We start from the raw sequence: 288,358 nt of genomic DNA, 5'->3' as shown, positions 1-288,358 counted from the left end.
AATTAAGAAGAAAAGATTCCTATTTATGAAAAGTTAAAACCTTACTATAAGGCAACAAATGAGAGTATGTGTGGTTAAATGCCAAATAAGTGATTTAGACAATATGTATAGGAATTCAGAGGAAGGAATTCCAAATATCCTAAAATCATAAAGTCTTCTACACTGAAATTTGATTAATAAAAATAATTTACCTATTTTCACACCTTTAAATGCAGTAACAGGTGGTACATTTAACATAAAAGTAAAATCAACTTTGTATACCTTGTTTTCCCTTTCTGAGTCTTTTCTAAGTATCTCACAATTAAATGATAACTTTTCCCACATACTAAGCACAGTCAGGGTCTTGAACTAACCAGTCTTTCAAAATGTTCAGGTTAAAAGAAAACACATTTTCAATGTCTCATTCAATCTATCCAAAGTAGGAAGTAGTATGTGCATGTTAATTTGATGAATCCCCTGGATTTATTTTGTATTTCTTCTCTAACGATTGAGAATTTGGGGGGTATGTGGTTTCTTGACTTAACAGACTGCCAGTAAGAGTTGTCTTGATTCATTAGCTGAAAAAAAAGTTATTTATGTATTTCCCTTAAGGACTTCAATGGCAGCTTCTCCCAGCAGGTTTCTCCATGAGGCAATTAAATGCCTTCCCAGGAAAGATGACAGCTTTAGGGGAGGAATCTGTTTTCCTGAATATATAGCTCCAGCTGAGCTTCTAAGGCTAAGGTAATTTATCCTGATAGAACTCAAACCCTCTCTAAGTCAAATGAGACCAAGGTCCCTTATTATAGAACAATATGATTATACTATTGTGCCAGGAGTCTATAAAAGGACTCATGTTTTAGGATTATCTTATTCCAGCCTATGCAGGTGTCTAGCTGGAGGAATGCCAACCACATCAACTATCACAGAACCTGAATTCTGGTGTGTTTTAGACCTTCTGATGACCCAAGAGTCAATGCTTCTTAATTGCCAGTCTACAGAATGGCACTCTCCTTTTGAAAATTTTTACTTATCTGAAAAAAGTTCATTATATCTTAAAACCTGAAGAGAAAAACAAACTGTTTCTTCCTTAATCTTGTATTCTGCTTTTTCCTACATTCTATATGAACTCATTCATCAGTTGCTGTTCCCTGAGCTTCAAAGGTCACCTTGACAAAATTGTGGAGGCTTTAGATAGCTTACTGACTCTTTTTTTATTAATTATATTAATCTCTTACATTTATATAGTGATTTTATTTTCATAGCATTTTCCAGAAGTAGGTAATATTAGTACACCCTTTTCCTCTTTCCTATTGTGAAGAATAATGAAACAATACATGATAAAACATTTACCTTGTAACTATAAACCTGTTACTTTTCTATATCCTCAAATTTCTAGATAGTACAGAAGTTGTTTCAAATCTCAGAGTTTTAGAAAATGGATAGTTCAATACTCTTGACCAAAGAAAAGAAAATACAGAGTACAATCACAGGGCATATATTTCCAGTTCATCAAGTTGATACATAACTCATGCATTCATTAGATTAATGTTTAAGAACTCTTTAATAACACTGGAATCAGGACCTCTCTCTGGTCCACAGGAAAATGGACTTGAGAGTAGATAGATGTTCCTCCAGTTGGCATTTCTCTCTTATTTGTTCTGATGCAAGCAGGAAGCTCCAATTATTTCTTACTTCAACCATCTCATCTTTTTGGAGGAAGGTGAGCGGGTCAATAATTCATCCCAACCAGGGCAATCCTACTGTACCTATTTTTCTGTAGCATGAATTTCACTTCAGCCATAACACCTCTCTGGTACCATGCGATTTTTACTTCCTGTCTTAATCCTCAGTCAACACTTTAAATTGGCTACTTCTTTCTACTTCAATCCCATATTTATGGAAAGAAAATGGTGATGAATTGAGGTTATATATTAATAAAATTTTGTTCATTCTCTTTTTGCTTTACTATGAGCAGAGTGATCTCTAATGTGAAGGAACTAGGTTGAACATTAGGGTGGTGCTGGGTTTTTGCATGATAATATGCCTACTACCTAAAGTTTACTTAATTCATTTCATAATCTTCTCTTATGTAGTGCTAGACTAAAATACATCTATACTTTAGTCTCTGACATGAACTCATTATTTAAATTTTTTCCCTTATTGAAGTTTCATCAAAATCTATCTCCCTAGTCTCATTAATTCTATTTCTCATTTATTTATTATTTTTTGTTTTTTTTACAAATGAATGTAGCTAGTATAATGTGTCATTCAGTTAAATTTTAGTAGAGAAATGTTTGTTAAGAACCTTTAGTAATAATAACTAATATTTATCTAACACTTGACAACTTACAAAAACCTTCCTATATTTATATATGTGTGCTCGTACAGATTTATACAAATGCATGTGCATATAATACACGTATAGTATATATATGGTTAAGTATTTATATATCCATATATTTATATTATGTATATATTAATATATTATATACATATTCACATGAAATATTTTCCAAATTAGTATAAAGATAACCACACATTGTGAAGAAAACTGTAAGGTGTCAGGATGGTGGTGATATCAGTAGAAATAAAGAAATTGGGAAGAGGGGAAAGTTTTAAGGGAAGATGAGTTGTTTGGATATTTTCAGTTTGAGGTACCAGGAAGATAACTTGGTGGAGATATCTAACAGATATTTGAAAATGTAGACCTAAACTCAAAGAAAAGATTGGTTTAGATTTATAGATGTACAAGTCATTTATATAGGTGATAATTAAAACTATGGGAGTCGATTAGATTAAAAAAAAAGGGAGAGTATGAAGAGAGAAGAGTAAAAATGTTAGAGCCTTTGCAAACTCTTAGGGGAGTAGGAGGGAAAGACCTTTATCATAACTTTTGGATACTACTGATTGATTAGTAGAAGGAAGTAGAGACACAAAGGAAGAATTATCTTCCATTGCTTAAGATGACTTTAGTTCATGATGAAATATCTAGATTTGTTCCTATTTAGATTTATCCCACAGCAGGCATTACTAGAAGTTCTGGCACTTTCCTGTTTTAATGGGCTAGTTTCTTTGGGTCAAGGTACTCCAAATAGACCTCAGGTTCACTCCAGGTGCCATTTAGGGCTTGACACTAGTTGGGGTGAGGCAAAATGTTTCACCTAATTCCTCAGCATAGTGGTTTTTTTTTTTTTTAAGGTTTTTGCAAGGCAAATGGGGTTAAATGGCTTGCCAAAGGCCACACAGCTAGGTAATTATTAAATGTCTGTGGCTGGATTTGAACTCAGGTATTCCTGAATCCAGGGTGGGTGCTCTATCCACTGCTCCACCTAGCCGCCCCAGCATAGTGTTTTGAAATTAATTAGGAATACCTTTTTCAAGGCTAACTAAATACAGTAACTTTCCTCGAAGATCACTTATGAATCATACCTCATCCAGGGAAATCCTCTCTCTCTAGAACAAGCAGCACAGATTGTACAAGTCTGTGAACAAAATAATTCACATATTAACTAAAGAGGCTTGCCATGGACTGATTCTGGATTCTTCCTTTCTATATTATCGTAAGAAAGAGACTAATAATAAAAACTGACATTTCTAAAGTATTTTCAAATTTGTGATAAAACTTTACTATCACATATAAACTTCATCTTAACTTTATACTGAAAATACTACTGCTACTTTTATACCCAATTTAGAGATGAAGACATTGAAACTGAAATGTCAGCTGATTTGCTGAGTTATAAAACTAGTTCACATTTTATGTAATATTTGAGGCCAAGATTTCATGACTCCAAGACCAGGATTCCAACCACTATGTAACAATATCTTTAGTTTTTTTTTTAATCTTTATAATATCTTCATTGTGCTTTGGGACAGTGTTTCTAAATTCAGACATTTTCAGAAAACATTGAATAAAAGAAGCATATTTAGAAAAGATATTCCAATATCTTCCCTCCACTCTCCCAAGGTGATGTAGTGGAAATTAGCAGAGTGTCCCAGTCTCCACTCTGTCACTATCAGGGAGACATGGATGAATGATTTAACCTTCCTAGGTTCTTCTCCCCCCCCCCACTCCAAAAACTAGTTGTTACACATTAATTAGTAAATACTTGGATAGAACTTTGAAGGAGTCAGTGACTTCTAAAACTGAAACAGACTTTATATGGGAGACCTTGTGGAATGCCATGATGCCAGACCAAGTGACAGACCTCTGCTTTTTTTCTCTTTGTGGAGAAAATTGCCAAGAGTATAGATTATTCTATAGGCCATTATAAGAATTACTTGTTATATCAGGGGTAATTAATTCCCATTGTCTGGACATAGATGGTATAGAATTAAAGAATTACTTTGTCTTATTGTGTTCAGTAAGATATATGGCTAAAATTTTCTTACCCTCAATTATGTTTTAAGTGAAGACTAGAAGATGGAAACATTCTCATTTAAAAATGAAAAAAGCATTTCAAAGAAAAATTTTAAACTGGGGAAGACAGAATTTTATTTTTAATTAAATTAGCATGTATTCAAATGATGTTTATTAAAAAGAAGCAAGGAATGTGAAGAAAAAGGGATATCATTTAGTTCTAAGAACTAGTTTTAAACAATTGGCTACATGGTAAATTGCAATAATGATATTAATAATTACTCATTTTTACATATCAACTCATTTGGATGAGAGGAAGTCTAGTATATAGTATCTGGAAAGTCTGGGTTCATTTGTTGCCTCTGATCTCATATTGGCTATGTGACCCTAGGCAAGTTACTTAATTTTTCTGTGGTAAAAAAGTCCATACAACTCCAAGTTTCAGAGAAGGTGCTGTACTGATAGAGGGAGTTACTTCATCTGGGAGTTCATTATGCCAATGAGATCACAGGTCCAATATCTACCCCTTTAAAATTTACAAAGTAGTTTCTTAACAACAACATTCTTCAGTAAGTAGTATAAGTTTTATAATTATAATTTCAATTTAGTAGATTGAAATTTGAGGCACAAGCAAGTTATAATAGTAAGGAGAGGAAATAGGCATGAATCTAGCTCCTTCTGTTTGTCAAGTATTACAATAAGCATTTTTATAAATATTATCTCATTTGATCCCCAAAACAATACTAGGAGGCATTTGCTATCATTTTTTGCAAGGCATTTAAGTGAATTGCCCAAAGTCACACAGCTAGGTAATTATTAAGTGTCTGAGGCTGGATTTGAACTCAGGTCCTCCTGATTCTAGGGCTGGTACTCTATCCACTGCACCACTTAGCTGCCCCTATTATCTTCATTTTACAGTTGAGGAAATTGAATGTAGGTAACTTGTCCAGGGTCACTCAACTAGTAAGTATCTGAAAACAAGATTTATACTCAGGTTTTCCTGACTCCAGACTAGTACTATCCACTGTGCTACCAGCTGCCTTTCTCAATAGTTGCCCAGTGTGGTTGCCCAGTTGCCCATTCAAAAAGATACTTGGAATGTATGTTCACTTTATGATTTTTGCTCTTTCCACTATACTCAATTGCCAATTTATTGTAAAGTTTATATAGTTATGATGGACACTCTTACTTCTTTCCCACATTTCTAAAATCATATGTGTATATGTAGTTGTTATATTATCCAATTAATTTGAAATTGGAAAAAATGTTTCATATGGATGGATTTTTTTGGTCTACCTATCCCTTTCTATATTTATCTTTCTTATATAATTTTTTAAAATGAACTGTTTTGGTTATCTGCTCATTTGATTTGCTTAAATTGAGTGGGGGGGACTGAAGAGACTGGTAGTCCCATTTTTCAGTATAATTGTAAATGCAGAGAATTAGGAATAAGGATTTATCACATCTACTCTGTTTCCACTTTTTCCTTCATTAATCACAAGTTACACTACCATTCACTAGAACATGAAAAGCAGAGATGCCAGGAATTGTGGTTTCCTGTCCCCCCCTGCATTTTTCCATTTTAATGTTTCTATGCTGAAATCTTTCTTCTGAATGTTTTCTGCTTGACAACCCTTAAAGAGTTTCTCTAGTTGAATGCATGGCTGATTTTAATTAAGGTTACTGCTGGCTCCTGGCTTGGAGATCTCTTTTGAACAAGCAAAGTTAAAAAAGAAAAGAAAAAAGGAAAAAAATCCCCAACCAAATGCATTGCATGTTTCTGCAGGGAGACCTAGAAACAAAGCAGATGCATTTGGAAGGGAATTCAATCTATCTCCAAAGGTGTTACTAAAGGGCAGGGGGCTTTGGGAAAGTTGAAACACAGCTATTATCATTGTTAAGTCCTCTTTTCAATAACCTATCTCAAAAAATACCCCCACACAGTCTTAGTTCAGAGAAAGAGTTCATTTTACAGAGAAGTTAAGTTCCAACCTCTTCTGAATCGGCCTTTGCCATTTAGCCTAACAATACCATGAACACTTGAGATTCTGTGGGCGATAGAGAATTGGGGTATGTTTCCACCACCCAATAGTAAAAGCAGGTAATAGGAGTATTTGTAAAGTGAGTCTTCTCTGATCCTGATAACAAAATGCTTTCTTTCCATGACTGAAAGGATTGTTTTTCTAATGTATTTTCAAGTGAACGATAAAGTGACATTCTTGAATGATACTGAATACCTTAACTACCATCCAGAAATCCACCACATCAATGGCCTATATGGCAGGAAATACACTACAATAAGAGACTATAATAAGAGACAATAAATAGAACTTTTGAGAAAAGCAGGAATTAAAGATAGAGAAAACGATTCTGTCATTGTAGTCTGGCAGTCAAATGAAAAACCAGGCAACTCTGTGGTCTTTCTCATGACACCTGCTATTTTTGTGAAATAAGGGAAATAAGGCACCTAACAAATGAAAACAATTATTTGAGGTTTAAATTTTACCATCCTTTAAGGGCATGTAAGTACATGTGGACTCTTGGGAACTCTTAGAGCAAGTCAGTCCATGTGGACTAGAGTTTGTTGAGAAATGTTTGACTTTCAAAGACTGACCTGATAGAACTGATAGGCAGCCTATAGTGACACATGAGAAGGAGTCTCAGGGACTCTTAGAGTGACAGAGGCTAGATAGAGTTCCAGTTATGGCTTAGGAACTGCCAGAACTGTAACACCATCGGAGAAACACTGGGGTTGCAATTTCCCTTCTGGCTATAGAATTTGACCCAGTTTTCAAAAAATGAGAAAAAGATATATACAATTACAGAATAAACTAAATATGAGGATGGAATTTTTAAAATGCATGCTTGGATGTGTAATTAAAGAAAAATAGAAGACTACATAATTGACAATTTCCTTCTCTAAGGTATTAACTGAAATACATTAGATAAATGAGAATCTACAATGTCTGGATTGTCCAAAACTGTGATGTCTCACTGAAGTTCAGCAGGTGATATTGGATCATTTTATGTCATTGAGTATGGAAACGTGGTCTTTGTGAAATATGATCACCATCACAATTCTTCTGACTGTCTATACACTTCCAGACCTCCCTGGTGATTTGGGTCATTTCTTCAAAACAAATAAAATTGCAGGGATGGGCCTTGGCAGACATCCAGTTCCTCATACTTCTCTCCTGCTTACCACGTATGAGAAGCTTAGTGCTCTTGGCATATTTCCATATATTTCCCAAGGTACCAAAAATTTTGTTGAGTCTTCAAACAAGTGTACCTTTTCTTCCCCAACACAAAGGGAATTATCTTCTTTACATGTAACTGTTTTGGGGTCAGGCACAGATTTTGTTAGACATATATCTTTTCCCCACCAATTACATATTGTTTATCCACAAGAAATGGAAGAAAATGCTAAAGGATCATAGATTTCTAGTTAAAAGGAACCTCAAAGGCCATTTAGTTCAAACTCTTCATTTTACAGATGAGAAAACTTGACAAGAATAAATGTAGTGCCTTATCCAAGATCACAAAAGGTTCAATTGTTAGAACCAGGACCTCTGATTCAATGTTCTTTCCATGGTATTATGGAACCTCTTTAGAGAGAAGACAGAATGAAAATAAGCTTCATTATATGTTGGACAATCAGGAGACAAAATTTTGCTCCAAAGGTATGCACCCAAAATGAAAGGCAGCTAGGTGGTGCAGTGGATGGAGCACTGGCCTTGAAGACAGGAGAAGGGGAGTTTGAATCCAGCCACAGACACTTGACACTAGCTTTGTGACCCTGGGCAAGTCTCACTTTCAGGTCCATCTACTGTCATTCTGATTCATATCTACATGACTCCAGAGGAAAAAGTGGGACTGGTGATATAGTACAGCACTCCCCCCCCCCCACTCAAATCTAATTCATATATTTGTCATGATATCACCTCCTTGGTCATGGTCTTCTTTGAGAATTAAGGACAAATATCATCATCATCATCATCATCATCATAACCCAAAAATTCTACACACATATATGTATATATACATATACAAACACTTTAGAACCAATCTGGAAACAAAGGTAAAAATGAAATGAACAAAGCTTAGATTTTTAGGCACTGCTTGCATGAGTATTGAAATAAGTTGGAAGATCTCAGTTTTAGCACATTTTGTCCCTTTCTTGTAATCTTGAATAAGTAATTTGAACACCTTGAGCCTCAGTTTTCTTACCTATTTAAACAAAGACATTAAACAAAATTAGTTCTAAGTTCTCTACCAGTTCTGACATCCAAGAATAGAAAATGTTGTCTGACTACTGTGAAGAACAAGATTCTTATTGTTTGATTTACTCTTACTCTTGTTAGTTTAAAGCAGATGATGATGGAAGGAATAAAATATCTGAAAATTAGGAACTTGAAATTGGGACAGTCAAAAGAAGTTAGAAGTCCAATCATTCTGAACTCCTGACATGAAAATATCAGTGTCAAAAATGGAAAACCAAAGTATTTATCAGTGAACATGTTTCTTTACATAATTCCTAACAGCCAAAGGAAATGCCACTGTGGAATTAAAAGGTTATTTCTCAAGGAGTGAGCAATTCCTGTGATATAATTTCTAGAGTCACTATTTTTTCCAATGTTTCAACAGAGAAAGGTTTAATATTTTCTTACAATGTAATCTTTTATTTAAAAATATTCAGTGTTATAGTAAGTAGTAGTAGTAGAAATAGTAATAGTAGCAGTAGTAACACACATATGTAGTGCTTTAAGTTTTGAAAGATATTTCCCTTGTAATTAATAAAATTATTTTTCTACTTTTCTTTTTCCCTAAAGAAAAAAATAAAAACAAAACCTTGCAACAAATTAAAAAATCAAATAAAACAAATTCCTGTGTTGACCATATCAAAAAAAGTTTGTTTCAGCCTACATCACTTTTCATCCATGAAATAGGTAATGTGCTTCATAATTGATACTTTGAATTGTGCATTATTCAGTTCTTATGTATTTCGAAGTTGTTTGTCTTTGTATTATTGCTATTATATCAATTGTTCTGATACTGTTCATGTAACTCTGGATCAGTTCACATAGCCTTTTCAGATTTCTTTGACTGTTATGATTCCTAGTTTACAAATGGGGAAATATGATTTCTTCACAATCATATTCATTGTCAAACAAATTATGTTAGTTGATGTCTGAGGTTGGCTATAAAGTTAAGTGATCTCATTCTACATTGAGCACTTAGGGAGTCAGAAAAATGAGTAATATTTTGATACATATTACATTAGAAATTATATTTTCTTCAGAACATGATGTAGGGCTCAAGACCGAGCTCATGAGGCCATGAGAGAATTGTTGAGGAAACTAAAAAGTGTAGATCATTTAACAGAAGTGAGCTGGGGTAAGGTATAAGGCAGAAGTAGAGCTCAGTGGAACACATTGATATTTCCCCCTTCTTTTTCTAGGAAAAAAAAGCCCAACATTATTTTATTGAGTATTGAGTCAAAAGTTGGTATAAGCAATGTTTTTCTTGTTGAGAAATATTTTAATGTTCTTTTGTGACCTTTAAATTAAATACTTTTAATTTAATTCTCTACTTAAAAAAAGAATATTTTTGACTGCAAAAAAGCGGTATGAACAATTGTTTTACCTTTCTCAGATTACTTTCAGGAAAGTTAAAAATAATTTTTTACCATGAAAGCATGACATAATGAAATGATCCTCCAAACAGAGTTTACCTTCTGATTTTGACTTATTCCACATCACTATTAAGGTAGTGATATGTCTTGATGTAAACCTGGTTATAAGCCATGATGGAGAAATGTTTCTTGTACTGAAACACCATGTTTATTTCACATATTGACTAATTGTAAGATTTGTCTGTATACCACTAGAGGATTGTGAAGGAAAATTATACCAGCTTCCTTCTTTTGGAGAGAGTGTTCCAAACCTCAGATGAGACTATTTTCCCATGGGAGTTAATTATCAGACCTATCTACTCTATATCAGCCTTTAGAACACTGGTGCCACACAGTTTATACTGCCAAATACCAACTAATGTTAACTTATGGTTTTAATTTTAATCAGACACAGTTCAACACAATTCCAGATTAAAGTTATTTCTCTGAGTTACAAAAGAAAATACCCTTCTCTGTTCTCTTTCCAACAGCAGTTTGAAAGAAAGGAGGCATTTAAAAAAAATTTAATGCCCTTGATTGTCGTCTTAGAGAAAAAGGAAAACAAAACAAACATCTCTTGGGAGAAATTTTTGTTGAGTAACCTATAATAATGGAGTTGAAGTGAAGCACTATGTCAGGGAAATACTTAAGGCTTGGACTGGAAGATAAGAAGGTTCCAAGTGCCAGTTTGTTTGTGAGACATGGGTCTTTCCTATTATTGTGGGTATCCCAACACTGATTCTTTAACCTTTTCACACTAGGTGACCCATGGCTCATCTTTCATCATACTCAACTTTTCGCTGTGAATCTAAATATTAAGCAGTGCAGATTGACCATAGAATCATGGTTTTAAAGTTGAAGCCACTGAGTTCAATATCCTAATATCCTAATTTTATTAGGCTTTAGGAAACTGAGGCTGAGAAAGGTTAGATTACTTATCTAAGGTAAAATTAGTTTTAATCTAATATCTTCTTATATTGAAACTTCAAAGTTATCCTGGAAAACCAATGATAATGTAGTCTTGACCTCATTTTCTTAGAGTTGTTACTAGTAGATTCTTTAGAATGAACAGTAAAAAGTACTCTATGACTTTTTCCTTTTGCAAAAAAGTCAGAGAAGGAGCTGTTCATAGCTTACTTCAGTCAACAGTCTCTTTCCTAAGAGTATTCTGATCTCCTATTTTTGCCTTTTGGGGGATATAAGTACTCTAAACTTTCAAAAAAAAAGAAGAAACATCACAGATGGCAGGAGATAGTAATGGAAATCAACAGTGAGTCCCTACACTATCTTGTGAAAATGTTTTTGAAGGTGTTATTCTCATGGTTTAGAGATTGATTTTGTAACTATATTTAGTTTTTATTTTATAAGTTGAATTTGGTTCTAAGTGAGGAAAAAGAAAGTAACAGTCATATTTTTTGCTTAAGATGCTTAAGTGACAAAGTTTTAAAATTTAAAATTATATTTAGTGTTAAATATTTATAGATCCATAACAATAAATCAATTAATCAACAAATATTTATTTGTACTTTGTAGAAGGGTATGTCCTGGGGATGTAGAATGAAATCATTTTTGATCTTAAGGACCTTTCATACTAATGGGGGGAAAAACCATGTACATAAATAGGGATATAAAATACAGATATTAAAGAGCAATATCCAAACAGATATTCCTTTATATGGGAATTTTTATAAAGAAATATTTGCCTCATATAGGTAGGGAATGATAGGGGTCTAGATAGTTAAATAATCTTTATTTTCCATATATATTTACATTCATCAAAATGAAATCTCTTATAATTCAGTCAATTATATTTTTCTATCTTTGTTTTCTGATTTTTGTAAAAGTTTGATTTACTGATATCTTTTATCTTCATATTTTCCTTAGATTCTATAATAACTCTCTTTGACATGTGATATCTCATTTAGTCCTCACAACAACGATATGAACTAGGTGCTACTATTAACACCCATTTTACAGATGATGAAACTAAGGTTGAGAGACTTTGGGAAATTTGCCTAGAATTCTATAAGTATCTAATGCAATATTTGAACTCAGCTGTTCCTCACTGTAAATCTAACATTATTCCAGCTAGTTGCCTCATATTACAATTTCTTTAAGAAATTGTGACTAATTTCCAAATTTCTTTGGTAAACACAATTTTGAAGTGTTAATGAAGTGTAATGAAAATTGTGACAATTTAAGTCAAGGGATTACTAATCATTTTTGGCGATATTGGTGATTTTAATTGTCTGAGGAATAGCATGGAATCAAAATAATGATTACAAAGGAAACTATTTTGAAATATATATATATATATGTATATATATATATATATATATACATATATATATATATATATATACTTTTTAAGTTCCTACAGTTTAATTCTTTCTCGGTAATTTCTGGGTAAGTTCAGGGTAATGATTTCTGAGTAATTTCTATAACAATAAAACAAAGACATGTTGAATTCCTACCCTTCCCTTGTCTATTGCCAACATTTGGCATAACAAGTTTCTAAGTAACATATTTGAGATCCTGTTAAATTTAGCTAGACACCTTCAGGCAATGTAGTTGCCTGAAGTTGAGGAACTAATTAAATATGACTGTTACTTTCTAAACCAAGTAAATCATAAGATCAAAATAGTTGTGCTAGCTTAAAAGCATGTAGATCCTAGACTCTAGACCCAGAATGGACCAAGATCACCCAGTTCCAAACCTTTACATTACAGATGAGGAATGCTGTAAATCTCAGAGCCATGGTTTCAACCAAAATCTCTATCTTCAAATCTAGTGTTAGTTCTACCTAACCATGGATTCTCCACTATATTCTGCTGTCCTGGATTAACAGGAAAATAGTATTTGCAGAATGCTGTTGAGAGCAAACAAATACTTTAAGAATCTTCTTCTACCACTACTAGAACATAAAAAAGGGGAAAAGACCTACAAGTGCAAAAATAATTATAGCAGTCCTTTTGTTGTGGAAAATAATTGGAAATTGAGGGTATATACATCATTTGGGGAATTTAATATATGAATGTGATGGAGTACTACTGTTCCATAAGAAATCATGAGTGGTTGGATGTCAGAAAAGTCCATGAACTTAAGTTGAGTGAAGTGAGCAGAACCAGGAGAACATTATAACACTGAACAGCAATACTGTGAGATGATCAATTATGATGGATGCAACTCCTTTCAGCAGTTAGAGGAAAAAAACAACTATGAAGTCTGAATGGAGAGCAAAACATACTATGTTTGTTTTTAAACATTTCTTTTGTTTTTTTTCTTTCTCATTATTGCCCCTCCACCAATTTCTCTTTCACAATGAGACTAATATGGATATATGTTAAACACCATTATACATGTATAAGATATATAAGATTGTTCACTGTCATGGGGATAGGATAGAGAAAGGAGTGTTAGAAAAAGGTGGAATTCAAAAGCTTGCAAAAGGATGAATATAGAAAACTACATTTGCATGTAATTGGAAAAATAAATCAAATTTTTTTTAAAAAAAGAGCTCCCACACTGTCCTTGTAATTTCTTCTTATAACTCTCAGGTCTACCCTTTTGAGCTGAGCAGAAATCTAAACTATTTTCCATAATATGACCTTCGAGGAATTTGAAAATAGTTATCATGGAACTTTTCCCTCCCTTCCTCCAATCTTCTCTTTGATTGATTGAATGTAATCTTAGCTGGTGTGACACTTTCCAGAATGTTAAACAGTTTTTGATGTCTGAATCTGTGCCAACACATTGCAAGGAACATAAGCCACTATTTATTACCAGTGTTGAAGTTGTGCTTAGTCACAGAATGTCAGATGGCCTTCAGGCACTAGATGCTTACTAATGAAGAAGGCCTTTATAGAATGAAACTGAGGTTTCATACATCATTTGTGAGAACTCTTATAGTATAATGATTGGAATTTCTTGACCTTTTCCACTGTTAGGGTCATTGTTTAAAGTAAAAATACTTTGGGGACTGTTTAAGTCAGAAAAAGGGTATTATTGCTTATTTGTGAATTTTCTTATAGATTCAATAATACCCTTGTTTTCTCCCTGGGGTCCATGTCATGAAAATTAGGAGTTACTATGACATAATATTAAGTATATAAATACTTTTGTAGTAGTGGAGTTTCTGTTTAGAATGTGTGACTTGTTTATTAACCTTGCCCCCTCATCAAATTCCCTTTATATTCCCCATACTCTTTTCTTTCTGTGGTTGATCTTTCCTTTTAACTTAATAAGGAAATCAAGATCATGAGTTCTCTCATCTCCCTTAACCTGTACTTCATAATATCTATATGTCCCCTGCTAACTTTGCTCCAATCTCTAAGGATGAGGTGGTTCTTTTTCTAGTCAATGTTAATTGTTCTATCTATACACTTGATCCCATTTCTTCTGTTTTTTTTTTTCTAGGAACCTATTCTAGTGATCATTCCTTCTTTCTTTTCCTCTTCTATTTCCTTTCTCTACTGACTTTTTTCTTGCTACTTACAAGTATGCCCAAATCATTTTTACTTGACTATACTAACTCCTTGTTTTATTGACTTGCATAGATCAAAACCTTTGATGTCATCTATGCTTACAGTGGAGCACAATGGGTCACCATGCTTTAGTGATTTATTTTATTAGGGACATTTGAAAATTTTACCTTTGCAGCCCCTTGGAAAATTTTGCTTTGGAAGTCTGACAGTTCATTATTGGGATACATTGCATTGATTTTGCAGTTTCTTTAAGAATTTGCTAGGGTCAGAAAGGCAGTAGATACTCTTTGTCCTGGTTCAATGGAGTGTCAACTCTATTTGGAACCGAGACAGGTTTATTTAAGATGCTTTCAGAATACTATAAACAACAACATCTGACTGAATATCTTTAGGCTTTCTATCTAACTTGATTAGAAGAGCATAGATTCATATGCTGACAATGAATATTATAAGAGCTTTGAACTCCAACTTCTGAAATGCACTCAGAAAAATTAACTCTGGGGCCAAACCAATATAAGAAGAGTAGAAGGAGATAATGAAGTAGAAACTCAAAAAGAGAATAATTGTATTATCACTGAATGAGTATGATTTGGAATGTGCCTAAGGAACAACTAATAAGATTCAGTTTATTAATTCCTGTCCATTCCCAGATTAATTAAGAAAAACAAATCTTTTGTCTAAGAAGGATAGCCTTAGAGATCACCTTGAAAATCATTTAGTTAATGGCATCATCAGAGAATTTGCCTTGATCATAATGAGAGTTCCATAGAAGAATGGGAAGACACTTAAGCTTGTAGATTCTCATATTTTGATGAAAAGAATCAAAGTAAGAATGTTTTCTGTAGACAAAAAAAGAAATTGAAAGCTTTAGAATAGGCAACAAGGAAACAGAACTATTACTCTTTGCAGAAGATCTAATGGTATACTTAGAGAAACCCAGAGGATTAGATAAAAAATACCACAACAAACTAGATGATGCAATTAACTCCTTCAGGAAAGTTGCAGGATGTAAAATAAATGCACAGAGATCATCAGCATTTCTTTTTTTTTTAAAAATATAAATATTTTATTTGTTTTCCAATTATGTGCAATTCTACCTATCATTTTTTTGTAATGTTTTGAATTTTATAATTTTCCCCTACCTTCCCTTCCCTCCCATCCCCCCACAGAAGGAAGTCTGTTAATCTTTACATTGTTTCCATGCTATGCATTGATCAAAATTGAATGTGTTGGGAGAAAAATAATATATTTTAATTAAAGATTTTATTTATTTTGAGTTTTACAATTTTTCCCCCATCTTACTTCCCTCCCCCCACCCCCTACAGAAAGCAATTTGTCAGTCTTTGCATTGTTTCCATGTTGTACATTGATCCAAATTGAGTGTGATGAGAGAGAAATCATATCCTTAAGGAAGATACATAAAGTATAAGAGATAACAAGATCATACAATAAGATATCATTTTTTTTCTAAATTAAAGGGAATAGTCCTTGAATTTTGTTCAAACTCCATGGTTCTTTATCTAGATACAGATGGTATTCTCCATTGCAGCCAGCCCCAAATTGTCCCTGATTGCTACACTGATGGAATGAGCAAGTTTCCATCAAGGTTGATCATCACCCCCATATTGCTGTTAGGGTGTACAGTGTTTTTCTGGTTCTGCTCATCTCACTCAGCATCAGTTCATGCAAATCCCTCCAGGCTTCCCTGAATTCCCATCCCATCTGGTTTCTATTAGAACAATAGAGTTCCATGACATACATATACCACAGTTTGTTAAGCCATTCCCTAATTGAAGAACATTTACTTGATTTCTTTGCCACCACAAACAGGGCTGCTATGAATATTTTTGTACAAGTGATGTTTTTACCCCTTTTCATCATCTCTTCAGGGTATAGACCCAGCAGTGGTATTACTGAATCAAAGGGTATGCACATTTTTGTTGCCCTTTGGGCATAGATCCAAATTTCTCCCCAGAAAGGTTGGATGAGTTCACAGCTCCACCAACACTGTAATAGTGTCCCAGGAAAAATCATATTCTTGAGGAAAAAATAAAATATGATATGGCAAAATCACATAGTACATAAGACAACATTTTTTTTTTAAATTGAAGGTGTAAGTCTTTTTGGTCTTTGTTTAAACTCCACAGTTTTTCTTTGTATATACTATTCTCCATTGAAGGTACCCTAAAATTGTCCCTGATTATTGCACTGATCGAATGAGCATGTCTGTTAAAGTTGATCACCCCCATGTTACTGTTACAGTGTATAATGTTCTTTTGGTTCTGCTCATCTCGCTCAGCATCAGTTCCTTCAAGTCTTTCCAGGCTTCTCTGAATTCCCATCCCTCCTGGTTTCTAATAGAACAATAGTGTTCCATGACATACATATCCCACAGTTTATTCAGCTATTCTCCAATTGATTGACATTCACTTGATTTCCAGTTCTTTGCTACTACAAACAGAGCCACTGTGAATATTTTTGTACAAGTGGTCATCAGCATTTCTATATACACCAACAAAATCCAAGAGGAAGAGCTAGAAAGAAATAACATTTAAAAAAACTGCAGACAATATGAAATGCTTGGGAGTCAATCTGCCTAGGCAAAACCAGGAACTAAATGAGTTCCAAAACTCTTTTCATATAGTAAAGACAGATCTAAACAATTGGAGAAGTATTAATTGCTCAGGGGGAGAACTGAGCCAATATAATAAAAAATGAATAATTTTACTTAATTTACTTATGTAGTAAAATACCAATAAACTGCCAAATAATTATTTTCTAGAGCTAAAAATAAAAATAAAATTCACCTGGAAGATCAAAAGGTCAAGAATATCTAGGGAATCATTAAAAAAAAATGTGAGGGAAGGTAGCCTAGCAGCATCAGATTTCAAATTTTATTAGAAAGTGGTAATCATCAAAACAATCTAATGATATGTAGATCAGTACAATAGAATAGGTACACAATATAGAATAATACAAGACATAGTAGTTCATTGTTTGATAAATCTAAAGATTCAGGCTTTCAGGGAAAGAACTCACTATTTGACAAAAATTGCTGAGTAAAAAGAAAAGTGGAACACTATTGTTCTATTAGAAACCAGGAGGGATGGAATTTCAGAGAAACCTGGAAAGATTTGCATGAACGGATGCTGAGCGAGATGGGCAGAACCAGAAGAACAGTGTACACTGTAACAGTAGCATAGGGGTGTTGATCAGCCTTAGTAGACTTGCTCATTCTATCAGTGCAATAATGGGCAATTTTAGGATGGAGAATACCATCTGTATCCAGAGAAAGAAATGTGGATTTAACCAAAGACCAAAGACTATTACCTTCATTTTTTTAAAAAGCTGTCTTATGGGGGCGGTTAGGTGGTGCAGTGGATAAAGCACTGGCCTTGGAGTCAGGAGTACCTGGGTTCAAATCCAGTCTCAGACACTTAATAATTACCTAGCTGTGTGGCCTTGGGCAAGCCACTTAACCCAATTTGCCTTGCAAAAACCTAAAAAAAAAGCTGTCTTATGTACTACATAATTCTGCTATCTCTGATATTTTATTCTTTCCTCAAGGATATGATTTTTCTCTCAATGTATAGCATGGAAACAATGTAAAGATTATCAGACTGTCTTCTGTGGGGGCATGTGGGAGGGAAGGTTGGGGAAATTGTAAAATTCAAAACATTACAAAAAATGATAGAAACTTGTAATGTATATAATCGGAAAACAAATAAAATAGTCATATAAAATTAAAAAAAATAAAAAAGCCCTTCTGAAATGAAAAAAAAAAAGAAAAGCAGTTTGGTCAAAACATGGGCATTGGGAAACATCTCATATAGTACATCAGTATAAAGCCAGAAAGGGCACAATTTAAACTTAATGGGTGATATCATAAGTAAACTAGGGGAGTATGGAAAAATTTACTAGTCAGATATATGGATAAGGGAAGAGAAAGGATCATGGAAAATAAAATACTGATAATTTTTTTTAATTTATTTTTTTATTCTCATTTTGTACAAATGATTTTTTTACATTAATAAAACATTTTTTTTACAAGTAAACAAAATACCCCTCCTCCCCCATGAATATAGATAGACTTGTTTGGGCGAAAAAAGTAAAGGGGAGAGAAAAAAATTAAAATAAAATATAACAATAGTAATAATTGTAGGAATGGCCAGGTGGCGCAATAGACTAAGCAACAGCACTGGAGCCACGAGCACCTGAGTCCACATCCAGCCTCGTAAAACCAACAATCACCCAGCCGCGTGACATGCAAGCCACCCGATCCCCACTGCTCTGCAAAAACCAAAAAAAAAAAGAAAGAAAGAAAAGACCCAAAATAAAATAAAATAGTAATAATAGTAGGGGTGGCTGGGTGGCAGACAGAGCATTGGCCCTTAAGCCAGGAGCACCTGGGTCCAAATCCGGCCCCAGACACCCAAAGATCCCCCTGCTATGTGGCCCCAGGAAGGCCATCCAGCCATACTTGCCCTGCACCCTCCCCCAAATAATCATAACAAAAAATGTGCTTGAGTCTTTGTTCCAACACCAACAACTCTGTCATGGGTGGATCTCATTCTTTATGATAAGTCCATCACAAAAGTTATTTCCATATTTTTCCACCCTTGCCATTGCTGATCGCAACTCCCTCCTTTCTTATTTCTCCACTACCATGTACTCTATTTTCTCTCTACTTTCACTATGACTCTGCTGTAGGGTCACTGAGTGGCACAGCAGACAGATCCCTGGTCCTGGGGCCAAGAAGCCCTGAGCCCCCATACCACCCCTTAGGCCCAGAATCCACCTGGCCCTGTGGTCCTGGGCAGGCCTTCCATTCCCAGCCCCTTGCAAGAAGTAAGAAAGAAAATGTGTTATATCTGGCCACTCTCCCGCCATGGTCCATCCTCTCCTCCTTTATTCACATCCCCACCCCCTTCCCCCTGCTCCCCCCCTCCTTCTTACTCCAGTTGTCTATACCCCATTGAGTATATTTGCTGTTTCCTCTCCTAGCCATCTCTGATGAGAGCAAAGTTTCCCTCATTCCCCCTTGCCTCCCCCCCTTCCATATCATTGCAATAGCTCATTGTAATAAAAAAAATCTTATGTGAAATATCTTGGACTATTCCCCCTCTCCTTTTTCTTTCTCTCATTCCATTTCCCTTTTTTTCTATTGACTCCATTTTTACACCATATTTTATCTTCGAATTCAGCTTTCTCCTGTGCTTCAACTATAAAAGCTCTCTCTACCTGCTCTATTAACTGAGAAGGTTCATATGAGTATTATCAGTGTCATTTTTCTATGCAGGAATACATGCAGTTCATCCTCATTAAGTCCCTCATATTTCCCCCCCTCTCCTCCAATCTCCATGCTTCACCTGATTCCTGTATCTGAACATCAAACCTTCTGTTCAGCTCTGGCCATTCCAAAAGGAACCTTTGAAATTCCCCTGGTTCATTGAAAGTCCATCTTTTTCCCTGGAAGAGGACATTCAGCCTTGCTGGGTAGTTCATTCTTGGCTGCATTCTAAGCTCTCTTGCCTTCCGGTATATTGTATTCCAAGCCCTACAAGCTTCCAATGTAGCTGCTGCTAAGTCCTGTGTGATCCTGACTGCAGCTTCATGATATTTGAACTGTGTCCTTCTGGCTGCTTGTAATATTTTCTCTTTGACTTGGGAGTTCTGGAACTTGGCTATAATATTCCTAGGGGTTGGTTTTTTTGGGATCTCTTTCTCAGTGAGGGGGGGATCAGTAGATTCTCTCCATTTCTATTTTGCCCTCTGCTTCTAGAATATCAGGGCAATTTTCCTGTAGTAATTCTTTGAAAATGATGTCAAGGCTCTTTTCCTGATCATGACTTTCAGGTATTCCAATAATTTTCAAATTATCTTTCCTAAGTCGGTTTTCCATATCAGTTGTTTATTCAATGAGACATTTCACATTTTCTTCTAATTTTTCATTTTTTAGGTTTTGAAGTATTGATTCCTGATTTCTGGTAAATTCATCAATCTCTCTGAATTCTATTCTTTGTCTGAGGGATTTGTTCTCCTCAGAGAGTTTTCTTATCTCTTTTTCCATCTGGCCAATTTTTCTTTTTAAAGCATTCTTCTCCTCAATAACTTTTTGAACTTTTCTATCCATTTGACCTAAGCTGGTTTTTAGCATGTTATTTTCTTCAGCATTTTTTTGGATTTCCTTGACTAAGCTGCTGACTTCATTTTCATGTTTTTTCTGCATCTCTCTCCTTTCTTTTCCCAGTTTTTCTTCCAACTCCCTCATTTGATTTTCAAAGTCTTTTTTGAGCTCTATCATAGCCTGAGCCCAATTTCTGTTTTTCTTGGAGTCTTTAGATGCAGGAGCTTGTGCTTCCTCGTCTTCAGACTGAGTATTTTGGTCCTTCTTGGGCTCATTTGCAAAATATTTCTCAATAGTTTTCTTTTTGTTTCTCTGCTCATTTTCTCAGCCTGGGCCTGGTTTGGGTTGTTTCTTGAGCTTTTGGGACACTCCCACAAGGGTCTCAGTGTGTGCAGCTCTGTCCTCCCTCCTGGTCTGTGAATGACCATAAGCGCCCCCCTCTGCCAAGGGGCTGATGTGGGGGGGGGGCTGCTGTTCTATGGGGGTGCCTAGCCTGTGGTCAGGATCTGAATGTGGTCATTGCTCCAGAGTCCTGTTCCAGGGGCAGAGGACAAAGCTCTGCAGTCTCTCTCTCTCTGCACTCCCCTCCCTCAGCTCAATGGGCTCATGCCCTGGGGGCTCCTGCTTACTGGCTCCGCCTGCTTCTGTTTCCTGGATCAGGGCTAGGGAAAGAAGATGCTGTTTGCTGTGTGCCCTGAAGGCTGGGCTCCATGTGCTGGCTCTGGCAGAGGTCCCCCGCTGTTCCCCAACTTTGTGCCTGGTGCTCCTTGGGGTGCAGCTCAGGAGACTCCCCTGCTGCTGTGAGCTGAGACCCCCAGCGCCCTGGGGCTGCATCCGGGAGGCTGAGGTTCTTTGGCTTTGGCGGGCCACCCCTCTGGGGGCCTGCCTCTCCAATCCCAGAGAGCAGAGCCTTTCTGCTCTTTTCCTGGTTACCTTGAGTAGGAGAACTGCCTCACTGGGTCCCTCTGTGGGTTCTGTCTCTGGAACGTTTAGTTAGAGTCCTTAGCTGATGAATTTTATCAGAGAGCTACTAAGACTTGATCCCTTCTTGTCGCCATCTTGCCTCTGCCCCCGCATGGCCTGATAATTTTTATTACAAATATTTTTAAAATTAGTAATGCAGTCAAAATTAGAAGGAAAACAGGAAAATGGGAGGTAAAGTTAACAGCAATTTTCTCTGGCAAAGGCCTCAATTCTCAAATATATATGGTACTGAATTAAATTGATAAAAATAAGTGTCTTTTCCTAATTTATAAATGGTTAAAGGATACAAACAGGCTATTTTCAGTTAACAATAGTAACTTAAAATACTCTAAATCACTATTGATCAGGGAAATACATGTTAAAATAACTCTGAAATAACACTTTACACCTATCAGATTGACTATAATGATAGAAAAAGAAAATGATAAATGCTAGAGTGGATGTGGAAAAAAAAACTATGCAATTTTACAGGAATGAGGTGGAGATGGAACCTCAGATTTGTTTTAATTTGAATTTATTATTATTGATTTCGAGCATTTTTATATGGTTCTGATGGCTTAGGTTTCTTCCTTTGAAAGGCATCTATATCTTTTTACCATTAGCTACTGGGGAATCTGACTTGTTCATACATAATTGAATTGGTTCATTATATATCTTGAATATTAGACATCTATCAGAGAAACTTGATGTAAAGATTTTTTTCCCCTCTCAGTTAATGGTTTCCCTTCTAATTTTTATTGCATTACTTTTGCTTTTCAACTTAGTCTTTTTATTTTTTGAGAATGATTTTTCTTGTGTTGTTCAGGCTAGAAGTGTTAGGCTATTACATGACAGCATGATGCTATTTTAAATATACTAAGCCACCAAAGTGCCAGAAAAACCAATATTCTGATAAATTTAACAGTTCCAGGAGTGGGGGGGAGACTTTATGAATGGATTTAGTAAAATTGGAGGATAAGAATGTTGCTGCCACTATCATAGAAATTAACATAAACTTTGGAATGCCATTCAACCAGAGCAGACAAAACTGAGATGTATCAGATTGTCAGTATCTAATCCAAGAAATTTATAAAGGGCTGTCGCAATATGCTCTTAGTGGAAGATCTGAGAACCAATGTTATTGTGTTACTTAAATGTAAGATCTGAACAAAATTGTGATGGAAGTCTATTGGATGAAGGAGGGAAATATTCATAAAATCATAAAACCAAGGCAAGGAAGCAAGTAGAATGAATTCGGAAAAACATGGTGAAAGACAACTGTATTTCCTTGTTATTTCTTAATGATTCAGAGCTTTTTTAATATGGATTTTTATAGCCTATATTTCTTCCTTGAGATCCGCTTCCTCATATCCTTTGAACATTTTAGTTATCAGGCTTTTGTTTTTATATATTTAAATTAGTTCATGATATATTTTGGATATTAGACACTCTTTGGTGTAACTAGCTACAAAGAATTCCCTTGCCTGTCACAGTTAATGGTTTCCTTTCTAATTTAAACTGTATTGATTTTGCTTTTTTCAATTTAGTCTTTTTTTTTGTGATTAGTTTTTCTTATCTTGTTCTAAAAGTATAGGAGTCACTCATAGTCACAACACCATTTCCAATTGATCAATAATCTTTGACTTGTTTTACTCCTGATCTAGGCTAATTTTTAGAAACACCTAGTTAGCATATCTTTAAGCAGCTTTATGGCCTATCAAATCCTGGTGACTCACTATATTGGTGATGGAATTAGTGTGGAAATTCAATCAGCTTTATCCTTACTGTATAAAACTCCTGGGCTTAAGTGATGCTTAGCTTCCCCTTTAGTGTATGCCACCACACCACACTAGTTTTTTTAATTATAAGACAAATTATAAGAAACCTAAATTAACTATCTATCTCTTCTTCATTATTTATTGTGAAAGGTATTTCCTTTATTTTTTTTATAATTTGCATATGGCATGACATTTAAGATCTTGGTCCTATATTCATTTGGATCTTATTATGTTATATGTGTGAAATCTTAATCTAAGCTCAATATATGCTAGATTTTTTTCAATTTTCCCCACTAATTTTACTTGAATAATGTGTCCTTTCCTTAAAACAGATTTTCTGTTTGAACCAACTTTCCACTTTCCTCCCCTTCCTCCCACTCTGTTTCCCCCAGTACCAAAAATTTTGGTAATTATCTCTTTAGTATTGTTGAGATGTGGTACTGTCAGGTCCTTTACAGGGAATGGAATTCATGATTAAGATTGAATCCTCAAAAGTTATTTCAATCTTGGTTTCATCTTGCTTCTCTCTGCAACCACTATTGGAAACATCATGCTTGATAAATATTACCATAATTTCTTTCTGTCTTTACCTCAGGTAATTTAAAGGAACTTATAAGAACATTATGTAGGCTATCAGCTTGATGCTCATCATATGCAAGCCACTAGTCAATTGAATACAACTAACATTTTCTATATCTCTCCCTCAGTATCTTTTTCTAGAAAAATACACAGTTTATATGATATTATTCTTAAAAATCATTGAACTCAAATACAAATAACTAGAATTTAAAAACATCTCTAGACCACAAGAGATAAGCATTGCAATCTTGCTTAGTTTGCGGCAGAAATGTGATTACTAACTTAAATGATCAGAGAAAGCTTTTTATGGAAGGGATAGCATTTGGACCAGTTTTTTTTTAATTGACATTTTATTTTATTTTTCCAATTACATGTTATGAAAGTTTTTCAACTTTCATCCACATACATATACATATTTTAAAGTTACATGGTTTCTTTCCACTATCTTCCCATTCCCATCTCCTCAGTGGAGGACAGTATGGTGAAAATTGTAAACACACACACATTTGCTTCAGAGAGCCAAGCGGCCCTAGGAGACCTGCTATGGACAACACTATCCACTTCCAGAGGAAGAAAAAACAAAACAAAAAAACAAAAAAACCCTACAGAATCTTAAATGAACACTATATTAACTTTAAAAAAAATTTCTTATGTTATTCTGACTTATCTCATGGTTTTCTTCCCTTAATCCTAACTCCTCATACAGAAAATGACTACTCTGCAAGCAGTAGGCCATAAAAGTTCAGTAGAATCTATGGAGGAGAAAGAGTAACCATGCTCTGGGGACCTAATCTATGAGTGATGGTTGAGAGATTAGTTACAAACAGTATATAGCAGAAGGACAGAAAACAGCAGTACAAGTTTGAAATACAGCGAGAAAATTAGATAACCAATGTAAAATCTTTTGTGTACTTTAAAGTTCCACATAAATGTCAGTATTATTTTTGTGCATGGTCTTTTTAAAAATTTATTTTCAGCCATATGCACATGCATATTCCAAGTTACAAAATTTCTTTCCACCCTCCCTTCTCACCCCTTTCCCCTAAGTTGGGAACCATCAGGTTAGCATTTTACATACATATTTTGAGAAACATGTTTACAAATTAATAATTTTGGGCTTGAGGAATTAGGATTAAGGGAAAGAGACAAATAAGAGATAATTTTTATAAAGTGTTCATCAGATTCAGAAGGATTGGTTTTTTTTATGTGTGTCTGTATGTGTGTTTTGTTTTGTTTTGTTTTTCTTCCTCTGTATGGGGATAATATAGTCCATAGCCAGTCAAATACAATTGTCCTAGTTCTCTGAACTGCAATGAAGAGCTGCATCCATCAAGGTTGTTCATCCCATAATGTTGTTGCTGATGTGTACAGTGTTCTCTTGGTTCTACTCCCTTTGCTCAGCATCAGATCCTGTAAGTCATTCCATGCTTCTCTGGAGTCTGACCATTAATAGAACATAGTATTCCATAGTATTCATGTATCTAACTTGTTTAGCCATTCCCCAATTGATGGGCATGCCCTCAATTTCCAGTTCTTTGCCAATACAAAAAGAGTTGCTATGAATATTTTGGCACATGTAGGACTTTTCCCATTTTTAATAATTTCTTTTGGATATAGCTCTAGAATGGGAATTGCTGGATCAAAGGATATGAAAAGTTTTATTGTTCTTTGGGCATAGCTCCATATTGCTCTCCAGAAAGGTTGGATCCATTCACAACTCCACCAGCAAAAGCATCAATGTCCCAATCCTCCCACAACTTCTCCAACATTGATCATCTTCCCTGTTTGTCATCTTGGCTAATCTAATAGGTATGAGATGATACCTCATTGTTGTTTTAATTTGCATTTCTCTGATTTGGAGCATTTTTCATATGATTATATATATATATATATATTATATATATATATTATATATATATATAAATATATATATATATATATATATATCTTTAATTTCTTCATTGGAAAATTGTCTGTTCATATCCCTTGACCATTATCATTATCAATTGGGGAATGACTTGTGACCTTACAGATTTGATGCAATTCTCTATATATTTAGAAATGAGACCTTTATCAGAATTCCTACTTGTGAAGATTGTTTCCCAGATTTCTGCTTTCCTTCTAATTTTGACACCATTGATTTTATTAGTGCAAACCCTTTTTAATTTAATATAGCAAAATCATTCATTTTGAAGTTTATAATGTGCTCTAATTCTTGTCTGATCATAATTTTATCCCCTTTCCATAGATGTGATAGATAATTTCTTGGTCTATTAATTTATCTGTGGAATTGCTCTTTATGTCTAAATCCTGTACCCATTTTAACCTTATTTTGGTATAGGGTGTGAGATGTGGATCTATGCCTAGTTTTTGCCATACTATTTTCTAGTTTTCCCAACAATTTTTGTCATATAGTGAGTTCTTATCCCAGAAACTGATATTTTTGGGTTTGTCAAATAGTAGTTTCTGTAGACATTTACTGCAGTTTCTTTTGAACCTTATCCTAATCCATTTCTTAATTTCTTAACCAGTACCAGGGAGTTTTGATGACTGCCACTTTATAGTATAATTGTAGATCTGGTCGAGCTAGGCCACCTTCCTTTACCTTTCTTTTTTCATCAGCTCCCTTGCTATTCTTGCCTTTTTGTAGCTCCAGTTGAATTTTGTCACTATTTTTTTCTAGCTCAGTAAAGTAGTTATTTAGTAGTTTGATAGGCATGGCACTAAGTAATTATTTTGTGTAGAATTGTCATTTTTATTATATTAGCTTGATTTAGCCATGAGAATTTGACATTTTTCCATTTAGATGTGACTTTATTTGGATGAGGAGTACTTTATAAGTGCTCATACAGTTTCTGGGTTTGCCTTGGGAGGTAGCTTCCCAAGTAGTCAAGGTTGACTATAGTGATTTTAAATGGAATTTCTATTTCTACCTCTTGCTCTTGGACTTTGTTGTTCATATGTAGAAATGCTGATGATTTATGTGGTTTTATTTTATATCCTGCTATTTTTCTGATTTTGTTAATTGTTTCAAGGAGTTTTTTTAGATTACCTCTGGTTCTCTAGATATACCATCATATCATCAGCAAATAGTGAAAGTTTTGTTTCTTCATTGCCAATTCTGATTCCTTAAATTTCTTTTTCTTCTCTTACTGTTAAAGCTAGCATTTCCAGTACTATCTTGAATAGTAATGGTGATAATGAGCATCCTTATTTCACCCCTGATTTTATTGGAAGTGATCTGAGTTTATTCACATTACATATAATATGTGTTGATGGTTTTATATAGAGACTATTATTTTAAGGAAAACTCCATTTATTTCTAAAGTTTCTAGTGGTTTTTAATTGGAATGCACATTGCATTTATTCAAAGGCTTTTTCAGTATCTATTGAGATAATCATATGATTTCTGTTGGTTTTGCTATTGATATGTTTAATTATGTTGAGTGTTTTTCTAATGCTGAACTATTCTTGCCTGTCTGGGATAAATCTAACCAGATCATGGTGTATTATCCTGGTAATAACTTATTGTAGTCTCATTGGTAAAATTTTATTGTAGATTTTTTCATCAATATTCATTAGGAAGATTGGTCTATATTTTTCTTTGTCTGTTTTGGTTCCTTCTGGTTTAGGTGTCAGCACCATATCGGTGTCATAAAAGGAGTTCGGTAGAACTCATTCCTCTCCTATTTTTTAAAATAGTTTATATAGAATAGGAATTATTTGTTCCTTAAATGGTTGGTAGAATTCACTTATAAATCCATCTGGACCTGGAGTTGCTTAGGGAGTTTATTGATGGTTTCTTCAATTTCTTTTACTGAAATGAGGTTATTTAAGTAATTCATTCACCCTTCTGTATTTTTGCAAATATTCATCCATTTCACTCAAGTTATTAAATTTATTGCCATACAGTTTGTCAAAGTAGCTCCAAACTATCTCTTTAATTTCCTCCTCATTGGTGGTTAGTTCAGCCTTATCATTTTTGTTACTGGTAATTTGGTTATCTTTTTTCTTTTTTTTTTTTAAAATCATATTAACCAAAAGTTTGTCTATTTTATTGCCTTTTTCATAAAACCAACTCTTTAGTTTTGTTTATGAGACTGATAGTATTCTTGCTTTTCATTTTTAATCTCTCCCTTGATTTTCAGATTTCTAATTTAATTTAATAGAGGATTTAATAGGGGATGTTTAATTTGTTCTTTTTCTAGCTTTTTTAGTTGCATACCCAATTGATTGATCTCCTCTGTCTCTATTTTATTCATATAAGCAGTTAGAGATATAAAGTTTCCCCTCAAAACTGCCTAGATTTCATCCCATGAACTTTACTATCTTTTTACTATCATTTTCATGGAGATAACTATTGATTATTTCTGTTATTTGCTATTTGATCCACCCTTTAAGATAAAGCTATTTCTTGGTTTATCTTTCCATGACCCTTTATTACATGTAATTTTTATTGCAATATGGTCTCAGAAATGTGTATTTATTATCTCTGCCTATCTTCATTTGATTATAAGGTTTTTGTGCCCTGGCATAAGGTTGGTTTTGGTATGGTGCCATGTACTGCAGAGAAAAAGCAGCATTCTTTTCTATCTCTATTAAGTTTTCTCCAGAGGTCTATCATATTTAAGTTTTCTAAGATTTCATTCACCTTCTTAACTTCTTTCTTGTTTATTTTATTGTTAGATTTATCTAATTCTGAGAGAGGGAAATTGAGATCTTCCCATTATTGCTATCTATTTCTCCTTGTAATTTGCTCATCTTTTCCTCTAGGAATTTGTATGCTATACAACTAGGTACATACATGTTTAGTAATGATATAGCTTCATTACCCATGGTACATTTTAAGAAGATGTAGTTTCCTTCCTTATTCCTATTAATGACATTGATTTTTGCTTTTACTTTATCTGAGATTAGGATGGCTAACCCAGATTTTTTAACTTCAGCTGAGGCACAATATATTTTGCTCCAGTCTTTTACCTTTACCATGTGTGTATCTCTTTGCTTCAAATGTGTATCTTGTAAACTAACCTATTGTAGGTTTTGGTTTTTAATCCATTCTGCTATCTCCTTCCCTTTAATGGGACAGTTCATCCCATTCACATTTACAATTAATATGACTAATTCTGTATTTCCCTCCATGCTCTTTCTCTATTTATATTTTTCTTTTTCCTTTTCTCTTATTCCTCCTCCTCAAAATTGTACTACCTTTCCCCTTTGACTTTTCTTTTAAAAATTCAACTTTAACTTCATTTTCATTATACCTTTCCTTTTATTTATTGCTCTCTTCTTCCTTTATCTTTTCCTTTCCCATTCCCTCCTTCTCTGTAGATTAAATTAGATTTTTAAACCCAAGTGGGAATGTATTTTATTCCGTCACTGGCCTAAATCTATTGAATAGAATTTATTCAGCATTCACATTCTCCCTTCTTTCCCTGTAAAATTATAAATCTTTGTGCCTTTTCCCTTGGTATTATTTATCACTCTAATATTATTAATCATGTATCATCAATCACAGTTTTATTATTTGATTGCTTGATAAACTCATATTGTTATCTATCATCACAGATTATTTACTTGATTGCTTGATAAGCAGCATTAACTCAAATTGCATCAAATTATAATTAAAATCATTTTTTAACTGTACCCCCTTTTCAAGTATCTTTCAAGTACACACAATCCTCTTCAGGAGCCAAAGTATCATCCAAAGTCATATCATTTCTTGATCAATTTGTGCTCCTCCCACCTAGGCCTATTTTCTTTCACACTTTATTGTCCCTTCCTAGCCAGAGTACTTAACCCCTTGTTAAGTGAAGCAAGATCTATTCTCTCTGTCACTTTGCCCCCTCCCCACTCCCCCCAAAGTAACCCATTGTTAAGTGAAGCATCTGTTAAGTTAAACCCTTATCTAATTAACTGTTAGAATCTTAAAGATCTCTAAGTACTGGGAGGCTCTGGGGATCTCACCCTGAGAACTTTACAAATGATCATGTTACAGAGCCACAGACTCAAGTCCTTGCAGTTTATGATGCCCTCATTAGACAAGGTGCTAAGCACCATGTGATTAAAGTGAATCAAAGGATGAGACGCTTAAGTTAAAAGTTAACACTCCAACTTTCTTCAGGGCTTTTTGTCTCAAACATAGTGATGTCATCTTGGAACTTTTCAATTGAGAGATAAGACCCAATTATACATACCCACATCCTTAAGGTTCATTCTCTTCAATTATATTTGGCCCTATTTATCCTAAGAGAAGTAAAGTTCTAGAGAAATAGAAATGTTATATCTTCCCTTTTAGGGTTGTTTACAGTTTGATGGTCTTGACCACCATTTGTTTTGTTTTTGTTTTGTTTTTTTCCCCTCCCCTTTTCTCATTTACCTCTTTTTATGGAACTCTTGAGTTGTATATTTGGTGATTGAATTCTCTGTTCAGTTCTGGTCTTTGTTTCTGGAAATTTTGGAAGTCCTCTATTTCATTGAACATCCATCTTTTTCCCTGATAGTATATACTGAATTTTGCAGGGTAGTACATTCTGGGTTGTAATCCCAAGTCCTTTGTTTTCTGAATATGTTATTATAGGGCTTCAGATCCTTCAATGTTGAGGCTGATGGGTCCTGTGTGAGTCTGTTTGTGTTTCATTTATATTCAAATTGTTTTCTTTTTTGTGCTTGCAATATTCTCTCCTTTATTTGAAAGTTCTCAAATTTGGCTATTAAAGCCTTTGGAGTTTTTTCCTGGGGGTTTCTTTCTTGAGGGGTTCTTTGGATTCTTTCAATGCTTATATTGTGATCTTGTTCTAGTAGATTTGGAAAGTTTTCCCTTTTAATTTTCTGCATGATGTTTTCCAGGTTCCTTTCTTGATCCAAGCATTTTTGAAAGTTGGATGATTCATAGATTGTTTTTTCTGGATCTATTTTTCAGGTCATTTATTTTCCCCAAAAGGTACTTTACATTTTTCTTCAATTTTTTTCAGCCTTTTTATTTTTATTTTTTTATGGAATCTTGTAGTCTTGTAGATTCATTGGCTTCTATTTGTTCAATTCTAATTTTTAGCATTTTATTTTCTTTAATTAGCTTCTGTGCTTCCATTTCCAGTTAGTTATTTTTACTTTTAACAGGGTTGATTTCTTTGGTCAATTTTTCATAATTATCCTGCAGGACTTCCATTTCTTTTTTCCATCTTCCTTTGATTTTTAAATTCTTTTTTAAACTCTTCACTGAGCTTTTATATTTGAGTACAATTTATAGACTTTTTGATACTTCCTCTGTGGGTGATTTTTCATTGTTTTCTTCTTCAGACATGGCATTGTTGTCATCTTTGTCTATAAAGTAGTTTTCTACAGTGAATTCTTATTTAGTTTTTTTGTTCATCTATTGTTTTAACTCTGCTCCTGGGTTATAGGGAGTATAGATTCAAGCTTTTTTCCTCAGGGACTGGGATATGATGCCTGGCTTGTTGTTGATCAAGATATTACCTATGCAGTCCAGGCCTTGCCTTTGCAGAGGTTTTTTTCCCCCTTCCTTTATGTTCAGGTTTTGACTTAACAGTGATTTGTTCCCAACCTAATCCTGTCTTTTGCCCTAGTGTTCTCAGAGTTCAGACTTTGGGGCTGGAGTTCTCCTTGCTGGCTTGCCATCTAGCTGTCAGGACCTCTACTGTTGTTAAGCTGTAGGGACCTGAATTGCATTGTGGCTAAAAGCCCACTGCTGGCTTTCCAACTCTTGGCTTCCTAGATCTCCCCTTTTCTCACAAAGAGACAGACCTTCATTGAAGATCTCTACAATGTCTACAATTGAAAAGTTTTTTGAATCTGATCTTTTTCTTGGTAGGATCTGTGGTTTGAATGTCAGAGTAGAGATTTCATTTATTTTGACTGGGAAAAGCTCTGGGAGCATGTTAGCTTCACACTGCCATCCTGTCTCTGCCCTGGAAGTCTTGTGTAAGGTCTTGAATAATAGATGAATGAGTTTGAATCTTACTTAAGACTATAAGAAAATTGGAAGGTTTTGAGCAAAAGAGTGAGATGATAAGATCAATAAAACAAGTTTGAACTGATAGCAGGGTGAAGGATATATTTGAAGGGGCAGAGAGTAGCAGGGATACATTAAAAATTTCTAATGAAATGAAAATTCAATATGGTCAGATGAGTGATGTAGCAGTCAAAAAAGCTAATGAGTTATAAATTTCATTTTTAGAAACATAGTAAGCAGAATATAGAAGACAATAATTCATCTGTATTCTGTCAAGGTCAGACCACATTTGGAGTATTGTCATGGTCCAACCTCATTTTAGGAAATGACATTGCCACCTTGACCAGGACAAATACTCTGGAGGACTTTACCCTTTCACTTCTGACACTTCAGTGTTACCCTAACCCCAGCCCCTATTCTAATAAGATTTAGGACCAGTAAGCTAAAAGGTGTCAAACGAAACTATTGAAGTAAATAAATTTTAGAGGGTTAAACTTTATGTAGAGAAGAATTCTGAGGACAGAGCCTTGTAAAAAGTCTAAATGAGGAGCTAGTGCTGAAGGAGAATAAAGAAAATATGATATCTCTAAAGATAAGGGAGGAGACAATAACTGGAAGGAGGGACTATGTCAGCAGCACCAGTGTATAGAGGAATCAAATATTATGAGAAGTTAAAAAAAATCAGGAAATCTTTAGTAAGCTCTGAGAAGTTATGGCAGTAGTAGGGAAAGCATTTAAACTTAAAAGGTTTGAAAAAGGTGTGGATGGTGAGGAAGTGGAGGCTTCAGATATAGACAACTTTATTCAGAAGTTTAGAAATGTGGGTGAAAAGAGTTGGAGTATAGGCAAGAAATGCTTAAGGGAAGAAACTCTTAGTATTGGAAATCTGTAATATCATTAGTAGATCTATTAGGAGGGGTCAATAAAGAGTGAGAAGTTGATGGTATATGGGAGAGGGGATTGTTATTAGAATAAATTTCAGGAAGACACAGAAAAATATGAGTTCATGGACATACTTTACCAATACCTGTCAAGTGCCAGATATGCAAAAGACTAGCTCCACTTTCAAGAAGCTCACACTCTGGATAATCTATATATAGTATAAACTAGAAATATTCAAGAGAGGGAAGCACTGGAATTAAGGGGAGGTTGGGAAAGATCTAAGAGAATTAACCTTTCTAATACCTCTTTCTCCATAATAGGTAAGAGAGGGAAAAAAAACAATTGATGCTGTTGAAAAATTTTAAGTAGTGAATAAAAGGATCTAAGGGAATGTATATTTGATGGTTCTAGTCTTTTGGACTGATGGATTATCTGCTGTCAGTATGTATAAGGATATGACAAAAATATGAATGGATACTTAGAATGAAATGTTTAAACCAATTATTAAAGGGAATAAAGTATAAATGAAGTAGAATAGAGGGAATAAGTATAAACTAGAATAGAATAGAAAATTAGAAATTAACTGTAAAGGCCTACCTGAGGTTATGAATCATAAATTTTTTAGATATTTCAATCTATCTTATAGATTTCATAAATTTCATGAATGGGAACTTAATAAGAAATGAGCAGTAGCAGGTTAGGATAGCAGAGATCAGGAGAATGAAATGGTGGCTGTGAATCATTAGATTGAAAGAATGATTCAGATTACTTTTGATGTCCTGAAATAAATTATTACCAAATAGATAAAAAGATTCTTCAGGTTTCTCATGTCTAAATATGCCATTCTATGATCAATGAAGAGGAGTCACTTCTAATAATTACTAATTATTAATAAATTAATATCCAAATACTTGGTTTGATATTTTCCTTTCATCTAGATTTATTTGGTAATAATACAAACAATACGGTATTGGGTATATCATTAATTCCATCAATTTCTACCACAAATCCATCTATGCTGTGGCAGAATCTTGAATGAGATGAGGGTAAAGGATCCTAATTGGAAAATTATCAGATAGCTTCATTGATTTCCCTAAGGCTAAGTTAGCAAGTATATAGCTGCTAGAAATACAGTTCAAAAAAACAGAATTAAGCTTGAGAGCTTGAGAGCTCTATATTCCATAGGACACCTGGAAAGGAAGGTTCCTTTTAGCCAAGTCTCTTGAGAAAAAAATATATCTGGAATCTCTCCTATCCTCAGAGATATTTTCTTTTTCTTTGTTTTTTTTTAAATTTTTCAATAACCCAATGACTGAAATGAATAGTTTTTCTTTAAAAAAAGATACACTAACTACAAAATACCTAGGGCCTTTAAGCTTTAAAAAGTGATATTAGAGTCCTGATAGCTGCCTATGAATAAGAGCGAACCCTCCTCCCAAACCTAAAGACCACTTGAATCCAGAAGCTAGAAATGGAGAGATGCTCCTAAATCTTATGCCCAGTAGAGTCATGCCTACAAGCAATCAGCAAATATAGAATTTTCAGATGAACACTTAGCAGCTACCACATGAGACTGGAATTCTATTCTTGGTTTCTAGACTACATATCTGATAGAAACTAAGCATCACTTAAGACCAGCAGAGAAGAGATCTAGGGGAATAGATCAATGATATCACCGGAAGCCACCCATAGGTCTTATAGTATCAGAGATGTGAACTGCCCAACCATTTATGTATCCTGACTTTATAAGTTTACTACATGTGTGTCCTTCTGTGTCTGTTTCTTAGATGTGCCAATTTTCCTTCTGATGGCATATATATTTACACCAGGTTTATTGAGGGTAATGTTTTATTGTTACTTTTCTTTTTTTTGCAAGGAAATGGGGTTAAGTGACTTGTCCAAGGTCACACAGCTAGGTAATTATTAAGTGTCTGAGGTCACATTTGAACTCAGTTCCTTCTGACTCTAGGACCGGTGCTCTATCCACTAAGTCACCTAGCCACCCCTTATTGTTACTTTTCTTATGATAATATTCCTATTAAATAACTTTGTCTTTAAGGAGTTATGTCCTTTGGCTAATAGTAAAGGCAAACACACTGATAGAAATTGGATTACAGTTTTAAGCAGCTACAAATCTACATAGGACCTTGCATCTTGGTTACTTTGTTTAAGGGAGCTTCTTGGTGAATCTGAAATGACAACTGGAGCCACAGGTGAGAGTTGGATGATAAATGGACACAATAGGTGGTTAACAACCCTGAATAAAGCTTGGCAGGTCCTTGCACCAGAGATAATGGTCCTTTATGAATCTACCTGATAAAGTCTAAATTAGGATTCTTTGCCCTCAACTCATTCGAGTTTGTGCCACAGAGTAGATGGATTTGTGTTAGAAGTTGTTAAAGGAAGGGGCGGCTAGGTGCCATAGTGGATAAAGCACCAGCCCTGGAGTCAGGAGTACCTGGGTTCAAATCTGGTCTCAGACACTTAATAATCACCTAGCTGTGTGGCCTTGGGCAAACCACTTAACTCCATTTGCCTTGCAAAAACCTAAAAAAAAAGTTGTTAAAGGAATCTCCCAGTTAAATACAATGCAGATAACTGAATTGTATTCTGATATGAAAAAATGTTGATAAGCTAAAGGTTTATGATGCTCATAGACTCATATCTAAATCTAAAGGGACCTTGAGGGTCTTCTAGGCCAACTCTCTCATTTTATAGATGAAGATCTGAAGCTCAGAGAGGTTAATTGATTTGCTCTAAGTTCACACAGATAGCAAATGTTGGAGGTTGAATTTGAGCCCTGTTCTCTCACTCCAGAGCAAGTGCTCATTCTATTTTTTTCAAATTGGACTCCTTTCCTATTAAATGATACCAAATGCAAAAACATTTAAGAACTGAAGAGGTCAATAAAAAAAGATGAATCTAGCCTAAGAAACATTTCAAAAATCCTCCAGCATTTCTTGAGAGAAATCTAAATATTCAGAGAAGGGTACTTACTCTTTCAGGTCATCTTTAGATGTCATAATGTTGCCAAGTGAAGGTTTTGCCTTTTATGATATATAAAAGAAACTACTGGTGTATCTAAGAGTCCTTGCGGTATTAGTCCTGCCATCATCCCACCTCCAAAGCATTTCCCCAATATCAGAAAGGATCTTAAACATGGAGAGAAGAAAAATCCACTGAGTTAATACATTTGGAAATTAGATCTCTGCAGACAGGAAATTCCTAGGCTCTTATTGCAAGGGTTTTTGGGTACATGGTCCCAATAAGATAGTTTTTTTCTTCCCCACTCTGGGAAATTATTGGGAGGGTTTAGTTTAAAAGTTTTGGAGCTTTTTAAACTGAGCATTAGTTGTAAGGCCACCTAGTTATGGCAAAAATAGTGACAATAGTATGTGATAAAAGTGATAGTTTTTATTTTTATTGATCAAAGAGATGAAATGAAGTGGGAGGCGAGAGATGGAGAACTGAGCACAGAAGCACATCAGTCTGTGGGATCCTTTGTCTTCACTTTCAGTGATCAGAATGAATGAATGATAGCATAGTTGCCAGCCTTCCATTTGTGAGACTAGGTTTCAGGCTCTGCCTTACAGCCTCTCCTCTCTTCCTGATCCAAAGATATCCTGTAAAATTAATTTTCTAATTTTTATTCAAATGACTTGAATTTATTTAGATATATAAATCCAAATAATTTAACTGTTGATAAATGTGTTGCCTTATTTTCAAACAATTGTACTGAAGCTGGGAGGAATAGAGGTTAGACCTTGGTAAACAGAGATATGGAAAGAACAAGAGTTGAGCTCTGATCCCTCAAAGTTGCTAGACATCTTCCTGGTTGGGTGATAAATCTATATGTGAAGGACTTTTATGATTTTGAGTTATTGAATTTTCCTAAATTTCTCAAAATCAGGACTAAATTGGACCTGGCATTTTCCCTTCAGGCTAAAATGCATCTGAATGACATTTTGCTATCTGGAACACATGGCCTGTGGCTTCACTTGCTTCTTGCTTCCTTCCTTCACTCCTGCTCTCCTTTCTCAGCTGCTCTCCCTCTCCCTGCTCCATTCCATTCACAGAGAAAGCTCATTACAGATATGTATTTAAGGGCTGTGTCCAGGCATTAAAAGCTGTCAGGAGGAAAAAAGAAGTTGGCCTGATCTGGCCAGTAATATTCATATTCCAAATTTGGGGACCAGAGGAGGGAATAAATAAATTTTTCTCTTTCGATTTTATTTGATGTCTCAAACCTATACCCAGACAAGCACAAAAGGCTAAACTGATATGATTTTCATATCAATAAAGCAAAGATATTTTTCAAAATACTTCCTAAATCTGAAATATTCTTTGGTTATTTTTCCCCTGCAAGCTACTTTATTTTCAACCTGTTACCTGACAAAATTTTGCTTTTAAAAAGATATCACCCTGAGAATGTGTAGTGCATCTTCTCTAATATATTACCAACATTTCTTCTAAAATATCTGTCTGAATTCCATGTTTATAAAGTGGTTTAGTTACTGTACATCTAAAGAAGTTTCATTGTTCATTTGCTTCAGATGCCATCTAGCTGCAATGTAAGAAAGTAGCATCATTTGGTTCCATTTAAAAAAAATGAAATTCCAAGTTTTCTATTCACTCATAAATTCCTTCATAATCTTCTCTCAAATGTGAATTCAGGCTCTTTTTTTCTGAAAACAATGATGTTCTTGATTAAGAAGCAAGTCATAAGACTTCAAGAAAACAAATAAAAACCTTAATTGACTGCTGCCTAAGCAACATATCATTTGCTTCATGGGAAGCTGTGTCTGCTGATGGTGATAAAAGCATCACACCATTTCCCTCATCTAGGACCTACCACAGAAAGTAACTAGCATTTTGGCAAGCATGCTATAAATAAGAAAGGAGAAACTTAAATAAAAACAATTTGTTTCATGAGTTTTAGATCAAAAACTATGGTTGGTAGGAGAGCAGGACCTCCCAAGTTAATACAACAGATTGATTTTGTATTATTAACTTTGGTCATTACCATGTGCAGTACCTACATGTTGTACCATAGTATTGCTTTAATACCCTGCTCATCAGGAAGCTGTGGAAAATATGATTTGCATGTAATGTCACAGTCAATTTTATTGTTAATGATGATGATGATGTTTATGATGATGATAAATTTCTTTGACTAAATCATGGAACTCTATCTCATAAAATATAGAAGCATCTTGACTCAATTATTCTAACAATTAATTCAAACCATAAAAAATCATAATTTTTCATGATGACAGGAAAATGGTAACCATAATAATCTGTAGAGATAGAAGGTTCCTTCATTGAGACAATATTATACTTCATCAGTTAAGTCAAAATCTGGTTATTTGGGGATCATATATAATGTTGATTGTTATGTTCTTTGAATTTAATATTACAGAGACAAGCTGATAAATGTAATGTCACTGATTACTACTAAAAATTATTGGTAGAAAAATACAGTCATACCCAAGTATTCTGGAACCAGAGAAAAATTCAAGGATTTTGGGTAGGGGGAATAAAGGGAGGCAATGTTTAAGGTTACCAACTTCTTTATATATTTGACCTAGATGGGCAACAGGACATGGGAGTTAAAGAAATTGAAGGTCTGTAGGGTTAGGATATTTGAAAAGAGAAGGCTTAGAGGAAATAGAAGAAGACTGATTTAACTTCTAAACTGATTTTAGAGCAGAATGAAGGGGAGGTTCACAGATGAAAGAGTCAAGGATCTTTACAAGAATGTGTGAACTTTAAATGAAGAGGTTGGTTGATAGAATGAGAGAAGAAAGAGTGATGATAAGGAGAAAGGATTGTGCCTCCTTATCTTTCTGGATCTTGTGTAGGGTATAGAAAAGATGGAACATCAGCTTCAGAGAGGATGTCAAGAAATGTGAAGTCTTTTTTACTTTTTTTTAGGTTTTTTTTTTTTTTTTTTTTTTTTTTTGCAAGGCAATGGCATTAAGTGGCTTGCTCAAAGCCACACAGCTAGGTAATTATTAAGTGTCTGTGGCTAGATTTGAATTCAGGTACTCCTGACTCCAGGGCCAGTGCTCTATCCACTGTGCCATCTAGCTGCCCTGTCTTTTTTATTTAAATTTTTTAAACTTTAGTTAATTAATTTTACAAATTTCCCCCTAATCTCACTCCCCCCCCCCCCCAAAATGCAGTTTGTTAGTCTTTACATTTTTCCATGCTATACATTGATCTAAGTTGAATGTGTTGAGAGAGAAATCATAGCCTTAAGGAAAAAAATAAAATATAAGAGATAGCAAAATTACATAATAAGATAACATTTTTTAAAATTAAAGGTGATAGTCTTTGGTCTTTGTTCAAACTCCCCAATTCTTTCTCTGAATACAAATGTATTCTCCATTGCAGATACCCCCAAATTGTCCCTGATTGTTGCACTGATGGAATGAGCAGCCCCATGTTGTTGTTATGGTGTACAATATTCTTCTGGTTCTGCTCCTCTCACTCAGCATTAGTTCATGCAAATCCTTCCAGGCTTCTCTGAATTCCTGTCCCTTCTGGTTTCTAATAGAACAATAGTGTTATATAACATACATATACCACAAATTGTTAAACCATTCTCCAATTGATGGGCATTCACTCAATTTCTAATTCTTTGCCACCACAAACAGAGATGCTATGAATATTTTTGTGCAAGTGATGTTTTTACTCTTTTTTCATGATCTCCTCAAGGTATAGATCCAGTAGTGGTATTGCTGGATCAAGGGGTTTGCATATTTTTATTTCCCTTTATGCATAATTCCAAATTGCTTTCCAGAAAAGTTGGATGAGTTCACAGCTCCATCAACAATGGATTAATGTCCCAGAATTTCCACATCCCTTCCAACATTGATTATTGTCCTTTTTGGTCACATTGGCCAGTCTGAGAGGTGTGAGGTGGTACCTCAGAGATGCTTTAATTTGCATTTCTCTAATAAGTAGTGATTTAGAGAAATTTTTCATATGACTATGGATAGCTTTGATTTCCTTATCTGTAAATTGCCTCCACATTTGTCAGTCAGGGAATGGCTTGATTTTTTTTATAAATTTGATTCAGTTCTCTTTATATTTTAGAAATGTCAGAAATACTAGTTATAAAAGTTATTTCCCAATTTACTACATTTTTTTTGATCTTGGTTACAGTGGTGTTTTGTATGTGCAAAAGCTTCTTAATTTAATGTGAAATGTGAAATCTTAAGGAGAAATTTAGGTTTTACTGAGGACCTGGAAGATGGAAGGAATATGAGAGGAAGAGATTTAGGATGAAATTTAGAAGAGAGTTCTTAAGAGCATAGTGAGTGGAGGAATCAGAAGTCAGGGGCTAAGAAAAAGGCAGCATTACAATGACTTAGCCTTTGATTGATCCCACTAACCACATTGATCCCATTAATCACATAATGAACTAAAATGACTTCTGATAAGAGTTCATCAAAGTATTGCTTTTTTGGTGTGGGGGTGTGGGGTGGGGGTGGGGTGGGGGTGTGGGGGTGCAATCTACTCTCATGGTAAGGCCAGTCCTTGGGCAAGCCACTTAACCCCATTACCTTGCAAAAACTAAAAAGAAACAAACAAAAATAAAACAAGGTGAGATCAGGGCTGATAGCCCAGGAACTGGTGGAAGGATTATACCAACAACTCACTCCCCCATTTTGTGCAAATCTCTGACTAGCTGGGACTAATTTTAACTGTGCAGAAAAATATTGCTATTGGTAATTTGTAGGTTTGGGTAATCTCATAATAGCAAGACTAATCTAGTTGGGGGAGGTCATCCCTTTTAATTTCAATTGTATTAGTGAAATAGTAGAAAATTAAATGTTTATTATAATTTTAATATACAGCAATTTGATCAGATGTAATGCTAATTAATCTAATGAGATTAATGCATTAACTTGGCATGATAGTGGGGCATGGATCTTTGTCAAAAAGTGCTCTGGCCAAGGAGGTAGATGTGGCTCATTCCTTCCCTAAGAGGACAAAAGGAACTCTGGTCCCAAATGCCTGGGATTGCCTCTAAGAGAATTGATAATTGAGACAAATGGACTTGGGAGTGGGGATGAAGAAACAGAGCCAGTTGCCTTTTTCTTGTATTTTCATAATTTATAAAGTGAATTGTAAAATACCTCCACTTTTTCTTTTCTTCCAGGTTTGGTATTTGTTTTTTCTTGACGTTTCAGATCAGGATGCATCAAGGGGAATGAGGGCAAGTGTGGGATGAGAAAGAAAGAATTTTTCCTTTTGTTGAGGATCAGAAAATAGTTGCTAGAAGAAGCAATTAGCAAATGCCAGATGCTTGTCCAGGAAGATTGGAGAAGAAAATTCTTGAACCTCTAGTTTCTGACTATCTTAATTCTTTGTTTCCTTTTCTGAGAGCAAGTCAGAAATCAGAAATTCTTGAGAATGAAATCTCTGTCAGTTCAAAACGTCTTGAAAGATTGACACTTTCTGAGTTCAAGTGTTTAGGAATGGGGGCTTCTAAGTAAAAAGTTCTTAACTTTTTTTTCATGTCGAGTCTCCTTGACAATCCAGAGAACCCTAGGAATTTCCTTTCAGAATACTGACTTTGAAGACATTAAACATAAGAATGTCAAGGAAACTATTTTGAAAAAACAGTTGTCAAAATATTAACAAAACAAGTTCTAAGACTTGAAGTTGAGAACCTCTAGGTTTCTTCAAAGCTTTGCTTAGAACAAAAAAAGAATCCTTACTGAAGAATGAGCTATAATTTTTAATGGAATAAAGCCACAATATGAAGGGTATGGGAATGGGGGTGAAGGTTTGGTCAATAGATCTAGATCTTCATGATTTTTTTTTGCTACAAGTTATTTAGATGGTATAAGTCTGAGTAGAACAGGAAATATTTGTTTAGAGGTTCCTTCCAAGTGTTTTTGACTTCTAGAGTAAGCACTGTCAGAGCTTTATTGACTCCTTTGTAATCTTTAGATCATGTACTAGTTTGGTAGTGGGCAAAATGGAGACTGTGCTTGCCATACCTATACACTTATAGTGTACCTTGAGTAATTGTCTAGGAGTTACAGACTCCATTACCCAGTGGGGAAACTTAGATATAAGCTATACATAATCATTTAAAAAATGCTTCCCCAAATTTTTGATCAAAAGGTGGGGACAAAAACAAAATAGAGAAACTGACCTTTTGGGGTCAAACTCTATCCAAACTGGTCCATGTGAACCCAGAATCCTTGGTGGACTCTGAGCAACAGGTTACATAGTGATAGGTATGTGCCTATTTAAGACTTTATATAAGGATTAATTTATAATTCAGATTTTCTACTATATTATCAACATTTAGTTAAACCTAGTTTAATTTTCATTAGGGGAATTAGTTTCCACCAAATTAATTCCACACTGGAATGGGGAAGGTATGAACATTTAGGTTGGAAATTTTAATTTAAGTTTTGGCAGGGCCAAGTGTCATTTCTTATTACACCACTTCCAATTATGAAAAACCTACATTCCTAAGGATGATGATGACTATACAATTCTTTTGTGAACTCTACTATTAAAGTTCGAATTCCCAAGACCTATGTTCACACTTATGCTTATGAGAAATAAAATCTCACCATCCAAATTACCATTTGAATTCTCTGTATTTCTAGACCACCAATTAATATCTTCTTGCCAAGCACTGTCAAAAATTTAGGACTATCCTGGCCCAATAATCTCAGTTCCATATGGGGATACATTCTTACCTTTTGATTTTCATATCAATAAACAAATATGTTGAAAACTTTTATTTATGACAATTAGATTTTTAGATGTTAGTTGGAAAATTGCTCCCTATCATCACATTATTTTATGTTTCGCAACATTGATTTTAAAATTCAAAATGTTTTATTAATTATTTAATAAAGTTTGTTGTGATTCCATCAGTCTGTGTTATGTGTGGTTCATGTATTCCTCTCTTCTGTAAATTCTACTATGGGGTGGGGGCAGATATTTGGATGGCAAATTTGAATTTTGGAGGATATTCAGTCATTTATCTTCTCAACCATCATATTACTTCATTCAGTGAATATCTGAGTATCTGCAACATGCTTTACCTTATTATCTTAATAACTATTGGGAATACAAAATCATATTAGATATGAATTCTGAACTTCAGGGGCTTGGAGTATGGCTTTAGGACTAGAGCTACATGAATAAAATGTTAAATAATACAATACTTCATCATATTACGTTGAAAGGCCATTATCTATTTTTTTTTTGACTGTTTTGAAGTGGGGAAATAGCTGAACAAAACAAAACAGAGTAGTGGAAAGAATGATAGATTTTAGATCAGACAACCTGAGTTTGAATCCCAGTTCAGTTACTAAATACCTGTGTGACTTTGGGCAAATCACTTACTTTCTGGGCCTGAGTTTGACAATATCTAAATTGAATCAGATAGCTTAGTTTCTATGCCAATTTTGGGCAGAAGTGCCCTCAAAATAGTACAGACTCACATTTTCATGACAGACAGAGAAAAAAGGAGAAGCTTTTGTCAAATTTTGACAGTTCTTGTCAGGAAGATATCAATTGGTGGTATAGAAATATAGAAGATTGAAATGGTGATTTGGTTGTTGAGGTTTTACTTCTCCTAAGTATAAATGTGAACATAGGTCTTGAGAATTCAAAATTTAATAGAAGAGTTAAAAAAGGATTCTATAAAAGGCATCATCCTTAGGAATGTGAGTTTTTCATCTCTGGTAGTGGTGTAACAGAAAATGGCACCTTGACCTGACAAAACTGAAATTAAAATTTTCTACCCAAACTGGAGTGGTGAAATAATGTTTCCTATAAGAGATATAATTGAAATTGGGTCTTGAGGGAGAGATATAATTTAAAAAGATGAGGAAGTTATTGTAAGTTAAGGAAATTTAGAAATTAAAAAATTATTATAGATATTTATTTTAATTTTTTAAATTTAAAATTATTCAAAGTTCACAGGGCTTAGATTCATATTCTTTTCAATAGAAAAGGAAATTTGATTTTATTGTTGCTCGGTCATTTTTCAGGTATGCTTGACTCTTCATGATCCCACATGAGATTTTCTTCCAAAGATACTTGAATAATTTGACATTTCCTTTCCCAACTAATTTAGAGAAGAGAAAACTGAGCAAATAGGGTTTAGGGACCTGCCTAGGGTCACACAGCTAATGAATGTCTGAGATCAGGTTTGATCTCAGGAAGATGAATCTTCTGACTTAGGGCTGGCATTCTATCCACTGTAACCTGACTTTTCTTTTTCTTTTTTTTTTTTTTATTCACTTTTCCCTTCTTACAAGCACCGAATTCAGTCTTGGAAGATTTTACGAGATGGTTAAAATTTGATTTGTTTGTTGAAAACAAGGAACACCAAAGTTGAGAACAGGCTATCATTGTTTTGTGGAAGGTCTTACAGTAAAAGGGAGAAATGTGGGTTGAGGAATGATAAGAATGGGGTTAATAAATGCCGTTAAAAATGAGATGTGATGGGGGCCATCTGGTGGAGAGTCTTGGACTCTACAATCTGAAGTGAGGTTTTATAATTATTATATATCTATGTTTAGCATGTTTATTCATGTATAAGTTGTATTAGATTTATTTCTGACCTGGGGCAAGGAAAGGAGGGGGGTGAAAATTGTAAAACTCAAAACCTTGCAAAAAAAATGATTGTTAAAAACAACATTGCATGAAGTTGGAAAAATAAATGAATGTCCCAAAAAAAAGAAGATAGGTTTTATTTTTTAAATGAAACAGAAATTAACATCTAGAAGAAGAATTTCTTCTAAAGCATTCACAAAAGGTGATCAATCCATCTTTGTCAGAAAAAGTCAGAAAACTCACTACCTAACAAAAAAGTAATCTAATAAAATTTTCACCTCTAGTCAATATTTGCTGATGATTGACTGGGCTGGACCAAGCTGGTTCTGTTTAACTAGAAAAGGGCACCCATATTTGATTGGTGTTATGTATAAACACTAAGTTTTAATATATTTATCAACCTCAAAGTGATCTTTCTAACTAATTTTTCAGAAATTCTTCCATAAAATGGACCAGAGTCTATTTTCCTAAAATTCCTACACTTTGATTCTAATTATATTGTCTAAAAGTATAAAGATAATACATTTTAAGTATCTCTCATGTCCATTCTGAGGTTTTCTCATCTCCAATTTAATTATCACTTACTACTGTCCTTCCTATGACATGATTTCCAGACCTTTCACCTTTTTTTAGTCCCTTTTGGTTTATTTTCTCTGGCTCACTTAAGTGGAAATTTGTTCTCATTATTGCAAAACACAATATGTCTCTTCTCTCTCTTGATCTAAAAATTGAGGCTACTACAAATTCAAGATTTTATTTTTTTATGTCTATGTCATACTTTGTTCACAATAAGCTTATAATCAGTTAAAACCATATTTTTCACATGGATTGCTTTTAAGACAGACAGGTCTCTTTACTGTTCTAGGAGTTTTGAGAAAGCCCATCTAAAAGTAATGAAGTTCCTAAGATGGGTTTTGAATAGCCTAGGCAACAGTACAATGCAGTATGAGGTATATAGAGAGATGACCTTTGACTCTCTGACATATTGAGTTTGTAATCTTGAGCAAGTCACTTACCTGTCAGTATTTTACATATCTTTTGTAAAGTTATATTACAGAGCAGTTGCTGAAATGAATTAATAGGACATAGTTTCATTACCAGTTGTTCCCTTTGCTATAACAAATCTAAGATTCCCTCCAACTCACCAACTGTTTAATATATACTTGCTAAATATAAGGTTGTTCTGTGTACTATAAAGGATTCAAATTTTGATAAGCTATTGCCCTTATCCTCATGAAATTTATAATCTAACAGAGAGGAATAAGATAAGTACACAGATACTTGCCTGAATTTATAGCTATTCATATAAAAGGATGCAAAATCCCTTAAGGAAGGGAAATATTCAAATATATAAATATATGTGTGTCAGACACTTAGCACAAACTGAGTACTTTGTAGGTATTTCACTAATATAGTTTTAATTTGAACAATGCCTTGAATGATACATGCCAAAATTGAAAGAATTTACTAATTCTGTTCTGTCCTCATTTTATAGTAGGTCCTATCAAAGTAACTACTATAATAAGATAAAAGTTATAGATTTATTTTCATCTTAAATATTCCTCTCTTCTTTTCCCCTTGAGATATCCTAAAATGACTAGATCAATAGAATGACAATAGCACATTCAAGAAATTTCCATTACAAGAAAGTGGTAAGAAACTTCATTATTGAAATTATGTCAAAAGGATGATTTCTGAAATATGAGTGACAAGACAATTAGGCACTATGCATCTAACCAATCACTCTGACCTTATATTGAGTTAGAAGGGTATATAATTACAGAAAAGGCAAGTGCAAATAGCTAGTCTCCCATTAGGAACATGGAAAGCTAGGACTATGATGCTTACCAAATGTGATATTGTTAATTCAGAACATTCTATTATTATGGACTCATTTGACATTCTTTATGTCATGGCTTCTGATTACAATGAATGTTGTGATATTCTCTAGTCTCAGATTTTTTTCCACTGTATTAGGTTTTGTTCCTGCTTAGAATTAAGCATTACTTAAAGCATACTTAGAAGGTAATATTAAAAAACCTGTTCTATTCAGTGTATGAATTTCTCACATTCCATAGTTCAGTAATGCAGTAGCATCAGTAAGGCTATCAATGTCAGTGCCGAAAGGAAAGGAGAACTTTGGGGTCTGGTCCATAGGCTCAGAGTAGGAAACTTAAAGTAGGCAATAAAAGCTGTCATCTTTCCTGAATGATGTGAAGTGGCAAAGGGTATGTTGAAGAGGGAATATTAAGGGAAATATCTAATGTCTAATTCCCTTCCCATAGTTGTCTGACACTTCAATCCCTTCTGAGATGTAAATCCACTGAGATAATAGGAGTAACAGCAACCTTTCCCCCAAACTCCTTTCTTTCCTTTCTCCTAGGAAATACCACATACTCTGTTCCCTTCACTAAGGTATTATGCCTGACACCAGTCATACTCAGGTGCTAGCCACTTTCCTAACTCCTCCTGACACAGTATGTGAGGATTATTTATATACCCTGCCCTCCCTCTTTGCCAGGCTACTGTTCTTAGTCCAGTTGCTACCATAGAGCAGTTTCTATCTTCTTTTCTTCATACTTCTCCTCTTCTCTATGCTACTTAAGGAGGCTGCTGCTGCTGCTGCTCTTTCTAACTGCATACTTCTCCCCTCTCCCTTCCCTCGGAATCTAGTCAATGTTGCTATCCAATCTCAGTACTTTGATCTTAAACATTTGCAGTGACCTGTGTATTAAAGTTCATGCCTTGTTCTTCTGGGCCAAGTTCATGACTTACTTGTAAATTTATTCCACATTTAGATGAACATTCAGTGGTCTCTACAAGCCCTCAGCAATGTCAACCTCTTGGGCACCTGATATCATTTTCAATTCTATAAGAATGGAGAAACTTCTTATATGATGAAATGAAATACTAGACTTCTTTTACTTCACTTAATTTACAAAACATTTTCTGAGTGCCTATTATATACCAACACCAATTATACAAAGAAAAAAAATGATAAGAATCCCTGAACTCAAAGAGTTTACACTCTACTTTGGTAAATAACAATATGTACAGATATTTAAGCAAACAACATGCACAAATAAGTAAGTACAATATATATACAAAGTAAATCCATTGTAGTTTTCCAGAGTAGGGATAAAACTAAGAAATGGGGTAATCAGAGAAGGTCCTATATAAGAAGTGGTAACTGAGCTAAGATTTGAATGATTGTAGAAATTCCAAAATGTGGATGTAATGAGGGAGAGTATTCTAGGTACTAGAGAGACAGCATGTACAGAGATGTGGAGGGTAGTAAGGAATTGTCAGGAATTGGAAGCATCAAGTAGAACCGTGTGTCTGGAGCATACATAGAAGAGGAACAATGTGAAATTAATCTGTTAATCTGGAATCTTGAAATGAGATTGTGAAGTGCTTTCAGACTCAAGCAGGAGAATTTGCATTTATTTGAAAGGCACTATTGAAAGAAAGATAAAAGTTTCTTTAACAGAGGAGAAACTATTCTTCAATAATTTTAAGTTCATATCTGGATGGGACAATGGATTGAAGAGTGGAGGGTCAGGAAGCAGAATTTACAAAGCTTGACAAATGAAGGGGATGAAGGAGGAATAAAAGTAGAGGATGCATGAGATTATTATCTCAAGTGTCTAGAACAATGGTTAATAGGTTGAATTTATGGAGAAAGAAAATGTTTTCTGACATGTTTTGTGATGGACAAGTTTGTGATGCTAATTATACACCTAGATGAAAATATCTAGTTGGTATTTGCCGATAAAAGACCTCAGTTTAGGAGAGAAATGAAGGTTAGATATTTTATTTTATTTTTTCAGTTTTTGCAAGGCAATGGGGTTAAGTGGCTAGCCCAAGGCCACATGACTAGGCAATTATTAAGTGTCTGAGGTCGGATTTGAACTCAGGTACTCCTGACTCCAAGGCCAGTGCTCTATCCACTGTGCAACCTAGCTGCCCCTGAAGGCTAGATATTGTCTGAAGAGTTTTAAAAAAAATTCTTTTTTATTTACCTCCACCATAAGCATTTTATTTTTAAAGAAAATCACATAATCAGATGGAAATTTTCCATAGTGTGCAGTTTTCTAAGACTTTTTCTTCTAACCCAGAAGATTAACTGGTCAGAAGTAAAAGAATTTCAAACTCTATTTTAATGAAACTATTTGGTAGTCTAACTCTATTTGTTGATTAATTTCCAAGCTTGTCTTTGAAATTATATTCATATCTTCAACTTTTTAAAAAATTTTATAGTTAGATTAGTTAGTTTCAGAGAGTGTAAATTGGGATCAGTCATAATATAGCTTTGTTGCCGATAACTCAATTAACTTTTTTTTTCCCAAGAATTTGGGTGCATTGCATTTGGCAGTATATGTCCAGTATTTATATTAATTTACTGACTATGGTACTTTTTAGCAAAATGTTGTTTCCCTGATTATTTCTTGTTTAGGTCTAAGATTTCTCTAAGATCAAGGTTGCTATGTGTGCCTTCTTTTTTTTACTTCAGTTGAAGCATAATAGATTTTGTTCCAACCTTTATTCAATTGTGTCTCATAAACAATATATTGTTGCATTCTGGTTTCTAATCCATTCTTGCTATTCTCCTCTATTTTATGGGTGAGTTCATCTCATTCCCAATCACAGTTATGATTGTTGTGTATTTCCCCTTCATCATATTCTTTTTTATTCATTCTTTTTTTTAAACCCTGTTCCTTTCTCAAAAGTTTGTTTTATTTCTGATTCTTGCTTACCTCATATTTCACCACTCTCTCAATTCCTCTTCTCATTTCCCTGTTGGGCAAGACAAATTTATTGTCATTTATATCTTTATCTCTTTCTATCTCTCTTTCTCCTTTCCTTCCACCTTCTCTCTTTTTCACTCTTTGAACTAGTTCAGGTAAAAGTAAGGTTCAAGCATTGCCTTTTCCCCCAACCCATTTTTTTCCTTGCAATATAAAAACTCTTCCTTGCATACCTCTTTTATATGATTTTATATAATTTTTTTATAATTTCCCCATTCTTTCTTGCCCTTCTCCTCCAAATGCATCCCTCTTTTTTACCCTTCCATTTTTCTTTTCTTTCAAAAATAAATTTATGTTTGGAGGTTTGGGGAGGGACTTCCAGGGCAGAGCCAAGATAGTATACTCCTAGAGCTTTTCTACACAAAATTAAATGAAACCTCTGCACAAACATTAAAACTTCAGATTCACCCCCCAATAAGACAAGGTTAAAAGAAGTTTTCAATGGTAAACATCATGGAGGATCTTCAGTGAAGGTCTGTCTCTTTGAGGGGAAAGGGAGAAGTAAAGCCCAGGTGGGCGAACAGGAAAGCCAGTGGGAGGTTTTTAGCCACAGTGCATTTCAGGTTTCTGACAGCTTGACAATGGCATAAGTCCCAACAGTTATATAGCAAGCCAATAGGGAAGATGCCAAGCCCAAACAAAATCTGAACTCCAGGAACATCAGAGCAAAAGATATGACTAGGTTGGGAACAAGCAACTGCATAGGCAGAACTGGGTCATAAATAAAGAAACAAACCTCTGCAAAGGCAATGGCTGGATTGCATAGGCAAACATCTTGGCTAACAGCTAGCCAGGTATCAGACCTCAGCCCTAGCATAAAAAGCTGCTATTGTTACTTCCTATATCTCAGTATTAGAGCTCAGACATTTCAAGATGAGCAAAAAAACTAAAAGAGCACTCACTATAGACATCTACTATGCAGATAAGGATGATAACAATCCCACCTCATAAGGAGAAAATAGTGGAGGTAAAAGAGGAAGAACCAAGATGGCAGTGTGAAGGCAGGAATTCCTGGAAACTTATTCCCTCAAAATCTTCAAAACCCATCAAATTGGGGCAGCTAGGTGGCACAGTGGATAGAGCACCAGCCCTGGAGTTAGGAGTACCTGAGTTCAGATCCGACCTCAGACACTTAATAATTACCTAGTTATGTGGCCTTGGGCAAGCCATTTAACCCCATTTGCCTTGCAAAAAAAACACCTAAAAAGCCATCAAATTATAAGTCTAGCCAAAATTTAGAGGGGCAGAACCCACAGAAAGACTGAGTGATACTATTTCCTAGTCCAAGATAACTTAGAAGTTCCACAGGAAAAGTTTGTTCCACTGGGACCAGGGCTTGGAAAAAGTCACAGTGCACCACAGCTGGGCTGGGCACCTGGGTCAGTGGCAGAGGGGGCAGTTTCCAGACCTTCTGGCCCAGGGGTCATCAGGGACAACCAGAAGAGGTGGTGAGAGAACTCTACTACATCAGAGTGAGTGCAGAATGAAGTACTGGACTCAGAGCAGGACTGCAGCAAGAACTTGCAGTAGGGGTTGGCAGAGCCACCCAGCACATTCAGAACTCTCAGCCCCTTATTGCACTTCTAAGGCTTTGTGGTTTTTTTGGGGGGACAACCCACAGTGGGTCAAGGGAGACTGCAGAAGTCTTTCTTCTCTCCCTGGGGCAGAACTCAAGTTGTTTGCCCATACTCAGATCCAGGTTGCAGTCTGGGTCCCCACAACACAACCATAGCTGAACAGGGACCATCCTCACATCTCCAAGACAGAGGGGAGAGCCTGAACACAGGCAGGAGAGCAGTCATAGTCTCTCATAAGACCTTGGAGGAATTAAGGTCCCTGTGGGTTGTCCCTCAAACCCTCCAAAGCATCAGTCATAGACTGAGGAAATGAGCAAACAATAGAAAAATAAAAATCTGATGAAAGAAAATTACTTTGGTCCCATGGAGGATCAAAATACGTACTCAGATGACAACAAAATCAAAGTTTCTGTATCCAAAAACCTCCAAGAGAAATAGAAAATGGGCTTAGGCTATAGATAAGCTCAAAAAAAGATTTTGAAATGCAATTAAGGGAGGAAAAATTGGGAGGAGAATGAGAGCAATGCAGATAAATCATGAAAACCAAGCCAGCAACTTGCTGAAGAAAATAACATTAAAAACCAGTTTAGGCCAAATAGAAAAAGCAATACAAAAGGCAAATGAGAAGAATGCCTTAAAAAGCAGAATTGGCCAGCTAGAAAAAGAGATAAAAAAGCTCTCTGAAGAAATTAACTCCTTCAGATGCATAATGGAACTAAAGGAAGCTGATGATGTTATGAGAACTCAGGAAGAAATAAAACTATACCAAAAAACCCCCAAATTAGAAGTAAATGTGAAATATCTCATTGGAAAAACAACTAACCTTGAAAACAGATCCAGGAGAAATAATTTAAAAATTATTGGGATACTTGAAATTCATCAACATGAAGAGTCTCGACTTCATTTTCAAGAAATAATACAACAAAATTGCCCTGAGATCCTAGAAGCAGAGGATAAAATAGAAATTGAGGGAATTCACAGATTACCTCCTGAGATACCAAAAGAAAAACTTCCAGGAATATTATAGCCAAACTCCAAAACTCCCAAATCAAAGAGAAAATTGTAAAAGCTGCCAGAAAAAAGCAATTCAATTACCATGGCTCTATAGTTAGGGTTACACAGAATCTGGCAGCATCTAAATTAAGGGCTTGTAGGACTTGGAATGTGATATTCTGGAAGGCAAAAGGTCTTGGTTTACAACTGAGAATCAGCTACCAAACAAAACTGAACATCCTCTTTCAGAGGAAAAAATGAACTTTCAGTGAAACAGGGGTCTTTCAAATTTTCCTATTGAAACAACCAGGGCTGAACAGAAAGTTTGCTCTCCAAGTACAGGACTCGAGGGAACCATAGAAGGGTGGATGAGAAGGGCTAATTATGAGGAACTTATTGATGCTGAACTGCTTATATTCCTACATGGGAAGAAAATACTGATAACTCATATGAACTTTATCATTTTTAACAGAAGTTAGAAGTAGTGAATAAAGACAAGGCATAGGAAGGAGTTGAATATAATGGCATAATATAGTAAAAAGATGGTGATAAAGGAAAGTACTGGGAAAAAGAGAAAGGAGAGGAAGAAGAGGCTAAGATATTTTACACAGGAGTCAAGAAAAAACTCTTACAATGGAGTGGAACAGGAGAAGGCAGGGGGAATGAGTGAGCCTTCATTATCTTTTTTAAGAAATATTTTATTTATTTTGAGTTTTACAATTTTCCCCCCATTCTTGCTTCCCTCCCCCCACCCCACAGAAGGTAGTCTGTTAGTCTTTACATTGTTTCCATGGCATACATTGATCTAAGTTGAATGTGATGAGAAAGAAATCATATCCTTAAGGAAGGGAAATAAAGTATAAGACATAGAAAAATTACATAAGAAAATAATGGGTTTTTCCCCCCAAAATGAAGATAATAGTATTTTGTTTTTGTTCAAACTCTACTATTCCTTCTCTGGATACAGACGGTATGCTCTATCGCAGATAACCCCAAATTGTCCCTGATTGTTGCACTGATGCAATGAGCAAGTCCATCAAGGTTGATCATCACCCTCATGTTGCTGTTAAGGTGTACAATGTTTTTCTGGTTCTGCTCATCTCACTCAGCATCAGTTCATGCAAATCCCTCCAGGCTTCCATGAATTCCCATCCCTTCTGGTGTGTAATAGAACAATAGTGTTCTATAACATACATGTGCCACAGTTTGTTAAGTCATTCCCAATTGAAGGACATTTAATTAATTTCCAATTCTTTGCCACCAGAAAGGGCTGCTATGAATATTTTTGTACAAGTGATGTTTTTACCCTTTTTCATAATCTCTTCAGGGTATAGACCCAGTAGTGGTATTGCTGGATCACAGAACATTTTTGCTGCTCATTTTCTTCAGTTTTTCTCAGCTTTTTTACTTTTAGGAAAAACAAATGACCTGGAAAATAGATCCAGATGATATAATCTATGAATTACAGGACTATCAGAAAGCCTAGATCATAAAAAGAACCTGGAAAATATCTTGCAGGAAATTATCAGGGAAACTTTCCAAATCTGCTAGATCAAGAAGACAAAATAGTCATAAAAAGAATACACAGAACTCCTCCAGAAATAGACACCAAGATAAAAACTCTAAGAGCTATTTTAGCCAAATCCCAGAATTCTCAAATTTGCAAGCAGTGAAAAAGAAGAAATTTACATACAAAAATTTATAATCAGACTTATGTAGAATTTATCAGCTTAACACTGAAGTACTGAAGGACCTGGAATATCATATCTCAGAGGACAAAGGACCTTGAATTACAACTAAGAATTTACTACCTTGTAAAATTCAGCATACTCTGTCAAGGATAAAGATGAATGTTCAATGAAATAGGGGACTTCCAAAATTCCCTGATAAAAAGACCAGAACTGAGCAGAGAATTCAATCTCCAAATAAAAGAATCGAGAGATGCATTTATTTTATTGTCTTTCACTTTCAAAGAAGACAAAACATCAGAGAGATGATGCCAAGACAAACAAATGAATTAGATTTGAGCAAAGGGGTGCTGTGCTAAGTCACCAGTCTCACTTTCTCCTCCAGAGTCACCTTGGCTCAGTTAGATATGAATTAGGACAACTGGAGAGGACCCTGAATGAGAGGCAGTCAAGATTAAGTGACTTGTCCAAAGTCACACAGCTAGTAAGAGTCAGGTGTCTAAGGCTGGATTCAAACTCCTATCCTTCTGACTCCAATTGCAGAATAGATTTATGCACTGCACCACCCAGCTGCTCTTCAAGAGGAGCATAAACAGATAAATGAAAAGGGGAAGGGAAAAAAAACTCAAAACATATGTTAATCAAAGTCATCAAATTGTATACAACCCTATAAGGGAAGATAACTTTTGTAACTTTTAAGAATATAATTGAATATAATTGAAGAGACTGAATTTAGAGGTTATGGGTATGGTTGGTTCTTGTCTTTCCATTTGAAGAGGATGAAGATGATATCACTATATTTGATATTTGAGACAAAAACACAGATGTAAAGCAGGGGTATTTTAACTTATGTCTCTCAGTTTCCTTTGACCTACTTTAATTCTGTTTTGCTCACAAAGCTTAGTATTTTCTTTGATGAGGACATCCTATACTGGGGAGTACAGAACCAGTGTCTCCATATTTATAATCAATTGTAAAGTTTTTAAGAAAGACTTTCAGAGTTCCCCTGTGCTTAGAGCATTTAAAGACACTATAGTTAATTAAATTAAAAGGAGCAAATATAAGAGCAGAGGATGAAAACCTACTTAGAAGGGTTGAACTTAATCCATACTTCAGTTAACAAGGGTTTAAGTACCCTGGTTGGGGAGCTAAAGGGAAGAGTGGGAAGAGAGTATGCTTGGGGGAGGTACAAATGATTTATGAAATGATTTGGTTTTGGATGATACTTTCGCTCATGAAGATTATATATATCCTAGGAGGGTACTTCAAAAGTGGTAAGGTGTAAAATGATTATAATTTGATGTAATTCATGACTCTTGACAAGTGTATTTCTAATGAGACAGAAGAGGGAAGGATACTTAGTGACTATGAGGCAATGCTGCTTATCAAATAATCAGTCAATCTGAGCTTCTCAGACATTCAAGCAACCAATTAATCAAACTTTGATTGATGATACTTTGATTTATGGTACTTGATTGAAAGTACTTCTATTGATGCATAATGCCAGGTGAAGAGGCACAAAGATCTATTATAGTAGAGGGAAAGAATGGAAGGTGTGAACACTGAATAAATTCTACTCTATAGATTTGATCCAGAAAGGGAATAAGATACATACCACTTGGGTTTAAAAAAATCTATCCTACTTTACAGGGAAGTGGGAGGGGGAGGGAAAGAAAAGGGAAGAAGGGACTGATTAAAGGGAACTTGAAAGTATAAATAAAAGTAAACTGAAAGTTAAACTTTAAAAGAAAAGTTAAAAGGAAAAGAGAGGAAAACTTTGGTGAAGAGGAATAAAAGGATAGGAAAGAGAAAAAATATAAATGGGGAAAGATAGCATGGATGGAAATACAGAATTAGTAATCTTAACAGTAAATATGAATGGTGGATAGCAGAATAGATTAAAAACTAGAATCCTACAATATGTTGTTGACAAGAAACATATTTGAAGCAGAGAGATACACACAGGGTAAAGGTAAAAGGATAGAGCAAAATATATTATGTTTGAGCTGAAATAAAAAAAATGCTGATCTCAGATAAAGCAAAAACAAACATCGATCTCATCAAAATGGATAAGGAAGGAAACTACATCTTCTTAAAGGACACCACAGATAATGAAACTGTGTCATTATTAAATATATATGAACCTATTGTTATGGCATCTAAATTCCTAGAAACAAAAACTGAGAGAATTACAGGGAAGGATAGACAACAAAACTTTAATAATGGGGGACTTCAACTTCCCTCTCTCAGAACTAGATAAATCTAACCACAAAATAAACAAAAAGGAAGTTATAATGGTCAAAACTTAGAAAACTTAGATATGATATAAGAAGAAAAGAAAACTTCTGGAGAAAATTTAAGGGGGATAGAAAATAATATACCTTTTTCTCTGCAGTACATGGCATCTATACCCAAAACTGACCATGCACTAGGGCATAAAAACCTTATAATCAAATGCAGAAAAGCAGAAATAATAATAAATATATATATATATATATATATATATACTTTTCAGATAATGATGCAATAAAAGCTACATGTAATAAAGGATAATAGAAAGATAAACCAAACATTAATTGGAAACTAAATAGCTTAATTTTAAATAATGAGTGGATCAAGCAGCAAATCATAGGAATAGTCAATAATTATATCCAAGAAAGTGATAAATGAGACATTATACCAAAATTTATGGGATGCAGTCAAGGTCATTTCATAAAATGATTTGGCTTTGGATGATACTTTGGCTCATGAGGATTATATATCCTAGAAGGGTACCTGAAAAGTGGTAAGGAATAAAATGATTGTAATTTCATGCTTATTTGAATCAAATAGAAAAAGAGGAGATCAATGAATTGGATATGCAAAAAAGGTAGAAAAAAAGACAAAAAAAGTTAGAAACATAACAAATTAAAGATCCCTAATTAAATGCCAAATTAGAAATTCTGTAAATCAAGGGAGAGATTAATAACATTTAAAGCAAGAAAAATATGGATCTAAAAAAATAAAAGTAAGAGTTGGTTTTATGAAAAAAAACAATGAAATAGAAAAACTTCTGGGTAATCTGATTTAAAAAATGAAATATGAACAAAAAATTACCAGAACCAAAAATGAAAATATTGAACTAACCACCAATGTGGAAGAAGTTAAAGAGATAAGTCTGAGCTATTTTGTGGAACTCAATGCCAATAAATTTGGTAACCTGAGTGAAATGGATGAATATTTACAAAAAATACTAACTGTCCAGATTATCAGAAGAGGAAATTACTTACTTAACACCATTTCAGAAAAAAAAATTGAAGAAACTATCAATAACTTCCCTAAGGAAAAGTTTCCAGATCCAGATGAATTTAAAAGTGAATTCTACCAAATATTTAAGGAAAAATTAATTCCTATCCTGCATAAAGTATTTTAAAAAATAAAAGTTCTACCAAATATGTTTTATAACAAATTTCTTTTATTTCTTTTATGGTGCTAATACCTAAACTAGGAAGAACCAAAACAGACAAAGAAAATTATAAGCCAACCTCCCTAATGAACATTGATGCAAAAATCTTGAATAAAATTTTAGCAATGATACTACAGCAAGTTATTACTGGGATAATACACAATGATTAGGTGAGATTTATACCAGGTAGACAAGGATGGTTCAATATTAGGGGAACATCCAGCACAATTGAACATATCAATAACAAAACCAACAGAAATCATATAATTATCTCAATAAATGCTGAAAAGCTTTTGATAAAGTACACATCAATTCCTATTAAAAACACTAGAAAGTATAGAAATAAATTGTTTTTCTTAATATAATAAGCAGTGTTTATCTAAAGCATCACAAAATATTATATGTAATAGCAATGAATTAGCAGCATTTCCAATAAGATCAGGATTCAAGAATGTCCATTATTACCATTATTATTCTCCAATATAGTATTAGAAATGTTAGCTTTACCAATAAGAGAAGAAAAAGAAATTGAAGGAATCAAAATTGGCAATGAGAAAGCCAAGTTCTCACTCTTTGCAGATGATATGCTAGTATACTTAGAGAAAATCAACTAAAAAACTACAATTAACAAATTCAACAAATTAGCAGGATATAAAATAAATCCACATAAATCATTAGTATTTCTATATATGAACAACAAAGCCTAAGAGCAAGAGATAGAAATAGAAATTTCCTTTAAAGTAACTGCAGAACATTAAATACTTGGGAATTTACCTCCCAAGGCAAACCCAGAAATTGTAAACACTTCTCATACAAAATCAGATCTAAATATTTGGAAAAATGTCAGTTGCCCATAGTTAGGTTGAGCCAATATAATAAAAATGACAATTCTACTAAAATCAAATTACTTATTCAATCAAACTACCTAATAATTATTTTACCAAGCCAAAACAAATAGTAACAAAATTCATCTAGAATAGCAGAAGTTCAAAAATAGCAAGGGAATGGATTAGAAAAAATGTATAGGAAGGTGGTTTAGCTCTACCAGATCTGAAACTACACTCTAAAGCAGCCATTATAAAACTGCTTGCCTACTGGTTAAGAAATAGAATAATGGATTAATGGATTATGATAGGTTCAAAAGAAATGGAAGTAAATGAATACAGTAATTTACAGTTTGACAAACCCAAAGACATTAGATTTGGGGATAAGAAATCATTATTTGACAAAAATTTGGCAAAATTGGAAAATAGTATGTCAAAACTGGGAAATAGTATGGCAAAAAACTGGCAAATAGTATCGCTAGGTATGGCCCCACATCTCACATCCTATACGAAAATAAATTATAGTTTAATATCATAGATAAATTAATAGAGAAACACTCTGCCTATCAGATCTAAGGGAAAGGAAGTAATTGCAAAATCCATGATCTTGAGTATATTAAATAACAAAGTTTTTGCATTAATAAAACCAATGCTGCCAACATTAGAAGGAAAAACAGAAAGCTGGCAAACAATTTTTGCAACAAGGGCTTCTGATAAAGGTCTCATTTCTAAAATATAATTAAGAGAAATGCATCAAAATTCTAGGTTACAAGGTTGATGAATGGTCAAAGGATATGAACAGACTGTTTTCAATTGAAGAAATTAAAGCTATTTAATGATTATATGAAAAAATCCTCCAAATCATTACTGGTTAGAGAAATGCAAATTAAAAGAACCATGTGGTTCTACCTCACACCTATCAGATTGACTAAGATGACAAAAATAGGAAACAATCAATGTTGGAGAGGATGTGGAAAGATTGGCACATTGATGCATTGTTTGTAGAGTTGTGAACTGATCCAACCATTCTCGAGCGCAATGGAACTGTGCCCAAAGAGCAATAAAACTGATCATACCCAATACTAGGCCTATATCCAGGAAAAAATCATAAAAACTGGGAAAAGTCCCACTTGTTCCAAAATATTCATAGCTGTTCTTTTTGTAGTGCAAAGAATTGGAAATCGAGGGGATGTCCATTAATTGGGGAATGCTAAACAAGTTATGCTATATGAATGTTATGGAATACTATTGTTCTATAAGAAATCATAAATGGTCAGACTCTAGAGAAGCATGGAATGAATTGCAAGAACTGATGCTTAGAAAAGGGAGTAGAACCAAGAGAACATTGTACACATCAGCAACAACAATCTGAGTTGATCAACCTGGATGGATACAGCTCCTCTCAGCATTTCAGAGAGCCAGGAAAACCTTAGGTGGATAGCTTTGGGCAATACCACTCCCATCCAGAGGAAGAAAAACAAAACAAACAAAAAAGTCCTTCAGATTCTGAATGAACACTGCACTCACTTTTTAAAAAAAAATCTCTTTTGTATTTCTTTCCTATTTCAAGGTTTTCGTTCTTTTCCTCATACTGTATAATTTCTCATCCTGAAAATGAGTTATCTGTCAACAAGTTAATCACAAATGCATATGTACAATATTCACTTGAGAAGAAAATTATGTAACTTAAAATATGTATATGCATGTGGATGAATGTTGAAAACCTTGCATAACATGTAATTGGAAAAATAAAATATCAATTGAAGACAATAAAAATTTCTCATATTTTTGTTCCTTAAAAAATTTATATTTTTGGGACAGGGAGCCAAGATGGCAAGAAGAAGGGATCCAGTCTTAGGAGCTCTCTGATAAAATTCATCAGCTAAGGACTCTAACTAAACTTTGGAGAGACAGAACCCACAAAGGGACCCAGTGAGGCAGTTCTCCTACTCAAGGTAACCAGGAAAAGAGCAGAAAGGCTCTGCTCCCCGAGATTGGAAAGGCAGCCCGCCAGAGGGGTGGCCCGCCAGAGGCAAAGAACCTCAGCCTCCCGGAGGCAGCCCCAGGGTGCTGGGGGTCTCAGCTCACAGCAACGGGGGAGTCTCCTGAGCTGCACCCCGAGGAGCACCAGGCACAAAGTGGGGGAACGGGGGGGGGGGGGGGGGGAGACCTCTGCCAGAGGAGCACATGGAGCTCAGCCCTCAGGGCACACAGCAAGCAGCATCATCTTTCCCCAGCCTAGATCCAGGAAACAGAAGCAGGCGGAGCCAGTAAGCAGGAGCCCCAGGGCATGAGGCCATTGAGCTGAGGGAGGGGAGTGAAGAGAGACTGCCCAGCTCTGTCATCTGCCACTGGAACAGGAGTCTGGGGCTCTGACCACATTCAGATCCTGACCACAGTCTAGCAGTCTAGGCCCCCCCATAGAACAGCAGCCCCCCCCCCCCATCAGCCCCTTGGCAGAGGGGGGCGCTTATGGTCATTCACAGACCAGGAGGGAGGAAAGAGCCACACACACTGAGACTCTTGTGGGAGTGTCCCAAAAGCTCAAGAAACACCCCAAACCAGGCCCAGGCTGGGAAAAATGAGCAAGCAGAGAAACAAAAAGAAGACTATTGAGAAATATTTTGCAAATGAGCCCAAGAAGGACCAAAATACTCAGTCTAAAGATGAGGAAGCACAAGCTCCTGCATCTAAAGACTCCAAGAAAAACAGAAATTGGGCTCAGGCTATGATGGAGTTCAAAAAAGACTTTGAAAATCAAATGAGGGAGTTGGAAGAAAAATTGGGAAAAGAAAGGAGAGAGATGCAGGAAAAACATGAAAATGAAGTCAGCAGCTCAGTCAAGGAAATCCAAAAAAATGCTGAAGAAAATAGCATGCTAAAAAAACAGATTAGGTCAAATGGATAAAAACGGTTCAAAAAGTTATTGAGGAGAAGAATGCTTTAAAAAGCAAAATTGGCCAGATGGAAAAAGAGATAAGAAAACTCTCTGAGGAGAACAAATCCTTCAGACAAAGAACAGAATTCAGGGAGATTGATGAATTTAACAGAAATCAGGAATCAATACTTCAAAACCTAAAAAATGAAAAATTAGAAGAAAATGTGAAATATCTCATTGAAAAAACAACTGATATGGAAAACAGACTTAGAAAAGATAATTTTAAAATTATTGGAATACCTGAAAGTCATGATCAGGAAAAGAGCCTTGACATCATTTTCAAAGAATTACTACAGGAAAATTGCTCTGATATTCTAGAAGCAGAGGGCAAAATAGAAATGGAGAGAATCCACCGATCCCCCTGAGAAAGAGATCCCAAAAAACCAACCCCTAGGAATATTATAGCCAAGTTCCAGAACTCCCAAGTCAAAGAGAAAATATTACAAGCAGCCAGAAGGACACAGTTCAAATATCGTGGAGCTGCAGTCAGGATTACACAAGACTTAGCAGCAGCTACGTTGGAAGCTCCTAGGGCTTGGAATACAATATACCGGAAGGCAAGAGAGCTTAGAATGCAGCCAAGAATGAACTACCCAGCAAGGCTGAATGTCCTCTTCCAGGGGAAAAGATGGACTTTCAATGAACCAGGGGAATTTCAAAGGTTCCTTTTGGAATGGCCAGAGCTGAACAGAAGGTTTGATGTTCAGATACAGGACTCAGGTGAAGCATGGAGATTGGAGGAGGGGGGGAAATATGAGGGACTTAATGAGGATGAACTGCATGTATTCCTGCATAGAAAAATGACACTGATAATACTCATATGAACCTTCTCAGTTAATAGAGCAGGTAGAGAGAGCTTTTATAGTTGAAGCACAGGAGAAAGCTGAATTCGAAGATAAAATATGGTGTAAAAATGGAGTCAATAGAAAAAAAGGGAAATGGAATGAGAGAAAGAAAAAGGAGAGGGGGAATAGTCCAAGATATTTCACATAAGATTTTTTTTTATTATAATGAGCTATTGCAATGATATGGAAGGGGGAAGGCAAGGGGGAATGAGGGAAACTTTGCTTTCATCAGAGATGGCTAGGAGAGGAAACAGCAAATATACTCAATGGGGTATAGACATCTGGAGTAAGAAGGAGGGGGGAGCAGGGGGAAGGGGTGGGGATGTGAATAAAGGAGGAGAGGATGGACCATGGGGGGAGAGTGGCCAGATATAACACATTTTCTTTCTTACTTCTTGCAAGGGGCTGGGAATGGAAGGCCTGCCCAGGACCACAGGGCCAGATGGATTCTGGGCCTAAGGGGTGGTATGGGGGCTCAGGGCTTCTTGGCCCCAGGACCTGTCTGCTGTGCCACTCAGCGACCCTACAGCAGAGTTGTAGTGAAAGGAGAGAGAAAATAGAGTACATGGTAGTGGAGAAATAAGAAAGGAGGGAGTTGGGATCAGCAATGGCAATGGTGGAAAAATATGGAAATAACTTTTGTGATGGACTTATCATAAAGAATGAGATCCACCCATGACAGAGTTGTTGGTGTTGGAACAAAGACTCAAGCACATTTTTTGTTATGATTATTTGGGGGAGGGTGCAGGACAAGTAGGGCTGGATGGCCTGCCTGGGGCCACATAGCAGTGTGATCTTTGGGTGTCTGGAGCCGGATTTGCACCCAGGTGCTCCTGGCTCAAGGGCCAATGCTCTGTCTGCCACCCAGCCACCCCTACTATTATTACTATTTTATTTTATTTTGGGTCTTTTTTTTTTTTTTTTTTTTTTTTTGGTTTTTGCAGGGCAGTGGGGAACGGGTGGCTTGCATGTCACACGGCTGGAGGCTGGGTGATTGTTGGGTTTACAAGGCTGGATGTGGACTTGGGTGCTCTTGGCTCCAGGGCTGTTGCTTTGTCCATTGCGCCACCTGGCCATACCTACAATTATTACTATTATTATATTTTATTTTAATTTTTTTCTCTCCCCTTTACTTTTTTCACCCAAACAAGTCTATCTATATTCATGGGGGAGGAGGGGTATTTTGTTTACTTGTAAACAAGAATATTTTATTAATGTAAAAAAACATTTGTACAAAATGAGAATAAAAAAATAAATTAAAAAAATTTATATTTTCACTAATTACATTTAAAGTTGTTTAATGTTGATTTTTTTAAATTTTAAATTCCAGATACTTTCCCTCTCTTCTATCCTCCAACTACCTACTGAGAAGGTAAGCAATAAGCTATTTTTAAAATTACATTGATTTTTTTCTATATTACATTATTTTTCCAAGTGTGAGTTCCAAGTTCCTTCTCCTTCCCCTCCCTCCCCCGAGAAACCATGCAATTTTATATATGTCATACCTGTGTAATGGGTTTGAAAAGCACATTTTCATGTAAGTCATGCTATAAAAAATACAGATAAAAAGCCTTCAAGAAATTAAAGAATCTGCATTGAGACTTCATCAGTTCTTTTTCTGTAGACAGATACCTCTTTCCATCATAAATCCTTCAAAATTTTCTTGGATCCTTGTATTGCTGAGAAAAACTATAAATAATCTTAAAATTACTGCTTCTTTGTACAATTCCTCTGGTTCTATTCATTTCTCTTTGCATTAGTTCAGCTTAAGTCTTTCCATTTTTTAAATTGTTTTTCCATTTACATGCAAAGATAGTTTTCAACATTCATCCTTTTGAAAGCTTTTGAATTCCACATTTTTTTCTACTACTCTCCCTTCCCTTTCCCCTCCCCATAGGAAGTGAATAATAGGGTGAATTTGTATAATTGTGTTTAACATATTTCCATATTAAGTATCCTAAGAGAAGGATTAGAAGTAAGGGGAAAGAGCTTATGAGACAGAAAGAAATAAGAGCAAAACCTTTTTATTTCCCTCCATTCAATTTCCCTCCATTTGTACTTTTCTTTTTCCTTTCCTCTTATCCCTCATCATTATTTTGCTTCTGATTGCTTATTGCCTCATACTGTCCTGTCCCTTTTCCCCTTCCTGCTTTCCTATAGGGTAGGATACATTTCTAATCTTAATTGAGAATGTAAATCATTTCCTTTTTGAGCCAAATCTATTGAAAGCAAGACTTACTCAGTAATTACATTCTCCCTTCCTTCCCTCTTTTATAATAGGTCTTTCATGTGGTGTTACTTGTCCTCTGATGCCTCCATCTTCTTCTCCCAGTATAATTCATTTTTTTCATGTCTTAATTGTTTTATACCTGTCTTGTATTCCCACCTTCAAAGTATACTCTTTGAAACTATCCTGATAGAAGTACCATTTGTATCCACACTCTCTTTTCAAGTATATTCCCTTCAACTTTCCCAATAGAAACATTACCCTCATTTGTTAAATTCTACCATTTCCTGACCAATTTATACCTACACCTTCTATTTTGAGCATGCTCCCTCCAACCAACCCAAAAGAAATAAAACTCTCATAGGTTAAAGTAAATCATAACATTATAATTTATTTATAGCCACACCCTCTGTCTAATTATGCTCCTTTCAACTGTTCTAAGAGAAATGCAATTCTCAAGAGAATTACAGTAATTGTTTTTCCATTGTCTTATTGACTACAGTTTTTTCTTAGTCATTAATTAGCATTTTTCTTTTCATTTTTATACTTGGAGATCATATTTTATATTTAGTTCTTATCTTTTAATCAGGTAAATTTGAAAATTCTCTATTTCAATGAAAGTTTATCTTTTTATTTTTTCCAAAAATATTTATTTACTTTTTATTAATTTTTATTAAAGATATTATTTGAGTTTTACAATTTCCCCCCCAATCTTACTTCCCTCCCCCCTGCACCACCATGGAAAGCAATCTGTCAGTCTTTACTTTGTTTCCATGTTGTACCTTGATCCAAATTGGGTGTGATGAGAGAGAAATCATATCCTTAGAGAAGAGACAAGAATTCTAAGAGGTAACAAGATCAGACAATAAAATATCTGTTTTTTCTAAATTAAAAGGAATAGTCCTTGAACTTTGTTCAAACTCCACATTTCCTTAACTGGATTCAGATGGCACTCTCCTTTGTAGGCAGCCCAAAATTGTTCCCCATAGTTGCGCTGATGGAATGAGCAAGTCCATCAAGGTTGATCATCACTCCCATGTTGCCATTAGGGTATACAGTGTTTGTCTGGTTCTGCTCATCTCACTCAGCATCAGTTCATGCAAATCCCTCCAGGCTTCCCTGAAATCCCATCCCTTCTGGTTTCTAATAGAACAATAGTATTCCATTAAATACATATACTACAGTTTGCTAAGCCATTCCCCAATTGAAGGACATTTACTTGATTTCCAATCCTTTGCCACCACAAACAGGGCTGCTATAAATATTTTTGTACAAGTGATGTTTTTACCCTTTTTCATCATCTCTTCAGGTTATAGACACAGTAGTGGTATTGCTGGGTCAAAGGGTATGCACAGTTTTGTTGCTCTTTGGGTGTAGTTCCAAATAGCTCTCCAGAAGGGTGGGATGAGTTCACAGCTCCACCAACAGTGTAATAGTGTCCCAGATTTACCACAACCCTTCCAACAATGATCATTATCCTTTCTGGTCATATTGGCCAATCTGAGAGGTGTGAAGTTGTACCTCAGAGAAGCTTTAATTTGCATTTCTCTAATAATTAATGATTTAGAGCATTTTTTCATAAGGCTATGAATTGCTTTGATCTCCTCATCTGTAAATTGCCTTTGCATATCCTTTGACCATTTGTCATTTGGGGAATGGCTTTTTGTTTTAAAAATATGACTCAGTTCTCTGTATATTTTAGAAATGAGTCCTTTGTCGGAATCATTAGATGTAAGGATTGTTTCCCAATTTACTACATTTCTTTCCATCTTGGTTACATTGGTTTTATCTGTGCAAAAGCTTTTTAATTTAATGCAAATGAAATCATCTAATTGGTTTTTGGTGATGTTCTCCAACTTTTCCTTAGTCATAAACTGCTCCCTTTTCCATAAATCTGGCAGGTAAACTAGTCCTTGATCTTCTAATTTGCTTATAGTATTGTTTTTTTATGTCTAAGTCCTGTAAGCATTTGGATCTTATCTTGCTAAAGGGTGTTAGGTGTTGGTCTAATTTGTGTTTCTTCCATACTATCATCCAATTATCCCAGCAGTTTTTATCAAAGATGGAGTTTTTATCCCAATGGCTGGACTCTTTGGGTTTATCGAACAGCAGATTGCTATAATCATCTATGGCTTTTACACCTAGTCTATTCCACTGGTCTACCACTCAGTTTCTTAGCCAATACCAAACAGTTTTGATGACTGATGATTTATAATATAATTTTAGATCAGGTAGGGCTAAGCTACCTTCTTTTGCACTTTTTTTTCATTAAGCTCCTGGCAATTCTTGACTTTTTATTTCTCCATATGAATTTACTTACAATTTTTTCTAAATCATTCAAGTAATTTTTTGGAATTTTAATTGGTAGGGCACTAAACAGATAGTTTAGTTTTGGTAGAATTGTCATTTTTATTATATTAGCTCTACCTATCCATGAGCAGTTGATATTTGGCCGGTTATTTAAATCTAATTTAATTTGTGTGAGAAGTGTTTTTTTAATTGTTTTCGAAAAGATTCTCAGTCTGTCTTGGCAGATAGACTCCCAAATATTTTATATTGTCTGAGGTTACTTTGAATGGGATTTCTCTTTCTAGCTCTTCCTGGTGTTTCTTGCTAGTCATATATAGAAAAGTTGAGGATTCATGAGGTTTTATTTTATAACCTGTAACTTTGCTAAAATGGCTAATTGTTTCCAGTAGATTTTTAGATGATTTCTTGGGATTCTCTGGGTAGACCATCATGTCATCTTCAAAGAGTGAGAGTTTTGTCTCTTCCTTCCTAATTCTAATTCCTTTAATTTCTTTTTACTTCTTTAATTGCTGATGCTAACATTTCTAATACAATATTGAATAGTAGTGGTGATAATGGGCACCCTTGTTTCACCCCTGATCTTATTAGGAATGCCTGAATCCTCTGCCCATTGAATATAATGCTTGTTGATGGTTTCAGATAGATACTGCTAATTATACTAAGCAATGGTCCATTTATTCCTACACTCTCTACTGTTTTTATAGAAATGGATGCTGTATTTTGTCAAAAGCTTTTTCAGCATCTATTGAAAGGATCATATGATTTCTGATAGATTTGTTGTTAATATAATTGAGTATACTAACAGTTTTCCTAATATTGAACCAACCCTGCATTCCTGGAATAAATCCTACTTGATCATAATGTATTTTCCTGGTGATAACTTGTTGTAATCATTTTGCTAAGATTTTATTTAAGATTTTTTTTGCGTCTATATTCATCAGGGAAATAGGTCTATAATTTTCTTTCTCTGTTTTTACTCTTCCTGGTTTAAGTAACAGCACCATATTGGTTTCATAGAAAGAGTTAGGCAGAGTTGAATCTTTCCCTGTTTTTCCAAAGAGTTTATATAGATTTGGAACCAATTTTTCCTGAAATGTTTGGTCGAATTCACTTGTGAATCCATCAGGCCCTGGAGATTTTTTTTTAGGGAGTTCAATGATGGCTTGTTGAATTTCTTTTTCTGAGATAGGGTTGTTTAGGTATTTAATCTCTTCTTCATTTAACCTGGGCAACTTATATTTTTGTAAATATTCATCCATTTCACTTAGGTTAACAAATTTATTAGCATAGAGTTGTGCAAAATGATTTCGAATTATTACTTTAATTTCCTCCTCATTGGTGGTGAGTTCACCTTTTTCATTTATGATACTAGCAATTCGGTTTTCTTCTTTCTTTCTTTTTTTAAATCAAATTGACCAGATGTTTGTCAAATTTATTGCTTTTTTTATAATACCAACTTTTGGTTTTATTTATTAATTCTATAGTTTTTTGCTTTCAATTTTATTAATTTCTCCTTTAATTTTTAGATTTTCTAATTTAGTATTTAATTGGGGATTTTTGATTTGTTCTTTCTCTAATTTTTTTAGTTGCATGTTTAGTTCATTGATTTCCTCTTTCTCCAATTTATTCATGTAAGCATTTAGAGCTATAATATATCCCCTGAGAGTCGCTTTAAATGAATACTATAGGTTTTGGTATGTTGTTTCATTATTTTCATTATCTAGGATAAAATGGTTAATTCTTTCTTTTGTTTTTTGGTCCACTCATTTTTAAAATGAGGTTATTCAGTTTCCAAATTGTTCTGGGTCTATATCTCCTTGACCCAGTATTGCATATGACTTTTATTGCATTGTGATCTGAGAAAGATGTATTCACTATTTCTGCCTTTCCACAGTTGTTCATTAGGTTTTTATGCCCTAGTACATAGTCAGTTTTTGTATAAGTTTGATGTACTGCAGAGAAAACAGTATATTCCTTTCTATCCCTGTTCAGTTTCCTCCATAAGTCTACCATATTTAATTTTTCTAACAATCTATTTACCTCCTTAACTTCTTTCTTGTTTATTTTATTATTTGATTTATCTAGATCTGATAGTGGGAGGTTGAGGTCTCCTACTAGTAGAGTTTTGCTGTCTATGTCTTCCTGTAATTCAGCTTCTTTAAGAATTTGGGTGCTGTCCCACTGGGTGCATATATATTCAATATTGAAATGACTTTATTGTCTATGGTAACTTTTAGGAGGATAAAGTTTCCTTCCTTATCTCTTTTAAAGCTATCTATTTTTGCTCTTGCTTTGTCTGAGATAAGGATTGCTACCCCTGCTTTTTTCAGTTCACCTGAAGCAAAATATATTTTACTCTAACCTTTTACCTTTACTCTATATGTATTTTTGATTTTTGATTTCTTCATTCTCTAGTTTTTTTAGTTGCATGTTTAGTTCATTGATTTCCTCTTTCTTCAATTTATTCATATAAGCATTTAGAGCTATAATATATACCCTAGTAGTTGCTTTGAATGAATCCCATAGGTTTTGGTATGTTGTTTCATTATTATCATTATCTAGGATAAAATGGTTAATTCTTATAATTTGTTTTTTGGTCCACTCATTTTTTAAAATGAGGTTATTCAGTTTCCAATTTGCTCTGATTCTATATCTCCTTGGCCCAGTATTGTATATGACTTTTATTGCATTGTGATCTGAGAAAGATGTATTCATTATTTCTGCCTTTCTGCAGTTGATCAGTAGGTTTTTATGTCCTAGTACATGGCCAATTTTTTATAAGTTCCATGTACTGCAGAGAAAAAGGTATATTCCTTTCTATCCCATTCAGGTTCCTCCATAAGTCTATGATATCTAATTTTTCTAACAATCTATTTACCTCTCTAATTTCTTTCTTGTTTGTTTTATGATTCGATTTATCTAGGTCTGATACTGGGAGGTTGAGGTCTCCCACTAGTAGAGTTTTGCTGTCTATGTCTTCCTGTAGTTCTTTCAGCTTCTTCTCTAAGGATTTGGGTGCTGTCCCACTGGGTGCATATATATTCCATATTGAAATGACTTTATTGTCTATGGTACCTTTTAGGAGGATAAAGTTTCCTTCCTTATCTCTTTTAGTGCTATCTATTCTTGCTGCTGCTTTTTCTGAGATAAGGATTGCTACTCCTGCTTTTTTTACTTTAGCTGAAGCAAAATATATTTTGATCCAACCTTTTACCTTTCCTCTACATGTATCTCTCTGCTTCAAATGAGTTTCTTGTAAGCAGCATATTGTAGGATTCTGGTTTTTAATCCACTCTGCTATTTGCTTACATTTTAAGGATGAGTTCATCCCATTCACATTCAAGGTTATGATTACTAATTCTTTATTGCCCTCCATACTATCTTCCCTCTGTTTGTATTTTCCCCCTACACCCCTTTATCCTCATTCCCCAGTTTTTTCTTTCTGAATACCACCCCCTTCAGTGTGTTTTCCCTCCTATATCACCCCTCCCCTTTCTTTCCCTTTTTCCCTTTTCCCTTCCCTTCCTTTTGTTACTTCCCCCTTTCCCCCCACTCCCCTTCCCTTTCTCCATCCCCCCCCTTCCCTTTTCCCCTTTTAATACTTGAAAGGTTAGATGTTTTATAAGTTAACTGAGTATGTGTAGGTTGACCTTAAGCTAAATCTGATGAGAAGAAGATTCAGGTGTTTCTCATCTGCTCCCTTCTTCCCCTCTATTACTATAGATTTTTTGTACCTCTTAGTTTAATGAGATTTACCCCATTCAATCCCCTCCTTCCTCCAGTCTCTTTTTTGTCTCCCTTTTTAAGGAGGTAGTGTTTTTTAGATCATTCTAAATCACAGAAAATTCTGAGTGTCTGTCCCTTCTAGTTCAGTATATTCTATGGAATAGAGTCAAAATTCCTGAGAGTTATTAGAGTCTTTCTCCCAAGTGGGGTTAAAGTTAGTTACATCTCTTTAGATAGCAGTCTCATGGATAGGTCATGAATGTCCATCCTTTCTGGCCAGGTGTATTCTCTCTTTTAGAGTTACAATTCTCAAGATTTATGAGAATCTTTTTTCCCCCATGCTGGGATATAGCCAGTTTCAACTTACTGGATTGTATTTTTTTCCTTTTACCACCGTCCTCCCCCCACCTTTTTTTAACCTTTTCATGTGTCTCTTGAACCTCCTGTTTGATGTCCGAATTTTCTGTTTAGCTCTGGTCTTTTAAAATTTTGGAATTCTTCCATTTCATTAAATGTCCATCTTTTTCCCCTGGAAGACAAGGCTCAGCTTTGCGGGAAAGTAGATTCTTGGCTGTATTCCAAGCTCCCTTGCTCTTCGAAATATCTCGTTACAGGTCCTTGGATCCATTAATGTTGATGCAGCCAGGTCCTGCGTGATCCTTACTGTGGCTCCTTGATTTTTCAATTGTTTCTTTCTGGCTGCTTGCAGGATTTTCTCTTTTATCTGATAGTTCTGGAGTTTGGCCACAACATTCCTTGGTGTTTTCATTTTAGGATCTTTTTCTGGTAGGGATCGATGTACTATTTCAATAACTACTTTGCTCTCTAATTCCATGATATCTGGCCAGTTTTCCATCACTAGATCCTGTAATATTAAGTCCAGGCTTTTTTTCTCTTCAATGTTTTTAGGAAGTCCTATAATTTTCAGGTTGCCCCTCCTGGATCTATTCTCGAGGTCAGTGGTTTTATCGATGAGGTATTTTACATTTTCTTCTATTTTTTGTATTTTTTGATTTTGTTCAACTGACTCTTGCTGTCTCATGGAGTCATTAATTTCTGTAGACTCCATTCTTTTTTTTGGGGGAGGAGTTTTCTTCATTAACCCTTTGCAACTCCTTTTCCAATTGGTCAATTCTACTTTTGAAAGAGCTTTCCATTTGACCAATTGAGGTTTTGAGAGAATTATTTTCTTTTTGCATTAGCCCATTTGAGGATCTGAGACCATTATTCTAATTTTGTATTTGTCCAATTGATGATGTGAGAGATTTATTCTCATTTTTCAATTGTCCAATTGATGATTTGAAAGATTTATTCTCCTTTTGTATTTATCCAATTGTACTTTCTAAGGTTTTGTTTTCTTGTTGCAAGGTATTAATTGTCTCTTCCAAATTTTTAAGCTTCTTCCTTATTTCTTCAAGGAAGTCTTTCTGTGCTGAAGACCAGATTGTATTCCCCTCAGAGGTTCTAAGTCTTTCTGAGTTAGGGTCTTTCCCTTCCAAGAATTTTTCTATGGACCCACCTTTCCGCTGACCCTTCTTCATTTTGTTAAGACCTTGAGTTGGGGAGGGGCTGGTTCACAGGGGCTTGCTATCTCCAAAGGCTTTACTCACTGAGTGCAATTTCTCTGGCTGGTCAGTAGCAGGTGTTGGTTGCTTTCTCTGGAGTGTCTGTGACCTTGCTTGAGGCCTTCTCTCTTTGCTTGAAGGGAGGAATAGGAGCTATTGAATTCTTTTGCCTTCAATCTGTGGTGGGCTTTACCCTGGCCTGAGGTCATTCCTCAGCTGGACTGGTTCTTCTGCTCTCACATCTGGGCCTGAGGCAGAAGAAGTTTGCATTTGTTTGTTTGGGAAGAGTTCTGAGCCATGGGACTCTGAGTTCCTCAGACCAGAGGAGCCCAGGGATGGTGTCCACAGCTCTCTTGCACTGGAACTCTCCCCCCAGCCCTGTCTGCAAGTTCTCAGGGGACAGCACCAACACTGGTGCCTCTACTCCCTAGTTGACTCAAGCCCCTGCGGTCTAGCCCCACCGCTGATACAGCAGGTCCAGCTCTCGGGCCCTCAGACTCCTAGCTCCAATTCAGCTGTTAATCTGGTTGATCCGAGGATGATCCTCCTTCTGAGCCCAGACTCACCTGCCTGACTTCGGCCAGTGCTGCTGCTGGAGACAAATCCTGAGGTAGATGTTCTTTCTCCTGGCTTTTCTTTCTGGGTTTTGTGGGTCGGATTTCTTTTAAGAGGTTTGTTTCATGTGATAGATGGGGAAGAGATCAGTAGACTTTAGAACTGTGCCTGTCTTCTCTCCACCATCTTGGCAGGAAGACTGAAAGTTTATCTTTTTCCCTGAAAGAATATGCTGCCTTTTGCAGGGTAGTTGATTTTGGTTGGAATCTAAACTCCTTTGTCCTCTGGAATATCATATTCCAGACCCTCCAATCCTTTAAGATGAAGGTGATAAATCCTGTATAATCCCAATTGTGGCTCTCTGGTATTTAAATTGATTCTTTTTTTCAGCTTCCAGTACTTTCTCCTTTAACTGAGAATTCTGAAATTTTGCTATGATATTCCTTAGAGTTTTCATTTTGGGATCTCTTTCTGGAGGTGATTGATGGGCTCTTTCAAGGACTATTTTATCTTCTTGTTCTTTGATATTAAGACAGTTTTCCATGACATTTTCCTGATAGATATTATCCAGGCTCTTTTTTTTGGTCATGGTTTTCAACGATTTTTAAGTTATCTGTCCTGTGTCTATATTCCAGGGCAGTCATTTTTCCTAAGAGGAAATTTATATGTTTTTCTATTTTTTTCAGCCTCCTGTTGGTTTTGTTTGATGGAATCTTGGAGTCTATTAGGGTCATTAGTTTCCATTTGATCAATTCTTAGTTTTAGGGTTTGTTTTCTTCAGTTAGCTTCTAAGTTTCCTTTGCAAATGGATTAATTCTACTTTTAGAAGAGTTGATTTCTTTTTTCTCTTTGTCAATTGTACTTTTAAAGTTATTGTTTTCTTCAGTCAATTTTTCATATTTCTCCTACATGGTTCTCATTTCTTTTCTCCATTTTTCTTCTTTCTCTCTTCTTTGATTTTTTTTAAAATCCTTTTTAAGTTCTTCCAAGGGGTCATTTTAGCTTTGAGGTCAATTCAAAAATTCTACTGTGGCTTCACATTTAGCCATCTTATCACTGCTTTCCTCTTCTGAGATAGTGTTTTCATCATCTCTATCAACATAGTAATTTTTATGGTTATCACTTTTTTGTTTTTGTTTTTGTTCATTTGATAATTAAGTCCTGCTCTTTGGGCAAAGGGAGTACAGTGCCAAACCTTTTTTTTTTTTTTTTTTTTTTTTTGCTGGGGCTGGAGTTCTGGTCCCTAATTTATTGTTTGCCTATGACATTTCAAAGTGTTAATCATTTGTTGTCTGTGTTAGGGTAGCTTAACCTAGTCCTGCCTGTTGTACCATAATTCTTGGGTCTCAAACTTTGTCTTTTGAGCTGGGTTTGGGTCACTCACTGTTGGCCTGCTGTACAGAATCTAGACCTGAGCATGCTGTGACTAAGAGCCTTTCACTGCTTTTCAGCTCTCTACACTGGACTACACTCTCTTTTTACCCATGTGAGACATATCTTTTCTGAAATTCCTCTATGATATCCTGAGTTGAGAATTTGTTTCACTTTTTTTTGTGAGTTTGATCATTTTAAGCATTATACTAATGACTGTGAAATCCTATAAAACATATTTATATATGTCATATTGTAAATGAATACACATATGTACACACACAAAACAAGAATAATAAAGAAAAAATTTTAAAATATATTTCAATTTCTACTCAGAATCCATAAATTATTTCTCAGGAAGCAGAAAAGTATTTTTCCCTCATAAGTATTTTTGGAATTATCTTAGATTATCCTCTTGATCAACTTCACAGTTGATCCTTATTACAATATTGTTTTATTGTTTGCAAAGTTCTTCTGGTTCTGTTCATTTGATTTTGTATCAGTTCACATAATACTTCCCCAGTTATTTCTGAAACAATTTGGCTCTTCATTTCTTTTAGCTCAAAAATATTCCATTAAAATCATATAACACAACTTTTTTTAGCCATTTCCCACTTGATGGAGATGCCCTCAAATTCCAAATTTTTGCCATCAATATTTTTTTGCTTTCAATATTTAAAAAAAATAATTCCTTTCTCCCTTTTCTTTGATTTCTTTGGGATATAGATCTAGTAGTAGAATTGCTAGAGAGAAGAGTATGCACAATTTTATAGCTCTTTGGTACAATTCCAAATTGTTTTCCAGAATGGTAGGACCAGTTCACAACTCCTTCAGCAGAGCATTAGCGTACCTTTTTCCATATCCCCTTCACCATTTAACCTTTTCCTTTTCTCTGAGTTAGCCAATCTGATAGGCATGAAGTTGTATCTTGGAGTTGTTTAATTTGCATTTGTCTAATCAGTAGTAATTTAGAGTATGTTTTCATGTGATTATTGATAAGTTTGATTCCTGTTCATATTCTCTAACCATTTCTCAATTCAAAAATGACCAATACTTTTATAAATTTGATTCAGTTCCCTTCATACTTGAGAAATTAGGTCTTTAACAGAAGTTTGTTATAAAATTCCTCCCACCTAATTTCCCGCTTTTCTTCTAACTTTGGCTCCATTAATTTTGTCTGTGCAAAATCTTTTTAATTTTATGTAATCAAAATTATTCATTTCATCTCTCATGAACTTTTTTATCTCTTTTTTTAACAGAAAACAATTTTCTTATCTAGAGATTTGACAGTTAAAATTCTCTGTTGTCCATTAATTTACACATATATCATCCTTTATGTCTAAATAATTTATCCATTTAATTTTAGTTTCACTTTTCTTTTGAGATCACACCAACATAATAGAGTAATATTCATGCCATCTCTTTAAGTAGATTCCTTTTTAATTGCCCTAAAATGATAGATATGTATCATCTTCCTACATAGGAATATAAAAAGTCAAACTTTATTAAGTCCCTTAAGATTTTTCATTCATATTTACCTTTTCATGCTTTACCTGAGTCTTTTTTTTGGGGGGGGGTTACAAGTGTTTCCTTTTTACCTTTCTAATTATTTACTTTTTTTAAAATCATTTTGTTCATTTTAAATCTTGAGTTACAAATTCTCTTCATCCTTTACATTTTCCCCACATTAACTACGAAGGCATTCAATAAGAAATCATTTTTTTCATATTAGTCATTTTTAAAAAGCAAGAAAAATAAAGTGAAGAAATTATACTTCATCTTGCCCTTCTGGTTTTATCTAATCCAATCTCTATTGACCCCCTCTTCTGTTTTAAACAAGTTTAACAGAATTTTAATAATTATTTATTAATAATAAAATATGAGAGCTGATAATGATGAACTTTTCTCTCCAAAAGTCTTGGTTTTTTTTCTTATTCATTTTCAAATCTTTGTCTGTTTTACTTTTTTTCTGAATTTTGTTTTGATTTTGCCAAATTTTCTAAAGTATCTCACTGACATTTTATTGGCAAAGCACTAAAACTATAGATACAGCTAAGATATTATCATTTTTATTAGGATGCAGAGAGACAGTGAGGGAAATTAATTATTTTCAAGCTACAATTATTTAACTCTTTCTTTTCTTCTAGAAATAGATATTTTTTTGGTGGTTGAATTAATTTAAGTGGTTCTTGATAGGCATTTTTTCTCTTAAAATCAAATTAGCTATTTTAAAATATTCTGGTGGTTGTTAAAATAATAGCTTTTTATTTTGGTAATCAGTTAAATAATTCTTATTTTTAGTTTCTCATTTGATTTAAAAAATCTTATTTTATGCTTTCTTTGAAATCATTAACAGTGATTTTTTTACTTTTAACAATTGATTTTTGGTGAGTCAATTTTTTCTCTTTCATTAATATATTTTCAAAAAAACTTTCAACTTTAGTCTATTTTAACTGTATCCTTCATATTGTTGCCTTATAGTTCTCACGGCTTTAAATATAATCACTTATTGTATCTATGATTTGCTCCTTGACTTTTTCATTAATTAATTAATTTCATTAATGAATTAATCTCCATTTATATCAGTTTTTTCTTTTATATTTTCTTTATTGATTATCATTGTCATATAGTCTGTAAATATGATAAATGAATAAATAAATTGCTGGAAAAAAGTATTTATTAAGTACCAACTACATACAAATCTGTCAGTAAATAATCTGAATACTAGTGGAAGAACAAAAACCATTTGCCCTCAAAGAGCTTACATTTTATGGGGAGACAGTACACTAGAAGAGATAGCCAAAGAGGTACATTTGGTTCAGAAAGTTACAGGGATACTGAGATGGGCAATAGGGTAATAGACTGACTTACCCAATCCAAGAACAATGGTGAAGTTGATTTAAACATGATTCCTAGTCTCAGAGTTTGATAATAGGGAGGGAAAAGAAGAAAAGGGTACCCATGTGGGAAGTCCATTAGTGCTGTTGTGGAGATGTAAGGAATTAGCTGAAGCTTTGCTGGGCTTTCCTGAAATTGTCATATGAGAGTCAGTCTGAGGTTCCTTGAAGTCCTGAATGTAGAAAGAGCCTATTGCAAAAGTTTTGGAAGAATTGGTTATAAAAACTTTATTTTAGGGGTCAATACTTAGTGAAAAACATAGCATCAAATTAAAAAAATGTTGCAATATTCCACCATGACTTTTGATGTTGGCAGCAAGGAAACTATAGAAAAGATGGCTTTCAATATAGTCAAAATAGTGAAAAACAAATAAAAATTAAGCCAAAAAGAAATAAATAAATAGATAAACTGATTGGTTCCATTGATTAGTAAATAAAAAGAAGACAGATAGATTGATTGTTAATATTTCTGTTTGTCCTTCATTCACAAACAAGACGAATAACATCAGGAAGGTGATATCCTGACTTGCAATTGAATTGGATTTAAGTGAGGCAGAGTTGTCCAAATTCATCAGTCACACTCTATCTTCCAAGACTATCTGAATCCAGTGATAAAAACTTAGGTCAGGATGATTGGTGATGACTCGGGAAGATTTTGTTCTTTTTAAACTAAGGTCTTTCCCAGATCTTACTTTGAGGTGACACTCTTTCAGTGATTTAAGACTAGGTAAGGAATGAGGCCTAATCTGCCTACTCAAAAAAAAAAAAAAAGAAATAAAGCTGGAAGGGGAAGATCCTCAGGGGTTTCTGGCCATAACAGAAACATTTGCTTTTTACACTCACTCTGAGTCTTCAACCCCATCCCCCCAAAGATCTCGAGGACATATTATTGCTGAATTAGTGAGAGCCAGAATGATTTGATTTTTAAGACATGGTCTAGTAGCTCCACTTGAATCCCAAGGGACTTTATCAAAGTCTGGTTTTCCAGAGTTCTATTTTAAGAAACTATAACATGAGATAAAAGGATTAATTGCTTCCATTTTTTCTTAAATTATAGAATTAATAAGCAGCAAATTGAAGAAAAAAAATCTTGCCCCCAAATCCAAAAATATTTTATGAGGCTTCAGTGATCAAAATTTATATTTCTTTGGGCAGAGTACTCACATGTAAGTATGACTCTTCATGTTGATAGAGGAAGAGAATGAAAGGAAGGAAGGAAGGAAAGAAGGAAGGAAGAAGGAAGGATGGAAAGAGCAAAAATAGATAGAAAAACAATTTTAAGGAGCAAAAGATTTTGTAATCTTGCCATATATCTTGAGGGAAAAGCCATAATCATGTAGTTGAAAGAGATGTGATTTTAGTCTTTTGTGACTCATTAAGGGCAATCAACAATAGTGCAAAGGCTTCTAAAGATGGATTATGATAATCCTTCTGACAGTTTGATTAACAGCTTATGAATTGCTTATACTACCCAGTAATCTATTAGAATTTGTTGAGGGAAGCCTTTGCAAGGATGTTGATGGATACTGTAAAACATTAAAAGGTTTAAGAGTCAGAGACTATAGAAAAGTTATTGCTCTGTTCCACAGTGGTATTAGCTAAGAACACAGCAATAGACTCATAAAGGTATAAAGAAATAAAAGTAATTGTGTTATTTCCAGAAAAAAAGAAAAAAAAAGAACAAGCACTCAGTTCTTACTTTCAAAACAGTTAGATTTGGGGTAGACCTCAAATTAGATTTCCCCTGACACAACAAATTCCTATAGAGTAAAAAAGAAACTACACAAGAAAAAAATACAAAAGACAATGAAATAATAAAATCTTTTTATAAGACTTCATTTCTCAACTACATACTGAGTAAAATTCACAAAATTACTAATTAATAAATATGTCAAAGGATATACATTGGGCGTAGTGGATATAATACCAGTCTGACTTCAAATATGGCTTAAGACTCCTACTGAATGTACAACTCTGGGAAAGTCATTTAAAACTGTTTGCCTCAGTTTCCTCATCTGTAAAATGAGTTGGAGAAGGAAATGGTAAATCACTCCAGTATCCAAGAAAACCCCGAAAAATAGGTCACAGAAAGTCAGATGCAATTGAAAAATGACTAAATGGGGCGGCTAGGTGGCACAGTGGATAAAGCACCTGCCCTGGAGTCAGGAGTACCTGGGTTCAAATCTGGTCTCAAACACTTAATAATTACCTAGCTATGTGGCCTTGGGCAAGACACTTAACCCCATTTGCCTTGCAAAAACCTTAAAAATTGACTAAACAACACAAGAGAATAGTAAACCAGCTAATTGTGAAATAGTACCTCATATTTATCAAAATGGCAAAATGGTAGATGCCTATATCAGAAGGGTTTTGGGAAGAAAAATGCAACCTGTTCACATGATTCACGTGATTAATTTTCAGAGACCAAAAGGGAACCTATATCAGCAACATTTAATGATGAGTTAAGGGAATTTAACATATTTTCTAAGTTTCTCTCCAGATAGGGTAATCTTTCTCTGCCAAAGGACATTTGGATATTTCTAGCATCATTCACCAGCTATATTTGATCAAGCATTTAATTAATTTATCCCTAAAAAATTTCTAGAATTTCCAGTCTCTCCTATGATTGCTGTGGTAGTATCAGATCAAATGATTTTGGAGACCTCCATTCTAATGCCAGTGCTGGCCAGACATTCCCTGTCACTACTCTAGAATTTCCCTATTGTCTTTGTGGTCTGTAAGATTCTGCAGATCCTTTAACCTCTTCTTTTGATTAGTTAGTCCTTCCTGGACCCTCCATTTTTAAGGAAGGGTTAAGATTTAGACCTGCCATGTTCACTCCTTCCTTCTCTGAGCATTCCTCTGGTTCTTTAACCCCCTGCCATGACCCAATGAGAGTATCTTTTTAAATTTTTTTTTATTTATTTAAGGCAATGGGGTTAAGTGACTTGCCCAAGGTCACAGAGCTAGGCAATTATTAATTGTCTGAGGTCAAGTTTGAACTCAGGTCCTCCTGACTTCAAGGCTGGTGCTTTATCCACTTGCACCACTTAGCTGCACCACTTATCCAAGTATCTTCACCCTTTCATCCTCTATTTTCAGTTTTTTTCATGTGTTGTTTTCCTCCTTGGGAATATAATCTCCTTGGAGGCTTATTTTTGCTCTTATTTGTATTCTCACCACTTAGTATCATGTCTGAAACAGAGCAATTGATTAATAAATGTTATTACTAACTGAAAAGAATAAAATTGCCCCTTTGTCAGGATGTAGAGGACTTGATGGGTTTATGAGGAGGCATTTACTTATTCCTTTCCACTTCATTTTTTTTGGCAAGGCAATGAGGTTAAGTGACTTGCCCAAGGTCAGGTAGGTAATTGCCCAAGCTAGGTGATTATTAAGTATCTGAGGCTGGATTTGATCTCAAGTCCTCCTTATTCCAATGCTGATGCTCTATCCATTCTGCCACCTTCCACTTCATTTTCAATCTTGGAAAAAGGGAAAAGAAGGGGAAAGACAATGGATTCATAAATTTCCATCCTTGGGGCCTGGGAAATAGCTTGCTTTTGGCTTAGGAAATGGGAGTGCTTGTAGCTGATGTATGTAATCTTTTGATTTTACCTTGCTTTTACTAAACTAATTAAATTGTTTGTTTAACTATGATATCAAGCTATGCTGATTGGGAACAACATGTAGGCTGTAAGAGGAAATGGGAATTTCTCAGTGTGTTTGGGACACATTATTAAGATATAGTAGAGGAAAGGAGCATTATTAAGGTTGGCTTTCCTTATTCCCCTCCCTGCTCCCTCAGTTGCATTGAGGCATAGAACAACCTGTTACATGGCTGTTTGCCTTTGTACTTTATTCCTTTGCCTTATTACACCAACCTTGGGACCTTTTTAAACTGAAGGTGGGAGAATGATTTGGGGAAGTAGAGAGGATCAGCGAGATAAAAGTAAGAGTCACAGATGCCATTGTGTCCCAGCAGAAGCATTGTGGTGCATATTGAACCAGTGAATGGAACAACCAGCATCAGGGGTAGGAAATTACATAGCTTTTAGGGAGTTGCTCTGCTTACAAAGCCATAACCTACTTAGTATGGAGGAGAAAAAAAAAGAAAAAAAAACCCTCACATTCTTTAACAAATTCTACTTTTCAGGAAGGTTTTTTGAATTATTAATAGAATATATCATAGCAAATTATCCTCTAGCTAAGAATTTTCTAATTTTTGGCCAGAGACTAGATTCTCTACCCTATCTTAATTTCAGTTAATTTTGGCACATTACCTTAATCTCCTCTGTAATCCATAGCATTTAATATACAATGTACAACTTTTAAGGTAGACCATAATTTTTATTTGAAAAGATAACAAAAATCAGGATAATGGAACAACTTAAAGCATAGCAAAGAAATAAATGGAAAAAGAAAACCTTTCCAGAACTTCTTCCATAATTAAAGATATACAGGTATACAGTAGGCTGTGTGGATTCTTTGTCTCATAAAACAGAGATGGGGCATGAAGCCAACCTACCACTGTCACTCCATTATTTTTGGACACATCTTATAATGCTTCTGCAATCACCCTTTGAGTATTTGCATCTCCTGTATTGGTTCCTTTTTATCTTCCTAAACCTTTCTCTCAGTTTCAGTTCAAAAGCTTCCTGTGAACAGTGTGACGTCATCCCATTCACATTCCAGTTGCATCTCCCCTGAGCTAAGAAAATGAGAAAAGTCATGACAAAGGGTTATTAATGACAATCCACACAGGAGAATTCTACCTTGCTAGCAGTATAGAGGTATATTTGCCTCTTTCTCCTTGTCCCTATTAGAACACCAGCAGACACTTAAATCTATGTAAAATAAATGAATGAATGAATTCATAATACCTTTGTTGTTGCTGTTCAGTCATTCAGTTGTGTCCAACTCTGTTACCCCATGGTCACATAGCACACCAGACCTTTCTATCCTCCACTATCTCTTAATAGTGTTCATTGTTTCCCTTCCTAACAGAGCTCGTGTACATTCATTCCACCATCTATCCATTGCATTCTTTGCCATTCATTTTTCCTTTTGCTTTCAGTCTTTTCCAACATTAGGGCCTCTTCCAATAAGTTTTGCCTTCTTATTTTGTGGCCAAAGTATTTAACCTTCATCTCCAGTATTTGACCTTCCAATGATTAGCCTGAATTAATTCTTTAAGTATTGACTGATTTAATTTCCTTGATGTCCACACTACTTTCAAAAATCTTTTCCAGCACCGTAACTCAAAGGCATCAATTCTGTGACATTCGGTTTTCCTAATAGTCCACCCTTCACAGCTCTACATTGCTAATTGAAAAACCATGGCTTTGACAATATAGACTTTTTGGTGGTAAGGGTTGCTTTTTTGTATGATGCACAGATTTGCCATAGATTTCCTTCCAAGGAACATGTATCTTTTAATTTCATGGTTAAAGTCACTATCTTCAATGATCTTTGAGGCCAAGAACATAAAATCTGACACTATTTTTTCTATTTTCCTGTAAGTGATGGGGTGAATTGTCAAGATCTTAGGGTTTTTTTTTTATATTAAGTCCTAAGCCAGTTTTTAGATACTTCTCTTTTACCCTCATTAAGAGACTTCTTAATTCTTTGTTTTCTGTCATCAGAGTGGTATTATCTGCATATCTGAGATTCTTGATAGTTCTCCAGGCAAACTTAAACCTAGTTTTTGATTCATACAGCCTGGCATTTCACTTGATGTACTCTGCATATAAATTAAATGATAGCAGTATATGGTCTTATTGTACTTCTCAAATCCTAGACTAAAAAGTTGTTGCATGTTCAGTTCTAACTGTTACTGTTTGGTCCACATAGAAGTTCCTCAGGAGACAAGTAAGACCATTTGGTACTCCCATCACTTCTAGGACTTGTCATGCTTTGTGGTGATCCTCATGATTGATGTAATACAGTCAATGAAGCAGAAGTAGATGTTTTTCTGGAACTTCTTTGCTTTCTCCTAATCCAGCAAAGCTTGGCAATTTAGACTCCAGTTCTTCTGCTTCTTCAAAAACCAGCTTGGTCTTCTGGTAAAATATCAGTTTACACATTGCTGAAATCTAGCTTATAGAATCTTAAACAGCACCTTACTGACATGTGAAATGAGTGCAATTGCTTGTAGTACATTTCTTGGCATTGCCTTTCTTTAGGATTGGTATATAAACTGGTTATGCCCTAAGTAATAATAATAATAACTAGGATTTGTATAGGACTTTAAGTTTTTTAAAATGCTATATAAAAAGTATTGCAATAATAGCCATAGGTGTTTTATTATTCTAATTTTTCAGTTGAAGAAACTGGGACAGATAAAGGTTAAGTGATTTATCCAAGGTCACAACAGGCAATAAGTAGCTGAGGTAAAATTTGAACATGTCATTCTGACCCTAGGTAGAAAGTTCTATATGCTATATCATCTAGTTGTCAATACTAGTTGAATATTATTATATCTTACCATTTTCTTGTACTTTCCTCCTTGTACTACTAAGGAGTAGTATAAAATATACCATATTTTCAGTCAGAAATACCTAGTAAGTGCTACCATATACTAGTTTTGTCAGATTCAGTAACACCTTGCTCTTCTTGGGGAATCAAGTTTCTTTGTCTATAAAATGGAGGATAATAACTACACTCAAAGATTTTTATGTACAATAAAAGCATTATAAAATATATCATTATCATTGTCATATATGAGCTTTCTTGTGTTTGTGAGAAGTTGGTGTTTGAATGCCATTCCTGCTATTTTTGGGAAGATAGTTTCTTTTAAAGAAACTGTAGGATGACCAGCACATTGGTACATGATAATAGTTGCAGTTATATAAAAAAAACTTGTTTTTTTTTTAAATTTAAAGAAATGAAATTAAGTGATTTGCCCAAAGTCACATAGTATATAAAAAATTTTAAGATACATAGTTGGTATTTTTATATTTAAAGATAATTCTCTTTTTATATATGTGAAATAAAGAAATGATATTCAATATGCATATTTTTGCATCATGAATTAGCTTGCAAAAAAGGATAGTTTTATGTATATCCATGAATATCTATAGGCTATATGCTATTTTATGCTTAAATTTCAGTTAACTTAAAATTTTGGAGTTGTCTGGGGAGAGATTAAATAACTTGCTTAGGGTCACACAGCATGTGTCAAACATAAGACTTAAACCCAATTCTTCCTCACTCCAAAGCTAGTTTTCTCTCCACAATGTCATAATGTTTGTATAAATTTGTTTTTTTAAACACTGGAAGAGTTGGCTTAAATGAATTAACCATCTGTATCATTATTTATGCAAATTCATCACACCCTATAATTGCTTGAAAATCAATTGTAAGAATTTTTAGAAACTTACTAGTTAGTATGATATGAAACAATTGGGAGGGTGCTACAAGATTTCACAATATTGGGGGGGGAAAGTGAGTTATTATCATAATTAGATTTTCTTTTCAGAGTACCTTCCTTTGAGGAGTGCCAAAAATTTTATAATCATGTCTAATGAAGAATATATGTTAGCCCTATGATGCAGAAGGTATGAATAAAGGGGTTGAATAGAGTTTTCTAGTTATATCCTTAATGATAAAGCATCATCCAATTTATTAAAGCCCAAATGAAGTGTTATGTATACAAGGCTCCTTGGTCTGCCTGTTAAACTTCCCTAGGCAACTTGCTAGGTAATCAAGGATCACATCTGAGAGCATTATCTGATGCACCAAGGAGCCTACAAGACCTTAGGAACATCAATTGGCAGCCCAGAAACACCAATAATGAAGTACTTGCACACTGTCTATGTGACCAGCCAGGAAACTTTGCTCATTATCACACAACTAACTCCTCTGGGCTGGTCACAGGTGCAGAACAGAGAACTCAGCAGGATACACTAGTAATGGTTCTACAGTGGTCTGAAGAAAGGTAATTGCAAACAGTAAGGACAAGAAGTCCTTTAAGGATTCATTGAAGCACAGCCTCAGTTGTGGCACTGCTGAGAGTGACTGGGGAGCTGCAATCAGCACTGAGCCTCACCAGGCACACAACCATGTTCCCCTGTGGAGCTATTCTTTCTGGTGAAAAGGCTCATCATTGAATCTAATTGGCAAAGATTAAAAAAAAAAACAGCAACAACAACTGTTACAACAGTAAGTGTTTTAGACAGAATTCTAATTGAATGCCTAAATTTACAGGCTCTGAATGTAAAAGAGACTTTTTTTCACCATGTCAATTGCCAAAGCGTAGTCATGCAATAGTCTTTTTTTACTGTTAAATTTAGGTGTACATATTTTCAAATGCTTATTCAACTGAGCCTGATCACTTTTCTCTTAATGAGATGGAAGGCATTGGAATCATCAGTTTCTATCAAGTTAAGATGGGGCTTCCAGAGTGCTTTTCTGAGAAGCAAGAAAATCTTTAAGAGGGTGTAATGAGGCTGCATTAGTATTTTAATACTATACAAGAAGGCAGGTTCCCAAGGCAGAACTGATAGCCTCAGTCAAATTGCAATTATTAATCTCCATTATTTATTCATTCACTCTGCTAATTCTCTTTCACTCCATATAGGTAAATAATTGCCAGGGCTTGTCTACAACATTCCCTATATCTACCTCCTCTATATTCATATAGTGGACACAACACTTTAGGCTGTCATCACTTCTTATGTGAACATCTAGACCCTTTGATTAATTTATTTTTCTCAAATATAGCCCCTTTCCCATAAATCCTTCACACAACTATGAAAAGGATTTTCCTAGATCATTTTGAATTTTAATGCTTTGATGATCCTTGATCTTATTTGTGTAGGTGCTCCATGTACCTACAGACAAAACCTCTTTAACTTACTCATACACAACCTCATACATGCCTTTCTGAAAATCCATGCCCCATCCCCCAAGTAGGATTCACTTAACAAGCCTTATTAAAACCAGTATCTGATTAATGGATTGAGCACCTTAGAAGATAATTTTAACTTTTAACATTTAATTATTCATAATTATATATCAAACATTTTAAAGATTCCTCTTTTGGTTTATATAAGGAAGCATATTTCAAATTTAACAATTATAATCTAAATAATACATATGACCATGTCACTATTATGTTCAATAAACTTTAGTGGCTTCCTATTACCTCTAGGATTAAAAATATTCTGTCATCAAAAGCCCTTCGCAACCTAATTCTTACAATAGTTCTGGTTTTATTATATATATTATAACCCTTCATTCAATTTTTAATCTATAAACCAATAATTTTTGTTGTTTCTGACACATTACATACTCTTTTCATGCCAGAAATTTTTGTGTGTTGGCTGGCTAGCTAGCTTATACTTTACTCATAACCTATTACTTGACAAAGTTCAGCTGTAGTCAAGTTCTCAGTTGAACATTGAAGAGGCTGAAGACAAAGATGTCAAGTTCTCCTTTTATTTAATCCAAAGAAAGTGCTTAAATACCCTTTCTTAGTCCCTGGTACACTCCCGTGGCATTCTCTAATTACTAGTCGAACAATGCTCCTTGTGGACAGCAGGTGACAAAAGTTTACTTACTCAGGCTAGTACTGTCACACAATGCTGCTATCGCTGGCTTAGTGTTCTCACACAATGTTCCAGGAAGTGCCAAAACATAAAGAAGAGATGAGAAGATCCAGGTAAGTAGAACATTGGTGTATGTGGACAAGAGGACCTTTAAGTCATTCCCAGTCACACCTTCCTGTGATAGTCAACAGTCTATTACAAAAAATATATGTACACTACTCCTCATCTCTTTTAGAATCACTAGTTTTCTTCAAAACTCATATATATATATGTGTATATATATATATATATATATATATATATATATAATGCACACATGCACGTGCACACACACACACACACACACACACACACACACACACACACACACACTGTAAGGGTCATCTAGGTGTGTCCCAGGAGATAGCATGCTGGAACTGTAGTCTGAAGGTTCATCTTCCTGAGTTCAAATTTGGTCTCAGACACTTATTAGATGTGTGACTCAAGTCACTTAACTCTTTTTCCTCACTGCCTCATCTGCAAAAATAAAGTAGAAAATATCTTTGTCAAGAAACCTTCTCACATGGGCTCATGGAGTGTTGGACACAGATGAAATACATGATGTATGCTCTATAAATGTAGAGACTGTTTCATTTTTCTCTTTATATTACCTATACTTTATACATGGCAAATATTAATAAGTATTTATTGTGATTAAGGCAAAAGATATTTATCAAGTTTCTATGTGCAAGGCACTGGGCTGCATCCTTCTATAGAAGATCAAGATGATTAAACATGATTCCTCCTGTCCTCACAGGGTCTAAGTCTAGTAAGAAGATGATATATATATATACACACACACACACACACACACACACACACATACACACATACAAATAACTGTAATGCATGATAGGATGTGAATATACCATAAAGAGAAATACAAAGTTCTATGATAATTTAGGAAGAGATTACTCCAAATTGAAGAAATAAGATAGAAATTTATGGCATTTGATTTGGTCTTAAATGAATGGGTAAGAGTTGGACAAGCAGAGCAGGGGGTACAGAGATACCAGAGAATAATAGCCTTCCACATAGAGGTTCAGCTGGAGTAAATTTGTAGAGGCACAGAACAGCAGGGTATGTTCTGAGAACAGTAAATAGTCCAATTTATCAGAAAGGATAGGGTATGCTGAAGGGGCCCTATGGGGTGTAAAACTGGAAAGGTAAATTGGGGACAAATAGTAGAGGGCCTTGAATGCTAGTAAAGGGATTTTAGTGAGAGCTATTTTGAACAAAGAAAATGATGTGATAAGAATTTTTAGGAATTTTTTTCTAGAAGTAGTGTGTAAAATAGCTCAGAGAAAGAAAAGATTGAAACTAAGGGAACAAGTTAGGAGGCTATTTCAATAGACCAGATGAAAGCTAATATTATGTATCAAATACTATAGAGGTTAGGAGAGGATACAAAAAATTATGAGAAAGCTTTTGAATTCTAAGATCTTGTAATATAGTTGTAAAGGCATCTCCAACAAATTGTTATGAATACATATTATGTCCAATTCACAATATAAAACAGTTAATATACAAGAAAATGCAAAATCAACTTAGATTATCAAGCATAAAGATATAGATTATGTAGGATGTGTATATCTATATATCTTTATAAATGTTTTTAGGAAGTATAATTGATATGAAGAACTACCATGATCATAGAGGTAGTACATAATATAGTCAGAATTTAAATCCATATTCTTTAATACAAAATAAAATTTTATTCACTACAATGCCCCTGGAGATAGGGAAGCATTGATCTCTTTTGTTTTTCTCCCTTTTCTCCCTCATAATTTTCTTTTAAGCTTTTTCACTGCTCCTTTATCCCAGTCATGCTGCCTAAACATAGGTGTCCACCAAAACTCAGTCCTAAGATCTCTTCTCTTTTTTTTGTATTATGTCCCTTTATCATATCATCAGAATCCATGGATTCATTAGCAACTTCGTATAAATGATTCTCAGATCTATATGTCCAGTCCTAGTCTTTCTTTGGAGGTCTAATACCTTATCTCTTTTGACTTTCTGCCATTTTTAATTGAATGTTCCATGGGAATTAATTGATAATGTGTAAAACATAACACATTATTTTTCCCCTTACATTTTCTTCTCTTCTTATTTTCCCTAATATTTTCTTTTTTTTTTCTTTAGGTTCTTTTTTGAAAGGCAAATGGGGTTAAGTGACTTGCCCAAGGCCACACAGCTAGGTAATTATTAAGTGTCTGAGACTGGATTTGAACCCAGGTACTCCTGACTCCAAGGCCAGTGCTTTATCCACTATGCCACCTAGCTGCCTCATCTTCCCTAACATTTTCAAGGATACCAGTATCCCAGTCACCAAGACCTGGAATCTTGGTGTCATTCCTGACTCTTCTTTTCTATTCCTTCCATATACAATTTGTTCCAAAGCCTTTTGATTTTTAAATTCATGAAACCTCTTGTTTATATGTCCTTTTCTCCACTCAAACTGTCATACAGGCTATCATTAGTGTTCTCTGGGACTAATGTAACACCCTTCTACTAGGTCTCCCTATCTCATCTCTCCCCATTCCAACTCAAAATGGTTTGTCTAAAGTATTTATCTGATATAATAATCCTTAATTTGTTATCTAAGGCTGTCTTCAATTTGCATCCTTCTTACCTTTCCAGTCTTTTCATACAAGGGAACAAGTTAGTTCTAGAATTACAGGCCTTCTTTTGATTCCTCAAATTCTGACTATCCTCTAATTCTGGAAAGCTCTTTCTCTTCAAGTTCTCCTCTTAGATACTTGATTCCTTTCAAGATTTAGCTCAAACTTCACCTCATAAGTAGGAATCTACATGTCCTTAGTCACTTGAGCTTTCCTCTGTTAACTATTCACCTACTCTTTAAATATCCATTTTAGTATTATGGATCCAACTAGTATGTAAACTTTTTTTATATTTATTTTTATTTTTGTACAAATGATTTTTTATACTTTACTAAAATATCTTTAAGAGTAAACATAATACCCCCCTTCTAAAACTATAGACTCTCATGAGCAATAAAGTAAAGAGAAAAAATTAAAATTAAAATTAAAAAAATAATAGGGGCAGCTTGGTGGTTCAGTGGACAGAGCACTGACCCTGGAGCCAGGAGCACCCGGCCTCAAATCCAGACTCATACACCCAACAGTCACCCAGCTGTGTGACCCTGGGCAAGCCACCCCAACCCAAATTCCCTGCAAAAACCAAGCCAAAATAAAATAAAATGAAATAATAATAATAACGGCAGCTAGGTTGTGCAGTGGACAGAACAGCGGCCCGAGCCAGGAACACCTGGGCTCAAATCTGGCTTCAGACACCCAACAATCACCCAGCTGTGTGGCCCTGGGCAGGCCACCCAAACCCATTTGTCTGCAAATACCCCCTAATAATAATAATAATAATAATAATAATAATAATAATAATAATAAATGTACTTCAGTCTGTGTTCCAACACCACCAGCTCTGTCACGGGTGGATCACATTCTTTAGGATAAGTCAATCACAAAAGCTACTTCCATATTTTTCCACTGTTGCCATTGCTGTTCGCAACTCCCTCCATTCATTCTTCCCCACTACAATATACTATATTTTTCTCTCTCCTTTCACTCTATCCCTATTCTTTTTTTTAAATTGTCTCCATTTCCCTAAGGCCATCTAATTCTTTTCTTTGTAGTTTATTTCTTTAATTTATTTTTTATTCTCATTTTGTACAAATGCTTTTTTTTACATTAATAAAATATACTTGTTTACAAGTAAGCAAAATACCCCTCCCCCCATGAATATAGATAGACTTGCTTGGGCGAAAAAGTAAAGGGGAGAGAAAAAAATCAAAATTAAAAAAAATAATAGTAACAATTGTAGGTATGGCCAGGAGGTGCAATGGACGAAGCACCAGCCCTGGAGCCACGAGCACTCAAGTCCATATGCAGCCTCGTAAACCCAACAATCACCCAGCCATGTGACATGCAAGCCACCCAATCCCCACTGCCCTGCACAAACCAAAAAAGAAGAAAAAAACCCCAAAAAAACAACCCAAAATAAAATAAAATAGTAATAATAGTAGGGGTGGCTGGGTGGCAGACAGAGCATTGGCCCTTGAGCCAGGAGCACGTGGGGTCAAATCTGACCCCAGACACCCAAAGATCACCCTGCTATGTGGCCCCAGGCAGGCCACCCAGCCCCACTTGCCCTGCACCCTCCCCCAAATGATAATAACAAAAAATGTGCTTCAGTCTTTCTTCCAACACCATCAACTCTGTCGTGAGTGGATCACATTCTTTATAATAAGTCCTTCACAAAAGTTACTTCCATATTTTTCCAATGTTGCCATTGCTGATCGCAACTCCCTCCTTTCTTATTTCTCCACTACCATGTACTATATTTTCTCTCTCCTTTCACTCTGACTCTGCTGTAGGGTCACTGAGTGGTACAGAAGACAGATCCCTGGTCCTGGGGCCAAGAAGCCCTGAGCCCCCATACCACCCCTTAGGCCCAGAATCCACCTGGCCCTGTGGTCCTGGGCAGGCCTTCCATTCCCAGCCCCTTGCAAGAAGTAAGAAAGAAAATGTGTTACATCTGGCCACTCTCCCCCCATGGTCCATGTTCTCCTCCTTTATTCACATCCCCACCCCTTCCCCCTGCTCCCCCTCCTTCTTACTCCAGTTGTCTATACCCCATTGAGTATATTTGCTGTTTCCTCTCCTAGCCATCTCTGATGAGAGCAAAGGTTCCCTCATTCCCCCTTGCATCCCCCCTTCCATATCATTGCAATAGCTCATTGTAATAAAAAAAAATCTTATTATGTGAAATATCTTGGACTATTCCCCCTCTCCTTTTTCTTTCGCCCATTCCATTTCCCTTTTTTTTCTATTGACTCCATTTTTACACCATATTTTATCTTCGAATTCAGCTTTCTCCTGTGCTTCAACTATAAAAGCTCCCTCTACCTGCTCTATTAACTGAGATGGTTCATATGAATATTATCAGTATCATTTTTCTATACATGCAGTTCATCCTCATTAAGTCCCTCATATTTCCCCCCTCTGCTCCAATCTCCATGCTTCACCTGAGTCATGTATCTGAAGACCAAACTTTCTGTTCAGCTCTGGCCATTCCAAAAGGAACCTTTGAAATTCCCCTGGTTCATTGAAAGTCCATCTTTTGACCTGGAAGAGGACATTCAGCCTTGCTGGGTAGTTCATTCTTGGCTGCATTCTAAGCTCTTTTGCCTTCCAGTATATTGTATTCCAAGACTTACGAGCTTCTAATGTAGTTGCTGCTAAGTCCTGTGTGATCCTGACTGTAGCTCCACGATATTTGAACTGTGTCCTTCTGGCTGCTTGTAATATTTTCTCTTTGACTTGGGAGTTCTGGAACTTGGCTATAATATTCCTGGGGGTTGGTTTTTTGGGATCTCTTTCTTGGGAGTATCGGTGGATTCTCTCCATTTCTATTTTGCCCTCTCCTTCTAGAATATCAGGGCAATTTTCCTGTAGTAATTCTTTGAAAATGATGTCAGGGCTCTTTTCCTGATCATGACTTTCAGGTATTCCAATAATTTTCAAATTATCTTTCCTAAGTCTGTTTTCCATATCAGTTGTTTTTTCAATGAGATATTTCACATTTTCCTCTAATTTTTCATTTTTTTGGTTTTGAAGTATTGATTCCTGATTTCTGGTAAATTCATCAATCTCCCTGAATTCTATTCTTTCTCTGAAGGATTTGTTCTCCTCAGAGAGTTTTCTTATCTCTTTTTCCATCTGGCCAATTTTGCTTTTTAAAGCATTCTTCTCCTCAATAACTTTTTGAACCGTTTTATCCATTTGACCTAATCTGTTTTTTTAGCATGCTATTTTCTTCAGCATTTTTTTGGATTTCCTTGACTGAGCTGCTGACTTCATTTTCATGTTTTTCCTGCATCTCTCTCCTTTCTTTTCCCAATTTTTCTTCCAACTCCCTCATTTGATTTTCAAAGTCTTTTTTGAACTCCATCATAGCCTGAGCCCAATTTCTGTTTTTCTTGGAGTCTTTAGATGCAGGAGCTTGTGCTTCCTCATCTTCAGACTAAGTATTTTGATCCTTCTTGGGCTCATTTGCAAAAATATTTCTCAATGGTCTTCCTCTTGTTTCACTGCTTGTTCATTTTCCCAGCCTAAGCCTGTTTTTGGGGGGTGCTTCCTGAGCTTTTGGGACACTCCCGCAAGGGTCTCAGTGTGTGAGGTTTTGTCCTCTCTCCTGGTCTGTGAATGAACGTAAGTGTCCCCCTTTGCCACAGGACCGAGGTGGGAGGGCCCTGTTGTTCTATGGTGGGGCCTAGACTGGGATCAGGATCTGAATGTGGTCAGAACCCCAGAGTCCTGTTCCAGAGGCAGAAGACAGAGCTTGGCAGTCTCTCCCTCTTCACTCCCCTCCCACAGCTCAATGGGCTCATGCCCTGGGCGCTCCTGCTTACCTGCTCAGCCTGCTTCTGTTTCCGGGTCTAGGCTGCCGAAAGACCAAGCTGTTTGCTGTGTGCCTTGAGGGCTGGGCTCCATGTGCTCGCTCTGGCAGAGGTTCCCCGCTGTTCCCCCACTTTGTGACTGGTGCACCCCAGGGTGCAGCTCAGGAGACTCCCCTGCTTCTGTGAGCCGAGGCTTCCAGCGCCCTGGGGCTGCCTCGGGGAGGCTGAAGTTCTTTGGCTCTGGTGGGCCACCCCTCCGACCCCGGGGAGCAGAGCCTTTCTGCTCTTTTCCAGGTTAACTTGAGTAGGAGAACTGCCTCACTGGGTCCCTTTGTGGGTTCTGTCTCTCAAAAGTTTAGCTAGAGTCCTTAGCTTATGAGTTTTTATCAGAGAGCTCTTAAGAATGGATCCCTTCATGTCGCCATCTTGGCTCCGCCCCCTCTATCCCTATTCTTAAATGTGCTATGGAGTAACTGAATGGCCCAGCAGACTGATCACTGGCCCTGGGGCCAAGAGACTGAGCCCCACATACCACCCCTAAGGTCCAGCAACCACCAGGCCCTATGGTCCCAGACAGGGCATTCAAGCCTAGTGCCTTGCAAGAAATAAAAAAGAAAATGTGTTATATCTGACCACTATCTCCCATGGTGCACTCTCTCCTCCATCACTCACATCCCCCCCTTTCTCCCTGTCCTCTTCTCTCCTTACTCTAGATGTCTATACCCCATTGAGTATATATGCTGTTTCCTCTCTGAAGGTTCCCTCATTCTCCCCTTGCCTTCCCCCCCTCCTTATCATTGTAAAAAAAAGTCTTATTATATGAAATATCTTAGGCTCTTCCACCTCTACTTTCTCTTACTCCCATTACATTTTCCTTTTTAGTCACTGACTCCATTTTTACAATATATTATATCTTCAAATTCAGCTCTCTCCTGTACTTCATCTATAAAAGCTCCTTCTACCTGCTCTATTAAATGAGAAGTTTCTTATGAGTATTATGAATATCCTTTTTTTCTAAGCAGGAATACATGTAGTTCATCATCATTAAGTCCCTCATATTTTACCCTTCTCCTCCACTCTCTATGCTTCACCTGAGTCCTGTATTTGAAGATCAAACTTTCTGTTCAGCTCTGGCCATTTTAACAGGAACATTTGAAATTCCCCTGGTTCATTGAAAGTCCATCTTTTTCCCTGGAAGAGGATGTTCAGTTTTGCTGGGTAGTTGATTCTTGGTTGCATTCTGAGCTCTTTTGCCTTCCAGAATATTATATGCCAAGTCCTATGAGCCTTTAATGTAGTTGCTGCTAAGTTCTATGCGATCCTGACTGCACCTCCTCGATATTTGAATTGTGTCCTTCTGGCTGCTTCTAATACTTTCTCTTTGAAGTTGGAGTTTTGGAACTTGGCTATAATATTCCTGGGGGTTGTATTTTTTGGATCTCTTTCCAGGGGATTCTCTCAATTTCTATTTTGCCCTCTACTTCTAGGATATCTGGGCAATTTTTCTGTCGGAATTCTTTAAAAATGAGGTCAAGGCTCTTTTCCTGATCGTGACTTTCAGGTGTCCTAATAATTTTTAAATTATCTTTCCTGAATTTGTTTTCCAGATCAATTATTTTTTCAATGAGATGTTTCACTTTTTCTTCTAATTTTTCATTCTTTTGTTTTGAAGTATTGTGTCTTGATTTCTTGTAAAATCAGCAGCCTCCCTCAGTTCCATTCTACATCTGAAGGATTTGTTTTCCTCAGGGAGCTTCTTATTTCTTTTTCCATCTGGCCAATTCTGCTTTTTTAAAGCATTCTTCTCCTCAATAACTTTTTTTGAACTGTTTTATCCATTTGACCTATGCTGGTTTCTAATATGTTATTTTCTTCAGCATCTTTTTGGATCTCCTTGACTAAGCTGCTGACTTCTTTTTCATGTTTTTCCTGCATCTCTCTCATTTCTTTTCCCAATTTTTCTTCTATCTCCCTCACTTGATTTTCAAAATCTTTTTTGAACTTTGTCATAGCCTGAACCCAATTTCCATTTTTCTTGTAGTCTTTAGATGCAGTAAGTTATACTTCCTCATCTTCAGATTGAGTATTTTGTTCCTTCTTGGGATTATAGACAATGTATTTCTCAATGATGTTCCTCTTTTTTCTCTCTGTTTACTCATTTCCCCAGCCTGTGTCTGGTTTGGGGTGCTTCCTGAGCTTTTGAGTATTAATGGGACCCACCCCTCACAAGGATCTCAGTGTGTGGAACTGTCTTTCCTCCTGGTCTGTGAATGAGCACAAGCACACCCCTCTGCAACAGGGCCGAGGTGGGGTTCCTTGCTGTTCTGTGGGGGGCCTAGACTATGATCAGGATCTGAATGTGATCAGAGCCCCAGAGTCCTGTTCCCGGTACAGAGGACAGAACTCGGATGTCTCTCTCTACTCCTCTATCTAGGCTGAGCACTCAAGGTTCTGTTGCCTGGGTGCTCCTGCTTACCTTCTTTTCATTCCTGGATCTGGACTGCCATGACCATGCTTCTTGCTCTGGCAGAGGCCCCCCACTGATCTTCCAAGTTGCACCCAGTGCTCCTGGGGTTGTAGCTCAGGAAACTTTCCCCAATGCTGTAAGCCACTCACAGGCACCCTGGGGCTGCCTCTGGGAGGCTGAAGTTTCTTCACTCTGGCAGGCTGCCCCCTAACCCCATGGAGCTGAGCCTTTCTACTGTTTTCAAGGTTACCTTGGGTTGGAGAACTGACTCACTGAATCCTTCTATGGGTTCTGTCTCTTGAAAATTTAGTTAGAGTTGTTATTTTCTGAGTTTTGAAATATTATAGAGGAAGAGCACCTAAGAGAGGCCCTTCTCCTATTGCCATCTTGACTCCGTCCCTGTATGTAAATTTCTTGAAGATAATAAACTAATTTGGTGATTTTGCATTTCTACATAAGCCCAGCACTTTGTATGGCTCCTTGTACTTATTAATCATATGATAAATTATTGTTATATGACTGATTGAAAGGGAGTCTTCATTCATGACTAGATATTTATATATTTGAGATGTTAATGAGATTTATATTATGTTTAAGAGTTAGACAAGATGATCTTTGAAATTATGATTAGTCTATGATACTGTGATTACCTTTTATTTTTTATTTTTTTAATTTTAATTTATTTTTATTTAAGATATTATTTGAGTTTTACATTTTTTCCCCCAATCTTGCTTTCCTCCCCCCTCCCCCCCACAGAAAGCACTCTGGCAGTCTTTACTTTGTTTCCATGTTGTACCTTGATCCAAATTGGGTGTGATGAGAGAGAAATAATATCCTTAAAGAGAAGAGAAGTCTAAGAGGTAACAAGATCAGGCAATAAGCTATCTGGTTTTTTTTTCTAAGTTAAAGGGAATAGTCCTTGCACTTTGTTCAAACTCCACAGTTCCGTATCTGGATACAGATGGTACTCTCCTTTGCAGACAGCCCAAAATTGTTCCTGATTGTTGCCCTGATGGAATGAGCAAGTCCTTCAAGGTTGAACATCACTCCCATGTTGCTGTTAGGGTGTACGGTGTTTTTCTGGTTCTGCTCATCTCACTCAGCATCAGTTCATGCAAATCCCTCCAGGTTTCCCTGAAATCCTGTCCCTCCTGGTTTCTAATAGAACAGTAGTGCTCCATGACATACATATACTATAGTTTGCTAAGCCATTCCCCAATTGAAGGACATTTACTTGATTTCCAATTCTTTGCCACCACAAACAGGGCTGCTATAAATATTTTTGTACAAGTAATGTTTTTACCCTTTTTCCTCATCTCTTCAGGGTATAGACCCAGTAGTGGTATTGCTGGGTCAAAGGGTATGCACATTTTTGTTGCCCTTTGGGCATAGTTCCAAATAGCTCTGCAGAAGGGTTGGATGAGTTCACAGCTCCACCAAAAGTGTAATAGTGTCCCAGATTTGCCACATCCCTTCCAACAAGGATCATTATTCTTCCTGGTCATACTGGCCAATCTGAGAGGTGTGAGGTGGTACCTCAGAGAAGCTTTAATTTGCATTTCTCTAATAATTAATGATTTAGAGCATTTTTTTCATATGGCTATGGATTGCTTTGCTCTCCTCATCTGTAAATTGCCTTTGCATATCCTTTGACCATTTGTCAATTGGGGAATGGCTTTTTGTTTTAAAGATATGACTAAGTTCTCTTTATATTTTAGAAATGAGTCCTTTGTCAGAATCATTAGTTGTAAAGATTGTTCCCCAATTTACTACATTTCTTTTGATCTTGGTTACATTGATTTTATCAGTGCAAAAACTTTTTAATTTAATGTAATCGAAATCATCTAATTGATTTTTGGTGATGTTCTCCAACTCTACCTTAAGCATAAACTGTTTCCCTTTCCATAGATATGACAGGTAGACTAGTCCTTGATCTTCTAATTTGGTTATAGTATTGTTTTTTTTTATGTCTATGTCCTGTAACCATTTGGATCTTCTCTTGGTAAAGGGTGTGAGGTGTTGGTCTAATCTAAGTTTCTTCCATACTAACTTCCAATTTTCCCAGCAATTTTTATCAAAGAGGGAGTTTTTATCCCAATGGCTGGACTCTGGGTTTATCAAACAGCAGATTACTATAATCATCTCCTGCTTTTACACCTAGTCTATTCCACTGGTCCACCACTCTATTTCATAGCCAGTACCAAACAGTTTTGATGACTGATGCTTTATAAGATAATTTTAGATCGGGTAGGGCTAAGCCACCTTCTTTTGCACTTTTTTTCATGAAGCTCCTGGCAATTCTTGACTTTTTATTTCTCCTTATGAATTTACTTATAATTTTTTCTAACTCATTAAAGTAATTTTTTGGAATTTTGTTTGGTAGGGCACTAAACAGATAGTTAGTTTTGGTAGAATTGTCATTTTTATTATATTAGCTCTACCTATCCATGAGCAGTTGATATTAGCCCAGTTATTTAAATCTAATTTAATTTGTGTGAGAAGTGTTTTTTAATTGTTTTCAAAAAGATTCTGAGTCTGTCTTGGCAAATAGACTCCCAAATATTTCATATTGTCTTTGAATGGGATTTCTCTTTCTAGCTCTTCCTGCTGTTTCTTGCTAGACATATATAGAAATTTGAGGATTTATGAGGGTTTATTTTATAACCTGCAACTTTGGTAAAATTGCTAATTGTTTCCAGTAGTTTTTTGGATGATTTCTTGGGATTCTCTAGGTAGACCATCATGTCATCTGCAAAGAGTGAGAGTTTTGTGTCTTCCTTCCCAATTCTTATTCCTTCAATTTCTTTTTCTTCTCTAATTGCTGATGCTAACATTTCTAATACAATATTGAATAGTATTGGTGACATTGGGTACCCTTGCTTCACCCCTGATCTTATTGGGAATGCCTCTAGACTCTCCTCATTGAATATAATGCTTGTTGATGGTTTCAGATAGATACTGCTAACTATTTTAAGGAACAGTCAATTTATTCCTACACTCTCTAGTGTTTTTAATAGGAATGGATGCTGTATTTTGTCAAAAGCCTTTTAAGCATCTATTGATATGATCATATGATTTCTGATAGGTTTGTTGTTGATATAATTGAGTATATTAACAGTTTTCCTAATATTGAACCAACCCTTCATTCCTGGAATAAATCCTACTTGATCATAATGTAGTATCCTAGTGATGACTTGTTGTAATCATTTTGTTAAGATTTTATTTAGGATTTTTGCATCTATATTCATCAGGGAGATATGTGTATAATTTTCTTTTTCTGTTTTAACTCTTCCTGGCTTAGGTAACAGTACCATATTGGTTTCATAGAAAGAGTTAGGCAGAGTTCCATCTTTCCCTATTTTTCCAAAGAGTTTATATAGGATTGGAACCAATTGTTCCTTAAATGTTTGGTAGAATTCACTTGTGAATCCATCAGGCCCTGGAGATTTTTTTAGGGAGTTCAATAATGGCTTGTTGAATTTCTTTTTTGAGATAGGGTTGTTTAGGTATTTAATCTCTTCTTCATTTAACCTGAGCAAGTTATATTTTTGTAAATATTCACCCATTTCACGTAGATTATTAAATTTATTGGCATAGAGTTGGGCAAAATAAATTTGAATTATTACTTTAATTTCCTCCTCACTGGTGGTGAGTTCATGTTTTTCATTTATGACACTAGCAATTTGGTTTTCTTCTTTCATTTTCTTAATCAAATTGGCCAGAGGAGTATCAATTTTATTGGTTTTTTCATAATACCTATTTTTGGTTTTATTTATTAATTGAATAATTTTTTTGCTTTTAATTTTATTAATTTCTCCTTTAATTTTTAGAATTTCTAATTTGGTACTTAATTGGGGATTTTTGATTTCTTCATTCTCTAGTTTTTTTAGTTACATGTTTAGTTCATTGATTTCCTCTTTCTTCAATTTATTCATATAAGCATTTAGAGCTATAATATATTCCCTGGTAGTTGCTTTGAATGAATCCCATAGGTTTTGGTATGTTGTTTCATTATTATCATTATCTAGGATAAAATGGTTAATTCTTTCTATAATTTGTTTTTTGGTCCACTCATTTTTTAAAATGAGGTTATTCAGTTTCCAATTTGCTCTGATTCTATATCTCCTTGGCCCAGTATTGTATATGACTTTTATTGCATTGTGATCTGAGAAAGATGTATTCATTATTTCTGCCTTTCTGCAGTTGATCAGTAGGTTTTTATGTCCTAGTACATGGCCAATTTTTTATAAGTTCCATGTACTGCAGAGAAAAAGGTATATTCCTTTCTATCCCATTCAGTTTCCTCCATAAGTCTATGATATCTAATTTTTCTAACAATCTATTTACCTTTCTAATTTCTTTTTTGTTTGTTTTATGATTCGATTTATCTAGGTATGATACTGGGAAGTTGAGGTCTCCCACTAGTAGAGTTTTGCTGTCTATGTCTTCCTATAGTTCTTTCACCTTCTCCTCTAAGGATTTGGGTGCTGTCCCACTGGGTGCATATATATTCCATATTGAAATGACTTTATTGTCTATGGTACCTTTTAGGAGGATAAAGTTTCCTTCCTTATCTCTTTTAGTGCTATCTATTCTTGCTGCTGCTTTTTCTGAGATAAGGATTGCTACCCCTGCTTTTTTTACTTTAGCTGAAGCAAAATATATTTTGATCCAACCTTTTACCTTTCCTCTACATGTATCTCTCTGCTTCAAATGAGTTTCTTGTAAGCAGCATATTGTAGGATTCTGGTTTTTAATCCACTCTGCTATTTACTTACATTTTAAGGATGAGTTCATCCCATTCATATTCAAGGTTATGATTACTAATTCTTTATTGCCCTCCATACTATATTCCCTCTGTTTGTATTTTCCCCCTTTCCCCCTTTTATACATATTCCCCAGTCTTTTGTTTCTCAAAACGACCCCACCCTTCCCTTTCTTTCCCCTTTCCCTTTTTTTCTTTTAGCTTCCCTTCCTTTTGTTATTTCCCCTTATTTCCCCCACTCCCCTTCCATTTCTCCACCCCCTCTCCCCTTTTCCCCCTTTTAATACTTGAAAGGTTAGATGTTTTATAAGTTAACTGTTGTAGGTTGTCTTTAAGCCAAGTCTGATGAGAAGAAGATTCAGGTGTTTCTCCTCTGCTCCCTTCTTCCCCACTATTACCATAGGCTTTTTGTACCTCTTAGTGTAATGAGATTTTACCCCATTCAATCCCCTCCCTCCTCCCGTCTCTTTCCTGTCCCCCTTTTTAGGGTGGTAGTTTTTTTTTAGATCGTTCTATTGAAGTCATAGAAAATTCTGAGTGTCTGTCCCTTCTAGTTCTATATATTCTATCAAATAGGGTCAAAATTCCTGAGAGTTATTAGAGTCTTTCTCCCAAGTGGGGTTAAAGCCAGTTACATCCCATTAGATAGTAGTCTCATGGATAGGTCATGAATGTCCATTATTTCTGGCTAGGTGTATTCTCTCTGTTAGAGTTACATTTCTCAAGGTTTATGAGAATCTTTTTTTTTTGCCCCCATTCTGGGTTATAGCCAGTTTCAATTTACTGGATTGCTTTTTTTTTCTTTTACCATTCCCCCCCCCTTTTTTTTACCTTTTCATGTGTCTCTTGAATCTCCTGTTTGATGTCCAAATTTTCTGTTTAGCTCTGGTCTTTTCATCAGAAATTTTTGGACTTCTTCCATTTTGTTAAGTGTCCATCTTTTTCCCCTGGAAGAGAAGGTTAAGCTTTGCAGGAAAGTAGATTCTTGGCTGCCTTCCAAGCTCCCATGCTCTTCGAAGTATCTCGTTACAGGTCCTTGGATCCATTAATGTTGATGAAGTCAGGTCCTCCGTGATCCTTACTGTGGCTCCTTGATATTTAAATTGTTTCTTTCTGGCTGCTTGCAGGATTTTCTCTTTTATCTGATAGTTCTGCAGTTTGGCCATAACATTCCTTGGTGTTTTCATTTTAGGATCTTTTTCTGGTGGGAATCAATGTACTCTTTCAATAACTACTTTGCCTTCTGATTCCATGATATCAGGGCAGTTTTCCATCACTAGATCCTGTAATATTAAGTCCAGGCTTTTTTTCTCTTCAGTGTTTTCAGGAAGTCCTATAATTTTCAGGTTGCCCCTCATTGATCTATTCTCAAGTTAAGTGGTTTTGTTGATGAGGTATTTTACATTTGCTTCTATTTTTTCTATTTTTTGATTTTGTTTAACTGACTCTTGCTGTCTCATGGAGTCATTAGTTTCTGTAGACTCCATCATTTTTTGGGGGGGGGAGGAGTTTTTTTCATTAACCTTTTGCAACTCTTTTTCCAGTTGGTCAATTCTACTTTTGAAAGAGGTTTCTATTTGACCAATTGAGGTTTTGAGAGAATTAATTTCTTTTTGCATTTGCTAATTTGAGGATCTGAGAGAATTATTCTCCTTTTGTGTTTGTCCAATTGTACTTTCTAAGGTTTTGTTTTCTTGTTGCAAGGTATTAATTGTTACTCCCAAATTTTTAATCTCCTTCCTTTTTTTCAAGGAAGTCTTTCTGTGCTGGAGACCAGATTGTATTCTCCTCAGAGGTTCCAGGTCTCTATGAGTTGGGGGTCTTTCCCTTCTAGAAATTTTTGTATGGATCCACCTTTCTGCTGACCCTTCTTCATTATGCTAAGACCTTGAGTTGGGGGGGGGGGGTGCTGGTTCATCTGGTCTTAGGATCGCTAAAGGCTTTACTGAGTGCAGTTTCTCTGTCTTGCCAGTAGGAGGTGCTGGTTGCCCTCTCTGGGGTGTCTGTGACCTTGGTTGCGAGGCCTTCTCCTTTTGCTTGAGGGAGGGAATTGGAACTATTGAATTCTTTTGCCTTCAATCAATGGTGGGCTTCACCCTGGCCTGAGGTCATTCCTCAGCTGGGCTGGTTCTTCTGCTCACACACCTGGGCCTGAAGCAAAAGTAGTTTGCTTTTGTTTGGGAGGAGGCCTCTGTGCAATGGAGGCATGGACTCAGAGTTTCTCAGACCCTAGGAGCCTAGGGATGGTGTCTGCCGTTCTCCTGCACCAGAACTCTTCCCCCAGCCTGGTCCCCGAGCTCCAGGGGGACAGCACCAACACCAGTACCTCTCCTTCCCCGAGGACCCAAGCCCCTTTCATGCAGCCCCATCGCTGATCCAGCAGGTCCGGCTCTACGGCTCTCAGACTCCGGGTTCCAATTCAGCTGTTAATCTGGCTGATCCGGGGCTGATCCTCCTTCTGAGCCCAGACTCACCCGTCTGAATTCAGCCAAAGCAGCTGCGGGAGACAAATCCTGAGGTAGATGTTCTTTCTACTGGCTTTTCTTTCTGGGTTTTGTGGGTCAGATTTCTTTTAAGAGGTTTGTTTCATGTGATAGATGGGGAAGAGATCAGGAGACTTTAGAACTGTGCCTGTCTTCTCTCTGCCATCTTGCCTGGAAATTGATACTGTGACTATCTATAGTGTTGCTTTAGCATGTCAGTCTAAGAGCATTTCTACTCTTATTCACAAAGACTGATTACTTGCTTTCATGGAACTACAAATGACCATTGCTTCCTCCTACCATAGAAGCCATTATAAAAGTCCTGTGTAATTACTTGACCTTCTGGATTTGTTTCTCCACAGGTGTCCTTAGTAGTTAAGTTTATATCCACTTACTTTTCTAAAAAAATTCACCACTGTCTGACAATTGCATATTTCTTTTTATTTATTTATTTATCTAGCTCCTTTATTATTTTCCTACTAATTAGCATTTTAATTTTTAATTATATGGAAAGATAGTTTTCTACATTCATTTTATAAGATTTTGAGTTTTAAATTTCTCTCTCTCTCTCTCTCTCTCTCTCTCTCTCTCTCTCTTATCTTCCCTCCACAGGACAGCAAGCAACCTGATATAACCTGTACATGTTTAGCCATGTTAAACATACTTTCACATTAGGTAAAAGAAGAATCACAACAGAAGGCAAAAACCATGAGAAAGAATAAAAATAGAAAAAAACAAAGGTGAAAATAGTTTGCTTCTATTCACATTCCATCAGTTCTTTCTCTAGATGTGGATAGCATTTTCTATCTTGAGTCTTTCAGAATTATATTGGATTGTAATATGGCTAAGAAATCTAAGTGAATCATTATTGATCATTGCACAAGCACATTTCTTTTAACCCACTGATAGAAAGAGTTACTGAGCATATGAATGAGACTGGTAGAAATGGTGACATACTTGAGTGTTATTTATTCCATCATAGTGTTATGACGATAATTAAGGGGCTATCATTGAGGGTTGGCTATATGGTTGAAATATGCTTCAATTTCCTTTTATTTATATTTTTGAGTAGACTCATATCTCTACATTATAAAATAACAAGCATCAAAATTTATATATAGCTCTCTAAAGTTTTCAAGGTAGTTTGCCTGTAATATTCATTTGACTATCACAACCACTTTGGGCAGTGGGGCTATTATTCCATTTCTAAAATGAAGAAAATGAGGCTGAGAGAGGTTAAATAATTTTCTTAGTGTTACACAGTTAGTAAGTTCTGATATAGAGTTCAGACTCAGGTCTTCTTGACTTCACTTCTCTTTGCTGAAACACTGACTGCCATATAAATGTGTGTGTGTGTGTGTGTGTGTGTGTGTGTGTGTGTGTATACATACATTATATATATATTAATATGCCATATATTAATATTTGCATTTAGGTATATAAATATTTATTCCCTACCTCCCTTCTTTAATTAAAATATTAAGTTAATACCTCAAATAGGGTGAAGCTGATTTCATCTTTTCAAAATATCAATGAAGTATGAACACTGTCAGATCCTACCAAGTTGGAAGGCTTTTGTATTCAGACTAGATTATTAAGAACATCTAATAAAACATGGAGGAGAATCCAATCTTCAAAGAGGGAAGAAGCATCCACATTGAGGAAATAAAAATCCTTTATGAGTAAGTTTATAATAATGAAGCATACTTGTATAATGTTTGAGGATTTGCAAAGCATTTTCCATTCATTTTCTCATTTGATCTTAACATTAACTGTGTGAGCAGGAACTGTTATTATCCCTGCACTCCTCTCTCCAACATCCCCCCCCCCCAGCAATCTGAGACTTAGAGGGTTTAAATGTCTTTGCTAGAGTTCTATAGGCACTAAGTGTCTTACAGTGGGAAGAATGCACATTGAAGCAAATATTTTCCATGAGCACTGTGTGGCCAGGGAAGCATTAAGGTAGCAGCTGAAGATTATCAGCAGGTAGAGTAAAGAAGAGGTAGGTAATTAGATTTAATGAGATAAAGTCTTCTTGGTAATTGGATTTCTGCTTGAGACTCTCTCACAGAGAACAGCTGAGAATAGTTTCTGTTGGCATTAAACCTTGGCATGTATCTGCTAATTGTCAATCAAAGGCAACTGAGTGAGGTAGCATTCTATTGTGAAAAAAAGGGAGGGGAGTTTGGGATAAATAAATTAAGCCTCTATCAAGAGCCCTAGAGAACTGAGTCCCTATTGTATCTAATAGCAGGAAATTGCTATAATAGTTCAACTTGAGAGTTGGCCAAGAGAGCTACCAACAGGAATAAGAGGATTGAGGATTATGCTTTCAGTAAATGTGGAGGAAAAAAGAATTTTTCTTTGCTTCCTCTGAAGGCTCCTCATTAGTATTTCTGCCAGTGCCAAGTAAGAGTTATGTATGCACAAATTGAAGATTGGTCTTCACTTGAGGGGGAGAAGGAGAAAGGGTGGGGAGGAACGCTTCACTGCTTTTAAGTTTATCAGAGAAAATGAAGCATTCTTGGAAAAAATTCGAAAATGTTTGGAAGAGAAAACAAAAGGAGAAAATGGACATGGAGAGGTAGAGGGCAATGGTAACCTTGTTGGGGGTCTAGAAGGTGGGATAATTGATCACAGAGGAAATAATGGAACTGTTCCTTTCACCTCCCATCTTCAATGTGTTGTCAAGATTTGTAAATTTTAGTTCTAATATGTTTCTCACATCAATGCCCTACTAACAAAATCATCACTCTAATTCAAGTTTTTATGACTTGCCTAAGCTATTGCAAGAGCATCCTAGTGGGATTCCCAACTTCCATTCTTTACCTTCTATAATCCATCCTCTACACAACTACCAAAATAATATGTTTTAGGGCTTAAGTTTGACAATTTCATTCCTCTGCTCAAGATTCTTCACAGAATCCTTATTTCCTCAAAGATAATGTATGAATTATTTAGCTTGGCCTTTGAAATCCTTTACAATATGGGTCCAGCCTATCAGCCCAGGATTATTTCATATTTTTCCTGCCTTTTCACACATTCCAACTAAACTGGCATGTTTTCTAATGCTGAAACATATTATTCTTTCTCCTTCCTCTGCAATGACTGCCCTGCCTGGAATATATTTCTGCACCTCTACTTCTCATTCCAAATGGGGGTGACAGGAGTCAATTTGTACTGGTTCCAAAGAGCTGTTTATTAAATTTTCAATATTTACACCTTGGAAATTGAGAAATGCCACAAATCAGGACTTTTATATTATCTCATTAATTGCCTATGCTTAAGAAACTAATGGATAAAACATTAGTAATAAAGATAAATTTTAAAAGTATATCATGCATTGTAAGAAAGGTAGTCATTGAACCATTTACCAGCACACCCCTGTTAGAATTCCTATTTTTTCCAGTACTAGAATCTGTTACTTAATAATGCCCTCCTCATTCACAAATATTTATGAATGTATTTATATTTTTAAATTTTGTATCTTTCCAATTGAATGTAATCACTCTGAAGTCACTTACTATTTTTTGTTTTGTTTTTGTATTCTTGGTACTTAAAGAAAGTGTCTTACATGGTGTAGGTGTGTGTTATTTGCTGGATTATATTATAACTGTGATAGGTATCAGACACTTTCCATGGTGGAAAAAATTTAACTCATTGAAGAAGATAGAACTTCTTTTGCTGCAAGAAACCACACTGTGGATTCACAGGAATTAGCAAGAGAAAAGTTAATAATGGTGAGAGGAAGAATAGATGAAGAGAGTCAATGCCTCTGTGCTAAAGGATATTTTTTGGTTACCTGACAAAAGATAGAGGAAAGCTTTCTTTCTATGATTTGTATATAGGATGTCATGGAGTGCCTATCACAACTTCCAAGTCGGAAGGCCACTTTCTGATTTCTGTGGGAAGACATGTTACCATTAGAAATGAATTTCTGAGAATTATTAAATTATAAGCAAGAAAATAATGTTTGGGGAAAATAGATGATGCTATCATTATGGATGCCAATTAAACATTGGAGTTATAGAAAGAAGTGTAGGTTTTGGAAATGAACATTTGACTTCCAAGATAGAGAATGGGACTTTTTTTCTGGATCCCAGCTTAAAGATCTTTACCAGAAATATAGTACAATTGATAAAACACTGTTAAAATAAGTATTCACATATGGTATAGTTATACATGTTTCAGAAGACATTGTAAAAAATTAATGGAAAACTCTCAAAAATGACAATGTAACAACACAAATATAAATGCTTCTAATTAGGAAACAATTTGATGAAGCTAATCTAGATATGGGATTTCATCCTCAGACACATTAAACTCACAATCTTGCAAGCATGTCTAAACCTGAGACTTTTTTGGAAGGGGGAATTTTTCATGTAAAAGTTTCCCTCACCAAAACAAATAAAAAAAATCCATAATGAAATATTAGAAAGTTATTTTGAGGCATAAAGAGGTTAAGTCATTTGACTGTGGTCATCCTGTTAACATTTGTTAAGAGGCAAGTCTTATAAGATCTTATAAGAATAATTTCAAGTGTAATGAATCTCAGAAGAAACTAAAGATAGTCTTAAATGTTATCAGCATTGAAATGGACTTCTTTTTCTTCTTTTGTTGTTGTTATTTTGTTTTTTGGTCATGCAATCAAGGTAAGTGACTTGTCTAGGGTCATATAACTAGTAAGTGTCAAATGTCTGAAGTCAGATTTAAACATAAATTCTCCTGACTCTTGAGTCAGCTGCCCCAAAAGAGGGTTTCTTCTTATTCTTTTCTTCTTCATTTCATAGATTCAAGGAAAAAGAATGATCAAAAATAGGATGGTACCATTTTATTTTGTCAGGAAAGAGGGATAATTTTCATACTGGAAAGATAGAGCACAAATTATCAACAGTAAATTGATACCAAAGTTTAATGAAGTTATAGTTAGTGACCAAGTAACTAACTGCTAACAGTGAATTCAATTTACCAGTCCTAGACAAACAAAACAATTGACATATATAATTTCTATCACATTTGAGATGATAGGAGAAGAGATATCAGATTAGAGATGAAATGCTTTTATAAACCATCACATTTTAAATCTTTAAAGATGAAGCATATGAATATAACAACTAATGACTTTGATTTTTTTTTCATCTATGACTGATGACCAGAATCGATTTTTGGCCCTATATTGTGTCCTGGTACGAGGTGAAAGAATAAGTTTATGACCATACTTTACTGATTTATTTTATTTAATATTTGTTTATATAATGAAGAGAATTCCCTTGGAGTCAGGAAACTTTGGATTCAAGTACTGCCTCTTAACAAATGTTAACAGGATGACCACAGTCAAATGACTTAACCTCTTTATGCCTCAAAATAACATTCTAAGATTTCATTATGGATTTTCTTTTTGTTTTGGTGAGGGAAATTTCCACATGAAAAATTCCCCCTTCCAATGAAGTCTTGGGTTTGATTTACCTTTCATCTTTCTCCTACTAACCTCTATTCATCAACAATTATATGATTAGGTGAGTATCCATATTCAGTATGAGGAAGGTGGCTTCAAGATATTCAACTGAAGGGGTGGCTAGGTGGTGCAATGGATAAAGCACTGACCCTGGAGTCAGGAGTACCTGAGTTCAAATCTGGCCTCAGACACTTAATAATTACCTAGCTGTGCAGCCTTGGGCAAGCCACTTAACCACATTTGCCTTGTAACCCCTCCCCTCCCCAAAACCAAAACCTTAAGAGATATTCAACTGAAGAAGGCTAGGTTTAAGTAAGAAAAAAGTCTCAGTTTTTTTTAGTTTTTTTATTTATTTTAGTTTATTTATTTATTTAATTATTTAAATTAAATTAAATTAAATTAATTTAATTTATTTTAATTTAATTTATTTAATTATTTATTTTGCAAGTTGCCCTTGGTAATAAGGAAGGCATGAAGGCATGAATCCACATTTGGGCTATTTGTTTGAATAACAAATTATGTAATCGTTTTGAATAATTTTGAATAACAAATTATGTAATCCTTACTAGTATTCAGAGATGACCTTCTAATTTGAATAATTAATTTCCTTGAGACCAAACTATCACAAGTTTTGGCAAGTTTCTTAGATCTGTGCATCTCCCAATAAATGGGATAGCTGGAGTGTGAAATACTTGAAGAATCTTTTTGTGATCCCACAGTTCAGAGTAAATGCCTGGCAATTTTATCTTGTCAGTCCCATAGTAGTCACCTCCTTTTCAGGGCAACTAAAATGTGAAACAATATTAGAGAAGGGAATGCATGCTTTGCTTTTAAAATTCCTTATGGAAGAATGAGCAGTCCTTTACCTCATGAAGCAATATCTTAGATTTGGGACTGATTTTGCAAGTCATTTTATTTCCTCTCAACCACAGCTGAATGAAAAAAAAAATCTTAAAATGGCAATGACAGAAGATTAGGATTTCCAAGGGATCAAATCCACTTTCTAGTGCAATCTAAGAAAAGAGCTAGGCTGTGAAATGAGAATTCAGAAGGTCACCTGCAGAAGTCATTCTTCAAGAACAACTAACTGTAGTCTCATTATCAGGATATTAAACAGAGAGAGAGAAATCTCAGGTTCATGCCTGAGTAAACAGGGCCAGAGGAGGTCCAGAGCCTTTTTCAGGGTTCCCTCTGGGTTTTCTGATATGACCATTTCTTAGACTCTCCTGACTTCTGGACATTGTGTGTATGCATGTGTGTGTGAATGCATATATGTGCACTTTTGTGGACTGAAATGGAGAAGTATACATCTAGCTTTCTTTAATTTTTGTTATCATTGCTTTAAAACATTTTTTAGTTTCTTTTTTGGCAAGGCAATGGGGTTAAATGACTTGTCCAAGGTCACACAGCTAGGTAATTATTAAGTGTCTGAGGTAAGATTAGAACTCAGGACTTCCTGACTCCCAGGCTGGTACTCTATTCACTGCATCATCTAGCTTCCATGCTTTAAGGCTTTTAAAAGATATTGGTTTACAATAAAAAAGATGGACTCCTTTTTATACCATCCTTTTTTTTAAAGTTTCCACCAATCATTTTATACCATCCTTTTCACCAAAAGCTCACCATATGTGTATATATATATATATATATATATATATATATATATATATATATATATATATGTGTGTATATATAATATATATTTATTTATTTAAAGTAACTGTTTAGTTTTTTTAAGGCAGAAGATTAAAAGCAATTTAATATCTGATTGTCATTTTAACTTTCAATTTTGGGTCATCATTCATTCATAAAGTATTTGTTGATTACTAACTATAAATAAAACATTTAATCGATGTTTTATGAGAATATCTACTTTCATCACTACAGACAGTCCTAAATAGTGGCAAAATAGGAAATTATTAATTCCCTTATAGAATTGGGATATATGGTGTGTTAATTGTGGTTATTATTTAATGAACTTAGAAACCATAAATACACCAAAATGTGACAAGAACAATAATCGACATTTATTTAGATCTTCAAAATTGCCTTGGATGAGTTAGTGATTCTCTCTTAATCTCAGTTTTCTCATCTTTGACATGAAGAATTTGGGCAAGTTAACCATTAAAGTATCCTTTCAATCTAGATTCAATAAGCATATCACTTATCTTATAGTATTTACATTTAATCCACTTAAATTTTTCATACTGGGAATTATAATCAACCAACTTGGGACTTTTGCATTTTAACTTCTGGGTCCTACCTTGGTTTTGAAGGTACCTTGAGGGAAGGTACTTCTGCAGTCAGAATATAAGAATGGTTTTTAAATCCCCAAATCACTGACAATGACATATTCCTACAGCAAAATCATACCATCCAGCATAGATTTCTTTTTTTTTTAAATTTAAGGCAATGGGGTTAAGTGACTTGCCCAAGGTCATGCAGCTAGGCAATTATGAAGTGTCTGAGGTCATATTTGAACTTAAGTCCTCCTGACTCCAGGGCCAGTGTTCTTTCCACTATGCCATCTAGGTGCCCTTAAACATGGATTTCTAATCAGGTTCAGTTCAAAATCTGATCGCTTTATTATTGGATTAGGTGAATCCCCCACTTTATATTCAGGGCTTGACCTCTTTACCAAATGCCAGTTCCACAATGAAAATGCATAGAAAAATAGAAAAGAAATTCATTTATTCAAATTAGAGCAAAACAGAAATCAGGGAAGCGAAAAAAGGAGAATATATTTCAGATAACACAGAGTGAAGGAGTTTGCTAATTGGCAGTAAGTTAACTTTGCTCAACAAAGAAAAAGAATCCTAGATCTTTCCCAAGCAAGAATATGCCAAATCTCTGGTGAAGTAAGTCAGGGATAAGATGATGCTAGAGGGAGCAGACAGATATAATTTTATCCTCATATTCCATCCATCTGAGGAGAGCAGAGTGAACTTCTGTACAAATTTCCTGCTTCCCCTCTTGTCAGGAACGAAACTATGTCTTAAAGATGAATGGGAGGAGTAGAGGCTAGAGATGCCTATTCTGCCTATCATCTAGCCACACAATGACATACCCATGCTACAGGTGAGAGGAAAGCCGTTACCACAAGTGGCCCTTACGATAGGGTAGGTAGGGGGTCCTTGCTACATGTAACATTGTCCTTCTAAAGTGGAAGTTCCATGAGGGGAAGGTAATGTCTAAATTAGAATTTTGGATATCCCCATTGTCTAACATGATACCTTTCATAGAATAAATTGTTCTCATGTTTTTGAGGAAATGAGGTAGGAGACACTAAACATAGAATGTAGGGATAAATGCTTGGGATTCCAATAGCTGTCTTCTGAATAACAGAATTTATGCATTCAGGTGATTGGGAACATTGCACTGCTCTAATTTTTCCATGAAATAAAGCAAAGTCAATTGGGCTTCACTCCCCACCTTTGCACTGCATTCTTCATCAGAACACTCTTGTAATACATCCTTTGGGAATGAGTTCTCTTGCAGGGCAGCTGCTGCCAGCTGCAGTGGTCATGGCCTTGATGTTCATGCCTGATTAATGAGCTTTCCCATTAAGTTAGAGTTCAGCTGTCTGAAACAGCTATAGTTGCTTTATGATAGTCTCTAAGGTCATTAATAAGGTGAGGCCTTTGGATCCCAATGCAAGAGAGAAGTTAATTTATTTTCTACTGCATTTTGTTTCTCAAAAGTTAAGTACCATATACCATTCCATTTTAAAGGGCATTTCAACAAATGATGTATGAAATGAAAAAAATTGGTGTGGCTTTACCTTAAAGGGCACAAATAACCAGACAATAACTTTGAAATTATATGGAAAACCATCTGGCAATTTTTCTTTTTTGAGTTTCTCCTAAGAAGTTGAAAACTTCCATTTGGTTGCTAGGGCACGTTTCAGCATATTTCTTCATTTTTTCATGACCATTTTCACATTTTTCTGAATGTCTCCAACCTTTGCATCTTTTATGACTCTATCAACTTTTCCAGTTCACTGTTCTATAATTGACATCATTTTATACACGTTCAACCCAGCCTTAGTAGAAAGAGGAAAATTCTTTTATTCTTTCTCTTAATATGCTCATTGGGGGGGGGGTTAGGAGGGGCTACTCCTGAATTGCACTCAATGACTATGTCTTTATAGATAACAGTCAAATGAGCCTCTAAGGCAACTTGAGTACTGTGTGCCAATGTTCAAACATTTGTGAGAATGATGTGCCAAGGAATGGAGGGATTTCTTGCTGTCTCACACAAGAAAACATGTAGTACTGATTCTTTCCAACTGAGTGAGGTAGAGCATTAGCTAAATGCCAACTCTAATCCTGGAGTATTTATTGAGATGCCATCTTCTGAGAAAGGAATATCTCTGGAAATCATTAAAGCTCATGGTGATTATCAGCAATTTCCATGTCACTGGAAATAAGTTCATGACATATTTGTTACTTAAACCTGGACCTCAATGAATATTTATTGAATGATGAATTACCATATTATTGCTTGCTTATTTAATGATCAAATTAATTAGTTGAAGCCTAAGGGTTAATAAGGCAAGAACTTTGGGTTTCAATTTAAATCAATTAAACTTTCATTGATTGCCAATAATGTACAAACTAGGACCAATCTGGAGGAGTGAATAGACTTCTGAGTTTGGAGTCAGAAAAACATGAATTTAAATCCTCCCTTTTTCTCTTACTAGGTGTATGACTCTGGGGAAATCGATTAACCGTTAGGAGCCTCAGGCAGTTAGGTGTACAGAGGATTAAGTATTAGGCCCGGAGTTAGGGAAAAAGACCTGAATTCAAATCTGACCTTAGAAACTAGTTGCATGACCTTGGGCAAGTCCCTTCACCTTTATTTTTGCCTCAGTTTCTTTAAATATAAAATGGGATAATACCAATATTTCTTTTGTAGAATTTTTGTAAGGATCAAATGAGATAATATTTATAAGGTACTTAGCACATGTCTGATCCACCATAGGTATCAAATAAATGTTTATTACCGATTTCTTTCCCCCCTCAATCAATTTCTTACGTTAGTTTTTTTTATTTATTTAAGGCAATGGGCTTAAGAGTGACTTGCCCAGGGTCCCACAACTAGGTAATTATTAAGTGTCTGAGGTCAGATTTGAACTCAGGTCCTCCTGAATCCAGGGCCGGTACTCTATCCACTGTGCCACCTAGCTGCCACCTCAATCAACTTGATATTTATTTATTATGATTAACTAGCTTATAGTTTGCATTAGGAGAAGAAATTCCCACACTGTGAAATCACAGATGCTTCACCTATATAAAGATATTTTATAGGATGGTAATATATATCATCATGAAAACATAGTCCTTGTCCTCAAGAAACTTACCATCTGATAGGTGGTTATAAACCATATATGCAAACATACATGATAATAAAATGCTAAAAGGGCAAAGACAGATCTAGACTGCTTTTTGATAGGTCTTAGATGATTTCTCTTTCAAGAAGTCTTTCTTGACAATCTTTACTAAAATTTAGTGACTTTCACCTAGTTCCCTGCTCAATCCAACAAAAAGCATTTATTAGATGCCAACTTTTGTAGTATACTAAAAGTTAGTAATACAAAGAAAGGCATTAGACAGTCTCTAATTTTAAGGACTCCACATTAATAAAGGAGAAAACATGAAAGCAACTCTGTACAAACAAGATATATACAGGTTAAAATGGGGATAATAATAATAATAATGATAATAATAATGATAATGATAGAAATGTAAGTAAGATTAAGGGAGATCAGAAAAGCCTTCTCAGAAGATAGGATTTTTAGTTGGACCTTAAAATAAGCCAGGGAAGACATAATAAATATTTGTTGGATTGGTTTAGGAGGTAAAGTACCTTGTTTCATAATTTTAAGCTGAAAAATAGAAGGATGACAGAATTTAAAATTTCGTCTGGATTCTTTTTTCTAGGAAAAAAAGAGGATGGACTCTGAGGAATATTAAGAATTTTTTTTGCCTTTGTATGAAATTAGAATAGTAGTAAGAAGGTGAGAGACAGTGTACCATGCTATAACATAATATTAATTTACATATAGCTTTGTTACATTTTATATGGTAGTAGGCAATAAGCAATTTCCTGGCTTTTATGGTAGTTTCTCATTTTATTTGATATAATACAACTCATTAGGTTTTCTTATTAAGACATAATTCCTGACATCACTTATATAGGAATAAAGGAAGCAAGGGGAAGAAAAAGTTGATTTCTTGTAATGTTACCCCTGAAAGAAACTCTATTCCACTTATAGCCCATTTGGCAACAGACAGTACTCAGCAGCCCTACCTGTCTTTCCCACCTCCACAGATAGCTAATGGCAGGAGGTCCCTGTTACCTACTGCATCTCAGCAAGCCTGAATTTGTAATAGTGCAGTAGGTGGTCTGTGGGATGCCAATTGTTTTTGTAGTGAAGTAAAGCTTTAGAGCAGTAACAATTCTCTTTTTCATATATCACAGCATGAGGAGGTGGAGTAATATTTGCTGGGTGGAATGGATGAAGAGATTGCTTACTCCTAGCCAAATTTACTTCCAGCTTCCCTTTTTGTTTTTCATGCTGATTTTCCTTCTAGAACCTGAAAGAGGGCTGATAAAGCAGAATCATAAACTCTTTGTGTCTCTGTCTGTCTGACACTGTCTTTATCTCTTGTCTATTTTTCTATTTCCTTTCTCTTCTTCACCTTCTTTTCCTTATTCATATTTTCCTTTTTTTCCTATAAGGACAGTGTGACCAGAATGATTGCTTCCAATAGTGACCCCAGGACTTAACCCTCTCCTGGCAGCATTACCTCTGTATTCATGAACTGAGATTATTGTTTTGGAATTGGTTAAAGATTTTGATTAAAGAATATGAATTCCGGCTGCTCATTGACTGGGCATTTTGAAGCAAGGTGTGCCTCTATTACAGTAGATAAGTTAGATAGTCTTTTAATTCTCAAGTATATAAATGAACAATATAAAATCATGTAAAATTATCTAAAGAAATACAATTTTATTTTAAAGCAAATTGTATTTTCATTTTAACTAAATTTGATTCCAATAACTTTTTTTTTAGTTTTTACAAGGCAATGGGGTTAAGTGGCTTGCCCAAGACCACACAGCTAGGTAATTATTAAGTGTCTGAGGCCGGATTTGAACTCAGGTACTCCTGACTCCAGTGCTGGTGCTCTATCCACTGCGCCACCTAGCTGCCCCTCCAATAACTTTCAGTAGGTGTTGTAGTGGCTAGAATGCCAGATCTGGAATCAGGAAATCTTGTCCTTGTGAGTTCAAATCTGGCCTCACAATCTCCTGCTAGCTGTGTGACCATAGGGAAGTCATTTAACTCTGTTTTCCTTAGTCTTCCCATCTGTAAAATAAATTGGATAAGGAAATGGCAAACCACTCCAGTATCTTTGCCAAGAAGACCCTAAATAAGCTCAAGAAAAGTCAGACACAACTGAAAACGACTGAACAGCACAATAAGTTACTGGTATTCAGTGTGAGGAAACAAAAAATCCTTGATCTCAATAAGCTTATATTCACTTATAATAATAGAGCAGAAAAAATAAATAACAAGTATATGCAAATTAAATGCAAAGTAATTTTGGTGGTTGAGAGAGTATTAACCTTGAGATGTCAAGAAAGGCTTCATGATATCTGAATATATATCTGAATTAAAACTTAAAGATAGCTAGTTGGCACAAGTAGATTGAATGCCAGCCTGAAGTTTGTAAGGCCTCATTCACTTCAAAACAGGCCTTGGACACTCACCAGCCCTGTGATTTTGGACAAATCACTCAACCTTTGCCTCCTTCAGTTTTCTCAACTGTAAAATGGAGATAATAATAACACCTACCTCCCAGAATTATTGCAAAGAATAAAATGATATTATATTGCAAAGCCCTTACCACAATGCCTAGTACACAATAGGCATTTGATAGATGCTTGTTTTGTTCTCTCCCTCTTCCCACCCTCACATTTATGAGGCAGAGAGAAAAAGGATGAGTATTCCTAGCATGGGAGGGAAGCTTATGCAAAGGTACCAATGGGAATCTGGATATTGACATTTTAGAATAGCAAGGAGGTTAGTGTGATAGGAATATATAGTACATGATGGAGAGGAATGTAAAATACATCTGGAAACATAGGCCAGAGCCAAACTGTTAAAATTCCAAAAGCCAACAACAAAAAATTACAACAGTCTTCATCAGTGACTTTGAGTCTCCTATTTGGGCAATTGTTCCTTATGGAACTATCTTCTCTGATGTTGTTTCACCTAAAATCATGTTTTCCTTGAACTAAACAATAGTGTCAGTAGAGCATGCATGAATATAAAAATGTGCACACTTTAGGAAGGGTGACTGTGAAATCAGGAGAGCAAATTCTTTTTGAACCTTAAACAGGTATGTTTACATTGTTGTCAAGCTTCATCTACATAACAGTTCAAAAAACTTTTAAAATGAAAGGTTTATTATTGATTGTCTTTGCTTTGAATGTTCAATAATTATTGCAATAACCAGTGTACTAACAAATGCTCTACATACTTTCTTCCCCTGTCCCACCCATACCCCCACCTCAATCTCTTGCACCTACTGGCTAATCTCTCTAGATCGATTCTCAAAGCTTAGCTTCTAGTTTCAGGCTAGAATTCTTTCTAAAATGTAAATCCCTCTGGAGACCCAAGATCTTATGCTAGTAGCAAACATTCACACCACAGTGTTCATATTTGGTTAGGTGAAGAGAATACTTTAGTTTTCTAATATTTGAATGACTGCCATGTGAAAGAGGGAATAGATTTATTTTGCTCTCAGAGGACAGAATTAAGATCAATGAAGGAGAGCAACAAGGAATTGTTGACTCTCTGTTTAGAAAGAATTTCATAAACAAATGAAATTGTTCAGAAATGGAATGGGGTTCAAAAATAGAAAAGTAGAGACTAAATGGTGATGTAATTGTAAATTCACATTTCATATAGGGGTTGGAATAGAAGGGAATAAAGATTTCTTTTAACTCCTGAACTCTAGTGAAAATTTTAGTCATAGGTATAGCATGGATATAGAGAATGTTCTGAACTTCACATCAGAAAATTTGGATTTGAATTTTGCCAAAACTTCTTAGTAGATGTGGGACTATGGGAAAGTAGCTTAATTCCTATGAATATCAACTGTTACTCTTTTAAAAGGATGTAAAATTGGTAATAATATATATGGTTTACAAACCGCTCTGAGTAGGGAATATAGCAGGGTTTGGCCTGCTGTGGTTCATTGGGATAACAGAGTCAGACACAACAATGAACAATAATAACAAATTATGTTTTTTTTAATTTGATATTCACAACAATTCCATGAGGTTGATATTATTCTTACCATCCTACTAAGGAAGAAATGAAATTAAGGGATGTTAAAAAACTTTTTTCAGAGTCATATAAAAATTCAGACCTTCCTGATCCAGGTCTCGTATCCTATTTACTATATGCCTCTCACCTTTTATCTACCTTCAATCCTTGAATGAGATAATGTATGTATTGTGTTTTACAAATCTTGAATCTCTTTATAATTGTTATATATAGTTGCTATTTTCCTCTCATCTGCAGACTAATAAACAAAAAGAAGCAAAACTTTATAATAATGGTGCTTTCCTTCATTATCACCTTGTTTTCATGTTTTTTTAATATAATTTACTGAAAACAATTCAGATGATTTATTGATCTGTTAATCATTCTTTAAAATTTATTATTCTTTGGACTAATGTAAAGTAGGATAAATAAATAACTTTCTGTAATTGAATAAATTACTCATAAAACTACTCATCAGTTCATTTTTTCTAGGTTCAACTCCAATAGCAGGCAAGATGAGAGTGAGTGATAAGAGGCACTTTATTCTAATTCTACAAGATTTTTGATAGTTTTTCTCCTATTAGATGCCTATATTTTGAAAATTTTCTGTGCCACATAGTATAGAGTTTATAAAGTGACATCTATTAAAAATGTTGTTCTTAATTTATGAATCAGTGTTATATCTAGATAATTGGGGGCAGCAGTTCACTCTATAGGATTTCTCTGGTTCTAACATATTTTATTTTTTGAATTCTCCAGGTTATTTTGAGGTCTGCATCTATAATAACTGCAACATGTTTTCTGTAATCAGTGAAAGAATGTGTATTTTAACTATAAAAACTTTCTCTTGTGAGTTCCTTGTTAGGTGTTAGATTTTTGTAGTGCCCTTGACATAGATAATAAACATTCAAACCTACTCCTTATGACTATTAATTCGGTGATTTATCTACTACAGTAGGACAAATATCTGTCATTTAATAGGCATTCTATTTCCTCCAGTGACAATTTACAGTCAGTCCCCTCTATAACTTTACTGACAAATCAGTCAAAAAACATTTATTAAGTGCCTATTATGTGCTTCATACTCAGTGAAGTGCAGGGGCTACAAATACAAATATGTATACAATTGCATCTATGTACATCAGATACATATCTATATACATAGATAAATATGTATACATATTGTATTTACAAAATCAATGTCTTATCCTTCAGGAGTTCACAATATAATATTTGAAAATTGCAGTGACCACCTTGAAATACTAGGCTTCCCCAAAATTAGCTGCTCTACTACTTGGATTAGAGACGTACTAATCATCACTGGTACCATATTTTGGAGCTTTTTGGGACCAGAACTTTCATTTCCTATTGATATCACTTTCAAGAAATGCAAGGTCACCTCCATGACATAAAGAACCTTCAGAATAAGACTATAAATTCTCTTTCCACTATACCATCAAAAACAGATCAGATTTTAAAAAGGGAAGTCAAGAAAGAATAAAAAGATTTTTTTTCTTCCTCAGTTTCTTTTCATTTCTTTTGTCTTCTTTCAGGAATTTCTACTTAAATGTGGCATGCTCTTCTCTATCCTTTCATAGTAATAGGTCTTCAACTGACTAACATAACTCTTCCAAAAGTCAATGGAAGCAATACAGAAATGAATTACTCTTAGAGACTTTGAGAGGAAATGGATTTTAAGAAGGATAAAACAGTCCTTGAGGTGCTTATAAATGAGAAGTTTGAGAACCACTACACTAGGTTTGACTTTGGTAGTTCAGCTAATCAAATAGAAATAGTCAAATAGAAATTTTAAAGATAATTTCTTAATATGTCCTTTCTCACTAAAATCATATCAGTCAAATTAAAATACCGGGAAATCCTTAGTTGCAGTAATCACATACTGCTTGTGGTCAGACATATCTCAATGTGCATTCTGTAGGGCAATGTAAAGAGCACTTGTCTAAGAGCCAGAAAAAGTGGGTCAACATCCTAGATCTTATGCTCATTATTTGCTCAACCTTACCCAAGTCATTTAATTTCTATGAGTCTCAGAGTCCTAATCTCTTAAATGAGAATGATACTTAGAAAATTTCACAAGGTAGCTGTGAAGATGAGTTCATAATGTTAAAGAATGTATTTCCTTTATACCAAAATATCTTCATTCATCCATCCATTAACCTCATCATCCAATTAATCAATAGAATGGTCCTTGTAATCAGGATGTCCTGGGTTCAAATCCTACCTCTGGTCCAACTTCGTTGTATGATTCAGGGTGAGTAACTTAGGCTTTCATTGCTCCAATTACTCTCCATGACTATAAAGTGTTGAATGCTTGTCAGTTTGGTATTGTTAAAATGAATGTCTTTCCTGGGAGTTCTATATACCAGTGAATTCACACATACACACTTATATACTAAAGAAACAAACAAATATAGTTGGAAAAATAAACCCTCACCAATAACATGGAAATAGAAAATCCTAAAGAACGGTTAGTTTTACATGAGAAATAATGTCACTGTCAAATTCATATAGCATGTTTCAATCAGATAAATTAAAATATCAAGTTTTCAGAAGCTCTAACTACCTTTTGAAAATTCATGATTGGGGATAAATTATTCTCAATTTTTCATGTAGTCAATATAGCACAGTTGTCTCTGTCTCTCTTTGTCTATTTGTCTCTGTCTCTTTCTGTCACACACACACACACACACACACACAAACGTCTAAATCTGATAAATGACAATTGACTTGATTTACTTTTACTTTTAAATTTGGTCCATTAAGTCAAGGGAGTAGAACCAAGAGAACATTGTATACATTATCAACAACATTGTGAGATGAACAACCTTGAAGGAACAGCTCCTCTCAGCAGTCCACTGATGTAGGACAACTGTATTAGACTGGCTATGGACTATGTTATCTCATACAAAACAGACAGGGAAAAGACTCCAACTCTTCAGAATCTGATGAACACTTTATAAAAATTATCTCATATTTTCCTCTTAATCCTAATTCCTCACATTGAAAATGACTAATCTGTAAACATGTTTATCAAAATGTGTATGTACAATGCTAACCTGACTGTTTGCTACTGGGAGGGGGGTGTATGGGAAGGAAGGGTGGAAGGAAATTTTGTAACTTAAAAATATACATGTGCATATGGGCTGAAAATAAAGAAAGAAAGAAAATAAATTTGGTCCACTAGAGGGCGCCAAACACTAGAATTTTACAGCTCCTATAACTAAACAAAACCAATTGCTTTGAACTTTTTTCTCCCGTGTCAGTTTATTGCTGCAGGTGGAAAATAGTGGAAGACATTGAATTGAAATGTAGAGTTTAACCTGGCCTAAAGGAAATCCGTCTGCCTAACGCTGTCTTTTGCATCTTCCATTTCAAGCAGCCCATGTTCAGAATTTTGAGGGGGGGGGGCATGCTGCTTGTATTTATTGCATGACATAATGGAAACCTGCGACATGTAAAATTATTAATTTGTCTGCCTGGATCCCTTTTAGGAAGCACTATACTCAGTGGCATATGAATCTCAGTGGGACACAGCTGTGCATGTGGTCTAAAAGGAGAAAATGTCAAATGTACACAGGTGTATGCTGATGTGAAGCTGGCTTTGAGATAGGTAAGAATATACTCGGCATAGGAGATACTATGAGAAAACTTTTTTTTGAGCCAAAAACATACTGGTTTGGGAAAAATAGCATTTCTGAAAATAAACAAACTCAACTGTCTATCACCTTCCCTTCTAAAAATATTTATATAGTCTCCCAAATATTATTATTGCTGTATTTAAATATCATATAATTTATATTTCAAATATGTTACTATACATCCCAAAAAACTTAGAGAATTGTTTTTAAAAACTACTAATACTAATTGCAAAAATTGGGTGTTTGGTTGAGAGGTAGCAGTGTAAAATGACTGCCAAAAATTTCATGTAATTTTGGATTTATAAACAAAGTTGATCATCTAGGATTAAGGCAGTTACTAGCCTTACTTCATTCTATACTAGCTGATATTATTATTTGCACTACATGTTGAATTTCTAAAGTTATTTGGATAAACTCAAACGTATTCAAAAGCAGAATGATGAAGATGGTGAGGATTTGAATCATATTAAGGAGGAATTTATGAAGGAACTGAGGAACTTTAGGTGGAAAAGATGTTCACAAGTTGAATATGTAGCATAATATTGTGAGTCAATACTGGAGGCTGTACTAGCCATTTAGCTAGGGACAAAAGAGAAGATTTATATTTCAGGTGTTAGTTGGAGGAAATAAATGATTAGAAAGTCCCCTTGACAACCAAGGTTTTTTTTCATTGTAATTACCTGGAAAATTAATTATATGGAAATTAATGAGAAAAATGAAAAATTCAAATGAGAGTTTAAGATATTTTAATTAGTAGTCTATAAATTCTAAAAACAGGTATTTTTTCTGTTTGTGGGAGCAATCCAGAGGAGAAAATTACCCCCCCATAACATATTAATTGACATTTGAAGTGCAGGTTGAAGAAATAAATAACAAGGGAAGGGAAGGGGGCATAAGCATTTATTAAAAACTTCCTATATGCCCAGGCTGTTGCTAAGCACTTTAAACTATTATCACATTTGATGGATAGATTTCATGATGGATTTTTATTTTACTTATTTTATGTTGAGAATATGAATTTAAAATACAAGTCATATTCTTATGACCATCATGTATTAGAGACAGGACCATTCAAATTGCTTCTGCCTACTTTTCTATTAATCATTTTAATATAATTTGAAAGGCAAAACTAGAATTTTCAAATCCTAGTAACCCGATTTCACTGTAGATAAACTACATGGAGCCAGACTAACCAAATTCTTCTAATTCAGTGTCTTAGAATATATATATTAGTGGGATCTCAAATTAATCAACTACTCCCTGATCACCTACTCTCTTCCTAAAATTAAAGATAGGGGGCAAATTTATTCTAGAGGACGAAAGAACCCTGACTTCTTTTTGGGAGGTATAACTTGGAAACAAACATTGGATTGGACGTATCATCTTCTCTGAACCCTCCCCACCCCAAAAGAGAGTAAAATAGTACTAAGAATAGCAAAAAATATAAATGAACAACGCAACAGTCTTTGGGTTATCCAAATCTCAAAAGTATCAGATTCTTTCTTTTCATAGATAAATAATTATTAGATGTTGATAAAAATAGCCTTTAAGATACTTGAGGGCACCCATGTGGTGCACTGAATAGAATGCTGGATCTGGATTTAGAAAAATCTGAGTTCAAATCTGTTCTTAGATATTTAAGACATATGTGATCTTGGACAAGTCACTTACCCTCTATCTTTCTCAGTTTCCTCAATTAGGAATTGAGGATGATAAAATCATCTCTTTCAAAAGTTGTTAAAAAGATAAAATGAGACAATGTTTATAAAGTGCTATGAGAATTTTAAAGCATTTTGTAAATACAATTATTATTATATTTTAATTTTTGTCTTTATATTCCCATCACAGAGAATGATACATAGAAGGAGCTTAATAAGTATTTGTTAAATTAATGACTTTTCCCTTCTTTGAATTCCTATAGAACATTTTAAAAATCAAAATCCAGCATTAATGCAACACCACCTTATCTGAATTTTTTCTATATATGTACATGTTTTTTCTTTACCACTTGATTTTAAATTTCTGGAAGTCAGGGAGTTCTCTTGTATCTTCACTTTTCTACTGTGCTCCCATATATCAACACCTAATAATACAGAGCTTTGCCAAAGGTAGAACCCCAAAAATATTTGCTGAAAAAAATGTTTCATGGTTAAAAGGATTAATATAATAGTGGCAAGATCCATATATGGTACTATATGTAAACCTCCCCCCAAAATAAATCATATTATCTTCTGTTTCAGGATGTAGAATCTAGGCAGTAATGCAAAGATATATAAACATTTTGTGATAGGTAAAGGAATAGGAGTTTGTTAAGTTTAAGTTTTCTGAAAAGGCAATTTGATACTGATGAAATTATGCTTGTCTTGATCTCATAGTACCTAGGTTTTAAGCCCACCTCACTAATTTACTAAATATATGCTGATAACAAAGTCCAAACCTCTCAAAGCTTTAGTTATGTCTTTGGTTAAATGGGAATCGTGATGCTTATGTCATTCATTTCACAGGGTTGTTGTAAGGAAAAGGCACAGTCCTAAGTGCATAGTGCAAAGTGCAAAGTCCTAAGACAATATATAAAACAGAATTTTATTATTAATTCGATCCATTGTTAATTAGAATTATGATAACATGTGGTAGGGCTCCTAAATGTAATCTCCAGTCCATTAAGTCAATGAGTATTTAATAAAAGCCAGCTATGTTATTGGCGTTGTATTAAACAGTGCAGATACAAAGAAAGGGAAAACAAATCCTCATGCCAAAGAACTCTCAATCTAATGGAGAAGACAACATGCAAACAATTTGTAAAAGAAGATATATATATATATATATATATATATATATATATATATATATATATATATATATATGGGTTAAACTGGAGAAAATTACATAACATAAAAAATACAATGCTAGTTGGATGAAGAATAGTGTCAGAAAAATACTCCTCATGGAAGGGGATTTTAGCTGAAATTTCAGGGAATCCATAGAAGCATTAGATGAGAAAGGAGGAAAGTCCAGATATGAAGACAACTAGAAGTAATGCATGAAGTAGGGGGCAGGGATGGAGTGTTATATGCAAAGAGCAGCAAGAAGGTTAATATTTTAGATTTTAGAGTAAGTGAAAGAAAGCAAAATAATAAGAAGACTGTTTTGGAGACAATCAATGAAATTGTGATGATGTGCTCAAAGTATAGCTGTGGCTGTTCAATCTAATATGCATTTAGAATATTCTACCACAGGTTGGACAAAGGCAGTCTGTTAGAACATTTAGGACAGAGATGTCTCTGAATTTGGACAACTCACATTTCCTTTGTGCTATTGCAGTTCTGCTTTACTCATACAATACAGTGCCTCAGGGGTGGCTAGGTGGTGTAGTGGATAAAGCACCAGCCCTGGAGTCAGGAGTACCTGGTTTCAAATCCGATCTCAGACACTTAATAATTACCTAGCTGTGTGGCCTTGGGCAAGCCACTTAACCCCATTTGCCTTGCAAAAACATAAAAAAAAGAAAACAGTGCCTCAAGTTGGGTGGTCCTGTGCCAGAATTGACATTAAAGTTATTCAGAGAGATCTTGAGAATGTTCTTGTATACTTCTTCTGAACATTTTGTGAGTTCTTGCCTTATGTGAGTTCTTGATTAAATAGTCTTTCAGGTAACTCTGAATTTGGCATTTGGGCTCCTTACACATTCTGCAAAAAAAGAAGGTGTAGAAGACTTGGGCTTTATATTGGAGGAACTGTAAATAAGTCCTCTATTTACTATGTTACAGATCCAGCAAGGTGGTAAAGCAGGGAGAGTTACGTTGTGGAGTAGGGAAACAAAACCTATAAAAGAACTAAAGTGTTGAGGGTGAGGTAACAGGAGAATATGGATTCCTGAGGAAAAAAGAAAAAATATGTATTTTTTTTTAATTCAAGATGCTTATTTCTAGATCAAACAATATAACTATTTCAAATGTAACTGTAGAATGTTAACAATTGTAATCATTCCTAACTTCATGTAAATTCAATGGTACAGGAAAGAAGAAATCGCTATGGCTTTTTTACATTCAAGTGATACTAATTTTTAATTGAACTAAACTTATTTTATCTTTGTCATGCTATATAATAAGAAAGAGCTGTCGCTCATTGAGAATTAAACAGTTTTAAGCATTTTTGCTAGCATCAGAATCTTGTATGTTTTATAAACTTCATAAAACCGTCACTTTCACTGACAAGCCCTACTCAGCATTATTGTTAAATACTTTATTTACTAGAAATATGGTTCAATTATAATAGATACATTTGGATCATTTGCAAGTGAATATGAAGCCCTGACTGAACCCAAACATCTGGAAATAGTTAGGCTTTGTGCTATTGCAATTCTGCTCAAATATATATGGCATTTATTTTATTCTCATAAAATACAGGAAACTACAGATCCAAAGTTGTACAGGATGGAAAAAATGTTTTAACAGCTTTCATTTTTATTTCCTCTTGTTAAAATACTTTCTTATGTATAGAAGGCAGCTGACTAGTATAGTGGATAGAGTTCTTGGTTTGGAGTCAAGAAAACCTTAATTCAAATCTGACTTCAGCCATTTTCTAGCTTTGTAACACTGAGCAAATCCCTTATTTGCTAATGGATCTCAGTTTCCTCATCTGCAAAATGGAATCTATGTTCCTGAATTGCTTTCAAAATAAAGTGAGGTGATATTATGAAACACTTTGCAAATCTTAAAATGATATCTACACTTATGTTAGTTATTATTATATAGTTTATAATGCAACTCTCATTCTTCATGATTTTCATGACCTAGATTATGTCATACACCAAACAAGAGACAAATTTTGCTTCTATTATTACCGTTTTTCACAAATTTCCTTCAGCATGTGTATTTTTTTTAAAAGTATTTTCACATCCTTGTTAGATGAACCCAATACCTACTTCTTTTTTTTAGAGATGAGGAAACAGGGTTTCAGGCATTAAATACTTTAACAGTGAAAACAAGTTTAGACTATATTTAATCAGGTTTCCAGTCTCTACCTTGGAATCAATATAATTCAAATGGAAAAATTTTCCATAATGGAATATGGAATTCTCCCCAAGCTAGTCAACATTTAAACTATAGTATTATAAATGATACAATGACTTTAAATGGTTCAATTAAATAGACAAATACAGTTCCTGAAGCAACTAAATAATATGGTCATTTATCTTCTTGAAAACAAACCAATTGGTACATTGATGTCATGGAATGGCAAAGAATTTTAAAACGTAGGACAATAAATAAATGTTATTATTTATGCTCTCAAAAGTTCCTATTTAGTTTAATATGATAAAACTGTGATTAGAAATTATTCAAGAAGCATTAATCATTCTATATTAGATCTAGCATTTTCCCATAGTTCCATTTATTGTGACAATGTGTCAATACTTTCTTTTAAGCAAGATGACAGATCCATCCATGTATCTTTCTCTTTCTTTTGTTCTCTCTCTCTGTTTCTTTCTGTTCCTATCTCTCATCAATTTATCAGCCAGAATGATAGAGAAAATGGAGGACAAGTATGAGAATCAGGAATACCTGAATTCAAGCTGTGTCTCTGACACCCTTGCAGTGTGAATAAAGGAAAGCATTTTAACTTCATTATCTATCAACCTATAAATGTTTTTAAGTATCTGCTATGCTGAATGTTGAGAAATTGCTCCAAACAATTCTTTAAAAATGTAAGTTACAGATGAGTTGATAGGAAAGTGGTGATAATGGGTGTGTGTGTGTGTGTGTGTGTGTGTGTGTGTGTGAAAGGGAGGGGATGGCTTTTCACTCTAGTAGTTTCACATCCCAATAAAATCACAAGACAAAACTATATATATATCCAAATATGATACCTATACTATGATAGTGATATAGATAAATCATCTTTATAGCTTTATCTATCTAAATCTTCATTTCAGAACATAATCTGTTCTTTCAGGTTATATCTTTAGATTTAGATTATTATGGATTGATCTGTTCCAAATTTTTATAAGTCTAACTTCAAAGAATCCCTTTGAAGTTGACCTTTTCTATTAGTGTTTGTATATGTTAACTTGTGTTTTTGAAACCATCATTTACATTAAATTCAACAAAAATTTACCAAACACATTTTGTTGTGTGAAAGGAAAAGCCCTGGGTTAGAATGTAAGTTCCTGGCTAGTAGAGATTGATTTATTGTATTTGTATCTGCAGGGCCTAGAATCAGATTGATCCATTTGTAGGTTGATTAATCTGTTTTTGTGCTGTATCTACATGTGTCTCATAAGCTTCAGACAGCATATGAAAAGGAAATTGGTCCGCAAATTTTACTTTCAGGTAGACAAACTAAACTTCTAGGCCACTAGTTTCTTAATGAATACTAATCTAACTTAGAAACAACTTCAAATAAAAAAAAGCCCCCTGTCTGTACAGGAAGTATGATAAAATGAAAAGAGGAAGTCTGAAGAAGTTGAGAAGTCTATAGACCTGCATCCCAGTCCTAGTTCTTTCATTTGCTAAGTGACCCAGCAGCAAGTTATTTCTATACTCTAGGCCTCATCTAGGAATTGAAAGAAGTGATCTGAGCAATCAAATTTTAAACTTCTTTGATTTTATGATTTCTACATGGTGTCTGTGACTTAGTTCTTCACATTTCTACCTGTTTTCTATGAAATATGGAATTAATTTCAGGTCTGTCTTAGATATTAATTCGAGACCAAATATTTTATTACAAATGTAATATATATATATATATATATATATATATATATATATATATATATATATATATATATTGGTCTCAGTAAAGAATCAATCATAGTTTACTATAAGACTTTTTAAAGCACACACAAATACACACACACATACAATACATATGTACGTGTGTATACGTTTATATATGCACACATATAATTTATATATATTTCATTTATTTGTAAGCCTAGTCTTGGTATCATTTTCAACTATCTCTCAACCATATATCCAGACAGTTACAAAATCTTGTAATTTCTACCTCTATAACAATTCTCTCACACAACCACCACTGTAGTTCAGATTTTTTTTCCACTTTCAGGAGAATTCTGGAAATAGCTTCCTAATTGACCTCTATGCCACAAGCCTCTTCCCTTTCTAATCTAACCTCTATAGTTGCCAGTCATTTTTTAAAGAACAAATTTGATCATATCATGCTATAAAATAAGATTCACTGGATCCCTGTGACTTTGGGGCTACATGTGATTTTATCTCATTTTTATTTAATTTCTATTTTATGTAAATATTATATTCAAGTATTATATGTGTATATTTTTAGGAGCACTATAAATAAATATACACATAGAAGTACTGTTATCTCAGGGTTTTTATTTTTTGTGATACAGATGTATGAATAAACCGCCCCCTCAAAAATATTCGAATCCCAATAGTCCATGATTAGTAGTTGTCCTTTCTTTTCAAACAGGACCAATGATATTATGAGGCTATATCTTGACTTATATGCTCAATTAAATTTAAGTGAGTCAGAATTGCGCAAAGTTAGCAGTCTCATTCCCTCTTTCATAGTCCTCAAAGTCTAGAAGGACTGGTGATGGTTCAGAATGCAGTGAATGACCTTGGCATTTTTGATGTCTGACCAAGCTCATACTGCTCCATTTCATGGGGTTAGGAACAAATTGACCTCATCTGCCCATTCTAACAGGGAAAGTCTTCACATGCTTGTGTCAGACATTCCCTTTACTCACCAACTTGCTTGAGGACCTTCAATTCCCCTAAATCTGGTGATACAATTTACCTGTGAGTGACTGCTTCACATACTATAGCTTCTTGGAACCACTGGGAGAAAAAAGTGGATACCATAGGTGGATGAGCATCCTTAAAAGGCCACAGTAAGTCCTTTACAGCAGAAGTACTAGTCTTTCTGGAACATTCCATACACTCCTACTCTATGATATTTTTTCCTGATTAACCTTTTACTGAACTAACCTGTACTTCTCTGTTTAATCTTATCTCTTCTTTTTTCTCAATGATCCCTAGACAAGGTGGATCTATTGAAGCATTGACTTTTCCTGGAGACAAGGAAACATTGAGTGATTTCCTATTTTTAGGCTATATTTATTTTTAAGTCTTTAGTAGTATGAATTTCAGTATTTTTATTTCTTTGGGAGATTTTTTTCTCATTTTCTTTTTATCCTACAGTACTATTAATTTTATTAGAGATTCTGTTTTTTGTTTTTGTTTTGCTATTGTTTACTCATTCATCCCTCCACCTTTTTATTATTATTATTTGTCTTTTAGGATTTTCATTCTCAGTCCTTTTTATTGTTATTGTTTTGAGCAAATTGCTTCCTTTTTCCTGAGATCCTTTGCTTAAATATGATCACTTAACCATTTTAGAATATAGAATAATGGATATAAAGTTGAAAGAGCACTCAGCTTTCATCTAGTACAGCCTCTTCATTCATTTTACTGAAAACTTGGAGTGGTTAATATCTTTCCCAAGGTCACAAAGGTAATAAAAGAAGCTATTTTTTCAAACTTTTTATTAATTTAAATTTTTCTTCTATTTAATCTGACTTAATGATAGAGGAGATTCAAGGCAGAATTCACATCAAGGAAAAATTTCCTGTCAATGATGAACCCCTTTAGATGTTTCTCTTTATGGATGATATTTAACTGACTGCACCAAACTCTAGTGTATTGGGAACTCTATTGAAGAGATCAATTATTACTCAGAGGAGTTTGGCTGGCCCACCCTCACAGGAAAACTTAATGAAGATTGTTTTTTGAATTGTAGAGGAGAAAGTCAAATATTGCAGATAAAATGGATAAGAGTAGTACACTTTGGGTAGAATAGATAATTCTCATGCAAAGAATTTCTGTATCAAAGAGGTTAATTATCCATTTGAGTATTTGAGAGACTGGAGTTTTGCTATATACAAAAGAGTTATAAACTTTTAGCCACCTCTTTCTTATTGCTTTTATGATACAATAAATGTATGTCCTCAGAGCAGCTCTGTCCTAGATGAAACCCTCACAGTCAGCGGTCTGCTTCTTCTGAAGTAGCTTTTCTCTGTCATCTGAAGTATCAAGGGAAGTTAATTTTTCTTCTAAAGATTCTCCTACAATTACAGGTTTTTCCTTTTTTTTCAATGTCTACTGCCTCATCTTTGCTTACATAGTAAAAACAGCTTCCATGTTATTGATATATACAGCTATATCACTAGAGCATAGCATAATGGAAAGCTTTGTCAGAAGTTTTAGGATCATAACTTCTAGAGGAAGAAAGTTTATTAGAGCTTATCTAATGTAATTCATTTATTTTATAGATAAGAACTGAGAACTGGGTGGTCTAGTTACTCAATTCAAGGCCAGTGTTAAGTCTGAGACCACATAGATAGTCATTTGCAAACTTTGGATATGAATTAAGGTCACCTAACTTTAGTAATTCAGTGAGAAAGACTTATTAAATGTCCTAGATGTACTAATAATTAGCTTGTCCTGGAATACAAAGGCAAAAGAGTTGTTGCACTGTCACTTATAGTCACTTCCTACTCCTACTTCAATTTTGTTACCTATATAATTGGGGGGGGGGGGAGGCAGGTGGGAGTTAAACCTTGGAGTCAAATCCTTTGAGTTCAATCTTATGTGAAAGAATTATGGATTGATATTTATGTGCAGATTAAAGAAGCACATGTGGTTTCCTCTTACTCAAAGAGAACATTAATTATTTTCAATTTCACCTTTCCTTTTATTCTAGTCTGAAATTCAGAAATCTTATCAAGTCACTCAGTGCAAGTGGAAGCATAATCCTTTTCTAACTGGATCCTACATTTATCCCTTTAGCTTCTGGTTGAAAGTGACCTGAGTAATGATTCAGAAACATTCCCTTGACTTTATGTGCAGCAGAGAATTTTACTAGTTTTCTCTCTGCCCATGCTTGTAATATTTTCTGGATTCTTTCATAACTTCTCTTACTTTGGGTGAAGCCATTAGAAGAAACCAACTGACTTCAAGGAGAGAAACAGGACAAGAGTAGAAGAGAAAAAACATTTGTCAGTATAGGTATCCGCTAATTAAAATAGTAATCAGCTATTGTACTATGGGGAAAGGGAGATTTATCTTTTAGGCAGGAAAAAAAGGCTTAAATGATAGGTAACATTTATATACTACTTTAAAGTTTGTAAACCTTTTTTGTTTTTGGTTGTAAAACATTTCACATGTACCACCTAGTGGGTTGTTTTTACAGATGAAGAAATTGAGATTTGGAGAGGCTAAATGACTTTTTCATTTAGAAAGCAAAGCTGCAGAGGAAGAATGCAGTATTTTAAAATTATCTGCCACTGCTGCTTATGTGACCTCAGGCATAGAATTTAAGCACCTCTAATCTCAGTTTCCTCCTCTGTAAAATGATTTGTTGAACTATCTGACTTCTAGGGCAGCTTTTGGCTCTAAAGAGCTAAATGATATTTTAACTTCCCTAGTAAGTATTCCCTTTGAAAGCTGATTATGGTCTAGTGTTTCTTTCTAGGAATGTACAAATAAAAATTAGTTTTTGATAAATCATACCTTGTCTAATAGGAGATCATGGAATCATAGAATGTAAGATCTGGAAGATCCTTAGAGATCATTTCATTCAACCCCCCCCTCCCATTTTTTTGATGATAAATTGGAGTCTCAAAGAGATAAAGTGATTTACCAAGACAGCACAGTTAATAGAGTGATCGATTTTGAGACAGGAAAACCTGAATTCAAATTAGGTCTCAGACACTTACTAGCTGTATGACCCAAGTCACTTAACTCTATTTGCCTCAGTTTCCTTATCTGTACAATGAACAGGAGAAGGAATGATAAACCACTCCAGTATCTTAGTCAAGAAAACCCCCCAAAATAGGACAGAAAGAATCAGTAACTACTGAAACAATCACATAAAGCTATTAAAGGATTTAGTTAGAGCTTGAGTCTAAGTCTCACTTTAATATTGTTTCTACTCCACAATGCCAAACTATTAACATCCAGAAGAGGGAGGTCTTTTTGACTTAAAATTTCACTGCCTAGACAATACTTGACACATATTATTTCTTCTCGACACACATTATTTATTAATAGTACATTTTTAATCAGTAGATCAGTCAATTTATTGGAATCATTCAAATGAAAGTCAATAATGTCAGACAAAGAAGTGTCTAAGGTGATCCCTCACCAGAATTTACTCTTGAAAAGATTTCCAAGTAATGTGGTACAGGTGTGATATCAGACAAGTTGATGAAGTTATTATCAAGGAAGTTTTTTAAAAATTTTATTTATTTATGGCGGTTGGCTTAAGTGACTCCCCCACAGTCACACAACTAGGCAATTATTAAGTGTTTGAGGTCAAATTTGAACTCGGGTCATCCTGACTCCAGGGTCAGTGCTCTATCCACTGTGCCACCCAGTTGCCCCACAAGGAGCTTTTGATATGAAGGTAAAGTAGAGATCCTTCACATTCTGAGCTACATTAGTAGAGAGAGAGAGACATAGGGCTTAAATAATGTAGGCTGTAAAACAGTTTATGAGAGAGGATTTTCATTGAAACAAATTTTGAAAAACCTATGCAATTAAGCTTTTGAGGAGGAAATGGATGTACAAAGTAGGTGATAAATGTGCAAAGGACAGAACTGGATCAGCTAACTTTGTTAGAGAAAAAGATATTTTGATCTTCTCGTTTGTTTACACAGCTATTTAAATTGAATTTTGTTTATCAGTTGGCCTGGCCATTCTGTTTGTAGGGATAATGCTCTAGCCATGTTCACAACTGTTAATCATAGATAATAAACATTAACACTGTCTAGTTTTTGTAAGAGTTAGCATAAGATATTTTCAGTAGAAGATTAAAAGAAGACTGTGGATCCACCAAAAAGACAAATTTATCTATACCAAGAATCCTGGAAACCCAAGAAGTAACTGTAGTGACTTAGTTTAGCTAGGGCTATGCTATGCTTGATTTTTTGCCAAAGGCAATCACTATGTATATATTAATAGATTTATTAAATTCACTCTGAAGAAATTAATAACTTTGCAGCAGGGTGAGTTTTTCTTGGAACTTATATGTCTCTCTATATAGAAGCCTTATAGGTCTCCTATGGACTTAGGAAAATATTATTTTGTTTTGTTTGCTTTGTTTTTTAGTTTTTGTAAGGCAGTGGAGCTAAGTGACTTGCCCAAGGTCACACAGCTAGGTACTTAATAACTGTCTGAGGTTGGATTTGAACTCAGGTCCTCCTGACTCCAGGGCCGATGCTCTATCCACACTGTACCACCTAGCTGCCTCTAGAGGAGAGTTTGGATATATTTACAAATTTCTAACTGCCTAGTGGATGATATGTCTGTAAATTTGGAATTTTTAACTAATTTAGACTTTTTTTCTGGGAAGAGATGTCCTGTTTTTGGCTAATAAAATGTAGTCTTAATGAAAGCCTAATCTTCTTCATTGCTTTTTTTCCCCATTTTATAAAACTCAGTCAAAGACCAGTGTGAGTGTTGGTCCCTGGGAGATACTTAAAAATTGCCATAACCCTCAAGAGAATAATTATCATTCTCATTCCCTATCAATTATGAGTAGGTACAAGTCAGGGCAGTTGTAGAGTAATGAATGCTCTTAGTTCTAAATTCAAGGCTTGGAAAAGCAGTGACATAGGCATAAATATTCCCAGTCATGATACTCAAGGAATGACAAATCACATGTTCAGAAGTTCCTTTAGGAACTTCAGTTTTCCACCAGAATGAAATTCCTAGAATCTGCAATTTTGTAAGGTGTGAGTTCTTCTGCAAGGCAAATATCAAAATTAGTTCATGTGCAACAGTGTTTGAAAATTCTTGGACTCTGCTTTAAAGAGGGCCAGAGTTCTTAGCTATGCTGGCTTATTGATATGAATAGCAATTTTGCCTATTGGCCAACAAAGTTGGAAGAACAACATGGAACTCTAAGAAATTTGAAGTATTCAAGGTGATGGCTGTGGTGATTTGAGCATATACTGTCTCCTGTTTTTGCCCCAAAGGCAGAGTGTAAGGTAAAACCTTGTTGCCTTAGGAAAGCTGAGTTGCTTACTTTGTGAGTGGCAGTTGGTGGGGAAGAATGCCCTCTTCTCCACAGGTTTTTTTTCTCATAAGCAAAAAAGATATAAGAGATATTTTCTGGGCATTTGAGTTCTGGATCCTTGACTACTTTTATCAGGATCCAAGGGTAAATGATGCTTGGGATGGTTGAGTGGTTAGAAAATGTCACATCTTGCCTATTCCCCTGGGTAATTTGCTGAAACTTCCATAATTGTTTTTACATTATCTTAGCTCTGAATATGAAAATTAAAGTGAGGAAACTTTTTATATTGTTAAAAATCCCTTACTAACTTGACCAGTGAAATAACTGATAAATCTAATGAAAAAACCAGATATTTGATATTTGTTTGATTCCAAATCACATTTTACAATGATGACATTTGACTTTGATTTACTTTTTCTGCCTTAAATTCAAATTTTCTTTCAAAGAATTAAAGTTTTCTGGCACTGTCAATATTTGAATACCTCTTAGAAGTCCATTAGAATGATCTCAGAAGACAATTAGAAGTCTGATAACTATACAGAAAGTAGGTGATATTATCTAGTGCATCTTTCTTTTAGTTTTTTATGACTAGAATGATGATGGTGTTTTCCTTTACTCTATTTTATTTTATTTATTTTTTAAATATGTTTTTATTAAAGATATTATTTGAGTTTTACAATTTTCCCCCAATCTTGCTTCCCTCCCCCCACCCCCACGCCACAGATAGCACTCTGCCAGTCTTTACTCTGTTTCCATGTTGTACCTTGATCCAAATTGGGTGTGATGAGAGAGAAATCATATCCTGAAAGAGAACAGAATTCTCAGAGGTAACAAGATCAGACAATAAGATATCTCTTTTTTTTTCTAAATTAAAGGGAATAGTCCTTGTACTTTGTTCAAACTCTACAGCTCCTTATCTGGATACAGATGGTACTCTCCTTTGCAGATAGCCCAAAATTGTTCCCAGTTGTTGCACTGATGGAATGAGCAAGGCCTTCAAGTTTGAACATCACTCCCATGTTGCTGTTACGGTGTACAGTGTTTTTCTGGTTCTGCTCAGCTCACTCAGCATCAGTTCATGCAAATCCCTCCAGGCTTCCCTGAATTCCCATCCCTCCTGGTTTCTAATAGAACACTATTGTTCCATGACATACATATACCACAGTTTGCTAAGCCATTCCCCAATTGAAGGACATTTACTGGATTTCCAATTCTTTGCCACCACAAACAGGGCTGCTATAAATATTTTTGTACAAGTAATGCTTTTACCCTTTTTCCTCATCTCTTCAGGGTATAGACCCAGTAGTGGTATTGCTGGGTCAAAGGGTATGTACATTTTTGTTGCCCTTTGGGCATAGTTCCAAATAGCTCTCCAGAAGGGTTGGATGAGTTCACAGCTCCACCAACAGTGTAATAGTGTCCCAGATTTCCCACATCCCTTCCAACAATGATCATTATCCTTCCTGGTTATACTGGCCAATCTGAGAGGTGTGAGGTGGTACCTCAGAGAAGCTTTAATTTGCATTTCTCTAATAAGTAATGATTTAGAGCATTTTTTCATATGGCTATGGATTGCTTTGATCTCCTCATCTGTAAATTGCCTTTGCATATCCTTTGACCATTTGTCAATTGGGGAATGGCTTTTTGTTTTAAAAATATGACTCAGTTCTCTGTATATTTTAGAAGTGAATCCTTTGTCAGAATCATTAGTTGTAAAGATTGTTTCCCAATTTACTACATTTCTTTTGATCTTGATTACATTGGTTTTATCTGTGCAAAAGCTTTTTAATTTAATGTATTCAAAATCATTTACTCTATTTTAAACCCTTATGAAGGTAAAACAAGATTCTTGACCTTGAAGGTGTCAGAGAATGGCAGGGGGAGCAGGTCTAGCTAAGCATCAAAACAGAGATCTAACCAGTATTTTATGCTAAACATTTTTTTTTTGACATAAAGCTGAGGATCTACTGCTTTATTGATTCTGATAATAGGAATCCTAAGTGTTTGAGGCATTACTTTGAAGTGAAAGGACACTCCAGGGACAGCTAATACCAATTGGGCAAGAAAGAAGGAGTGTTCATTGTTGTTACTAGTTTGGTCTCCTCTTCTCCTCACAACTCAGCTCTGTACTGTGAATGGAGAACATTTCTCTTTTTATGGACTCTATCTACTTCTCAATTTTACTTGTGCTAAAAAAGTTATAGAGAAAAGGAATGTGGGATAGGACAGGGGTGGGGAGAATAAAGTAGTCTGAGCAACTGCCATTTAGAATTATTATGTCTTTAAGTATTATTTTTTGGCTAGCAATTTGAAAATTTATTAAAAATTAGCTAGTTCCCAGCAGTTCAGAGAGCTAAGACAACCGTATTAGACTGATTATGGACAATGTTATCCTCATCCAGAGGAAGATAACCAAAACAAAAGAAATACAACCCTTCAGAATCTGATGAACATTTTATAAAAATCTCCTTTTATGTATCTCTTTTCCTCAGTACTAATTCCTCATACCAAAATGACTAATCTGTAAACATGTTTATCAAAAATATGTATGTACAGGTGGCTAAGTGGTGTAGTGGATAGAGCACCCATCCTGGAGTCAGGAGGACCTGAGTTCAAATACAGATTCAGACACTTACCAAGCTGTATGATCTTGGGCAAATCACTTAACCCCATTGCCTTGTAAAACAACCCCCCCAAGATATATATATATATATATATATATATATATATATATATATGTATATATATATGTATCATGCTAACCTGACTGTTCACTGCTGAGGGGAGGAGTATGGGATGAGGGGGTGGAAGGAAATTTTGTGACTTAAAAATATACATGTGCATATGGATGAAAAAAATAAAGATGCTACTCATAAATAGTTATCATATCAGTTTTTTAACTTGCTTGATCGAGGGGAAGGAGTTAAGAGGAAAAGAGAAGATGGGAAGAGAGATGGAGAAAGACAGGAAGACAGGGATAGAGACAGATGATTTATAAACAGAAGGACAAAAAGAGAAAGAGACAGACAAATAAAGGTTGGGAGCACGTCTGGTAGGAGATGTTGGAAGATTCCCTTGTGAAACGAAACCCATCACGGTAGAGCCCCAGAAGCTAATGAGTCAACAGAGGTAGGAAGTTATAGTATATTTTTCCTTGAAAGGCAATGTGCCAGATTTGAAAAGGAAAACCATGCCACAGAATGAAAGTGAGTTATTAGAGTAACTTCAGGCACATAAAGAGGAGAGTAAAACACCTTTCATGAGCAGAGGCAGATAGGTTCATAGACTCAGGGACAATAGACAGGTTAGCCTGCTTTACTTTCTGGTAGCCCTGGTCATTAACATTAATGTGTTCCATACTTTGAGAGCAATTATAAAAGGGATTCTGAAATATTTTGTGCATTGGTTGCATCATTGAGATCAATACTCTTAAAAGTTACCTCTTTGACAAAGACCAAACCTACAAATGCATGCATCCTCGTATTATATATGAAAAATCACATTAATTTGGTGACAGATAGGGAAGAGAGAGAACGGCTGAACCTGGTCCTTTATAATCTATTCTTTTTTGTCTTCCCAATTTGTAACACACATAGTACAGAAAAGCTACAACAGTTTATTATATCCTGTCTACCTGCATCAGAAACTTAAAAGTTAAAACTTGCAATAACATCATAATTAATTGTATCAGAAGATTAAAAGGTAAAGTCTACTGGTTTCTTCTTCTTCATGTAATTGTATTAAACATACAAAGTCAATCTCTCACCAACCAACTTGTCCTTCCATTAACAATTCAGTCTTTTCAGAAGATTAAAGTGTAAATTCTGTCCTTTGAGAATCATGCTTTCTTCTTACTCTACTCAATTTCTATCCCTAAGAGCATTCAACATCCTTATTTTGCTTCAACCATTCTGGATCAAGGATTTCTTTCCCTCTCCCTTACTACTCCTCCCTCTTTCATCCATAAATGAATAACAGTATGGCTCTCAAAAAACCCCAACCCCCCAAAACCCCAAACAAAAACTACCTCCTCTTATTCCTGGCTGTTAAGATGGCTATCTCAGAGAGAATCTTTCTTTTTCTTTTTTTTGAAAAGCAATGGGGTTAAGTGAGTTGCCTAAGGTCACACAGTTAGGTCATTATTAAGTGCCTAAGGTCAGATTGGAACTGACTCCAGGACTGGTGCTCTATTCACTGTGCCACCTAGCCGTCCCCTGAGAGAATCTTTTTTTTAAGTTTTTGCAAGGCAAATGGAGTTAAGTGGCTTGCCCAAGGCCACACAGCAAGGTAATTATTAAGTGTCTGAGACTGGATTTGAACCCAGGTACTCATGACTCCAGGGCCGGTGTTTTATCCACTGCACCACCTAGTCGCCCCTGAGAGAATCTTTTTAAAATAATTTTGAGAAAATCAATTAAAATTCCATAGAAAATAAGTACTCTATATATTTGAACTCATTGTGTGAAGATGTATTTATATTCTTATGCAATCAGGAGCTGTTGTTTCAGTTGTTTGTCCTTCATTCTCAAAGAAGACCATGGCATCAGGGAGGTGATGCCTTGCAATGCAAGTGATTTGGATGGAGCCATCAGGGACCAATGGTCAGCTATGAATCAGAATAACTATAGATATAGCCTTGCATGCAGTGGGAGAGTTTGACTTTTTAAAGCTAGGTTTTTCCAGGTCACAGTTTGACTAAGGCAATTCCCATTCAAGTCATTAAGGTTAGGTAAGAGTGAGATGAAACAAGGAAGTGAAGAATGATGATCTCCAAAAAAGAAGAAAGAAAAAAATTTGGAAGGGTAAAGAAGAAAGGAAGAAAAGAAAAAAAGAAAGAAATAATAGAAAGAAAGGAAAGAAGGAAAGAAAAAGGAAGATAGAAACAACGAAATAAGTTGTCTAACCCAACTTGCCATCAGTAGGGCTCCTCCTACTATTCACAGAGGTTGTCATTTGTCCTTCCTTCTCAAAGAAGACTTGACATCAGGAAAGTGACATCATGACATGAAAGTGAGTTCAATTTAAGTGAGGGGGGTGTTGTGAAAAATCACCAGTCTCACTTTCTCCTCCAGAGCCATCTGGATCCTGTGACCAGATAAGATCAGACTACCAGAGATGGCCCTGCATGCATTGGTAAAGCTTGACTTTTTGAAGTCAGGTCTTCTGAGGTCACAGTTTGATTTGAAGCAATGTTTATTTAGTCATTTTTTTTCTTTCCTTTGTTTTTTTTTTCTTTTTTGGAAGAGGTAATTCTTTGTTTCTTTGCCTCCCACCTCTGTTATAACAACTTGCTGGAGTAACCAGCTATAGAAGGAGCCAGGCTGTCTTCAGGATTCCAAAGAAAGCAGATGATCAACTAAAAAGAAAATTAACCCAGGGAAAAATTGATTAAACTTTAAAAAAAACATTGTACTTAACTATCTGTTTGTTTAATGGAAGTTTTCATTTTGTCAAAAGATTATTTCATACTTCAACAAGTTTGATATCTCCATTTGCCCATACCCAATCCTCAAAAACATTGAGAATTGTATCCAGAATTATAAAATATTAAAATTTTAGTTTGGAAAGAGGTTTTAGAGGTCATCTATTTTTGTCTTCAACATTGCATTGCCTAACAATAAGATTAAAAAAGGTTAATTTAGTCTCATCTTCCTTGAATTTCAAATTCAATATTTGATTAATTTTTCTGTAATGACTGAATGCTTTGGCCTTCTGCAAATATAGCCTAGATTATTTGGAGTGGGGAGAGGAATGTCACTTGGTTATACTGAAAATAAATTCATCATTTAAGTTCTTCAGTTGCTATCTCTAGTTACCTCTCTATCAACATAAGAAATATGGAAAAGGCCAAATGGGAAGCTTAACTAAAAGGACTTTTTATTATTTCTCTTCTTCAAACCTTTCCTTGCTTATAATACAGTGGAAGACTTTACTTTTTAGAATTACCTTCCTTTGAGAGAGTTTGGTCCCAAAGCCTACCTTTAGTTGGTAATCATCCATGTTAATCTTAAATATTTGCTGGGCTTTATGATGTGGACAAAAGACAAAGGAAAGTCAAAGTAGCAGTTATGTTTAAAATACTTTTTTTTCTGGTCCTCTGAGCATTATAGCTTGATAGTGGATTTTTTCTTAGGTTGTAATATTACATAGCAATAATTAGGACATTTACAACTATGGCTATAAGGGGAAAATTTATTTATACATTAGAGATACATTTCTGGAAAGCAAGGGGGAATTAAAAACCAAAATTTAGCCAATTAATAAAGTGGTTTTGGAATCCCAGCCTCCAATATTGCATTATTTATTTTGGGGGGCATAGACATGAATCCACAACTATAAATCTTTTGTAAAAGCAATTTTACCCTAAAATATAACTAATACTCAAAGAGTTAACATATTTTTCTTCCTAAGCATCACAGATTTAACTCTTGGAAGAGGTACAAGGAAATCTCCCTGAGGGTTGTTGATAAGCTTATCCTGATTTGGGACTGAAATGTACATTCTGATGGGAATATATAAGATTTTCATTATTTGTGTGACTTCAGCTTTTTCTTTTCCCAAAGGTTCTAAAGAAGTGAAAGAGGGTGCAACAAGGAGGAAAAAATGATTTCAAATGATCGATGACTTGATGCTTGGCAGTTATTATAGTTTGGGCTTACTGAATGCTGAGTTAGCAATAGCATCTATCAACAGGAATTTTTTCATAGAGAAGCAATGACCAAAGTCACAATTTTATTATATTCTTCTTAAAAATCTCATCTAAGAAACCACCAGTGAGACACACAGTCAAAGGAGGAGAAAGAATTTATTTTTGGAAATGTAGAAACTTCAGTTTCCCGAGATAGCAACTGGAGAACTTAAATGATGAATTTATTTTCAATATAACCAAGTGACATTCCTCTCCCCACCCCAAATAATCTAAAACAATAATTCTTTTATTATGCAAGAATATAAGTTTGAAATATTTTTCCTGACTGCTAAGGTTGTTTGTACAAGTAATTGCTGAAATACAATAATGAATGTTTTCAATAGTATATGAAGAGAGGCAGCATCATAGAGGGGAAGCATCATTATATTTGAAGTCAGAAGACCTTCATTCAAATATTACCTCTGTCACTTAATATACCTATGACCTTTCATAAGCATAATAATTGCTCTGGGCCTCAGTTATTTCTTCCACAAAATGAAGAAATGATTTTAATGGCTTCTTAAGAAAACCTATTCTTCCAGTTCTCACTCTGTGATCCTGTGTACTTTTAAATTCAATGAGACAGAAAACTTGAAAGCTTACTTTCTCTTTGAACTCAGGAGATCACAGTACTATTGTATTTTACAATGCTTATATAAATACTGGTAAATTTGGATAACATACAATTGTCTAATGAACATTTATAGGGGAAAGAAAAAATTGTGCTTATGAAATGTGATAGATATTATTTTCTTGTGAAGAAATTGATGATTGGGTGTGAAAATTTGTTAATGATATTATTGGGAATGTATATGACAAGACAAGAATGTGAATTGTTAGCAAGAATGAGGGATAACAGATGGAAAATTAAAGTTCTATACTGGGATCTCAGATGCCACATTTTTGTGCATGGCATCTTGATCATCTAGATATCAGTGTTCCTTCAAATTCACTTTATATTTTTTTGTGTAATAATGTTTTAGAAATTTCTCCTAAATAACCTAGATGGGGTAAAATGTTAGACATTATACTACTAATTGTTTACTAAACCCTTAACTCTAAACTTGCCACTTTATATTGCTTTATTACTTTTTAAAAAATTTATTTATTTAAGGAAATGGGGTTAAGTGTATTTTATTAATTTTTATCTCAAGTAGAGAAACATAATATAGCAATTTAAACAATTAAAAAGCAATACTACCTGGAAGCAATGAAAAGAGGTATGAAGGGTATGAACTGGGGGCATTACTCAAACAATCAATAAGCATTTATTATGCAATTAGTATATATCAGGCACTATGATAAGCAATAAGATACAAAAAAAGAAAAAGCCTCTCAAGAATCTTACATTCTAATGGGGAGAAAACATGTGTCTAAATTGAATACATACAGAGAATGAAGAGAAAATGAAAAGTAGCCTTAGAAGGAAAGTCATTATATGCTTGATTGGGAGTAAGGTGAAGAAACAATAGGAAGAAAGTTCTTGCATGGGTATCTTGTGTGTATGTGTGTGTTTGTGTGTGTGTGTGTGTGTGTGTGTGTGTGTGTGTGTGAGAGAGAGAGAGAGAGAGAGAGAGAGAGAGAGAGAGAGACAGAGACAGAGAGAGAGAGAGAGACATAGACAGAGGCAGAGAGAGAGAGACAGAGAGAGAGAGACTGCAAATATGCTGCTATGGCTACACTGTAGAATGTATATGTATGCAGGAGAATAAAATAAAGACTAGAAAGATAGGCAGAGAGAAGAATGTAAAAAGCTTTAAATGTCAAAGAAAAGATATTTGATTCTAGGAATAAAAGTGAGTCATTGGAATTTATTGAGTAGGGGCTCACATAGTCATGTGAAAGTCTTCATAGATTGACACTATTAACAATTGACCCTTAGGTCCATGAAAGAATCCAAAATGAAACAGTATAATATGCCAATTAAATGCATCTATTTTCTGAGAAAATGCTTGTAGAAGAAAGAAGTTTCTACAAGGGAGCAGAGAGATAGAGACTATCCTTCAGTTGTTCAAAGGGGAGGAACAATATAGTTTCTAGAGGCTTTTGGGGAGGTAGTTAAGGGAGAAAGCATCTATAGATATAATAAGCCAGGGAATAAGGTAATTGGAAAGTTCAAGTTCACCTTGAGCTGTTAAAGACTGGTCTGGCCTCTAACCATTTCCAAGTTCACCTAGAGGTGACTTTGCAAAGTATCACTGGAATGTTAAGCCAGAATAAGCAACTCTGAGCCTCAGAACTTTTTCTAATTGACTAGTTGTGTAACTCTTGAATTGTTTCTCTATAAAGAAAGGGAGTTCTAGCACATAGTATAGTCATTACAGAATTCATGTCCACAATAAAAATGTCAAGTTTAGGAAAATGGCAGCCCTATAAGTAGAATAAATTGGTTGAAATGTCTAGTAGCTGCGCAGGATTGCAATGAAGAGCAAGCATCTGAGATAAATAAGCACTAAACTCATTGAGAAAGGAGAGAAAATGCTCTCTGTGTTTGTAAAGTCATATCACAATCAGGATTGAGTGTGGAATTTTTATTCTATTAACTTCAAAAGAAAAATTACTGAATATGTCAGAAAGAAAGTCAGAACATGAAAATGGAAAGTAAAAGAACATTCCAACTTCCCTGCTATGAAGAGGGCCAGGCATTGTGAATAAAAATGCAACCATCATGGAAAGGTTGACTGGGAATGAAGTCTTGTAGGATCCAAGTCTGGACCTCATTTTTCTCAGCTATTTCTCTAAAATAGTTCTAGACTTCCAGTTCTAGATTTCTGATATGTCCTCCCAGAGAATGTAAATTCCTCAAGGGTAGGGATTGTTTGAGACTGAAATATCAAGACAAATACAAAATCAAAGGATATTTGTTCATTATAAAGTATAGGTTTCAGATGATTTAATGAAAAGAGTGGACAGGTCTTGAAAGGAAGATACCCTGATATATTAGAGTTAAGGTAGATAAGATCAAGGAAATAGAACACTGGGATTGCTAAGGGGGTTGTTACTTGGCACTCCAGGCTCAGAAACACTGGAAAAAAGAGAATAAAAAAACCTGTGTGTATGTTAACCCTTTGGGAATCAAATAGAGGTTCATAAAAGTTCTCTGAGTGTCATGAAATTTGGTCCATGTCAAGAAGGAAAAGGTGATGTATTTCTAAAGAAGAAGCTGCTGTTGTATTCCAGGGTCTTGAAATCCACCATGTTGATCAAGAGGGTCTGTATCCCCTGCCATCTGGGAGCTTATTGGGGGGTGGATGGTGTTAGTACCACTGAAGATGCATTTCCAAGAATCCTTCTCCAGATCTTGAATAAGAAGCTCTCTTCACTACCACATAATACACACACATACACACACAGGTATAAATGTATACAGAGAGAAATCACCTTCACTCATTCTCCATACAAGTGTCATTGTTCATTGGAAGAAGAATAATAACTTATACATGAAAATTCCTGTCATCCTCATTCTCTTGTTCTGATTTCTTGCTAGCAAAAATCTTTAGGGGACTAAGTACTTGTAAATCAGTTTTTCCTGCAAGAATTGGAAAACATCAGATTGATATGTATGATATGTGAATTGCTTGAAATGACTGAGGAAGCAAAGGTTTGAGCTCCCAAACATATGAATTTATTAAGTGATACATGCCAATTTCCTAACAAATTGGGACCAGGTCTCCTTATCTTGGCAGTGGACTCAAATTCAGAGAGAGCCATATTTTTATTTGCATTAAAATAAAAATACATGATGAGGTAATCTGATTTCGAATTGGGGGAAGATCAGGGATTTTTTGAGTAGGGAAAAATATACAGGTTTAATTCCTCAAAATCAGAAAAGGGGTGTTGTAATTCCCTTCCAAGTACCTGTACTCAATTAAAGCAATAAGGAATAGTAACTGATTGACCAATATGGCTCCAGTTGTCAAATAAGTAGATCATTTGTGATTTATAAATGTGAAAATTCCTTACCTCAGTCTTCAGGTCTGACTGTTTCTAGTCATTGTAACCTAGATCCTTAGTTAGGTCTCACTAAGTGATAGATAGAGGTGATTCAGCTTCCCAGCTACTGAAGACTAGGTTCAAATAATGCAAAAAAAATTTACTAACAATTTCCATAAATGAATAGTTTTCTTCAAGACAGAGATTGAACTAGCCTTTTAGAAAAAGGGAAAAGAGAGAAATGCTCTAGATCCAGAATTAAGTCACAAGATGGAGTCACACAATGATTAGATGTTTCAACATATTTCTTTTAACACCTTGTCACTTGAGTAAAAATGATGTTCAATTTGGATAGGAATTTAATTAAATTTACAAATCAGACACGTTCCACATTCAATAACATCTATAGTCATACAATTTTTTTTCCTAGAGAGGGAGGAGATAGATAGTCCTAGAGTCAGGGAGACCTGAATTAAATTCCAGTCTCAATTACTGTGTGACCCTGGGCAAGTCACTTTATCTGCTTTTGTTAGTTTTTTTATTTAATAGAACTGATAATAGCTCTTACTTTCCAGGATTATTGAGAAGATCAAATGAGATATTTATAAAGTGATTAACATAGTGCCTGGCTCATAAATGCTTGTGTCCTTCATTTCTGGTCCCAAAGATAGATTGAGGACAAAACAATATTGTTGATTTGGAAGCATTTAGGCTTCCCCTATACATCAATCAACCAGTCAGACACTGCATCTTTGGCTTGTGATGGTTGTAATAACTCTCCTCTCTTGTGCCACCATTTTTCTCCAGTTTTTTCCTATATATTTTTTACCTCTGACAAAAATCCAAGAATACTTATTGTTTTCATTCAGTGGGATATTGAAATATTCTTCTGTTCATAAATTTTTTAAAAAAGCTCACAAGTATAAAAAAGATATTTTCTTTATTTAGCTTTTGAAGTCAACAATAATATTACATCATTTTAAGATGCCCCAGAGGAATAGAGTTTAATTTTTATTCCTTTCCAGTTATTTAATTGCTCTGCTTCACCATTTCCCCATTTAAAAAAATTAAAATTCTCAGTAGGAATTTTCAGAGTTCTTCAACCATTGTAACCCTGACAACCAATGGCGGACATTTGCTTTGTAGTAATGGAACTCAATTTCACAATGTAAAAAGTATTAGAGAATGGTCCAGTGCTTCTCTATATTTGTAGTTTTTTGTGACATGTGTGAGGGGCAAAAGTGCTGACTTTTCATAAACATAGTGCTGAATTAGTCTAAGCCATAGGCCTCAGTTTCTATTTCTCAAGAATCAGGTGAGCATGAGAACCTGGATGTCTGGCTAAAAAAATTATGTCACCCTAACCATATAAGATGTAAACAAAGACAGACCCTTCTGGGAAAGCTTAGGTGCAGGTACACACCCCTTCTTTTTGGACCATCAAGTTTGACCAATTGTTGTAAGGGTCAGCAGAAAAGAGGAGGGGGAATGAGTTGTGGTTTTTGTGTTTTTTTTTTAACCCTGCTTCATCTTCTGCAGTTCGGCTTTTCTTGCTCTCTCTCTCTCTCTCTCTCTCTCTCTCTCTCATACAGAGTTAGGAACTGTCCTGCTTCTTGCAAGAATTGAAATAAATTTTAACTCTTTGCTACCATTTTGAGAGGACTCTGAGTAGTCATTTTGGGTTAAGGTCTCAATATGCCACACAGTTCTGGGGGCTGTCATCCAGGATCGGTGGTCTTGGGGAGAGATGACCTCTAACTCAGCTCAAGGGCAGGTGCCTGTTGAGAGTTTTACTCCAACTGTCCTTGATGATGGACATGGAGTCTCCCTCTTTTTTTTTAATTTAATTTTTTATTCTCATTTTGTACAAACGTTTTTTTTTTGCATTAATAAAATATACTTGTTTACAAGTAAACAAATTGCCCCTTCCCCCATGAATATAGATAGACTTGCTTGGGTGAAAAATATAAAGGGGTGAGAAAAAAATTAAAATAAAAAAAATAGTAATAATTGTAGGTATGGCCAGGTGGTGCAATGGACAAAGCACCAGCCCTGGAGCCACGAGCACCCGAGTCCATATGCAGCCTCCTAAACCCAACAATCACCCAGCCATGTGACATGCAAGCCACCGATCCCCACTGCCCTGCAAAAACCAAAAAGAAGAAAAAAACCCCAAAAAACGAGTCAAAATAAAATAAAATAGTAATAATAGTAGGGGTGGCTGGGTGGCAGACAGAGCATTGGCCCTTGAGCCAGGAGCACCTGGGTTGGAATCTGACCCCAGACACCCAAAGATCACCCTGCTATGTGGCCCCAGGCAGGCCACCCAGCCCCACTTGCCCTGCACCCTCCCCAAAATAATAATAACAAAAGATGTGCTTCAGTCTTTGTTCCAACACCATCAACTCTGTCCTGGGTGGATCACATTCTTTATGATAAGTCCATCACAAAAGTTACTTCCATATTTTTCCAATGTTGCCATTGCTGATCGCAACTCCCTCCTTTCTTATTTCTCCACTACCATGTACTATATTTTCTCTCTCCTTTCACTCTGACTCTGCTGTAGGGTCACTGAGTGGCACAGCAGACAGATTCCCTGGTCCTGGGGCCAAGAAGCCCTGAGCCCCCATACCACTTCTTAGGCCCAGAATCCACCTGGCCCTATGGTCCTGGGCAGGCCATCAAATCCCAGCCCCTTGCAAGAAGTAAAAAAAAATGTGTTATATCTGACCACTGTCCCCCCATGGTCCATCCTCTCCTCCTTTATTCACATCCCCCCCTTCCCCCTGCTCCCCCTCCTTCTTACTCCAGTTGTCTATACCCCATTGAGTATATTTGCTGTTTCCTCTCCTAGCCATCTCTGATGAGAGCAAAGGTTCCCTCATTCCCCCTTGCCCCCCCCTTCCATATCATTGCAATAGCTCATTGTAATAAAAAAAATCTTATTATGTGAAATATCTTGGACTATTCCCCCTCTCCTTTTTCTTTCTCCCATTCCATTTCCCCTTTTTTCTATTGACTCCATTTTTACACTGTATTTTATCTTCGAATTCAGCTTTCTCCTGTGCTTCAACTATAAAAGCTCCCTCTACCTGCTCTATTAACTGAGATGGTTCATATGAATATTATCAGCATCATTATTCTATACATGCAGTTCATCCTCATTAAGTCCCTCATATTTCCCCCCTCTCCTCCAATCTCCATGCTTCACCGGATTCGTGTATCTGAAAATCAAACCTTCTGTTCAGCTCTGACCATTCCAAAAGGAACCTTTGAAATTCCCCTGGTTCATTGAAAGTCCATCTTTTTCCCTGGAAGAGGACATTCAGCCTTGCTGGGTAGTTCATTCTTGGCTGCATTCTAAGCTCTTTTGCCTTCCGGTATATTGTATTCCAAGACCTACGAGCTTCCAATGTAGTTGCTGCTAAGTCCTGTGTGATCCTGACTGCAGCTCCATGATATTTGAACTGTGTCCTTCTGGCTGCTTGTAATATTTTCTCTTTGACTTGGGAGTTCTGTAACTTGGCTATAATATTCCTGGGGGTTGGTTTTTTGGGATCTCTTTCTCTGGGGGATCGGTGGATTCTCTCAATTTCTATTTTGCCCTCTGCTTCTAGAATATCAGGGCAATTTTCCTGTAGTAATTCTTTGAAAATGATGTATTTTCATGTTTTTCCTTAGTTTATGAGTTTTTATCAGAGAGCTCCTAAGACTCGATCCCTTCATGTCGCCATCTTGGCCAAGTCTCCCTCTCCCTGAGACAAATGACCCAAAGCAGAGTAACTCAGTGGGAGCAAAGACCAGGAATGGATCCGAAAAATTTCCGCTAGGGAAACCCAGTTGGTGGAGTTGCAGTCAAGCAATTTATATGCATATAACCCAGAGGTAAGCAATCTGATGAGCCAAAGGGGAAGCTGACTCATCAGAACACCAGCACTCTAGGGTGACTGCTGGTGGGCGAGCGACCTCCACTGTGAGCCTAGTAGGTAGACTAGGATGATTTCTTGAGTCACGGACTTGGAGGTGCATGACCAACTTCATGCCAAAATTATGGGGGAAAAGAACAATCTGAAGTAAAAGTTGCAACAAAAGATCAGGAAATACCCAAAGATAGCCAGCTGCAAGATTGGCATCAATTACCAAAATATTGAGGCAAAGATAAGAAAAAGATGATTAAATATTATTGTTTTATATGGGGGATGAAAATTTGGGTGGTGGAGTAATTTGCCCCAAATATGGCTCCACCGAGGATTGGGTGTGCCAGAGGTTGAATACCTGGGGAGAGCTCATGCATATTATGAACATGTTATTCTAGAACTGGACCCTTACCACCCCCAAAGATTAGGAGTGGGAGGGGAGCCCTCTGGGGAAGAAAAGTTTCCTATATGGGATCCCCACTGAGACAACAAGAATCCAGTGCATCAAGCTTATATGCAGGATTTAAGGGAATTAATAATAATTCAAAATGAGAATGCTGTCCCAAAGACCCCAAATTTAAAGAAAGTCTTTGAGATTAACCAAACTAAAGATGAGTCACCATCAACATTTTTAGAGAGACTAAAGGCAGGGATCCACAAATATTCAGGGATAGATCCCTATAGTCCAGAAGGGGAAAATATGCTGAAAATTTATTTTGTAACCAATGCCTGACTGGACATAGCTAGGAAGTTACAGAAGACAGACTTATGGAATGAAGAGCCCCTTGGAACCCTCTTGAAGGAAGCTACTAAAGTTTTTATTAGAAGGGATGATGAACAACAGAAATGGACTCTCGCATATCAAAATATGAAACAATTCTCTTAGAAAGGGATGATTTGATACTAACTCAGGATCATAATCAGAATCCAGCTGAGTTTCTGTCTGCTTTCCCTGAGGATTCCCAGCAATTAGAGCACAGTTGTTTGGAAGTTATGAATTTTCAGACTAAAGTTAGAGAGGACTTACCCATTCCAGGTGGGGAAGATTGGTTTGTAGATGGATCCTCGAGGGTGGTGGAAGGAAAAAGGATGAATGGATATGCTGTAATAGATGGGAATAAAAATACAGTTGTTCAAGTGGGAGACCTTCCAAAAGGATGGTCTGCTCAGACTTGTGAACTGTATGCACTCAACCAGGCATTAAAAGGATTGGAAAACAAAGGAGGGACTATCTATACTGATTCCAAATATGTTTGGGGAGTGGTGCATATTATTTGGGAAAATATAGGAGGAATGAGGAATGATAAATAGTAAAGGGAAAGATTTGGCCTACGATGCCCTAATAAGAGAAGTTTTAAATAATTTGCTTAAATCCCCTGTTGTTGCAGTAGTACATGTCAAAGGATATCAATCAGGGAACTCATTTGAAGCTGGGGTAACCACCTTGCTGATGAGATGGCTCAGACAGCTGGGGAAGGCAAGCTTGGAGGACTGAAAAGTATGTTGTTACTAATACCAAAGATTCCTTCATGCATCTCTCCACCATCCTTTACCGATAAGAAAAGGCAGCAAATGTTGGATTTGGGGGCTAAGGAGTCCAATGAAGGGCATTGGCATTTGCCTGCTGGACGGGAAGTGCTGAACAAAGCAAGTATGAGGCAAGTCTTCTAGATTTTACATCAAGGTAGTCATTGGGGAGTCCAGAATCTGTGTGATGCGGTCTTAGCCAAGTATGTATCTCCTGGCCTCCCTGCAATAGCCAGGCAATTGGTAGATGTGTGTCTCATTTGTTGAAGGACAAATAAGGCTGCCCAGCACCGAATGCTGGCAGGGGGATGGCTTCTGGGAATTCGACCCTTTCATAACATACAGATGGATTTTACTGAGCTGCCTCCTGTTGGCTGCCTCAAATACTGGATGGTCATAGTAGACAATTTGATCTCCTGGGTAAAAGCCTTCCCTCTTTCAAGGGCAACTGCCCCCCATGATCAGGAAAATTCTGCTAGAACAAGTAATACCCCAGTATGGTATGGTGGACAGGATTGATTCAGATCAAGGGCCTCACTTTACCTCCAAGGTTCTCCGGGCTCAAGCCTAGGAAATTTCCTGGGAACTACATACTCCCTGGTATCCTCCCTCCCCTGGCAAGGTGGAAAGAATGAATCAGGAAATTAAGAGACAGTTAACAAAGTTGTCTCTTGAGACACAATTACCTTGGACCAAATACCTGCCCTTTGCATTGTTAAGGATCAGGACAAAGCTTAGACAGGACATTATGTTATCTCATTATGAGATGTTGTTTGGCCATCCATTTCTTGACCCAATTGAACAATGGGATCCTAGTTTAGATTAAGAATAAGTTTAATAAGTTTGTCAGGGAATATACATATATTTATGCATATATATATATATATATATATATATATATATATGAAGTATACATATATATATGTATAAAGGTACTGGCCCAACATTTGAAAGACATTCAACTAAAAGGACTTATTGCACAGACTCCTCCTTTAGGGTTTGCAGTCCACAAATTTGAACCAGGCGATTGGGTGTTGATCTGGATGTGGAAGGAGGAAAAGTTGATTCCAAATTGGGAATGACTGTTTCAGGTTCTCCTGACCTCAGACATGGTTGGGCAGATCCAGGAGTGAGGTTGGACCCACCATACCAGAGTAAAAAGATTTGTGAATCCACCAAAAGAATGGACTATGGACTCTGAATCCACGAATGAATTGAAAACTGCATTTTAAGTGAGTGTAGGACTAATGGACTCTCCAACATCTTGCCCAGGAGGTGGAGGATTCTTGGTATTCTCCCCTTTGTTATAATTTTGTTATCACTCCTTTGCTTCCCAGCTGGTAGTGTATACAAATATCAGGGATTTACACGTGGGACCCTTTCCTGGGTGTAATTACAATGTCACTCCCTGGGGTTGGCCCTCTTTGCTTTCTAGGCTCTGGTCAAGACTATAATCCTGCAGAAATGTGCCTTAGATATCATGTTCTGAGAGTATCCTTCTTAAATTTTAGCCTATTATTATATCAGGCCTCAGTTTTAGACACTTTCCTTGAAGAGGAAAACACTTTTCAGAACTTAATTCAAACCATTGCTATACTTTCAATGTAACTAACTGGTAGATTTGTGTGCGGGGGGTCTCAAGGATTGAGCATGTGGGTATGGGTGCTGGTTCCACTTGAACCTGTTTGGTTATTGAGTAAAAAGTCCTTAGTACACAGTGGAACTGGATTTTGGAATGAGAAGGAAGAGCACCAATGTCCATTGGCAGAATCGGTGACAGGGAGATAATGCCTTAGCCAAACTGGGAAGGAACTTGACTTAGGACAAAATAGTTGTAGGTGTACTTTCTCTGCTAAGGTTGACAGTATACAATTAGTGCCAAATTGAGGGAAGTATCAGGGCCATTGGGATAAGACCCATGTACAGTGTAATGATGGCACCTGGGTTAGCTGTCATACTGGCAAAATGGATGAGAATCATTGCCAATATATACTCAGTGGAATGTGAAAGCGTAAAGGTGACCTACCCATAGCAGAATGTAAAAGGTATAATCAGAACAATGGGCCCCTGATTACTCAGCTCCAAATTTGGAGATGGGTAAACAGCAATGGATGGGAAGGGTTCTTTATTACTTTTTGGAGTGTCCGAAATAGAGGTGGAGAACCTTGCATTGAGAGATATAGCTGGGAGGAAGGGCCACAACTGTGGAAATGCCAGTACAAAAATGATGGGCAGATGAGGTATGATGGAGGCCCTCTAGGGCATCAGGATACACAATATTACCATGTAACAGAATATAATCAGACCAGGATTTTCCAGAAAAAGAATCTGGCTCTAAAAGGGCATTATTGGTTATGTGGGCAAACAGCCTATACACACTTCCCATTAAATTGGACAGGGATCTGATATATAGGATTAATCAGACCTAAGTTCTTTTTCCTCCCAGATCAAATAGGAAGTTCTTTAGGTGTTCAATTATATGATGACATAGGAGACCAGAAATGGAGTATAGATACTTCACTAACAATAACTGGAGATGTTAATGTTTGGGGGAATGCCTGGCCCCCACAAAGGATAATTAAGGAGTGTGGTCCTGCTACGTGGGCACAAGATGGGAGTTGAGGATACAGGACACCAATCTATATGTTAAATAGAATCATTAGACTTCGGGCTGTAGTGGAAATTATAACTAATCAAATAGCAAAGGCACTGGACTTATTGGCAGATGAGATCACCCAAACTAGGGAAGCTGTAATACAATGCATATTGGTGTTAGATTATCTGTTGTCTGAGGAAGGGGGTGTTTGTGGAAAATTGAATTTGTCTAGTTGTTGTATAAAAATTGATGACAATGGGAAAGTTGGTGAAGATCACCACAGAAATTAGAAAAATAGCCCATGTCCCTGTCCAGACTTGGAACTCTCCCTTTAATATTTCATGGTGGGCTTGGCTTGGAGGGAGCTGGTGACATCAATTAGTTTGGTATGGACTTCTAGTATTAGGAGTCTTGATAATCCTCCCTGCCTGTATACCATGAGTGATACGGTTGGTTACTAGTACAGTTCATAAAATCCTCCCTCAAATTCTTTTGGTTGAATACTTTTGGGTGTTAAAGAGAGAAGGTTGTACTCCTGTAAGCCGAGATAGTGGATATGAAGAAATTGAACAGCATTGTGAGGAGTTATTACAAAAATTCAAGTAGAACAAGGGACAGATTGGGTGAAAAGTCAGCAGAGAATATAATAAATAAGAGGACGGATTGTGAGGGGCAAAAGTGCTGACTTTTCAGAAACATAGTGCTAAATTAGTCTAAGCCATAGGCCTCAGTTTCTATTTCTAAAAAATCAGTTGAGGGTGAGAACCTAGATCCCCCGGCTAGAAAAAATTATGTCACCTTAAGCATATAAGATATAAACAAAGACAGACCCTCCTGGGACCCCGCTTCTTGCAAGAATCGAAATAAATTTTAACTCTTTGCTACCACTTTGAGAGGACTCAGAATAGTCATTTTGTGTTAGGGTCTCAATACCCTGCATCACATGTAAACAAGATGAAGGGCCAAGATGATATAATGGATAGGCTGGTCTCAGAACCACGAAGAATTGGGTTTAAGCTTGGCCTATGACATGTGGTATGACCCCTGGCAAGTCAATAAACCTCTCAGTACTCTAGGTGACCTTCTTAGACTCAGTTCATCAGAAGGTGTCCAGTTTGCAAAGGCAATGAACATTTTCTCATTTAGTAATTCTCTATATCAATGAAATCACAGCTCTAGTTCATAAATCTATGAAAGGAAGTTAGGAATTGTGGGTATTCATTTTTAATTTTTTTTTCTACTTGTAATGGAATCAGCCAGTTCTCCTTGGAGAATATTACTTCATAGCAATAACCTTTGATTATTGAACTAACCAGATGACAGAATTTAATAAGACTGTAGTTGATATTTACTATAAAAAAGAGGGCTCTTATTGATAATTTGTGGAAAAAAATGAATAATAGGAAAGGCAATTGTTAAGTGGCTTGCCGAAGGCCACACAGCTAGGTAATTATTAAGTGTCTGAGACTGTATTTGAACCCAGGTACTCCTGACTCCAGGGCTGGTGCTTTATCCGATGAGCCACCTAGCCACCCCTAGTCATATTTCTTTCATTCCTTCTCTAGTCATTTCTAAAGACTTTTAACTCTTTTTTCTTCATTCCATACATTTGAAACTTTAAAACATGAACAAATCAACTCTGTCATTGTTCCTGGAAGGTGTGAATCAGTCTTCTCCTCTATGGCTCCATCCACTATCATGTGTATCTTTCAAGTGCTCCTCACAACTCCTTTATGTGAATGTCTACTAGGGAATATTAAGCTAGAATGAACATAAACTTTTTGAGGGCGGGGAATGCTTTTTTTTTGTATTTGTGTTTGTATCCCCATTTCAGCATAGTGTTTGACACATATATTAATAAATAATCCTTTTATGTATTAATTCAAAGGCACTTTTCTTCCACACTGAATGATACAAAGTATAGGCTAGGTTGTTTGCCAGAGATTGAGATAAAATGTAGAGGAAAGAAAGATAGGGTAAAGCAGTGAAAATGCACAGGGAAACTAAGGAGGATCACAGAAGATATTGGGGGGAACCATAGGATACTTACACTAGAGTTGGAAAGGACTTCAAATAATTGTCTAACTGCTTCCTCTTTCCCCCCTACCCAGGCCCTCCCTCCACCACTCAAATGTCCAATTGAGACACTTGAGACCTAGCGTTCATAGAAGCATAGTAGAGATAGGATCTGAATCCAGGTATTCTAACTCTTATCCTAAGTTTCTCTCCAATACAGGAAACTGCCTTATCAAATGGCCCCAAACTTTGTCTTCAAGCTCAATAAAACACTATTGACCTATATCAGGAGGGAATGAAGATAAACCAAATTGTGGGGAATGTGTGTCCTCAGATTTAATACTATACACATCACATCTTAAAATGAGGGAATTGGACTAAAAGTCTTCTATCTCTGTTTTTTGGAGGAAATGAAACAGCTATCTGAGTTATTATTTTTTAATACATTATGTATTAAATTTTATATAACTCCTGTCCCAAAGATCATAGGTATGAGAATTCTTTCCTCATTGGTAGAGATGAGGGCCATCGAGTTGGTGAGAGGAAAGAGCCTCAGTTTTCAGGGAATTCCTCTTTGGGGAGCACTTCAAACTATTGTCACCCTCCAAGAATTGTATCTAGTTGGTTTCTAGTTTCAAAATAGAAGATGGAAAAGGGCAACTCTACTTCAGGCTGCTGAAGGATGAGACTCCGGGAAGATATGAGAGGAACAGGTAGTCTTCACCATGCTTCCATAGCCAGCTTACTACTCTAGGACTTAGTAAAGTTTTTTCTTGGGTGAAATCTGGAACATTCCCTCTTGATTGAACTGAGTTGTCCAGTGTTTATTGTCCTATATGCACTCTCTGTTTCTGCTTTGCTACAATTTAGATAAATGGGTTTCTTTGCTATATGTGTTCATTGTGAAATTGGCATTAGGTAAGGAAGTAAGAAAGCCTTGGATACAGATTTTCAAGACCTTCTTCCCCCAACATGACAAAATACCCCAAAGTTAGATGGAACCATTCCATATCCCATGGATGAAAATATTTTTTTAATCAGTGGTTTATTTTTTATTTATTTTTCAAATTTTAATTTTTAATTTTATTTATCCAATTACATGCAAAGGTAGTTTTCAATATTCAACCATTTGCAAGTTTATGAGTTCCACATTTTTCTATCACCTTCCCTTCCCTTCCCTGGACCCATGGTGGCAAACAATTTGGTAAAACTTGTGTAAGTATAATCATGTTTAATAAATTCCTTATTATTCATGTTGTCAAAGAGGAATTAGAAAGAAGGGGGAAAACCATAAGAAAGGAAGAAAAAACATAAAAGGAGTTTTAAAAAGTAAACATATACCCCTGCTCTGGATTCAGACTCCCTAGTTTTCTCTGAATGTGGATGGCATTTTCCACAATAGGCATCTCAGGATTGTCCTGTGGTTAAACAATATTGAAGAGAGCAGGCATATAAATGTCTACCTCTGTAGCCCTCTCTCTTTGAGGAGAACTATGTGGTGAACTCTGGCCCCAATCTTCTACTTACCTTCATGGCAGAAATGAAAGTCTCCTTTGGAGAAAGATGACAATTCTGCCTCTCTTTGAGATACACACAGGAACAGGCCCTTAGCATATGTGGACTCCTTTTTATATGTGTGGCTTCTTTATTACTACATATATAAGTTTAAATATAACTGCAATACATAGTAAAAGTCTACCATAACTTGGTTAACCTATAGGCAAAATACAAATGCAAATCTTGTTCCTTGACACCAGTGTACCAAATCACAAGAAGTCTCCAAGTTATTGTGATTACTACCGCATCCTGACTAAAGGAATTGGCAGAATAGTATCCATTCAATAAACTTTTATTCTTCTTTATAGTAAATATTTCATCATTCTCAATGTCATCCTAGAGTAGGGGATTAAGAAAGACTTACATACATAAACATGAATTTCAGTGTGCACTGTTTCAATTTGTTTATATATTCATGATACTTAGAAAACTTGAAATGAAGTGATCTCAGTGTGTTGTCACCAGGAAGAATGTATTTTGATTTTCCAAAGTTGTTTCTTCATCTTCTGGTAGTCAATCTCACATAAACCCCTGAAATGGCCTAGTGGCTGATGGGAGATCAACATTGAAGCTTCAGATTACAGAAATGTTTTATGATTTTATTTCTCAATGCCACTATTGTTTCATAACAAACTGATAAAAATCTAGCCATAAGAGGAAAATAAAGTTCCTGGAATGATCCCTTCTATTTCCAAGTAAAAAAAAATTAAATTCAAGCAGCAGAAAACAAAATATCTATCCCCTTTCCTGGAACACTCTCCCTTCCCTACCACTAACAGTTAGTTTTTGTGGTTTACTTCAAGTCAAAAATCACTTTAGGTGGGAGGCCTTTCTCATTCCACTATTTATTAATATCTTTCATCTATGATATTAACCTCCCATTATATATATATATATATATATATATATATATATATATATATATATATATCTTATACACACCTAGGTGTTAATATAGTATATCCTCAAAAATATGTGAATCCATATTGGTTGTTGTTGCTTTGTTTTTGTTTTTGTTTTCCTTTTTTTTGCATCCTTAGCACAGATTCTATCAAATGTGAAATAATTATAATATATTTTTCAATTGGTTGATTGATTGCTAACATGTATTTAATGCTTTAAGGTTTACACAACACTTTATTGTACAGCAATTATTCTACTTCATTTAATCCTCAAAACAATACTGCAAAATATATATTATTCTCCTCATTTTACTTATAAGACCACTAATACTGAGAAATGTTAAGAAGCTTGTCCAAGGTCATGCTGTTAGTATCTAAGGCAGGATTTTTAAATTTATTTTTATTAAAGATATTATTTGAGTTTTACAATTTTCCCTCAATCTTGCTTCCCTCCCCCACCCCCACACCCGCGGAAAGCACTCTGTCAGTCTTTTCTTTGTTTCCATGTTGTACCTTGATCCAAATTGGGTGTGATGAGAGAGAAATCATATCCTTAAAGAGAAGAGAAGTCTAAGAGGTAACAAGTTCAGACAATAAGATATCTGTTTTTTCCTAAATTAAAGGGAATAGTCCTTGCACTTTGTTCAAACTCCACAGCTCCTTATCTGGATACAGATGGTACACTCCTTTGCAGACAGCCCAAAATTGTTCCCAATTGTTGTACTGATGGAATGAGCAAGTCCTTCAAGGTTGAACATCAATCCCATGTTGCTGTTAGGGTGTACAGTGTTTTTCTGGTTCTGTTCATCTCACTCAGCATCAGTTCATGCAAATCCCTCCAGGTTTCCTTGAAATCCCATCCCTCCTGGTTTCTAATAGAACAATAGTGTTCCATGACACACACACACACACACACACACACACACACACACACACACACATATATATATATATATATATATATATATATATATATATATATATATATATACACCACAGTTTGCTAAGCCATTCCCCAATTGAAGGACATTTACTGGATTTCCAATTCTTTGCCACCACAAACAGGGCTGCTATAAATATTTTTGTACAAGTAATGTTTTTACCCTTTTTCCTCATCTCTTCAGGGTATAGACCCAGTAGTGGTATTGCTGGGTCATAAGGAAGGATTTTTAAATCAGGATTTTCTGAATCCAAATCTGGCACTCTTTCTAATATGTCCTTTAGCTACCTCAAGAAGTTAAGAAGGATAGTTTGGAGAAATTAAGAGACCAAAGAAGTTGGTTCTAATAAATGCGGTTTTACCTTATGTTACCCTATATTTGTTAATACTAATGTCTTACTTCAACTGAATACTCTCAACTTTTCCTTATAAAGGAATTTAATATATTAAAATATAATAAATAATATAAATATAATTTCTTGTTTGTAGATGTTTTACATGTTCTCTCTCTCAAGATCTTGCAAGCTCCTTAAATGTAGGGATTTTTTTTCCATCCTTGCTTTGTATCCTCCAGCTTTTAGCATAGTACTTGGCAAATAATATTTATTTAATGAATATAGTTGGCTTGAGTTGACTTACCTAAAAGAAACTAGACCTTCAAAACAATTCCCTGCCATCTCTCAACACTGATTTTTATATGGGCCATCATTTGTCACACACTACTGGTCAATGAGTTTTCACTTCATTTCCAGAACATTTACTTACCTGTAAACCTTGTTTCCTTTTTGGCTTTCTTTTATATTATATTTCTATAATAGATTACAATCTCCTTGAGAATAGGGATCATCTTGCTTACTTTATTTGTATTTCTAGTAGCTAGCACTTGCTTGGCATGCTAGTTACTGAACAAATACTATTCCTATGTATGTGATGTAGACAGGGATAATACTTTAAAAAGGTACTACCTTGGGCAATGAGATATTTCCCTTTTGGGCTATTTTCATTAAAAGATATCAATAGGGAAAAATATTTAGTTCTCCATAAGCAAGGAAAGGAAACTCAGATTCAATTCACCTCTGTGATTTCAGTTTTCTCATCTACAATACAAAACTAAGTTTGGATTTTTTAGAATTTCCTTTCATGACTAAAATTTTATAATAAACTCAAGGTTATAAAGTCACTCAGTCAGTAGTGGTCAGCTTAAATTAGTTCTCTTTCTAATTTTCTTGTATAGCCCTGAATTTTCCCTTCATCCCTCTCGCCTTGTCAAGGGTTCCCTCTTTCTACCTGTCTCTATCTCACTTCTAGTGAAGATTCCATAAGTAGATGGACCAACACTTCAGGATTTGAAAAAAAAATTGTTAAGAGAAGAGCTAGTTAGTCTCTAATTAAGGTATTTACAATGGATTGAAGATAATAAAAGATGATAAAATACACATTAGCAACTTCTCACAATGAAAAAATGAACCTAAGCCAAAGATTAATCACTGCCTTGTTTCTTTAGTAAATAATTAGTAAATACATGAAAACTACTGAATGGCAAAAAGAAATAACTGGAGTTTGAAGTGATTAAATTGATTAAAGACATTAAATTTGAGCATATTATTGAAAAAAATTAAAAAATAAAATTCTAGCATGTAGCATAGATTCTGGATGATATAACTTTTTTTGCAAGACTTTGGGTTTAAGTGACTTGACCAAGGTCAGATTTGAACTGAGATCTCCTGAATCCAGGGCCAGTGCTCTATCCACTGTGCCCACTGGACAACATAATTTTAAACAAGTTAGTCTATGAATAAATTCGTTCATTATTTACCTCAGGCAAGTAATTTAATGTCTCCAGGGGGTCAGTTTCTTCATTTGGAAAACGAAGGTCTTAGCCCAGATGATCTGTGAGATCTCTTCTAGTTCCAAATAGAAGATCTTGTAATCAAATTATATTGCATTATTTCTGATCAAGTCACAGAGGATTTCTTAGAAATTGTATCCTGGGGGGGGGCAGCTAGATGATGCAGTGGATAGAGCACTGGCCCTGGAGTCAGGACCTGAGTTCAAATCAGGGCAGGAAAAGAAGAGAAGAATCCTTGGCAAAAAGTACTCTTTATTGAAGAAGCATTGACTATCCACAACATTGCTGTCAAGCTCAGTGATTTGGGCTTCTCTGGTCCTAAAGGGTTTATTGTCCCAAACAATTGGTTTATATAGAAAAACATCCTAATTACAAGTTGGAAAGAAATTCCAAAAATACAGGCAAAGCCTGAGTAGAAAATGCATAAAAGGTTTTACATTAAGGAATCTTTTGGGAAAGGATTTTGCAAGAGTGATGCATTTCCACATGCACCATTTATGAGTGACTCCAATCCTTCCAACATTTCCATTCTTCTTACATTTTACTTCCCTCCATACACTCAGTTATATAACCATGCATCTTACCTTTTCTTCTTCCCAGAGATTATCACATCTCTAATCCCAATGTCATTGTCACCCATGTCCCAAATGCTCTGCCCTCACCTAATTTTCTTCTAGATTCAGCTCTAATACTGATTTCTATAGGAGGCATCTCTTGTTCCTTGCTACTGTTAGTTCATTCTTCCCTGAGATAACCTTCCATCTATTCAGTATATATATATATATATATATATATATATATATGTATATATATATACATATATATATATATATATATATATATATATATATATATATTATGTGCCTAGTTATGCATAGTATGTCACTCCCATCAGAACCTGAGTTCTTTGAGGACAAGGACTGGTTTTGCTTTATTTTTTTTGAGTGATTAGCCCAGTGACTGACATACATAAACACTCAATAATACTGACAAACCATAAAGGATGGCATGGCAGGGATTTTGCCCCAGCGCACTGACATTCAAAAGAGTTTATTTCCTCTCTATAGAGATCATCAACCCATGTCTCAAATACCTCCACCAGCTCACAACTTTACACAAACTGAGCACAGCACTATTGTTTTGTTTTGGTTTTTTTGGTCCTTCATTCTCGAAGACCACAACATCAGTGATGCCATGACAAGCACATGAAATGAATTTGAGTGTGGGGGGGGGTGATGTGCTAAGTCACCAGTCTGACTTTATCCTCCAGAGCCATCTGTATCCAGAGGCCAGATATGAATCAGAATGACTAGAGATGGCCCTGAATATGGGGCAAACAGAGCTAAGTGACTTGTCCAAGGTCACAGAGCAAGTTAGTGTCAAGTGTCTCAGACTGAATTCGAACTCCTGCCTTCCTGATTACAAGGCCAATGCTCTATCGACTATGCCACAGTTCAGCACTAGGAAAGGGAGAATCAATGCCATTTTAAGTACCAATGAGAAAGAGATTTCTGGACAAGGTTTTTCCTCTCCCACCATGATCATTTTTTTGTTTCTCTGAATATTATTATAACCAGCATTGCTAGCATTTATTCAATTATTTTACACAACAATTAGAAAAGCTCTTATTTGGGGTTCTGACCACAAGACCCTGTTCAAGAATGTAAGACCGAGTCTGGTTGTTTATACTTTGCTGGCTCCTCTATATATTATAGATAGGCTACAATTTCCTTTTTTTTATGGTTTTTGCAAGGCAGTGGGGTTAAGTGACTTGCCGAAAGTCATACAGCTAGGTAATTATTAAATGTCTGAGGTCAGATTTGAACTCAGGTCCTCCTGACTTAAGGGCCAGTGTTCTATCCACTGTGCCTCCTAGCTACCCTAAAATAGATTTTTTAAGGACAAGATTCAAATATTTGGCACAAGGAAGTGGTGCAAGGACTAGATGGAGATGGAGAGAGGCAATCAGAATCTTTCAAACAAAAGAAAATGTAGATAATTAGAACTCGTTTAAAATAGAATAAAATATACACATCTGTGATATCAATAGAGGGAATTCAACCAGTGCAAGTGAGCTCTGCAACTTACAGTAGTACAATAATATCCATAGGGCACTGAAAGGTTAAGGAACTTGCCCAGTGGCACACAATCAGCATGCCAGAGTTAATGCAGTTAGATATTAATCCAGATTTTTTTCCAGATTGTTTCTCTTTGGACAATGTAGGTGAATGGAATTTGTTTTGCTTAATCATACATATTTGCTACAAGGATTTCGCTTTTCTTCCCAATTAGGTAGGGAGTAGGAAAGGGGGAAAACATATTTCTAAAAAGATTAATTAGAAAGGAAGCATATTTTTTATCAGTTATTTAAAAATAAAATGATATGATATAACACCAATACTAAAGCTTATCTAGCACTGAGACCTTGCATTTTTAAGATAAAAAATGTAAGTTTAAAGAATATTTTAAAAAATGATCAAAATCTGTTTAAATTAATAATTTTCTGATTGAGATAGAATGTTATTAATGCCTTCTGAATGAAGTGGCATAGAAAATAATATATTCAACATTTTATATTAATAGTTCCCTATCTCTGCAAAGATACATTTTTCTTCATTTATTTCCAGCTTGTTTTGAAGCTCTATGACAATATTTTTAAGCAAATGGGGTAAAGAGATCGTCACAAAAGAGGAAATTGATTTCAAAAAATCACATTTTGATGAACTTCATGAAATTGAAAATATTTTTCCTGAATAGAATCAATGTAACTAAGATAAAAAGATATAACATCAATTAGGAAAATAATTGTTCAATCAGATATGTTTTTGGTTGAGGATCTGAAATCCAAGCTAAAATGGCAGTTAAATTATTATAGAAGGCAAAGGCTCATTTCTCAATGGAAGATTAACAAAAAATTAATAACTACATAAAAATCATTAATTGTAAGAGAAATTATATAACTTTGAACTTTGACTCCACACTAAGAAGATTGGTACATTTCAATCTTAATCAACTAGCTGGCATAAAATTAAAAAAAAACTATCACCTCCAAAGTATAATGTGACATTAGGAATGAACCTTAGCAAATTATGGATCGTACAAAATGCTTTAAGAACTTAAAATGCTCTAAACAAGGTCAAGGTAAATTTTTACTAGTAGGAGAATTTTATATGAATTTGGCCAGGGTAATCTCATATAACATGAGATTCAGCTGAAGGAACTGGACATTTTTTCACCTGAAGAAGGGAAGTCTTAAAAGCTCCAAGTATCAGGTACTGTTAAATATTAGAGATACAAAGACAGTCAAAATGCATTCTGTCCTTTAAAAGAATTTACAGTCTATAAAAAGGAAATGTTGGAGGAGTTGTGGAAAATCTGTTAACACAGTTCATTGAATCAAGAATTCTGGAAAGTAATTTGGAATGGAGCTAAAAATGACAAAATTTTCCATTTTTTTTAATGCAGAGATGCCACTGATAGAGATATGCCTACCAAGACAATAAGAAAGGTCATATATACCTTAAAGTATTTCTAGTAGCATTTTTTAAATGGTTGAATAGAAATTCAAATAAAGTAGAAACCCATTCAATACAGGACAGACAAAAATGTGATTCATTAGTATAATTACATATTATTGTACTTGGGAGTTTGATACTATTATTATTGACATTTTATGAATGGTGAAACTGTGGCAGGCTGAGTTTAAGGGTCATTATCAGGGTCACATAGCTAGTGAATGACTAGGACCAGATTTGAATTTAGATCTTCCTGACTTCAGGTACAACTCTATCTACTGTAACTACTTGCTGAATTCAATTAATAATTTAACTGTACATAAACTGATGATTACTGTGATGAAATCTGTTAGTAGATCTGGTCATTTCCATCTGTTACAAAATCTTAAAGACCTCTAGTTAATGGGAACCTATTACTTTCTCATTTCTCTGTTGTTATTTACCTCTCATCAATTTTCATTCATTGTATCCTTCTGAATATCAAGCAGACTAAATCTAATATGTTCTGCATATGGAAGTTCTTCAACTATTTCAAAGACAACTATTTTGAGTCTTTTAAGTGTTCCCTTCTTCAGGAGAAAAATGCCCAGTTCCTTCAGTTGAATCTCATGTATCACAATTTCCCCTGGGCCTATATTCATATAAAAGTCTCTTACTAGTAAAGGTTTACACTGATCTTCTTAAGTTCTTAAAGCATTTTGCACCATTTATGAATTGCAAAAGTTCATTTCTAATGTCTAATCTAATGGTGCTGATGTTTTTTTAAGAAACCTTTATCAGCTGAGTGTGAATGCTGCACAAAGATCTAATAAAATGGAAAAAAAACCAAGTATGGGCTATTGTCAGAGAAGCAGCCTATTTATACTTGGTGATAATCAATACTAAGATGACTTCAAGGTTAATTTTTCATCCATAGTAACTCATTGAAATTGTGTACCAACTTATCACAGAAAGGATGCAAATCTCCCTGGTGGAGCTTATATCCATATTAAAGAAAGAATAAGCCTTGGTTTATTTAAATATTATCTTCTGCTGCAGCTAGAAAGCTGTTAGATAAGCACCCAGGACAAATTTAATGTTTATATTGAATTTTTTGAAACATATTATCATATTGAATCTTAAATATTGCTTCTGTAGATATCAGGAAACTTTATTGACAATAAAATGTAAGCAATTGATCATTAGAACAGATGGAAAGCTGAAGAACTGACCCAAACACATTTTCTTTTTTTTTAAAGAAATTTATTTAAAAGTTCTATATTGCAAATTCTCCCCTTCTCCCCTTCCTGAGGCAATAGGTAATCAGATATAAGTTATACATGTGCAATTATGTAGAACATTTCCATATTAGTCATTTTGTATAAGAAAATTCAAATTAAAGAAAAAATGAAAGAAAATGAAAAATAGCATGCTTCATTCAATTACTATCATTTTTTTCCTGGAGGAAGATGGTATGTTTTATGAATACTTTGGAATTGCATTGGATCACTACATTGCTGAGAATAGCTGTCATTCACAGTTCTTCATCGAACAATACTATTGGTATTGTGTACAACATTTTTCTGCTTTTCACTTCACTATGCTTCAGTTCATGATTTCTTCTGGATATCCCCAGTAGTCCCTGCTATTGTAGGCATAACACTATGGAATATTAATTATTCCTAAGAAAGATATATATATATATATATATATATATATCGACTTATATATCGACTGCTCTTAAGTTTAAAAATTAGGAAATGAATCTTAGAAAGATTTGATGACTTGTCCAAGACAATACTTGTTATTTGTGGAAAAACTGACTCTAGAATCCAGATATATTATTTCCTGTTCTATTGCCCTTTAAATTATGCCACACTGTCACTGGTATATTAAAATGAAAATATGGTAGTAATGTTACTGCCACACATGTATGTAGACATAAAGGGCAACACCATAGATAAATTACATGTATATAGAGATAAAGGGTGATACCATACATAAATTAAGAGACCAAGAAATAATCTATCAGATCTATGGAAAGGGGATAAATTTATGACCAAATAAGCATTAGAATATATTATAAACTGCAAAAATGAATGATTTTGACTATTAAATTAAAAAGTTTTTGCACTAATAAAAATCAATGCTGCCAAAATTAGGAGGAAAGAGAAAGCTGGGAAACAATCTTCACAACTAGGAGTTCTGATAAAGGTCTCATTTCTAAAATATATAGAGAATTACATCATATTTATAAGTTTACAAGTCATTCCCCAATTGATAAATGGTCAAAGGATACAAATAGACAATTTTCAAATGAGAAAATTTAAACTATATATAATCGTGTGAAAAAATGCTCCAAATCATCATTTTTTAAATTTCATTTATTTATTTATTTGTTTTTGCAAGGCAATGGGGTTAAGTGGCTTGTCCAAGGCTACACAGCTAGGCAATTATTAAATGTCTGAGGCCGGATTTGAACTCAGGTACTCCTGACTCCAGGACTGGTGATCTATCTACTGCGCCCCTAGTTGCCCCACTCCAAATCATTATTGATTAGAGAAATGCAAATTAAAACAACAATGAAATGACATGACCAAGATGAGAAAAAGGGAAAAGATCAATGGTGGAGAGATGATGAAAGGACTGGGACATTGATGCATTACTTGTGTTGTGAATGGATCCAACTATCTAGAGAGAAATATGGAACTATGCCCTAAGAGCAATAAAAATGTTCATTCCCTTTGACCCAGGAATTCTAGTTCTAGGCCAATATCCAGAAGAAATTATAAAAAATGGGAAAAGATCCACATGTTCCAAAATATTCATAGAAACTCTTTTTGTATTGGCAAAGAATTGGAAATTGAGGACCTGCCTGTCCATTGGGGAATGGCTAAACAATTTATGGTACATGAATACTATGGGATATTATTGTTCTATAAGAAACATAAATGGTCATCTCTAGAAAAACATGGAATGACTTACAGGATCTGATTCTGAGCAAAGAGTTTAAAACCAAGAGAACAATGTACACATCAACAACAGCATTGTGTGATGAACAAACTTGATGGAAGCAGCTGCTCTCAGCAGTTCAGTGAGCTAGGAAAACCATAATTAGACTGGCTATGGACAATGTTGTCTCCATCTAAAGGAAGAAAAACAAAACAAAACAAAAACCAACTCTTTCAAATCTGGTGAACACTTTATAAAAATTATCTCATATATCTCTTTCTCTTAATACTAATTCTGCATACTAAAAATGACTAATCTCTAAACATGTTTATAATAATAATAAAAAAAGTATTTACAATACTAAATTGACTGTTTGCCACTGAGGGGAGAGAGGTGGGAAGGGAAGGTGGAAGGAAATTTTGTAACTTAAAAAATATATATGTGCATATGGATGAATAAACAAACAAGCAAACAGATAAATAAGTGAAAACACATGTGCACTATTTGGAAATTTCTAAAACACCTAACTATAAAACTCTCTCAAAGTTAAAACAAACAAACATTTTAAATAATCTCTTTGGTTATATTTTCACAAAATGATAATGTGTAGTACAAAGGCATTTTTATATAAACATGAAGAAATCTTCATTTTCAACCTTGAAGTTATAGAATTTTAATGTAAATCCAGTTAGGGTGTCAAAAATACAATCAATAAGTTAAAAGAAAACCTCTTCCCCACAACAAAAATAAATAAAGCCTTAGAGCAATAGAGGGAGCTGTTGCCCTATGGAAAAATGAAATCAGACTGCCTTGTAATAATCTCTTCCTTTCTTTAAAGGCAAAATAAATAAATAAACAAAAATAAAAACCATGACAGTTAGCAAAGAAGAAATACGATTATACTCAATGACTTGATTAACATGTCCTGTAATGTTGAACTTGGGGATGGCACAGCAGGGCTGCTGTGCTATAGACAGAGTCTGCTTTAAAATGTCAGAATAGCAAGCACTCCATAGCCAAAGTACCCAAATTCTCAGCCTAATTAATTTCACATGACTCTGCAGGGCACCCGTCTGGTTCATTCATTAGTTGTAAGGGTAAGTTAGAAGCATCCTTGTATGCAGAGAAGAAAGAGTACAAAAGAAGGATAAAGAGAGAGTGGTTGAGGTGTGTGTGTGTGTGTGTGTGTGTGTGTGTGTGTGTGTGTGTGTGTGTGTGTGTGTGTGTGAGAAAGAGAGAGAGAGAGAGAGAGAGAGAGAGAGAGAGAGAGAGAGAGAGGCAGAGAGATCACAGATAGACAGGCAGATGGACAGAGACAGATAGAGATAGAGAGAATGCTTTGAGAATTCCTCATGTACAATTGATGATCAAAAGCAGTTTAGTAGCCCCCCCCCCAAGAAGACATGGTTTATCTTCTTCAATTCAATATTTTCATCTCTCTTTCTTCTTTACATTCTGGCATTCCCTGGGTGGTAGAACTGATTTTAAGTGCACCTGTTTGACAGAGATGGACAAGTCCACTTCTATGTGAACTTAGTGTGGAATTCTTTGTATCATGCTATTATCATTTATTTCTTTTGGTCAAGGATACAGAATGGAAACAAATAGATTTCTTATTTTTATTTATTCCTTTTATTTTTATGGATGACTTAGACACTTTGAACTGGTGGGAAATATTTTCCTGAAACCCTTAATAAATTATGGAATTTACCAGAAGACTTACAAACTTTAATAACAGTAAAATGAAAGGTTCAGTTGACAGGTCTAAAAATAAGACATAAGATTCATAAGGTCATTAAAATTACAATAGAGGCTTAGCATATAATAATAAATATTTAAGCAATCTAAAAAATGTAAATTAAAGCACTTTCTCATAGTATTCTTTTTCCCAGCTGGTTTATAACGTTTCTCTGATTTCCATCCTAGGAATCCTCAGGGAGTAGTAGATTATTTCTCCATGATTTCCCTTTGACATCCTAGCTGTGTAGATTTAAAAATCAAAAAGCTTTTCTTTTCTTTTGTTTTTTTCAAGGCATTTTAATTCTTTAGTAAAACTTCTTGACACATCAAAATCTGGAGGACTGCTGAACACATCAGTGGATTCTGTCACTTCAAACACTGTTGCATTCAATTTTGTTGAATGCTAGAGGCCTGGGTGGTGTTAAATTGTGTCATACAGTATTAAAGAAACATAGTGAGACATCCAAAGCTCTAACATATGAGTCAGTTCTTTCCTTCTGAAAAAACAAGGGTGATGTAAAACACTATCCATTTGAAGAAACCTATAGTAAAGAGCAGAATAGTTCCAGATAATCAAGGAGAATGGATCATTGTGGATATAATCGACTTTTGTATTTAGCATCAAAGTTTGTGAACTTCTCAGAAAGAGGATTATAAAATAATGCATTAATAACTATGAAATTTAATTCAAATAAGGAAAAATAAGAACATTTCCTGAAGAAAATCCTCACATCAAATCACATCTTCACATGTATTTTGTCTAATAAAAGCAACACCATATTTACCAAGAAACATAATTATATATGTGTGTATATATACATACATATATATATATATGTATATATACACACACATTGACATCCTGTATTCAAAGTGTAAAATGGGAGTTTCTGGTCAATATAAAGATTTTCTGGTTAAAGCAGAACTAATACTTTTATTTGTCCTTTGGTTTCCCCTTTAGACCAGTGGCAATAGGACAATTATATAAGATCTCATGTTTATTTTGGACTGAATATTCCAAATCTTTGTATTTAACTAAGATTTACAGACATACTCAATTCATCATTTCAAGGCAAGAAACTATGACTTACATGCTTCACTGTCATCAACACTGATTAATTGATAAGTATTATTTGATATAGTTGATTTGAATTTTGAAGAAAAATTACACTGAAAAAACCCTTTCAGATAGAAAACTTTGAACTTGTATATTTGATTTCTAGCAGTACAAGTGTGAACAATGCCTCTGACTACTTATTTACCCATGCCCAGAAAGTGCCTCTTATATGCTCTGTTCTCGGCTCAATTTTGAAGTCAAAGTGGAATATGAAATCTAGTTTTTTTAAGCATAAACTATCTAAGCTTAATTTTACTCAGTGACTTGCTATGCTATTTAGAGGCACTCAAATATTTTTTGATGGTCACAGAATAAGTAGATCAGGAAGAAAATGAGCAAGACAATCAAGTAGTATTTATTAAATATGGCTTTGCTAGATACATCATTCACATATATAACTATGTAAGAATATATTATATATATATATATATATATATATATACAAAATAAATACAAACATAAGATAATTTAGGGATCATTTAGCTGTTTTTCAGTTGTGTCTGACTCTTCAAGGCTTTGGGGGTTTTCTTGACAAGATGCTAGAGAGATTTGCCATTTATGCCTCTAGATCATTTTACAGATGAGGAAACTGAAATAAACAGGCTAAATGACTTACCCAAGGCCACAGAGTAAGTGACTGGGCTCTATTTGAACTCAGATCTTTCTGATCCCAGACTCCCTGTACTCTCCACTGTGGCACCTAACTGCTCGACTCTAATTTTGGGGGGAAGGGAGGAAGATAATAATTCAGGGTGGAAAAAAAACTTCATATAACTTAGGGGTGGGGAACTGCTGGCCTGAGGACAATATTTATCTGGTGTTGCCAAGACAACCACAGGTGGACTTGAAATGCAATAAATCTAGTAGCTTTTTGGAGGTAAATGAATAAAATGTTTGAGCATGTATAAGGCAGGAATGATATTATAATTATCCAAATGGCCCTTGGAAGAAATTTTAGATTATGGAGCCTGAGCTGAATTTTTAAGGAAGCAAGGAATTCTAAGAGGAGTACCTGAGGAAGAAGTTTGTTTCAGGGACAGGGTCAGAAAAAATACCTCAATCTATAAATTATAGGATAACAAATAAGATAAATCTAGGTGACCTTCCCCCATGGTAGGGCAAGTTCTCCCCTTCTTCTAACAGAAAGTTGTGACCACTTTGTTTAGTCTTGGAGGAGTAAGTATAGCTTTTTTAATATTAAGGGCAAGCATGTATCAATATGGTGAGATTTACCCAGCAATCACATTTTCAGTTGAGAATGAAAGTATTGAATAATAGAATCAGAGACTCTTAGAGGTAGAAGAAAAATTAGATGAGCTGATTTTTTTAAATGATGAAAGTGAAGCCATCTAAATGGTTAAGAGGTTTGTATAAGATTCCAGAATTAATGACTTTCATGAGAACTGAATGTAGTATTGTCTCTGATACTAATAGGAATTATAATAAGTAAATACCTTAATGTTTCCGAATTACAATTTCTTCATTTATAAAATTAAGTGAATAGACTGGGTGATTTTCACAGTTTATTCTTAGAACCCTAAATCTGTCTGTTCCCAGAAGCTGTCCAAATCCTTTTTCATGTTAGGAACTATCAGGGCATTACACAGTTTCTACCAGAAGTTTGACCTATAACTGCTTCTGGAAGTCTCAAAATCAATACCCCAGCCTTCAACTACCCTCAATACTTGCTACCTAGCATGATTCATAATCTTTTACTTTAACAAATCCCAAATTTGGTTAGCTTTTTTGATCAATGTACTGGCCAACTTTGAAGAAATTATAACTTGACTGCTTTCCCTGAACCAAAACAATCCAAGATTATAATTATTATCTTTTACTTCTGTATTTACCAACCATGTCCTAGTTTGGCAATATATTTCTTCATCTAAAATTTCTAACTAATTTAGTATTAGATTGGATTGATGACTGTGGGATATAGGATCACTTTTCTAAACTGTAGGACATATTTTATTCCAGGAAAGAAGGCTTAGTTTAATCTATTTAGTATTATTTGTCAAGTAAATGTTTTTCAACTTTTCCATTTGAATTTTCACATGTAATGGTTTTGCCATTATACTAATCCTTGCTTAGTTCTCCTTCACCATTTTTTCCTAACATTCTCTGACTCTGTAACATTCAAACATAAATCTGTTACCACTGAGATAAAAAGAATATATCTAGGCTAGTCACAATAGCTTTCACATAGCAAGAACTAAATAAAATAGAAGAATGAGTAAACCAAACTACTTTGAAATTTTTTTAAAGATATCTAGTTGTGATTCATATGTTCAATATGTTTCAATATGTTCCTGGCAATCATATCATAAAGCAAATTGTCTGAAAATAAAATGTTGGCCATTTGTGTTTATCTATTTAGGCATGTTCAATATCAATAATAAAAACTGAAAAAATTGGGTAAAGGAAGTGGAAAACAGATGTATAGGTATTTACTATATAGGATTGATAACCTAATTGATTACCTAATTTACTATCTGAAATAGTAAAAATTGTATTCCTTAGAAATAGAAAAAGCTTGCTATATCATGTGCCTTTTCTGTATTGTTATATTATTTGTGAATACATGAAGTACCTATAATTTTGTCTTCATGGGCACCTCTGATATAGGAACTCCCTCCATCAAATGTAGATCTATATTCATCAGTGATTAACAGAGAAGTCCTAAGCTGCTTCCTGAAGTAAATATAGAAATTAAAGGATTATCCCAGATTTATATAGCTAGTCAGGGTGGGTAGCTAGGTGGTGCAGTGGATAGAGCACTGGCCTTGGAGTCAGGAGGATGGAAGTTCAAATCCAGCCTCAGATACTTGCCACTTACTGGCTGTGTGACCTTAGGCAAGTCATTTAATCCTGATTGCCTCACATCCAGGGCTATCTCCTGTTATCCTGATTCATATCTGGTCCCTGGACCCAAATGACTCTGGAGGAGAAAGTGAGACTGGTGACTTAGCATAGCATACCCTTCAAATCCAATCCATGTACTTGTCATGGCATCATCTCCCTGAGGTCATGGTCTTCTTTGAGAATGAAAAATAAGCATCATCATCATCATTAACAAGTCAATGAAAAGGGTAAGATTTCATTCCAAGTCTTTTGACTTCAAACTCAATGCTATCCACTATACCATCTTTCTTTGTTATACTATACAAAAAACTATACATATAGCTTCTTCAATAATGAGAATAGAATTTAGATCAAAGCAAGTTGTCTTGGCTTTCAGGATTTAGTTGTTAATATACCCAAAACAAATTATTATAAATTTACTCGATGTATATATGGCACAGTCTAAGGGCAGAATTCTAGCACAGAGTAGCAATAGACCTGTGATATGTTTAACTCTAAAAAATATATAAGAATATAACTTTTTTAGAAAAAGTTTATTAAGTGTTTACCTGATTTAAGAATCTCTGTTTTTGACTTGGAGCAAGATACAAAAAGGAAAATATTACAATTTGGGAGCTTATGTTATACCCGGAGGTGAGGTATTATACCATGTACCTATTCAAAACAAAATTTAATAAGGGAAAAAATTCTAATTGGAAGAATCAGGAAAATTTTCACAGGTGTTATGATACCTGAACTGAACTTTGAATAAGGAAAAGAATTCTGAGAGAGAAAGAAGGAGCTAATACATACTAGGAATGAGGAATAATCTGCTTAAAGATTCAAGGTTTAGAAATGTGTTGAGTTTATAGAATAGACAGGAATCCAATTTGCCAAAAATATAGAGTCTACAACAAGGATTAGGTAGGTAAGCAAGAAAGAATCTAGACAAGTTGAACAGATTAAACAAGAAAAAGAGTTTACTTAACCCACTATGGGCAATTGTTTTACTAGCAATTCATTTATCTCTTTTCATCTTAACTATTTTAGATTTCTCATCCAAAAAGAAAATAAACACTGCTTTCCAGATAGGTTAGTCAGTTTCTTTAACTGTGGAATGAAAAGTTTGATGTGTTTGGGAGTCTAGAGACATGAGTTTGAGTTCTGCCTTCAATACTCTCTGCCTCTATTTCCTTGCCTTTCAAATGAAGAAGTTGGACTAGATGATCTCTAAAACTATTTTAGCTTTCAGAGGCTATAGTTCCAAAGATGGTCTCTAAGGTAATTTTTAGCTCTAAAGTGATTTATTAAGAAATTTCTATATCCTAAATCATTTTGACTGAAGTTTTCATGTGGAATAAAATTTATGATATTGCTTCCCTGAAAATCTTTACTTAATGTTTGTTGATCATAGAACCTCATATTTAGAGTTAAATTTCCACTATTTGCTATAATACTTCCTTTACTTAATAGGTCATAGAAAATTTAATTAAAAATAAATGACTTCATATGCAGAGAGAATATTACTTTGATCAGCTTACCTTTCTAGTTCTAAAACATTTATCTCTTGAGAGTAATGATAATTCTTCAGTGGTTTATTTCCTTCTGTTCATTATTCACAATATTAAAAAGGCTATCAGAAATTCTGAACTGAACAGAACCAAACTTTCTAAATTTATTAGAGGATAGGTATCCTAAATTTATAGGATTAGGATAATTTTTTCATAACTGAGTATAAAAATGCATCTCAGCTTATTCATTCTTGAGGGTATTCTTTGCTTTTCCTTTAACAAAATGTATCAGTTCTCATCCTTCACATTCTTCTTAGCATTATTCTTTTTCCATTACACTACGAGTTTGAAAAAGAATGAATGATGTATGCATGAAGTATTTAGTATGTTGCAAGCACATGCTAAATACTGAAAATACAAAATCAAAAATGATATATTCTTTAACCTTGATGAGTTTACATTCTAATAAGAGATTATGTATGTGTACACACATATGTAGCTATTTATACAGATATGTATATATGATTTATAAGAATATATGAATATAAAAATCACATATAAACATTTGAAGAAATCTATTAGCACCATTATGTGAATATATGCAACATATAAATATACATATACCTGTATACCTATATTTATATTATATAATTTATGCCTATATAGTTATAATTCTACATAGTGATGGTTAAGGAAGGATTTATGGTTGGAGAAATTGTGAAGTTTGTGAATGGAAAAACATGATAGTCAACTGAGTCCATTTCAGAGACAACCATTAGTTCTTAGAACAAGTGGTAGAAAAGTGTAAGTGTGAGGGGATGGTTGAGTACATAGTAGAGTTCAAAACTGTCAAGATGAAGCTGAAGTTGCAACATAAGTGAACTCACTTCTGAGCTGATAGACTTTTTTAGACCTCTAGTTATTTCAGTCTAGTATTATTTCTATGCATATTATTGATGTGTTATCAATATTCAAGTTTTCACTACTAATAGATCTTTAACCTATGACTTGTTTTCAAAAACTAAAATTTATTTTTTCAATATATAAAAATTCTTGGGGCCAAGAGTTTTTTTAGGTTCAGCACTTTTTTATTCAGCTTAAGATAGCACTTCTAAATTTAGTTCTAAAAATATTTTTAGAATGACACTAGTAAGTCATTCAATATTAAAAAGTTTTACTTAGCCACAGAAGAGGATATTCCACAGGGATAGATATTAGCAACCCAATAGGCTCAGTCATCTGAGTCAAGCTCCCAAGCTCCCAGTCAAATATCTCAGTCTCCAGCTTTTATAGCTCATCCTTTTTTCTTTGAAGAGGGCCAGTGATTCCACAGGTTAATGACTTGACTTGCCTACTTGAATTTAAGTGAAGCAAAGTTACATAAATCCACCAGCTTCACTCTGTCTTTCATAGTTACTAAAGTCTAGAGGCAAGACAAAGTCAGTATGACTAGTGATAACCTGGGATGTAGTAGATGATCTTGATGTTTTCCATCTCTGACCAAGTTCTAAGTGCTCCACAGAGCCTGCTTCAATTGCCTTCAAGGTCATTGGAACAAATTGTTCTCCTCCATCCATTCTTCTCAGGGAAGTCTTCACATGCTTGGGGTGGATATCCCCTTAACTAATTCCTGGGTTTCATGGAGAATTAGGACCTTTTGTGAGAGGACTTGCTGAATCCCTTTCAGCATTCACCTTTAGTGTTCACCTGTCCCCCATTTCTCACTTGTGATGCCAAGAATTTGTGGTATTAGCAGTGCTGCACCCTGATAAAACATCTCAGAAGATAGGCTAAATCTGGTTGAGTGAAACAGATAGTTTCTTTTGTACCTATACAGCAGTGAAATGATGTCAACAGTCAGAGATATTAGTCCCCTGAATCAAACAAGTCTTGAGGAAATTTTCAATGCCTTATAAAGAAAAACTACCCTAATCTGCACAGGAGAGGGTTTTAGATATTATTCCAACCGAACAGGAGATGCAGGGTATAAGTAATTTTCCTCATGGAAAGTTCCTTTAACTACAGCAATAGCCTCCTAATTGTTCTGCCTGCCTTAAGTTTCTCCAGCATTTAATTGATCCTCCAATCAGATTCCAATGTGATCTCTTTAAAGTGTATATCTTACAGTGTTAACTGCCTTCCCAATCTCCATTAAGCTCCAGTGACTCATCTTGTCTTCAGCATTAAATATAAGCTCTTTTGTTTGATACTTAAAGGGTTTATAACCAGGCTATCCATACCTTTCTGGTCTCATATTTTATTGTCCTATACATACTCTGCAATTCCACCATACTCTTCCTTATACACAGCGTCTACAGCTCCTATTAGAATGCCTTTGCATTGTCTGTGTTCTATTCCAGAACAGAGTCTCCTTACCTCTTTTTTTAGTTTGTTTGATTTCTTTGAGAGTTAACTGAAGTTCTATTTCCTACAGAAGTCCTTTCTAGGTCATCCCTGGGGCTGAAATCTTCTCCTGTCAGATTACTTTTCATCTAGTCTGCATATATCTTGCATGTACCTTGTTAATTCTGTTATCTTCTTCATTACAACATAATTTTCTTGAGGGCAAGGACTATTTTTGTCTTTATTTGAATCACAGTGCCTGGAGTGTGTTTCTGATTCCTAGAATACCTAGCTTCCTTCCAAACACAGTTCAGATGACAATTCCTAATTGTGGTCTTTGCTGTACCCCTCAATTAGTGGTACTGCCTTTTGAAGTTGATTTGTACTACTTTGCAAGTCTGTTGTACTGGATAGAACCAGAAGATGTGAGTTCCAGCTCTACCTTTGCCAAATTTGATGATAAAGAAGTCATTTAAATACTCATTTAAACACTCACAATTCTCCAAGTTTGTAAATTTCAGAGAAGGTGCTGATTTGTTTTACTAGAGGAAATTTCCTTGTCTATTGCTTTAGGATAAAACCATAGATGTAGTTTATAATCCTATTTCTTTAAACTATCTTGTGATTTACTATTAATGTATGCAAACATTGTGTCCCCTCAGTGGAATCTAAGTTTCAAAAAGACAGAGGATATTTCATTTTTGTTTTGTGTCTCTAGCACTCAGCATAGTGATTGCATATGGCAGTCGCTTGAAAGCTTTTTATTTGACTGAAGTCCTTGATGGTCTCTATGAAATCAGTTGAAATCTAACAAACATTGTGGTCCTTTTTCATAAATTTATTGGAAATTGTTTACCTAAAAGCATGAAACAGGTTTTTCCAAAATATAAATGCACTATAAAAACATAAGGACCATATACTTTTTTTTAACCTAAAAACGTATTTAATTTTGAAGTTGTGCTTTGGATTCTCCCCAATCCAGCCTCTGTTGAATGACAGTCTTATGTTCATGCAAAGCATTTCCAAGCATACATACATTATTCCAGTTATCAACACAATTGTTTTAAAGAATATACCATTTTACACAAATGTACAAGTCATTCATCACAAAATCGCATTTACCTGGAAGATCTAATATCTTTTCTGAATTGGAAGTACATCTATATCATTCCTTCCAAAGTGGTCTATTCATCCCTTCACTGGCATCTCATCTTTGCAGGAGCCCTGGCTCCTTGGGGGATGTGGTCTGGGGGCAGCATACTTTTGGGTGTAAATTGGGTAGACTAATCCCTGTCTCTCCCCTCCAGAGTTCACAACTCACACTGCAGGGGCAGGGTGGGGTTCTCTCTTGTGTGTTCTACTGATTTGGGCCAAGGTACTCAGCAGAGGGCTATCTCTGCAGGGTCCCTTGGGCTGCTGGCTCCTAGTTTCGTAAAAAAATCAGTGTGCCACCTCTATTACAGTTGATTGCACTGTGCCCTGCAAAGGTGGGTTCTTTATCCATTGGCTCTAAGTCCTGTTGGCAGGACGAAATAGCTCCATGGGGTCAGGAGCACCAGAGATGGGGAAAACAACTTTCACCCCCAATTCTCTGGGTGTGTGGAGGGTTAACTAAGACTTTGAACTGTGGATTCTTATTTACACTGCTCAGCTCATGTTGCCTATCAGTAGATGGATGTTGGCTGGAACAGGGATGGAGGGACTGTAGAAGATCCAAAAGAAAGAAGGCAAGAAGTAACAGTACAGATCCAAAGACTTTGAGAAAACTTTCCCACCCTTTCCTGGGACTGGGGGGGGGGTGGGAGGAAAACAGAAGGTGTGGGTTCCAACTCAGATCATTTGGGTGAAGAGGATCTCCAAGTTGTCACCTAAGGAGTGTACAGTGAAGGATGAGGTTCTTCCTTGCCCCAAGGGAAAAGAATCCCCAGGGCTAATAGATCCATTGGAGGCTCAAGCTTAGAATAAACTTCTTCCCTTTGGGGAGATACTAAATAGAGCAGTGGACTGCTCAACAAGACCAGTGTTCCATATGGGTTACATATTTTTCAGAATAAGTTTTTTTTCTCTATTACAGCTTTAGAATAATGGCTATTCTCATGAATATAATTGAATATGTGAAGTAAGTATTAATATCTTTTTTCCAAATCAAACCTATAAGAGCCATATGAATAAACATGAAAAATCTTTCTATCAGATGATTAGTAGAAATCAGTTTATAATAAGTTTTTGAAGTGTAGGTTAGGTTGAATGTTATTTTTATAAAATATAACTGATATTTGGAATGAATACAAAACCATTACAAAAATAACACATTTTTTTAAGGTTTTTTTTGCAAGGCAAATGGGGTTAAGTGGCTTGCCAAAGGCCACACAGCTAGGTAATTATTAAATGTTTGAGACCAGATTTGAACCCAGATACTCCTGACTCCAGGGCCAGTGCCCTATCCACTGTGCCACCTAGCCGCCCCCAAAATAACACATTTCAACTAGTAATATTTACAACTGTTATTGTGGGAAAAAATAAGCTGTCATATAGAATTCTGTAGGCTTGTGGAATTTGATCTTATGATTTAATCAGTTTAAACACATCACCATATGAAAACTATGTCCTCTCATTCAGATTAGCAACTTTCAGGCAATTGCAATTTTAGAGACTTTGCTGGGTATTGTTTAATTTTTTTCAGGCTACTGTTGACCCATTTGAGGTATCCTCAAATAGTGGAATCATTTGTCATCTTCTTCTCCAACTCATTTAATAGATGAAGAAACTGAGGCAAACAGGGTTAAGTAACTTAGCCAGATTCATACATCTAGAAAAGTGTCTGAAGTTGAATCTGAACTCAATTCTTTCTGACTCTAGGTTTGAAATGCTATCTACCACCCTGCTGCTATTTGGATACTAATAAGTTAAATGACTTACTCATGGTTAGCCAGTTAGTTGTGTCAAAAATAAGACTTGAGCCCAGGCCTTTTGATTCCCCGCTCCCTGATGACCAAGTGCTTGAGTTAATATAATGTGACTTCTAGAAATTGCCCATTAGAGAAAGAAGGTATGCTTATCACAAAATCATTCTGCAACTGTACAACAAAAGTCATACCTTGATAGAGTAATAGAAAGTAGGGAAGAGGTCTAGACTATGAAACAGGCTCTTTGGGTAGAACTATGTAGAAAGAAGAAGGGGAGTTCATTAATTCCTCAAAGTATCTTTACCTTCTAGTAGGATGCTGCTTTTATTTTTCTTAAATTCTGTGAGATTTTTCAACTACTGTATTTTCTGTGTTGGATTAAGTATAGGTCATACTTTATTTAACATCTTTAATATACTGAATAACTGTGGCAGAGATAGGGATTGTGTCACTCATTTGGAAAAATCTAGACATTCGCTTTCACAATTAACTTTACTCTATAAGATGTTGCATAGGACAACCAGACCTGAGTTTTATCCCAATATCCCACCCTTAGCTAAGTGACTCTGGACAAGAATCTGAATTTTTCTCAGCCTCATCTTCCTCTTCTATACAATCTGGATAATAACAGTACTTACCTTATTGTGTTAACTTGGTCTATTGAGGGCAAAATGACATAATTATTTTTTGTAAATCTTAAAGACTATATAAAACTTAACTCTGTAGTCAAATTCTGGAGATGAAGAGCAAAAGAGAGAAAAACTGAGTCTTTTGGGTCAGGTTTGTTCAGATTAAACCTGGTCCTCAATAGGTGTGTCTCAGGTTTCACTCATAATCCAAAAACTCTCTTAGTCTCTATTTCTACAAAAAAAGATCAATTAGTTACTTAAAAGTTTTGATGAATTTCTTTGCCTTCCTCAAAAATATAAGAAAGGAATACCTATGGAAGTAAAAGTAAATATAATTATATATATCACTAGTGTGGATCAGAAGTATTAAACATACTTAAATCGAGTAAACCATGTTCTGTTATTTTTCTCTAGTTCCTATCATGCATTACTGATAGACAGATTAAATATCCATAAATCATTCAAGTATGTGACTTCCATTAAAGCTTGAAATCTTAGCTTCTGAGTCTATATGGGGGGGTATATAAGAAATTGAAGGAATTCAATTCAGAAATTGTTAGAACATATTTTAATAGTTAAAAACTATACTAATTTTTAAATTGCTTAATTAGATGACTTGTGTAGACTTTATTATTATTATTAGTAACAAAAGAAATAACAACAAAGTGATAATTGTAATAATAATAATAATAATGAACTTTCTTTTAGGAATTAAACTGTTCTTGCTTGATTCCTCTTATTTACCAACTACTGGTATCCTTCAAAATGATGGGATTTCTCTGACTTTACAGTACCAAATATCTTATCATGAAATTACAGTTCATGTTACTCTAGTGCAGACTGGCCTGTTATAACCACTTTTCATTTTCAGCTTGTAAAACTTGATGTTTGTAAATGGCAAGGCCATCATTTCTTATCAAAGCATGTCTAGTAAAACTGCCATTAATTATAAAGTTCTTGAATATACTGTGATATTGAACTGAAATATACAACAGGAAAAATTGGAGCCTGGTCTTTCTCTAGAAACAGATTTGCAATGTGTACTTGAAAAATGGCATGGATTATGGTTGTGTTTGCAATTTGGCAACTTTTATTTTAATAATGGATGATAACTATTACCTGTTTCTCAAGTAATCTTTAAAGGTGCAAATGGAAAATGGTACCCAGAGATGAGAGATCAGGGAAGTAATTGCTCTTTATTTATGTCTGCACAACACAACTGTCTTCACACATGGCTGCTTTTAGTGAAAATGCTATTATATTTTGGGAGGAACAAATCATATTCAAAATTTAGCATGGCAAAAATCATTGTTTACTAAAGATAATATTCATTTAAGAGAATTCCTTCTAATTTTTTTATTCTAAGATAAACTAATGTACAATTTCAAAGTTCCCCATCTTCCATGTTAATGTTTGACAGGGATGACCACTAGTTTATTTCATTGTTAAAGAAATAGTTCTAGTGTGTGTATATATGTTTAATCAAAAGAATTTGAAAAACACTATTGGACACTAAGTACTGGGCATAGTGATAGGAACTGGAAATATAAATACAAGGCAATTTCTGCTCTTAAGGATGTTGCATTCTAATGAAGATGACACTTAAAAGAAAGCTGGAAAGTTGGAGGGAGAGAGAATAATTGTACATTTGAAAAGAAAATCTAGAAGAAAAAAGACAAGGGTGCAGAGTAGAGAGGAATTAAAACTACATGACCGGGGCATCCTCTTTAAATTGAAGTTTGGCAAGAAACCAGCCAATCAGAGGGAAAAGTGGAAGAGAATAAGGCACTAAGAATGTGTTAAGTCCAGAGAAGAAAGTGTGTGAGTTGTTTTCTTGTTTTTCTCCTAACTTAAAAATCTTTTTAGAATTTCCATCAGCAACAAAAAAAGGTAAAAGAAATTAAATAAAGATTGTGCTAAAAAGAATAATTAGTTTGAATTTGCTCCTCTTGTTATATTTGAAATATGGAACTGTAACAGTAGTACTGTATTTCTGTCAGAATCATTGATAATTTCTTATTCCCTTTAGTTCCACTGCTCAAAGCTTATGGCCACCATTTCTCCTTTAATGAACTCATCAAAATTACATCCAAACTATTTCACTACTGCAGTAAATAAGCCAAGTCTTGTTTAATCGCATCTGCTCTGATTACATATCTGAACAAATAGTTAGGTAAAAAGGATCCACAGCAGGAGGGCTATTTAGATACTGAACAGAGTAATGCAGGTAATTTAACATCAATTTAAGGCAACAACCAGATTACTACTAGTCTTAGATATTTAATGTGATTACATGATTTCAAATTATTTTCATCAAATTTATAGGTGCTCATCTTTTTTGAATACATTTCAAGAGTTAAAAGGCATTTTCCCCAATATAGTCATTTCTCAATTATCCATGACAATGGGGCTGTTCTTTGTGTAATCACAAAGGTTGAAAGATTAAAAAGTTACCTAAAATTCCATTTATGGTCATATGATGGTTTCCTTTTAGCAAATTTTATCATCATATTGATAATGGTATGCAAATTCACAGTGTCTCCTGTGGAAACTTCCAGTAATTCAAATTCTAACCCCTTTATGATGTAATGGGTATACATACTAAGGGAGTTGTCTCAAGCAGATAAAGCTCAGCTTCCTCATTTTCTCAGAGTTACTCTGTAATGTAGATAATAAAAGCATCATTTTCATCTCCAATTTATAAGAATAAATTTAATAAGGCATAATAAATTTAACTTTCTCAATGTTATACAGTTTGCAAATGTTGATTTTTAAATTACAAAAATATACCTTCTGTTCATTGATATGAATAAGAGAGGTTTCTATAGTCAAAACTACATTTTAGATCTTGAAATCTACAAAAAGGTGAATACTTATGCATTTTGTGAAAAATAATTAAAAGTCATAAAATCTCATTAAATATTTAAGACTACTTGTATCATCACCATACAATTATAAATATAAGTATCAAAAGCAATCTAGTTCTATTTCCTCTATGCCATGATAACCTCAATTAGATTTCTTTTTGGTTATTACAAAGATGTTTTTGTTTCTTAAATACACAAAAGCTCTCATCAAGCTTTGGAAGCTTAGAATCCAAGTGACTGATGAGGGAGAGACATTTGGGTCTTAAAAATTGCCTATGGATAACTGTGCATCAATGGTAAAGAAATTGGTTATATATAAACTTAATTTGGGGGATGAATGGAATATTAGAAAAAAATAAAGTTTCATCATGAATCTGCTCATTCTGTGAGAGAGGAAGTCTTTGAATTCCTGTTGAAACCTCTGAGAGTGTATCTTAGAATTTTTTTCCATTTCATTTTTATTCCAGTTAATAGAAGTATGAATAGGCTATAAGGACATTAGCATTACTCTATCCACCTAGCAATGCTAAATATCTATGAGGTATTACTTCAAGGTATCACACCTGAAATTCAGTTGTATCATATGGAAATCAGTATTATTTTTCTTTTGTCTACTGGAAGCTGAGTAAATTCCTGACCTAACTAGGTAGGGCTTTAGCTGAGAAGTCTTTCCATCAGTCTCTGATTGTCAAGAGGCACAGAGACAGCTTCTCCAGATTCCCACATTCTTCATTCTCTCAATATTAAATCAATCCATCAATCACACTGTGTTTGAATACATACTATGTGTAAGACACTGTGCTACGATCATAATTTACAATTAAGGAAGTGCGTTTAAACTGACTCAAGGTGAGTCAAGTATTTATCTATGCCTGTCTTGACCCTAGAGAAAGAATGGTAACTTCATTCCTAATAAGTAAATGTCAGTGTGCAGAATGATTTAGGAGTCCATGTATACCAACTTCTTTAAATGATGAAAGAATTTGAAAATAATGCAAAAGGACAGGACTTTCAGACAGGCAGATTAAAGAGAATTTATTGATGGTAGTAGAAACCATTCTTAAGTTAGAAGACTTGGATATTATAAAAGCATCTTGGATTTGACACATTAGCTATGTGACCTTAGGTAGGTAATTTAACATCTCTAAACTTCATATGCTTCAACATGGGACACATATGGATAACACTTGTATTTAGTTGGTGAAAACAAAGCTGCTTAAAGCACTATGCATAGGGTGAGTAATATTCAAATATCCCTGTGACAATTTTTTTCTACACTAATTATGTCATTTGGAAGCAAAGTTTTTCTTTGTTCTTGACTTGGAAAAATATTTTGGAAAAAAGTTTTCCAGATCAGACTGGATTATTTTAACTACAAAATTACAAAGACAAGCTGTTGAAAAATGAATTCTTTATCAACAAATTATTTGATTTGCATTATTTTTTTCATTGATTGGGGAATGATACTGAGCTTAGAGAAGAGAATAAAGGACTCACTGAGAACATAAAAGTTATTTTCTTTCTTTTTTTTAAAGAAAGATTTTATTTACTTTGAGTTTTACAATTTCCCCACTATTCTTGTTTCCCTCCCCCCACTCCCCACAGAAGGTAGTCTGTTAGTCTTTACATTATTTCCATGGTATACGTTGATCTAAGCTGAATGTGATGAGAAAGAAATCATATCCTTAAGGAAGAAAAGAGATAGCAAAATTACATAATAAGATAACTTGTTTTTTCTAAATTAAAAGTAATAGTCTTTGATCTTTGTTCAAACTCCACAATTATTTCTCTGAAAAAGGATGGTATTCTCCATCACAGATAGCCCAAAATTGCCCCTGATTGTTGCACTGATGGAATGAACAAGTCCATCAAGGTTGTGCCCTCCTTTCTAAAATTCTCCTTTTGTTTTAGTGACCTTTCCCCTTTGACTTTTCCCCTTCCTTTGACTCTCACTCCCCTTTCTTTCCACTTTCCCCCTCCTTCTTCCTTGTAAGGATAGGAAATATTTCCAAATATCATTAAGGAATGAATGTGATTCCCAATTTGGGCCAAATATGTCGAGAGTAAGATTTACTCATGTTCATGCCTTCCTTTCTTTCCATTTACTCTAATGGTTTCTCTGTGCTTCTTCATGTAGTTTCAGTTATGCTCTTATTCCTCTATGCTCTTCTCCTTTTATAATTCTTTTTTCATGTCTTATAGCTGTCTTGTACCACTCCCACTACATGTACTCTTTTCAACTGTCCTATTAGAAATATAATTCTCAAGAGTTATAATTATCATTCTGTCATAATCAATTTATGCCCATACCTTCTGACCAAATATGTTCCTTTTAATTCTCATAAAAGAAATACAATTTGTCAATTTATACTCATAGCTTCTAAGTATCCTCCTTTCAATTGTCCCAATAGAAATACAATTCTCAAGAGTTAAAACATCACATCATAGTCAACTTATACCTCACCCTCTGGCAAATATGCTATTTCAACTATCCTAAGAGAAATATAATTCTAAAGAGTTATAGATATTATCTTCCCAAGTTTGGAGTAAATAGTTTAGTCTTATTGCTTCACATTATTTTTTCTTTTTGTTTACCTTTTGTGCATCTCTTGAGTCTTGTGTTCAAAGATCAAATTTTCTGTTCAAATTTGAACATTTTTTTTATCAGATAAGTTTGAAAGCCCTCTGTTTTGTTGAAAAATCCATCTTTTCCCCTGAAAGAATATGCTGATTTTTTGTCCCTCTGTAATAGCATATTCCTTGACCTTTGATCCTTTAATTTTCTTTTTGCAAGGCAAATGGGGTTAAGTGGCTTGCCCAAGACCACACAGCTAGGTAACTATTAAGTGTCTGAGGTCAGATTTGAACTCAGGTACTCCTGACTCTAGGGTCAGTTCTCTATCCTAGCCTCCCCTTGATCCTTTAATTTTGAAGGTAGCAAGTCCTGTATAATCCTGACTATGGCTCCCTGGTATTTGAATTGTTTCTTTTGTGGCAGTTCGCAGTATAATCTCCTTTAGCTGAGGATTCTGAAATTTGACTACAATATTTCTTGAAGTTTTTATTTTGGAATCTCTTTTTGGGGGTAATCAAGGTATTCTTTCAAGGACTATTTTATGTTCTTGTACTGGGGTATTAAGGCAGTTTTTGTTGATAATTTCCTGAATGATATTTTTCAAGCTCTTTTTTTGATAGTGATTTTCAAGTAGAGCAGTAATTCATAGATTATCTCTCTTGGATCTATTTTCCAGGTTGGTCATTTTTCCTAAGAGTTACTTTGCATTAAGTTGGTCATTAAGTTTCCCCTTGTCCAATTTAAATTTTTAGGGTTTCATTTTCTTCAATTAGTTTTTGTATTTCCTTTTCCAGCTGGTTAATTTTACTTTTAAAGATTTTTTTTAGTCAATCTTTCCTAATTCTCCCTCAAGACTCTCATTTCTTTTCACCATTTTTTTTCTTCTTCCTTTCTTGTTTGATTTTTAAAATCATTTTTTAGCTCTCCTGAGATATCTTTTTGGATCTGAGACCAATTCATCATCCTCCTTGTGGCTTCACATGCAAACATTTTGTCTCTACTTTCCTCTTTTTTTGTGGTCATTTTGAAAGTTGATCTCTGTTTTGGGGCAGGTATTTTTGTTCTGGGGTGTCAGAATTCTGTCCCCTGGCTTTCTGCTCTGAATTCTCAGGTGCTGGCAGTTTGCTCCCCGCATTAAGGTAGCTGTACCCAGTAGCACCAGTTACACTAATATTCCCCAGCGCAAACTTTGTCTTCAGAACTGGGGTTGGTACCCTCACTGCGAGACTGATGAACTGAGACACAGGTATTTTCATTAGTGAGCTGTGCTATGGCTAAGAACCCCTCTGCTGTTTTCCTAGCTTTCCTGCCCATGCTAGGTTGTACACCCCTTGTGAGACAGAACTTTCCTGAAGTTCCTTCAAAATATCTTATGTTGACAAGTTGTTTCACTCTGTTTTTGGGGGGGGGGTGGGTAGCTTCTGTCACTTTAGGATGTACTTAGAGACTTTATTTAAAGTTGTTTTAGAAATCCTCCAGGAGCCTGGCATCTTGCCACCATCCTGGCTCTGCTGTGGAAGTTTCCACCTGGTTTCATAAGGAAAATTTCCACTATTAATACTAGTATTATGTAGAGTAGATTTAGTTTTAAAGATGTTTAATTATTAATATTCCACTTGCAACTTGAAATTTGCATCATTTTCTCAGATTTACCCCATTCCTCCACCTCACAAATAAAATGACATAGCAGTTAGCAGCAGACATAGGCTAGTTTATGAGACTAAGTGACAGTCCTTAATTTATGGGAATGGTGCAAGATAAAAAATAATAGTCAAGATCTATAGAAAGACAAAGGAAAAGTTTCCCCACCTTTATTAAAGTATTTGTTTGGGATGAGAATGGACATTTGCAAATCCCTTACACTCATTACTTGAACTCAAAAAAATGTATTATTCTCAACATTTGACAGAGTTTTGGCAATAACGTCTAGCAAAAGAAATCAGTTCTACAGATTTTAATTTTGTTTAAAGTTATCAGTAAGGTTATATGGACTTGCTATTTGTTAGCTGGACTGTTCTTAAGTTACCAAATGATCATAAAAATTCATTTTCTCTTTGATTTCGTTCAACATGCACCTCCTTCATGCAAGGTACTTGAAGACAATTCTTTCTTCAAAAGGTGACCAAGTGATGCTCATTTTATGGAAATAATTTCTCAAGACTCATATGGATGAGTAGGGATAAATATATTGTTTTTGGAGATTTGAATCTCTGACAGGAGTACTCACATTGATGCAGTCATATTTATCCTTAGAAGTACCAAATAACATGGGAGACTTGCTGCAATGTATTGAAAGGAAAGGACAAAAAGGAAAATTAATGGCCTTATAGAGTTTATCTTCTTCTAAGGGTTAGAACATATAAAAAAACTGTAACAGAGGTGTGTGTGCCATGTGAAATGGGAAAATTTGAATTTGGAGGGAAAATGATAAGATCAGTTTTGGAGATGTTCAGACTGATAAATTTTGGGGTAGCTATTTTGAAATGTCTGATTGCTGATGTGACCCTAACACTCGGGAGAATTTGGGGCAAGATATTTCTGTGAGTCATCCTCAGAGAGATGCTAATTAAACTCATTAGAGCTGATGAGAGTCCCAAGAGAGACTAGTATAGAGGGAGAAGATAAGACTATCTGGATTTAGAGGCTGTGATATGAATGATCTGCTAAGAAGACTGAGAAAGATCATTCAGGCAGAAGAGAACCAGAAAAAGCGGTATGTCACAAAAAATCCAAAATTGAGAGAATATAGAAAAGTAAGGGATGGCTAACAATGTTAAATGAAAGAACTGAGTTGAATTTGATAGCAAAGTGACATGTAAAATTGTAACCTTGACTTAACCTGAAACTGTTAAGTGTAATTTGGAATGTGCATAGAAAGGAAAAATGGTGTCAACTACCAAGTCTGAGCAAGTCAGAAGCAGTGCCAAAAAAAAGGAATAAATATTGGTGAATCTGTGTTCTTTCTCAAAATGGATATTTTGTAACCTTGACCACTTAACTTGCTCTTTCCTCAGTTGAATAAATAGTAAATTGGAGATAATAATATTTTACATTTCGCAGACTTACCGTAAACAATCTTTTGAAAACCTTTTATTGCTCTGTAATTCTATAAAATGACTAATTGTACTTCAGACTAAAATAAAAGTTTATTAACTCACCATGGTGTTTTGTCTTATTTGATTCATTTGAGTTCTGAATATTAAAAATATGAAAATGGGCAGGCAAAAAGAATTTATTAAGCACTTATCCCACTGCATGCAAGATCATCTCTAATCATTCTAGTTCATATCTGGTCTCTGAGGTAGAAAGTGAGGCTGGTGACACAACACTCCCCCCTCACAATCCAACTTACTTGCATATCTTATCATCATAACCCCAATGCCATGGTCATCTTTGAGAACCAAGGGCAGGCAACAATCTCTGCCCCATTGTGGGTCACAGGCCAACATAGCTCCTCCTTCTTTCCTCTTGCTTCTTCCTTCTTTCCTTCCTTTCCCTTTTTTTCTGTCCACATAGGATATTACCCTCTTATCTGACCAATGGAATGTAAATTTTGATAGTTGGAACCTGTTAAGATATCAGTTTTTACAGGTCCCAGATCACTGGAGTATATCCTTGATTGGCCAACAATAGGTCCCAGGCTTAACCCCACTTAATCATTGTTTGGGCCCCTGATTAGCTCAGATGGAATATAAATAACAATTGTTTAATTGTTTCTGTTTTGACCAGAAATTCTGAGGATCTTCTCTTCCTAGCTTGTTTTTTTTGTTTGTTTGTTCTTTTTTTTTGAGGATCAGGTAAGAGAAGCCATTTTTTTGTTTCATTTTTTACTTCCTAGGCTAGATCACTGAATGGACTTTGTCTCACTCAAACAGAGCCCTTTCCTTAAAATGATCAAGGTCTTCCATACATTCAGAGTCAGGAAAGGTTAGAATGTGCACCTAAAGAAACAGTGCCAATTAGCAGATCTGGAACAAAGAAGACCCGAGTTTCAGTGTCACTTCTCATTTATACTCACCGTTCCATCTTTGCCAAGTCATTGAGCTCTTCAGGCCTGTTATACATGAGTTGTCAATCTGTAAGAGTAGAATAAGGAGATCACTGATCTGTTCTCAGCCAAAATAATATATACAACACATAGTTGCTTTTTCTGATATTGTGGATTTTGGGTGTTTTTTAGGGTTTTGCAAGGCAAATGGGGTTAAGTGGTTTGCTCAAGGCCACATGGATAGGTAATTATTAAGTGACTGAGGTCAGATTTGAACTCAAGTACCCCTGACTCCAGGGCTGGTGCTCTATTCACTGTGCTACCTAGCCACCCAGATACTATGTTTGAATGTAAAATTTTTGCCCGCTTTTTAATTTATCTTTTTGGCTTTGTCAACCATATTCTATTAAGGAAAAGGGGATTTTCAATACTGGAGCAAATGATTGCTATTTGGTAGATCTGGTCATCATCTTCAAATTGCATTTTATTTAATTATTCTTATAGATCCTGTCCTCTATTTCACCTCTTGGATAAAGCTACATTGCTCCTTTTTATTTCTCTTTCCTTAATCAGACATTGTTTGAATATGAACAGAATGTACTTCTGTTGTATTAGCTCTGCTTCATTTGAGAACAATTTAATTGAAAACAGGTTCCATTCAAAATTCAAATTTTAGCTCAGGGAAAATATTTTTTATATGAAGACAGATTTCTGTAGTTTTCATGATAAAAATAATTAACAGAGAGACTATAAGAAAGACAAATCGTTCCGGTGCATACTACTTAAGGAAATTCCTCTAAAATTCATTTTAAGTAAGTTAAAGACTGTTGGCCTGCAGGATGGCTATGATTAATATTTGTCAGTGGTGGAATCTCTCTTTTTTCTCCTAGTTTCTCCTAGGGTTTTTTTTTTTTTTAGGTTTTTTGGAAAGGCAAATGGGGTTAAATGGCTTGCCCAAGGCCACACAGCTAGGTAATTATTAAGTGTCTGAGGTCAGATTTGAACTCAGGTACTCCCGACTCCAGAGCCAGTGCTCTATCCACTGTGCCACCTAGCTGGTCTCTCCTAGTTTTTAAAGTAGTTTTTAATTGATGCTTTTCACATTAACATTAGTTGTTCTCCCCACCTCATCTATTCAATTCAGAATAGTGTACTTCTTTCAGAAAAAGAAACAAAAATAAGAAGACTACTTGCAAATGTTGGCAGCTTTCTGCTTGTATCATCTATCGAGAAGTTGGAGTCATATTTGTTTATATGTTCTCTTGAACCAATAACTATTTTTTCATCTACTTAGGATTGAGTTTCTTTTTTTAGTGTTCCTTGTCTTTATGTTATTATAGTCACTGCACATTTTTCCTTAAGATTTTATTTATTTTGTGTTACATCAATTTATTCATATTTCACCATATTTAACTATATTCCTTATATTCATAATTTCTTAGTATAGATTAATATTCCATTACATGCATATATACATGTTTCATTTTGCCACTTACTAATCAATAAGCTCCTTCTTCATTTCCAGTTTTGTGCTATCAGAAAAAAAAATCCTACTATCAATACTTTTGGACCTTTCTGTCTTAAACATTTTGATAGTAGTGACCCAGTAGTGATATTGCTTAGTTGAATGGAATGAACACTTTAGTAGACCCTACTTATTTTCAATCTCTTCCTTTGTGCTGATTCATTCTTTAATATCTAAGAACATTCCCATTTTTCCCATTTTAAAAAGAAATCTAAAAAACCCCAAAGGTAAAGTAATGAACACCCACTTACTTTTTCTATCTTTGATTTTTCCTATATTTCTTCTGCCTTTATTGGTAAACTCCTTGAAAAAGCTGTCTAAAATAAATGCTTTCACTTTCTCTCCTCTCATTTTCTTCTTATATCTTTACAATCCAGCTTCCAACCTTATCATTCTGCCAAAATTGCTCTCTCTCTCTTTCTTTCTGAAGGTATCACTGATCTTTCAGTCACCAAATTCAATTACCTTTTCTAAATCCTTAGTTTCCTTGATCTTGCTGGAACCTCTTGGCACTGTTGATCACACTTTCTTCTTGATCCTCTTTTTCCCCTCTAGATTTTTATGATACCACTCTCGATTTGTACTTGTCTTACCTGACTACTGTTTCTCAGTCTTCTTTGCTGGAAATTCATCTAGATCACTCCCTTTAACTGTCCTATTGCAATACCCAGCTTGTATATTTGACTGACTCAATATCCACTAAAATGATTTTCTCAAAGCATATATGGGTACAACCATGTCACTTCCCTTACTCAGTAAACTCCAGTGGCTTCCTATCACCTTCAGGGTCAAACATAAAATACATCTGTTTGAATTTCAAAGACTAATAATTTCACCCCATTTTACTTTTCAAATCTTTTCCTGCCTTACTTCCATTGTACATCCCATCTTCCAATCTTGTGGACAAGATTTATCTATCTAGACTGCTCTCCCCTATCAACTATTGCTATGGACTTCCCTGGGTTGCTCTAAGGTTCACTCAAAATACTATTTTTTTGCAAGAAGTCTTTCTCAACCCCTCTTTTTTCTAGTGCTTGTCTCTGTTGGTTATTTCTTCTGTTTATAACTTGTTCTCCATATATTTATTTGCATATTACCTCCCCTATTATAAGTTCCTTGAGTTCAGGCATTGCTTTTTGCCTCTGTAAATGCAAGTTCTTAGTAGATCTAGGACACAGTAAATGCTTAATTAAAATTTTTAATGAATTTTTTACGTGATTTCAGATTCTTTTTCTGCACAATTAGATTTATTCACTTTTCCCTCCACAGTGGTTAAAATTGCCTCTTTTTATTTTTTAGTTATGTTTGCAAATTAAATGATCAAGGTAAAATATTGAAGTTGTTTTAATTTTATTAATTAATTTTATTTCTCTTATAAGTGATTTGTGATATGGCTTTTATAGTCATTCATAATTTTTAAATATTTTGATCATGACATATCTTTTTATCATATCTTTTTCATATTCATATATCAGTCTTTCATTTAACTTCACCATCCTTCAAGTGGTTTATTTCTGGATAGCCTAATTGTTGAGAGTTTTTCCTTATATTGAGCTGAAATCTACTTCCTGAAACTTATAAATGAAAGAATACTCTAAATTTTTGTGTTATGCTGGAAATCCCTTTTTGTCCATGATAAGGAAATAATAATTTATTTTTGCATTTTCCTCATTATATCCATAAGATCAGGCAGAATACCTTAAGTCTTGCTTTCATTTTACAAACTTTACTATGTATGTTAATAATTTTATTTATTATTTGATGATCATTTAATAATATTTGATAATATATAAAGACAACTGACAATAGAATCAGAATAAAAAATAGAATTATGGACCAAATTTACTAAGTTGAAATTTAATAGGAATAATTGTGAAGTTCTTTATTAGTCAAAAAATACATTTCATAAATATGAGATTGCTAAAATGTGGCAAGATAATAATTTTCCTCGGAAAAAATAATTTTAAAAAGATCCATGAATTGTAATATATGTTAAGATAAACATATCTCCAAAGAATTATGCCAAACAAAGTGGATATTATAATACATTAATGTAAAATCATATATAGAACTAGAAAATTGATAGTGCCTTTGAACATTCTCTATTCTCATCAGAACATATCTACAGTATCAAGGAACCCACATCTCAGGTTGTATATTTGCAAGGTAGAATGCACAAAAGGAAAGAGTCAAAATCAAGATATATAAAAATATTGAGTGAAGAACATGGAGATTCTTCACAAGAAGTGAAGATAGGGGAAACATGATAGTTCCTTTAAATATTTGAAGAATTTTCATGAAGGGGGAAGATATGATGCCACTTGTTTTACTTAATGCTAGAGGACAGAACTAGAAGAAATGGATAGAAATTGCAGAGAGATTTTGGCTTGATAGAGGGAAAGTTAATTGAATAAAAAAGTATAAAAATGTAATGGGCTTCCTCAGAAGGCAGAGAATTTTTCAGCTTTTACATATATAATCACAGAAAGGATGCTGTAGTTACTATGGATAGGTTGGACAGGATGATCTCTGAGGTGGGTTCCAAAAAACAAAGAAGAAAAGAAAAATCTTTTCTTAATCCTAATAATTCCCATGGACTCCAACCTTTTTTTTTTCATATGGCATGGTGATGAATCTCTTCATGGTAGTTTCATTCATCCCAAGGCACTCTAACATCTAAAAGGTGTTGTCCAGATGAAATAATAAAGATATCCCTGGCACTATGATGATAATTTTTATTCTGGAAGAAATAAATGCTTTTTGTACAAAGGATACATACATGCATACATATATCTACATATATGTATATATTTCCACTTTGGGATTTATGCTTCAAATCACTTAATCCCATTGCCTTACAAGAATAAAAAAAAGTTGACTTTAAATTTTGATCTGTGATAGTCTTCATTTGGATGGGTTATCAGGTAAGTTCTACAAAATTTCTGTGAGCAACATCCTGAAAATTAGCTGTTGATGGATTGTATAGTCATTTGCACACCTTGTGAATGTATGCCTAGCTTCTAGGTAACTGATAATATAAAACATAACCTTAGGAGTAAGTTTCCTATTTTGATATGGACTCCAGATATTTATGACTTTGATTTTTTTCTCCTGTTCAGAATAATTATGTTTATGTTAAACTAATTTGGGATAAAGAAGGAGAGCTACAAAAGGAACATCAAGATTTTCTAGGTCAAATGTTTACTGAAAATTTTTTTTAAATGTGAGTATTCTTAGTTTTCTTATAAACCTCTTTAAAATGTAGATATATCTTAAAATGAAGCTATTGTATCACCCACAACCTCTAAAAAAGTAATTATTTGATTGAGAAAAAAAGCAAGTCATTTTTCTATTATGATAAGGTTATAAGAAAAAAACTTATAATTTATTGATGTATTAATTGGGGGACTTGACCAAAGAGAACCTTGTCATTAGAGAACACATACATTCCTTACCTGGTTCCATTATATGGAATTTGAGTATTTTGGCTATGATGATCATTGGTGCTCTGCAATTATATTAAGACTTGATAGGTCAATGATCTGATGGCTCAAGTGTCTAAGTTATTATTCAGTGAACATACAAAAGATTCAGACAGCTGATCTCTCCCTTTCAAGTGAAGATTCCTTTTTTTTAGGTTTTTGCAAGGCAAATGGGGTTAAGTGATTTCCCCAAGGTCACACAGCTAGGTAATTTATTAAGCATCTGAGACCGGATTTGAACTCAGGTACTCCTGACTGCAGGACCAGTGCTCTATCCACTGTACCACCTAGCCACCCCATTCAAGTGAAGATTTCTAAGAGCTGCTAAGTGGGAAAGGAGTACCTGGCCACAATGTCTGAATAAATATCACTTCTGTTTCTGTTGTGCTTATTCATTCTTGATTTAAATATCTTGAAGGAGAATTTTAGGAAGGCATTTGTAGCATATGATATAGAATGGTATATACCATAATAGTATAAGCATATTTGATGCAATTTTGTCCCATAGAGGATAAGTAAATAGCCCCAGTCTCAAAATCAATTACTTACAGAACTGAAATTATAGTACTGGTCTCATTATTCCTAGCCTGGTGACTTTCCCAGTCTAGCTGACACTATAATGGAAAAGCATTTATATTTTAATTAAAAAATAAACCCTGAGGCTTCTGATAAGTCTTTGAATTCCCAGATATTATGGTCTCTTCTTCCTCTAATCTCAAGTCTTGCCTTTTGGCCATGGTCAAGAAAAGGGAAGGGTTTTAATAGCTGTAAGAGGTGAAGGGAATCATACTGAGGATATCTGAAGGAGATACTTATTCCTATCCTCTCTCTCTGCATCAGATAGGATTGTTTTTCTTTCTCTACCATACCTATGACCCTGTTATAAGGAGAAAGGACAAGCATATTTATGAATACATAGTCATAACCATAAGGAAAGAGGAGCTTTAGATGCATAGTAACACCTGGTGTAATATTTTGAGTTGATACAAACTGTCAATATTAATAAGTTTGTGGACTCTTCTGTGAAAACACTCCTAACTTCTAGGACATGGGACAAACTACTTTACCACCCTGCACTTCTGTTTCTTCATCTTTACCGTGAAAGAATTATCTTAAATGTTCTCTAAGTCATGTGATATTATGCTGAAATTCATTAATATAGACTAAAGCAAAAGATGAATATTGATTCAAGAAAATTATGTTGATCAATCCATGAAAAGAAATGTCTCTAAATTATCCAAGTCATTACAGGAGGTAAAAATAAGATGACTGGTATAGACAACATAGTACAGATGTCAATATCAATCTCTTGGGAAAAGAGTTGGGCAGCTCCTTCACATTTTCTCTTGGTCACAAAAGGAGCCAGTGGAAATACTATGATCAGGGCAATGGAAGGAGAAGATGTATAATGTTTAAAAATATTTTTTAAATTTGTGTCTAATTTGTAAATATCCTGTACAGATGTATTCCATACAATTCCTATGCAAATGAACATCTAAGATGGAAAGAGAGAGACAGATAAATCAAAGAGAAACACACACAGAAACTGAGACAGAGAGACAAACTCAGAGACAGAGAGACAGAGAGAGATAGAGACACAGAAAGATGGAGAGGAATAGATTATAGACACAGAAAGCAAGAAATAGAGCCAAAGACATACATATAAGTACACTTATGTGCATATTTTAGGAGATAAATCTCTATATCTATATCTGTATCTATCTATTTATGTTCAACCTTTTTACCCTGTTTCAGTTGTAGAAATGATAGATATTCACATCAACCTAAGCTTAGCTGTTGACCTATAGTTGCCTGTTAGAGGGCTATTTACTTATCCTCTATGGGACAAAATTGCATCAAATATGCTTATACTATTATGGTATATACCATTCTATATCATATGCTACAAATGCCTTCCTAAAATTCTCCTTCCTTGGGGAAGTCACTTAACCCCATTTGCCTTGCAAAAACCTAAAAAAATGTTTCCAATTTTGTTTTCTTAACTTGGAAATTTATCTTTTTAGAATCACATATCATGTAATTTTCTTGCTTGGTCTTTATTTTTCACTCTTCCTTTTTTAATTATATTAATGAATTTTATCAGAGAATCACATTTTGACCTAGAGAACATTTAATACAATTCTCTCAGGATATAAGCAAAATGAAGCTCAGCATGGTCAAGTGATTTGTCCCATGACATCCAAAATATTTCTTAGAATTAGGATCTGAACATAGGTCTTTTGATGGCAGGTCCAGTATTTTTTAAGGCATTATTGAGAATATCTAAAGAAATGGAAGGAATATTGGTAGGGCTTGTATATTTAGGTAAACTTGTCTTTTCTTTTGAATGATTTTCAGAGAAATTGTAAAATCCTGGTGGTCCTCTGGTCTATGGGAAAGACATTGTTGTTTCAGCTGTCATTTCCAAAAAAAACTTCCTTAACCTAGATGTAATCTTTGCATTTTGCATATTGCATTGAAAATCAGAGAAACAACAGAGAGAGATAGATAGATAGATAGATAGATAGAGAGAGAGAGAGAGAAACTCTGTGTATATGTGTGTGTGTGTGTGTGTGTGTGTGTGTGTGTGTGTGTGTGTGTGTGTGTGTGGTCTGTCCTTACCCAGGTATCTGTTATCTTAGACAAGGTGCCAGTGTATCTTTAAGGGTTTAGTTGATTTAAATTTTAACTTGCTTTAAGAAATAGATTTAGTCCTAGGATTGACCCCTACCTCTGTCTGCATTGAGAGCCATAATGTAACAAATTCTGCATCCTACTTGCATCAAGGAAAAAGAAAACTGTATATTTTGAAATAGTATCAGTCATAACAAACTACTTAAAATTACACAGAAATCCCTTTAGATTCTTCACAAAATCCCATAAACAACCTTATCCCCTTCTAATTAAACCTGTTTTTCTTCAAGCACTAGCATTAAGATAAAAAAATATTTCTCATATAATTTTATTGTTTTTCTGTTTTGTTTAATCATTTCTACTGCAGTCATATTTTCCATGGTTTTTCATTGCAAATGTATAATATTTCAGCTACATCACAGGTTGAATTGACTTTTGTGGGCTGTCCTGAAAAATCCAAAACCATTTATAAAATAAGTTATATTCCTTCAAATCAACAAATATTTTACCACATGCTATGTCTAAGGTCTCATGCTTACTGGATTTGGGAGGGGATGAGATTTTTTGTTTGCTTCTGTGGCAATTAACAAGAAAAAAGTCACAGTTCTTTTCTATAATGCATATTCTACTGAAAAGGATTCTCTTTTTAAGACCGTTCTTAATTAAAATTGACATATAAAATGAACTTTTGAATCTTATTCTCTATATTAGTGTTTGTGGAGGAAGGTTTTATATCTATATATCTATATATCTATATCTATATCTATATCTATATCTATATATATATATATATACATACACACTTACAAATGCCAAAAATGCAAATTTGTTTGTATTTTTTAATACTTACAAAGCACTTCCTTCATAATGACTCTTTGAGATTTAGAGCACACATACACACACACACACACACACAAACACACAGACATAGAGCATTGTTTAGACGTTGTAAATAGAAATCAAATGACTTGTCAAAGACACATAATGTCAAAGCTTGAGCTGAAACCTAGATCTTTTGAATCCAAATCCAGAGCTTTCTTTTACTGTATCTTACTTTAATAAATAATTCAATTTAGGAAGTAGTCATTGTATCTATTATGTGGAAGGCTAAGTATAGAAGGTATAGAGATAAAGGTGACATAATTTATACTCCAAAATCTTATAAATTATTGACTACTTAGGACATATATACATAAAAATTATGAGACAAGGTAGCATATGATCATGTATAATGTATTGGGACTAGCTGAAAATGGAAGTGGGAGAAAGGCAAATGTATGGAAGGTGAGAAGGGGGACATTTGCTTGGTTTTTGTTGTTCTCATTTTGTTTTGTTTTCAGGGGGAGGGTAAATGAATTAAGTTTTGAACATATGCTTGAGGTTATGGTAAGAAAGCCAGGAGGAAATGTGAAAACAATCAATGGTCCAGAGGCAACAAAGTTATTTTTATTTTATTTTATTGTTTGCTTTTCAATAACTAACTTGAAATTGTATGAATTGAGAATTTTAATTAGATTTTCACAAATCCATGGATTATGAGTATAGTTAAAAGCATTAAGATTGAAAATATCTTTAGTGTATAAAAAAGTTATAATTATGAATATTCAATCAAAGTATAGGAAAAACAGCATCAGCTTTTTAGTATCATGATCTGCCCACCGAAAATTAAGATTAGTAAAACTAAGTGGAACTTATTAATACATTACAAAGTTGTAAGCAGAGAGCATTTCATTTTCATTTTTGTATGCTCAGGGTCTGACACAGTTCTTTTCACATTTCAGTGCTTAAAAATGTTTATTGAATCTAAGAACTGTTTTGAATTCATTTTTAGCAATCATTTGCTACATTTGTCATTAGCACTGCCACCACCACCGCCACCACCATCACAACTACTATTACTATTATTACTGCTACTACTACTACTACTACTACTACTACTACTACTACTACTACTACTACCACCACCAATACTACCACTACTACTACTACAACACTACAACTACCACCATCACTACAACTGTTATTATAACTACTATTGCTACTACTACAAAAATTTTAATTTATAGATTGAGATTATAACCCATTTGCCAAAAACATGCTACCCAACATAAATATTATTTTATTTTTTAATTTTTAAAATCATATAATTAATAAGTATTATATCAGGAAAATCATTTTCCAAAATATAGTATTGAGATTGACTTCATCTTTGAAGAATTGTGGCAAATAGAAGTTTATGCTTTAAAAAAGGGGGCACAATCTTCAACTTAAGGTTTTTGATTTGGTCTTTAAAGGATATATTATTAAAGGAATGCTTTTTGATAACTCAGAATGGGAAGAGGTACACTAAAAACCTTTATCAAGAATAGCTCATCAGAATATTCAAATTTTATTTTTTGACTTGGTTACTAGTTAGTAAAGGAGGGTGTATTTTAAAATAATGTTCTTTGATGTCAGAAAAGCATTTTAACAAATTTTCCAATTATATTTTTGTGAGAAAATTGGAATTATGTGGATAAGATGATAGGTGATTTCAGAACTAATTGAAATATAATTTTCAAAAAAATTTTCTCCAAAAGGACTTTAACAGCTTTGAAATATTAACCAAAGTCTCATACTTAGGTTCAAAGGAAAAAAATCGTAATATACAATAGCAGAGATGTGGCTAGATAGAAGTGAGACAGAGATTTGTTTTACTGTATGACAGGCTCAATATGACAGTATGATTTGTCAACCAAGGAAGAGAAATTGATCTTAGACTGCATTGAGTGAGCTGCATGTTCCCTAAAGGTGAGGACAAGGTTCTGTTCAGACCATATACTATGTGTATTATTTTTAATTTTGGTGCCCCATAATAGTCAGGCAATTGACAATATCAATTTAAATACAAAGGTCTGAGAATTAAGATGGTGAGGAAATTAATGACTCTCTCCATTCAATTATTATAGAAGGAACTAGTGATTGTTTAGAAAGAAGATTTGGAAATATCTGTATGACTTGAGTTTTTGAAGAACTAAAACAGAAAAGGGATGGTTCTGTATAGTTCCAGAAAGAAGAGTCATACTGAAATACTGAGAGAAGTACAGCATTTTTTCCCTCTAGAGTTATAATTTATGAAAGTAAGAATACATTATCAAATTAAGTAGATATTCATATAGATGCTATCAACAAGGCCTTGATTTGTAGCTTCCCAGGTTTCCTTCAATCCTGAGAAGATGCAAAATATTTGGTCGCAGACAGAGTGGCTTACACCAGGTGGGCTCTTATTAAGTATGGGAAACTACTGGGAATTTCCTCCATGACTCTCTTAGATGATTAATATTACTTTTCTCTGAGGTATCCCCAGTAGTCTGGATATAGTCATTGTTCTTATGAGCGCTGGCTACATATTTTGTGGTTTGTAGCATCCCAACAAATTTCCCAGAGTGCTTAATTGTGGATATTTAATATCAAGAGGAAGGAGTTTTGTTTGTTTTTGTATAGGGTCACCTAGTATAACATCTCCTAGAGTGACACAATAATTGCTTCTAACTTCACTGAAGAGGACACTGTATGGTTTTTTTCTCATCAGGGATATCATAGAGAAATTCCTGAGTAGGTCACAGTTGGACTATTTAGTCTTCAGAGGTCATTGAACTTCTGAGGTGTCACTGAGCTTTGAGATTCTTGGAAATAAACCCATTATGTATCCTTGACTCTCTATGAACTAAATAGATCATTGGGTGAAGTCAGGGTGAGAAGGAACAAGGAAAACAGAAAGTAGATTGGTTTTGGGGGTAAAGAGATGTACTATAGATAGGTCATGAAAATTTCAGCCAGAGAATGTGGATTTGAATATAATTGAACACAATTAACTTAATTTCACTAGTTCTCAGTTTCTTCACTGGTAAAATGAGAAGGTTGGACTTGATGGCCTTGAAATTTATGAGCCTACAGGAAATGGTTCTATGATTACTCACAGAATTATGGGCTTTAAGTATTACGAGTGATATTAGAAGCCACTTCATTAGACCCATACCTACAAAAGGAATCTAGTGAAATGAAAGCTCATTTCAGGGCAAGTGTGATATTTCTAATAAGCCACTACTTAGCTACTAATGATTGATGGTGTCTGAGGAGGAAGAACCTACCATTTTCTAGGTAGCCCTGGGCAGGGACAAGGTATTTGCTACAATTCAAGCTCTAGACCCAATTTTATTTATTAAAAAATATGTCAACTTGCGGCAAACCAAAAATATTTATGGTTAGCAAAATTGATTTTATTTTATACTATCTTCTTTCAGAGTTTTCTAATACTTATTTTTATACTCTCTTCCTTCTCAGAATCAGAATTCCATCAACTTGAGATTCCTTCACCTGGGAGGAAAGGTTAATTTTACTTCCTTCTCCCCAACTGCATTGATCTCTTATTAGTATACTACCCTGGACCTGGATTTCATTATTGATTCTCTCTTGAAGTTTTAGAACTTTACAAGAATTGTACTATATTTCCTCTACTCAGGGCAAGACTCATAAATAGAAATCAGCCAATTTGTTTAATATATTGATACTAAAGAACTATTGGGAAAGATTTTGAAAATGTTCTAGGAAAACTGTACAACATGAGACATTCTTTTCAATTCATAGGTTCATAGATTTAGATTTGGAAAGGACCTTAGAGGTTATCCAGTTCAACCACCCTATATGTAGGAGAGGAAATGGAGTACTAGATAGGGTGACTTCCTAAAATTTAAACAGATAATCTGATATTTAAACCTAGGTCTTCTCAATCTAAATTTAATTTACTTTGCATTTCACTATTTCAATTAATATTTCTTGTAAGAGGGAAAATCTGTGGGAGGGGCGAGGAAAGAAAAACATTTAATATAACTCTTACTGTGTACTGTGCTATGTGAATTTTTTACAAATATTATCTCATTTGATCCTCACAATAACCATGCCAAGCAAAAGGCATACAAAGAGAAAGCAAAGAATGACAAAGAATGATCAACTTTTCTGAGGTTTTGCTGACAACTCTAAAATGAAGTAGTTGAATTAGATGATCTCAATCTAAGTCTATAATTTATGATTCTAAGAGTAATACCTTAGTGGAAAGTATGCTCACTCAAGGCAGATGTTATTTTGTTATATAATCAAAAGCAAAGGGAAAGAGGACTGGTAAGGACTCCATTAGGCTTTTCCCAACTTTTGGGAAGGTCGGAAGAATAGTGTGTGTTTGGCATGCCTCAGACCTGCATGGTTTAGATATTTGTGTATTTTGATACATTATATGTTTATATTATTTTGTATATAGAGAAAGCATATTACCTATGTGAGCCAATTTTTTCCTTCTTATCAACTTCCGACAGCTCCATTGAATTTTCTCTTATCCAAACAGTTTTCATATAGTGTTGGGCATTTTCTTTTATTTCTTTTCTTTTGGAAGCTCTAATATGATGGCTTTGTGTCTCTTAGCCATGTAGGTAGCAGCTTAGCAGGGAAATCACACTGGGGAATGCTCTCAGCTTCCTGGCAGAATTGAGACCTCTGTATGAAGAGGAATGAACATCTTTATTCTTTCTACACCATAGTTGTCTTTATTGAGACATTTCCTTCAGTGCCCTTTCAACCACATTGTGTTACCTGGAAATGCAAGTTATCTATCTTTTCCTATCAATGCTCAAGTCACTGGAGACCCCTGAAGAATTAGTTCTTGCGTTCAGAACTTTAGAAAATGATGTGTGATCAGTCTCAGGCACTCACAGTATCTCAGCTTTGGGCTTAGTGTAAAAGGAGCCAATTTAATTTACAGCACCACTTAGATCTTTTAATTCTGAATGTCAAGTAGACAGGCTGCCAACTCAAAGCTAGAGCAGAGAATTGCCAGGGCATATGGCTCAGCTTTCTATGGAAGTTTGATTAACATAGGGAAATGTTAGCATCTCTGAACCTTGGATCTAAGCTCCTGCATTTGGAGTGTTTATATATACATGCTACAAAATCAGATAACAATGTCATAAACAGAGTTTGCTTTATTCACATTTTCTGGCCATCATATGGAAACATTTACCACAATTAAACCAATCTCTAAGAATTTAGTGGAGAATCAAGTGGGCTAATAATATAAAGCTTATTTATCGTCTGTCCCACTTGGGATATAATATAAGCGATGTATGGACATATGTAGTGCTGCTCATTTGCCTTGTGCATTTTTCTATATATTGTGCAATCTCTATTAACCCGTGATAGAGTTACTTTGATGCTCTGGCTGTCTATTCCCTGCAGAGTTGGGATGTGCTATTTATGCTGAAGTTGTGTCCTCTCACCAATCCCCCTGTGCAGTAGTGGGATGCTAGTCTTCATTTCCCTTTTTCAATTTTTCCTTCAGAAAAATGACAACCTCATTCAGGTGGAGGTAATGAAAAGCTTTCTATATGGAATATAGGATTAGGAAAAGGAAAGAAACAACTATGAGCAAAGTCCCATCATGGAGCTCAAAAAGGATAGCAGCAGTAACAACAACTAACAATTTCAAAAGCAATTAAAAAAAACCCTTAATTTTTGAACTATGTGCATGCACACATGCAAATGTTAAACATATACACAAACATACAAACATCTATGACTATACACACACATGTGTGTGCGAAATTTTCCTCCTAAGTAATATAATTTTTGACCCCAGAAGGCATTACCATTGATCTCTCTCTCTCCCTCTCTCTGTCTCTCTGTCTCTGTCTCTGTCTCTGTCTCTGTCTCTCTCTCTCTCTCTCTCTCTCTCTCTCTCCTCTTCTCTTTCTGTTATGATGGCAACTGTAGAAATATTAGTCCCTAGTTCCCTATTTGTAGATAGAAACTTCTCCTTTAAGACTTTGGTGGATCTTTGAGAGGTGTTGAAGAACAGTGAATGGTTAGTGACTGATAGCTGAAATAAAGATGTCTTAAAAGTATAGATCTCTCAGAGTATATCATCAAAACATTTCCATGTCTCCCACATGATAATTCTCAACAGAGAGGACAACATTTTGGGATTGGGCTTGGGAAGATCAGAAATTTTTTAGCTATGTAAGCATGGGGAAATACTTTAACCTCTCTATGAAACTCAGTTTTTTCCTCTCTGAATAGAAAAATCTAAAGTTCTTCTATTTTAACATGTTGTTGAGAGGCACAAATAAAATGATGTCTTACAAAACAATCTGTACTTGTTAAATATAAGCTATTATATTTATATCATTATACCATTATATTATAGCAGGAGTAGCATAATATTTATTGATAAGGAGAAAACATAATGCAAATGTTTAGTATATATTAACACAAAAAGACAAACTTCTATTAGTTCTGAAGTGCCCAGGCTTCCATAGTTCAGAAGTAATGGTTTCATCATAACATCGATGTTTGTCCTTCATTCTCTTGAAGAAGACCATGACATCAAGGAGGTGATGCTGTTAATTGTTAAATCACATTAGGAGGAACACTCATGTAATTGTTCAAAAAAGTGATATAATAGTGGAGTATTACAACTAATGATCATCATTCTCTTTGTCCAGGTCTTAATCTTCAGGAATCATATTTGAAATTGTAAACTGGATAAACAAGATGCAGGAGAAAATTGTCTACATGTATTCACTGTCTCATACCAAAATAAGGAGAGAACATATGAAGAAAAATTCTGTCTATATTTGTATAGCTATATTAGTCAAGAAAGAACATTTAATATATGTGTATACATACATGTACACATATGCATGTATATATGTAATTGTATATACACAAATATAATTCCTTTAAGAACTAAAATTTACAGAAGACAGTAACTAAGAAGAGTCATCAATAAATAGTTTGAACCCAAATATCTCTCCATGAATGCCTCATATTTCATAATTAATCCTTTAGTTAATAACACATATTAAGCACACTACATGCTGAGTGTGAGTTATACAAAAAAATGAAACAGAACTTAATCTCAAGGAATTCACATTTCAATTTAAATGGGTAGACCAACAAGCACATATATTGGTTCATATAAAATGCATTAAAAAGCAGACACATGGTAGGTAATCTTAGGAGTAAGGTACTATTATAAAGGATGCAGAAAAGTCATATTTGCAATTAATTAAATTGCACATTTAAATTTGCATTTAAAAGGTCATATTTGCATCGGTGTTCCAAGGTAACCAGTGATTCTGAGATGTGGACCTAATAAGGGAAAACATTCCAGGAATAGAGAAAACCAGAACAAAAGCACAGAGGTGGGAGGTTGAATATTTTATATGAGAGAATCAGCAAGAAGGCTACTGTTGTTCTACTGTGGAAAGAGAATAATGGGCAATAAGATTAGAAAGTAGGATTTTTAGAGGAAACATTTTTTAGATCTGTAGATCTATCTATACAAAAGGATAGAGAATTATATATATATATACATATATAATATAATAAAATTTTAACTATGTATCTATATATGTATGATAAAGAGCATCTGATACAAGATCACATAGAAATTTTATTTTTTTGGCCAGGCAATGGGGTTAAGTGACTTGTCCAAGGTCACACAATTAGGTAATTATTAAGTGACTGATGTCAAATTTGAACTCGTGGCCTCCTGACTTCAGGGCCAATGCTCTATCCACTGCACCACCTAGTTGCCACCAATAGAAATTTTTAAAAAGATGAGATGAAGATAAAATGATGTATGATTCTCTAATCAATTGGGGAACCCTGGAATCTATTCAGTATGAGAGTGAGTATAGTTAGATTTGTGCTTTGTAAAACTTTGGCAGGTATTTGTGGCATAGATAAGATACAGAAGTATATTTATTTATGGACAAAATACCTATAGTTACATTTACTTAAAAATTTCTACGATTCTTTGATATTGATTGGTACTATAATAGTTCTGGATGTTTATTTCTTTTATTGTATAGAGTATCCTATCTGTCACTTCAATTCATTTTTAATCACTGTTTCCCATATCTGGAATGCATTTCTTCCTCCTCTTATATCTTAGATGCTTATCTTCTTTCAAGTAGAGCTCGGGTATTATCTACAAGATGAGTCCTTTGTAGATTTTTGCTCTTTATTACCTCTTGAAATCATGCTCTAAAATTTGATTCTGTTTCTCAATAGTCATAATTGTCTGACATGCTACAAATGAAGTCTTTACCAAGGATTAGATTAATTTAAAAAATGAAAAGGTATTTTAAAAATTGAAATCTAGTTCCTTTCCAAATTAGGTCAAATATACCAGAGAAGAATTTATTTGCATTATCTTGAGATGTAAATGATTTTCTATTGGATCATTTAGTCAATAAACTTTATTAAGCGTCTATTATTTTCCAGGCAGCATGCTAAATGTTAGGTATACCAAAAGAGGGAATAAACAATCCCTGTCCTCAAGTAGCTTGTAGTGTGATGGAGGAGATTTACATTTATGTATATATAATATATGTGTGTTTGCATATACACAAAGTGAATAGATATGTATAATATAAAATAGATAAGTATAATATAAAATCATTTGTAGATTGAAAGCTACTAGATTGAAATAACTAAATTGAAAGCTAGTAGACTGAAATAACTAGAAATAAGAGAGTTTGGGAAATTTTCCTGTAAGAGGGGTGTATATTTGAGATTTAAACAAGGCAGGAGAGTTAATAGAAAGAGTTGAAAAGGGAGCGTCATAGTAGATAGCTAGAGAAAATGTGTGGAACTGAGAGGTGGAATGTCTTGTTCCTTGAACATCCAAGTCACAGAATTAAAGAGTATGTGATAGTAAAGTATAAGACCCCTGGAAAAGTAGGAAGGCTATAGTTTATGAAGAACTTTGAATACTAAACAGTATTTTTCATTTGATCTAGAGTTTGTAAAAGGAGTTAGTTGACCAGAGAGAAGAATGACATGATTAGACAGTTTTGTGGCCAAAAGGAGGATGGATGATAGTGAAGAGACACCTAAGGTAGTCAGCTATTGCAATAATCCAAGTATGTAGCAAGGAAGACCTTTCTTAGAGGGTGGCAGAGGAGACAAGGGTGCATGTGAGAGAGATGTTGCAAAGGTTAAGTTGACTGACCCTGGGGGGATTGGGATAATGGTGTTAAGTTCTACAATTGGGAGTCCTATTTTAGATTTGTTGAATTTAAGAAGTATATTAGACATGTAGTCTGGAATGTTTGAAAGGTAATTCGAGATGCAAGACTGGAGCTCAGCAGATAAGACTAGGGAAGAGAGGGAAATTTGAGAATTAACAGCATAGAAATAGTAATTAAATACATGGGAGCTGATAATATCACCAATTGTAGTAATTTGGAGGGAGAAGAGAGGAGGGCCCAAATCAGAACCCTAATGAACACCTATAGTTAGAGGGCATGATTTAGATGAGGATCCAGCTAAAATTCTTCATATGATAGAATTTAAAAATAAACTTTAGAATGTGATCACAGATATTTAACCTTCATCAGTTTCAGGTGATAATAGAATATCTTAAAATAGTTATTTCCATATGTTTCATCATATTACCAGAAAGTGTTAAGAAATTATTCATCTTTTTAACCAGAGATGGCTTTTTTCTTTTTCACCTTCTTGCTGCCCTCAACAAATTCAGTATGATATACATGCCAGCGAGTTTCAAATTATAGTGGCCTCTCAGAATCCAGGGCCATGGAACAATTGAAAGAGGGGAAGAAAGCACTGTGGTTTCTTAAAGGCTTGGTTTGTTTCAACATGGTTTTACTGCTGACTGCTCATTATGTGGCTCTAGGGGAATGTGTGAACAATTCCAAGGAGAATAAGTAAAAGTCAAAAGTTCATAAGATAAAGACAAGCTCCAAGAGAATACTCTGGATCAGAGTTAAGTCCTTAAAAGGACTGGAAACAAGAAAGCTTGGGTATTTCTGAAAGATATGTTAACAGCATTTCCTGAAAGCAAACAAGATGATGCATAAACAAACAGTGTCTTTGTATTAGGGTTGAGACATTTGAATTATCGAAATGACAATGAAGCCCAGGAAACATTGGAAGATTAAAGGGAAATCCATTACATGATTCTTTCCTTGCCTAAAGGAGAATCGATGGCAAATGTATTTCCTTTATGACACATATATTTATTCAAGAAAGGTCCTTAATAATGCTCCAATAGTTTTATATTCTAAGCATCAGCTCTTCTGGGAATTAACTATATAGCAAACCCATGAACTCCCAGATTAATCTCATGTCCAATATTTAGTGAATGATAGAACAATTCCAGAGTAGAACAAATTAAATTAAATGGCTAGAGCTCTGTCTAAAAAATGCATAGGAATAATGAGAAAAGTACAGTCTAAGAGGATACATAGAAATTACCAAGTAACAAAAATACATTGCTTATTTCAGTTATTCATATGGCTAAAGTAGTGTATACTCAGGAAATCTCAAATCAAGAAACAAACAGTTAATAAGACATAAGTCTGGGTAGAGATGTAAAAGAAGTAGATTTATGTGGATTCAGATCTTTTGATCTAGTTCTGGCATCACCACTTGTTCATGATACTTGAACCTCATTATAAAGATAGTTTTTAAGTTCAGGAATGTTCAGTGATTTTTAAATTCCCATTCTATTCTGTTATCCTTCTGGTAGTAAATTTAAGGACTCTGCTCTCTCTATACCACTCACTGTAACTCCCTAACTGAAAGGCTTTTATTAAACCATTGCTTAGAAAACCTCAGTGAACTATGAAAAATTATGCTATAGGCAGAACAAGGTCAAACCCTAGAAAAAATTATGAAGTATGTAAAAATGATAGAAAGTTAGGAACTATAGTTAATAGGGTGACAGAAAAAGGACTTAGAAAAAAATAACTTTATAGGCAAGTTTCTTCAACTGTTCCTAATACCTTAACTTTGTGTCCTCTCATCTTCCTAGTTTCTCCACTTTTAATCTAATTTTATTTATTCTGCCTTAATAGAAGGGAAAGTATGGTCTACTTTGAAGTCTTCCTTTGGAATCAGGAAAGCCTAAGTCTTATAACCATGGTCAAGTAATTTATTTAACTTTTCAACTGACCTTAGCTATTTACTTTCCACAGGGATGAAATCATGTGTTGATTCAAATAAAAGGGGAAAAAATGAATACTGACAAACAGTAAAAATGCAAGTTTGGAAAATATGTCACTTGAGAGTGGGTAGAAGGGGATACAGATATTTATATAATGCCTCCAGTGTTGCAAGGACAGCTAGGTGATACAGTGGATAGAGTACTAGACCTTGAGAATTTCCTCAAAGCAAATTTATTTACATATTTATTGTTGAATGTTACATTTTTCCATAGAAATACTAGGGGACAGTAATGGTTTCTATGGTTTCTAAGCAAGGGCTATGGTTTAATAAAAGCCTTCCAGTTTGGGAGTTACAGTGTGTGGTATATAGAGAGCAGAATCCTTAAATTTACTACTAGAAGGAAAAAAGAATAGAATGGGACTCAAGAAGCCCTGACTTCAAATCTGTCCTAAGACACTTACTAGCTGTTTTAACTGGGACAAATCACTTCACCATCTTTGCCTCAGTTTCCTCATCTGTAATATGAGTTGGAGAAGGAAATGGCAAAACACTCCAGTGTCTTGGCAGAGAAAACCCAAATAGGATCATGAAGAGTTAGAAAAGGCTGAAAGGACTGTGCAACACAGCTATGTGTCAGAAACTGTGCTTATTCCTTTTAATCATTATCCCCTTTGATCCTCACAAGAACTCTGCTAGGTAAGTGGTATTATTATCCCCATTTTACATTGAGGAAACTGAGGCAGAGAGAGATGGGGTGACATGCCTGAGGTCATTAAACTAATAAGTTTCTGAGTATTTTGAATTTAGGTTTTCTAACTCTTCTGATCACTATAGTCAACTGTGCCAACAGCTATTTCCATAAGACATGGTTGAGTCCTCCTTTATCATATGAGCAAGCCTCCATGAGGAAGGGAACTGAATCTATATTCTAGAAAAGAAAAATGTTTGCTGTTAATTAAATAAGATTTTTGTTACTTCATTAATTCTGTGTATTTTGTTTTTCCAAAGATCACATTTCCCCCCCAATAAAGCAACAAGGAGTAGTTTTTATTCTATTGATCAACATTGCTATTCCTCACTCTATGCTTTTTTTCCATGGAAGTATTTGTCTTTGAATTTTATTCCCCATTATCCATACCATTCACTCTTTTATTGATGGTAACTAAGCCCATTAGGCACAAATGACATCTATCGGTGACTGCCATATACATTTGGCTGATTTTTCTGCTTCACTTGTTCTTTAAGGCACTTCTTACTAGATTAATGGATTCCCACCCTCATTTCAATTATTTTTATTATGCCTGGCTACTGCTTTCTCCCATTAAAAATGAGAGTGTACAGTTCATTTAAGGATTCAATATTCCTGTTAAACAGTAATTCATGTCAGTTCTCCCATTACCACTTTACCAACTCATGGGGTTCAGTTGATTTATAGAAGTCCTTACTGTTGGAACTCTGCCCCTGTCCAGCGAATACTACTCTCTAAGATGAGACTTTTACCTAGTAGCACAGAGCAGTTAGTTAGTACTGAAGCTTTTCTAGTTTGTTATATACTTCATGACTACACTTGAGAATGCCCTCAAAGCAAATTTGTTTACATATTTACATATTTCCCATAGAAATACTAGGGGACAGTAATAGTTTCTATAATATAGGAAACTGCTGAATGAAGGAACCCACCTCCACCCTCCCTCACCCATTCAAGTCAGCAGCTTTTCCGCAATTTATAATTTTAGAGATGCCTAGAAATTCAGAAATTAAATGACTTGCCGAAAATCATGACTGGTATGTATCAGTGAAGTGTTGAGCCCATGTCTCCCCAGCTTTGAGATTGACCTTTATTCATTATTTTATTCTACCTTTCATAGAAATACTTAAAATATGTTAAAATCCACCTAAGTACATATGCACACTATCTACTGTCATTTGATTTCTGTAAATTTTCTAGATTTCTGGAAATTTTTGCCTTCCAAAGGAATTGGTAACTTTTGTGTAGTACATTTCCCAGTAATTGATTAACTAACACATTTTCAATTCTTCCCTTCTCTTTCTCTGAACAATTTATCCCTCTAAACATTGAGAATGAGATCTAGAAAAAATGTTTTTCTTATGTCAAATGGAATGTCTTGTTGAAGATGAGGACACACAAAGAGTGATATTTAAAGAATAGCAAGAAACATTGGCTTCTTGCCCTCACTCAAATCAGGGGAAGGTATTTATTTATTGTCCTACCTCTGCATATCTCTCTCCACTTTACCTTTTTTTCTGTCTCCCCCTTACATCTGTTTGACTCTTGGTGAGAATCTTGCCTACAAATGGACTGAGCTAGAAGGCAAATATTATATACACCTTCTTTGGAAATTTATATGAGTTTGGAATGTATGTAAAATCTTCAGGATGGTAGCAATGCATGAACAATGGTGGCAGGATTCTGCTTGAATCTGCTCTAATGAATAGTGATTAAAGTTTCAAATACAAAAATTGGAAGTAGACAGGATTTTAAATATGAATGTCAATTTTAAGAACTTTATGAATTATCAAACTATCCTTTTTTTCTTCCTCTTTCAGATATGCTGGTCTTCATACAATGACTCATCCAATAAGTAGTTGCCACTCTAATTCTTCTCCTAAGCCATTAATTTTTTTAATTGAAGGAAGAATTGTCAGTCCCAATTATATGATTACATTCATTAAAATATTCATTCATTGAACAACTATTAAATATCTACTATTTTAGGAATAGGCAGAGATTTTTATAAAAGATAAATGCCTGAATGAGTTTAAATCTACAAGAGAAAAATGCTATTTTGGACTATATTTAACTGCTTCTTATTCACTATGTCTCTTTGAATATGTAATTTTACCTTAGAAATTTATAGAGAGGAGGGGTGGCTGGGTGGCGCAGTGGATGAAGCAAAGGCCCTGGAGTCAGGAGTACCTCGGTTCAAATCCGGTCTTAGACACTTAATAATTGCCTAGCTGTGTGGCCTCGGGCAAGCCACTTAACCTCATTGCCTTGCAAAAACCTAAAAAAAAAAGAAATTATAGAGAGGGATATTAAATATTAGAAGAATAACCATCCCATTTTAGGATGAAAACAGTCTTTGAATCTGGGATCTTTTTTTCCTGTTAATTTTTTTGCAATTATTATGTAAAACTACCATATTCTCTTCAGTTCTAGTTTCAATTTACAGAATCATAGAATTTAGTTATTAGAAGGTGTATAAATAGACATCCTTTCTAATCCATGCCCTAATTGAATCCTCAGAATAATATACCTACAAAATCTTGCCTCCTTTTGAATATTCTCCAATTAGAAAGAGTCTACTCTCTGGTAAGGCATCTCCTTCCATGATTGTACAATTCTAATTGTCAGGAAATTTTACCACTATTTAGGAAAATTTGCTTCCCAAGTACAGTATTAGGGAGCCATGGTAAGGTTTGTCTCAAAAAGATTTTGGATATGGGGTGTGGAATTCAGGTTCAATATGAGCTAGTAGTGGGATCTATCCTACATATAAGTTGTCTTTTTGAAACTTGCCTTTTATCCTGGTTTTGATACTAGTACCAAAAGAGCATACTTAAATCTTGAACATGATAACATGTTCCTTATTTGAGGAGTCATATCTTTGTTGAGTTTTTTAATTTGTTTTTCCTTTCTTGTCTACAGTTCTTTCTATCTATCCTCAAGTGACAATGGACTGCATTCAGAATCTTGCTTGCTTTTCTTTGAATAATTCCCCATATCACAATATTCTTCTTAAACTGTGTCACCTAAAATAAAACACAATCTTCCAGATTTTATTTGAGGAGTGTAGAGCACAACCCTACTGTCACCTCCAAATTCCTGGCAGCTATGTATCTTTTACTATAGCCCAAGATTACATTGCTTTATGGGTTACTAGGTCACACTACTGAATTCTGTTGAACCTGCTGAGCATTAAATGCCCTAAATCTTTTTTAGACAAAGTTATCTAACCATACTTACAGACTCTACCCATGAAAACTTGACTTTTTTGAATCCAAATGTAAGACTTGGTATTTTTCCTAAATTTAGTTTGATTTTTTTTAAATTATAAAGATGGTTTTCCAGACTATAATTCAATCTGAGGAACATGATGCCATCTTTTTTTTGTGGAAGTCATTGATTAAAATGCTAAAGAACTTATGTCCATTCACAAATTTCTATTACATGTAGCTGGACATGTCTTTTCACAGTGATATTGAAATATTAATTCTGTAAAACCTAATTCAGTTCCTAGCCTTTCGAATTATATTTATTTCTAATTCAACTCTCCCTTTTTCTATATGTATATTTTATATGATCTTTTATTCATTTTTATATGTGATATTTTTATGAAAACTAAGGTAAATTCTATTGCTTTTTCAGATCTATTAGAGTATAACCCTGTCAAAATATGATTAAAATTATACTGAAATGATGTTTCTTGAAAAAAATCCATGCTACTCATTTATTCTAAAGTTTCTTTCCTGCTCCCCTGATATTTACAGTCGTTACCTAAATGATTAATTCTATTTTCCCATGAATTGAGGTCTATTTCACTGTCCTACAAACTTGCCAATCCTGCTGTTTGCTTCCTTCTCCTTTTATTTTTTGAAAATTAGGATATTTATTTTTCTCCAGTCTTGAGATATAGATCTCCTGTCCCACAAACTTTCAGATATTTCTAACAATGGCTCAGCAATCACATTATAAGTATTTTTTAGTACCTGATGATATAGGTTATCTGGGTCAGGTTACTTGGATTCTTCAAGGGCAATTAGATGCTCTTTTACTTTATCAACTCCCCATTCGCTATTTTTGTAGTGTCATTTCCAGTGCAACTAATTAAGTTGCTACTTTTGATAGCTCCACATCTCTCTTAAAATGTGAAGTATACACTATGGAGTTATAAATTGTAATGGCCTATGCTATTATATTCTACCAATTCATACAGTGCTATCGATAATCAGAGATCTACATTTTCCCCTGCCCTATGAATTCTGTTACTGTTTTGTGGGAACCAGAGAATATCCTTTCTGAATAATGTAGAATTTGGAAGTTGTTATTAATTATTATTAGAATATGAACTAATGATCTTGACTATTGTCTCACTACACAAGAGCACATGAAATATTTCTTCATAATAACTCTGTCGAAACTGAGTTTATTACAACAGATCTGTGACCAGAGAATTGCAAGAGGTATATAAAACATTTAATGACTTGTCTATATAAATGTTGGAAATAGAATTTAAACTTCAGTCTTACTAATATGAAGTCTAAAATACTCCAATTGAACTGGATGCCTTTATAGTAAAATATGTAGTCTGCTATATGTGCCTTTGAGTTTTATTGGTAACTTCTCTTTGTTGTAAATAATTATTTGCTTCTGGAATGACCTAGCCCCCAGTTGCTGCTCCTTTGCTCTTTGAATCTGTTATAAAGACACACTGTGCCTCTATGTTTAGTATCATTATATCTGTTTGATGTCATTCCGGTCCTAAATTAAAACCCAGAGGGGCTCCTTGTCATTCTTCATTTCAAAAATCTTACCAAAGGAAAAAGCTAAATTCTAGTATACATAAAGTTAACTAACCACTCAGAAATCTGAAAGTCAAAATCTCTTCTCCCAACTTTTTTCAAGTCTCTGAACTCAAAAAGACTGTCATTACTCTTGACAGGGAAGACCCCCCACAAATCCAGCATTTTAAAATGTGGTCATTCAGAGTAAGTAATCACATATCTGTACCTTTAAACTATTCTTCCTCATTGGCACTTGATTTTCATATCTGCTTAACAGTTCAAATGGAAATATAGGTTTCCTGGAAATGGTATACATAAAACTCTAGCCCTAGATTGATTACTTTTTATGAAACACATTATTATCACTCTATAAACAAATAAGTTCTCTCAGTTTTCTGATTTTATCCAAGATGTCCTATTTTTCCCCATAAGGTACAGATGCTACTTAAAATAAATGCCATCTATCTCATTAGGATTCCATATTGATTCTAAAGTATCATTTCCATAGTTTTAGGAATCATGAAAGATTGACTTTGATAGTCATTTTATCCTTGTCAGCCAATATTACTGTAAAATTTCCATGAGTACATTTCCTCTTTCATATAATGGTGCATGGGGCATCTTGAAGGATAGAACCTTCATACATTTGATCATGACTCCAGTCCCTCTTGCTAGACAATGCAACTATTATGATATTGTGGATCCAAGAAAATCAGATCTTGAATTTCCCATTAAACTTTCAGAATTTTGTTTTTGATCACTGGCACATGGTTCCTCAGAAACTATAATAAGGAAAACCTTCAAAATACTGTTTGCTTTGAATATTAAAAAAATCAGTGATTGTTAGATATAATCTTTGCTAGATATTGACCTTGGCAAGTAAAAAGTGATATTTTCAAAATATGTATTCTGAAGACTGAATATTCAATCACTCCCATCTTCCCAACTAGATTACAAATCCTGGCTATTAAGTTTAAAGTTTTGACATTGCTCTGAATAAAAATCTGTCCACTTGATATTTCTCATAGTTTTGTATTTTGTATGTCTACCTGTAGCTTGATTATGTAAGTAGAAAGTTCATATTCTTTTTAGGAATAGATAAACATTAAAAGTGAACTAATTTAAAAAAAACTTAAATTCTTCAAAGTTTCAGGGTTAGTGCAAAGTGTCTTCTACCTATGCAGATCACAATTCTCTTCAGTTTCATTAGCTCTTTTTGCAAAACATAATATTCTAAAAACAAAACAACACAACAACAAAACAAACCTTACCAATCTCCCCAGGAGGAAATGCTCACTGGAATCTTATCCCAATGGAGGCTCAGCTTTTGATTCTGAACACCTTCTCAATTCTCTCAGTTGCCTTTTCTCTCTGGTAATAGTATAGAGCATTAAAGTCTTCCATGAACTTTTCTTTGTAGAAGATACTTAATAAATGTTGAATTGATTTTGAAATTACCCCTTCTCTATTAGCTGAATCAGTATAGCATAGTAGATAGAGAGCCAAATACATAGTCAGAAAGATAGGAGTTAAAGTCCTACTTTTAATAGTTTCTGGTTGTGTGATCCTGGACATACTTTATCCATTCAGTAACCCAAGAAACTTTTAAAATTGAATAGGTGAGTTGTGTTAAACTAGTTTGGTAGAGGTGGACATTACCAAACAAATGGAATCATTAATTCAGTTAGTATCCATCCTCTCTCTCTCCCTCTACTCAGAAAGGCATCTCAGATAAAATGGAGGGAAAAAGTTCAATAAAATATCCAATATATAAATCTAATCTGAGATTATATGCAATGATCTATGACCAAAAATTAAGTTAAAAAGTAACATTCTCCTAGGGCTTCTATAGCCACCAAACTTTGTCATTCTAATCACATACATTCAGTTTCAGCTTTTGAGGTTCTTCCATTTATATTGGTGTTGACTTTGTTCTATTTTTGTTTGAAGGATCTTTGAATCTTGGGTGAACATGTCCTATTGGGGAATATAAAATATGAATGCCACTTATGAGAAGTCAGGTAGACTATATACCATTTTGAATCACTGGACTAGGATTTTAGCAGAGGGTTTTTATACATCCACCTCTTACATATAGAAACATTTTTACTGCATCAGTTGAAATGTAGAGCCATTGTAATGAATAATCAATTATAATGAGAGTATGAAGCAGCTGGAGTACTGGAATGAAAATGAAACAACTGTTTATCTTTTAATTTCATATTTGTATTCCTGGCTGTTTATAAAATACCTTCCAATATGAATATACACATTCTGATACTTTTAAATCATTGCAAAATAACAAAAATCTTCAGGGTTTTTAAAGCCTTTTTTGTTAGTTTTCAACTAATCTAATTTTCATTTGTTATAATTTTTTTACTAGATTTAGAAGACAGAGAACACATTTTATTTTCATGTTTCCACTAAGGTTTTTTTTCCTAGAATCATAATAAAAGAAGAGACTATTATTAGATCATGTTGCTATTGTCCCAATTCCTTTAGGTATCTGCCAGTGAAAATAATTTGGTTTCCATGGCATCACTTGCAACTACCATGGTGATAAAAATTAAGACTGGACTGTTGGAAAACTTAAGAGAAACAAAAGACTTAGGGATTATAGTATTCTTCCAACTTTCAGGTAGCTGCTTTATTTTTTATCTCAACCTATCACTCTAAGGTTTTCTTAATCTATGATGAGTGAACATGCAAACACATATAATATATATATGAATAAATGCACACATATATACATGATAGATGTATGTATGCATATACCAATAGGTAGATATATTATGTTGTAATATAATTGATTTCATTTCTAATTTTATACATTTTATATTATTCATTTAAAACAATCTGAGAAGGGATTTATAGACATCATCTGCCTTACAATCAGTATGCACACAGAAAAAGATTAAGACCTCTGCCATAGGAAGAAACAGGTTGAAAACAGGATTAGGTCAATGGAGAAGTCTATGTTGCTTTTCTTTGGGGTATTTTGCTAAGGGCTACCAGTGCACACTAGTCTGTCCACTGAGACAGCTAAGTTCTGCGAAGGACTGAGAAATCTCTCCTTTTTCCATATTGAAGAGCAGAATGGTTAACCAGGAAGCTCTGACAGTCTAACTTCTCCTTCCCTTTTTCCTGTAGAAGCAGCAGGAGAATGGGAAAGAGACTAACCTCTGAATCTTCTGTCCTGTGAAATTGGGAGAAGACTAAGGGGTTTACTTGCACAACAGGGATGAGGAAAGTTTGCTATTTCTGTACTGCTGGCTCAAATCTAGGATATAATGCAAACTTTTTGAAGGGAGAGTTTGTCTAGCTTTTGTATGTGCATCTCTCACACCTATCACAGTATAGGCTCTTGGGAGACGAAAATAACTCTCAGGAAGCAATTTCCAGAAAATATTTTAAAATTTCTGTGTACTTTTTCATATATAATAAAAACTATTTGAAAAATGTCAAAGAAAACAGGACTCTCAAAATTACATGAAGGGCTTCATCATTTGAATTTTAATCATTTCAGTGTCTTTAGGGACCCAACTTTCTGAACCTAACTAGTGGGATGATATAATCTGAAAGTAATTTGAATGCAATTTAGAATGGTCTTTACTGACAGAAAAGAATTAAAATTGGAAATACTATAAACATTCACAATTGGAATAATAGATAATCAACTAAATAAAATACAGGTTTATTAAATATTTTATATGTGTTAGGTGCTAGAGATTATGAACTTGATTAAGATAAAATTCCTCCTCATTACACTATAGTAGGGGAAATGTCATGCTCTTCTTTAGACATTAATTTATAATCAGTTCTGTCTGACAAAAATAGCAAAAAATCAATCCAAATAAAATTGAACTTTAAAAAAGTTTAAGATGAGATTTAAATAAGCCAGTTCATCCTTAGATTATTGATAGACAAAACTATAAGGAGGACAAGTACATATTTTTAAAGATAGAATATATTTTCCAACATTTCTATAACAATTTAATCTTATGATCCGAACAGCAAAACCTGCATATTTGCACTATTTTTTATGTGCTAAATGAGGAAAAAAATGCCACTCACAAAAATGAATGTGACTTGACCTAGCTAATTAATCTAACAACCAAACAGTGAAAACATTTCCTGTATCCTAGGTTGAGCATTTCCTGTATCTTAGGTTTTATGCCTGATGTCTAATTTTTAAGGAGTCTATTAGTAAGTTTGAATACTTTCTGTTCTAAGATATTTAGACTCCTAATTCTTACTCCAAGTTTTTTTAAACATCATTTTATCTTTAGTTTCCTTATCTTCTAGGTAATCGTGTATTTGTAGAAAATCAATTTTTCCCATTTTTGTATCTGCAGTTATGGATTTACTCTCTTCCTTGGTTAGATTTTTGGAATCTTTACTATAATCTATAATTATTCTTCGTATTAGGAAATGGTTTCTTCTCTTTACTCATCATTCCTACTTTAATCTTAAAATTAGACTCCATGGAAGGGCCAGATTCCTTGCCATTGCTTTTGAGTAGGCTCGATACTAATGATATCAGTCTGATACTTATACAGTACCAGCTTTCTGCACTAACTTCTACTTTTCAAGTTGTATCTTATACTAAAAGTTCTGGTAGTCATTGGATATTGTTCTATTGTTATTATTGTTATTATTATTTTCCCAAAACAAATAGAAAGAAACTATTTCTATTGAGGAAGACATGCATCAAGTACTCCATAATATTTTATTACTTCTGTCAACTGAGGCTTTTTGGTATTTAGAGGATACTATATGTACTCACACAGATGTATTTTAATACATTTATTCTAAAGAATTAATTTATTATGTGATATTATATTATCAACATTGTTCATTATATTTAGTATCTTCATTATGTTGATCTGATCCTATATTCCTAGTGTAAACCTAACTCAGTCAAGGTATATAATCTCTCTAGATATTGTTGTAGTCAACTTAATAATATTTTGATTAAAATCATTTAAAGTAGACCAATAGGATGTTATTAATGAGAAAATGTTATATTTTAATCCTATTGATATATTATGATGAAAGATGCATTTAAACATAATTGTTAAGTGTAAATGCTCTCAAATGTAATGTCGTTCAAAGATTATCTTTTCAAAGATATTTTGTATGCTATGCAGCTAAAAGTCATTAAGAATTTTTGTTAGAAGTTGCTGGAATCTAGGCTTTGTCATCTTTCTTCTAATGAAATGATTGCTATACCTAGTGCTGATTTTGCTGCAGTCAGAAGAAAGATCTTTGTAATTTACCATATCTTAACTATGGTATATAAGCTTAAATAATTTGATCTTTATATATCAACTATTTAAAAAATGATGCTTTATTTTCTATACTTCAAAGTTCTCTTTGATGGAAACTGTTTGCTAACTACCATTACTAAGTATATTTGATGAGACTGTTTCCTTTTAAACCATTATAATTAAGATCAGGAAAAAAAAGCAGAAACATTATTTTAATGCATCATTTACTTTGCAAATTATTTTTCACAGAGGACTGTTTCCTTTGACCTTTCTCAGGGCTCTATCATTGAGTTCTTGGTTACATTTCCTCTTTACCTTTTGAGAAAGCATTACCAGGTGGAGAATAGGATTATATTGTTATATCTGAGATACAAAATTTGGAATGGGGGAAAAGGTGATATATCACTTATGAAACAGATCTACTGAAAGTGAGAATATCATTATTTATGGTTATATTAAAGAAGAGTGGAATTAAGGTGTCAAGAACTAAGTAGTGAAGAAAGAATGATAAAAATATTCTCCTCTATCTTCCATGAAAATTGAATGCTCTTGTCCTTATTTGTCTACTCATCTGGTGGACCTACTTGGATAATTTATTGGAAGACACATTTACTTTTTATCCCAGCACCAAAAATTAAAGTGTGTACATAATTAGTTGTTGGGTTTTATTTATATCAATTAGCTGCTTATTTCATGAAAATTCTATAAATAACTGATTACTTGATATGCAAACACCACTTCAGTGATGTAAGTCACCCAAGTCAGCAGAATAAACATCAAATCTGTTTGAAAATGGAGGACAGAATTAGAGGAAATAGGGTATAAGTTACAGGGACAAAAATTTCAATTCAAAAGACTAAACAGTTTTTTAAAGAGTCAATTATAGCTATGCAAAAGTAAAATAAATAGCCTTATGGGAAAAAGGAATATCAATGAGAATCATTTGTAGTCTCCAGATAGAAAATAATGAATACTGGTGGATGTAATAGTCATGTTTTTTAATTTGAGTGGTCACTGAGAAAATTGAGTAATTTCAAATTTATTAGTCATAGGTGGAATTCCTGACATTTTTCAGTCATATCTGACTCTCTGTCCCTTTTTAGGGTTTCTGGCAAAGATAATGGAGAAGTTTGTCCTTTATTTCTCTAGCTCATTTTGTAGATGAGGAAATTGACTTAAATAACCTGCCGAAGGTGCCTAGTAGGTATCTAAGGTTGGATCCGAATATAGGAAGATGAATCTTCTTGATGTCTGACTAAGCATTCTATCCATTGTATCACCTAGCTGCTCCTTAGATTGAATTAGGCATTTCCTATTATTGTACAGTTTGCCAAGCCTTCTCACAACAACGCTATGAAATAGCAAGAGAGAAAAACATTTATATTTATATAATTATATTTTACTTTGATATCCTAGAGAGTTAAAGAAAAAAATAACCAAAATAATTAGTAGCTTCAATAAAGTATCAGGAGATAAAATAAAACCACACAAATCATTAGTCTTTCTGTATATTACTATTAAAACTCAGGAGTGGGAGAAAAGAAAAGAAATAATTATGAAGTGTATAAAATAGTGCTAACCTACTACAAACCATTCAGGACTTACATGATTAAATCTATAAAATATTCTTTACAGAAACAAAGTAAAACAAATAATTTGTAGAGAATCATTGTTTCTGGTTGACCACACCACTACAACAAAAAATTAATTCATAGATTTAATGTGTCAAAACCATCTCAACATATGAGTGAATAATTTTATGCAGCTTGGTAAGAAAATAGTAAAATTTATTTGGAGAAATAAAATATCAAAAATCTTTAAAGAAATGACCTATTAAAATGAATGAATGACGTATTTAGAATTAAAACATTTTAAATTTCACTATTAAACAGCAATCATTAAAATTATTTGGTAGAATTAAAAAAAGAATAGTTAATTAATGGTAAAGAGTAGCTAAGCAAGACTGATAGAAAATCAAATATAGAAGCGTAGTGTTATACAAACTAAAGAACACTGCTTAATTGGATAAGGATTCTTTTTTTTTCCTGGGTCTAACTAATGGTGCTAAACTTAAATAGATATGGATCCCTGTAAACTGCATGTTGATTTAGAAAATCACAAATTGGCATTATGTTGTATTGTATTTTTATTTATTCTGTTAAACATGTCTCAATTATGTTTTAATCTGATTCAGGTGCATTTGGGAGTTTTGTAGGAAGACGTCTCTTAAACTACATAACACAATAGACAAAAGTTAAATATTGGATAAGTATAAAAGAGCAGATCATCATGCCCAGTGAGAAAGGATTTGCTTGTTCAAAAGTATAAAACATGATTATCTCTGCAAGAAAGTCTAAACCAGTGGTCAAACTTAAAAAGAAATGAATACCTGTGATCAAACATTTAGAAAATCATAAATTAACCTTATCTGTGTTGTACTATAATTTAAATTTATTTTATTAAACATTTCCAATACACTTTGGTTCTTCTTCACTCAGGAATTTTGTGGACAGAGTTGGACATCTCTAGAAACTGCAATTTGAGGATACAAGTCTTGGGAACACTATGCAAAATTCTGTGGGAACACTTCTTTTTCAAAAAGAAACCTTGCTGTGATTGAGTTCTGTCTTACTCTTCATGAATCCACTTGGGACTCTCTTGGTAAAGGAAGTGGTTTTCCATTTCCTTCTCCAGGTCATTTTAGTGATGAGGAAAATGAGACAAATAGGGGTAGGCTGATTCACTAAGTGTCACACAGCTAGTAAGTGTTAGAATGATAGAGAGTCACTCAGACACTATCCTCAAATTCTATCATTGAATGTGTTTTTAAGTGATTTATATTTATCTATTGGTTCACGTGACTTCTTAAACTCATATAGTTTCCTGTGGTATTAAGTAATCATTGCTGCTCCCCAAATAATCATATTGTATGCTGAATGTTTATGTAAAATTTTCAGATTTTTCCACCCATTTTTGGAAAAGCCTTAATCAAGAATTATGTCTAAATATAATTTTGGAGATTATCATGAATTAATTCACTTTGGAGCAATTAGAAAAAGGAAGAAAGATTGACCTCTGAGGCCAACCACTAGGATTAGGTCCAGGCTTTGGAAACCTAGAATCCTCAAGTGGTCCTGGACCATCATTTCCATAAGGTAAAATGTTAAAAATTATTGCTTCCCTACAATAGAAAGGGTTATATTCAAAGATGATGAGTTGTCTTTCATTATAAATCTCTGAATGTCCATTTTTTGGGAATAGTATATAAGGGACCCTGTTTTAAGGAAGAAAAATTAGACTAGATAACCTTTGAAATGCCTTATAATTATATATAAATATATATTTCCATGGACCCAAAATTATACTTATATACATGACCTTGTTATGGAGATTGTGAAGAATAAAAAATAGGATAGAAGTCACTTTGGTTCAACCATTAGATTCTGAGTTACTTGAGAAAGGGACTTTATTGTTTTTTTGATATCTCAAGTACAGTACCTCAAACCTTGATTATTGCAATAACCTGTGGTGGGTCTTCCTGCCTCAAGTTTCTTCCCACTTCCATTCCATTCTCCATTTAGCCACTTAAGTGATTTTCCTAAAGCACAGGTCAGATCATCTCACCATTCTTCTTATCCCCCACCCTGAGTAGAGTGGGTTACTCTACTCAGTACATTCCAATGGCTTCTTATTGCTTTTTCAGGTAAATACAAAAAATTCTTCATAAAAGTTCTTCAGAATCTAGCCCCATTCTACATTTCCAGTTTTCTTAATGATTTACAGTCTAAAATATACACTTCAATTCAGTGTCACTGGACTTCTTGGATAGTCCATGAACAAAAGCCTCCATCTTTCCACTCTTGGAATTTTCTCTGGCTGTCCCCCTACCTGGAACTCTCTTCTTCTTCTACCCTGAGGAATCAAAATCCAAAATCCAGCTTCTACACTAAACTTTTCTAAACCATATTAATTCCAGTTTTTTCACCTCTTTAAATTCTATGCTATTTATCCTGAATTTTGTATATGCATGTTTCTGTATTGTCTTTCCTATTAGAGTGTAAGTTCATGAGAACTAGGACTATCTTTTGCATCTTTTTGTGTCCTCAGTATTTAGCACAATGTTTAGCAAATACTTATTGATGGATTCTAATTCTTCATTTGAGGTTTCTGACAAGAGGTTAATTCTATACAATTACTACCTTTCTTTTTCTAGTTTACAGAAAAGTATTCAAAAATCCTTACATTTTTCAAAAAATGTTGAACTTTGTCTTAGAAAGACATGCTGAACTCTCCCTTTCCCCTCCTGTGTTATTACCTCTGTTCTATTTTTGTCACAATATTTTCATTTTTCATGCTCTACCCATTATCTTCATTAAGGATTTCACACACAAAATCTTAAAGTCCCAATTCCTTTCTTGTTAGCTCCAGGCTGCCTTGTAAATAGTAGTCTAAATGTTCAGGGTCAAGGATCAGAAAAAAAAAGGAATCTTACTATCAACTTTGATGTCCTTAATGATAGTCACAATGGCAAAGAGGTGGCTATGGAAAAGGAAATTTCAAGTATACAGCAATAATGGGATATGATATGAATGGCCCCTCAGCTTAACAAGAATTTGATCTGACTGTAACCATCTTTTCATGCTCCATTTCTCTTATCAGTAGATTGCCTGGAAGCAAATACCACATTTTCTTCCATATGAAGGAAATAGCGATCATGTAAGAGTGGGAGGAAGACAAGGGGGAGCACGAGTGTTTGGAGTAAAGTGTGATTGATATATAAAGTGAGCCACTGTTATTTCAGTCTGTTATAAAGTCACCATCTAACTTGCCTTAGGGAGGTAGAGATTTTGCACAGAGCTTGGGAAGGAAGTTTCACTTCTGTCAGATTGCCTTGTCAAGAATCAATATGACGCTGAGGGCCCTACTCTGTATAGTAAACAATAATAAATTTTTTCTTCTCCATGACTACTTTGAAAGGGGGCAAATTATAATCTGCACACGTTTGCCTTTCTGAGAGATAATCAGAGCATGTGTTAGAGTCTGACAGAAATTTCTTTGCCTTTTGCCTTCCATAGCTGGAAGACAGGCATAATCAAGAATTAGAATTGTTGCATCCTTATTGGAATGGTATGAAAGGAATAGTACTTTACCTCAGCAACGTGTCTTATCCAAGTGTGCATTGCCCAGATGTGATAAGATGTTCAAAAATTCCTAAACACAGCACTTTGTATAGCAGTTGGTATGTGAAATCATAAGGAGAAAAATATGTGAACTCTTTTTAAAAAACAGGAATTGTCATACTAGCTGCTGACAAACTCAGCAAGATGAAAGAGTTTTGAATAGAGAACAATAGATAAATTATTTTTTGATTTTGTTGATAGTTAACCATAGTATTGGCTTTGGAATCAGGAAGACTCTACCTCTGACATGTAATAGCTGCATAACCTTAGATGAGTCATTAATTTTTCAGTGTCCTTGTTTGCTCTCTAAGATTCAAAGTTGTTAGTTTTTCATCTAAATTGGCATAGGAATTTTCTTCACAGGGAATTTCTCATACCAATGTAAGCTTAGGTTTGAAATACTAATGAAAATCATGATAATTGATATTTATGTCAGTTCTTTAAGATTTGAAAAGTTCTTTAATACAATATCTCATTTGAACCTCTCATAGCAACCCCATGAGGTAGATGCAATTGCCATATTATCTATCTTTTGTGGTTAAGTCTTTTATTCCCTTTTTTTATGCCTAAGTCTTTGTGGACTCATATGGGGCTTTCTTGGCAAAGATACTGGGATGGTTTGCCATTTATTTCTCCAGATTATTTGACTAATGCAGAAACTAAGGCAAACAAGGTTAAATGAATTTTTCAGGTTCACACAGAGAAAAGGTCTGTTTTTCTTGACTGTGGAATATTGGGAGAAGGAATAATTCCAATAATTTGGAAAGCTGAATTGGGACTAGATTGTGTATTTAGCCTTAAAAGCTAAATAGAGAACTATATATTTTATCTTATAGGAAATAAGTTATTAGAGTACCTTTAAAGTATAACATACTTGAGAGACTTGCTGACAAGTTATACATAGGAACTTAGAATGTTTCAAAACACTCCACACAATAAATATCTAAATAACAGTGAAATATTAGTTGCACATGGGAAGGCTGAGCCAATATTTAAAGCACTGAAAATAATACCTAAATTAATGTACTTATTCAGTACCATAAAAATTTCATGAATTACTTTATAGAGGTTGAAAACAATAATAACATTTATCTGGTGGGTCAAAAGGTCAAGAATACCCAAAGAATTGATTTTTTTTAAATGGAAAAGAAGGGGAACTATCAGTGTTGGATCCCAAAGTATACTACAAAACTGTAATCTTTAAAAAAATTTGTTCCAGGGTAAGAAATTGAGAGATCGATCAGTGAGAAAGATTGAATACATAATAGACAGGAGCAAATGAGCACAGTTACCTAGTGTTTTATAAACCCAAAGATTCAGCTTTTGGAGCAAGAACTCACTATCAAACAAAAACTGTTGGGAAAATTATTGTATGCCAATGTCTCATACCAAATACTAAGATAAGATCCAAATGAGTGCATCATTTAGACTAAAGAATAAAATTACTAACAATTAGTAGAGGATGGAAGAAATCTATCACCTCTACAGGTAGAGAGAGTTTATGAACAAACAAGAGAATGAAGGTATTTTTGATATGTAACACATATGTCCTGATCTTTTCTATCAAAGCCAACCTGCTTAATTTCTGAGGGGTTGGAATATCTTCTTTCCCCATCTTTTTGATCCCTTTTTGCTGATTATATTCTAATCATTAAGGGACCAGAAACTAGCATCTTAGTTCAACTTAGTCACTTAAAATAGATTAGCATTTACAAAGGTATAACTACTGAAAATATAAAGCAATAACAAGCTTTTAGACATTTGTCCTAATACACAGAGGCAGTCTCTCATATACTATCATGGTCTCTCAAAGTAAGCTGAACATTTAGCTCATCATTTACATATCATCAACTAAGTTCATGACCAGATACACTAATTTTTTTCCAAACAAATCTTTGTCTCAACCTTGCCTAGGCTTTGGACCTCTAAAAGAGTTCTCCTTTTTCCTCAAGGTATTTATTTTAGACTAGCTGAAGCATCAGTTGTCCAGGCAACTCACTCTCTTAATATTTTAATACTTACAACGTCTGAGATTCCAACCTCTCTGCCTAAAAATCAAAAGATAAATAAAGACCCAGGACTGAAGACTATTTTTTTTTTCTTCATGAGCTCAAAGTGATAGAAGATGCTAAGGCTTCTTCTCTCACTGGCATTACTTCTCCCTAGATATTGTTATCGAAAAACACCAAGCTCTGTCAGAAGTGAATAAGCCAAATAAAGACATGGAAGAAGCTGACAAAGACCTTTTAAATGCCATCACAGATAGTCAAAGAGCATCCCATTTATCTCATGGCTTGTCAACTTGAAACAGTTATAAAATGTCTATCATGCTCCACTATCTTTTCAAAGTATTTCCCTTATACATTATCATGACTTTCCCAGAAGCAATGTCCTAGCCTCTTTTTGAGCACCAGTTGAATCAGCCTAGCAAGCTGATTTGATCTTTATTTGTACCTGATCAATCCCCATGGAAAATAGAGATAAGGAAACTTAGGAGCAAGGATAATTTAAGAGATCAATGAATTCAGGATTGAAGATATTGAAATGGAATGGTTATGGGATTCCCAGATTAAAATATAAATGAGGCACTTAGTAATATTGGTGTACCTGTGTGATAAAGAAAAGTTTTAATAATGGAGAGAGAAGAGAAGATACAAATTTTGGAGAAAATGAAAGGGAATGGGATCATTTCAAATTTAGGAAGAGTGGCCTTTGAAAGGAAGATTATCTTTTTTTAATGTCTAGAAAGGGAAAGAAGAAAGTGCGGGCTTCTGTCAAAGGGTGTTTAATTGAGAAGAACGGGATATTTTCACAGCAAATAAAAGACAAGGTCCTCCCAAAATTGAGAGATATAGGGGGAGAGGGAGTTTTAAAAGATAAGAGGAGGGGGAAAAAGCTTGGTATACCTTCTCTAGGGGTATAATATAGGTAAATTAATTAATGAGGGGGGGGGAAAGCATTTCCTTTTTCAATGAGGGCCAGTTGAGCAGTTTTAGGTGGGGTGAGAAATATCATTGACTGACTGTCCTGGACAGTTTTACCCAACATCCTGAGTAGTTCTAATACTATATAATAATATATCTTGCTCAGAGGTGAGAGGAGAATGGAGTTGATGCAACAAAGTGAAATGAAAAGCAAGATTTAGTCCTTGTTTCTCCTCCTTAGTATTGATTTTAAATGACACATTGAAAAGTCAAAACTAAATTCTCTACTCTTTTTTAACATTGAGATTAGAAAGGCACAATACTAAATTTTATTAGATACTTATATTTTTACATTGCCAGCAGGAGATCTTTATGAAATATTACAATAAAAATGTGTTTCCTCAAGAAGCAGTAATGTAATAAAATGCATCACTAGTTTTGATTGCATTGATAGCTTGTAGGGAGAAAAGTTCCTTTAGGGAGATGCTCTTTGTATTCTTAAGCAATAGAAAAGAATCTGTTTTGTGGGGCAAGAGAGGCATTAAAATTGAGGAAGTCATTAGGTTTATATCATAAAATCTTGTAAACACTGATAGTTTTATGCCTAAACTTCTCAACAGCTGTTTTGAATAAGATACTATGATTGCCCTTAAGCTATAATACTCTTCAAAGGGCCATATTAGCTATTTATTAACTCAATTTAAGGTCTTAGGACATTTTTGGTTTTACCACTTAGGCCACCATCAAAAAAAGTGTTCCAATTTAAATAAGTTGTAATAAAAAAAGTTATTTTCAATTTTTTGGTAATAAGAAGTGATTTTGGAAGGTTCATTGACTTCAAAGTACAGATATTATTTTGTAACTAGGATCTAGAAGCAAAGAACTCACCTGAAAAGCAACACGCGATAGGCAAGCACAAATGGTATATGGGCAATTAATGTCCTTCTTCAATTGTTTAGTAATTCAATTATATTCTGAGTATTAGAAATGACTATTGAAAAGTTCAGTATTAATTTAGAGTCTCTATAGACTTCTTCCCCTTGAAAAGGCCCCTCAGAATTGGTTTTTATTGCCTACAAGCAGGCGTCTTATTTTATTATCGACCTCTTTGGAAGTATGATGGCATGAATAAAGATGATATAAAAAGAGAAAGCCATAAATAATAGATACCATTAAAATGAAAGTTTTGTTTTATCTTCCCCCCCCTTCTACAAGTGAAAAGAAAAATCAATTCAATCTATTGGAACATTTGTGAATCAAATGTTCAAACAGTATTCTCTTTCAAAATATCATTTGGAAAGGTATTGTTGTTTCAACCAGAAAGATGAGACAAAAAAAATTCAGTTCAAAAAGTATTAAGTGTTTACCATGTGCAAGACATTATTCTAGTTCTAGGTATCTAAGAGAAAAGGCAACAGTTCTTATCCTCAAGGAGTTTACTTTCTTCTCTAATTCTCAAGTTAAATACAAAAATCATCACATGTACCTATTAAGAAATACAAAATATATATACACAATAATGGCAGGTCATTTCAAGAAAGATAATATAGATTAAACAGAATTAACTTTGGAGTCAGGTCTCTGTCACTGGCTGTGTGATTCTGGACAGTTCACGTAACCTCTGAAGCTTTTTTTTTTTAGGTTTTTCCAAGGAAAATGGGGTTAAGTGGCTTGTTCAAGGCCACATAGCTAGGTAATTATTAGGTGTCTGAGACCAGATTTGAGCCCAAGTACTCCTGACTTCAGGGCTGGTGCTTTATCCACTGTGCCACCTAGCCACCCCTCTCTCTGAAGCTTTCTAAGAAACTCTCACCTATATTCTAGAGTTGTGAAAATCAAATGAGAGATTATGTGTAAAGCATTTAGCATGGTGATTTGTAAACACTTATCCCTTCATTCCCTTCCTTCTTCCCTCTCTCCTTTTCTTTCTTTCCCCTTTCTTTCCTCTTTTCCCTCCTCCCTTCTCCTCTCTCTCTCCAGTCTTCCCTCTGCTCCCCTCTTTCATCTTCCTTTTTTTTTCTTCCCTCCTTCTTAGGACTATAAATTTTAAAGAAAAATACCAATCTATATTTGGAGGGTGTTTCCTCATGAGAAGTTTGAAATCACATTTTTTTTTTCCAAAAGGAAGAAGGAAAAAGTGTTAAAAACTGGAGGCATTTGGAGGAATAAGTGATGTTCAGCAAGCATGCTATTTCCATTTGAACTCATTGTATTAGAAGACCTATTGATCTCACTCATACAGTGGTGTATAGGGTGAGTATGCATGTGTGGGTGTGTGTGTGTTGACATGTGTATGACATAGACTTAGCTAACAATTCTTAGAATTTAACATTTAAATTTTCAGTTTTAGAATACAAGATTGAATTTTAGTCAGAGAAACCTCAGTTTAAAACAATCTTTATAATGAAAACAACCAATAGAGCCCATTTTAAAAAGTTTTCTAAATAGTAAAGGTGCAAGCCTTATCTCAGATTAGACAATTTGATCTTTTAGATGAGAGGCACAGAAAATTGGGATACATTATTACTGATAAAAACAAAATTCTTCTTTTACTGAATTTTAAAAGTTCAGCCTTTCTCAGTTTGCCCCATTAAAGGATACATTGCAGAACTTGTTTTATTTTTTTAATGGACTTTCTGTTTATAGTTTGCCTTAAAAATTCTATCAAATGGATACTTCAGAAAGCTAGACTTGAAATAATACCTTCACTCTATTTGCTGGCATTTCAAGCATTAAATTAATATTCTTTGAGTAGATTCATCAAGTCCCTAACCTGTAATTGGGATTCAGACCATGCAGATGATTAGAAAGGGGAAAGGAATCAGCCCATGGAGAAAGACAGCTTTTCATTTTAAATCCAATCAGGGAGAGCAAACACAATCCAAACAGGTTTCTGTGGCAGATTGATACTGCAATTCTAATGGCAAAGGGAATAAGAAGTCAGGACTTTAGCAAATGCAGAATAGAATGTTTTAGCCTCAGGAATCCCCCCCGCCCCCAATCTCACCCTCTTTTTGATCTGAAGAATATTTTTCTCAATTTACATCATACTAATTAAAATCTTACTTAAAAAAACAAATAAACAAAAAGTATAGCACATTTTTTTTTATTTTTAAATTTTGAATGCTTCATTATGTAGCAAATAGAAACGAACAGAGTTTTCTGGCTTCACATAATAAATGCATAGCCATGAAGGGCATGAGATGTTTGTTTTCAGAATGCATGCATACAAGAGATTACAGCAGGGGTATTAGAAGCTTGACATTTCAGATTACCATTGAGCTATAGGCTGTTATTATCTTGGAGACCACTAGCACCCCTCTAGTTAAGGTTATGTCAACATTTTTATTATATAATGCAGGTTGTTGAATAGCACAGCTTTTGCACTGGGGCCAGGAAGAGAAAACGTCAAGGAAAGTTGTGTGCCAATATTTATTCCATAGCAAAGAAATATCCTTAACCCAGTAGAGTTTTTATCAAAAACACACTGGACAGTATAAACTAAACTATTATTCTATCTGAGATGTTTGCCTCAGGCTAGAGTATGGATTATTTGGTTGCTGCTCCTTAGGTTATCTTTCCTTAGAACTTAAAAATAGGAATGAAAACTGAAAATCCAAACTAAATAGAAGTAATCTCATTTTTAGGAAACAAAAGCCTAGTCAAGGATGAACTTTTATCAAAACACTGCTTAATATTTTAAGAGCATGCATTTTGCCTTTCTTCATCTCCCAAGCACATAGAGTTGTACATAGCACAGAGTAGCCATTTAATAATTGTATATTAACTGATACTCAGTTTTCTGGTGATAAGTCATCAGTGAAGTAAAACATGCCCTTTAGTCAATAATCCAGTTTATTGGAGAAACCAAGGAAAAGAAGATTTCTCTTGGAGCCAGATGAAAATCATCACATAAGGTGAGAACATAATTTTTATGGGATCCAAGAACTGAAATTTGAGGACAATTAGAGAACAGAAGCTTTTAACTCTGTACTAATGACTTTTGGAGGTAAATGGCAATTTTTTTTGACTATTAAATAGTTTCAAGACTAGGCTTCTTCTAGGATGTGAATATGATCTTCAGGTTACTAGCAATTATTCATAATCAGAGTGGATATGCTTTTGGGTTTTAGTTGACACAGTAATTTGGAACTAGTCTTTTGGTCTGATAGGCTAGTTGCAAGGACAAGAATTAAGATGCTTACATTGGATTTTTATAATATTCTTCTATCCATAACTGACATGTTCTAAAATAGAAAATAGATCTAAATACTCCAAGTCATTTGAGGATAATATATCAAAGTCTGGATGAATACTCACTGATCCACAGTTATACTCATCTGAGCAAACTTAAAGAACTATACTTATTGCTATCTATCTTCCTCTTCTACTTCAAGGTTCAGCTCAAGTGACATTTCCTACAGAAAATTTTTCTTAATCTCCCCTTAAGGTGAGTTCTCTTTTATTAAATTTTCTGAAACACTTTGAATTTTTCTTTGCCTTTATCATATTAAGCATATTTACTGTATAGATGTCTTAAACTCAATTTTAGATGAAAATATCTCTTCTCTGAACCCAGTACAATGGAGACTCCTTGAGTGAAAGGACATTTTTTGACTTTGTGACCTTAGACTAATACACTATCTTGTATACAACAAGCATTTCACACACACATATATTTGTTTATGTATGTACATCTATACATACATGCAAGCATAAATACATATCTACAGCTAGGCTTGTATAGGTGGATTGTTATGTTCTTTCAATCCTCTTCCCCCCCAACCATAACCCCTTCCAATAGCCTTATCCACTCATTTAGACTTGGAAATTTCTACCTTTTGTGGTAGGAAAAGTAAGGAATAGGTGAAGATACTTAATTGGTCAAAAAAAAATCCCCTATCAAAGAAGCAGAGGATGGGACATAAACTAAGTTTTAAGGAAATTATAGTTCCAATTCAAAGAAAGACAAATTAACGTTTGGTGGCAAGTTAGTGGATCCATGACAGCCCAGTCAAGCTGTTCTTGTTAGAGACCTGGCACAATTCTGATTGCAATGAAATAAAATGTCATCCAAATGATTCTCTTGTCTCACCTTTGAAATTTAATGAAGATTATGATTTGAAGGTGAATTACTTGTCTATACTTTGAATACTTACCATGTTGGAGTCATTCTGAAAGAAATGGTTGAAAATTCCCTCAAAAAAAGTAGAGTTGAAGAGAAGGGAATTAAATGTCTAGCTAATGTTTTTTGGGAGAAATAGATTTTGACATCCTCTAACTTTTAGAAAGATATTCATAGTATTTCAATAGAAACATTTTAACGTAGGTAGGCATTCAAAGGATCTCCAGCATAATTTATATATAATACATATAATAAATATAATATGTGTATATATATACACATACACACATATATTATTGTCTAGAGTTCAGGGTATAGAAAAGGTACAGTTAACTGCTGCTATGAGAGAGAATTAGGTATATGAGCTGGGGTTTGTATTTTTTTGCCCCCAAAAAATATTGGTCAGCAGAGCATTGGGAAGAACTATTTAAAAATTGTAAAGCCACCAGGAGATAAAGGGAAACAACAACAACAACAACAACAACAACAACAACAACAAAGAGGATTCATGAGGAGAGAAACTAAGAGCTGCAAGGGTTAGAGGTTGATTGGAGGCTTATCTGTGCAGAAATGGTAGTTTAAAGCCTTGCATGGGGATGACAACTTTCAGTCAACACGGTTAAAAAGAAAAGTGCTGTGGTAAAGGAGGACTTAACAAACACAGATTTGGAGGATTGGTAGATATTTCCTTCATTTAAATGTAAGAACTTACATTTCAAAATATGATGCCCTATCTGACTATGGCATTTTAAGAAGCATTCAAATTTCCACCAGGAAAATGAATTCTCCAAAGGCATGTATTTTCAAAGCACAAATACATACAGAGAACTTCTGACATGGTAAACTTTACCATTTAGGAGTTTGGGTAAAAACTAATTGATCCTTATTTAAATGATAACCTTAGGACACAAAGGATGCTGTAGAAGAGAATATGAAATGAATCTGTCATACAAACTTTAAAAGTCATAAAGACACTTTTTCCTTAGGTAGTTGCTTTGTCTAGTAGCTCACAGTGGCTTACAGATTTTAAATGAATGCTTAGAAGGCAGCTGTTAACCTCTTTGGGTTTTGAATCTTTATCATTTGAACAGTGATAGAAGTGAGATGTCCAAGGTTGCTGGATATTGGCAGAGAAACTTAAGAGTCAATGCAAATTTTCTGGTTCTATTGCCAGTGAACTTTCTAACCTTTTTGACACATTAATAAAATGGGATCACTTTATGCTTTCAACAAAGTCTGGCACAGTTCATCAGTGTGGAGTTGTTGACAGAAAATTCAATTCATTGCACAGGATCTGTGGATTTGGCTTCAAATGGTGTCCTTAAAACACTGGTGTTTTATGTATGTCAGTATACCTCAAATGATTACTATGCATTCAGGAACTGGCAGTTAAACCTGAGAAATTTATTAAGGTTTCTATGAGTCTCTTGGTTTCAAACTGTTTATGTCTTTTTCCCATGGTCTCTGTAGCAAATGATAAATTAAAAGCATCCAGGAAGACAAGTATCACTATTCTTGTCACAGAAATTACTTTAAGAAAGATTTGGAAAATTTTTGAGTTCGTGGTGTCTCAAGGTTACACTGCAAATCTGCATTGTAAGTTCTGTTTTTTATATTTTGGCTTGATTAATGAAGTATTTACTTCCTCAAAGAACTGAAGTATGAAGAGCTACAAAAATATGAGGGATTAATTGGAGTCCTTAAAGTTATAGGTTTACAAGTTGAGCATCTGCATAATTAGAATGCAAACTCTTTGTGGACAGTGACTATTTTGCTTTTTTCTTGTTTACCTAGGAAATTTGTCTTAGTTTAGTCCTTGGAACAATAAGGACTTGGCAAAATTGTGTTCAATAGTTGAATGAAGAATACCTTTTACAAGCATTATACATTTTCTCTAATTTTACTTTTTTTGAGACATCATTAATGCATGCCTTATCTATATATATGAAGGGCATACACTTTAGCTTTAAATAATGGTGGATTTTCATCTGAGATCTTTCACAAAGTCTAATGATTGAGATTTCCTATAAGTGGTATATGAAAGGAGATGGAAATATACACATATACACACACAGCACACACACACACACAGAGGAATACAGAGAAGAGACATACAGACAGATCAGACAAAGAAGCAGTGACAGAGACAGAGATATATTGAGTCTGTGTGTGTGTGTGTGAGAGAGAGAGAGACAGAGACAGAGAGAGACAGAGATAGACACAGAGACACACACACAGAGACAGAGAGACAAAGAGAGAGACAGACAGAGATAGACAAAGACAGAGAGACAAAGACAGAGAGACAGCAACAGAGAGATAGAGACACACAGAGACACACGCACACACACACACACACACACACAGAGAGAGAGAGAGAGAGAGAGAGAGAGAGAGAGAGAGAGAGAGAAGCAGATAGGCAGACAGAGACAGAGAGATGCAGAGACAAGGATACACAGAAACTGAGGTAGAAAAGAGCCCAGACTTTGTAACTGGTATTCCTTTGATTGCCTCTATACAGTGGAAGTAGGAACTAAATGAAAAGATGTACTACTTGGAAGGGATCAAGATTGCTTAGAGCTATATAAGTCTATTGTGGCAAAAGTCTCAAAGGTCTCCTGTGTTTTCCTGTTTCCTTAGGATAGGTCTGATGCAACAGATTGTGCAAGTTATCTGTGGTCATAAGCACAAAGTTCACAAAAAGATAGGGCCCTGATGATACTGTCATAAGGTTTTGGTGCTAGAATTAGTGATGAAAAAGTTTAATGATCATCTAGGACTGACCCCCTATTTTATTATTGAGGAAACTAACATCTAAAGAAAATAAGTAACTTCCCCAAGGTGACACATTTGGACCTTGATCTTCTTGGAATTCTTGACTTTAAATCTCTATGCTATATTGTTTTTCTTCCCTGTTTTCTTGGGCAAATTTGGGTCAGTGATCTTGAAATCATAAAAATAATTTTTTCTTTCTGTTGGAAAATAAACTGACCAGATATTGAACCAAATTAATAACAGTATTAGGATTAAATAAAGAAATTAATATAAACAGTATTTTATTCTTAAATATTTATTGGATAAGGTATTACATGATTACATTTTATCATATAATTTATATATATGTATATATATATATATATATATATATATAATTTCATTTGATTTTACTATGAAGTTGGTCTTACAGGTATCATTATCTCCATTTTAGAAATGAGAAAACTGAAACTCAGAGAGTTTAAACAAATTGTCCATGGTCAAATAGCTAGTGAATGCCAGAGGTAGAATTCAAACCCAAGTTATTGACTCTATAGCTTGCATTCTGTCTACTACACCATACTGCCTTGCATGATAAATCTGGATAAAGCTAAATTTCTGTTTATTGCTCAGGTTCTGATCCATTAATCAATGATACATCAGAAAGAATCTTTTCTTTTTTTGTTCTATAACTCAATAATCAAATTAATGTTAAAATAAGAAGATATTTTTGATTCCATCTAAATTCTTTCTATGGTTCTGTCTTCCCTAGGAAAGCCAAGTAGAGATGAAGCAATTTAATGGATAATTATGGCCAAATCTCTCAATTTTCCTTCCATGGTATTATTCTCAGTCATGTTTCTGCTTTAATTAAAAAAAATCATACTCAGAAAATGTACTTAACTTCCTGCCTCATTTGGATAATGGACATCTGGATACTTGACTGCTTCATGGGAGCAGTAAAGTGATTCTCTACTTTTCTGTGGCAAAACAACAACTGTTGTCCTCATTTTTAACCAAGGGTTATTTAATCAACAAAGGTAGTCAAATAGGATGTGTCATGCAAGTATTCAGGTTCAAGTTGAGATTTGTTGACCATTTTTATAGTTCACATTTTATTTGTAGAATGTTGTATTCAATAGAAAGAACATTGCTTTTGGAATGAGAATTAGGTTCAAATCTTACTTCTGATACTTAGTACTTCTGTAACCTTCAGCAAGTTATTTAATTTTATGTGATTAATCTTTGAGCCTCATTTTCCTTATTTGTAAGATGAAGTATTGGATTTTATTACCTCAAGTTATAATTTTTTCTATCTCCAAGTCTATAAGCCTATGGATATGATTTTCCATGTACAGAATTAGAAGCTGTCAAAACTGTCCCTTTTCAAACATATGTAAAGGTTTTATTGCTATTTTTTTATTGTTATACTGAGTAATTTTATTTTTATATGACATTCAGGTCAGATTTAAGGAACTTCATTTTGACATCATAGTTTTTACCCAGACCTATGTTTGAAGAGGAATAAGCCAGTGTTGATTGATATGCGTTAAATACCAACAGATTAATTTTGAGTAATTCTGATTTGAGAATATGTAGAGAAGGAATAAGAAAGTGAGTACTTTGCATTTTTTATGCCAACAGTAAGCTCATAGACACCTTACCTGTAGAAGTAATAGCTTCAAAACAACTTCATAACACTTTTTGTAAAGCAAACTAAACCCTAGAACTAACAGTAGATTGGAATCATGCCACCCAACTGAGAAACAAACACCAAGTCTCATAATTGCGATGTCGAATATTATAAAAGGATTGTATTTTGGCCAAAATATAGGTCCAATTGCCAAAACTTGCTAATTTATGACACTACCTTTGGCAGGACTCCACATAGCCTTGGGCTTATTATCTTTCCCTCAGGATAGGCAGCTAACCCCTGCATTTTTTAATTGGGTAGTAACTTCACTTTCTAATTGTGATCTTTCCTTCTTATCACTACAGTTTCAAAGTTTAGTTTATCTGCTATTGTCTACATCCATAATCAAAGAAATAAGGTTACACAGAAATTTTCCCCTCTTTTCATTTGAATGAACCCAATAATTGACTTGAATTTCTCTTTTTGGTTTGAAGAGAGTTTCATAGATAGATAATTAAACTCAGAGCTGATCCACAATTAAAAGTTTTATCTGAGGGCAATGTGGTACAGAGGGAAACAAAACAAAATAAAACAAAACAAAACACACTGGTTCTGGGATCAGAGAACCAGTTTAAATAGCATCTGATATTTACTACCCTTTTTAATCTTGGGCAAGTCACTCACCTTCCTTGGGTCTCAGTTTCCTTATATGGAAAGTGAAATAATCCCTGATGTCCGTTCCCATCTCCCATGTTCCTTATCATCTGGATCTGTGACTATAGAGCATAATTGAATTTTAAAAAAAAGTTTTACCTAACAACATGAAAGGTTTCTTTGGATAAGTTCTTTTTCATTATTATCAAAAAGTGTTCATTCACTATATAGCTACATTTGGTGTCTGGCCTCTAGAAACTTACTCTCTCAGATATACAACATGAATATGGATACACAACATAGAGATATCTGAACACTGAAGTGGATAAGCTAGTGTGTCAATGATTATACAAGCAAGAGAGTTGAAATATATTGTCAGATGATAAGTGAATAGGGAATCATGAGAGTTGTACTGTTTAAACAGGATAAAATAAGTGGAAATATAATCATCTTTAAAGCAGGCATTTTTTTAATGAGAAGTACATATCCTAGAAGATTAAAAAAACTAATTATAGCTCAATGAATTTACCCTTTCCTATTGTATCAATTTCAAATCATAGAAATATAGAATTTCAGAGGAAGAAGAGTTTTTACAAATTCTCTACTCCAAACCCTTCCATTTTACATTTGAAGAAACTGAGGTTCAAAGAAATTATTTGTTTAGACCAAAGTCACATGAATAAAGAAAAAGAAAGCCATTATTGTAACCCAGGATTTTTGTTTCTAAATCTAATACTCTTCCCAAGATATGACTGAGTCTAGAATTATCTTATATTACTATAAGGAATGTAATATCTGAAATTTTCCTGCATCCAATTCTGTATTAACATAAACTTTATATACATTATTTCATTTGATCTCACTATCTCCATTTTACTAATGAGAAAACCAAAACTCACCTTCCAATGTCTTGTTTCCTATGTCTAGAATTTTCTCCCTTTCCTTTGTCACCTGGTAAATCCCAACTTTTCCTGTAATGTCTGATCATTGAATTAACAATTATTATAGAGTGTTTGCTATATTCTTGGGATTGAGAATACACTAAAAAAAAAAAAAGAAACTCCTTCTGCTCTTAAGGAATCCATGTGCAAATTGGGAGGAATGCATACAGGTACATATAAAATATATATGAAATAAAAACAAGATAATTTGAAGGAGAATGGAATGAAGATACAAGCAGCTCTGGAAATCAGGAGATTATTCAGAGAGAAGGTGAAAGATACATGAGTCTTGTTTTCAAAAAAAAAACTCAGAAATTTTATGAAGGAGAGGCAAGGAAAATGTATTACAGACACTGGAGCTGGCCAGTATAAAGAGAGAGAAAGAATTCTGTGTTTTAGGAATGGAAGAAGTAGAATTTGTTTGTACTGCAGCATGTTCAACAAGAAAAAATGTGTCATAGGACTAACATGATAGGTATGTGTGTGGGTGGAAGGGGTGAGAAGCAAGTCCAAGGGGCTTCAAAGGCCAAATAAAGGAGACAGTCCTTGATCTCAAGGTAATAGGGAATTCATTGCTATTGTCATTCACTGAGTCCACTGAACTCATGGTTAGACAAGGAACCTAAGAAAACTACTTGATAAGTATGTAGCAGAAGTATTGGAACAAAGAGATACCTGAGGTGGGGTGAAGAATCAGGTAGCCACTGCCAAGAGTCAAATGAGAGACCATAAAAGACTGGAACTTGATTAGTGACACCATAAGTAGAGTGGTATGAATATGATCTTTTCTAGAATTTCTTCCTTAATAATCCCAGTTGCCGGTGAACACTTTTAAGCATCATAGTAATCTAATTCATAACTCTAATATAGTCTACTATGGAAAATTGTTTGATGTAGTTAATTATATTTGTGGTTAAAATTCTACTAAACTGTAAGGCAGCTAGAGTCAAGTATTCGATGATACAATTCTAATCTAGCCTCAGTCACTTACTAGTTGTGTGATCTTGAGCAAGTCACTTATATTCACTTTGTCTATTTCCTCATCTGTAAAATGGGGATAATAATAATAGTAATAATGATAATAATGAGTTTGCAAGGTTGTTATGAGACTCCAGTGAGATTCTGTAAATTTTATCATAATACTGGTCTTTTGCATATTAATAAATGTACAGAAATTATGGCAAATAACACAAAATGATTACCTCTTTTAAAATCTTCTTCATTTTAGTAACAATATAAATGAATCAGACAATAATAAATTTTCACAGAGAACATTTCCTGGTAATCATGTCTGTTGAACAGATTTAAAGTAGCCTTAGATATGCAATTTCAAATCTCCTGTCAGGTTTTAAAACACCCAAAGGGTTTTTGTTTTTTGAATACTACATAAGAGATCTAATCTGCCATAATTCCAAAGGTATGAATATAAGAATATTCAGACATGTAGTCTGCTGGGATATGATGTAACATAAATATTTGCCAGTTTAGTTTTCTAGAGACTTTTTTTTAAAGAAACTATTATTAGAAAGCAAATAAATTGTAGAACTTAGCTATAACCTTCCACTGGAATTTAAATTTTTAACCAGAGTAATCTATAAAATTTATCTTCAATGAACTTTCTATCACTCATCAGCTTTCTGAACATGGAACAAATTGTTATTCTGTTTTTGTAAACTGGGAAGTTAATCAGATTGTGTGTGCTATATGGAATGAATTGGTGGACCAACAAAAGAGATTAAAGTTACAGAGAATGAGAGTGCAAAGTTTTATTCTGCTTACGTCCAAATAGACAGATAAAAGGAGAGCATTGTTGGGGCAGCCAGGTGGCAGAGTGGATAGAGCACTTGCCATGGAGTCAGGAGGACCTGAGTTCAAATTTGACCTCAGACATTGAACAATAATTACCTAGCTGTGTGATCTTGGGCAAGTCACTTAACCCCATTGCCTTGCAAAAAACAAAACAGAACAAAAAAGAAAGAACATTGCTGCAATAATCAAGGTAATTAAGATGAGGGGTTTTTATCCATAAGAATGATCATTTTGTCTTTCCCTAGCTGAAATCTTTGAGTTTACCTAGCATTAAGTGATTTGGTCCATTTGTTTCTATATTTTGTGAAGAGAATGATAAAATGATTGATTCCACACATTGATTTCCCTATGTTTTATTCAATACCACTGCTTTAAAAAAATCATTGCTCCATAGAATAGCTTGTGATCTGTTGCTACTAAACCACTCTTTCTTCTAGTTTTTACTTCATTATTTCCTTTGACACTTTTGATCTTTTTATTCCCTGCAGATGAATTGTGTTATTTTTTTAAGGTTTTTGCAAGGCAAACGGGGTTAAGTGGCTTGCCCAAGGCCACACAGCTAGGTAATTATTAAGTGTCTGAGACCAGATTTGAACCCAGGTACTCCTGACTTCAGGGCCGGTACTTTATCTACTACACCACCTAACTGCCCCATTATTTTCTACTATTATAAAGAAATTTGAATGCTATAGATGAGAATAAATAGATTAATTTAGATGGTATTGCTTTTTAAAACATATTGTCTTGGAGAATCCATACAATTAATTTAGGCCAGTTATATAGTTCTGTTTTTAATACATAAACAACAGGCTAGTTGTATTATATACTTTTCATGGATACAGGGTAGAAAGACTTTGAAGTATTTGTTGTGATTTTCTTTTTTTTTAAGTTTTTTTTAAATTTATTTAAGGCAATGGAGTTAAGTGACATACCCAAGGTCACTCAGCTAGGTAATTATTAAAGGTCTGAGGCCAACTTTGAACTCAGGTCCTACTGATTCCAGGGTTGGTTCTCTATCCACTGCACCATCTAGCTGCCCCTATTGTTATTTTCTTTTTTACCCCTGCTGTTATTTTTCAATGGAATTTCTTTTTTTTTCTTCTTGCTGGGATTTTTTGGTATTATATTAAAATACTGATAATTTATATGGATTTATTATATTAGTTGTTTCATTAATTTAATTGTTTTCTTAGGTTTCTATACTATTATATCTTTTGCAAAAAATGTAATTTTGTTTTCTTTTTACCTTTTTTTCCTCTCAATTTCAATGAATGAATAAAGCATTTATCAAACCTGTGTTGCTGAAAAGCACTGGGCTAAATAATGAGGTCAAAATAGAAAAGTAAGACTGCCCATGTTCTAAAGGGGCTCCTATTTTCATAGGGGAGAAATCACACATAGAAAATTGCAACAGTTAAGTCAAATAACCTTTAGGTACCATAAATTCTTAGGGTACAGTTACAAAACAACTTCATGTCTCTTCTTTAATATTACCTGAGCTCTTGGACTCAGAATTCTGTGCTGTCTCCATCAGAATTTGAAAGGAAATGGTGGTCAAGACATTGATGTTGGTTTGACTTTCCTGACAGTGTTGCTATTTTATATGCAGTTAACTTGGGGTCTAAAAAAGAAATCTTGGCTAGTCCCGGATGTTTCCTCTTCTCTATTTTTCTTTGATTGTTTTCTTGTCATTGTTAAAGCTACCATGAATACCAATATACTAAATGGTAGTGGTGAAAATTCTTTATCTATTCCTGGTGTTATTGGAAATAATTCTAGTTTATCCTTTTTATATTTGAGATTGGTCAGTCAGTAAATATACTTTATTTTTAAGATACTTATTAAATATCTACTATGTGATAGTTGTGTGGATTACAAAGAAAGGCAAAAAATAATCCCTGCTCTCAAGGAACTCACAATCTAATAGAGAACAAACATCACAACAACAATGGACAAACAAAATATATAGGGGATAAGGCAGGATATAATTAAGGGTCTAGTTGAGGGCCTAATACTAAAATAATCAATTTTTTTCCCTTGGCTCGTAATGATCCTATCCAAAATTCTTGAGGAAAGTTCAAATACAAAACTTACATAGGGCTTGCATTCTGGGATTACTAATATGTGAGCATTAGTATTCCATTCAATGAAATTATTCAATTATCAATATGGATCCTGAGAAAGGTACTTTTTTATTTACTTCATCACAGAAACTGCTTAAAATATGAAGGACTCAGGCATATATGAATAAATATATTGGGGAAAACATTCAAATAACCTATTACAGTCATTCTATTCCTCTGAATTCTGGTATAATGATCCTTTCTGGAACTGATAAACAGATATCTTAATTTCATCTTGTACCAACAATGAATAACTCCAAACAAATTTTGTGATAAGTTGGCAAAGTTCAGAACTTCTGGAAAGTCATGCCATATTTTAGGCCTTCAGGTATAGGATCTTTCTATTAGTGATCCTTTTCTCTAAGAAGTGTACTGAGAAACTTGATGCTGTGGAAATCTATATGTGCTGCTTCCTGACCTCACTTTCTGGAGTTCTAGAAATCTGTGTTTCTCAAGAGGTAATTTCCAAGGTGGGAAACTCACATGTCTCAGGAATATTAGTCATTTTGGTCAGAAAACTAAAGAGGAAAAATAGAATGAAGCCAGGTCTATGAGATTTAGCGACTCCAGGACTTGGCCTCACATGTATACGTATCTCCCACTACTATGTATTTCTGATGTAACATTATTGTTTTTCGGGAGGGAGAATAAGATGAATCCTCTTGACACTATATTTTTTGCACATATTTGAAGACTGAGAGAAAGAATAGATAGAATCTTAAGTGATGAACCCCAGAAACAAAGAGATTCCCCTGACAAGTATGTCCTGAGTCATCTTTAAGGCATTCCAATTCAGTTCCACGGAAGAGGTTCCCTTTTCTATAAAGCATGCAATTCTATAAAGTTGAGTGGAGGACGAATCAAATTGAAAGAAGTTTCCTTGATTATCCCTCCTGTAGCAGAAAAGCATTGCTATGTGCCATGTTGAAAGGAAAAGAGGTGCAATTAATTGTCATGCTGATTTAGCTAAAATTGAACTCTTAAGTTGCTACTTAAGGGTATAAGTCTCTAGAGGAAAGGACACAAAAGAATCCCTATAAGGTAGAGGGGAATTTGCTTAAATAGCTGGGACATTGGACTCTATAGTCATTCTGTCTCAAGTGGAGTTGGAAGAGTTTTTCTCTAAACTTTCAGTTGTCTGTGACTTCTGGTCACATCTCTAAGATAACTTCTGTTTTGATTGTGCTTAGTGAGGAGAATTGATCTCTATTATCACAATACTGTTTTTCTCAGGGTAATGCCTTCTATATTTGCTCATAAAATTTTTATTTTATCCAGTGAAAAGCAATATAGCTTTTGATGTAAAGTAGTATACTTTTATAGGACTTTGCTATTGAGTAGAATTCTCTACAAGCTGCATCCATAACTGAGGCAACTAGATGGTATGGTAGATGGAATACTGGGTTTGGAATCTTTTAACCTCAGAACCTGTAATTTTGTGACCTTGAGTCACTCAACCTCTTCCATGAATTCATAACCTCATTTTCCTGGAGTCAATAATTATACTTCCCTCTTAAAGTTGTTATGAGGAAAAAATCAAATAATATTTGTAAAACATATACTACTGTTGTTGAGTTGTTTCCAGCTCTTCATTACCTCAGAAGTGGTTTTCTTGGTATAGATACTGAAAGCGTTTACCATTTTCTTCTCTAGTGCATTATGGTGAACAGAGGTTAAATGATTTGCTCAGTCATGCAACGAATTGAATAACTGAAGTCATATTTGAACTCAGTTCTTCCTGACTCCCAATCCAGCACTCCATCCACTGAACCATCTAGCTGCCTCTAGAACATTATATGCTGTTCATTTTTTATTATTGTTGCTTCATTTGTCTGACTCTTCATGACCTCATTTGATGTTTCCTTTACAAAGATACTGGAAAGATTTGTTATTTACTTCTCCAGCTCATTTTTACAAATGAAAAAATTGAGAAAAACAAGGTTACACGACTTGCCCAGGGTCAAACAACCAGCCATATTTGAACTCAGGAAGATGTGTTTTCTGGACTCTGAGTCTGGCACTCTCCACTGGCCACCAAGTTGCTGTAAAGTAAAAATAGAAGTTATCTATTATTATTTAAAGTAATAGCTAATAACTTTAGCTACATAAAAAAGGATGTAGAATCTTTTCTTAGGTCAAATTGTCTCAATTTTACTATAACTTTACTACATATAGTTTCCTTAATATTTGAAAATAATATGGGAAAAACCCCATCATAAACCCAAAACATAAGGAGAAGGGAATTCTAGAAAACTGAACCTTAGGGAAATAAACAATTTACACATAAAATCATGCCTATTTAAGTAATCATGATGGAAACATAATGAAATTTCTCTGTTAACAAAAATAGCATTTATTATTAAAGGGAATTTTAATGGAAGTTTTTTCATATTCTTTTCTCATTAAAACTTCCCTCTTTCTTTAGTACTTAATTGGTAAGATAGATTTAGCCAATTTAACAACTATGAGTCCCTGGTAGGAAAGGCTAAATTTTTATTCAGGAGTTAATTCTTTATTGCTGAGAAAAATCAATTTCTTTTTTTCTCTCCTAGTTTTTTCTTTTATTTCTTTTATTCTCATTTTGTACAAATATTTTTACATTAATAAAATATTCTTGTTTAAGAGTAAATGAAATACCCCTTGTTTGAGTGATAAAGTAAAGGGGAGAGAAAAAAAATTAAAATAAAAAAATAATAGTAATAATTGTATGTATGACCAGGTGGCGCAATGGATGAAGCACCGGCCCTGGAGCCACGAGCACCTCAGCCCACATACAGCCCTGTAGACCCAACAATCACTCAGCCATGTGACATGCAAGCCACCCGATCCCCACTGCCCTGCAATAACCAAAAAAGAAGAAAAAAAAGACCCATAATAAAATAAAATAATAATAGTAGGGGTGGCTGGGTGGTGGACAGAGCTTTGGCCCTTGAGCCAGGAGCACCCGGGTCCAAATTTGGCCTCAGACAACCAATGATCACCCTGCTATGCAGCCCCAGGCAGGCCACCCAGCCACATTTGCTCTGCACCCTCCCCCAAATAATAATAATAAAAAATGTGCTTCAGTCTTTGTTCCAACACCAACAACTCTGTCATGGGTGGATCACATTCTTTATGGTAAGTCCATCACAAAAGTTACTTCCATATTTTTCCAACATTGCCATTGCTGATCGCAACTCCCTCCTTTCATATTTCTCCACTACCATGTACTATATTTTCTCTCTCTTTTCACTATGACTTTGCTGTAGGGTAGCTGAATGGTGCAGCAGATAGATCCCTGGTCCTGGGGCCAAGAGGCCCTGAGCCCCCATACCACCCCTTAGGCCTAGCATCCACCTGGCCCTATGGTCCTGGACAGGCCTTCCAATCCCAGCCCCTTGCAAGAAGTAAAAAAGAAAATGTGTTATATCTGACCACTCACCCACCATGGTCCACCCTCTCCTCCTTTATTCACATCCCTACCACTTCCTGCTACTACTCCCTCCTTCTTACTCCAGATGCCTATACCCCATTGAGTATGTATGCTGTTTCCTCTCCTAGACACCTCTGATGAGAGCAAAGGTTCCCTCATTCCCACTTGCCTCCCCCTTCCATATCATTGCAATAGCTCATTGTAATAAAGAAAAATCTTATTACATGAAATATCTTGGCCTATTCCCCCTCTCCTTTTTCTTTCTCCCATTACATTTCCCTTTTTTTTTCCTATTGACTCCATTTTTACACCATATTTTAACTTCAATTTCAGCTTTCTCCTGTGCTTCAACTATAAAAGCTCCCCCTACCTGCTCTATTAACTGAGAAGGTTCATATGAGTATTATCAGTGTCATTTTTCTATTCAGGAATACATGCAGTTCATCATCATTAATCCCTCATATTTTCCCCTTCTCCACTCTATGCTTCACCTGATTCCTGTATGTGAAGATCAAACCTTCTGTTCAGCTCTGGCCATTCAAAAAGGAACATTTGAAATTCCCCTGGTTCATTGAAAGTCCATCTTTTTCCCTGGAAGAGGACATTTAGCCTTGCTGGGTAGTTCATTCTTGGCTGCATTCTAAGCTCTTTTGACTTCCGGTATATTATATTCGAAGCCCTATGAGCTTCCAATGTAGTTGCTGCTAAGTCCTGTGTGATCCTGACTGCAGCTCCATGATATTTGAACTATGTCCTTCTGGCTGCTTGTAATATTTTCTCTTTGACTTGGGAGTTCTGGAACTTGGCTATAATATTCCTAAGGATTGGTTTTTTGGGATCTCTTTCTTGGTGGGATCAGTAGATTCTCTCCATTTCTATTTTGCCCTCTGCTTCTAGAATATCAGGGCAATTTTCCTGTAGTAATTCTTTGAAAATGATGTCAAGGCTCTTTTCCTGGTCATAACTTTCAGGTATTCCAATAATTTTTAAATTATCTTTTCTAAATCTGTTTTCCATATCAGTTATTTTTTCAATGAGATATTTCACATTTTCTTCTAATTTTTCATTTTGTTGGTTTTGAAGTATTGATTCCTGATTTCTGGTAAATTCATCAATCTCCCTGAATTCAATTCTTTGTCTGAAGGATTTGTTCTCCTCAGAGAGTTTTCTTATCTCTTTTTCCATCTGGCCAATTTTTCTTTTTAAAGCATTCTTCTCCTCAATAACTTTTTGAATTGTTTTATCCATTTGACCTAAGCTGGTTTTTAACATGCTATTTTCTTCTGCATTTTTTTGGATTTCCTTGACTAAGCTGCTGACTTCATTTTCATGTTTTTCCTGCATCTCTCTCCTTTCTTTTCCCAGTTTTTCTTCTAACTCCCTCATTTGATTTTCAAAGTCTTTTTTGAGCTCTGACATAGCCTGAGCCCAATTTCTGTTTTTCTTGGAGTCTTTAGATGCAGGAGCTTGTGCTTATTCATCTTCAGACTGAGTATTTGGCTCCTTCGTGGGCTTATTTGCAAAATATTTCTCAATAGTTTTCCTCTTATTTCTCTGTTTGCTCATTTTCTCAGACTGCGCCTGGTTTTGTGGTGCTTCCTGAGCTTTTGGGACATTCCCACAAGGGTCTCAGTGTGTGAGGCTCTGTCCTCCCTCCTGGTCTGTGAATGACCATATGTGCCCCCCTCTGCCACAAAGCTGAGGTCGGGGGCCCCTGCTGTTCTATGGGGGGGCCTAGACTGCAATCAGGATCTGAATGTGGTCAGAGCCCAGAGTCTTGTTCCAGGGGCAGAGGACTGATTTCTGCAGTCTCTCTTCACTCCCCTCCCTCAGTTCAATGGGCTCATGGCCTGGGGATCTTGCTTACAGGCTCCACTTGCTTCTGTTTCCAGATCTGGGCTGCTGAAAGACCATGCTGCTTGCTGTGCACCCTGGGGGCTGGGCTTCACGTGCTCACTCTGGCATAGGTCCCCTGCTGTTCCACCTCTTTGTGCCAGGTGCTCCCTGGGGTGTAGCTCTGGAAACTCCCCCGCTGCCATGAGCTGGGGCTCCCAGCACCCTGGGGCTGCCTCCCAGAGGCTGAAGTTCTTTCACTCTGGCAGGCCACCCCTCTTGTGGGCTGCCCCTCAAACCCCCGGGGAGCAGAGCCTTTCTGCTCTTTTCCAGGTTATCTTGAGTAGGAGAACTGCCTCTCTGGGTCCCTTTGTGGGTTCTGTCTCTCGAAAGTTTAGTTAGAGTCCTTAGTTTATGAGTTTTATCAGAGAGCACCTAAAACTCGATCCCTTCTTGTCGCCATCTTGGCTCCGCCCCTTTTTCTCTTCTAGTTTAAGAGACAAAGTGGTGAGAATATTTGGCATATATTACAAATTGTACTTGAATGTTGTAATCTTATATCTTAGTATCCTGGTTTTGTGCAACTTCCTCTAGACAGATAAAATTAGACCCCACTTTACTCGCTTTATGACATTAAATATCACTGGGAGTCACTCGGTATCCTTGAGATTTCAGGGCATATTTGATCCATAACCAGAGACCTTCGGGGACTTCCAGTTGGTCCATTCTATTTCTAAATGGTTTTACAATTTGGGGAATTCCTAGTTCAATACTACTTTTAATGCTCAACTATTGAGGAAAGTAAAAAAAAAGATTTTTTTCTTATCTTCTTGGGATTAGTTAGATTCTTGAAATTTAAGGTTGCAAGAATCACCAACATATGTATCCTAGGGGACTCAGAGTCCAGTTTAGGGCAAAGTTCTTTGGTAAGAGTTAATATAAATGTATCAGAGTTTTGTTTTAGGATACTAATCCTATGTCCACTGGGACCTAATTAAAAGTTAAAGATAAACTATATGTAATTTAAAGACTTCAGATTTTTAAATTCAGTTATATTAATCATTTCATGACTTCTTTCAATCATTTAAACTTAGATACATACATACATATATACATATACATACATATATATATATATATATATATATATATAGAGAGAGAGAGAGAGAGAGAGAGAGAGAAAGAGAGAGGTGAGTAGTGGCATTTAAGTTTCAATAAAAGGGAAGTGGAAATCAAATTGTAGGGAGATATTTTTGCAGTTTATCATATGGGCACTGGGGAGCCATTGGAGGCCATGAGCAAGAGAATGACACTATAAAGCATTTTGGGGGCAGTGTAAAATGACAGTGATATTCATGATGAATTAAGCTGAGAGGCAAGAAGCATGGACACGTTAGAGATAACTATAATTTAAGATATGGTTGATAAGCATCTGAACTAGCTTGATAAGAATCAAAAGGAAATGCAAAAAAATGATTCAAGAGAGGTGAAAGAAACAGGGAATCATTAGAGTTGATAGGTTAGGGAAGTGATATAATTAGATCTGTACTTTCGTTAAAGCACTGATGGATAAGATGGGATGGAGGGATCAGGGAGGCATAGAGATTATAGTGAAAGTCTAGGTGAGAGATGATGAGCTTCTGAAAAGATGCGAAAAGAAGTGAGGAGACACAACACAGATATTAACATTTGCTAATTGATTACATTTGTGGGGTAAGGGAGGGTGAAAAGTCAATGCTAGCATTAAGGAATACTGGTGGTAGTGTCTGACTGAAATAAGGAAGTTTGAAGTAGGAATATTTTGAAGGAAGTTGAGAAGAAAATGAGTTTCTCTTTTGGACATGATGAGTTTCAGATATCTTTGAGTTGAAAATTTGAAATGATAAGAACCTAGATTTCAAGGGAGATGTTGGACTAGATCTGCATGACTTCCAAGTAGAAATAATAACTAAACTCATAGAAGATGATGAGATCAAGAAAGAATAGGGAAAAAAGAGGGCCCAAGGAAAGTGAGCTGCTAACAATTAGAGGGAATGTATGACTACCAGATAGGGAAAGAAAAATAAATAAATTGTGACCATTTTGGTAATAGAACAAGGAGAGACAAGTATCATGAAAACCCAGAGAAGAGGAAATAGACAGAAAGAGAGAGTAGTCACAAGTGTCAAATAATGCAAAGAGGTCAAGAATGAAGCCTGAGAAAACACTACTACTTCTGATAATGAAAGAATCCTTGGAATGAGAAATTTCATTGGAGTGATGAGGTCAGATGCCAGATTTCAAGGAGATCAAAAGTGAAAGGAGTGGAGTCAGTAAGTGTAGATGGTATTATTTTCTTTTCCTTTTTCTTTGTCCTCTCTCTGAGGATGGATCTAAGATATGAACAAGATAGGAACTAGTGAAAATTTTTTTTCTTATTAAAGACTTTATTTATTTTGGGTTTTACAAATTTTCCCCCAATCTTACTTCCCTCCCCCACCCCCCACAGAAAGCAATTTGTCAGTTCCCTGTTGTACATTGATCCAAATTGAGTGTGATGAGAGAGAAATCATATCCTTAAGGAAGAAACAAAAAGTATAAGAAATAATAAGATCAGACAATAAGATACCTGTTTTTTTCTAAATTAAAGGGAATAGTCCTTGAACTTTGTTCAAACTCCATGGTTCTTTATCTGGATACAGATGGTATTCTCCATTGCAGACAGCCCAAAATTATCCCTGATTGTTGCACTGATGGAATGAGCGAGTCCATCAAGGTTGATCATCACCCCCATGTTGCTGTTAGGATTTTTCCGGTTCAAGGATGAGGGAGAATTGACTTGTTTGAAGAGTGTGGTAAATGAATCTGTAGAGAGGGAGATATTGGATATTTGGGGTAGTTAAAAGGATAGTTTGTTGAATAAGATAATGATGGAATCTAGGGCATCTGTAGAAGTTTTGGAGGTAAAGAGACAAAGAAGTAGAAATAGAGAGGAGAGTACAGGCATGAGAGAATAATAATAATTTATATAGTGTCAACTATGTGATAGGCATTGTGTTAATTTTTTCTCATATGTGTGTGAGTGTATAATTTCATTTAATCATCACAGCAACCTTGTGAGGTAGGTGCTATTGCTAACCCTATTTTACACATGAGGACAGCGAGGCAGAGATTTTTTTAAATGACTTGTGCAAATTTAGAGAGCTACTGTTTGAGACTGGATCTGAACTTAAGTCTTACTGATTCTAGGTCCAGTTCTCAATTTATTGCACCAGTAAGCTACCTCCAAGTTTCTATGGAGCAAAAATACAAAGGACATGGTTACTGCAAGAGTATAGTAAATTAAATAAGTTCTTAAAGGTTAGTGTTAGAAACTAATGATATATAAAGTTGCAAAAACAGAGCAGAATCTTGTTGACATAAGTTTTGGGAAAAATGAAAGTCATCCAGATATCAAAGGCATAGTTTGGGTTACAATTAAAATAAGGAGTGAAAAAACTCAAACAGAAAACAAACAACTAGTATACAATTTATGCTCATATCATAGAGATAAGGATGAGCATTAGCCTTTCCATTTCAATAGTTTCCTGAGGAACTTTTACCCATGCAGATCAACCCTATTCTCTATAACTCCAAGTGTTTTAAATTGTTGCTTAAAGAATTGAAGGGCAGGGGCAGTTAAGTGGTGCAGTGAATAGAGCATTGGGCCTGGAGGCAGGAGGAACTGAGTTCAAATGTGACCTCAGACACTTAATAATTACCTAGCTGTGTGACTTGGGGCAAGTCACTTAACCTCATTGACTTGTAAAAAAAAATTAAAGGGCAACTAGGTTATACAATAGCTAAAGCATTGGGTCTGGAATCAGGAAGACTCATTTACTTGAGACCAATTCCAACCTTAGACACTTTGTTAGCTATGTGACTTTACACAAATCACTTATCTGTTTGCCTCAGTTCCTCATCTGTAAAATGAGTTAGAAAAGAAAATTGCAAACTACTTCAAAATCTTTGAATTCTGAGGTCAGTTCTCTACTATACCATGGGACCTCTTTCAGTGCAATCATGAGTATTGCTAAATTTGTCATTACAATAATAATGGGGCAGTGTTAAAAATCTTGCTGAAAAGGCAGGTAGATGATTGGGAGACAGTGAAGAGTTGTAAAAACCATTATATTTTGTGTAGTATACCATGAAACTCAGTAGCACAGAGTCAGTATGAAATTTCTGTAGCAATTCATATTGCTAGCACAATCTTTTTTTATTTAGACTCTATAAATTATTTTCAAACAACTTTACCTATATGACAACTGAACCTGGAAGGGCAACACTCAATGGAAAGGCTAGTATTAGAATCCTAGGATCTGGGAATCTATTTCAACAGCTACATCAGCCTGGATACTGGATGTCAACATGTGATTAGGGGTTGTTGACTGCTTGAATGAAAGTCTTTAGCTTCAGGCCTTTATAGAGCCCCTGATTCACTGATGTGGTAATTCTGTAACTTGCCTAAGTTACTGAATAGGGCTGTGCATGGTCAATGCATATCTGATGATATGTTTACCACTGGAGAGTAGTACAAGTGGGATGAGTAGTAAAAGAAACTATTATATGAGTTTCTCATGCATGGCACTGTTCAAAACATACTCAATTCAGGAACTCTATAAGGTAGGGAGAGGGGGCTATATCTCCATTTTATAGTCAAAGTAATGACTAGAGAGAATTTTGCAAATGAAGCATTGCTCATAAACCTCTTTGACCTTACCTCGCAATAAACAGTAAGGATGTTGAGTCCTGGAAGGAATCATCCCACCTGAATACAGAACCTTAAGAATGAATTTTGAAAGGTAAGATGTAATGGAATGTGTTAATGAAAAATAATGAATTCAGACAAATTTTAAAATACCAGAAAACCACAAATTTAGTCCCAAAGGGTATTTTGGAAAATTAATGGTGAATTAAATAGAATAATATTTTAAGCTCTAAATAATGAAACTGGAAAATTAAGAGCTTAAATTTTTCAAAAATAAACCAATAATCAATTGATTCAAAAATAACAAAGAAAAAATCAGTTTCCCAAAATAAAAAATGAAAAGAGAAAATTGATAGTAAATTGAAATCCATTTTAGAGATAAGAAACAAAATTATATGACAAAAAGTAAAAAGTTGAATGAAATGGTTGAATTTATATTAAATTAACACCCAAGGCAACAAAAATAAGAAATAATTTCCATAATGTGTCATAAAAAAGAATAAATCAATAAAATCTCAAGGGATCAAGTTATGACAATTTTGAATTCCAGCAGACATTTAGAGGGTAAGTAATCCTCTCTTTTTAATTTCCTTATTGCTGCCTAGGGCACCATCATCTATTCTTAATCACTCAGGCTTGCAATCTAGGTGTCAGCTTCCACCATACACTCTCAATATCACATCAATCTGTTGCTGAGTTCCATTAGTCCTGCTTTCCCAATCTCTCTCTTGCATAGGATTTTTGCTGCTTCTTTGGTGTGTTACTATCACCTCAATCCTGGATTATATCAACAGCCGGATAGTTGGTCTCTCTGGCTCACATCTTCCAATCCTAATCATCCTCTCATTTCACAGCTGTCCTACCTTTCTAGAATCGTCTCCCTCCTTTTGTCTCCCTTTTGTTTCCCTAAAATCTTAGCTAAAATCCCACCTTCTACAAGAAACTTTTCTGGATCTTCACCTTAATTTTTACTTCAATTGATCTCTTATAGATCTTGTTTGTACCCATTTTGTGTGTGTGTGTGTGTGTGTGTGTGTGTGTGTGTGTGTGTGTGTGTTGTCTTCCAGTAGACCGTGAGTTCCTTGAGAGCAGAGACTTTTGTTTTCTTTTTTCTCTCCAGTGATTAACCCTATTCAGCACATAATTGACATATATAAATTGTTTTCAAATACTACAGAATGAAAACATTCTATATAACTCCTGCACTGATTCAAATATGGTCCTGATCACTAAACCAATGAGAAGTAAAGAAAGAATTTCAGATAAAGAAGTTAATGTCACTCATGAATATTGATGTAAAATATGAAATTAAATACTGGTAAAGTGATTGCAAAAGATATACAACTTTCATGTCCAAATTGGAGTTATATCAGGAATGTAAGGATCATTCAACATCATTAAATCTATTAATATTATAATTAATATTTATGGCATAAATAGCAAAAAATACATGATTTTATTAAAAACCTAAAGAAGATATAATAAAATACATCATTAATTTTCTTTAAAAATACTTGAAAGCTTAAGAATGTGAGGACCTTTCCTTTTCATAGGAATGAAATAATTTATGTGAAATATTTATACATCTGTATCCTGATGATTATCAAATCTATCTATTTTTGCCTATCTTTTCACTGACTTCCAATCTCATATTTTCAACCACTTTTCTGATATTTTAAGATGAATGGCACCTTAAACTCAAAATATTCTAAACAGAATTCATTCTTTTCCTTTAGATACTCCTCCCCTTTTAATTCCCTATACAGTCCAGGGCAATACCATCCTCCCAATCTCTCAGACTGGCAACCTAAGTGTCATCCTCAACTCCTCTCATGACCCACATATTCAACCTTTTGCCAATGCCAGTTGATTCACCTCTGCAGTCTCTCAAATATACCTGCTTCTCTTCTCTGATATTGCCCTCAATAATTCATGCTTGTCTTATTGCAATAGCCTGAAACTGGGTTTGCCTGCCTCATGGCTATCTTTACTCCAACCCAGACTTCTTCTGGTTGCCAGAGTTTTCAAAAGTGCAAGTCTGACTATGTTATACATACACTTCACCTTCCTCTTATAAATTCCTGTGACTCCCTATGACCTTGACTTCCAGGATCAAGTGCAAAATCCTCACCTGACATTCAAAGCTTTTCATAATCTAGTTCTCACACCCTGTTGCCACTCTTTTTGTAACTTTGTTATAATTTAAAAAAATCATTCATTCATTCATTCATTCATTCATTCTCTTGTTTGTTTATTTATTCGAGTTTCAAAATTTCCTCCCTCTTCCCCTCAGTGGCAGACAGGTTAGCATTATACATATTTTTATAAACATGTTTACACATTAGTATTAGTTATTTTTGGTATGAGGTATAAGGATTAAGGGAAAGAGATCCATAAGAGATAATTTTTAGAAAGTATTCATCAGAGTCTAAAGGGCTAGTCTGTGTTTGTGTTTGTGTGTGTGTGTGTGTGTGTGTGTGTGTGTGTGTGTGTGTGTTTTGTTTTCTTTTCCTCAGGATGGGGATAGCATAGTCCATAGCCAGTCTAATACAGTTGTCCTAGCTTTCTGCTGAGATGTGTTACAATTTTTGTATATAATCTTTGACTCAGTGAGACTGATCTGCCTGCTACTCTATGAAAGAGACAGTCCAGCTCTGTTCTCTTGCTATCTTCCATACTTTTCTTTCTCTTCACTGCTTCCTGACTTCCCTAGCTCTCTTTAACTCCTCTTGAATCTGCATTTTGTGACTCACAGTCAAGCAAGATCAACAGATTCTTAGATTCACATAATTTGAGACTCAAAAGGAATTTCTGTGACCTCCAAGAAAATAATTCCTTTATCCCTGAAAGGTCATCATCTAGATTCTACTTTGAGACCTCCAAGGAGGGGAAAGCAATTACATTTCAAGATAATACATCTTACTCTGGTCAAATTCTAATTGGTGAAAAATTTGATCTTGGTAAGAACATGAAAATTTAGGCACATGAATTTCTTTTTTTGCTATTTTTTAATTTTCTTTTTAAAAAATTTACATTTTTATTTAATTATACATTACTAGAATAATCTTGTAAGAGTAAATATAATCCTCCCTGTCCCCACAAAAATAAAAAAAACTCATGGGAAATAAAGTAAAAGAGAAAAAAATGTGCTTCAGTCTGTGTTCTGATATCATCAGCTCTGTCTCTGAGGTGGATTGCATTCTTTCTCATAAGTCCATCAGAGAAGTTACTTCCACAGCTGATGTTGCTGATTGCAATCTCCTCCATCCATTTCCCCCCACTACCAATTATTATATTTTCTCTCTCCTCTCACTCTGTCACTCTTCAAAAGTGTACTGTGGGATAGCCTATTTGCACAGCGGACAGAGCACCAACCTTGGGGCCAAAAGGCCCCAAGCTTACATCTCATACCAGAGACCAAGCACCCACCCATCCCCATGGTCCCAAACAGGCCACCCAATCCCACTACTTTGCAAAGAGTAAAAAAAAATTGTTTTCTATCTGACTACCCTCTCCCATATTCTACCCTCTCCTTCTCTACTTCCCTCCCTCCTCTCCCCTTTCTCTCTTTCTTTTCTCAATTTCTACACCCTATTAAATACGCATGTTGTTTCCTTTCTGAGCCATTTCTGATGAGAATGAAGACTCCCTTATTCCCCCTCACCTTACCCCCTTTCCATACTACTGTAAAAATTATTTCTTGACTCTTTTACATGAAATTTTACCTCTCCTTTCCTTTCTCCCAGCACATTTCCTTTTCATCCATTTACTCCATTTTTACAATATATTATACTTTCAAATTCAACTCTCTCCTATTTTTAAACTATAACTGCTCTAATAAATAAGAAGGTTCATATGAGTATTATCAGTATCTTCTTCCCATGCAGGAATACATGCAGTTCATCATCATTAAGTCCCTCATAATTTACCCTTCTCCACCCTCTCTATAGTTCACCTGAGTCCTGTTCTTGAAGATCAAATTTTCTGTTCAAATCTGGTCATTTCTACAGGAACATTTGAAATTCCCCTGTTTCACTGAAAGTTCATCTTTTCCCCTGGAAGAGGATGTTCAGTTTTGCTGGATAGTTGATTCTTGGTTGCATTCCAAGCTCTTTTGCCTTCTGGAATATTACATTCCAAGCCTGTTGAGCCCTTAATGTGAATGCTGCTAAGTCTTAATCCTCACTGCAGTTCCATGATATTTGAATTGTTTGGTTCTGAGTACTTGTAGCATTTTCTCTTTGACTTTGGAGTTCTGGAATTTGAGTATAATATTCCTGGAGGTTGATATTTTGGATCCCTTTCAGAAGGAGATAGGTAGATACTCTCAATTTCTATTTTGCCCCCTGCTTCTAGGATATCAGGGCAACTTTCCCCATAGAAATTCTTTAAAAATTAGGTCAAGGCTCTTTTCCTGATCATGACTTTCAGGTAGCCCAATAATTACTGCTCCTGGTTCTGTTGTCCAGATTTGGTTTTTTTTTTCAGTAAGATATTTCATGGTTGCTTCTAGTTTTTCATTGTTTTGATATTGTTTTATTGTGTTTTGATTCCTCACAATGTCATCAGCTTCCTTTAGCTCCATTCTACATTTGAAGGAGTTATTTTCCTCAGAGAGCCTTCTTATCTCCTTTTCCATCTGACCAATTCTGCTTTTTAAGGTAATTTTCTCTTCAATAACTTTTGAACTTTTTAAAATTTGATCTATATTAATTTTTAGTATGTTATTTTCTTCAGTATTTTTTTAGATTTCTTTGACTAAGCTATTGACTTAGTTTTCATGTTTTTCTTGTCTCTCCCTCATTTCTCTTCCCAATTTTTCTTCTACCTCCCTCACTTGATTTTCAAAAATCTTTTTGAGCTCTGAAATAGCCTGAACCCAAATTCTATATTTCTTTGAGGATTTAGGTGCAAAAGCTTGGACTTTCTCATCTTCAGAGTGTGTGTTTTTATCTTCCATGGGACCAAAGTAATTGTTTATGGTTAGGTTCCTTTTTTTCCTGTTTACTCATTTCCCCAACCTGTTCCCTGGTTTGGCGGTACTTCCTGAGCTTTTGAGTATTATTGGGAGATCCCCACAAGGACCTCATTTCCTTCAAGGTCTTATAGGAGGCTTTGACTGCACTCCTGCCTTTGCTCTGGTCTGTAGATGGCAATAGGAGGCTCCTAGACTGCAACCAGGGTCTGAATATGGGCAAAGCACAAGAGTCCTGTCCCAGGACTGGAGGAGAAACCTGGACAGTCTCCTCCCACTGCTTTACCTTCAGTGGGCTGAGCACTCTGGTCCCAGATCCTGGGTGGCTCACTGAATGGAAGCTCTGCAGATCTGCTTCTGTTTTCTGGGATCTGGGCTGCACTGAGGACCATGCTGGTTCCTACTCCCTCCGGCAGAGGTTTACCTGCTGATCTTCCAATTGTACTTGGTGTTCCCTGGGTTTCCAGATCAGAAAACTGTTTCTGCTGCCAGGATCTGGTTCTGCCTGTGATCCAAGCATCCAGGTACAATAGCCTGGAAGACTGGAGTTCCTTAGCTCTGGAGTGATAATCCTGGCTATGCTGCTGCCCTCTCCATCCCATGGAACAGAGCTTTCCCTTAATTTTCCAGATTACCATGCGCTGGAGAATTGCCTGATTGGATATTTCTATGGGTTCTATCTCTCAAAACTTTAGTCTGAGTAATAATTTTAAGGTTTTTGGAATATTTTTGAGAGAACTCTTAGGAAAGGCTGTTCTCATGCTGCCATCTTGGCTCTACCCCAGACATGAATTTCTTAATGGTAGAACTGTGGATTAATTGAACTATTTTGAAAAAAATTTCTGAATTATACCAAAATGTTCCAAAATAATTTGTACCTGTAGTCCCAGAAATCTAGAAAATTAAATCAAAGGGGAAAAAACCTCTTTGTACTAAAACATAAATAGCAGCACTATTTTTATTAGGAACAAATTTTAAAACAAAAGTAACAACAAAACAGCTGTTATGTACATTAACTGTGGAGAAGTAACATAAATATAATACATGAATGAGAGAGGATAATAATGTGCCCAAATGAGTGGGAAATATGAAGAATTTTAAAAGTGAAAGACTTCTTTCAAAGTAATTATTCACAGTAAAACTGTAAACATCAATACACTCAGTCCAAGAATTTATTTTTAATATGTCACACTGGCCCTATATAGTATATATAGAAATATATACCATTTCTTTAGTATCAAATACACACTGAATTTTGATGTAAAAAATTCTATCAATTTTAATTATATTCCTCAATACTGCTTATATATACACACCTATATCTATTTATATACATATATGGATATATTTATGTATATATAATGTCAATAGTCTAGTTTACTTAGGTTATGATAACAGAAACTAACAATTGTATGATGTTTTCAAATTTGCAAAGTGCTTACATTCATTGCTTTATCTGAACCTGAAATTGGTAAGTACCAATAAGAAGTAAGTACCTTAGTATTATTATTCCCAATTTCACAGATGAAGAAACAAGGTGATTAGAATTAAATAACTTGTTCAGGGAGCTTTTAAGTAACTACAGTAGGGTTCAAACCTAAGTATTCCTGATTCCAAAGTTAACACTTTATTAACTGTGTTACAGAAATGCCAAAGCACAAGTATATTAGTGATGATAGCACCAGTTCTATGCATTTTCATCTGTATTTCATCATCATGATCATCATGACCATCATGATCATCATGATCATCATCTTTTTGTTTCTTCATTGTTTAAAGAATAGCCATATGCTTCCGGACTCAGGTCTAAGCATTTATTTCAAAAGATAGATTTTTATTCCATGAATAAATTCTAGCTGACATTTTTTATTCCCTGGCATAAGCCCCATGAATTCTTAAATATGTCATTTTCCCCCACTTGAATAAAAGAAAGTAACAAACACTTAGCTTTAGCAATGCAATAGTGTACTTCTCTGACCTTTTCAGTAGCCTATTGTTTCACTGCCAAGACCTCTCATTGATCCCAAACAGAAGACCTAGGCAATTTTAAACATTCTAGAGATTGGATATTGTTTGTCACAAACAACCATGTTGGAATATGTTAGTGCAATCAAAATGTAGTATCCTGGAAAGGTCAAGTGTGTCCTATTTTTCATAAGATTTAGCATCACTATTTTCATTCTCCCCCGCATCCCCCAGAATAGCAATATGAACACAGAAATGGTATAAATGAATTAATTATAACCTCCAGTAAGGCCATACATCAAACAAAAGCTCACATATTAGAATGGTCTTAAAACTTTGTTATCTCAGAAACTGTCACAGTCTGTATTTAATTTAAAGGAATTGTAAAGAAGTTAGATAAAAGTCTTTCAGCTAAAGCCTTAAGAATTGTTTGCTTTATAACAATATTTTTTCCACCAAAAGATTAATACACTTTAAATAAATTCATTATAAAATTGATAAGGTCTCTAAGAATCTTGTAATTAAAAGAAAACTGATAATTAGGCTAAAAGCAAATATTCAATTAAATTCTAGCAATTAAATAGGAAACAATTAATTATGTTGTTTGGAAATCAAAAAAACTATGTTTGGAATTGCCTTATTGTTAGGGTATTCTGAATTAATTAATTGGAAGACTGAGTTTGATAAGATATGATGAATATGAATCAAATGAAATTATTTTACTTATGTTAGTAATGTCTGTGCCTTTTTATAAGTATTCATTCATCCATTCATTTAGCCTTGAATTGTTGAGAATGTAGTATGGACTATGCTAAACTCAAAGTGAAATACAATTGAAAACCACTCTTTAATTTGCATGACTTTAACTATATTCCCAAAGTTAACATGAATAAACAAGTTTAGAAATGCAGAGAAAGTCACTCTGTCAACAGGAAGCCTTTGTATCATGCTAGGGAGATGTATAACTATCTGATCTGTGATTTTGAATTGCTGCACTAGCATGTGTTCTTACCATTGCACTGATTCATTGTCAGGATTAGAATGCATCATTCTGTTCTTTATAGGAGGTGTAAACATGAATAGTTTTATTTTTAATGCAAATATTGGTAATAATGGACACCAAAATTCCAATAAAACAAGTATATTAAGATTAACAATTCTCAAATTTTTGTGGAGTCCATGAACTTTTTTCAGCAATCTGGTAAAACCTATGGATCTCTCCACAGAATATTTTTAAAAAATCAAATCAAATATAAAGGATTACAAAAGAATTTAAAGAAGTGAAATTATTTATCTAGCTAATAATTCATACTACTAATATTCATCTATATATTACATACATATTTTATTTGTTATCTATGGATTTATGCAGGCATATTCTATATTAGTATAACATAGTAATTATATATAGTACTATATAATTGGTATAATAAATACAAAACTATACACATGAATATGTTTTTCACTGAGTTATCATGTTTTTAAACAATAACATTCTTAACTTAAAAAGTACACAATCCCTCTTGTTTAAAAAAAACATTTTAAGTTAAAATTCACTAAGGCAATCAACAATTTAGATTAGAGAAGCAACATACAAAGTTCAATGAAAATTTTGCTAAAACCTTCTATACCAAATCCTTCAACTCAAACAGCAATGGAGAAAAATCAGCAGTGTTCCAGATTATAACTTCCCTTCTTCCTTAAAGAGAATTCAGTCCAGTCTATGTTAAAAAAATATTATTTCTCCCACAAACTGCTATCAGTGAGTGAGCTTTGAAGAATCATTGAGACTGTGAAATTCCTTAAAACCAAATTTTTATGTTTTCCAGCTTTTCAAAAATCACATATCAGTGAGTTTCATATCAATTCCTAACAAAATTATAAGAAGATTATTGAAGATAACAGTTTGTGGGAAAGAAGATAGATTTGAAAAATTAAATAGTGATATCCGTATGGATTTGCTATAGATAAGTGATGCTGGATTAAACATTTCTTCTTTGATAGGTTGATTTCATTATAAGATGATGGAAATATAAAGATGGGTACATATTGATTTTAATGTGACATTGGATAATATTCATTATGATATCCTTGAGGAATAGATAGAAAAATGGGGCAATAAAAATGTATTTAACTGTTTGCAAACTTTTCCTGTTGAGGAAAGAAGAGGTTATTCAACCTTGACTGAAGTCTCAAGCAACATGACTTTGTTCTTTGTCCTGCACTGTGCAATATATTTATATACTGACTTGAAGAATCATATAGATAGCATATCTAACAAACTAACAATTGCATGAATTTTACAGAATTAACTAATATAATGCTATTAAACAAAAACCTGCTCATCCCTACTACAAAAATATCCTGTTATTCATCTCTTCTTGACTCCCTATTACATTTGTCTTGGAAGCGTTTTTTTTATCTATATTTTCTTTAATCTTCTAAAATCTACTCTAAGCCTACCAAACTTTGTGTCACAATCATGTGGTCTTTCTCTCAATCATATAAGCTGAAAACTACATTCATCCTTGAATCTTCCATCTCCCTCACCTACATATATGCAATGAGTTGCTAAGTCCTACTAATTTTACATCTGTAATATTTTTCTTATCTGTTCCCTCTTTCATATTTCCATATTATACAAGTCCCTCATCACCTCTTAATTCACATAGAAAATATCCTTTTGCAGCCTACATTCTCCCCTTTCTCTAGTCTACTTTCCCCCAAATCATAAATAAATGTAACTTTCTTCAAAATATTTCAGTCATTTTCTAGTCCCTGAACAACAGCAGCAAAATCCCATCTAAAACTCCACTCCTCACCAAAATTCTAAGCTTGGTGCCTAGGAAAAGTTTCAGAAACTGGCATATTTTTATGTACCACATTCAATCAGAGTCTAATCATTGTTCTTTGATCATATCCTCTACTTTTTCCCCTGTACATTTACACATGCTGTACATAATAGTTCAATGGAACTGCATCTACATTGATGGACATTTTTCACTTCCTTTAAGGCCCAGCTAGCTCTTTTAATGAATTCTTCCTAGAAGTGACTATGTACTCCTTGAAATTCTATCAACCTTCAAAAGCTTTCCTATGCACCAGTAGTTATATTATAAATTATTATCATTTCCTCTATCAAGATTCTGTTCCTTGTTTTTTTTTTTTTTGAGGTAGGGACTTTGCCACCTTGATTTTCATAGGCTACAGCAATAGATCAGAAACTTTAATTAGTTTCTAATGAGCTGGAAAATATTTCAACATGATGCCTATCACACACTGTGCCTGCTCTCTGAGTATCAGTCTAGGCAAGAACCAAACACCAACAGAATGGACATTAAGTGATAAACTAACCAAATAATCTAACACCAAACAAAGGAAAACACTAGTTGGTCTGCAGTTCTCTTTTCAGGTCTGCAATTGTGGTGAAGTGTCAGAAAATGAAACAGTAGACACTAATAATCTGTCAGGTTTAAGAGAATTTATAAACATTTATTTGTGTTACTACACTAATTTCAGATTTTTATCCAAAAATCAATTAGTTAACACTGCTTCTGGTAAAGAAATTCATCAGCATTGACAAGCCTACTGAATGAAACCAGATGGAATAAATAAAAGTTGCCCCTAGATGAAGGGTTGCTTTATAGGTTCTCATTGAAAAGATTCCCTCCCCTCCAACCCCCACAGAAAGCAATTTGTCAGTCTTTACATTGTTTCCATATTGTACATTGATCCAAATTGAGTATGATGAGAGAGAAATCATATAATTAAGGAAGAAACATAAAGTATAAGAGATAACAAGATCAGGAAATAAGATATCGGCTTTTTTTTTCAAAATTAAAGGGAATAGTCCTTGAACTTTGTTCAAACTCCACGGTTCTTTATCTGGATGCAGATGGTATTCTCCATCTCAGATAGCCCCAAATTGTCCCTGATTGTTGCACTGATGAAATGAGCGTGTCCATCAAGGTTGATCATCACCCCCATGTTACTGTTAGGGTGCACAGTGTTTTTCTGGTTCTGTTCATCTCACTCAGCATCAGTTCATGCAAATCCCTCCAGGCTTCCCTGAATTCCCATCCCTCCTGGTTTCTAATAGAACAATAGTGTTCCATGACATACATATACCACAGTTTGCTAAGCCATTCCCCAGTTGAAGGACATTTGCTTGATATCCAATTCTTTGTCACCACAAACAGGGCTGCTATGAATATTTTTTGTACAAGTGATGTTTTTACCCTTTTTTATAATCTCTTCAGGGTATAGACCCAGTAGTGGTATTGCTGGATCAAAGGGTATGCACATTTTTGTTGCCTTTTGAGCATAGTTCCAAATTTCTCTCCAGAAAGGTTGGATGAGTTCACAGCTCCACCAACACTGTAATAGTGTCCCAGATTTCCCACAACCTTTTCAACAATGATCATTGTCCATTTTGGTTATATTGACCAGTCTGAGAGGTGTGAGGTGGTACCTCAGAGTAGCTTTAATTTGCATTTCTCTAAGAATTAATGATTCAGAGCAATTTTTCATATGGCTATGGATTGCTTTGATCTCCTCATCCGTAAATTGCCTTTGCATATCCTTTGACCATTTGTCAGTTGGGGAGTAACTTTTTTAAAAATTTGACTCAGTTCTCTGTATATTTTAGAAATGAGTCCTTTGTCAGAAACATTAGTTGTAAAGATTGTTTCCCAGTTTACTACATTTCTTTTGATCTTGGTAACAGTGGTTTTATCTGTTCAAAAGCCTTTTAATTTAATGTAATTGAAATAATCTAGTTTCTTTATAGTAACGTTCTCCATCTCTTCCTTAGTCATAAACTGCTTCCCTTTCCATAGATCTGACAGGTAAACTAGTCCTTGATCTTTTAATTTCCTTATAGTATTATTTTTTATGTCTAAATCCTGTATCCATTTGGATCTTATCTTGGTATAAGGTGTGAGGGTATAGGTATATCTTGGTATAGGGTTGGTCTAATCTAAGTGTCTTCCATACTAACTTCCAATTTTCCCAGCAGTGTTTATTAAAGAGAGGGTTTTTATCCTAATAGCTGGACTCTTTGAGTTTATCAAACAGCAGATTACTATAATTGTTTCCTGTTATTGCACATACTCTATTCCACCTGTCCACCACTCTGTTTCTTAGTCAATACCAGACAGTTTTGATGACTAATGATTTATAATATAATTTTAGATCAGGTAGACTAATCCCCCTTCTTTTGCACATTTTTCATCAAATCCCTGGAAATTCTTGACTTTTTATTTCTCCATATGATGCTACTTCCAACTTTTTCTAATTCATTAAAGTAATTTTTTTGGAATTTTGATTGGTAGGTCACTAAACAGGTAGTTTAGTTTTGTTAGAATTGTCATTTTTATTATATTAGCTCTACCTATCCATGAGATTTAAATAACTGGGTAAGTATAATTTGTATGGGAAGTGTTTTATAATTATTTTCAAAAAGTTTCGGAGTCTGCCTTGGCAAATAGACTCCCAGGTATTTTCTATTGTCTGAGGTTACTTTGAATGGGATTTCTCTTTCTAGCTCTTCCTGCTGTATCTTGCTAGTCATATATAGAAAAGTTGAGGATTTATGAGGATTTATTTTATATCCTGAAACTTTGCTAAAATTGTTAATTGTTTCCAGTAGTTTTTTGGATGATTTCTTGGGATTCTCCAGGTATACCATCATGTCATCTGAGAAGAGTGAGAGTTTTGTACATGATTCTTTTTGTGAATGTTGATAATGTACTCTCTGATTGATTGGAAGAACATTGGCATTGATGGCAGAATATGCCTTTTTTTCTCTCTCTACTTTCCTTTTTGTGAGCCATCCTGATGAGGAAAAGGTCTGAAAACTATGATTTTTAATACTTCTTTATGTCTCCAATTCTATCTCTATCTTTGTCACTATGTCTCACCCTACTTCCATATTCATCTCTACCTCTTCCACTACATTCTGTGTGTGTGTGTGTGTGTGTGTGTGTGTGTGTGTGTGTGTGTGTGTGTGGTGTGTGTATCTCTCTTTGTCTCTGTCTCTGTTTTCTGTCTCTGGCTTTCTCTTTTTCAATATCAATACAGCTTAATATCCTTTGTAGAGGAAGAACTGGACAAGGCACTCCAATCCAAGTCAACATATACTTTTATTTACAGTAACTTCAGTATGAAAAATGGGTACAGGATATCATATCAAAAATCAAGTTTGAAGATATTGAGTGAGACTAACGAAACTGCCAAAAGGTTTGTAGATTATTCAAAAGATTTCAGTATAATGAATATATATATATATATATATGAGTATATATGTGTATGCATATATTAAAAGAAAAGAGAAGCTCTAGATATGGATAGCATTCAGAATGATTGGGGAAATGCTGACTATATTTTAACATATGAAATATTTTTAATGGCATGAAAATCATTTCAAAGCATGGAACTGCATATATTGACTATTGATTAATTTTGGGGAATGTTGGACTCAACAGTAAATTAGAACAGGACAAAGATAGAAATAATTTCAATTCAAAAATGTCATTTAAAATAAGCTATTGTCTTGGAAAATTGCAATGGATAGCAGGAAAGACATTGATTTTGAAAATCATCATATTTTGCAGAAGTTTATTGTTGTAAAAAATTTCTTCACTGACCCTACTCAGAACCAGTTGAAAGGAGAAAGGACACCACTTCCTTTCTGCTAAGGAATGGTTCTCTCTCTCTCTAACTCAAGGGTAGATGTTTCTTTTATTTGTTATTTTTAGTGAAGTCACAGGAAAAAATATGAAGAAATATTAGTTAAAATATAGTATAATTAAAAATACTATGATTTAAGAGAACACTGATATAACCCCCCAAAAAAACTTAGTAGAAATTATAAATACAACATGCAAATAAAGATGGACTTGTTATGAGGAACATAAGAGTAGATAGAGAGCATATAAAAATAAATAAAGGAATAGATGAAGGCATATATGGACCTGGTGACTAAACTAGGGAGCCAAAAAATGGAGATACTGCTTCCAGGAGCCTGTTCTCCAGAACATGTGTCTGTGGGAATTAGACTCACAGTTTAATTCATTTCCTTTATAATATTAATCTGATCATGTTCAAGTCTAAAGTTACATTGGAGTAGCACTTTAGGCTCCATGATTCTTGTGAGCTTCTTTTCTAGACTGGCTGCTACATCTCAAATAGAAGTCTATGTTTGAATCTCTTGGGTTAGGTATTCCCTTTCCCTTTATGCACTTAGAATTGAGAAGTACATGAAACAAGATTAAGAATTTCAATCACTTATTTCAAGGCTATACATGTACTAAGAGGGGATGACTCTCAGGTCTTCTCTTATTCCATGGTGTCACCTTCTGTGAGTGAATGAATCTTTCATTCCTAGAACAAATTCAGGAAAATGAGAGTCTTTTTAGTTAGGTATTTTAATAACTCAGACAGTTTCAGTTTTTTAGCCTAGAGAAAAAGGTTACTTCCAATACAGAAAATCCTTGTATGCATTAGTTCTCCAGTCTCCTGAAATTGAGTCCAAAGTATCTACCACACTGCTAGAATGGGTAATGCCAAACGCCATTCCAAAGAGAAGAAGAAAAAGCAAGGAGAACTTAAATAAGCTTAAAATATTGTTTAAAATTGGCAACGTTAGTATCCAAACTTTATAATTTTATGACAAGTCAGTATTTCTGAATAATAGTAACAAAAATGAGAAAGAATATTTTTTAAAGAAAATTCCACATAGAATAATCAAAAATGCACAAGGCATCTGAGAATTAATCTAGATAATATTAGATTTATATGAACACAACTAATTCTCTCTTTACAGAAATAAAAGAATACCAAAAAGATTTACTAAACAATGGCTATTTTTTTGATACTCATAACTACCTCATAACTAGTTTTAAAGACTAAATAAAAGTATCTATGCACTAAAATGCTTCTAGCAGCAATATTATTAATTTAAAGAAAGAAATATAATGGATTGGAGACAAAAGAAAAAAAATTATAGCTATGAATATAGAATAAAACTAATAAGGCTATGAACAGAGGGTATCTTTTGCTTTTCCTTTCATTCTCATACACTTAACAGTGATTGACCCATGGTAGGCATGTAATAAATGCTATTTGAATAATACATTGAACATAGAATAATAGCTACAGAAATACAAGAGACCTCAGAAATTATCTTATTCAACCATCTCTCATTTTATAGTTGGAAAAAAACAAACAAAACAAAAGCAACCAAAGAACTATGACCCAAGAAGGTTAGCTTATTAGACCAAAGTCAAGTATAAGAATCAGGAATTAAAAACAGAACCTCTCACTCTAGTACAGTTCTTGCATTTGTGTCTAGGGTTGAAAGATTCATTCACTCATAATAGTTGACACTATGGGATAAGAAGAGAGTCCTAAAACCACCAAATACTTAGTCCTTGTAACCTTGAAATAAATGATGGGAATTTTGATCTTGTTTCATGTCCTTTTCAATTCAATTCAAGTAGTATTATTTTCAGCTTCATTGAATGCTATTTCCCAGAATTCCACCCTGTCTCATTATGTCTGACAAAATGTTCTAAACTCCTAATTACCCATATCTGCAATGAAAATGAATTTTCTCAACTACTATTAGATCTAAGACTTGATTGTCATAATCATGAAACATCTAAGCTTTTGTTGTTCATTCTTTTTATATTGCTGTAGTTATTATATATATTATTTTTTGTTCACTTCATCGGTTCTCACTTTCTCAGTTCATATCTCAATTCATATAAATGAGCACACTACTATGAATTTTTGCATCATCAAGTGCTTAGGGCACAGTTAATTTATGCATCACATTTTGTCTAATTAATCTCCAATTTAAGGACTCATGTCATTATCATTTTATCACTGATGAAACAATATGCTCCTGGTTTGAATGAATGACATGTATTGTTGGGGAGACATGCAGCAGTGTTTTCAGCTTCATAATTCTTTTTCTTTGTCATTATTTTATTTTTTTAATTTATTTTTTCACATTATTACAATAGTCTTGTAAAAGTAAACATAATCTCCCCCCTCCCCAAAGAAAGATAAAGCACAAGAAAAATAAAGTGATGGGGGGAAAAGTGTGCTTTAGTCTGTATTCAGATACCATTAACTTTATCTTTGGAATGGATGGCATTCTTTATTATAATTACATCAGAGAAATTGCTTCAATATTTTTTCCCTACAGTTGTTAATGAGAGCTATAATTCCCTCCATCTAATTCCTCCCCAACTCCATTTATTCTATTCTTTCTCTTCTTTCACTCTGTTACTCCTCAAAAGCATATTTTACCTGACTACCCTCTCTCATGCTCTTCCCTGTGTCCTATCACGTACATCCACCCTTCCCTCCCCTGTCCCCTTTCTCCCATCTCTTTCCTCTCCTATTTACCTCCTAGGGTAACATAGATTTCTATAACCAATTGAAAGTGTATGTGATTTTCCCTTTGAGCTACTTCCAAATGGGAGAGAAGGTTCAGCCATTCTCCCTTCACCTTCCCCTCTATCACTCTATTGCAAAAGTTTTTTCTTCATTTTTTATGTAAAATAACAGCCCATTGCACTCTTTTTTTCTTCTGGTATATTCCTTGCCCACTAACTTCATCTTTAGAATATATTATACTTTCATATTCAGCTCCCTCCAGTTCTTTGTCTATAATATGCTCCTAACTGCCCTAATAAATGAGAAAATTCATAAGAATTTTCAGAATCATTTCCTCCTGCAGGAATATAAGCTGTTCAGGATGATTAGATCCCTCATAATTTGAAGTACTGTCCTTGAAGTTCAATCTTTTTGTTTAGCTCTGGTTGCTTTAATGGGAAAATTTGATAGTCCCCTATTTTGTTTTCCATCTTTTCCCCTGGCAGAGTTTGTTCAGTTTTGCTAGGTAGATGATTCTTGGTTGTAATTCAAGCACTTTTGCCTTTTGGAATTTCATATTCCAAGGCCTACAAGCCATTACTTATATGCTACTAAATCCTGTGTAATCCTGACTGTAGCTTCACTATATTTGAATTGTTACTTTCTGATTGCTTGTAATATTTTCTCCTTGATTTGGGGAGTTCTGGAATTTGACTATAATACTTCTGGGCAATTTCATTTTGGAATCTTTTTTTGCTGATGAGTGGATTCCTTCAATTTCTCTTTTTATCCTGAGAATATCAGGGTAATTTTCCTGGAAAATTTCTTGAAAAATGAAGTCTAGGCTCTTTTTCCTGATCATGACTTTCTGGTAGCCCAATAATTTTTAAATTATCTCTTCTGGATCTCTTTACCAGGTTCGTTGTTTTTATAATGAAATATTTCACAATTTCTTTTTTTTTTAGAATTTATTTATTTTTTGGGCAGGACAATGGGGTTAAGTAATTTGCCTAAGGTCATGCAGCTAAGTAATTATTAAGTGTCTGAGGTTGGATTTGAACTTAGGTACTCCTGACTCCAGGGCAGCTGCCTTATCCTTTGCATCTGATGTTTCACATTTTCTTCTTTTTTCTTTTTATTATTTCATGATTTCTCACAAAATCATCAGCTTCAAATTTTACATTTGAAGTAATTATTTTATTCAGAAAGGTTTTGTATCTACTTTTCCATCTAGCCAATTCTGTTTTTCAAGTCCTTCTTCTTCCCAAGGCATTTTTTGACTGTTTTTCCATTTGACTCTATCTGATTTTTAAGATGTCACTTTCTTCAGTATTTTTGGTATTTCTTTCACCAAACTACTGACTTGGTGTTCATGATTTTCCTGCATCATTCTCATTTCTTTTCTCAATATTTTCTATACCTCCTTAAGTAGAATAGAGGTAAAAGTAGAGGTAGAGTTGAATAACTTGATTTTCAAAATCTTTTTTGAGTTCTTCCATAGCTTGAGAACAATTCATATTTTTCTTTGAGGCTTTGGATACGGAAGCTTTGACTTTGTTATTTTCTGAGTGTGTGTTTTGATCTTCTGTAGGATCAAAGTAATTGTCTATGGTCAGATTTTTTTTCCATTTGCTATTTGCTTATTTACCCAGCCAATGACTTGATTTTAACTCTTTGTTAAAGTGGAGCTCTATTTCCCAGGGTGGAGGATGCCCTTTCCTAAGCTTTTGAGGAATTTGCAGCTGTTTTCAGAAACCTCAATTCTTTCAAGGCTCTAGCCTGTGGATGATAACGGCACTTGCATCTATCCTGGAGCTAAGAGGAGAGTCCTTGCTCTGCTATGGCAGTAAAGCTCCCTTATCTGACTATGGATAAAGTCACAGAGTCCTGCCTTGAAGATCACAATGAGACCTCTGCAGTTTCCCCCCGATTCCCTTACCATGGGTGGGCTGAATGCTCTGGAAGCAGCTGCCAGGTAGTTCCCTGCTGTTTGGCTCCCCAGGCCTATTCCTGGTCTTCCAGGTGGAGTCTGTGCTGAGACCTGCACTGAACTGGGCTCCAAATTCACTCTGGTGCAACAGACCTTCCAAGTTGTCCTTGGCATCTCTGGGCTAAGAGGTCTGGAAACTTCCCCAACTGCCTTGGACCCAGATGTCCCCAGGGTCCCAGGTGCCCTACAGGCTTGCTTCAGCAGACTGGGCTGTGCTGTGACCCTTTCCAACCCTGGTAGAACAGACCTTTCCCACAGATCTTCCAAGTTGTCTTGGGCTGGAAAATTGTTTAATTCATTCTTTATGTGGGTTCTACTACTCTAGAATTTGTTTAGAGTCAATATTTAAAGGCATTTGTAGTGATCTGGGAGAGAGCAACTGGGATTTCCTGCCTTTACTCTGACATCTTGGCTCCACTTCAATTGTTTTTTTTTCCCCTAAAGACTGAAGCTCACTTCAACAGATAAAGGTGAGTATACTGCCTTTGATCATTTGTTCCTTTCTGATTCCTAGTAAAATCAACCTCTATATTTACCTGATTTCTCCTGTCAATTTTCATAAGTTTTATGGGAGCAATTTTTAATATTTTTCCTCCATTTCTTTCATGGTTAATTTAAACTACTCATCTTTCTTTTTGATCCATAATATACAATTTACAAAACATAAGGCAAGAATAGTAGTTATAGTAGTTATGAAGTTCTTTGGGATGACTAGGATAGTAATTGTTTGATAAAACTTGTTTATAGTCAATATTTGCTCTCTGAGGCTGGAGATGAGAAGTAGGAAACCTACAAAGAGAAGGTAAGAACAGAAGAAACCTCAAGCATGGGATCATAGATTCTAAGTAGAAGGTATCTTCAAATTCTTTTCCCATGTCCTGTTTTGATAGGAGAGTAAACTGAGATTGAGAGAGGCTAAGCAAAGCAATAAGATCATAAATATAACTCCACCATTAATAATTAACAACTATTAGCACTTAAATAATGCTTTAATATTTTCAAAGCACTTCACATATTTTAATCATCCAATGTTTGTTGAGACAACCCCCATGAACTCTGGGTGCTATTATTATTCGCATTTTATGGAAGAAGCTGAAGATGGTTACGTATTTTGCCCAATGTCATTCTACTAATAAGCATCTAAAGCAGGATTGGAACTCATATCTTTCTGACTCCCAATCTGAGGATCTATCTTTTGATGGAGAAGAGTGAATGAATGGAATGTATTCTAAATTATATGCAGTTCAGGATCAGTGGGAAAAAAAAAAAGAACTGAGAGTTTGAGGAAAAACTTTTCTGAAAGTGTCTGGGAGATGAAGTTGGAGGACTACATGCCAGTAATAGAGAATGTGTTTGAAAGCATGGAAACAAAAGATGGCATTGAGTTTAAGAAATAGTGATCAAATTTAGCCAACTTGGATGTTGTATTGAAGAATTTATGAAGTAGAGTAATATAAAAAAGTCAGAGGTTGATGGCTTATGTTTTATCTCATGTTGGTTAAATGGGGATCCAGTGAATACCTTTGAGGAATGTGATAAAAGTAGATCTATGCTTTTGGAATACTATTTCAGAAAGTTTTAAAGAATGAATTGGACAAACATTCCAGTAATGGAGGCAAAACATAAAGAGTAAGGACCATAAATTGAGAGAAGGTTTGAGAGATATTGTGAAGGTACAATCAACAACAATGGCAACAAAAATGATATGAGTGGGAAGTAAGGGAGAGAGAAAAATTAAGTATTATTCCAAAGTAATATAATGCATTGACTGTGAAGTTTTAAACTATCTTCTATGGAAACAGGAATATTTGGAAGAAGACCAGATTATTAGGGATAGGCTTGTATTTTTGACATATTGAGTTTATATATCAAGAATTTGGAATCAGGTGAGATATCCTTCAGTTAAAGATGTGCAGAAATGGCTATTAATGTAAAGTTAGACTCCAGTACAGAGATAAAGGGCTTGATCTATAGACTGGGAATATTTTTGTGTACGTAATACTTGAATTAATGAAAGGAAAAAAATCTCTAAGGGAGAGAGTGTGTAGTAATAGAAGATAGCCAAAATCAAAGCCTAAAGGAGACAGAAGATAGATGGATATTCTTCTAGAGAAAAGGGATGGGGGAGCAGCTAGGTAGCACAGTGGATAAACCTGGAATCAGGAGGATCTGAGTTCAAATGTGATCTCAGACATCTAATAATTATCTAATTGTGTGACTTTAGGCAAGTCACTTAATCCCATTACCTTGACCCCATTATTTTGAAAAAAAATCAAAACAATTAAAAAAGGTAGCTAGGTTCCCTAGTGGATAGGGTACTAGTCCTGGAGTCATTAAAACCTAAATTCAAATTCAGCCTCAGTAAAACTCACTAGCTGAGTGAAACTCAGAGGAAAGAAAGAAAAAAAGAAAGAAAGAAAGAAAAAGAAAGAAAGAAGGAAGGAAGGAAGAAAAAAGAAGGAAAGAATGAAGAAAGAAGGAAGGCAGAAAGAAATTTGACTCAGTTATCTATATATTTGAGAAATGAGGCCCTTATCAAAGATACTCGCTGTAAAAATTTTTTTCCCTCAGTTTTTCTACTTTTCTTCTAATTTTGGTTGCATTGGTTCTGTTTGTGCAAAAACTTTAATTTTATATGACAAGAAATATCCATTTGATATTTTGTAGTGCTCTCTATATCTTATTTGGTCCTAAATTCTTCCTTTATCCACAGATTTGACAGGTAAACTTTTCTATATTTTTCTAATTTGTATATGATATCATCCTTTACATTCACTGTAAGATGTTCTACTCCTAGTTTCTACCACAATGATGTTTTTCATTTTCCCAGCAGGTTTTTCTCAAACAGTCAATCTCCATTCTGTCTTTCTGAATTAATCAAATATTATTCAACTTTACACACTCTTCATTCAAATTGTCAAATTATGAGTTTTTGTCCCAAAAGCCTGGCTCTTTGGGTTGTTAAATACTAAGTTATTATGATCACTTACTAACAGTGTATTTTGTACCTAATCTATTCCACCAATCTATTTCTTAACAAGTATCAGATTATTTTGATGATTACTCCTTTTAAAAACAATTTGAGAGCATACAGCTATACCCACCATCCTCCATATTTTTCATGAATTCCCTTGATATTCTTGCCCTTTTTTATTCCAGATAAATTTTTTAATTATTTTTTTCTAAACTCCAGAAAATAATTTTCATAGTTTGATTAGTGTGGCACTGAATAAGTAGATTAATTTAGGTAGAATTGCTATTTTTTTGTTTTATTGGCTTAACCTAACTATGAGCAATTAATATTTTCACTCCAATTAATTAAATTTGACTTTATATGAGTAGTAGTTTGCAATTATTTTCATATAGTTCCTGGATTTGTCTTGGTAGACAATATTTTATATTTATATGGAATTTCTCTTTCTACCTGTTTCTGATAGGTTTTCTTCAGAAGATATAGAAATGCTAATTATTTGTCTGAATTTATTTCATATCCTTCAATTTTATTAAAGTTAATTATTTCAATAAGGGTTTTGGTTGGTTCACTGAGAGAAGAAGCTTCTCAACAGTGTTAAAAGTTCTGTAAGGATTGGAAAGCAGATTTTGCAAGTCAGAAATCATCTCAAAAATTAGAGGAATATACACACATACTAAAATGTAAATATTAAAAAAATCTCATTTTTATTGAAATTGAAATTACTGTTCAGTTGTTTCAGTCAAGATCTGAGATTTTCTTGGCAAAAATATTGGAGTGGCTTGTCATTTCCTTCTCTAGTTAATTTTATAGTCAAGGAAACTGAACCAAAATATTTAACAGACTTGCCTAGGGTCACACAGCTAGCAAGTGACTGAGGTCAGAATGAAAAGATTAATGCAGAATTTTCTTTTCTAAAGCCTTTTCAAGATTTCTGAGAGAAGTCCTTTGGAAAGACAGTTTGTAACTGAAGTCACACAAAAAAAGGCTTTTTGTCAGGAAAATGGATTAAGGGTGAAAGTAAATCTTTTAACAAAGTAATAATTTAACTTATTTCTGTATTGTAATCTACACTTTTCCCTATGAAGAGTCACTTTCTTCTTGAAGGTTGTTAGTGAAACAAATTGAAATGAGAGGAACTGGGTTCAAATCCTGTTTATTTTACATATTACCTGTTGAGCTAAGACCAATCACATAACATCCATGGTCCTCAACTTTCATCATCTGTAAAAAGGAAACTAGGCTCTGAGGTTCATTCTATCACCTCTTTCTAGTACAATTATAATGGGATCAATAACTATGCTTTGAAAATATTTCTGAATGCATGTTAGTCTTTTATTTTGTTTCTGCCCTGTAATCATAGGCCATATCCTATTGTACTGAGTAAATGAGTAAATTCTTTTCATAAAATATGTAGTTAGCTTCCACCAATCTTTTCAACTAAAGAGGTGGAGATGTGGACTTAGTTTTGGAAAAAAAGAGAGTAGAAAAGAAGTCAGTGACATGCTGTATATATCCAGTCTTTACTAGTTGATGAGAGTCTATTATCAAATTTTCAGTGTATTTGCAACTCAGAAATTTTTAATAGTGTAAATCCAGGCTCACAAAACAATAAAATTTTGTTGTTTATTTAACCTTAATCACTTGATAGAAATATTAATTATATAGATTAAATTTTAAAAATCACACTTTTTTTCAGAGACCTGATTGTTAGCAGAACACTCATTAGAATGTTTAGATGAATGTTTACAATTCTGAAAGTTGGAGAGTGTCTACTATTCCATCATTTCGCTTTTCATATAGTACTTTTCTATTTCCTACATTCATGCTTGTATGCACACATGAATATGTTTTTGCTATCATTATTATTCTGTCACTTTCATATTCTTATCTGTCATCAAAGGAAAACATATATATTGTTTAACTAAATAGATATGTTAAATTTCCTTTTCTTTTTCCTCAAATGAAGTGTTTTTTGCTCCTAATCCCTTTTCCCCAATTCAAACCGACCTGGTTTAAATTGGAGAGGAAAGTGGTAATGTGATAGTTTATTTTTCTATTATGAGAATGGTTCATGTGTAAAATATCAAACTTTACAAAGATCTAAAGCAAATACATACATCCTTTTCTTAAAGTGTAAAGAAAAAGATACAGAAATGCATTTTTCTCTAGATGGCCAAAACATTTTATACCTAGGATCAGATTTGTCAAGATATTTGGAGATTTTATATGAAACACCTGAGTTCAAACTTCTCATCTAGCCCTTTTAGGTAGGATTAAAATTCTTCTCCCCTGTGAATATCTGTTCCAAGAAAATATACAATATTCGAGGTATACATTGCTTTGATCTACAAAAAAGAATTTTGGCAAAAATAATTTATTTTCATTTTCATAACAAAAGCATCTGCATTAAATCTGTTTGTGGAATGCACTTAACCTAGAAATGGTTTTAGGGACATTTTATTTTTCAAATCATATATTTATAGCTTCTATTAACTCTCTATTTTATATCTCAATTTAAACCCCTTTATCTGGGTGCTGAAATGTTGCCATAGTACCCCCAATCCTTGTCTGTTTCTACTCTTGCTGCTTTGACACAGGCCAAGGTGGTGATAAATAGACAACAGACCTTCATTCCAACACTGTTCCCGAGTATTTCAGGGATAAAGATAGAAACACAGACCAAATGATTCCACTAGTTTCCATACTATGCTGAATAGTGTTTTGTTGTTGTTGTTGTTGTTGTTGTTATTTTTTGCTTGTGGGAGGCAATGGAGTTAAGTGACTTGTCCAAAATCACACAGCTACTAAGTATGCGTGTCTGATACTGGATTTGAATTCAGGTCCTCCTGACCCCAGAGCCTGTTCTTTATATATCATACCACTTAGCTGGCCCCAGTTTCCATACTATGGACATAGAAGTCTTTACTCTCATTGGGATATGCTGACCCATTGGATTCTAGAAATAACAGAATGGATGCTATATTAGATGGATTGCATGGTTCGATAGATGGAGCACTAGATATGGAATAGGAAAGACGTGATTTTAAATCATAACTCAGTCATTAACTAGCTAACTAGTAATATAGTAAATATTAGCTAGAATAAGCCACTCACTTCCCCTGAGTACTGATTTGTTTATAAAATGTTAGTGATTATAACATCATATACACTCCCAGAATTGTGATGAGGTTGAAATAAAACAATATGACATACTTTTCAAAATTTAAAGACCTTTGAATAAATATAAGCTATTTCATTCTTTAAAAATAAGTATTACAAACTAGGGAGGCTAACCAGAACTAGATGAGAAGAGAGGATAGAATAGCAGAAGAGAAATTCAAGATAAACATTTTGTCTTCATACTCCCAATGACTTCTACTTTACCCAACAATGCAAATCATTTTGGTAGTAGCATGGAGCTAGAAAGGGATTTGGAGAAAGAGTAGAGGAAGCATTTCAGGCTTTTATAGTTTAACTACAAAATAATTAGTGTGTTAATCTTAAATTGTAGCATCAAGGATATAATAGTTGGATGTGAGGAATCCAGAAAGCATCAGAATCATAGTGAATGCTAATACTACACACCATCACAGAGCTCTCCTACATGCACTACAATTGTATGTGTTTTCACTGAGTGAGAATATATATATAATTACCTTTATATTTGAATTTTTATAAAGAATCTACATGATATATACATGGTATATATTTAGTATATTGTATTCATACAATAATCAATACTTTGTGAAAACTACTTTCCAAATCAAATAAAAAAAGATGGTTGTTGATTAGCAATGAAGTGGTTAATATATTTGTGAATATAAGTATACATATGTTTATAAATATTCAAACATATATATGTATATATACATATATATGAAAGGCATAGGCATTTTTATGGAATTTACTAGATGCCAGATACTTTTGTTGTTGTTCATTTGTTTCAGTTGTGTCTAACTATTAATATTCCAATTTGGATTTTTCTTGACAAAGATATTGAAGTGGTTTGCCATTTACTTCTCCAGCTCATTTACAGATGAGAAAACTGAGGCAAACAAGGTTAATTGACTTACCCAAGATCACAATGCTAGTAAGTGTCTGAAACTAAATTTGAATTTGTCTTCCTGACAACAGACCTGGAAGTTTTTTCACTGAGGCAGTAAGCTGCCCTACCAGGTACTTTCCTAAACATTTAAAAAATATTATCTCATTTGATCTTCACATATACACCTAGACATACATACATACATATACATATCTGTTTTACATATGTATATTATACACATGTCAATAGGTTAAAACTGAATTAAGACTTTTAGAACTCCTGGTTCACAGTTATGAGTGGATTAACTTTGTTTTGGTCATGTGACTGCTGTGGCAAATCTCCAAATTTGAAATACCCCCATCAAGTACATAAGAGATATAAAGACCCAGAGCTTGCATTTCTCTAAGGTCTTCTTTGTCTAATAAAAATGGGGCTCTGCAACTAGAAAGTGGGAGAGACTGACTACCAAACTAATGGTCTACAGTGTTGTTGTGCTGACCTCATTGCTGTATGCCTATGAAACCTGGACAGTCTACCAACACCATGTCAAGAAACCAAATTTCTTCCATTTATATTGTCTCAGGAATATTCTAAAGATCACCTGGCAGGAGAACATATCAGACACTGAGGTCCTTTGTCAAGCTAAACTGCCTAACATTCCAACATTATTATAGAGAATGTAACTACTATGGACTGGATATATTGGTAGAATGCCAGGCATACACTTGCTAAAACAACTATTTTATGGAGAACTCACACAGGGCAAGTGCTCACAAGGGAGTCAGAAGAAGTGATATCGAGACATCCTGAAGTTCTCATTGAAGAATGTTAGAATTGATTGTACAGTATGGGAGACATTAGTACAGGGCCACCCAGCATAGTGTGCCCTCATCAGTGAACACTTGCCTTGTGTGAGTTCTCTAAAAGAAAGTGGGAAAGACTGACTACCAAACTGATGGTCTACAGAGCTGTTGCACTGACCTCATTGCTGTATGCCTATGAAACCTGGACAGTCTGCCAACACCATGTCAAGAAACCAATTTCTTCCATTTACATTATCTTGGGAATATTCTAAAGATCACCTGGCAAGTCAGCAGAAGTTGCAAAGTTTCCACTTCTCCAAGGTCAGGTGGTAACAAAAGTTATTCAGCAATGTGCTGATTAGGATACAGAATTATATCTCTCTAATAGAGTAAAACTGAATCTGAATAATTATGCAAATAGGACTTGAAAATGCTTGGCACCAGTTGAATAGATAGTCTAGGAAAGCCCAGCTATCTAATTAGTAGGTAGCACATCAGGGGACTGGAATTTTGGTAGGGACTTGCAGCTCCTGTACATTGAACTCTTCCTAGAGCTGTACCTTTTGTTAGGGAGGTTGTGCTCTTTTCTTGACTAAAGGGAATAAACTCCCTTTTGTTCTCCAGTCTGGGTCTTCTGACTATTCTGTTTAAGGAGAATCAAAGTTGTAACATACAGTTATGATACCCACATTTTTATTTATTTACACACTACTAAAATACTCTTGTTGTAAGAGTGAACTTAATCCTTCCTCTTACAACAAAAATAAAAAACCTCATGAGAAATAAAGTGAAAAAAAGTAAAGAAAATGTCCTTCAGTTTGTGTTAAGATACCATCAGCTCTGTCTTTGGGGTGGATAGCATTCTTTGTCCTAAATCCATCAGAGAAGTTACTTCCAAAGTTTTTTCCCCACAGTTGCTATTGCTGATTTTAATTCCCTCCATCCCTCCCTCCCTACTCCCATTTATTCTATTTTCTCTCTCCTTTCACTCCATCCCTCTTCAAAAGTGTGCTGTGGAGTAACTGAGTGGTAAGTGGCACAGTGTATAGAGCACTGGCCCTAGGGTCAGGAGGCCCTGAGCCCACATCCCACCCCAGACACTCAGCAGCCACCAAGCTGTGAGAAAATGGAGAGGTCATCCAATCCCATCACTTCTAAAAAAAATAAAAAAAATGTGTTGTATCTGACTACCCTCTCCCATAATCTAGACTTTCCTCTATCACCTACACTCCCTTTCCCCTCCTCCTGTCTACTTTCTCTCATCACTTTCCTCTCCTTTTTCCTCTAGGGTTAAATATTTCTAAAGCCTATTAAATATATATGTTGTTTCCTCTCTGAGTCATTTCTGATGAGAATGAAGGCTCACCCCTTTCCCCTCACCTAACCCCCCCTCACTCCATTTCAAAAGCTTTTTCTTGACTCTTTTACATAAAATACCGTAGCTCATTCTACCTCTCCTTTCCCTTTCACCTTGTACATTCCCTTTTCGCCCACTGACTCCATTTTTACAATATATTATACCTTCAAATTCAGCTCCCTCCTGTGCCTTCTCTAAATATGTTCCTTCTACCTGTTCTATTGAATGAGAAGGTTTGTATGAATCTTATCAGTATCATCTTCCCATGCAGGAATACAGACAGTTCAATAACATTAAATTCCTCATAATTTAACCTTCTCTTCCACTGTCTCTATGCTTTACCTGAGTCCTGTATTGAAGATCAAACTTTCTGTTCAGCTCTGGCCATTTCAAGAGGATCCATTTAAAATTCCCCTATTTCATTGAATGTCCATCTTTTCCCCTGAAAGAAAATGTTCAGTTTTGCTGGGTAGTTGATTCTCAGTTACATTCCAAACTCTTTTGTCTTCTAGAATATTATATTCCAGAATTCTATGAGCGTTTATAATGTGGATGCTGCTAAATCTTAAGTAATCCTGATTGTAGCTCTGTGATGTTTGAATTGTTTCTTTCTGACTGCTTGTAATAGTTTCTCTTTGAATTGGGAGTTCTAGAATTTGGCTAAAATATTCCTAGTGGTTATATTTTGGGTTTTAGGAGGATATAGGTAGATTCTCTAGTTTTTTTTTTTTTTTTGCCCTCTGCTTCTAGTATATCAGGGTAATTTTCCTGTAGAAATTCTTTAAAAATGGAGTCAAAGCTCTTTTCCTGATCATGACTTTCAGGAGGCCCAATAATTTTTAAATTGTCTCTTCTGGATCTGTTCTCCAGGTCAGCTATTTTTTTTCCAATGAGATGTTTCACATTTTCTTTTATTTTTAATTATTTTTGTATTGTTTTATTGTTTCTTGATTCCTTGCATAGTCATCAGCTTCCTTTAATTCTATATTTGAAGGAGTTGCTTTCTTCAGAAAGCTTTTTTATCTCCTTTTCCATTTGGCCAATTCCAATTGACCTAAACCAGTTTTTTAACATTTTATTTTCTTCAGCATTTTCTGGATCTCCTTTACTAACTTGCTGACTTGGTTTTCATGTTTTTTCCTGCATCTCTCTCATTTCTCTTCCCAATTTTTCCTCTACATCTCTAACTTGATTTTCTAAATCTTTTTTGAGCTCTGCCAAAGCTTGAGCCCAACTATAATGTTTCTTGGAGGCTTTGGATACAGAAGCTTGGAATTTGTCATCTTTTGAGTGAGTATTTTGATTCTCTATGGGACCAAAATAGTTGTCCAAGTTCAGGTTGCTTTTTTTTCTGTTTACTTATTTCCCCAGCCTGTGCCCTGGTTTTGCAGTGCTTTCCAAACTTTTGAGTTGTTCTTGGGACAACCCCACAAGTACCTCAGTTCCTTAAATGTTTTAGGAAAGTTGCTGACTGCTCTCCTAGCCTGTGATTTGTTCTGTGGATGATCTCAAGCACTCCTGTCTGCCCTGGAGGTGTGAGGAGGATCTCTGCTCAGCTATGGTAGCATAGGGGCCCAGACTGTGACTTGGATGTGAGTATGGACAATGCAGTCCTGTCCCAAAAGACAGAGGAGAGACCTCAACAATTTCCCCACCACCTCCTTTCTTTCTATGGACTGAGTGCTCTGGAACAGCTGCTGGGCAGCTCCCTGTTGGGCGGCTCTATGGGCCTGCTTCTGCTTCCCCAGACCTGGGCTTTGTTGAGGGCCATATTGGCTTGGGCCCCATGCTCACTTTGGCAGAGGTTTCCTTGCTGATCTTCCAAGTTGTGATTGGTGTTGGAAAATCTGGAAACTGCTTCTGCTGCCCTGAATTGGCACCCCCAGGGACCCTGGCACCCCATGGGCTGTTCCCAGAAGACTGGAGCTCCTTTGCTCCAGCTTGGTGAACCTGGCTGGGCTTCTGCTCCCTTCAACCCTGGGAACAAAGCCTTCCCATGATCTTCCAGGTTACCTTGGCCTGGAGAATTGACTCACTGGGTCTTTCTGTGCATTCTGTCTCTTGAAAATTTAGAGTAATAATTTTAAGGCTTTTGGAATATTTTGGAAGATAGTTCCTGGGAGTTCTCATCTTCGTGCTGCCACATTGGCTCCCCAAAGTTCTTCACATATTTTAGATGTGAAACTTTTATCTGATAAACTACATATAAAATTCCCTCCCCTATCCATTTTTAAAATTTTCTTGGCTATGTTTATTTTATTTTTTACAAAAACCTTTTAAAATTCAATATGATTGAAATTATACATTTTATATATAACTTTTCTCTCTGTCTCTTATTTACTCACAAATTGTTCACCTGCCCATAAGTCTGATAGATAATATTTTCAGTGTTGTAATTTTCTTATAAAATCTCTTTTTACCTCTATGTTATATATCCATTTTGAGTTTATCTTGGTAAATATTGAGAAAAATTGTCTGTCAAGTTTTTACTACTTTCCAGTTGTCCCAACAAATCTTTTTTTTTTTACCAAATAATGAATTCTTATCTCAAAATCTTGTCAAATATGAGATAATTATGTTTATTTGTTGCTATAAGTGGCATGTATATTCTAGTCCTTTATCTACTTTTTTACTTCTTAGCCACAATCAGACAGTTGATCATTACTTCCTTATAATATAGTTTAAAATCTAGTACTGCTAAACCTTCTTCTTTTAAGTTTTCCCCATTATTTCCTTTGATATTCTTGATTTTTTTGAGCAAATGAATTGTGTTATTATTTTTTCTAATTTAACAAATAATTTTTGGTAATTTATTTGAGATGGCATTGAATATATACCCCCTAGATTTACTTTAAATGGGATTTTTTACTACCTCTTCTTGTAGTTTTGTTTGTGTTTTATAGGATTCCTGATAATTTATAAATCCTGCTACTATGCTAAAATTAGTATTTATTCAACTAATTTTGAGTTGTCTTTTGTATTTTCAAAGAATAACATCATATCTGCAAAATGATAGCTTTATCATTGCCTATACTTAATAAATTTATTTTTCTTCTTTTATTTCTAATGCTTGAATTTCTAATACAATATTGAATTCCACTGGTGACAGTGGACATCTTCATTTCACACCAGATCTTGGGCCAAAATTGTCCATCTTGAACATGAACTTACAATACCTGGCTTTGGAAGTCAATGTCATATTAATTAGGCTCTATAATAAATCTTGGCATCAATAATATATAAGCCACATCATAATTTGCCTATGGTAGTCTTTACAAAATACATCTCCTCTTTAGTTAAATGCTCTGTAACTTTTTGGCAGTATCTCTCATTGTGTGTTATCTCCTATTTGAAGGAAATATTTAGCTAGACTTTGAAAATGATAAAGCAAATATTATGCCAATTATCAGTGTAAGTTCTTAACAATTTGAAAACTGATATCATAATATTCCACCACCACCACAGCCTTCTCCACCCCTATCCCTCCACCCTCACTCTGCCTTATGGTATTTTACTTGTGCAGACAGTTGATGTGATGTTTTTTGCAGTATTATTCAAATACCAACTGTGATATTATTTTATAAATTAAGGTCACAGTATAGCTTCTGTTATTTGCTTAACATTCCTTTTACTTCCTCTAAAAGTTTTTAATGGTTTAATTTTGTTATGATAAGAGGAAGATAAAATAGTTGTTAGAATTAGTGTTAAGTTTAAGTTGAATAATAAATGGCAATGTACAAAGTTTAATAAATCTTCTCTTAAGATCTTCTCAGCCCCAGTTTAAATTGTGCATCAATATTTTTTAAAGTTCAAAGCCTCCAAGGGTCAATTATTAAAAGAAGACTCCTTTCTTAAGGGAATTTAAGTTAGTTCCACTATTACATTATTAGATCTTAATAGGTTCCACTGGGCATTAATATTAAAAGTCTTCATTTGTAGCTGTCCTTTATTACTGCAAAGGTAAGCAAAGAAAAAAGACATTTTTGATAAAGATCTTCACCTGCTTGTATCTACTTATTTCTTGGAATAATCACATTTTTGCAGGAACTGAAGCTTTTTTTTTTTCATTATTTCATATAGTTTAATTGTTCAGTACAATCACAGAACCTAATGCACTCTGGTGAGGAGATCAAATCCCTTAAAGCTACTCAGATGGCCTACAATGCTACATTACATTACACTTTGACTTTTCATGCCAAGAAATAATGAAAATAATTAGAATTAACTCCATATAATGAAGAGGAGTTAGACATTTTAACAATCTTAGCATTTTCTATGTGGTACTGATCGTTTAAACTGATTTAAGGCTAGATATTTTTAAAAGTTTTATTTAATTGACTTTTTGGAGGAGATAAGCTCATGTCACAAATTTGGAGATAGAAATCTTATGTTTTAAAACTAGTTAGGAATGATATAATTAGAAAACTGAAACAGAATGGAGAAAATTTTATTACATAAATTAAAAATAAAAAAACTGAAATGGAAATGGAGGAATCATTATGTTTCAGATGAAGCACTGTTAAATAATTGAAGGAAAGGGGAAAAAGAGATTAAAAAATTAATAACTTATTCTTCTGAAAATATTTAAATAGTTTCCATAATATTGACTTTTATATTGATCTTATTTTTAGTTTTCTGCCAAGAAAATTTCTGAAATGCCTGCTCAATTATTAAAATTCTCTCATCCTTCATCATTCTTTTTTCCTGTTCCATCAATCATCTGGCACACATACAGGTCTACTTCAAATGATACAGAATTCCTGATTAGCCTTTTTATTCCTTGCTATATTTTCCTTCCTACCCCAACTTACTGATCTTACTGAAAGAGTTGGATGTATCTTGCTCTTAAATTGCCACTTCAAGAATCTCCTTCTAATACTCAGCAATCATTTCTCCTTTGAAGCATACAAAATCCAATACATATCTGATACCTGATATCTATCAACTTCCAGGGTATTTTTCCTACTCTTTTAGAGTCTTACTCTATTTTTCTGTATTCTACATTTTGCTCTTATACTATAGAACTTCAAAATAAATTTTGAAGTTCCATGAAATATTTTACCTTCTCATTAACCCAATGTACATAAGTTGCTTTACCTAATTCTCCACTTCAACTAAACAGAGATGATCATACTCTAGATTTTGTGATAATACGTGGGCAGATTTCATGTTTTTCAGAAACTCAAAAATTCCTTTATCCAAGCATAATTTGTAACCTTCATATCTTTCTCTATGCTTTACTCCTCTGAAACCTATTCTTTATCTATTGGTGACATCCAGGTCTTTCATATATGATCATAGTCCCTGACCATTATCCCAGCTGTGTTCACATTGCTGTCTTCCTAGTCTTGAACCTTGGTGAACCAGTTCATTTCTGCATAAATTCTGATCATAACATAGATTAATCCTATTACCTCATTCTGTACTATACAAATATTGTTGGATGGAAGTGGATGAAATCATGAAACCATACATACAGGTTCAATACAAATTGAGTTTATGTTTGCCCCTTTCAGAATCATACTGGAACCCTGACTACTTTTTCCAGTTGCCTTGTGTCTTTAACATTTGTTGTATCTTTCACTCTCTTGTTTGAAATGCTAAGTAATTCTCCCCAGATATTCCTGGAAATACTAAGTGAATTTCCACATCCTAAATTCCTTCAATGCATTCATAGCTTTTCAGAAATTACCTCCTGTGTTTGCTCAAGATAGATAACTTTCTTTGTATTTCCAATAATTCTTTACTTCTTCTTAGAAGAAATGCTTAAAACCCAAATCTTTTATTTATCTAACTGTCCTATTTTAAAATAAGTATGGCCAAAATATAATATACATTTAGTAAATTCTTTTCATTTTATTTTAGCAATTGACTTATTTTGACCCTATTTATTTTCTAACTGTTTCAAATAGTTGAGTTATTTTAATTGACTCTCTGGTATTTTCTAAGTAAACAATTATATCCTGCAAAAGTGATAATTTTATTCCACTTTTACTATGCTTATTCCTTTAATTTCTTTTCTTTGCTTGATTTTATTATAACTAGAATTATAGTACTATACTGAATATTAAGAGTATCAGTAGACATCTTTGATTCATGCCTTATCTTACTAGAAAGATGTCTAGTTTATCCCTATCATAGACAATAATGATGACTGGTTTAGATAGATACTATTCTATTAAGGAAGGGTTTACTTTTCCGTAAAAGAAATCCTTAAAGCCCAAACCTTTCATTAATCTAACTTGACTATTTTAAAACAAGTATGGGCATAATTTATTATTGTCTTTTCACAGGAATAGATGATATATCTTGTCAAAAGCTTTTTTTCTGCATTATTAATATCATATCATTTTATTTATATTGTTAGCATTACCAATTAGGCTAACAGATTTCCTAATATCCAAATGAATTTATGATCACAATTTAGCTTACTATACCTGGTTCAAAGAAGCAATTTGTTTAACCCCCTTCTACTGTTTTTTCAAACAGTTTATGTAGCATTGGAATTAATTGTCCTTTAAATATTTGATAGTTCATTTATAAATCCATAAAAATTATTTTCTGTTCCCTTTGGGAGTTAATTTATGACATCCCAGTTATTTTTCCTTGAGTTATTTATGCCTTATATTTTTATTTTATTAATCTAAATTTTATATTTTTGTAAGTATTTATCTATTCCATTTAGATTGACAATTTTATTGATATCTAACTTGGTGAAATAGTCATTTTTTATTTCTTTTACTCTTTCATGGTTTGTAAATTGGTTTTTATTGATAATGGCAAATTGGTTTTCTTTAAAAAAATCAAAACAGATAAACTTTTGGCTAATTAATTAAAAACACAGTAGTTCATAAAAATAAGATTTTGACCAATTATTAAAGAAGAAAAAATACTTTTTTTTGTCTGCTGATTTGCCATATCAGGATATAGTGGGAGCCACAAAGTTATCTCTATTCTTTTTTTTTAAGTTTCTTTGCAAGGCAATGGGGTTAAGTGGCTTGCCCAAGTCCACACAGCTAGGTAATTTTTAAGTGTCTGAGGTCGCATTTGAACTCAGGTACTCCTGACTCCAGGGCTGGTGCTCTATGCACTGCGCCACCTAGCTGCCCTCAGTTATTTCTATTCTTAAGGTAGAAGATTGCAGGAACTGTTCTAGTGACATAGATTATACTAACTTTGTGTTTCTGTCAGAGATAGTAAAAGTAAAAAAGTGAAACATACACTAATATACAAAGAAAAGTAATTTCTTAGCATCAGAGCTAATTTTTGTCTTTTCCTTTTTCAAATATCTAGTATAAGGAAAGAAATTATCTTTGGCCTAAAGTCCCTTTTTTTCCTAGTACCATCTTGAATTTGTGAGTCATGAATTTATTAAAAAAAGAAAAAAAATTAAAAATTTAAAAAATAAAAAATAACAAACTACACCACTGTCTACAAGATTATTGCTTGCAAACGTTTGATCTGCTTTTGCTGTAGCCTTTGCCTCTTCATTAAGTTTTCTCAAAGAAACTTTTGTTTCTTTTCATTGGAAATTTGTTTATTGTACTACCAAGCCCTCCAAAACTCATAGTAAATATAGTCTTGCTTCAGCAGCCTCTTTTGTTGACTCATAGATTTGACTGATGATAGATCATGATTATGCCACAGTGACATTAATTTGATATCTGTGCTTAAAGAAAATGAAAAATGCTTCATAAAACAAAGCAAAATAAAGGATAATGTTTCAGAGAAGAAAAAGCACTGATTAAATTCACATCTTTGAATCCTGAATATTTTTCCTAAGTTTTACATTGTTGGAATTGTTGTGTCTCTGTTGGGAGGAATTTTATATAGCAATTTATGCAATGTTTCTCCAATAGATTAGGAAAAAAAGAGGGGCAAAAACAGGACAACAAAGAAAGAGACAAATGAAAGAATCTAATACAACAAAGGAGAATTCAAAGCAGGGAAATTAGAGCCAAGAAGTTTGATATGGAAGCATATGACACTGAGAAAGAAAAGAACAAGTGGCAGTGAGACAGTGAGAGACTACTTAAAAATCATTTTACTGCTTAGTGACTATATGTAAAATGAAGAAATTGAATTGATCTCTGAGAATGTATGTTCCTATGATTCCAAGAATAAGACCATTAATAATAGAAAACCCCCTTTTTCTCACATAAAATGTCTGGATGTTTTGAAGACAAAATAGTTTCCCATGTTACATAGAGCATTTGAAATGGGAGAAGATGGAACTGGGAAGCAGACTGCATAGATGGCTACAAGAAAAAAGTACATATTCCTCTAACTTTAGTAAGAAGAGCTCTCATGGTGGCAATCAATTTCTCTATGAAAAGAATGGAAGTAATCATACATCATTAATCACACAAAATTAAGCAATGTATCCTGTCTTTCTACAATGTGTATGTGAAATAAAACCAAGAACCTTCAGCAATTTTTAAAACTGAGGATTAGTTGATTGTTAATGCTGGAATACATGTGTGAGTAATGCTAATGCAAGAAGTATACTAAAAAAAATTCTGAAGATTTTGCAGTTCTGAACAGGAAACCATTCAGGGACACAGTGGCGTTTTCATAAAAGTGTTTTTTAACTCTTTTGGTACAGGAGCACCAAATTACATTGAAAAGTATATATTTTCTGCAAGTTTTAATTATATACTTGTTTTTAGGTTCATTTTAGTGTAGGTAGAAAAATTTAAACTAACATAAACCACAACTATAACTGATCCCTTGTGAAATTTGTATTTTGGTCTTAATTTGGACCAAATATTCAACATATGTAATGTTGAATTCAATTCAATTCAAGTATTCAAAATATTGTACACTGGGAGAAGGGGGGGAAATTCAGCACTTAAATATTTAATGAAACATTAAAACATATTTTGAAGTTCTCTAGTATTAGAAATTGGAATGAAAAGGAAAAAAATTGAGTTTGAGAAAAAACTGAATTTGAGATTGCCCTGAGAGTTGATGCATAACTTCT

This window comes from Macrotis lagotis, chromosome 1, assembly GCF_037893015.1.
Source record: "Macrotis lagotis isolate mMagLag1 chromosome 1, bilby.v1.9.chrom.fasta, whole genome shotgun sequence".
NCBI classification, from domain to species: Eukaryota; Metazoa; Chordata; class Mammalia; order Peramelemorphia; family Peramelidae; genus Macrotis; species Macrotis lagotis.
The sequence above is the reverse complement of the archived record's forward strand: the minus strand, read 5'-3'. Positions refer to the sequence as shown.